Source organism: Diabrotica virgifera, chromosome 8 (genome assembly GCF_917563875.1).
Source record: "Diabrotica virgifera virgifera chromosome 8, PGI_DIABVI_V3a".
Taxonomy (NCBI): domain Eukaryota; kingdom Metazoa; phylum Arthropoda; class Insecta; order Coleoptera; family Chrysomelidae; genus Diabrotica; species Diabrotica virgifera.
The window spans coordinates 104,393,077-104,681,434 of NC_065450.1; the positions used below are offsets into that span (position 1 = coordinate 104,393,077).

The window sequence follows — 288,358 nt, forward strand, 5'->3', positions numbered from 1 at the left end:
TAAAAAAGTTTCTAGCAGCAAAAGTAAGCCAGTAACGCTGAAAATAAAGTTGGTCCTTTTTTTTTTGGTAAAAATATCGTAAAAATCTCCGCTTAATTAGTATCCCAAATGAAATTAATCGTTACAGCTTTACAATTTATTTCACTTATGTATGTATAAGTATTTATATGATCTGGAAGTTTCATCATTTCGAAGTGATTATTTGTGAAAAAAATTGGTTTAAAAAAAATAATAATTTGAAATTTTGAAGGAAATGCCTATTTTCAAAAATTTTCCTAAGAATATATTTTCAGCAAAATACTTACTTTTTGAGTTATTTGCGAAAAACCGTCTGACCACGTGTTTTTTTTAATGAACATATTATTATTCACTCGTAAATAATTCAAAAAGTAGATATTGACTTAAGTAATACAAAAACTTTATAGAACAACTTAACTTTATAGTTACTTACAATTCGTCAGTTTATCCACTTCCGGACTTATTTTGAACGTATATTTTTTCACCCCCGTGAAGGGGTGGTACTCCCCTAGGGCAAAAGCACACGTCGACACAATATTATTTTCTTCTTTGACATGTTAGCTATGTGTATGCCAAATTTCATGTTAATCCAAGCTGTTCTTTAAAATTCAGAGGTTTTGCAATATTTTACCATGAGTGAATGGAGTAATAGTTCAGTTTAATGAGAGAAATAACGGTTTGTACACTTAGGGGATCAAAGTAATAATAACTACCATTTTTATATCTACCTACAATTGGTAAATTTTCAATTTTACAAGATAACAAAATATTACTAATATTTCTGGTAATTTCGGTATTGTCAATTTTTTTTTCGGCACCTCCCGGCGCCTTTTTGGATCGGCGCCCGGGGGCACCGCCCCTCTCCGCCCTTATAACCGGCGCGGCCCTGCTTTTTGTATTAATCAAAGATTTGTTTCGGTCCGATGTTTCACAATATCGAATGTACAATAGCGAATAACTGTATAATCAAATAATGAAAATCCGTTAAAATGGAATCATAAACTGCCTCACAAGAATTTCTTGGAAGCGATACTGAAACAAAATTCACACCAATTGTAAACACGTGCATTTTGTCCTTCTCAGCAGTTTAGCATTTTCGACAGTTTACAGATTTATAACTGAATAACTGTTATAAATTACAACACAAACTAACGAATGTGACACATTCGCCATTTAGCGTTGCACAAATATACCTTTAGTTATATTTATACAAAACAAAAGTATCGAATGGAATATACTATTTTTGTCAGTTTGCAGTCAACCAAATGGAAAAATGTTCATATTCGATAGTTTAAACAGCATATTTCCTGCGCTCCTAATCCAGCTACAATAACGAGAATTTGCCACAAACAAGACGTATCACGTATAATGCGAGGACAAGGTATCGAATCTGAAAAATCCGATTTTTCACATTGGATAGTTGGAAATGGTAGGGACGATATTATCACTCCTACGCTCCTTCATTTTATACTTGTCATACATTGTCGAGTTCCTATATCTCCTGCCAATATCTGTTTAAGTGAACCTCTTATGTTTGGGGCTTTGTGGGGGCCCCCGAAATGTGGGGGCCTCGGGCAGCTGCCCAGCCTGCAACCCCTTAAATCCGGCCCTGATTCCAATAAAGTATAATTATCTCTCTTACATGTTATTATTGAAGTTTATAAAGAATAATTAATGTAAAGTTGCGTTTTTAATCCTAAATTTGTCAAAACCAAGTTAGGTTAGGTAGTAAAAAATATTTTGCAATTTATTTGGTCTGTATGTAAGCAACAGCTCGTAAATATGAATTTTGCAAAAAAAAACAAAATGTAACTTTTATATTGACATGTATTCGCGGTGTGCAAGTACTTGGAAGGGATACGAGAAACGATCGTGCGCGAATAGGGCTTTTCATTCACAGTCATTTGTTTCGAGCTTCTGTCATGTGTCACATAATACATAATATTAATATATCTATGTCATACGTTATTGGTATACAGTGATGAGCGCGCTAATCGGCAAAATAGCTCAAAAGATGGAAACATAATACATTGCGAAACAAAAAGAGATGGAACTAGTGGAGGTGGAAATTATCGTTATAAACGTCTAAAATAACATTACATTACATAGTTTTCCACCTTTAGACGTATCAGAGGAGTATGACTACTGTCACTGTGACAATAGAATTTTATAAAATACTCCTGCCACAGACGTCTAAAGGTGGGAAAATATGTACAGCTGGTTCCAAAAAAAACTTATACGAGTCTTAAAGCCTATTTTGTAAAAAATTGAGCAGTGTACTTTCTTCTTCTTCTTCTTCTTTTTGTTTTTGGTCTCGCTTCAAGGCAATTACCAGCACGATTTATAGGCGATCTTGATGTAGTCTGGCTCTAAGTCATATCAAAATCGCTGACTATGTTCTTGTAAAAAGCTTTTGAGGAGGTGTGATATAATTAATATGAGTTTAATTATATTTAATTTATTATATTTTGAAGGATAAATACTTATTATTTACATACTGTCACTGTCACTGCCAAATCTTAAAATTTGTCAGATAACTTCAACCTCAAAAAATGGCTGTTTGTTTGTTTATTTTATTATTTGTCTGTCATAATAAATATAATATAATGTCAAACCAATCATACACTGCTCAAAGTGATCAAATCTTACTAAGAGTCGTATCAGTTTTTTTAGGAACCAGCTGTACCTACTGTATTGTTAATTAATACGTTTATAACGATAATTTCCACCTCCATTAGTTTCATCTCTTTTTGTTTCGCAATGTATTATGTTTTCCATCTTTTAAGCTATTTTGCCGGTTATTAGCGTGCTTATCACTGTATACCAGTGTGCGTATATACCAAGATACAAACCAAAGACGTATGACGGAGATATATTAATATCATGTGACACATGACAGAATCTCGAAACAAATGACAATCGATGAAAAGCCCTATATAGTGGAGAATTCTTGCAACTTCCTTTAATCATTCATGTTGAATTCATAAACTGGACATTGATGATAATTTTAAATGATTGATAACCAGATATAAAAATATCACTGGGGCACTTTTATTTTGAGCGGCAAATACCAAATTATTAACAATTAAGTTAGTAAGAAAGGGTTTTACCATTTTATGCTCAAGAGCTGCCTTGGAGACAATCAAATTAAACTGGTGTGCATTGTAATATCCTGGTAAACCTGCCAGGGTGTAAAGATGAATAAATAGAATATGGGGGCTATGCTGTATCCTTTACGTAAAGTGATTACGTACATGTGTTAAGTTCAGAATTACGTACATCAGATTACAGTCGTCAAAACATAAGTGTATTATAAAGCGGTATGCTGTATCAAAAAAATTACGTATCATGTTATTTAGGGTTCTGTCATGTCCTGACTGTCATTTAATTCATGTTAACCCAACTTTTTGCTTGTTTTTAAGTTTAATGTTTATATTTTGAAAAGATGAATTTTGTAAATCGGTTATTTATGTACTTAAATGCTGTGGCAGAAAGACATAATTTAAATCTAGAGTGACTTCAGTTACGAGACAACCAGTAATCCGTTTTTATGAGATATTTCAGTGCCAAAAACTATTACTGTGATATAAAATTAAATAAAACATTGTAATTACTACTAGATTAACAATCTTATATTTTTTATGTTTAGTGATAATGTTTAAAATTTAATGGACTAAGCTCATGTTGTAAGTTTTTATGCTTCTTTAATACAATGCTTTTTTGTCTTAATTTCATTGTATTTACTGAGAAAAGAATTATAAATTTATTTTAGACTTGATGAAACAAATAAATTTTGCGAAAGCTTGATATTAATACATTCACTGACACAACTACATATGCAGTCACTCCTTAAGAAGATGTGACTACATGTGAAGTGTGTCCGTTAATGTGTCTACAGAGTTTTTTTTTATTCTGCCCCTTAACTTAATGACTGCAACCTCAAAATACAGATAACAGACACTAAGAATTCAGCTTTTTCACCCATTTAGTGAAGATGTTTTGTTTACAAATCAACATTATCAGTTTATCTACATTTCTGTATGCTATACCGCTATACCTACTAGAGGTGTATGCTAGCTTGGGAAAAGATCACTACAGGAGCAATGCAACCAATTTGTGACAATAATGTTAGAAGATCCTAACGATTCCAGAGCAACAACTAACACATCCAAGGAGGAAGCTACAGCTACCTGAGGAAAGGAATGCGGAATGTTTCAAACAATCAATGTTTAGAGTTTTTCAAACAAGGAAAGGTTAACGCAGACCTATTCTAATTTGGCTATACTGTACTGATGATAGCTAATGAGTCAGAGACATGTGTCTGTCTTCACATAGTATATCTTAAACATACTGTATTTTTTCCATCCTTGTTGCGAGACATGCTGATATATACTTCCTACTTGATTTTACTGTCAACTCGCACTGACCATGAGGAAGTGGTTCAAGCACTTCAAAAAATAAAGGAATCGGGATATTCCTGGGGAAATGTGGAAGCCATTAGAAGAGGCAGGAATAAGTTGGCTAATACGTTTATTTAATAGAATTATGGAAGTTGGACAAATGCTAAACGAATGAAGAAGCAGTATATTTGTACCCGTTTATAAAACCAAAAAAAAAAATACAATAATGAACAAACTACAGTCATAAAACTACTTAGACACTTCATGAAAATATGGGAGAGGCACAGTAAGTACTCAGTTCTTATTTATACTCATTAGTTTTGGATCAGTAAACAAGGGAACTGCATAGACCTGGATAATGCGTACCAAAAAAAAGTTGATTAATAGCTAGCTGAAAATTATTTGTTAATAGATTAACAGTGTCTAGTCAGACAAACTTTGATGTATGGGAACAGGGGAAGTATTAATTGTGGAATAAGTTAAAAATTTGGAACATCAGACTTTGAAAACGTTTTATGTATTTTGTCGGACAGAACTTCCAATTGATTTGTTTCCATTTCATTACTCTCATGCAAAAATCAGACTGGTGTTTATCACCAACTGGGCATTTTAATGAGTGGAACAAGAAGAACATGTCAAATGACAGGAATCATGGTGGTTAGTAATATCAGTCTGATTTTTGCATGAGAGTTTAATGAAAGGGTAACAAATTAATTGGATGTTCTGTCTGACAAAATACAAGGGAGTTTTAGTAATCAACGTTCCAAATTTTTAAACTGTTCCACAATTAAAACTTCCAGTGTTTGCGTACATCAAAGTTTGTCTGACTAGACACCATTAAGCTATAGGGCTTTTCATTCACAGTCATTTGTTTTGAGCTTCTGTCATATGCCGTATAATCCGTGTATAGGGCTTTTCATCGATTGTCATTTGTTTTGAGCTGCTGTCATGTGTCATATTATATTAATATATCTACGTCATATGTCTTTGGTTTGTATCATTGGTATATGCCAATAACGTATGATGTAGATATATTATGAGACACAGGACAGAAGCTCGAAACAAATGACTGTGAATGAAAAGCCCTATATTAATATTATATATAACATATGACAGGAACTCGAAACAAATGACAATTGATGAAAAGCCCTATTAGCAAATTTTCAGCTTGCTGTTAATCAGCTTTTTTTGATACGTGGGATCCAGGCCTAGCAGGGTAAGGGTGCACTCACTAAGGAGACCAAAGGATGGTATCCTCGCCTAGAACAGAGTATCCTACTACTCTTCATTTTCGTGAACGATCTCATCGCATTTAACATAATGCATCGGGCGATCCATGATATGGTACGAGGGATACCAGGGAGTGAGGGTTGGCGCTTCGTTGTGAGTACAACTTTACATTCCCTGGTACTTACTGTATCCTGATGATGTAGTGTTAGTAATTAGTAGGAAATAGTGAAAGCTATTTAGAACAAAACCAAAAATTCATTTTATGATATATTATATTGAAGTACTAAACAACTAAAAAATCACTTAAAAATTAAACACTAAACCAATTAAACTAAAAATCAAATACAAGTCTATCACACAAACAACTTGGTTTCACAAATAAAAATAACAATATTTATTAATATAACATAAACATTTTCACATAACCAAACTAAACGGCAAGTAATTTTTGTTTAGAAAAGTTTAAAATTACGTTTACGCGTGCGTTTACCTAAAAGAAATTACATACGAAGGTAGGCAACCCCTTGGATATCATTGATACAGCATACCGATTTTACACACAAGATTACAGCCTGTAATTCGAGTTTACCGTACGTAATCGGTTTACGTAAATGATACAGCATAGCCCCCTATGTTTGATTCAAGACCTTTTATTGTTATACTTTTCATGACACATCTACATGTTGTCTGACGCCTATCATGATAGGTTATGTCATCACAGCCTCATGTCATGTTGGTTGCCTAACAGTGGCACCATATGTATTACATCCTCCCTCTTATTCGCGATTGAAACGGACTATAGAGGGCAGGTCGAATGCAAGAAAATGGCCGATATAAATGGTATAAACAAACATTCAATTGAGGAATAAAACGATACCGATTTGATTTAAAATATTTTAATGTAGTCATAATGCTCAAATATACTAAAAGTTTCTTAATAGTGACCAAATTCCATTCAAATCAACAATTTTCTGGTTTGTTTATACCACTTATAGTAGTTTAAATTTATTCCACCAGAGGTCAGCTACTTTGTTTTTCATCGCGAATAGATCTAAGCGTTCAGGGGGTTTTACGGAGCGACCCGACCTAGTAGTTTTAAGCGATGGTTCATAGACTGGCTCCACAAGAGGCAATCCATGAACACTATCTCTTTGGTTTCTACGAGACTCTCTTTGTTCAGTGGGCAAGATATTCAATTCACACTGGGACGGGTCACTTGAATCAGGATAGAACAGACTACATTGTTTAGTATCATGTTCAGAAGCTGTTTTTTACACATTTAGTGATTTTCTTAAATCTACTCTGTTGCGTCTGACTGTGTCTCCATTTTCATTTAAAACCATATAGGACCTTGGTGTCCAATGTTGGCTAACCATTTGACCTGGTTCCCACTTCTTCTGAACATGATTGTATATTGTAACATCAGTATTATTTGTTAACGGTGGTAAATCTTTGGCACTTTTATTATAATACTTATTATATGTATTGCGCCTATGTTGCAGCTTCTCAAGCACATTTTCACATAACTTAGGTTGCAATAACTCTGAACTGATAGGTACTTTTTTAGTTTTACAAATCCTGCTCAGTAACAATTGAGACGGGGAGTAACCAATGTGCTTGAGAGGTGTGTTACGGTATTGAAGTAATGAGATTTCAATATCACCTTCTTTTACTGATTTTTTAATTATACTTTTTGCTATTCATACTCCTTTCTCAGCGAGACCATTGGAGCGTGGATAATTCGGGCTTCTAGTGATGATTTTGAAATTCCATTCTCTGGCAAAATTTTTACAATACAAACTATCAAATGGTATATTATCACATGTTATACAATCTGGTGAACCAAACACAGAGAAAACTCTTCCCAATACCCCAATAACAGCCTTGGAAGATTTATTTTTTATCAAATGCAGATCTAACCAATTTGAAAATGAATCACATATAACTAGGTAGCTATTTCCAGCATATGTAAAAATATCTAAGCCTAGGCATTGCCAAGGGCGCTCAGCAATTGGGTACAGTTGCAGAGTTTCTTTCTGTTGCTTGTGTGCATTCGACTCACATGTTCTGCATCATCATCCAGCCTCAAAAGTCCACTGCTGAACATAGGCCTCCTCCCCTCGTTTCCAACCCCATCTATCCTGCGCCGCCCTCATCCAGTTTTTATTTACCTTTCTTAAGTCGTCAGTCCATCTTGTAGGCGGTCGACCGACGCTTCTCTTGTCTTCTCTTGGCCTCCATTCCAATAACCTCTTCGTCCATCGCCCATCTGTCATTCTGGCTACGTGTCCTGCCCATCTCTACTTCAACCTGGCTATCCTCTCGATGACGTCAGTCACCTTTGTTCTTCTCCTGATTTCTTCGTTTCTGATTTTGTCTCGCAGAGTTATTCCTAACATTGACCGCTCCATTCTTCTCTGCGTGACTCTTAGTTTGGTAGCCGAGGCTTTAGTTAAGGTAAGTGTTTCTGATCCGTACGTCAAGACTGGGAGGACGCACTGATCGAATACCTTTCTCTTTAGACATGTGGGTAACTCACTTTTAAAAGTTTCTCTCAGTTTTCCAAATGCTGCCCACCCAAGACCGATTCTGTTCTGCATGCATTGATGTGATGTTCAATGCCAGAATTAATACCTGACCAATATAATATCTGTCTCGCACGAGCTTTGCTTTTTTCAATGCCAATGTGACCCTCATGCAGCAATTTCAACATTTCTAATTCTAAACGCAGTGACTGGGGCACTACGACTTTATCAGACATCAATAATAGTCCATCTATGGAAATAAGGCTCTCTTTCACTTTGAAATAATGTAGAGACTCTGGTACTTCCCATTTACTCTCTGACCATCCATTATTGCAGAACTAAATTACTGCTTTTAGATGTTCATCTTTATGCGTCTCATTTGCAAACTGTACTTTCATTTCTTCAGACATGGGGATATTTTTTACTATTGCATGCACCGCATATTCAAATTCATTGTCACTTTTAAATCCTTTTTCTGAGAGGAATGCACGAGAAAGTGTGTCCGCAATATACAAATATTTTCCAGGTCTGTATGAGACCATTAAGCCATAGTCAAGTAGTCTTAAACGCATTCTTTGTAATCTTGGAGATATCCGTGCTAAATCCTTTTTAAATATGGCTTCTAGTAGTTTGTGATCAGAGTGAACTCTGACCTTCAGTCCGTATACAAAATAATGAAATTTTTGAATGGCAAAGACAATCGCTAGCATTTATTTTTCAATTTGAGCATATTTTTGCTCTGTTTTAGATAAACTTCTAGATGCAAATGCCACTGGATGCCCATCTTGCAACAAGCATGCACCCAGTCCATCCTTTGACGCATCAGTTTCAATTTCAATTTCTTTTTTAGAGTTAAAATATCTCAGTACTGGTGATGTTGTCAATAAGTGTTTAAGCTGGAACAGAGACTGTTCATGGGTGTTATCCCATTCCCATGTAACATCAAGCCTTGTGAGATCACGTAATGGGGCTGTTACCTTTGACATGTTGGGCACAAACTTACTCAAGTACTTCGCCATGCCTAAAATTCTCAATAAGCCTTTTTTATCACTAGGCCTAGGCAAGGCGATTCTGAAATTACTCTAACATAGTTTTTGTTGGATTCAACTCCATTTTTTGAATAAATTTGTCCCAAAATTTTTACTGATTTTAGTTAAACTGAACTTTAGAGCTATTAAATTTAATATTGTATTTTAGTGCTCGTTCTAGGACCAATTTTAGGTTCTGATCATGCTCTTGTTCATTTGAGCCTGTCACAGTAAGATCATCAAACTAAAGTCCCACTCCATCTAAATCTCCAAATATTTCAAAGTTTTTTCTCTGAAAAACTTCTGGTGCTGAGCAAATTCCAAACGGTAACCTAACAAATCGGTACCGCCCAAATGGGGTTCCAAATGCGGTGTATCAGCACTTTAATCATCTATCCTGACTTGAAAATAGCCATCTTTCATATCTAGGACAGAGAAGTATTCTTTGTCACACAACTTGACTGCAATTTCTTCAGCTGTAGGTATTAAAAAGTGTTCTCGTTGTATAGCATTATTTAAACGTTGAGGATCCAGACACAACCTTAAATCGCCATTTTTCTTTTCAACTATTACTAATGGGTTCAGCCACTCAGTTGGTTTTTCTATTTTTTCAATGACACCTTGATCTCCAAGTTGTTTTAATTTATGTCTGAGTCTATCATGAAGTGATATAGGTACCCTCCTGGGGGCTGAACATACGGTTTAGCATTGCTTTTTAAGGTTATGTGGTACTCAGTAGGAAATTCTCCTAAACCATCAAAAACTGAACACCCTTGTAGTCCTAATAGGGTACTTGGTTATCTAAATCAACAACAATAAATTTAATAATACTTTCACACTTATTAGCTTTGCATAATAACTTAATCTCTCTACAAGGTTTAATTTTGAAATCTGGACTACCATAAGATAACAGGGTTACGGATGTTCTCTTTAGTTTATTATCTAATTTCAGGTTTTTAAAACGTAATATGGCAAAACACTTACTTCAGCACCCGTGTCTAGTTTAAATTCTACATGACTGTGTCCTATGTTTATCTTTTGCTTCCAAACACTTTCACTTTTTCTACGTGTTGAATCTACTGAATCTATTAGGTACATTTATTGAACTTAGGAACTGTACAGTTGAGTCCGGGAATCTTTACCCGTGCGTCATCATTTAAAGCATACGAAATAAGTCAATGATAAGTCGGAAATTGAAATTTACTAAACGCAACAGCAAGTCACTTACTGTCACTTGTTGTTGCGTTTAGTAAATTTAAATTTCCGACTTATCATCGACTTATTTCGTATGCTTTAAATGATGATGCACGGGTAAAGATTCGCGGACACAACTGTATATCACATACACTATCACTGTGACTACTGTTGTCTTCTTTCTCTACCAAGTGCACATTTTTTTGTTTCCAGCTTCTATTCTTTTCTTTCTTCTTTTCATCATGTTTACATACTGCAGCAAAGTGATTTCGCTTTTGGCACTTGGCAAAACTTTTACCAATCGCTGGACAGTTTGCATTTTTCTTGTGTTTGTATCCACATCTATGGCAACTGCTCTGGTTCAAAGTAGGTGTTGACGATGATGATGGCTCACTTCTCAATGCATTAACCCCTAGTTCACTTTAAAGAGCTTTGGATTGTGATTTACTGACCTCAACTGCCCTACAGAATTCAATAGCCTTTGTTAATGTTAGCTTTGGTTCTCTAAGTAGTTTTTCTTGGGTATTCTTGTCCCATATACTCATTACTATTCTATCTCTTACCATTTCATCTTGGTCTTGGTAACTAGTAGTGTTTTGGCCTCATTAAATTTATTTTATTCTAAGTACCTGGCCTATTTACTTGCCCAGATATTGTACTAAATTTTTGTTTTCTCGTTAATTACCTTTCGTTAATAGTAACTAGTAGTAGACTCAGTAAGTAAGAACAAATTCAATTGTTAAGTCGTTTCGCATAGTTATCAAGTGTCGCCAAAAAACGCCGGTTTCAGTTATAGTAAAAAATAAATTAACCCTTTCTCCCTCCTTCCTTCACCTTACTAAGAACTGAAGACTTCTCGACCTACTAGTTAAAATAAGGTAAGAATTTTTTGTTAATATTTCCCTACAGTCCGCTTTAAATTTGTTTGCGTAATAAACCAGCATTCGCCACCCCATAAGTTTTGGCCTACTAGCCGCGATCGTCTTGAATCAATTTCGTTATTATTTTGCCGGTTCAAGATCTATCGTATTTTTCGCGTTGGATTGGTTTATTTAAAATTATAATTGCAATCGGTATAGTATATTTTGTTGTGTTAAAATCCAATTAAATCGTCGTGTAGGTATCCTTTTTTGTCGTGTATAGAAAACCTTGTTCTTCGGTCGACTATAGCTAGAACATTGAATTCGTGTTTTTGCTTCTGAACCCATCGCTTAGTGAAATCGATTTTGTTTAATTAAATAGGTATATTTGATTTGGATATTTTGCAAACCTAAAAATTTTAGTAATTGTTGAAAAAATATATACACCTAACTACTATTCTTGACATATTTTGGTTTTTGTTCCATTTTATTTCTTCATCATTGATAATTTTTGAAAGAATTTCAATATTTATTATTAAACATGCCTAAAAGTCAAAACGAACTAAAATTGGAGCGATTATGCTCTAAACGTGAAACTATCTTTCGTAGGGCTCAATTATGTTACGATGCCGGGTCGGCCTTAGAAAAAGATCCAGAAAATGCCTCAAAAATGCGTAACTTTGCAGTTAGATATAGTACTTTCGAAAAAACTCTATCAGAATATGAGGAAATTGTTCAAGATATCGTTACATTAAAACAAGAGATGGAGCCAGATGCTGGCGTTGTTTACCATACGCATTTAGATGCATTTTATGATCTCTACTCCAATATTGAATATTTAGCTTCATTATTAATAAATAAACCTGTTGTTTTGAGTAATAATCCCAATATTACTAATAATTCTAATATTAAAATGCCTAATTTGAATTAGTTAAGTTTGATGGTGAAGATATATCTCTGTGGCCTGTTTTCTATGAAAATTTCAAACAATTTGTTCATAACAAAATAGAATATCCCAAGTCCGATAAGCTGCAGTATTTGTTGAGTTGTATTTCCGGGAAAGCCTTGAAAAGCTGTAGCTCAATAGAACCCATTCCTAATAACTATGATATTATTTGGAATATTCTTGTTGAAAGATATAATGATAAAAAAATATTTGTTTAATCTTTATATGGATCGAATTGTTAATTTTCGCGGTTTGCAATCTAATAATCCATCCTATTTGGAAATATTTTTGGAAAAGTTTGATACTAATGTTTCTGCACTAAAACGATTAAATCTCGATAATTTAGATGATCATATTTTAACTTATTTAGCTATGTTAAAATTACCACAAGATACCATAGATTCATTTGATTTAATAAGAAATAATAATGATTTACCCGCTTATGATGAGTTATTGAAATTTTTACGCCAACGTAGTAAAGCTCTTATTAAAAATGATAGATCAAGGAATCCCAAAAATAATTTTTCGTTTCAAAAACCGAACAAATCGTTTTATTTGCAAGAACAGAATAAATATTCCTCTATAGATTGTGTTGTTTGTAAAAAAGGCCCACATTTAATTAAAGACTGTAAGCACTTTTTACGGCTACCATTTGAGTCCAGATTTAAATTAGTGAAGAAAAATAATTTATGTTTAAATTGTTTTTCTTCAAAGCATCGAGTATCCAATTGTCCGTCAAAATTTTCTTGTGTTACGTGCAAAGCTCGGCACCATTCATTTTTGCATAAGCCAATTACTACTCGGCCTAATGAAAATGTTCCATTTCCCTCCACTAGTACCGAGCCTACCTCTGGTCCTTCTGATAATCCTTCTAGTTTACATGTCCGCCATTCTAAAAATATCCCAAATGAATCAGAATCGTGTTCTGTTAGTCTCTTTGGGACAATAATGGTTAAAGTTATTGATAAATGGGGTAGTGCTCACAAGGTTAGATTTTTGTTAGATAGTGGTTCTTCTGCTAATTTTCTTACTTTTGATTGTTCCCGAAAATTAGGCCTAAGTTATTCGAAATTAAATTTGACAGTCTCTGGTATAGGAGGCTCAACCACCCCGATAGTAGGTAAAACCAACATTGTTATCTTTTCCCATTTTGATAAAAAAATACAATATCCTATAGAAGTGTTGCTTATAGACACAATCTGTAATAAGTTGCCAGATCAACCAGTTGATAAAGACTGTATTAACAGTATAGAACACTTGAATTTAGCTGACCCGAATTTCTTTTTTCCTGGCAAGATAGATGGTATTTTAGGCTTATCTGTCTTCTCAAATATTATTGGTTGTAATAAAGTGTCGTGCGAAGATTCTCTATCAGCTATTGAAACTAGTTTAGGTTATGTAGTCATGGGCTCAGCTGCACCAAATTTTGAAAAAATCCACACATATTTGTCTTTCGTCTGTAACCCTTTGTTGAATTTAGATTCCTTGGTCGAAAGAGTGTATGAATTAGAGGATTTGCCCACTGTTACTAGTAGTTCATCAGAAGATGAAATTTGTGAAAATTTATTTTTAGAAAATGTATCTAGAGATGCAGATGGTAGATACACAGTTTCGTTGCCGTTCCAAAATAATCCTCATGTACTTGGTGATTCTTTTGTTCTTGCTAAAAATAGATTGTTGTCCTTAGAAAATCGCCTCGCACCAAACCCAGAACTTAGAAAACTTTACTGTGATATCTTTCAAGACTATTTGGACCAAAAGCACATGAGTTTAGTTCCCATTGAAACCATTGATTCGTTGTCGTATTATATTCCCCATCATTGTGTTTTTAAACCAGATAGCCCTTCCACTCCTTGTAGAATAGTCTTTGATGCCTCTATGAAAACTAGTAAAGGACCGTCATTAAATGAAATTCTTTATAAAGGTCCAAAATTACAAAATAATCCTACCACAATATTGTTGAATTTTCGTCTTTTTCCAATCGCAATTGTCGCTGATTTGAAACAAATGTATAGGCAGGTTAAAGTGGTTGAATCTCATTGTTCGTTTCAAAGAGTTTTGTGGAGATTTGATACCAATGATCCTATTTCTATTTTTCAATTAAATACTTTAAGTTTTGGAGTAAAATCCTCACCACATCTTAGTCTCAGGGTAATAAAATAATTATGTAATGACGAATCTAAAAATTTTCCTGATGCTATCATCCCAATTTTAAGAGATATGTATGTAGACGATTTTATTAGCAGTTTTCCAAATGTTTCTGAAGCTACAGTTACACACACTCAGTGAATTTGTTTCAAAAAGGTGGTTTTAAATTAACCAAATGGATGTCGAACTCGAACGATCTACTATCGACAATTCCCGAACCCCACCAATTGGTCAAAACGAAACAATTTGATAAGTCAGTCTCCAAAGTGTTAGGATTGCAATGGGAAGAAAAATGTGACAATTTTAGTTTTGGGTTAGAAGTCCCTCATCGACCCATTGTACAAAAAGAAACATGCTCTCACTTGTTGCTCGTATGTTTGATCCCTTGGGATTCCTATCTCCTATAACCCTCTTGCTTAAAATTTGGATAAAAAAACTTTGGACTCTAAAGGTAGATTGGGATAATACTGTACCAAAAGAAATTGAAATAACATGGGAAAAGTTTCGAAATGAATTTCATGTCCTATACAAAATACAAATTCCACGCCATATAGCAGTTACACCTAATTCGTCGTTGTCTTTTTGTCGATTTTCGGACGCAAGTGCTGCTGGATATGCAGCCATTGTTTATTCCAGGGTTGTTAATTGTACCGGTCAAGTTAAAGTTACTTTACTGTACTCTCAATCTAAAGTATCTCCAATGTCTAAAATAACTCTTCCTCGATTAGAGCTTTGTGGAGCGCTTCTTCTCTCAAAGCTTCTTTCACATGCTATTGAAACTTATTCTCCTAGACATAATATTGATAAAATTTTTGCCTTAAGTGATTCCATGATTGTCTTAAATTGGATAAACTCCTCAGAGAAAAATCTCGAATTATTTGTTCAAAATAGAGTTGTTACAATTCATAAGATGGTTCCGTCACAGTATTGGTTTTTTGTTCCTGGAAAGGAAAATGTTGTTGATTGTGCCTCTCGAGGTTTGTTTCCTTCTTCGTTAGTCAACCATCCCACATGGTTTACTGGTCCAAATTGGTTACTGTTGGAGCCAGAATATTGGCCTATTCAGTCTGTCAACGGACAGGAAATTATGATTTGTGATTTTGAATATAGATCACAAACCTTCTTTGATAATGTCACTCGTGTAATTTCTCCGCTGTATACTCTTATTGAATATTTTTCCAGTTGGTCGAAACTTTTAAATTCCACAGTATACGTATTGAGATTTATTAGAAAATTGCCTTTAAATAAACGGATATCTCTATTTGATTTAAAAATTGCAGAAATTGAATTAATTCGAGCTGTCCAGCAAAAACATTTTTCTGAAGAATATAAAGCCCTTTCTCAAAATCTCGTTGTAAAATCTTCCATACGTCGTTTGAATCCATTTATTGAAAATGGAATAATTAGAGTAGGTGGACGTTTGTCCAACTCCCAATGTAGTTTTGAACAAAAACATCCCATTTTGTTGCCCAAAGCCGATCCTTTAACCATTTTGTTAATAGATTATTTCCATAAATTGCATTTACATGCTGGAGCGTATTTGTTGCAAAATCTTCTGAGAACAAATTATTGGATACTATCTAGTCGTCAGGCCATCAGAAATAGAATTTCGAGATGTAATCGTTGTTTTCGTCTTAATCCTAAACCTACCTATCCTCTGATGGCTGACTTACCCGCCGTAAGAGTCAATCAGGCAAAAGCCTTTTTACACACTGGTGTAGATTATACTGGTGCGTTTTCCATTACTATAGGAAAATATCGTGGCGTAAAAACTCAAAAGGCTTACGTATGTTTGTTTGTTTGTCTAAGTACGAAAGCCATACATCTTGAATTAGCCTCCTCGCTCTCTACAGATTGTTTCTTAGCCGCTTTCAAAAGATTTTTATCTCGCCGTGGAAATTGTAAGGTTTTATATTCAGATAATGGCACAAATTTTGTGGGTGCCAAAAGAGTCCTCGATGAAATATATCAATTAACTACTTTAAATACTTATAAAGATGCATTCCAACAGGAACTTAATAATACCAAAATTTCTTGGAAAATGAACGTACCTTATGGCAGTCACTTCGGTGGTATTTGGGAAAGCAATATAAAAAGTGTAAAACTTCATTTAAGTAGAGTTGTGGGGAATCAGATCCTTACTTACGAAGAATTTTTAACTGTTCTGACACAAATCGAGTGTCTTTTGAATTCGCGTCCTCTTTGTGTTCAAAGTAACGACCCTGAAAATCCAGTCGCGCTGAGCCCATCGCATTTTTTATGTACAGAACCTTTAGTGTCATTACCCTCGATGGATATTGATCTTGATAAAAATATGAGTACTTTGAAAAGATATAAATTACTAGATTGCATTGTTCAACATTATTGGAAAAGATGGCATTCAGAATATTTGTCTTCTATGCAGTCTCGTTTAAAATGGAACACTAACTCGAATCCTCCAGAAGAGGGAATGGTAGTTATAATAAAAAATGAAACTATCCCACCTTTACAGTGGCCTCTGGCAGACATAGAGACTTTGTATCCTGGAAAAGATGGGATTGTTCGAATCGTAAAAGTGCGAACCAAGCACGGTAGTTACATGCGCCCAGTCGTTAAACTGTGTCCTCTACCCAGTCAATAAACTGGAGAGGATTTTTATTTTATTTTATTTGATAGTTAAAATGTTAGTTTAGGGTGATGGGTTCATGTGCAGACTTAGCATATTAAAATTAAATTAGTTTTCGTTAATTTTTCGTTTATTTTAAAAATAAACTCGGGGGCAGGATGTTTTGGCCTCATTAAATTTATTTTATTCTAAGTACCTGGCCTATTTACTTGCCCAGATATTGTACTAAATTTTTGTTTTCTCTTTAATTACCTTTCGTTAATAGTAACTAGTAGTAGACTCAGTAAGTAAGAACAAATTCAATTGTTAAGTCGTTTCGCATAGTTATCAAGTGTCGCCAAAAAACGCCGGTTTCAGTTATAGTAAAAAAAATTAACCCTTTCTCCCTCCTTCCTTCACCTTACTAATAACTGAAGACTTCTCGACCTACCAGTTAAAATAAGGTAAGAATTTTTTGTTAATATTTCCCTACAGTCCGCTTTAAATTTGTTTGCGTAATAAACCAGCATTCGCCACCCCAAGTAGTTTTTACTGCCTTTCTCAGCTCTGTGAGAAAGTTGTCAAATGTTTGGCCTTCGGCTTGCATTACACCATTGAACTTAAATCGTTCAAATATTAAATTAGCAGTCGGCGAGCAGTAATCTTCGAATTTCTTTATGATTGATTCTAGTTTTTTCTTTTCCTCTTCTGTGTATGTGAAGCTATTGTGAAGGTCCAGTCCTTCATCTCCCACAAGTTTCAAGAACACTGCTATCTTCTGTGCTTCTGGCTTATCCAGCAATCCTGTGGCTGTCAAGAATAACTCAAACTTTTGTGAAAATATCTTCCAGTTTGCCGCTATATTTCCCTCCAGGGTCAACGGTTCAGGAGGTCGGCATACATTCTCCACACCTATTAGTTACAAAATATGATCACAAAATTTATAAAACTAGTAGACTATTTAGCCCGAATAAACACCTGACAGCATATAATATCCTGGTAAACCTGCCAGGGTATAAAGATGAATAAATATAATATGTTTGATTCAAGACCTTTTATTGTTATACTTTTCATGACACATCTACATGTTGACTGACGCCTACCATGACAGGTTATGTCATCACAGCCTCATGTCATGTTGGTTGCCTAACAGTGGCACCACATATATTACAAGCATGACAATGGATAAAATGATTATAAGTACGGAAAAGAATTTGAACTCCATTAATTTTGTCTGACATGACTGCGGCGCCATCATAACTTTGGCCAATTGACTTATTAGGAGTATTGTTCAAGTTTAAATTATTAAGTTGCTCCCAAATATACTTACTAATGCCCTCTGCCTCTGCATTATGAGAATCAGGTAAAAAATATCCCCAAAATCGTTCAAAGATTTGGTTGCCAAGCGTATATCTCAAAATTAAAATAAAATCATTTGATATTAAACGGAAGCGTCAGTAGTCTCATCAGCCTCAATTGCCACATAAGGAGCCATTTCTACCTCTTTGCTTATTAATCCACGAGCTATAAATAACATTTAATCCAGCAGTTCGTTTTAAATAATTTTTGAAGTTTCCAAAAAGGTTGTATTATTTTTGGTTAAATGTTTTTGTAATATAGTGTTAACTTCTCCCATTAAGTTGATAAGTCCTCGAAATACTCCAGGATTCGTAGATGTCAAACTTTCATCGTGACCTCTTAGAGCTAATTCAAACGCTACGCAAAATTTAATGCAGTCGATTATTCTATTTAAAACGTATCTGTTTTTGACCACTATCTCGTGATCTCGTTATGTTCCTTTATTGATGTTCTAAAAGCCGAATCTAACTGTGATTGAATATTAAATATTAAATATAAATAAATTTTATTTACCCTAATAATTGGTATTCAACACAATAGTGGAATATGTTTGGAGCTAACGCTGTTTTTTAATTTTCTCTATATATATATTTTATCATTTACACCCCGGATAGTCCAAGCTTCGTCCACTTGTGGTGAAAACAATAAACAAGAACCGACGCGGACGGCGATTCTTTCTATTGTTGTTCGCATGTACCTACTTAATTTTAGTATTGACGTTGACTGATAAATATACTGGAAGATACGAAACTGAACGAGCGTTTATGTACGACACCAGTGGTTTTAGAAATAGATGGCGTTAGCAGCTGTGTAGGTACGAGATTGAGGGCCGGTACTTTATGCCTCGATTAACAGCCCGTTAGTTAACGGAGGTTTAATCGGGACCTCTTTAGGGTCTCTTGCGTTGTAATAAATGCAATTACAGTATTACAAGTATTATAATAATTAAAATAAGTATAATAATAATTATAATTGCATTTATTACAAGGCAAGAGACCCTAAAGAGGTCCCGATTAAACCTCCGTTAACTAACGGGCTGTTAATCGAGGCATAAAGTACCGGCCCTAAATTTACCTGAGACAACGATGAGATGTATTTGGGGTCGGTCGGGTTGACTGGATTATAATAAAAATTATTTATTTCTTTTGATGCATTTAAATTTGAGTTATCATTCAACGATAACAGTGGCAATCTTTAAAATAATTATTGGAGTGTACCTATGTATTACTTTCTAAACTCTTTTTAAATTAGCAAGAATTGTAGTTGTAATTTGTGTTTTAATTTGAATTTTTGAAACAAATCATTGAATATTCTAAAATTTATTTAATAATTTTATATGTATATAATAATATAATTTATTTAATAAAAAAATTATATAACGAGAAAAATACTCACTGGGTGATTTTAGATATTGTACATTTCTTATTTGCCTCATAATCTCGATAAAAAATTAGGTAGTTATTTTCGTTAATTACAGTCTCTTCTGATGATTGTATATTTTGTTTGGAGATATTGCAACCGTATTTACTTAAATGAAATTGACTAAGTAACCCGCTCGGCCACTTTAAACTTTTCGAGAGAAAAATGGTAAGGACTTAAATTGTTGCAATCGCGATTTCCTACAATTTCTTCCATGTTTTTTCGTGCGGTCGATATTTTCCGAGTTAGGGGGAAAATAGTGACTAAGTATAATTATTGAATTATTTATTATTAACTTTACTCCTTAAAGGTGCCGTGTATTTTTGTGTAGGCGTCCACCGTGCATTGTATTGTCAGGTGAGATATTAGATAGTCAGAATTACATTATTCTATTAAGATAATTTCATTAATATCATTTGGCGAATATTACGCAGCCATGCCATCTTTTCCTAGACCTCTCTTACCCTCTATGTTTCCCTCGAGTACCAGTTGCCGACAAGTATATCGTTCTCATCGCAATATGTCCCTAAGTATGTCCATGATATTTTAAGCATTCGGTGCAGGCACCTCATTTCAAAGACTTCAAGTTTGTTAATGAAGCTGGCCTTTATTATCCATGCTTTCATCCCATACAAGAGAACAAGCCAAACGTAACACTTTAGCGTATTGTATCTCAGGTTGAAACCCAACTTTCGGTGAACAGTCATAAGAGTTTGGAGATCGACATCCCACTGTTTATGAGAGATATTTTTCATTAAGTTGAGGTTGTTTGAGCTGACAGTCTAAGTGAGTGTATATTGTCTTACCAAGTTAGACGACTATCTAGTTTTATTCCCAAGAAGTTAATCAATTCTGAATAATTTATTGTAAATTCTTTAGGAACTACTTATTAACTTTTGCTTTCAGAACGAATTTCGAATAAACAATACGTTCTTCAGACACAAAGATCAACAAAAATATAGGGTGAGGCAGATAACTGGCCTATTAGAAATATTTAGAGAACTAAAGGCAACAGAATCATGAAAATTGGAATGAAGGGGTTTTGAAGGGTGATTTATTTAATGAAAATATTTTCATCAATTTGCCACTTCCGGTTATACCGGAAGTTGCTTAAAACTTCGTTTTTTTAAATGGGACACCCTGTATATTTTTACATTTTTAGATTCTACTCGATGTCTTCTTTCTTAAAATATGCGGTTTTGTAATGTTATACAGGGTAGTTTAAAAGCTAATTACGTTTTTTTATTAATTTCGTAGCAACTTTCACACCCTGTAGAATTGTAGTAGTTGGATATCAAAAACTCTATTTATGTTAAAATGATTTTTAATATAGTCTACTATTATTAAAAATTATTAGTATAGCTAAATGTTAAATTTTAGTATACAGGGTTGATCGAAACTCGGAATGAGGATTTTCTGAATTTTCTTAAATGGAACACCCTGTATTTTAGTATTGCACTGAAAAGACATTTTATGGTACTTTTTTATTTCTTAAGCATTCCCTATACCTAAATGCTTTAATTTGTCCTTAATTGTTAATCGCGCCAAGAATGTTAACTACGTAGGTATTTTGATAGCTCAACCATTATTGGCAATTTTAAAGATCAATCTAGATTAATATGTATTTATTTCCGAAAAATTATTTGTGATTGAATATTTTCACGGCCAACCTAACAAAATTTCACGTATTTTTTGTTGAAATTAATGTTTGGCTTGAATCACCAATAACTCACAAATTAAAGCAGTTAGATATAGGGAATGCTTAAGAAATAAAAAAGTAGCATAAAATATCATTTCATTACAATAATAAAATATAGGGTGTTCCATTTAAGAAAACTCGGAAAATACTCTTTCCGAGTTTCAACCAACCCTGTATAGTACAATTCAACATTTAGCTATACTAACAATTTTTGACAATAGTAGACTATATTAAAAATTATTTGAACATAAATAGAGTTTTTGATGTCAAACTACTACAATTCTACAGAGTGTGAAAGTTGCTATGAAATTAACAAAGAAACGTAATTATCTTTTAAACTACCCTGTATAACATTACAAAACCTCATATTTTAAGAAAGAATACATCCAGGAGAATCCAAAAATGTAAAAATATATAGGATGTTCCATTTAAAAAAACGAAGGTATAAGCCACTTCCGGTATAACCGGAAGTAGCAAATCTATGAAAATATTTTCATTAAAGAGATCACTCTTCAAAACCCCTTCATACCAATTTTCATTATTCTGTTTCCTTTAGTTCTCGAGATATTTCTAATAGGACTTTTATCTGCCTCACCCTGTATACATTCAAAAATAGAGGAGGACACAGATCCGATATTGATTATATTGACAAACAGAAACATCCATCATTCTCAAGTACTAGACATAAGATGTTTAAGTGCAGCTAATATCGGAAGTGATCACAACCTACAGTCCCTGGCCATGTTATTATGACCAGCTACGAATTTTTACAAAAATCAACTATTCCACTAGGTACGTTTTGTTTCTCTCCCCGGGACTGTATTTCTACCTCGACGACGGTGGGAGGGCCGAGTAACCGGTCGTGGTCCCTAAAACTGTGAGGGGAGCACGACCGATGAAACCAAGAACAGTCCCAGCGTACAGCGACTGTGCACCGGGTGAGCGCCGGACACCGCCGCTGGACGCTAAAAGGCGTCGCAACTGAGGCGAGCAGTTGCGACGCCTCCGCCTTCAGCTATTGTATTTCATCCTTCTACTTCCCTACGACTACTCTAATCCCTAAAGTTATTCTCGCCCACTCCAGCATTGTGGCCGGAGGTCGGGGAGGAGGGGAGCCCATGCACCATGCTGGGGGGGCTCTGCGTCGGACTCCGATCACAAATCTTTATTCGAGAACTTTCTCGACATACCCACTGCGAGTAGCCGCCATGTCTTACTCCACCAAAGTACCTTTCCTATCACACATCCATTCCAAATCCCGCGTGACAGGGGAGGCAGCAGTTACGCGGAAATTCCAGGTAGCCTGTGAATACAGACTGCCACTGCGTCCGGAGGCAACCGTGATAAAAAGCCTAGAAGAGTAAACCTCAATAAAATAATCCCCACTATCACGGTCGAAGGAATCGTGCCAAAGATATAAGAGATGCGAGGGTTAGAGCATCGTAAACGATCCCTTCGGGATACCTGGCGACCTCCCGAAGTAATACAGTCTTAGCACGGTAAGGGCGCACTGCCGCGCCGGACATGTAACACGTCCCGACTCGAGGGACTTATATGGACATTACAAAAACAAAAAAAGAAATAGGAAAACATGAAGATGACTACAGGCAAGGGAAAAGGACGATGAATTAACCAAGAAACGTGAGAATAGGGAAGAACGGCCGCAAGACGGCAGATCAGAAGAAGAGGAACAAAGAAGATTCGAAGAAGAAATGTTGGAGTGGCATAATAGGCAGCCAAAGATGAACATGTCGTGTACCCCAAAACACTCGACACTGCTAGGGGATGATATGGTAAAGGAAATAAACAAAGAAGAAGAGAAAGAAGAAGAAGATACAGGGGAGAATGATTCTTCAGTGCAAATAGAAGAAGAGGAAGAAACACAAGCCGAAAGGGAAAAGAAAGGCAAAGGAATGTACAGTGGCAAGACACAGAAGAGAGCGTCTTGTCGGCTCTTCTGTTCGATGAGGCGGATAAAGAAGAAATAAAACAAAATAAAAAAAGGAAAGGGGATAGCCTCGAAATAAATGAAAAGTTCAAGAAAGAGAAGCGAGAAGAAAGCTTAACATATTCCGAGGAAACCGAAAATGAGAGGATCCAAAGAAAGCTAAAGGAGGTACTAGAAATCCTAAATCCTAATGGATCCATAGAAGGAGAAAAAAGGGCGAAAGCGAGAAAGTTAATAGGGGAAATAACAACCATACAAAACAAGACTAGTCAAACTCAAAACCAAACGACACAAAGGGAGGAGGAAGACACGAAATGCGAACAATGTAAAATCAAAATAAAACAGGAAAGACAGAAAAAAGAAACGGAAAAAATATTAAGAGTCCTAAACGAAGGGGGAACATTAATCATTTTAGTCAAATATACAAAAAGAAATGGGAAGAAAAAGTATACGAAAAAACAAAATGGGAACAGGGGGGCCTACAAGACACGATAGAGAAGAAGGAATGTTTGATAGTAACGAATGACGATATAAAAAAGGGAGGGGTAGAAAGCGCCATACGCACAATCAGGGAAGATGTTTATGAAATTATTGAGGGTTGTAAAGAGGGAAGCATTGAATATATAGAAAATATGAAGAAAAGTTCCATGGCCCCCGGAAAAAGGCTGTGGTACACGCACGTAGCAAAAACTAGGAAGCAAGGTATGTATGAAATGGCCGAGAGGGTCATGAAGAAAATCAAAGAGAGGGAAGAACCGCCGGAAACAATTTGTGTAATCAAAAATAATGAAATAAATAAAGAAAACGTGCGGAAAGACTTAGAATTCGTGGGTCGGGGAGAAAATATAACGTGGGAAATCGTGATTAGAGGGAAAGAAATGGATAAAGGGGCTAGACAAGAACATGAAGAAGTCCTTCTAATCAAAACTGGAGGGAAGAAATATACTGACGTCTTGAAGGAAATGAACCAAAAAATCGATAGAGGAAAAATAGGAATTAAAGTAGACAGGATGAAGAAGACAGACGGGGAGATATCCTCGTAAAATTAAAGGGGAAGGGAGCTGCTGAAAAGCTAAGAAAGGAAATGGATACTAGGATGTCCGGCATGAATATGGCAATTAGCAGAAATGAGCTTAATTTCACGATTACTAAACTGCACCTAGGGGTCACAGAAGAAATATTGCATGATGACATTAAGGTCTATACGGGAATACCCAAAGAAGAGGTAAGTATAAAAATGCTAAGAACAAATGGACAAAGAGAGCAGGTTGCCACCATAGCCGTGCGCCCTACAAAAGCGGAGGAACTACGCAAATATAATGCGATAGTGATAGGCTGGGTGTCATGCCCTATAATGGAAAGATACACCCCCACAAGGTGTTACAAGTATCTTCATTATGGACACAACACCTACGAATGTAAGGGGGAGAGCAGGGTAGCGTGCTGCTACAACTGCTTTAAAACGGGACATACTGCGGTACAGTGTAGCAGTGCGGCATACTGTCTAACCTGTAAAGAAGAGGGACACAGGATGGACCGTATGCAATGCCCAGCCTATAGGGCGTGGGTGTACGTCAGGTGAAGAAATGGGGAATTCCAGAAGGGTGCGTAATAAAAATAAAAATAGAAAGAACAGTAAAAAGGTGAGAGGTTGCTTTCTGGAGAACGGGAGTAGGCCTCTATACAGTCCACCAGTGAAACAGGAAGCCACCTCTCACAGAGTTTCGCGAAGAATAGACTGTATTGAAAATCAAACACCCCATTATTTTATCTATACAAATTTTGTATAGAAACTTATTTATTTTATTTATATATATTTATTTATTTATTTTAGTTTGTAGGAATTTTAATTCAGTAGAAAGACGCGAATCCGTTGTAGATACGACCTCAGGGAACTGAACCAAAGTGGACTTCAAGGATCAACCTGGTATAAAGATTTTGCAGGTAAACGTGGGCAGGGCGCGTCGAGCGCACGACCTTGTCCTCGCAAAAGCCTGCAAGCTAGACATAGACCTGCTCATCGTCCCCGAACCAAACATAAAGATTACGTCGGGCGCTGGTTGGGTTTAAGATAATGGAAAGAACGTGGCGGTGTTCATTAGAAATAGGGATGTGGGAGTACAGAGCATTGTCAGGGGGGAATCATATCCTCATCAGGTTGAAGGGTTTCAGCCTCCTGGCATGTTACAGAGCTCCGAACATCCCTATGATGAGATACGAAGCCATCGTTGATGAAATAATGAGCACCGCCATAAGCGAAAAAGAAATATTGATCGCCGGGGACATTAATGCGAAGTCCAGATTATGGGGTTCCCCCATAAACGACAAAAGGGGGAACTATGATAGCCCAGGCTGGCCTCCAAGTATTAAACAACGACAAACCTACATTCGTAAGGGGGGCCAGCTAATAATATATTGACGTCACGTTCGCAAGCGAAGGGCTATCTAGAAAGGTGCACGGATGGGACGTCCTCGACGATCAATTGTTTACCTACCACCGTTACCTACAATATGAGATAAAGGTTAAAGGGGGATTAAAACGGACGATAGGTCACACAGAATCATACTTCAATAAAAGCAAGTACCTATCGGAGGTCAGAAAAATAAACGAAGAAGAGATTTCTGACCTTGACCAACTGAGAAGAGCTTTACAAAATGTAGCAAAGTTGGCCACCGTTAAGAAGAAAAATGATAAAAACTCACCCTACTGGTGGACGGATGAGATAGAAGGTTTACGGGAGAGATGCCTCAGAGCTCGAAGGAATTACACGAGAAGCCAGGGCAACCTCGAGCTCAAAGAAATATATAAAGGCAAAGAAAACATACTTACTACTTACTTACTTTACTTAAGCCGTCCTCTTGTACCTTACGGCGTCGTGGTAAGTGTAGAAATCGGATGTCTCACCTTTCTGCTTCTCTCCACCCAATATTCCTTTTTTACGCAAGCCTTTCCAATATCTGCGTTTCACGTTCTTGCTGACCTGCCTCTTCTTCGTTTGTTGTCGGATGCCGCTTTCCATACCCTCTTTACAGTTCTACCTTCACCCATTCTCGCCATATGTCCGAACCACGCTAACTGTTTCGTTTCAAGTATGTCTAAGGTCCTTCCAATACCGCACCTTTCACGTATGTCTTCATTTCTTATACGATCACGTCTGGTCACACCGGATACCGCACGTAAATATCGCATTTCGCATGCTTCAATTTTACTACGGATGTTGTCATTCATTGTCCACGTTTCACTACCGTAGAGTAGCACCGGCTCGTATACAGTTTGAAACACTTTCATTTTTGTTTTCAGGCTTACTTCTTTCTTCCTAATAAATCTTTTATTTAGCGCATTGTATAGTTTTGTTACACTCATTACCCTGCTGTTTATTTCTGGTTCTATATTTCCTTGTCCATTCATTGTTGATCCTAAATACTTGAAGTCCTCTACTTGTGTAATGGTCTCATTATTCAGCTTTACATTTATATTTTCTTGAGTTTTCGATATTACTAAAGCTTCTGTTTTTTCAATATTTATTTTTATCCCAAATTTCTTAAAGGCTTCATTCCAAACATGTACATTCACTTGCAAGTCTTTTTCTGATTTTGCCACAATTACCAGGTCATCGGCATATATCAACTTTGACACGTGAACTTGTTGAAGTTTATACACCCCTACCCTAGTTCTTTTTACCTTACCCCTGCATTCTTTTGCAATTCCGTCCATTAGAGTGATGAATAACAAAGGACTCAGAACACCACCTTGTCTTACACCTGTCCTTGTGTAGAATTCTAGAGATGAGTGATTTTTCGTTCTTATAATTACGTGTACATTTATATATACTCTTTATTGCTTGGATTAACTTCGGTTTCACATTTCTACGGTTTAATATTTCCCAGATCTTGTTACGTGGCGCCCGATCAAATGCTTTTTCCAAGTCCACAAAACATAGAAACAACTTACTGTTATGTTGTAGGGTTTTTTCTGATAACTGTCTCACCGTGAATATGAGATCGGTTGTTCCTCGCCCTGGCCTAAAGCCGCATTGGCTGTCATCCAGTGTGGCCTCTATATTTTCTCGCAGATTTTTCTCTAGTATTATTTCGTAGATTTTACTAGCAACTACCAACAATGATATTCCCCTGTAGTTAGAACACTTATGTTTATTACCTTTTTTGTGTAATGGTAGAATAGTGGCAAGAGTCCAGTCTCTAGGTATGCATCCGGTATGCCAACAGCTACTTATGATTCTTCCATAGTAACTGTAATCCTTCTCCTTCCATATATTTAATTAGCTCAGCCTTAATATTATCGTGTCCTGCAGCCTTGCCATTTTTTAATTTTAAAATTGCTTCCCTATATTCTTCGTATGTTATGTCATCATTATCTTCTTGTTCATTTAAATTGTACTCCTCCCTGTCATTCCCTATTTCGTTGTTGTCTCCCATTAATAATTCCATAAAATGTTCTCGCCATCTTTCGGTAATCTCTTCATTTTTTAATAATATGTTACCATCTTTGTCCTCTAAACCTGTTACTCCGTTTGATTTCTTTTGTCTTAGGTTTTTTAGGGTCCTATAGAGCAACTTCGCGTTACCCTTACTATCACTTTCCATTTTATTTCCAAATTCTTCCCATTGACGATTCTTAGCTTCTTTAATTTTATTTTTAACCATTATTCTCTGTTCCTTATATTCTTGATAACTACCTTCACTTTTATTACTTATGTACTTTTTCCACAATTTTTTCTTCTTCGAAACTTCCAATTTTATGTCATTATTCCACCAAGCTCTACCTTTCAGATATCTTCCTTTCGTTACACCACATACTTTACTCCCAGTTGCATACACCAGCTCCTTAAAAATATTTCATAATATTTCTATATCCTCCTCATTTTTCAAATTTGTTTTTCGTATTTCTTCATTTAATTTACGACAGTATTCTTTTCTAATATTTTCAGACTGAAGTTTGTATACTTTAATACTTGGTTGTTCATAACGATTTTCTTTATTTTTATTAATATTAAATGTCTGTTCTCTCCTTGTCTTTATTTTAGCTTCAACGAGAAAATGATCTGAACTGATCTCATAACCTCTTTTAACACGAACGTCCGCTATTTCATTTTTATATCTGTTCTGTACTAATACTAGGTCAATAACGGATTTTTCGTGTGCATTTATGAATCTCCTTGTGTTGAAAAAATGTGTTACTAACTTGCATATCATTCATGATGCAAAACTCGATGACTCTTTGTCCATTATTATTCCTGACTATTTCTCCATATGGTCCTACAGGGTAGTCATATTCATTGCTTGACCCTACTCGCCCATTAAAATCGCCTACTATTATGACCTTATGACTTATTTGGTCCATTTCGTCCTGCAATTGTTCCCAGAAGCTATCTTTGAGTTCCTTGGCTTCATTTTCCGACGGTCCATACCCTACAATAATTGTTGTCTTTTCGTTTTTACTGATATCTATTCTAAGGAGTCGTTCTGAAATATTTTTCCATCTGGTGATATTTTTATGCTCATTTCTGTGAACCATTAGGGCCACTCCTGCCCTCGCACGTTCTGACTCATTAACACCTTCAAAAATCATGTAGTGCTAATTTCTCATTTTAATACATCCACTTCCTTTTCTCTCTGTTTCAGTTAATGCTAAAAAATCCATTTTTGTGTTTTCAAACTCATCAATAAGTTCCTCTTCTTTACCATTTAGACTTTGTATATTCCACAATCCAATTTTCCAATACTTATTTTGTTTTTCATTTTTTGCATTCATAGTTCTTTCATTGTTTGTATCTTTACGGTTTAGTTTTTGTATATTTTTGTCAAGACTCGTATCGATTTTGCTATATTCTCTCATGTCCATAACCTGTACCACGTTCGTATCCATATCCATCCTCGAATTTGCATTAACTAGTAGATTTTTGAACAAGTTGCTGCTACATTATCTCTGACTATTTCCATATTATTCGTATTATGGTTCCATCTCCATTTGGTGTCTTCAATAACGATAAAACCATAACCCATTTTTATTCTTTTGCCATTTGCCTTTTCTTTTGCTGCTATATGTCTAAGGTTTTTCTGCATATCAAATACTTTTTGCTTTTAGTACTCATAGTTTGTCTTCAAACTTATTAAACTCAATTATGCACATATTGTCGTTACTCTTTTGTACCTTATTTAACTCTGCCATAATTCGTAGCTCTTTATTCAAACAGTTTCTTATTTCATTCTTAAGCTGTTCCGTATCAGACGTACTTATTGGCAAACCCTTCAATATTAAATTATTTTTCTTTCTTTCTTTCTGACAGATTTCTAAAGTTAGCTCTAATTTGTCCATTTTTTGTTTCATACTCATCATTTCCTTTTTTAAATTTTCATTTTCTTGAATTATTTGTTTAAGCTTTTCTTTGTACTCGCTATTCTCTTTTCAGAGTTCCTTCATTTCTCCTACCAACTCACCAACCATGTTTTTTATATCCTCTAGTTCCCTATCTTTCTTTTTATTATCAGTTATTAACGTTTTCATTTCCGTAATTTCATTCCCTCTATCTCCAGCATTCTTTTTATCGGGAGATCGATACACTTTTCTGCTCTTACTAAAGATATTATCAAATTCATTACATGGGGGAACATTAATCATTTTAGACAAATATACAAAATGAAATGGGAAGAAAAAGTATACGAAAAAACAAAATGGGAACAGGGGGGCCTACAAGACACGATAGAGAAGAAGGAATGTTTGATAGTAACGAATAACGATATAAAAAAGGGAGGGGTAGAAAGCGCCATACGCACAATCAGGGAAGATGTTTATGAAATTATTGAGGGTTGTAAAGTGGGAAGCATTGAATATACAGTGAGCACGTAAAGGTTGGAATAAATTCATTTTCTCGAGAATGGACAATTTTGGAAAAAAATCCCGAAACAGGTCAATTTTTATTTTTAAATTACGACTTTTTGGCATGCATATCATACTAGTGACGTGATCCATCTGGGCCTGATGACGTCATCGATGATTTTTTTAAATGGGAATAGGGGTCGTGTGATAGCTCATTTAAAAGGTAATTTAATTCTCTATTCACTAATATAAACATTTACATAATTTTTCCAAGAAAAAATTTTTTTAATTTAATTTATTGACATAAAAAGAAGAATGCATGTAATTTATTTAATCCAAAATACATTTTACTGCTCTCAGAAAACAGAAAAAAAATGTTTATTTGAAAAATATTCATTGCTTTTCGCTTAAACTAAATGTTCAAACTGTCCAGAGGAAGGTGGGTGGCGGCTTTGACATTGAATTTTAGCAAAGACAATATTTATTTATCAAATAAACATTATATCCTGTTTTCTGATAGCAGTAAAATGTATTGTGAGTTAAATAAATTACACACATTCTTTTTTTTGTGTCAATAAATTTAATAAAAAAAAATTTTTTGTGGACACTCTGTATAAATAAATATGTTAATGTTTATGTTACTGAATAGAGAATTAAATTTCCTTTCAAATGAGCTATCACACCACCTCTATTCTCATTTAAAAATTTTTAAGATTTAAAAATAAAATTGGACCTATTTTGGTATTTTTTCCAAAATCGTCCATTCTTGAGAAAATGAATTTATTCCAACCTTTACGTGCTCACTGTATAGAAAATATGAAGAAAAGTTCCATGGCCCCCGGAAAAAGGCTATGGTACACGCACGTAGCAAAAACTAGGAAGCAAGGTATGTATGAAATGGCCGAGGGAGCCATGAAGAAAATCAAAGAGAAAATAAATAAAGAAAACGTGCGGAAAGACTTAGCATTCGTGGGTCGGGGAGAAAATATACCGTGGGAAATCGTGATTAGAGGGAAAGAAATGGATAAAGGGGCTAGACAAGAACATGAAGAAGCCCTTCTAATCAAAACTGGAGGGAAGAAATATACCGAAATCTTGAAGGAAATGAACCAAAAAATCGATAGAGGAAAAATAGGAATGAAAGTAGACAGGATGAAGAAGACAGACGGGGGGATATCCTCTTAAAATTAAAGGGGAAGGGAGCTGCTGAAAAGCTAAGAAAGGAAATGGATACTAGGATGTCCGGCATGAATATGGCAATTAGGAGAAATGAGCATAATTTCACGATTACTAAACTGCACCTAGGGGTCACAGAAGAAATATTGCACGATGACATTAAGGTCTATACGGGAATACCCAAAGAAGAGGTAAGTATAAAAATGCTAAGAACAAATGTACAAGGGGAGCAGGTTGCCACCATAGCCGTGCGCCCTACAAAAGCGGAGGAACTACGCAAATATAATGCGATAGTGATCGGCTGGGTGTCATGCCCTATAATGGAAAGATACACCCCCACAAGGTGTTACAAGTATCTTCACTATGGACACAACACCTACGAATGTAAGGGGGAGAGCAGGGTAGCGTGCTGCTACAACTGCTTTAAAACGGGACATACTGCGGTACAGTGTAGCAGTGCGGCATACTGTCTAACCTATAAAGAAGAGGGACACAGTATGGACCGTATGCAATGCCCGGCCTATATGGCGTGGGTGTACGGCAGGGGAAGAAATGGGGAATTCCAGAAGGGTGCGTAATAAAAAGAAAAATAGAAAGAACAGTGAAAAGGTGAGAGGTTGCTTTCTGGAGAACGGGAGTGGGCCCCTATACAGTCCACCAGTGAAACAAGAAGCCACCTCTCACAGAGTTTCGCGAAGAATAGACTGTATTGAAAATCAAACACCCCATTATTTTATCTATACAAATTTTGTTTATATATTTCATTTATTTATTTTATTTATTTCATTTTATTTATTCAATTTACCTATTTATATAATTTATGTATTGAATAATTTTATTTATACAAATTTTAACTATTTTACCAACTTATTTATTTTATTTATATATATTTATTTATTTATTTTAAAAATGGTTCAAGGCAGGTTTTGTTTATTTGTGTTATTATTTATTTTAGTTTGTAGGAATCCGTATTCAGTAGAAAGACGCGAATCCGTTGTAGATACGACCTCAGGGAACTGAACCAAAGTGGACTTCAAGGATCAACCTGGTATACGGATTTTGCAGGTAAACGTGGGCAGGGCGCGTCGAGCGCACGACCTTGTCCGCGCAAAAGCCTGCAAGCTAGACATAGACCTGCTCATCGTCCCCGAACCAAACATACTGATTACGTCGGGCGGTGGTTGGGTTCAAGATAATGGAAAGAACGTGGCGGTGTTCATTAGAAATAGGGATGTGGGAGTACAGAGCATTGTCAGGGGGAATCATATCCTCATCAGGTTGAAGGGTTTCAGCCTCCTGGCATGCTACATAGCTCCGAACATCTCTATGATGAGATACGAAGCCATCGTTGATGAAATAATGAGCACCGCCATAAGCGAAAAAGAAATATTGATCGCCGGGGACATTAATGCGAAGTCCAGATTATGGGGTTCCCCATAAACGACAAAAAGGGGGAACTATAGAATGAATGGATAGCCCAGGCTGGCCTCCAAGTATTAAACAACGACAAACCTACATTCGTAAGTGGGGCCAGCTAATAATATATTGACGTCACGTTCGCAATCAAAGGGCTATCTAGAAAGGTGCACGGATGGGACGTCCTCGACGATCAATTATTTACCACCGTTACCTACAATATGAGATAAAGGTTAAAGGGGGATTAAAACGGACGATAGGTCACACAGAATCATACTTCAATAAAAGCAAGTACCTATCGGAGGTCAGAAAAATAAACGAAGAAGAGATTTCTGACCTTGACCAACTGAGAAGAGGTTTACAAAATGCAGCAAAGTTGGCCACCGTTAAGAAGAAAAATGATAAAAACTCCCCCTACTGGTGGACGGATGCGATAGAAGGTTTACGGGAGAGATGCCTCAGAGCTCGAAGGAATTACACGAGAAGCCAGGGCAACCTCGAGCTCAAAGAAATATATAAAGACAAAGAAAACATTAAATAATAAAATAAAACGAGAGAAAAAGGAAAAGTGGCAGACCCTGATAAAAGCACTGGACGAGGATATATGGGGCGACGCATACAGGATTACAATGAAAACCTTGAAGATAATGGCCCCATATAGACTCGACGAAGACCAGCGGATGAAATCAGCTGAGCTCCTCTTCCCCACTAAAGAGCCACATAATTTTATTAAGGTATTTCCTACCATGGTCGAGGAGTTCACGGAAGAGGAAATAAAAACCGCTGGTCAGGAAATGAAGACAGGGAAAGCTGCCGGCCCTGACGGGCTGCCACCAGAGGCAATAAAGATTATAGCAACGGAGAAACTAGGTTTGATCAGAAGAATATGTAATGAGCTACTACAGAAACAAGAGTTTCCCAGGGACTTAAAGGAAGTGAACTTGGTTCTATTCCTAAAGCCTGGGAAACCCCCTGATTCACCAACTTCTTATCGGCCAATATGCCTCCTGGACTGCCTTGGTAAATTCTATGAAGGACTTATCAAGAGGAAGCTGGAAGGCATGTTGGAAGATGAGAGAGTTTTATCTAGTCAACAATATGGGTTTGGAAAAGGTAGATTGACTGTTGATGCCGCTACCTGGATAAGGGATGCGGCTAAGACAAGCAAGAAAAGATGGGTGGTCCTTGTTCTGTTGGACATAAAAAAACGCTTTTAATTTAGCAAACTGGGGCCTCATAGTGAACCGAATAGGCGAATGTGGGGCTCCGGAATATTTGTCCAACATAATTAAGGACTATCTATCTGAGAGATCCGTATGCATATCGAAGAAGAAAAAGAAACGAATGACCGCGGGAGTACCCCAGGGGTCAGTCCTGGGACCCTTACTTTATAATATATTATACAGGGTGTCCCGAAAACATTGGTCATAAATTATACCACACATTCTGGGGTCAAAAATAGTTCGATTGAACCTAACTTTAGTACAAATGTGCTCATAAAAAAAGTTACAGCCCTTTGGAAGTTACAAAATGAAAATCGATTTTTTTCAATATATCGAAAACCATTAGAGATTTTTTATTGAAAATGGACATGTATCATTCTTATGGCAGGAACATCTTAAAACAAAATTATAGTGAAATTTGTCCACCCCATAAAAAATTTATGGGGATTTTGTTCCCTTAAACCCCCCAAACTTTTGTGTACGTTCTAATTAATTCATTATTGTGGTACCATTAGTTAAACACAACGTTTTTAAAACTTCTTTGACTCTTAGTATTTTTTCGATAAGCCAGTTTTTATCGAGATGCGGCTTCTTTTTCAATATATTTACGTAAAAATTTTATGAGGGTTTTGTTCCTTTAAACCCCCCAAATGTTTGTGTACGTTCCAATTAAACTATTATTGTGGTACCATTAGTTAAAGAAAGTGTTTTTAAGACTTTTGCCTCTTAGTCTTTTTTTATAAGTCACCTTTTATCGAGATGTAGCTTCTTTTTCAAAATATACCTAATAATGTAAATTATGAATAAATTTTCAGATTATTAACAGGTCTCTATAACCGTACTTAACCATATACAAATATGTGGTGGATTCGACAAATATTCAAAATATCTCAATAAACACTGACTTATCGAAAAAGTACTAAGCGGCAAAACAGTTTTAGAAACATTGTGTTTAACTAATGGTGCCACAATAATAATTCAATTGGAACGTACACAAAAGTTTGGGGGGGGGGGGGGGGTTTAAGGGAAGAAAAACCCCATAAAATTTTTATAGGGTGCCCAAATTTCACTTTAATTTTTTTTAAGATGTTGCTGTCATAGAAATGGCACATGCCCATTTTCAATAAAAAATCTCTGAGAGTTTTCGATATATGAAAAAAAAATCGATTTTCATTTTGTAACTTCAAAGGGCTGTAACTTTTTTTGTGTGCACTATTGTATATAGGTAAGTGAGGTTTAATTAATTTATTTTTGACCCCAGAATCTGTGGTATAATTTATGACCAATCTTTTCGGGACACCCTGTATAAAGGGGTACTAGAAATTCACAAGAGAACAGGAGTTTCATTGACATGAAATTTGGCATGCGTATAGTTTACATGTCAAAGAAAAAAAGTGATATTGTGCCGATGTGTGCTTTTGCCCTGGGGCTGACTTTCACCCCCTCTTGGGGGTGAAAAATATATGTCAAAAATAATTTCGGAAATGGGCAAACTAACTAATTTTAAGTAACTTTTGTTCTATAGAGCTTTTTCGCCAAGTCAACATTTTTCGAGTTATTTGCGAGTGAATATGTTCATTTTTCAACAAAATAACCACATTTTTAGACGGTTTTTCGCAAATAACTCAAAAAGTAAGTATTTTGTCAAAAAAAGTTCTTATCAAAAATATAGCCTATAAAAAAGTAAAAAAAATGGTGTACGCGTTAGGTCTCTGGATCTCGTAGAACTGGAGTTATAGCCAATGAAAAATAGATTCATATTCACCAAATTTCAAATAGAATATTTCGACGTGAAATATCGAAAAAATTAAGTACTTTTTGGGGAAAACCCATTATAACTTTTTTAAAGTGTTTAAAAAAAGCTTTATTTCTGTTTTTACAAAAAGTTTCTAGCATTAAATTTAAGCAAGTTACGCTCAAAATAAAGTTGGTCCCTTTTGTTTTTGCAAAAAAAATCGGGAAGACCAACCCCTAATTAGCAACTTAAATGAAATTAATCGTCACCGCTCCACAAATTATTTTACTTATGTTGTGTTTATATGATCTGTAAGTTTCATCGATTCAAAGTGCTTATTTTTGAAAACATTTGGTTTCAAAGTAAAATTTTTAAAAATTTAAATTTTGAAAAATATGCTTTTTTTCAAAATAACTTATAAATTGTGAGAGATACCAAAAATCTCGAAAAACAAAAAAAGTCAGATTTGCTTTTCTGAATATCATGTATTTTTTTGTTTTTCTGTTAGACAAAAATTCATTAAGATTTGGTGTTTCTAAATTTGCATACATTCGTGATCAGTGACTCGTTCAACCCCTTTTAACTACAGCCCTTTCAATAGTAAGGACTTTGAACCGATGAAACTTACAGATCATATAAACAATATATACACGAGTCAAGAAACTTGTGAAGTCGTAACGATTAAGTTCATTTAATATACTAATTAGGGGGTGAATTCTCGTGTCCTGGAATAAGAGAGATAAAGATTTTCATAAATATTACAATAGGTAGAAAATATCCAATATCGAACTGGGACAAGATTGTGTAATATCGACTAACATTTACCTTGATTGTTTATTTAAATATTTAGTGTACGAATCTTTGAGCCACGGGTGCTGAATAAGCAACCCGTGTATTTGTAAAAATAACATAGTTCGATTGTCAAATAATACAATGCAAAGATCAGAATAAACTGGGTGTTCGTCGAGGTAAGATGTTTCATTCTCCCTTAACTACTTAACATTGAAAAGAACCTGAAGATTAGAACCACTTTAGTTACCAGAAGTTCCGCGTATATTACATGGCGATCCTGCCAGGATCCGCGTATATTACACTCGATTTTTTTACCAAAACCAAAAGGGGCTAACTTTATTTTGAGCGTAACTTGTTTAATTTTGATGCTAGAAATTTTTTTTATAAAACAAAAATGAAGCTTTTTTTAAACACTTTAAATAAGCTGTAATGAGTTTTCCCCGAAATGTGCTTCATTGGTCCAACCGCTTTTCCTTTCTTTATTTTCTGAAGCGCTTGAGCCACTTCTTCGTTTGTTATTCTGGTAACCATTGCTGTTACTGTCTCCGTTAACTCCACAGGTTGTCTGTCAAATTCTTCATTTAATAAACTGTCAAAATACTTTCTCCATCTCTTTTTGACATCCTTTCCGTGAATTAGTATTTTATTATTTTCATCTCGAATACATCTAATCTGATTAAAATCTCTTGCTTTCTTTGCTCTCTGTTTGGCTATTTTATATATCTTTGCTTCGCCTTCCCTGGTATCAAGTTGATCGTATAGGTTTGAATACGCTTCTGCTTTAGCTTTTGCTACTGCTACTTTCGCTTCCTTTTTGGCGACCATATAGTTTTGAAGATCTATGTTCGATCTGGTTTCTTGCCACTTTTTATATAATTTTCCCTTCTCTTTTATTTTTCCTTGTACTTCATTTGACCACCACCAAGTCTCTTTATCCTCAAACTTCTTTCCTGACGTTTTCCCAAGTATTTCAATAGCCGTCTCTCTAATAATATTGGCCATTTTTCTCCAAATTGTGTTAGGGCTTCCTTTCATGTTCCAACATATTTTTTCTACGATTCTTTCGCTGAATATACCTTCTTTCTCATCTTTTAGTATCCACCACTTGATTTTTTGTGGTCCTCTCCGATATTTTTGTTTAGTTTCGCTTTTTACTTCGATGTAAAGAACAAGCAGCTTACATATGTTGTTGGCTTACTGTCTCACTAACTATTACCTTGCAGTTTTTGCATTCACGTATGTCTTCTTTCCTTATCATGAAGTAGTCTATTTGGGATTGATGTTGTCCACTTTTGTAGGTAATAAGTTGAGTTACTCTCTTTTTAAAGATTTAAAGATCTCTCTTTTTAAAGAATAATTAACTTACGTATAAATAGTTATTTATGAAACAATTCGTGAAGTATGCTTTTCGCGAACGCACGCGATGTTTAGAGCACGAACGACAGTGGAGCGAGTGGTATACATCGCCTAAGTTCGCAAAAAGTACTTCACGTACAGTTTCATACAATATTTTATCTACGATAAACAAATAAAAAAACTGTAACTCTTCGTCACTGGAATTCATTTCTATTCTACAATTTTTAGAACTTTGACATTTAAAATGTTTTCTTTCAAACCACAAAACTGTCAAAACTTTTTATTGCTCACATGTCATCACCATGACAACGCGAAAATTAAGGATATTTGATTATATGAAAGTGTGTCAAAAAACAGTGCGAAAAAGTAAATCCCATTTAAAATACATTGTTACTTCACGCACACTTTAAATCCTTCACGCACTGCTATCTATACTGACAGTTTTCACAAACTAAAAACTTATACATAATATGAGATAGAGTAGATAAAATTATTTTTGTATACAAACAGTATTTTGTTCATGATTGTCATGTCAACTAAATATTTATTTTACAGTCACTCACTGCGCACGCTAAATAATGACGTCGCTGGCTATAATAAGTTTAACTCGCGTGTACCAACTTTTTTATTTGCCTACAAGCGTGTAACTAGCAGTGGCGTACTGAGCATGGTTCCGCGGGTTCCGCGAAAATGAAACACAAAATGAGGCACAACACAAAAAGATGAAATGAGGTTAGAAATCTTAGAGAGAAAGATAATTCGACGAATAATAGGACCGGTGAGGATAAGTGTAGGCGAATTTAGAAGATTAACCAATGAAGAAATTAAAGAAGTCATCCAGGGTGAAGACATAATCAAGTTCGTGAAGGCGCAAAGGTTCAGGTGGCTGGGACACACAGAAAGAGCTAACCCAGACTCTACGCTAAAGCGAGTAACTGGCTGGAGACCAACAACAAAGAGACCAAAGGGAAGACCCAAAACAAGATGGAGAGATCAAGTCTTAGGAGACAAAGAAGCTTGAGAATCTACAATTGGAAGGAGCGCTGTAAGGACCGGAAAGAATGGAGGAAAATTGTAGACAGGGCCAAGTCACACACGCTGCTATAATAATAAAAAACAACAGCGGACTGATTCTCCGCAATAAATGAATCAGAGAGCCCAAAAGGGCGACAAACACTCCGCCAGGAGTGAATAAGCCATGATGATGATGATGATATGTTTAAAAATAATAAACTTTTATTCTCTAAGTTAAAATATATGAACAAAGAAAAAAACGCAAAAATGGCTAAAAAAGTGTTATTTCAAAAGACAGAGTATGTGTTTTTATTTTGCAATAAACAAATTTATTTATTTATATCGAAATATACTAAAAATTAAAATGTATCAATAATTATCAAAGGTCATTGGAATGCCCAATCAGAGCAAACTATACGCTGTCCTGCGCGTAGCATCAAAAATTATTGTTTATTTAAAAAAATTCCTGACGCCGTGGTAGTTACCCGATTTTAATTTTGCAAATTGCAGATGAAAGGTAAAGTATTGTTCTATAAGCAGTAAAAAATTCAACTTGCTGTTTGCTTTGTTTTCGGTCTTGTAACATTTTGAAAAAATAATTTTTTTTTGCTGAAGCTGGATTGCAAAATTTATTTTGCAAAATCTATTGACCCAATCTTACTAAAATTCACAGTGTTATTTTATTATATCATAAAGTTTTTTAGGTAAAATATGAACGTCCTAAGTGTAGCATAATATGGTTGAAAAACGTGAAATGCAAATACTTGCTTTTTATGGTTTTTTCGCTATTATTGCTATTTTGCAACAAGGGTGACAATTTTTAAAATTTTTAGCCAATCCTTTATTGTAGGAAATTTAATTACGCGACTTTTAGGTCAGTATAAATTTTCTCGGAAATGAATACCTATGTTTAAAGTTATAATCAAAAAATGAAGAAAAAATCGAATTTTTCCTTCATTTTTTGACATTTTGATTATTTAAACAATGTTCCGGACCTGTTTGAGAGGGAGGATAACTCAAATATTATTATTTGAGCTACTTTCAAGCAATTTCAAAAAAAAATTTGAGTCACCTCTCAACATCCAAATGTACTAATATTTTTACAGATGCGCCCTGGTCTAAAACAAAAGTAAGGACAACTGAACTAACAGGTACGTATCAGAATTTCCGTTGGTATGAAAAACGATAGGATTAATCATAATTTAATGTTTTAAATTAGCTGAGTTTTTATAAAAAATATATGATGATTTATATTTAATGTTTAATAAAACCTTTTAATATACAATGTGTGTTTTTATTGGGCGGAGGGCCCGCATAATTGAAGGGGAGGGGGCGCATTATTGGGCGGAGGCCCGCGTCAGAACTGGAACCAGGGCCCGCGGATCTATCAGTACGCTACTGGTAACTGGACACAGCGTTTAATAAAAGCGTATGTAAATAAAATTAACGATAGTAAAAAGGAAAGATTATGTAAATTAAAAAGTAACAATATTAAATTATTAAAGAAAATAGCTCACATCTAAATTTGTATTTTAATTTAATCGTATAAAAATACCTTTCTTTTAAATGCGTAGTTTGTGGTTATCAACTCACAGCGCTACTTTGTTTGCTGCCACAAAATTAATGGGAAATGTCAAGAGTTGTACGTATTATAGTCTATAGTATTTGATATTAATATACGACATTATAACAGAAGCTTGAAACAAATGAGAAGCATTGAAAAGTCCTATTAGGTTTAACTCTTTGTGGCTGTGACTGTGTGACAAGCATATATATAATAACAAGTAGATTAGGCCAGGTTTGAAAAATAGCGTAACGCGGAGCAGTTCGGGTCGGTGGTCTATCTATCTCTCTCTACCGGCGTTAAGCTTTATCTCTCTAGCATATGATGGCCGCCGCCTCTGTGCCTGTGTCGTTCCATTACTCCCACCTCTTGGTAGATACGCTCACACTCGTACGCCAGACAAAGATAGCTAGACCACCGTACTTGATATTGGCGTTACACCCCGATGCCAGGTTAGATCAATAGCCTGGTCTATTGTTAACATGTCTCTGGTGACAAGTGATTGATTCAAAATTCTGAAAATTTTTAAAATTGACATTGCCAATATTGTAGTAAGTATAAAAGTGATTATGATTTTTTTATTTAAGTTTTCAATCTAATAGCACATAAAACAACATCCAAAAATGTTATTCCACATCCTACCAGACTGAAAACAATGGGAACCTTCTCTGGTAACACCTCCGAGGCTTCTACAATTTGCAAGCCATAACGGATGCTGAGACTAAGGAAGATGAGGGAATTTTACAATTTATAATTCACGTCCCATCTGCTCAGCGCGGTAAAGTTCCAACGAGAATTGTTCCCTTCGTACTCCAATCAGAGTAAACATGTATATCAAAAATGAATACGCATTTTCAATTTCGTTGCAACACGAAACTACAGCCGCATCATCATTCAAGTTCAATCAGAGAGTGCAGCAAGCACCTCCACCGGTTTCGAAACTTACTAGTATCTCATCAGGAGGCACATATGCTGCTCTCTCTGACCCAACTAGGACAAACCCCGGCGTGCAGTCACGGATTACAACGAACGAAATGGCAGGGATGCCCTAGCGGCAACTGCTAGCAAAAAACTAAGTTTTCAATCTAATAGCACATAAAACAATATCCAAAAATGTTATTCCACATCCTACCAGACTGAAAACAATGGGAACCTTCTCTGGTAACACCTCCGAGGCTTCTACAATTTACAAGCCATAACGGATGCTGAGACTAAGGAAGATAAGGGAATTTTACAATTGATAATTCACGTCCCATCTGGTCAGCGCGGTAAAGTTCCAACGAGAATGGTTCCTTTCGTACTCCAATCAAAGTAAACATGTATATCAAAAATGAATAACCATATTCAATTTCGTTGCAACACGAAACTACAGCCGCATCATCATTCCAGTTCACGTGAATTATAAATTGTAAAATTCCCTCATCTTCCTTAGTCTCAGCATCCGTTATGGTTTGCAAATTGTAGAAGCCTCGGAGGTTTACCAGAGAAGGTTCCCATTGTTTTCAGTCTGGTAGGATGTGAAATAACATTTTTGGATGTTGTTTTATGTGCTATTAGATTGAAAACTTAGTTTTTTGCTAGCAGTTGCCGCTAGGGCATCCCTGCCATTTCGTTCGTTGCAATCCGTGACTGCACTCCGGGGTTTGTCCTAGTTGGGTCAGAAAGAGTAGCATAAGTGCCTCCTGATGAGAGACTAATAAGTTTCGAAACCGGTGGAGGTGCTTGCTGCACTCTCTGATTGAACTGGAATGATGATGCGGCTGTAGTTTCGTGTTGCAACGAAATTGAAAATGATTATTCATTTTTGATATTTTATTTAAGTATTTAATTGACATTGCCAAATGGCATATATAATATGTAATGCCAAATAGTAGGGGAAGGTGGGCAACAATGAAACACAAAAGTTGGTTTTACCCATAGCATCCCACCTGAGAATTTTTTTCAACTTCTTATTTTTTTCTGGTACGTAAGGATCCAATCTATGTAAGAAATTCATTAATCAACCATTAGTTACTTTTCATTTAGCGTGCGATGAGCATTATTTTTTTCATCATATGTAATCGTAAGCGACCATTTTCCAAAAAAATGCATTTTGTTTCATTGTGTTCCATGCCTGGGGTACAATGAAACAGAGCAAGGGGCACCTATCTTGAAACGACTGGAAAAAAACACCATAATTAAAGAAAAACAATTATTTCTTCGATTAATTAATTTTAATTCGAAGAAAAGGCATCTGGAGTACAAAAAAGTTTAACTGACCCTTTATTACAGCACAAATACGAAAAAATTTTACAATTAGCCAGTGTTCAAATTGCCGAAATCGACTGCAAATGAAATTACACCTATTTGTCTTGTAGTACCCTGCACTACAGAATTATTTTCCAACCGCATTTTTAATCGTGTGCCATTACATTACAATAACCGACGCCGCAATATCATCTACAGGAAGCTCCGGGAAGGTGTTGAATTTTCGGTATCGTAGGGATTTGACCTCGTAGTCTCCTTTATGATCTTTCACCTTGATTCGACCAACGCAGAATTTGGATCGGATTGAATTCAACTAAGACATAATCATCTAAAACGGGAAGACGTCACAATTCTGCAAAATGATAAAGCTCAACAGCAAACAAATCCTCATCCATATCCATATAGTCATTTTCATCGTCATCCTCTGATGAGTAAACGTCCTTTGTTTGTGCAGATTTTTGTTCTTTGGTCCAAACAACCTCCCTTTGGCTGCCCACTTCATAAAAAGTGGAACCGGCTTTCTATTTTGTGTAATGGCTCTAACCCCCCTGGTTACGCCTCTGTTTGTGGGAGGGAATTATTGGGTGAGTCACTTGGTACAATGTAACCATGTGTCTTGGGTGGTTGATCATCCACAGTGTCAGCAGGCGGTAGATCAGTCACATAATTGCACAAGAAGGTAAAAATATGTAGATCAAATGGATATATCCCAGTTTTTTGAAACCTCCCAATATATTGGAAGGCGTCACGCTTTTCTCATGAGCTGTGTTCACAAAGGATGCTGTATTATAAATTGAAGCTGTTTTATCTGGGTTTTGCATCATCCACGAGTCAAGAGTTGCATTATAATAAGTCTTAAAAGGTCCAAAAATCGCAATATCCAGTCATTGCACTTTATTGAATGAATGGGGAGGTAAAGTCAAAACAGAAACGCCATTTTTCTTGCATAGCATGAGGGCTTCCAGGAACAAATGACTTTCTACGTTAATGTTGTCATACATTAATAGAGTAGGGTTCTCTCCAGAACTGCATTTGAATCGACTAGAATGTTTAATAACTTCGACAAATATTTCTGATGTCAACTGTAACAAAAAGAAGTGCTTCTGTTGGAGTGAAAGCAAAGAGAGTGATAAACTCCAACAGAAGTAAGGAAAAAGAAAATAAACTAAATATAGAAGTAATGGAACAAATATGAAAAGAGCAGGAAATAGCTTCTCATTGGAGAAGCCGAAGTAGGTAAAATACTACTTTGCAGTAGTACTGAAGAAAGGGGGATTAAAAGGGATAGAAGTAGAAGTATGAATAGACAGATGCAAACTAATTGGAGTTGGCTAGCAAGAGATGCAAGAGAACAACTTGACACTCAAGGATGGATACGGCTCGTTTGCATGCCTGTCGAAGAACAGTAGCTCTAAGTAGATAGTAATGATGACTAAAAGGTGAAATAATAAAATAAGAATAATGTACTGAAAATGAATGAAGATGAATAATTGCTAAAGACGAACAAAATAAATAAAACTAACAAATTATGGGCGCCAAGAAAATGATCTTCGATCACTCTCCCAGGTATCTTACACTGCTGTCAAATATTAAATATAATAAATATATAAGTAAATGTAAATATAAGGAATAATAAGAAATGATGTACAAAATAAATAAACATTTATTAAAATTAACTACCAGATTTTTAACAATCTCTGAGTTAGACAACGCATATACTGTGAATCTAACGTGACAAAAGTTATACAAAAGTTATATCTAAGATAACAACAATAATGTTACCTGTTACAAAATTATATAAGTACCTTTTATTTACATATAGGGTACAACTCACATGAGATTTCCACCAAATGGTTATAGTACGCTTGCTACGTACAACTAAATTAAAACCCGAAAAATATTAAAAATATATAAATAAATAGGCACAAGCCTCACTAAGAGAAAATACAATAATGAATAAGCAAAGTTAAATATACAAATGAATAAAAGTTATAGTAATGAAGTTAAGATAAATACCGAAACGATTACCTAAATTAACCGAGCAAATGCAATGAAATAAAGTAACGACGAATTAACCGAACAAATGAAATAAAGCGAATAAATAATAACATATTTGGGAAGCAAGCAAATAATACAACCTAATTTACATAATGACATGAAATCGACTAAATTACCAATAAAATATAAAAAAACCTACTTTTCTAGGCTTATTATCTTGTGCACACAAGTAACTTACCATTGATCGTAAATAAGTTTGGGAACCTAATACAATACAAATATGTCATAATATGTGTACAAATATATCATAAAAAAACCAGAGGTAAACTAAATCTGGAAAAAAAATTAATTAACATAGTGCATTAAACCGAGAGTCTAAAATATAAAACACTAAGTGCGAAAAGTTGCACTAAGTTAAACTGTGTCTTAAAACAAACAGGAGGTACTGAGGTAATACAGTGATATTCGAAGATAACCCAAGAATTTGCGAGAAAACGAGAGTAGAGTTATTCGAATATTATGTACGTGTAAACACGGTTTACACCTTCATGTCCACAATAGACGTCCCAAACTATCTGAATTGAAGCAGTTACTTGAACTGGTACTTCGAAGATCAGAAATAAGGATGCAGCCGTAAAGAAGGCAAGCTGAAATATTGATATGTGTTTTTACATCGAAAATGTGAAAGAAGAAGAGAAAATGAGCACAGAGCGTTGGTCAGTTTGGACCGTATGCGCCTGACGATATCCCCCCTGGTTTGAAAGGATCTTTGTCCAACTTTTCACCAAAATCTGTGAAAATTCGGCAAAATTCTTAAGTTTTACGTGAAAAATCGGTCAGAACCGAGTCATAACCCAAAGCTATATTTTCCCTTATATATTATGTGAGATACATTTTACGAAAAATCCAAAATCTGTCCAAGCCTGGCCGGACTTAGAACAGATGCAATTTACCAAGACGAGTACCTCAACCAAGAGTCGAAAATATGTAACAGAGGGCAAACGAAAGGGCCTAAACGTGAAAGAAAACGAAAACTCAACAGACGATAGACAAAATTTGTACAAAATTGTACAAAAGTTACGATATATATAGAAATGTAAATTATTTGGTGCATATATAGAAGTTCGTTCGAAGATATAAATGCATAAAAAAGTATTAAAAGTTTTATAGTATGTTACAGTTCAAGTTGATTATCCAGTTGGAGTTGACTCCAACTAGTTGGAGTCAACTCTAACGGCTGGTTTCAGTAAAAGTTGATTATAAATATAAAATGAAGATTTATATTCAACATTTACTAGTAAAAGTAGACTCCAACTAGGAAAAGTATACTCTTCCCAATGCCATTTAGTAAAAGTTGATTCTGATTCACACAAACAGCCGATTCTAGAAATTAAATGTTACTGAATATGCTCAAATTAGTCTAGGCTCTATCGTCGCCCCTGTTAGGTAAATAATTACTCCGATTCGAATTTTTTGCACAAACTTACTCAAAACTTACCTTATAACAAATCTACTGGGTGCCGGGCAGTACCTTGATCGATAAATTGTTTAAACAATTTTTTTTTAGACAAATTCACAAAAATAATTTTTTCACTTCGAACAATTTTTTTTTAGATCATTTGGGTTATTCTGAGCAAAAAAAGGTATTTTGTGATTTTTCTCTAAAATTGATTGTTGTCGAGTTATACACGATTTAAAATTTGAAAAATGCGAAAATAGCCATTTTCAAGGCTTAATAACTCTGTTAAAATCCATTATTATGAAAGTCAGAAAGTGACCAAATCAAAGTTTATAGCCCCCTCTACAAGATCCGGCAGAAATTTTTGTCACTATTTTATTACTAAGCTTTATCTTTAATTATTAACAATGAGCGCTAAGTGCATATTAGGCGGCCGTCAATGGTGAGTGCTAAAGAGATTCACCATTCCGGCCGTCCAATTCGCTTAGCGCTCATTGTTGATAATTAAAAATAATATCTTATTAATGAAATAATGACAAAAATTTCTTCAGGATCTTATAGAGGTAGCTTTAATCTTTGATTTTTTTTAGTTTCTGACTTTGATAATATATAATATCGTATGGCATTTTTGCCTTTCGGACAGTTCCGGCGCCAATTACATCTTTAACCCTGTTTCAAGTAACTAGTGTCGATGTGCACTAGCCCAGGGGGACCGACGGCTTAACGTGCTCTCCAAGGCACGGCGAGACGGCTCGTGTCATTATTGGAAATGAAAATGGTTTGTCTTTGGCAGGGCTAGAACCCACGTGCACTGGCGTATGAGGCCAGCGATTATAGCGTTACTCCACGGCCGCTCGCTCGACTTTCACAATAATTATCTTTAACCGAGTTATTAAACCTTAAAAATAGTTATTTTGGCGTTTTTCAAAATTTAAGTCGCTAATAACTCGACAACAGTCAATTTTAGAGAAAAAAGGCCCAAAGGATCTAAAAAAAAATTGTACGAAGTGAAAAAATTATTTTTGCGAATTTGATTAAAATCATTGTTTATCGGCAAACGTCACTAAAATCATCCATTATTGTACTCATTTGCCCTCATTTTCGGCAGTAAAGTAACACTTTGTTGTATTGAAAGAAGAATGTTACTTTACCTGCCGCGATTATTAATCAAATTAACCGAGATTGAATGTAAGTGGTCAATGGCAGCAATCGATTATTTATTTGAGTGAAATTAAAATTTATTTACTTTAATTATTAAAAATATTGTATAAAATTTATCTTATTATTAATAAAATTTATGTCAAAATGTAAAATTCTGTAGTGTTTCGCAATTATATTCATACAAAATAAATCAAAACTTTACAGATTTAGTAATTAGGTAGGTATACAATATGCAAAAGTCATCTGTCATTATTGTCATTACTGTCATACGAATTTTAACGACCCCCCTAGAAGATACTGAAGAAATTTTTGTTATTATTTTATTACTAAGCGGTTATTTTTAATTATTAACAATGAGCGCTAGGAGCGTATTGACGCAGCTATCAATATGAGTGCGAGTGAGATGCACCATTGCACCATTTTGACATTTAAAAATTCAAACTTCTGTCAAACCACAAAACTGTCAAAACTTTTTTTGTAATTTATTGCTCACATGTCGTCACCATGACAAGGCGAAAGTTCTTCTTCTTGTGGTGCTTTCTACTTTAGTGGAGATTAGCGACTACACTGACAAATCTGTTTCTGTCCAATGCGGCTCTAAACAAAGATGTTGAATCAAGGCCGGTCCAGTCTCTGATATTTCTAAGCCATGAAATCTAGCGCCTACCGGGACCCCGTTTTTCTTCAATCTTACCCTGGATGATCAGTTGCGTGAGGCGGTACTTTTTTTCTCATTATGTGTCCCAGGTAGCTAACTTTTCTGACTTTAATGATTTTTAGCAGTTCCCTATCTGTACCTATTCTCCTCAGAACATATTCGTTGGTGGTGTGGGTTGTCCAAGGTATTTTCAAGTCTCTTCTATAAAGCCAGAGTTCAAAGGCGTCCAACTTGTTCATCAGTGTTGTGTTGTGTCCAGGCCTCCGTTCCATACAAAAGTATTGACCACACACAGCAATGCAGAAAACGACATCTAAGGCTGATATTAATGCTGCTGTTACAAAATAAGCTTTTCATTTTGATAAAACCCTGTCGGGCTACCTCTATTCTCGCTCTTGACTTCTTGTTTATAATCAAGTTGATTGTTGAACCAGCAACCAAGATATTTGTACTGGCTTACGTATTCAAGCTGTTGGTGCTTCACATATTTATTGGAAGAGGTAAATTTTTGTTCCTTGATATTCTTATAACTTTGGTTTTCGCAGTATTGATCTTCATCCCCATTTTTTCACAACTCTCAGTAACCCTATCCAACAGTATCTGCAGACTATGGTCCGAATCAGTCATTAATACTGTGTCATCTGCATACCGGATGTTATTTACTCTCTGCCCGTTTATCCTGATTCCTTCTGAAGAGTGCGATAAAGAGTTCGCAAATATTACCTCAGAGTAGACGTTAAAAGTATGGGTGATAGCACACAACCCTGTCTAACACCTCGTTGTATTTCAATTGGTCTTGACGTATTACCATTGGTCTTTATGATTGCTGTCTGATTCCAATAAATAGCCTCTATAATTTTAGAATCTCTTTTGTCGACTCCGATGTCGTTCAATCTTTCTATCAAGTTCTTGTGCTTCACCCTATCGAACGCTTTCTCAAAATCTATGAAACAGATAAAAAGGTCTGCTTGCTGATCTTTGTATCTTTGTGCCAGAGTTTGAAGACAGAATATTGCTTCTCGTGTCCCCATACCTTTCCTGAAGCCAAATTCTTCTTGACCGGTGACCTCATCACATTTTTTATAATATATTCTGTTCTGTATGATACGCAAGAAAAGCTTCAGAATGTTACTTAATCGACTTATAAGGCGGAAGTCCTGGCATAATTTGGCGTTCTTCTTTTTAGGCAGTGGTATGAAGACTGATTCAAGCCATATTTTAGGGATAGTCCCTGTATTGTAAACATTATTAAATAGTCCAAGGAGAAGGTCTAAGTTTTCCTCGTTGATTAACTTCAATAGCTCAGCTGGTATTTCATCTTTTCCTTCAGATTTGTTGTTTTTTAGTTGACGTCCATTAAATCCAGTATTTCCTCTGTCATCCATCTTTGCTTCCGTGGTCGCTGTTTTGTGAGAATTTCAGTTGCCGTTGCAAGGGCGTGTCTGATTTCTTCCCGAAGGCGAAAGTTAAGGATGTTTAATTATATGAAAGTGTGCTAAAAAACAGTGCGAAAAAGTAAAACCGATTTAAAATACATTGTTACTTCAGACACACTTTAAACCCTTCATGTACTGCTATCTATATTTACAATTTTCATACAATAAAACCTTTACAACTTTACATAATATGAGATAGAGTAGATAAAAATTATTTTTGTGAATTTGGTTAAGAGGAAACAGTAGCGATCAACAGGTAGCGAAAACACGTTCCAAGATTGCGGCTGTAATTTTGAATATTTATTCGAGATATTTGGCACACGTATTCGTAATATAATAAAGAATGGCGGTACAGAGCCCAGTTTGAAAAATATATTGTTATGTGGAAATTACTCTGTAATTAAATACAATATTAAAAAAACTAGCCTGTACCGCCATTAAGAAGAACAAAAAAATACACTTTCTTCAAATAAACTTTTTTATCCGATGCCTAGATTTTGTGTCATTTTGGAACTACTAAAATTTTTTATTTCATTAGTAGTTCCAAAATGACACAAAATCTAGGCATCGGATAAAAAATTTATTTGAAGAAAGTGTATTTTTTGTTCTTCTTAATGGCGGTACAGGCTCGTTTTTTTAATATTGTATTTAATTACAGAGTAATTTCCAGATATTAATATATTTTTCAAATTGGGCTCTGTACCGCCATTCTTTATTATATTACTAATACGTGTGCCAAATATCTCGAAAAAAAAAAATATTCAAAATTACAGCCGCAATCTTGGAACGCGTTTTGGCTACCTGTTGATCGCTACTGTATCACCTTAACAAAGATTGGTTAAACAATTTTTCGACCGCGGTACCGCGTGACACCCTGTGTGTTTGTTATAAGAATTGTTATACGGATATATTTCTTTGAGTAAGTTTGTGCAAAAAATCGAATCAGAATAATTTACCTAACGGGGGCGACGTTACAGACTATACTAATAAGTAGTTGAAACGGCCAAAACAAAGAAACGCACACTCATCAAAAATGCACTTGAGATTCTCGTATAATCAACATTTACTGAATCGATCCAGGAAGAGTCAACTCCAACTAGTAAAAGTTGATTTAAATTTTTAAATCAACTTTTACTGCTCGTTTCAGTTGGAGTTGAACTCTAACTGAGAATCAACTTGAACTGTAACATATATAAAATGAAATTAGGTACTTATAAAAATATGTGAAAAATACGTAAAGTGTATATGACATTCAAAATATGATAAAAGTACGTTAAATTCTATATCAAAAGTTACTAGATTTATTAAAATATATCAAAAGAATGTAATTAAAGCACAATAAGGTGGCAAAATGCGATTTTGCCGGTAAGGGGCAAATTTACGTGTATAGAACGAAAAGTTGCAAAAATGCATGTAAGATGCAGAATACATGAACAAAAAGGTAAAGAACATGTATTCTAAAGTAATACAGGTCAAAACATGTGAAAAATGTTAATATGAAATAATGTATTAAAAATAATATGAACTTGTAAAATATTTCAAATATTATCAGTACCTCAAAATAAAGCAAAAATGTAAGAAAATCACTCTCAATATTTATAACTAAAACACGTGTGAATGTTATTACTATAGTTAAATAGTGCATTTAAAAGGTTATTAACCATAAAATAGTAAAAGTGTTAAAGTTTTACGTTAAAAATGTTTCAAACTGTTTGAAAGTGAATAAAAATAGTTAAAAAAAAAGGTTATCAAAAGTTGCAAAAATAAGAGTATAAAGTACCTAGGACACAAATTACTGAAAAAAGTTGTTTAAAAACGCACGTTTTGTACCAAAGTGCTGCAGGAGGTGCACAAACCATCGACGGTTTACCATAAGTACATCAGGTCCCATTAACCATCCATAAGTGCAAGGCGAGCGTGCCTGTGGGAAGCCGGGGCCAGGCCAGGCACATTCCATGCTCAGCAGTTGCTACGTGGATTTCCATGGTCTCAAGGAGGCCGGTGGCTTCGGTTTCACGCCGTGTGTAGAACCATACCATACAGGAAACAGCTAGTCAGGATCTCAGGAACGTGGTTGTTGTTCGAAATTACGTTGGGCGCCATATCATGTACCGGGAAAATTAGATCTGGAAAAAAACATTAGACCATCCTCCGTGTAGAAGCTCAAATAACTATCAGCGATATGGTTGTGTCTTTCGGCTAAGTCGTTTATGACATCTTTATTTCCATAGTTAAAGTTGAGTAGAACTTGCCATTTCATGGCGTATCTCTGATTTTGAGAATTCATCTCTTATTTCTTACATTTAGATAGGAAATAAAGTAGAGAATACACAGTTTTAAAGTTGTAGACAAAGAACTGCAGCACAGATTCTAAGTAAAGGGACAAAGTGTGTCGTAAAAAGGCCACGTGGCCGTAACGGCGTAGGCTAAAGCCCACTAGAGGCATGTCAGGTGCTCGTCAAGATTGAAGACTGAGAGAGCGTCGGTAGCGATTCGTCACCTTTTATAGCTTTGAATCGCTACCGAACTATGAAATTTTGTGGGCGGAGCCTAAGCCGTTTACAAACGCGTGCCATTGGTGACAAGAGGTTATTTGGATGGTCTCTCTTGGATGGTTTTGCATATAATTCTTCATGTCTGCTCCCTTGTCTTTTAGTTTGGTTGTAGGTCTCTGTTTGTTCCGTAATTGTTAAAGAGCTATAGCAGTGGTGCAAGCTCTATAACTATCTGGGTGGGAACCCCACAGTGTACACATTTAGGTTCTTTATTTTGTGGCTTTTCACAATATTTTGTTTTCGGATGCATTTTACGCATCTCGGTTCTCTTCTGCAATGATTTTGTGTATGTCCGTACTCTTGACACTGCTTACATTGTGGGATCAAATTCGGTTTTCTGAAAACTTCTATGGTCACTTTCATGTGTAAAATTTCGATAATTTCATACACTTTTTTTTTGTATTTTCCTTTGTACTAAAAGTAATTGCAAAAAGTGGCAGTGGTGATTTGTCCTTTCCTCTTATTAATTGGGTTAGGTTTTCTATTTTATATCCCTTATTTTTTAGGTCCTTCCTTATGTCCTTAACTTGGCAAATTTGATGCAGTTTTCTTGAAACCACTTGTTTAGATTTGTATTTGTTTATCTTCAAACAACTACCATTTGAGATCTGCGCCATTTAGCGCCTTTGTTAGATTTTTGTAGCAATTTTCGTCTTTTACATTACCTTTTATATTTCCACCTGCAAGCATGCTAGTTTGATCAGATATTTGCTTACCTGATAAGTGGCTCACTAGGGTGACGTATTTTTCCAATTTGTTTAAAATGACTGGTGGTGGTTTACGTGCCGTTTGAGTCTATTCTGGTTTACTTATCTGTTGGTGGGGATCGGGCTGTACTTTCTTTGGGGAGTTGCTGACCTTCCTTTTTTTGCCTAAATAATAATATTTGAGTTATCCTCCCTCTCAAAAGGTCCGGAACATTGTTTAAATAATCAAAATGTCAAAAAATGAAGGAAAAATTCGATATTTTTCTTGGTTTTTTTTATTATAACGTTAAAAGTATTCATTTCCGAGAAAAGTTGTACTGACATAAAAGTTGCGTAATTAAATTTCCTACAATATAAAATTGGTTAATAATTTAGGAGTGATTTGTTAATAATTTGGAGTCACCCTTGTTGCAAAATAGCAATAATTGCGAAAAAACCATACAAAAACAAGTATTCGCATTTTACGTTTTTCAACCATTTATGCTACACTTAGGACCTTCATAGTTCACCCAGAAAAACTTTATGATACCGTAAAACAATACTGTAAATTTCATTAAGATCGGTTCAATAAATTTTGCAAAATAAATTTTGCAATCCAGCTTTCGCAAAAAAAATTCATTTTTTCAAAATGTTACAGGATTGAAAATAAAGCAAATAGCAAGTTGAATTTTTTTGTGTATAGAAGTGTACCGTACCTTTCACCTGCAATTTGCAAAATTAAAATCGATTAACTACCACGGCGTCAGGAAGTTTTTTAAATAAACAATAATTATTGGTGCTACGCGCAGGACAGCGGATAGTTTGCTCTGATTGGGCATTCCAATGACCTTTGATAATGATTGATACATTTTAATTTTTATTACATTTCGATATAAATAAATAAATTTGTTTATTGCAAAATAAAAACACATACTCTATCCTTTGAAATAACATTTTTTTTTGGCAGAAACTTTCTTTGTTTATATATTTTAACTTAGAGAATAAAAGTTTAAAGTAATAAAATTTTTAAACATATGCAATTATTTAAACAATATTTCACAAACAATACTAAAATTACTTTGATTTTTGTGGAATTAAATTATTAAAATACAACAAAATATAGAGTAAGAAAATAATATATTAGATAAAGATTGGAAGAAATTTTGGTGGAAATCAACATGTGTGAATCGAACACCGCTGTCCTGCGCGTAGCACCAAAAATTATTGTTTAATTAAAAAATTTCCTGACGCCGTGGTAATTAATCGATTTTAATTTTGCAAATTGCAAATGAAAGGTACAGTACACTTCTATAAGCAGAAAAAAATTCAACTTGCTTTATTTTCAGTCCTGCAACATTAAAAAAAATGAATTTTTTTTGCGAAAGCTGGATTGCAAAAATTTATTTTGCAAAATTTATTAAACCGATTTTAATGAAATTTACAGTGTTGTTTTACTATATCATAAAGTTTTTTTGGGTAAAATATGAAGCTCCTAAGTATAGCATAAATGGTTAAAAAAAGTAAAATGTGAATACTTGTTCTTGTATGTTTTTTTTCGCAATTATTGCTATCTTGCAACAAGGGTGACTATTTTTTAAATGTTTTACCAATTCTATATTGTAGGAAATTTAATAACGCAACTTTCATGTCAGTACCACTTTTCTCAGAAATGAATAGTTTTAAAGTTATAATCAAAAAACCAATAAAAAAACCAAATTTTTCCTTCATATTTTGACATTTTGATTATTTAAACAATGTTCCGGACCATTTTGAGTGGGAGGATAACTCAAATATTATTAATTGAGTTATTTTTTAGCAATTTCTGCAAAAAAAATTAGTCACCTCTCAACGTCCATCTCAAAACAGATGCGCCCTGGACTATATCCATTTATGTCTTTTACATTGCATGATCTTCTTATGTTTTCGCTTCTCTCCCTATCCAGCAGATTTTTCCCTGATATTCGTCGAAGTATTTTCATCTCTGTTGTTTCTAGTAGTCGTCTCGTTTTAGATGTGTCAGGTCTTGTCTCCGCCGTTTATGTCAATATAGGTCTAATTGCTGCTTTATAGATTTATTCCGGTAGGTGTGTTGCTGGAATTTAATTGAAATGAATGTAATAAAAAGAACGATAAATATTTTATTTATTGTTGCAACAAAAATGTGTTTCGCTTAAGACACTCGGAAGGAAGGGTCGATGTTAGCGACGGCCAAAGGGGTGTGACCCGATACGTATGCCTGTCGAGCTGTGACTGAAGAAAAAACCACAAACGATAATATGTTTGTGTTCCTTTTACTTTGACCAGCTGTCAATAAATCACTAGGTCCGGCGTACACTTTTGCAGTTTTAAGAAAACAATTTCGATGCATTAAGTGAGTTGTTGACATAATGGCCTGATATGGTAACTAATTTATGTGGGCGAGAAAACAGATGGTGACAGAGTAAAGCCATGTCACTCTTAACATTTTTGTATTTAATTTAATGTGAATTTCGAATGACTAAGTTGTTTCGCTTTTGAGAAAAAATATTAAAATTAAAATTAGCGAAAATAGTAATTAAAGCGTATCGCTATACACCCCCCCCCCCCCCTCCGAGAGGCTAAGACGATAGATAATACATAATATACAGCGTGTCTATTTAAGTTGGAAACATATGGGAAACTTTTTTATTATTAATTTTACGAAAAAAAGTTATTCTTTATAAAAAGTTCTGCATGCCCCAAAACCTAATATTCAATCATCAGATATCAAATTTTCTCAATATACGAGGTATGTCAAAAAATATGAATTTCGGTCAAGGATAAAGTACCTTTATTTCTCTCAATATCGAAAATTCTTATGATAAAAAGTTGTTTGGAATTAAAAACTAAGATCAAATATGCAATTACATGCTTCTAATTGGAAAAAAAAATTTCTCAAAGTTATGGATACCCAACATCGTTTTTAATTATTACAAATATGATAACTCGTTTATTATTCATTTTATGATAAAAAGTTATTCTTCATAAAAAGCTTTGCATGGTCCAAAATCTAAGACACAACCATGATATATCAACTTTTATTAATTTTATACGAGGTGTGTCAAAAAATATCAAATTCGCTCAAGATTATAGTACCTTTATATTTCACAATATTTCAATTAGAAGGATGTTATTGCATATCGAAACATAGTTTTTAATTCTAAACAACTTTTTTAATAGCCGTTTTCAATATTGTGAAAAATAAAGGTACTTTACTCTTGAATGAAATTCATATTTTTTGACATACCTCGTATAAAATTAATAAAATGTGATATCTGATAGTTGCATCTTCGGCCTTAGGACATACAGAGATTTTTATAAAGAATACCTTTTTTTCGTAAAAGTAATAATAAAAGAGTTATCGTATGTGTAATAAATAAAAACGAAGTTAGTATCAATAAATTTGAGAAAAATTTGGAAAATATTTTTTTTTCAATTAGAATCATGTAATTGCATATTTGATCTTAGTTTATATTTCCAAACAACTTTTCGTAATAAGAATTTTCGATATTGAGAGAAATAAAGGTACTTTACTCTTGAACGAAGTTCATATTTTTTGACATACCTCGTATAATATTGAGAAAATTTGATATCTGATGATTGAATCTTAGGTTTTAGAGCATGCAAAACTTTTTATAAAGAATAACTTTTTTTCGTAAAATGCATAACAAAAAAGTTTCCCATATGTTTCCAACTTAAGTAGACACGCTGTATACAAATTATAATGAAAATTGAAAATAGAAAAAAAATGCAAAGTTTATACGAGGAGAACGAAAAATCACTTAATACAGTGTAAACTGACACTCTCTTGGTAGATTCCGGTAAATCTTGCTCTTCTCCTCGGTCTGTTGTCTATTTTGCTGGATACTGTCATTTCTTTTGTTTCGTGATGGGTAGAGTCGTGAAGCTCGTACGCTGGTTTCAATCTGTCTGGAAATTGTTGATTATTTTCCATTTACCCGGACGACAAAAGTCTTGTCACCTCGCTTAACAACTGGAAAAGGCTCGTGATATGGGTTTTCTAAGCTGCTTTTGATTGTATCACGGCGGATAAAAACGTGAGAGGTGGTTTCCATGTCTTTAAAAATGAAGGTACTTTTGGATCGATGATGCGACGCGACGGTTGCGTAGGACGGAGGTTTTCGAAATGGTTTCGAAGCGTTGTTAAATAAATGTGAGCATTGTCGTCGGTGTTTCTTTGTGACGAAAACAATAGTTCACCTGGCAAACACAATGGTTCTCCGTACACGAGTTCGGCGGCTGAAGTACATAAATCTTCTTTCCACGCTGCTCGTATGCCCAGTAACACTGAAGGTAGGCTTTCGGTCCATCGGATGTTTTCATGACATCGAATTGCTGCTTTTAACTGTCGATGAAACCTTTCTACCATACCATTTGCTTGCGGATGATAGGCGGTTGTCCTTAAATGGGTAGTTCCAGTTAATTTGCATATTGACTTGAAGAGATGCGATTTGAATTGTCGGCCTTGATCTGTTATGATGCGCTTGGGAGTGCCGAAACGAGCTATCCAACCAGAAAAAAATGTTCTGGCTACTGTGTCTGCTTCTTGATTAGGCATCGGGAAAGCTTCTGGCCAACGTGTGAAACGATCGACGCATGTTAAACAGTATCTGTTTCCTTCTGAAACCGGCATCACTATAATGTCTATGTGGACATGTTCGAATCGGCTGGAAGGGGGTAGAAAACTTCCAGTAGGTGAAACAATGTGGCGTGATATTTTCGATGTTTGGCACTGTAGACACGCTCGAGTCCATTTCCTCACATCTGATTTAATGGATGGACATATCGCTGTGTGATCATCTTCACAGAACTGTTAATTCCGGGATGTGCTAGGTTATGCATGGTGCAAAAAATTGCCATTCGAAGTGGTTTCGGTATAAATGGTCTGGCTGTAGATGTTGATATGTCACAGTACAAACTCACGTTTTGTTCGGAAAAGCGTATTTTCTTCATTTGTAGTGATGTTTTCTCACTTAAAAAAGTTTGCAGTTCTGGATCAGTTTCTTGTGCGAGAGCTAAGTCAGTGATGTCGATATTTTTCTTGATGCTATCGACTCGAGATAGTGCGTCTGCCACAATATTTGTTAAACCAGAAATGTGCTGAATGTTAGTGCAAAACTGTCCTATATAGTCTAAATATCTAAACTGTCTAGGACTACATTTATCTAGCTTCTGAGTAAAGGCGAAGGTGATTGGTTTCTGGTCTGTGTATATCGTTATGTCCTTGCCTTCGATCATATGTCTGAAGTGTTTTATGACCAGATATATAGCTAATAGTTCTCTGTCGTATGCACTATATTTCTTTTCGCTAGGTGAGAATTTCTTAGAAAAGAAAGTTAAAGGTTTCATACCTGTATCCGTTTTTTGTTGTAGTACAGCTCCCACACAAAAATCAGAAGCGTCACAAGTGATGGAGATATCAACATCGTTTACAGGGTGGCTCAGTAAAGCAGCGTTAGCTAAACTGTTTTTGCAGTCGTCAAAGGCTTGGATTCGCTGTAGTGTCCATTCGATTGGTGCTTTTCCTTTGACATTACCTTTTAGGGCATCATGTAGTGGTGCTTGTAGCTCAGCTACATTGGGTATGAACCTTCGGTAGAAGTTTAACATAACTAGAAATCTGGGTAGGTCTTTCACTGTTTTTGGCTGAGTGAAATTTTGTACAGCTGCTACTTTTTCTTGTGGAGGTGTGAGTCCTCCGTCTGATGCTGTGTATTCCAAAAAGGTAATCTCGTTGGAATTGACACTTCGCTGGATTTATCACAACGCCAAACTGCTTGAGCCTTTTGAAAATCTCTTCCAAATGCGACATATGCTGCTCTTCGGATTCTGATGCAACGAGAATGTCAACTATGTAGGCGTAGGCGAAGTCTAGACCACGTAAAATCTCGTCTATGAAACGCTGGAATGTCTGTCCTGCGTTTCGTAAACCAAAAGGCATATATATATAAGTATTCGTACAGCCCAAATGGTGTGGTAACGGCGGTTTTTGGTATGTCTTCGGTGGCCACTGGTATCTGCTTGTATGCTCTCACTAAATCTATTGTAGACAAAATTGTCTTACCAGCTAGCGCCTGACCGAAATCTTCGATGTGCGGAATTGGATCTCGATCTGGAACTGTTTTTTGGTTGAGACGTCGATAATCTCCGCAGGGTCTCCATTCCTCACCTTTCTTCGGGACCATGTGCAGTGGAGTAGACCAGTTGCTTTTCGATGGTCTTATGATGCCTAGTCGTAGAAGATTTTCGAACTCTTTTTTAGACCATTGCAGTTTGTCAGGTGCTAATCGTCGAGGCTTCGAAAAAATGGGTGGACCTAGTGTTGTATCGATGTGGAGCTTGGTTTGATGTTGAATGTCTTTCACGATACCGGCGGGTCGCGTGATTTCCGGAAATCGTAGCAGCAGTTCATGGTAACGCGACGCTTCCGCGATAGTCTTTACGCTGCCGTCGAAACACTCTTTAACGAGTCCCTTTGTTCGAAGGGTTGTCGTACTGTACTAAGAGTACTAAGCACTGGTTAGCAATGTCCACTAGGAGCGCGAAATGGGAAAGAAAATCAGCTCCGATAATGGGCTTTGAAATGTCCGCCACTACGAATCGCCACGTAAAATCACGCCGTAGTCCGATGTTTAATGTCAAGTTCACATAGCCGTATGTCACGAATTTTAGTGTCATTGGCCGCGTATAGTTCGTATGAAGTCTTTTCGCGTGCACCCCGTACATATTTCCGCGGGAAAACGCACAGATCGGCACCGGTGTCGATTAAAAACTGTTTTTTTTGTATCATAGTCTGTTATGTAAAGGCGGCGCGACTTTGGGCTTAGATCGGATGCCGCGCTCACCGACTGCCCGCGACTTTTCCCTGCTGCTTGCACGGAGGAGAGCACTTTTGAGCTTGGTCACCAAAACGGTAGTGGTACCAACAAATGTCACTATTACGTTCCCTGCTGTAGCTCCTGTCTCTAGGATAAGGTCTGCCTCTTGAGTTGCTGCGGTTTCGACGGTATGTGTTAGCTTGTGCTTGAGCATTTGACAAACTGGATAGCTGAATTTTCATTTCACAGCTAATTCGGCTGTCAATTTCTCTATGGTAGTTTCAAGAGCGTTAGAAGCTTCTGAAATTTGGGCCCTAGGAGCTATCGCTTCAGATATTGTGTCAGCTAGCTCGGCAACTGCGTCCAAACTAGCTTTAGCTTGAGTAGCTAGAATAGCCTGTGTAGACGCTGGCAGTCTACCTAACCACAGAGACCTTACAATATTGTCCGGTATCGTTGTGCCTGCTAAAGACTGTAAATGTCGTAAGAACTGCGAAGGTCTTCGATCGCCCAGTTCTTCATGCTCGAGTAGTCTTTTAATCTTTTGTTGCTGTGATGCACTAAGTCTCTTAATTAATTCTGATTTTAATTTTGCATACTTCTCTGTGGCTGGTGGTGAAACAATGATGTCCCTAACTTCTAATATGTAGGCTGTGTCTAAATTGGCAACTATATAGTTGAATTTGGTTGCGTCACTTGTTATATTTGCCAGTGTAAATTGGTTTTCTACTTGCAGGAACCATATTTCAGGATCGTTGGGCCAGAAAGGTGTGATTTTAACTGAAATCCGATCGACTGAAGCACTGGTGTTGGCACTGGTATTACCGTCCGTCATTTTCGATGTTCACTGTACATTATTAACCGACAAAAATATATTATTAACACTAACTTTTTTTTTTAATTTTCGCGGCGTTTTAAATACTCGCGGGGTCACCAATATTCCGGTAGGTGTATTGCTAGAATTTAATTGAAATGAATATAATAAAAAGAACGATAAATATTTTATTTATTGTTGTAACAAAAATGTGTTTCGCTTAAGACACTCGGAAGGAAGGGTCGATGTTAGCGACGGCCAAAGGGGTGTGACCCGATACGTATGCCTGTCGAGCTGTGACTGAAGAAAAAACCACAAACGATAATATGTTTGTGTTCCTTTTACTTTGATCAGCTGTCAATAGATCACTAGGTCTGGCGTACACTTTTGCAGTTTTAAGAAAACAATTTCGATGCATTAAGTGAGTTGTTGACATAATGGTCTGATATGGTAACTAATTTATGTGGGTGAGAAAACAGATGGTGACAGAGTAAAGCCATGTCACTCTTAACATTTTTGAATTTAATTTAATGTGAATTTCGAATGACTAAGTTGTTTCGCTTTTGAGAAAAAATATTAAAATTAAAATTAGCGAAAATAGTAATTAAAGCGTATCGCTAGAGATTCTTGCTTTTGTGTCTTGTCTTAGGTGTTTGTTCTTCCAGATTGTGTCATTAAGAGATCCCCCGCTTTACTTGCTTTTAAGATTTGTTGTCGTACTTCCTCTTCAACATCTCCGTAACTGGTTATATCTATTCCCAGATATCTAAACCTTGCTTCCTGCTTTATTCTTTTCCCATCAATTTCGATTTTACATCGTAGTGGGCATTTAGATGTCATAGATTTGGGTTTTTCTGCTGATATTATCATATTGAATTTCTTAGCTATTGTATTGAGTGTGTGTTAATCTTTGGAGATCGTCTTCTGTCTCGGCGATTAATGCGGCGTCGTCTGCATAACATAATATTTGGATTTCTTTGTTCCCCATTCTGTAACCATGACCTTTACTGCTTCTATTATTTCGCCCATTATTATATTAAAGAGAAGTGGGCTTAACGAGTCACCTTGTCTGACTCCGCTTTGTACTGGTATAAACTGCGTTAGTTTTCCAATAATTATCTTTGCCTGTATTCGATTATGGAAGTAGATGTTTTCGATGGTGTGTATAATATTGATTGGTATGTTTCTTCTATACAGTAAGTGTAAGACTTTGTCAGGTCTATAAAACATATATATGCTGGTTTATTGTACTGAATGGCCTTTTCTGTGTTTTGTCTCAGGATCTTCCGGATCTGAATCCTTGCTGTTCATCTGATAAAGTTGTTAGTTTATTGATTTTGTTGGTTAGGATTTTTGTGGTTAGCTTAATTGCGGTATTCAGTAGATTTATACCTCTATAATTGTTGGGGTCTTCTTTGTCCCCTTTCTTGAACATTGGCATCATTCTGCTGTTTCTTGATGCGTCTGGTATCTTTCAGTGCAATATTAAGTTGTGTCATCTCTAGGGTTATACTTTTTCCTCCGTATTTTATCCTCGTGGTCCTCGATTTTTGAGTGAATTTATGGCTATCTCTACTTCCTGAAAACTGATTTCTATTTCATGTCTTAATTCAGGTACTTTATTGTGTTGATTATTATTTCCCTTTCCCTTAAACAGTTCCGTCAAGTATTTTTCCCATTCGTTTGCTGGTATGTTATTGTATTCCTTCAATTCTGCCATTTATTTCCGTTGGTTTCTTATGAATCTCCATATTTGTTCTTGTGTACCGCAGAAGTCGCTTTCCATCTTTTTTGTAAACCGTTCCCAGTGTTCATTTTTTTTCTCCTTACTGTTCATGTAGGCCTTTCGTTTCACTTTACATTTCTGTTTTATTTCTTTTCTGAACCATGGTGTATTGTTGTTGTTTCTTTTGTTCAGTATGATTTTGCGTTTTCCTAAAGCTTCTGTTGCTGCCTCTTCAATGTTGTTTTTAATTTTCTGCCAGCTCGCGTTTATATCTTCGATGTCGTCTATTTGTTTCAGCTGTATCTTCTGTGCTAGCCTCCTTTGGTACATTTCTCTTGTAGAGTCGTTTCACAGTGATTATAAATTTAATTTTTCCTCGATGATTTCCTGTAGAAAATGTTTTGGCGTTATTTTTATTCTTATTTTTGCTAGGACTAGTTTGTGTTCACTCCCTGCGTCTGCTGAGTTTAAAGTTCGAATATCTATAATCTGATTTGGGTGGATTTTTCTATTAGTGACTATAAAATCAATCATAGATTTGTGCCCCCTGGAGTTTTCAAACGTATGTTTATACTGAAGCTTATGGTCGAAAAATGTATTATTGAGTTCGTTAAAAGCACAAAGATTAGCCATGAGTTCTCCATTTTCGTTGACATGGTTTTTATTGAATCTTTTTTTTTTACTCCTGGAACTATTTCATTTCCGATTCGTGCATTAAAGTCACCCATTAGAATTAAGGGTTTTTCATGAGATATTTCATCCATGATGGTTTGCAACTGTTCGTAGAATGCTTCTCGTTCCTCATTAGGTTTGCAGTCCTTGGGGCTATAGATAGATATGACATTTAATTTTGTCCATTGTGATGTTCATATGTATTATTCTTTCAAAGATATAACGGCAGTTAGTTATGTTGTCTTTAAATTTTTTGTGGGCGAGTATACCAAGTATACAAAATCAGTCGATAACCATTACTCCGGGGGTATGCGAGTCGCTGAGCACGAACTTCATGACGGCGATGGTCTCCGAGGTACCTGGTGCCCAGAGTGGAACTCGTTATCTGGAGTTTTATGTTATAATCATTCAAAATCCGTCAATATCAGTCAATAAATATTACTCAGGTGTTTTGGTGGTCGCTGAGTACGAATTTCATATCGGCGATGATCTCGGAGGTATCTGGTGCCTATGGTGGAACTGTAGTCCATGTAGTTTTATGTTATAATCAAAATCAGCCAATAACCATCACTCGGGGGTTTGGTGGTCGCTGAGCACGAATTTCATGACGGCGATGGTCTCCGTGGTACCTGGTGCCCATGGTGGAACTCGTTGCGTGGAGTTTTATGTTATGTATAATAATTCAAAATCAGTAAATAACCTTTACTCGGTGGTTTGGGGATCGCTGAGCACGAATTTCATGACGGCGATGGTATCCGTGGTACCTGATGCCCAGGGTGGGACTAGTCGTCTGGAGTTTTATGTTATAATCATACAAAATCAGTCAATATCCATTAGTCGAAGTGTTTTGGGGGTCGCTGAGCATGACATTAATATCGGCGATGGTCTTCAAGTTACCTGGTGCCCAGGGTGGAACTCGTCGCCTGGAGTTTTAAGTTATAATTGTTCAAAATCAGTCAATAACCATTACTCGTGGGTTTGGGGGTCGCTGAGCATGAATTTCATGTCGGAGGTGGTCTTCAAGTTACCTGGTGCCCAGGGTGGAACTCGTTGACTATAGTTTTATGTTATAATCTGTTAATCGGAAAAGAATATTTTTGCAAGTACAGAATTGGTCGTATGGATGAGTTTTGAACCCTGTTGATTGGGAACTGAAAGAAAATTATTATGTTTTAGTGAAGATGACACAGATTCCTGGTCCTCCGAACGTCATGAAGTTGATTTTTTGCAGTTGAAAAAAGATTGCAGTACGTCGTGGGGACGCAGAAAGCATGGCTTGGTTTGCAACTTGGCATGCAAATATTGTGCTGGATGTAATTGCACAAATGTTGAAAATTATGCGCAACAACAACAATCATCTGAATACGCAGAGGAAGATATAGAAGAAGACAATTCTAATGATAAAATAAAAAAATATTTTTCGTTTTCGTTTTCAATTATAACAAAAAACTTCAGGCGACAAGTTCCACCCTGAGCACCAGAACCCCGATTTTTGACCTTTCTTACGTTATCGATCACTCGCTATCTGTATCTGTAGAGTATACAGATAGCAAATGATCGATAACAAAATCGGGGTCCAGGTACCTTAGAGACCATCGCCAACATGAAATTCATGCTCAGCGATCACCAAAACTCCCCGAGCAATGGTTATTGACTGATTTTGAATGATTCTAACACAAAACTCCACACTGTGATGAGTTCCACACTGTGCACCAGCTGCCTCGGAGACTCGCCGATATGAAATTCGTGCTCAGCGACCGCCAAAACCTCTGAGTAATAGTTAGTGAATAATTTTGAATAATTATAACACAAAACTCCAGGCGACGAGTTCCCCCCTGGGCACCAGGTACCTTGGAGACTTAACTTGACTGATTTTGAATGATTCTAATACAAAACTCCACACTACGACGAGATTGTGCACCAGGTGCCTCGGAAACCATCGCCGATATGAAATTCGTGCCCAGAGACCACCAAAACCCCTCGAGTAATCTTTATTGACTGATTTTGAATGATTATGACATAAAACACCAGATGACGTGTCCCACCATAGGCACCAGGTACCTCGTAGACCATCGCCATCATTAAATTCGTGCTCAGCGAACACCAAAACCTCCCGAGCAATGGTTATTGACTGATTTTGAATGATTCTAACACAAAACTCCACACTGTGACGAGTTTCACACTGTGCACCAGGTGCCTCCGAGACCATCGCCGACATGAAATTTGTGCTCAGCTACCCCCAAAACCCTGAGTAATAGTTATTGACTAATTTTGAATGATTGTAACACAAAACACCAGGCGACGAGTTCCACCCTGGGCACCAGGTACCTTGGAGACTTGACTTGACTGAATTTGAACGATTCTAACATAAACTTCACACTCCGACGAGTTCCACATTGTGCACCAGTTGCCTCGGAGACCATCGTCGACATGAAATTCGTGCTCAGCGATCCCCAAAATCCCTGAGTAATAGTTATTAACTGATTTTGAATGATTATAACATAAAACTCCAGGCGACGAGTTCCACCCTGGGTACCAGGTACCTCGGAGGCCATCGCCGTCATGAAGTTCGTGCTCAGCGATCCCCAAAACCCCCCGTGTAATGATTATCGTCTGATTTTGGATGATTATCGTCTGATTTTGGATGATTATAACATAAAACTCCAGGCGACGAGTTCCACCCTGGGCACCAGGTACTGTGGAGACCATCGCAGAGATAAAATTCGTGTTCAAAGACCTCCAAAATCCCCGAGTATAAAAATTTAACTCATTTTTGTCAGCATTTCCCAAGTACTAAATTTTTCTTTTTCCATCTCTTCGAGATGCAATTTAAATGCATTTTTCTTATGAAAATTTTCATCTACCGGAGATCACTTTAGTTCACAAAATTTCCTGACACTCTCCAGAATCGAATGCAAAAAGTTGCATGACGATTCATCTTACTGCACAAAATTCCTAGGTGTAATGCTTCGTTTTCTCGCTTAAGTAAAAACTTTCAAACTTTAATAATAAATCGGTTTTTAATTACTATCATTTTAATTACTCTAATAATTATTATGTATGACCTAATTGTTTACGGGCGTTTCGCCCCCGCCGTTTTGCTCCCGCCGTTTAGTCCCCAGCCGTTTCGCCCCCGAACCGTTTCGCCCCCGGGATTTTACCTAACATTTTTAACTAGTTTCATTGAGTTATAAATACAATGTTAGTAATACATTTACCTATTGCCCATTTTTTTGTTTGTTTTTCTTAGAAGTGCTTTGTTAAACATATTTATAGTAGATAGACAGGATTAATATATAATTGTTCTCAGAAATAATTTTACATATTTTCTTACACAAAGGATTTTGTTCTCAGAAAACTAATTTTGCCTTACTTACAATTTACGGACCTAACCTAACCTTACCTAAGCTAAGAACAAAAAATGATCAATAGGTAAATGTATTACTAACATTGTATTTATAACTCAATGCAACTAATTAAAAATGTTAGGTAAAATCCCGGGGGCGAAACGGTTCGGGGGCGAAACGGTTTGGGGGCGAAACAGCTGGGGACGAAACGGCGGGGGCGAAACGGTCGGGGGCGAAACGGCGGGGGCGAAACGTCCGTATCCCGGCTTAATTCATGTGCTATCGATACAGTGTGATGTTTACTTGTCGAAAGCCAAATGAATACTGATCCATAAGTAACAATACTTTCTGTGTTAAATATTTTTAATGTGCTTTAACTTGAGGCACAAACTGTTCGTGAAACTAATCACAAAATTAGTTCGAACCTTCTTCTTCTTCAGATGCAAATCCACTAATGGATGTTAACGATCACATTTTCCACTAACTCTCTGTTTGTTGCAATATGTATGAGAGATTGCATGCCGTTATCCCTGTTCATTGCCTTATAGACCAGGGCATTTAGCACAAAATAAATCGATTTTTAAATACAGCACCTAGAAACTTACCTTTTGCTTTGTGTTTAGGATGATGCCAGGAAAAAGTCTACTATAGAAAAATGGGTGGAAACACATAGTTGCATTTTAAAGTGCATAAAATGCATCCAAAAGTGCATAGACATATCAAATTAAGTGTATTAACGAATACACCAAAAGAACAGACCACCGGAGCACCTGGCGCCCATGTTCACTGCTAAGGCACGTCATCTGAAGTTTCGAGAGTTTTCGGCATTAAATTGATACAAACAGATTACTCGGGGGTTTTTGGGGTCGCTAAACAAGGTGAAACTGGTTCCTAAAACCCTCCAAACTCCAGAAGATAACAACTTTTCTTGATGACTTCGAAAAGTTGGCGTTCTTGGTTGATTCTTTTAATGACATCTACATTTGTGACTTTCGCCGTCCATGGGATCTTTAGGATACGGCGATAAAGCCACAGTTCGAAAGCTTCTAATCTATTTATATCCCTCGTTTTGAGTATCCACCCCTGTACACTATATAGCAGCACCGACCATACGTAACACTTAGTAATCCTTAGTCTCTGTTGGAGATCGAACTCTGAACAGGTCAGTATCTTCCTGAATTTTACGAAAGCTTATCGAGTTTGCTTAATGCGATATTTTACTTCCCTGTCCGATACCCAGTCTTCAAAAAGCCACGTTACCATGTATTTAAATTTGCCCACTTTTCAACTGACTTGGTATTCAGTGTTATGGTGGAGTTTTCAAGTGCATCCAATTTTTTGGAGATGACCATGAATTTGGTCTTTTTGGTATAAATCTCTAAACCCATTCGCTTACTCTATTCTCCTATTATACTGATGAATTTTTGAAGATCGACTATGTTTTCTCAAATTAAGACACCATCATCAGTATATCGTATGTTGTTGATCAAAACTCCACTTTGATTAGCATCTCTGCATCTTCCAAGGACTCTTGAAATATGGCTTCCAAATAAATGGTAAATAAAAGAGGGGAAAGCACACATCCTTGTCGAACACCATTTCTTGTATGTATGGGTTTGGATATAGAATTGTCTATTTTTAATTTTGTCGTTTGATGACAGTACAAGTTTTCAATGCCTCTTATGTCTTTTTGGCCTATATCAAGTTAATTGAGGATCTGCATTAACTTGTGGTGTGAGACACGATCAAACGCTTTTTTGTAATCTAAAAAGCATAGGAACACGTCCTTCCTCTGATCATAACAATTTTGGACCAGCACTTGTGTTGCTACTATTGCTTATCTTGTTCCTAAACCTTGTCTGTACCCAAACTGAGAATCACTGATGTCCCATTCTCATTTTTGACATAATCTTAGATGAAATATTTAACGAATTTCTTTAAAGTGTGACTCATCAGGCTAATGAGTCTGTGATCCTCACATATTTTTGCATTGACTTTCTTGAGCAAGGGAATAAAGATAGAGCATAACCACTGTTGAGGATAGCAACCAGTTTCATAAATAAAATTAAATATTTTATATAATTCTGAAAGTCCCCTTTCATCCTTATTTCTGCTCGTATCATTGGGTCTTTCAGTTTATCCAATGCTATCTGTTGTTGAGTTTCAGGCTTGTTATTGCATGAAAGAGCGATCTAAATGACGGCCACTAATAGTACGTGGTCAGACGGCACATCTGCTCCAGGATATCTGCAAGCTCTTTTGACAGTTGTGCTGAATCTACAGTTGATGAGAATGAAGTCTATCTGATTTCTTATTATGTTCTGAGCTCTATCGGCTGGAGATTTCCAAGTATAAAGGCGACGGAGGTAGGGTTGGAACCATGTGTTGCCAAATCTCATGATTTCTTACTGACAAAATTGTATAAGTCGGTCATCCTTTCCTTTCCTTGTTTCAAGACCATCAGGTCCAACTAGGTCTTCAAACTTGCACTTTCCTCTTTTGGAAATAAAATCTCCCATAATTATGTTGACCATCATATTTCTTTGTCAATTAAAACAATTCTTTGCAATTGCAATCGCATTGCAATTGCATTAAAGCAATCTTTGATTTCACTATAGAAGTTTTCCACCTGTTTATCTGCAGCTGGCACATAAACCTGTATGGTGTTGAGATTATTTGGCTTCGCTTCAAGTTTTACTAAGGCTATGCGATTGGAATATGGTACAAACTCTGTGACAGCTCTCTTTCTGTAGAGCGTTTACCGGATCCAGGCCACCGGGTTTCTGAGATCACCAGGATATCTAGATCGATTCTGCTCATTACTTGAGTTAAGTTAGCCAGCTTTGCGGCTTCAAATAAGCTGCGTGTATTCCATGTGCCTATCTTAAATGTATTTGTTAAGTTTGCTCGTACGTTTGAAATATTCGAGACCGCTCCCCCCGGAGATCCGATGGGGGAACTATTTATACCTCCCGATAATTTTGAGTTGAATATAGATATTCCTGTGATTGTCTTGGGAAAAAATAATGAAGATGGTATCCCGTTGCCTTCCTTCATGCCATTTCCGGGCTTAGTTTTCAGCCGCCCACTATGGAACAGACGCAGTTTGCAACCGCCCATTTTGGGTACATACGTTGCTATTTTCACCATGTCTGGCTACCCTTACTTAGTTTAGCCTGCAGACCAATGCAGTTGCCCAGGGTGTGGCACGTGGAGCCATAAGTGAGAGTTGGGTGTCTTATGAGGACCACATATCAAAAACTATCTCCCTATTTATGACACTCGATATCGTCGATGTGGTTATTCCTCTATAACACAACAATACATCCCTTCGAACCATTCTATTGAATATATTTGGCTAGTAGAGTATTGCTATTCAAATTATTAAATAAATTTTCTTATGATTTTCCAATCAATAGAAGGTGTACTTTCTAGTTGCCAAATTATCACCATATATCATATTTCTTATCAGACTGTTCAGTGAACTGATCACTTTTATCAAATAGTTCAGTGAACAAATGAACCGTAGCGTAGGTAACAATACTTTATGTGGTAAATATTTTAATGTGCTTTAATTTGATTCACAAACTGTCCGTGAAACTAATCACAAAAAATATTTAGTTTCAACCGTTCTCTTGAACATATTTAACGAGTGGAGCATTGATATTCAAATTTTTGAATAAACTAGATTCTTATGATTTTCAAATCACTATAAATCTGTCCATGTTAATTTTACCAACAAAAAAATACAATATATACCAATTATAATCAACAATATCCAAGTACCATATGCAGATACTGCTAAGTATTTGGGTATAACATTAGATGCAAAACTACGCTGGAAGGCTCACGGTAAGAAAAAAAGGGAAGAACTAAATAAAAGGTATAAAAAATGTATTTGCTAGTTGGAAATTTAGGTTAAATTAAAATTGCTTATTGCTCAAAAAAAGCTTTATGTGCATAAGTTACATCAAATAAAGAAAAACGGCGCAAGAAGCCTGCGAGATGTTTTGATGGTTTGCCTGGGCCTAATAGTGATGCGACTGATAATATGAGCCCCATGCAATATTTCGCAGTGAAATATTTAATATTGTCATATATTGTATAATAAGCAATTTAACCAGAAGATTTAAAGCGACAAATAAAATTCAGTCGCTATTTAACATTTTATGGACATTCCGAGATTAAAATGACGATAATAAGAAAAAAAAAATTATAGATTGCGTGAGTTTTATAAAGCGAAGACATTAGTGAAGAACTGACAGATGAAATTTTTCATTTGAGAACGATATACAAGGATAATATTCGTGAATCTCAACTTTCTCCAATAGATTTTCTTAATAAAATTAAACATCTCACATTGGAATCATTATTATTGCTTAACGTCGTTAATGTGAAGAATATTTTGCACATTAACGGTGACAGTCGCAGAAGCGGAAAGATCCTTTAGTTGTCTTTCTCGCATAAAAAATGCTATGAGATCTACAATGAAACAGAATCGGTTAAATGGCCTAACAACTTTGTGCATTGAGAATGATTTAGTAAAATCATGCGATTTTTCGAAAATTATAGACATCTTTACCAATCAGAAAACTCAAAAAGCACCTGTATATTTTTACTATTATAATCAAAATTTAATAAAAGTTACATTTGAAATGTTTCTTATTATTTATTATTGATAATTTTGTTTCTATAAAAATTAAAAAAAATTTTTCGCTCTTCACTTTTTGCTGGGGGCCCGCTCTTCACTTCTTACCGGGACCCGCTCATTCCTCTCGGCGGCCCTGTCTCTAATCAACAGTGATGTGTGATGTATATAATGAGTATGTCATTACAATAGTAAAACATATGAAAAAGAAATGGTACATTGAGCATTTTTTTATTAAAACAAAACAAATATTGCACATAATTTGAAATCTAGCAGTATTTTATACACAGTATTTTATGTTTATATACATAATTAAATCGTTATTTTTCTCAGGTTAGCGTCTCTATTCATTGATTGTTTTCCGAAGTAAGTGCTAGAGACGTCAAAGCACTTCGTCTTCCAGGCGTGACTCCCAAATTTTCCCAATTAATCCAAGACAAACGGGCAGTTAAATCTAAAAAAAAAACGTTATAAATTTGTAAATAAAAACGGTCAAACATCAGTTTCCTGCATTTTCATAAAATATATTTACCAGTTTTGATTAAATGTTATTTACTTATTATTTAATAAATTTAAATTAAAGAATTCTTTATAAATAACACTTAAATTCTCTATGAAAAAATATTTTTTTAAAACGAATAGCAATTAATCAAAGAGCGTTTACATCATATTCAATTTAATCTACCACAATGTGTAAACACCCTATATATTCTTATGTTTTAGAAGCTGTTTAACAAGCCCATCTATTCTTTTTCTTTAAGTGTCATCTCCCAATCGGAGGTTGAATATTATCATCACTATCTTTACTCTATCTACCGCTGCTCTGAAGAGTTCTATAGAACTCATGTGTAGACACGTGTTTCTAGGTTTACCCGTTATCAAAGAGGATTTCCAAAAAGACTGGTTGAACCAAAACGAACCGACTGGTCGGTAAATGTATTTAAATATTATACCGGTGTATGGTTAGAACGACCTATAACGGGGAAAGATGAAATGAGTGTCGATAACGATTCAAGTAAACTGTTTACCCAGGTGTAAAAGTACCATCGGGCGAAGCTTAGGAAAATATTCCACCAACGCATCTCAGTTTACCCGTCTGAACCGCCATCATTGTGTACCCTAATACCGAGTATAGTGTAAAACAAAATAAAAATAGACGTTTTCATTTTGATTCAATTTGAGTCTCTTGCCATCCCCTGACACGTGATTCTAGGTTTACCCGTTATCAAAGAGGCTTTACAAGAAGACTGTACACAATCATAGCGATTCCGACGGGTAAACTGAGATGCGTTGGTGGAATATTTTTGTAAGCATCGAACGGTGGTATTTTTATACCTGGGTAAACAGTTTACTTGAACCGTTATCGACACTCATTTCATCTTTCCCCGTTAGATGTCGTTCTAACCATACTCCGGTATAATATTTAAATATATTTACCGACCAGTTGGTTCGTTTTGGTTCAACTTAGTCTTCTTGCAAAGCTCCTTTGATAACGGGCAAACCTAGAAACACGTGTCAGGGGATGGCAAGATACTCTAATTAAATCAAAACGAAACCGTCTTTTTTTATTTTGTTATACACTACACTCGGTATTAGAGTAGGTACACAATAATAGCGGTTCTGACGGGTAAACTGAGATGCCTTGGTGGAATATTGTCCTATGCATTGCCCGATGATATTTCTATACCTGGGTCAACAGTTTTATCAACACTCATTTAATGGACTATGTGCCTTAAATGTAATAGTAAATATTTGTAGTGACGGTTACCGATAATTTTTTTCTGGATCAAAGATACGTTTCAATTGAACAAGCCTAGTGCATTAAACAGTAATGGACACATAATACATCCCTGCCTAACTCCTCTCCTAATTTCAATTTCTCGTTACTTAGTTACGAACCACATAATGGTATAATTTATGCCCGCGCGGGCATAAAGTATATGTCTCCAAAGCATGCCAGTAGTACGGTCTCATTTACGCATTCAGTATTATTTTCCGCCATCCATTGTTGAAATTTAGCCTATTCCTTGTCGTACGTTTCTTTGGATGTTTTCGGTAACAGATTCTCAGTCGCTTTTTTAGGTTTTTTTAACTATTTCTTCAAAAATATCGAATTTATTTTGCCTTCTGACTTTTTTGACAATGTCACATAGAAAAACTTTGTTTACGTTAATAACAAATTGCTAACCAACATCACTCTCCTAGCAACGGTACTAAACACCTGCTGCGATACAATATTACTTCTAATTAATATAAAACTTTAATTGATGCAATGAACTGGTATGATATAAAGTTTTATATGCACCACGTATATTATTAGATGTCGCCCTCGGGCGACATATAAACTCTCAGGCCAGAGGCCCTCGAGTTTATAAGCTTGTCGCCCTTAGGATATAAACATATATTTAATGCCCTTGATACACAAATAACTATTTTGTATTGCAAACTATATCTAAATCAATTTTTCAGTCATCTGATATCATGTTTCCTAGTTGTTACTTTTTCAGTTGTCTGTACATACATAATTTTTAATTGGATTATCATCATAAGTATCCGTCCCTTTTTGTTTTATCATTTCTCTACTTTTCTTGGTATGTATTAATTTTAATTTATAGTCATATCTCATTCATCTTTACTTTTGAATCTGCTTCAACTTCATGCGTTGATGGAATAATTTAAATATTCAATTTCGATATTCAATCAACGTTTCATGTCATATACAGGGTGATTCATTAAGGATGTCCAATCTCTGAGTTGTAGATTCTAGACCTCAAAATATTAAGATTTAACCCAAATCACTTATATAAAATGTGCCTCGTTACTGAGTTACAGGGTGTTCTATTTAAAAATTTAATAACCATTTTTACCCAGTACTTTAAAACTATTTGACATATCCTTGTCATACTTTGCAGAAAGTGTAGTTGCCGTACACCCTACTAAATTATGATAAATAAACGTTTCTGGCTACTACCAGAGGCGTAAGACAGGGGACAGTGCATGGTTTACCCTTCCCAAATTCTACGCCACTGGCGAAATTGCTATTTTAGCACAATATTTCGATTTTCCAATACTTTCTATGTAAATAATTATACTCTTCATTTGTAACGTTAAGGTCATTAGTTTTCGAGATATTTGAAGTTGAAAATGAAACTTTACAGTTATTTTGATTTATGTATTGTGCCCCTTCATTTTTAACTTCAAATATCTCGAAAACTAATGATTTTATGGATACGAATGAATGAGTATTATTTACATAGAAAGTATAGGAGAATCTAAAAATTATGCTGAAATGGCAATTCCATCAGTGGCGTAGAATTTAGGAAGGTTCAACCATTCATTTTCCCCTGTACGCCTCTGGTAATAGCCAGAAACGTTTATTTAACATAAATTAGTAAGGTGTGCAGTACCTTCACTTTTTGGCAAGTATGATACGGCAATTTCAAATACTTTTAAAGTACTGGGTACAAATCATTTTTAAATTTTTAAATCAAACATCCCTATTACATAAATATTAAATATTTGTATTCAGTATTTTAAAAGTATTTGACATATCCTTATCATACTTAGCAGACAGTGTAGATACTGTACAACCTACTAAAATATGTTAAATAAAACTTTCTGGCTAGTACCAGAGTCGTACAACAGGGGAAAGTGAATGGTTGACCCTTCCCACATTCTACGCCACTAGCGGAATTACCATTTTATTGAAATTTTTCGATTCTCCAATAATTTCCGTACCGATAAAATAATTAGTTTTCGAGATATTTAAAGTTAAAAATGAAGGAGCACAATACATTAATCAAAATAGCTATGCCGTTTCATTTTCAACTTCAAATATCTCGAAAACGAATGACTTTAACGTTACGAATGAAGAGTATACTACTTACCTAGAAAGTATTGGAAAATCGAAATATTGTGCTAAAATAGCAATTTCGCCAGTGGCGTAGAATTTGGGAAGGGTAAACCATGCACTGTCCCCTGTCGTACGCCTCTGGTAGTAGCCAGAAAAATTTATTTATCATAATTTAGTAGGATGTACAGTGCCTATATTTTCTGCCAAGCATGACAAGGATATGTCAAATAGTTTTAAAGCCCTGGGTAAAAATAGTTATTAAATTTTTAAATAAAACACCCTGTAACTCAGTAACGAGCCATATTTTATTTAAATGATTTAGGTTAAATCTTAATATTTTGAGGTCTAGAATCTACATCTCAAAGACTGGACATTCTTAATGAATCACCCTGTATAGTGCAGTCACTGAAGGTGGATAATGAGCTATTACCTCCAGTTTCGTTGAACCTCCATCGATTTTCATGAAAATTGGTGAGTAGTTAGAGGATATCTCAAGGAACAACATGTTGCCAACTTGTGCTTTTACTCTGGGGGTGGATGCGACCCCTTCTTGGGGTAAAAATTATTTTATTAAAAATAACCCCATAAGTTAATGAAAAAAATCAGTACTTTTTTAATTAATAAAGATCAAAGATATAAATTTTTCGTGAATAGAGCATGTTTTAAAGCGGTTTTTTCTAAATACCTCAAAAACTGTAAGTTTTTATGAAAAAGTTATTATTACCAAAATTGAAGATAATAAAAAATCGAATAAATTTCTTGCTTAACAAAGCTTCTTAATATTAATTCCAAGTGAGGTATACGTAATTGAATGTATATTTCTGTCGGCAAGTACTCAAATCTATGTATTCAAGCTTTAATAACGGGAAAACAATGCATTTTATAGCATATACTTATCAAACACTTCTTAAAGTACTCAAAAATATCTATCAAAGGAGCTCCTGACGAAGATGATAGAATTAAAATGTATGCTCTAAAAATTTTTCAAAATTTATGCTCCAAAAAAAATTTAAAGCACTCATGGGAGTGCCGAAACAAGTGGAAACTTCTTATAGTATATAAATTACAAGCTCAATGCTTTTCCACATCCAAAAAGAAGTGCTATACCTATGTATATTAAATAAGCGTTGCGTACGTTCTATGCTATTTATACATACACATAATACACAGGGTGTAACAAAAATACAGGTCATAAATTTAATCACACATTGTGGGACCAAAAATAGTTCGATTAAACCTAACTTACCTTAGTTCAAATGTGCACATAAAAAAAGTTACAGCCCTTTGAAGTTACAAAATAAAAATCAATTTTTTTCAATATATCGAAATCTGTTAGAGATATTTTATTGAAAATGGACATGCAGCATTCTTATGGAAGTAGTATCTGAAAAAAAAATTATAGTGAAATTTAGACACCCCATAAAAATTTTATGGGGTTTTGCTCCCTTGAGCCCCCCAAACTTTTGTGTACGTTCCAATTTAATTATTATTGTAGTACCATTAGTTAAACACAACGTTTTAAAAACTTTTTTGCCTCTTACTGCTTTTTCGAAAAGTCGAGATTTAACAGAGATATTTTGAATATTTGTTAAATCCACCACATATTTGTATATGGTTAAGTATTGTCCTTTTCATGATCATTTTTCAGTGCGTAACAAATGATAGGAAAAAGGGTAAGTCCGTGATAATACACATTTATGACATTTATTCTAACATGACATTTTTGTTAAATCTGACAGTTGTCACATTTTATTTTCAATTTGGAATAAAAACCAATCAAATGTGTTTCTTGCATTTATAAAATGGTATTTTCTTTGATTTGTATAGTCTTGTAAATTATACAGATTATATTTGTAATATTATTATCTAATTAAAAAAATTATTTTTTTATTATGGCGCCATCTATCGACAACTTAAATAACTAGAATAAATGTTATAAAAATGTCACCGACGAAATGTAATCACCGACGTGTCTTTTTTTCTGTCACATACAATTTAATGCGTTAGAAAGAAATCGAAAAAGTGTGACGCACTGAAAGATGATCATGAAAAATACGTACGATTATGGAGACTTGGTAATAATATGAAAATTTATTTATGATTTACATTTTTAGGTATATTTTGAACCATATTAAAAAAGAAGCCATATCTCGATAAAAGGTGCCTTATCAAAAAAATACAAAGACGCAAAAAAGTTTTAAAAACACTGTGTTTAACTAATGGTATCGCAGTAATAGTTTAATTAGAACGTACAAAAACATTTGGGGGGTTTAAAGGAACAAAACCCCCATAAAATTTTTATGTAAACATATTAAAAAAGAAGCCGCAACTCGATAAAAACTGCCTTATAGAAAAAATGCTAAGAGCCAAAAAAGTTTTAAAAACATTTAATTCAACCAATGGTACCACAATAATATTTTAATTGGAACGTATACAAAAGTTTGGGGGGTTTAAGGGAACAAAACCCCCATAAAATTTTTATGGGGTGAACAAATTTCACTATAATTTTTTTGTAAGATGTTCCTGCCATAAGAATGCCACATCTCCATTTTAAATAAAAAATCTCTAATAGTTTTCGATATATTGAAAAAAAATCGATTTTCATTTCGTAATTTCAAAGGGCTGTAACTTTTTTTATGTGCATATTTGAACTAAGGTAAGTTAGGTTCATTCGAACTATTTTGGTCCCAGAATATGTGATTTAATTTATGACCTGTATTTTTGTTACACCCTGTATATTATGTACGTACGAAATTTATTTCGCCAAAGTGATGACGGTCGCAAACTCAATAATTTTTTCCTATCTAAAAAGTGCAAAATGTCCCTACAGAAGTTTTTACTTTAAAAATATATTTCGCCAACCAATGACGGTCGCTAATTTAATACTTTTTCCCCATCTAAAAAGTGTACAACGTCCCTAAGAAGTTTTCATTTGAAAAATATATTTCGGCGAAGCGATGACGGTCGCTAATACAACACTTATTCCTCATCTAAAAAGCGTATAACGTCCCTAAAAAAGTTTTCGCTTCAAAAATTTATTTCGTCGAAGCAATGACGGTCGATAATTCAATAATTTTTCTCCATCTAAAAAGGGCACAACGTACCTAAAGAAGTTTTCACTTCAAAAATTTATTTCGTCGAAGCAATAACGGTCGCTAATTCAATACCTCTTTTCCATCCAAAAAGTGCACAACGTCCCTAAGGAAGTTTTCATTTGAAAAATTTATTTCGCCGAAGCGATGACGGTCGCTAATTCAACACTTTTTCTACATCTAAAAAGTGTATATCGTCCCTAAAAAAGGTTTAGCTTCAAAAATTTATTTCGTCGAAGCAATGACGGTCGCGATGACGGTCGATAATTCAATATTTTTCTGCATCTAAAAAGGGCACAACGTCCATAAAGAAGATTTCACTTCAAAAATTTATTTCGTCGAAACAATGCGGTCGCTAATTTAATACTTTTTTCCCATCGAAAAAGTGCAAAACCTCCCTAAAGAAGTTTTCACTTCAAAAATTTATTTCGCCGAAGCGATGACGTTCGCTAATTCAACACTTTTTCCCCATCTTAAAAGTGCACAACGTCCCTAAAAAAGTTTTCACTTCAAAAATTTATTTCGTCGAACAAATACCGGTCGCTAATTTAATACTTTTTCCCCATCTAAAAACTGCACAACGTCCCTAAAAAACTTTTCACTTCAAAAATTTATTTCGCTAAAGTGATGACGGTCGCTAGTTCAATACTTTTTCCCCATCTAAAAAGTGCACAACGTCATTAAAGGAGTGTTCACTTCAAAAATGTATTTCGTAGAAGCAATAACGGTTGCGATGAAGGTCGCTAATTTAATACTTTTTCCCCATTTAAAAAGACCAAAACGTCCCTAAAGAAGTTTTCACTTCACAAAATTATTTCGTCGAAGCAATGACGGTCGCGATGACGGTCGCTCAAAAATTTATTTCGCAGAAGCAATGGCGGTTGCTAATTCAACACTTTTTCCCCATCTAAAAAGTGCACAACGTCCCTAAAAAAGTTTTCACTTCAAAAATTTATTTCGTCGAACAAATACCGGTCGCTAATTTATTACTTTTTCCCCATCTAAAAACTGCACAACGTCCCTAAAGAACTTTTCACTTCAAAAATTTATTTCGCTGAAGTGATGAAGTCAAACAGCGACAACTTGCATAAATGGAAAATCAACAGAAATATGCAAAATACAAAGAGGCGTCAGACAGGGTTGTATACTGTCCCCACTGTTGTTCAATTTGTATTCAGATAGAATATTTAAGGAAGCGCTGCATAATTTGGAATGGGGTGTGAAGGTTAATGGAATTCTGATAAATACAATCAGATATGCAGACGATACAGTTATTTTAAGTGATGATATGAATGGATTACAACACCTTTTAAATGCCATTGACAGAGTGGGAAGAGAGTTTGGCCTAAATATAAACTGTTCAAAAACAAAGTACATGGTATTTAGCCGTTTGGCCCATCAAGATTCACGGTTATATGTTGATGGTCATATGATTCAAAGAGTACCCAGTTTTAAATATCTTGGTTGCCATATTACTGAACAACTAGATCCAGATAAAGAGATAAAATGTAGAATCGAGATAGCCCGCACGACATTTTTAAAAATGAGGTCATTCTTCTGTAATGATACCTTGCAACTTCAACTTCGAAAGCGCATGATTAAATGCTACATTTGGTCAGTCCTCTTGTATGGTGTCGAAGCATGGACATTAAAAATATCCACCATTAACCGTTTGGAGGCCTTTGAAATGTGGCTGCACAGACGTATTCTAAAAATACCATGGACGGCTATGCTGACAAATGTGGCAGTCCTTAAGAGAGCAAATGCTACCCGTGAGCTGCTTGATAACATCAAATATAGAAAGATGGCCTATTTTGGACACGTAGTAAGGGGAGACCGGTATAATATTCTTCAACTTATTATGATGGGTAAAATCGAAGGACGCAGAGGAATTGGTAGAAAGCAGGCCTCTTGGTTGAAGAATATCCGGGAGTGGACAGGAATAAAGAAAGCAGAACACCTATTTAGAATAGCTCGAGACAGAGACAGTTTCGCCATGTTAATCGCCAACGTCAAGGGGACTTGATAGGGCACGTTAAGAAGAAGAAGAAGATGACGGTCGCTAATTCAATACTTTTTCCCCATCTAAAAAGTGCACCACGTCGTTAAAGAAGTGTTCACTTCAAAAATGTATTTCGTCGAAGCAATGACGGTTGCGATGACGGTCGCTAATTCAATACTTTTTCCCCATCTAAAAAGACCAAAACGTCCCTATAGAAGTTTTCACTTCAATAATATTAGTATTAATATACGTACATTATAATAATACACGTACAAAATTTATTTCGTCGAAGCGATGACGGTCGCGATGACGGTCGTGAAATCAATCTTTTTTCCGCATCCCAAAATAGATTTTACATTTATTTTAAATTTAAATCTTCTTCTTCATGTGCCATCTCCGCGACGGAGGTTGGCAATAATCATGGCTATTCTGATCTTAGATGCTGCTGCTCTAAATAGTTCGGTTGATGTGCATCCGTACCATTCTCTCAAGTTACGCAACCACGAGATTCGTCTCCTTCCTACACTTCTCTTGCCCTGGATTTTCCTCTGTATAATCAACTGAAGTATGTTGTATCTCTCATTACGCATAACATGCTCCAGGTACTGCAGCTTTCGTGTCTTGATGGTTTCCAATATTTCCAGTCTTTTGTTGACTCTTCTCATGACTTCGTTGTTTGTTATATGCTCGGTCCATGATATCTTCAGGATTCTTCTATACACCCACAGTTCAAATGCTTCCAACTTTTTAGTAGTCGATGCGTTAAGTGTCCATGCTTCTATCCCGTAAAGCAGAGTCGAGAAAATATAACACCTTGCCAGCCGAACTCTCAAGTCTAATTTCAGTTCTCTTGCACAAAGTACCTTTCTCATTTTATTGAAGTTTGTTCTTGCTTTCTCTATTCGAACTTTGATTTCTTTGAAGTAATCATTTGTGTTATTAATTATTGTGCCAAGATAGTTGTAGTTTTCTACTTGTTCTAAAGTTTTACCTTTAATTGTCAGGCTTTCATCATTATTTTGGGTTTTTGATATCCTCATAAATTTAGTTTTCTTGATGTTTATTGATAATCCATATTCTTCTCCATACTCAACTATCTTGTTCATTAGCTGTTAAAGGTCTTTAAGGTTGTCCGCTATTATGATAGTATCGTCCGCATATCTAATGTTGTTAATTGGCGTTCCATTTACCTTTATTCCTGCAGTTTCTCCCTCAAGAGCGCTTTTCTTCAGAGTATGCATTGAATAGTAGTGGTGATAATACACACCCCTGTCGCACTCCTCTTTAATTTCGAACTCTTCTGATGTGTGTTCGTTAATGCGTATGTGTGCTTGCTGTTTATAATATAGATTTGTTATAATTCGAAGGTCATTGTATTGTAATTGTTTTGCTTTGAGGACGTCCATTAGCTGTTTGTGGCGGACTTTATCGAAAGCCTTGTTGTAATCTATGAAACAGACGTACATATCCTGGTTCACGTCCAAGCATCTCTGGATTAGTACGTTGAATGTAAAGAGAGCTTCACGGGTACCTACGCCTCTACGGAATCCAAATTGGGTTTCTTCAATATCCATATCAAGTGTTTGGTAAATGCGTTTATGAATGATCTTTAAAAACATTTTAAGTGTGTGAGACATCAGGCTTATGGTGCGGTGGTCGGTGCATTCTCTAGCATTTTTCTTTTTTGGGAGACAAATAAATGTTGAGGTCAACCATTCGTTGGGTATGTCACCCGACTGATAAATTTTATTAAAGAGCTTTAAGAGGACATCTATGTACTTATTTTCTATTATTTTAAGGATATCGATAGGCAGTTGATCTGGCCCCGGGCTTTTTCCGTTACTGGTGTTTTTTAGTGCATACAATATTTCTTCCTTTGTAATTTCTACACTTGTTTCTCTGTTTTCGAAAGATATGTCTTGTAGGTTTCCTCTTTCGTCGTCGAAAAGCTCTTCCATATATTCTTTCCATCGTTTTAGCTTTTCGTCAGTCGCTATAGTAGTGTTTCCATTTTTGTCTAAAAGAGTTGTGTTGTGGTTTCTTTTTTGCAGCCCGGCCATTTCTTTAACCTTTTATGCAGGTTGAATAGATCGTATTTGTTCTGAAGATCTTCTATCTCTTTACATTTTTCCTCATAGTAAGTTTGTTTGTCTCTCTTATCTTTTTTCTGATTTCATTGTTAATTATTTTGTAATTGTGATTGTCTTTGTTCTTGGCTTGTCTTCGTTGGTCCATCATGCCGAGTATCTCGTCGGTCATTCAGTTGTCTCTCTTTCTTATCGGTTCTTTTAATATCTCTTCGCATGGAACAAGTAGGCAATTTTTTAGTGTTTCCCATTGATGGTTTATCTCGTAGGTGTTAGTATCTAATTTATCAAGGTTTTCGTATATTTTCTGTTGAAGTTTGTTTTTTATATCAACTTCTTTCAAATGATGAAAGGGTTGCCAATGCGAGTCCATTATACAATTGGATATGGTAATTGAGTCAATACTCGCAATCTTTAGTTTGTATTTTTATTAGTTGTTACATAATCGTGGGGCAACCGGTTTCGAGTCTTACAATATATGACTCATCATCAGGCCCAGTACAAAAAAGTCTTCTCAATACAAACTACAAGCTAAAAAACACAAAACGAGAGACATGTACACATATATATACAAAACATAAAAACAACTTTGTCTTGGTTTTAATCACACACCATGAAGCCAAGCAACTGTGTAGTATTGAACTCAACCTTCCATAGTATGTAAAGATGAGACTTATTGTCATTGGGAGCGACCAATCTGATGAAAATTGCTTGGTATATAATTTTAATATATATACTACCATCATTCCTCAACTAGTTAAGGGATGATGGAGTTCTGACAAGATAGTATGCGATCAAAAGACATAATATAAAGTTATTAGTAATTAGTATGTACTTACATAACAGCCATTGAAACTGTTCCACAGCTAAAGATGTACATGCAGTCACCAGCTCCCATAAGGATAGTTGATCGATCAAACAACCTTTAGTCTCTTATATTGTAAGTTGTGTTCAATGTGGAACTTGGAAAAGCAAAATTCTTATGTTCCCAAAGATGTGTGTTTTATATCCTTCACAGTTGTTTTTTGTCAAGCTTAGGCGTTGTTTTTATATGTTTTATGTTTAGTAAATTTAAAAAATATTATATTTTAAAATATATAATTATATTTTAAAAATTACCATATCCAATTGTACAACTTCTTTCAGTTTTCTAACATCTATATTTGGAGTTCTTTGGGGTTTTCTAATACGTTTAAGCTTAAGCGTAACATTAGCGATTAGTGGGTTATGGTCTGATGTGACATCTGCTCATAGATATGTTTTAACGGATTTGATGGTGTTACGATATCTCTCTTTAATCAGTATATAATCGATTTGGTTTCTTACCACTTTTTCCGGTTTATCTGCTGGTGAGCGCCATGTATATAACCATCTCAAAGGTAATTTAAAAAACGTGTTTGTGATTATTAGATTTTGTTCTTGGCAGAATTGTATTAGACGATCACCTCTATCGTTACGTTCCCCTAGTCCTTGATCTCCCATTATTGTTCCAGCACTTCCCTTGCCGACTTTTGCATTAAAATCGCCCATAACTACCGTGATTTCCCTGCTCTTTGTCATTTTCAGTGCATCTTCAATTTGTTGGTAGAATGTTTCTACTTCATCTTCTGTTGCATCCGTCGTTGGTGCATATACTTGGATCAAATTTAGTTTCGTGTGTGATGTCCTTATTTGTAGTAGCATCACTCTTTCTGAGATTGGGACAAAACCCTCTATTGACTTGTTGACCTCTGTATCGACAATAATTGCTACTCCACGTCTATGTTGGTTGTCAGTGTTTCCCGAGTAATATAATGTACCGGATTTGGTCGAAAGGCATCCTGATTTAGGCCACCATGTTTCGCTTACTCCTAGTATACTTATATTTAGTCTTCTCATTTCTTGAAGGATGTTATGCATTTTACCCGGCTGATACATGCTTTTGACATTCCACGTACCTATCTTTGCTTTCGTTAATTTTAATTTGTCTTGTTTCGGTGTTTGACAAGGGTTTCGCCGGTTAACGACCTGGGAGTCCTTGTCTGTTCCTCCCCTGCCGGATCTTGGGCTCCGATTCCCATGATCAGTTTCTTTTTTTCTTTTAGTACTCATTGCCATGATAATTGTACTAGAGATATCCAATTGGATCTTTAATACAGTGGTTTCTCCTTGCCTTCTGTATACTTATGCCGTTGATCATTTACTTGATTCATTCGCCTTCGGTGCCAATTTCTTAGCACCAGGACAAAAGAGTGCCCTTCCACTTACCAACTCATCCGCCGAAGCCGTTGGTCAGTAAGTGTGGGATTGCTTATACCAAGTCAAGTCAAGTCAAGTCAAATTTATTCATCACATGCGACATTGTACAAAGTACATGTATGAGACAAGTCAAAGTTACAGACATACAAAAGTATATAAATTAATAAATATGACAAAACATACTTAAAAGTTATTTTTATAATATGGCTCTAGCTCACAAATATATTGATGTACACACCTCCGAAAGTTTGGCTGATGTAAATTCATTCGTATATCTATTGGCAATTTGTTAAAGAAACTTATGGCTGCATAATGTGTGCTACCTTCCAACAAAACAGAACGATGTTGTGGAAGCATAAAGTGATTGTCTCTGAATCTTGTTAAATAAACATGGTTAAATTGAAATTTATTGAATTCATAAATTTTGCAATGTAAATACATTATACACGAAAATATATACAGACCAGGAATAGTAAGAATATTGTTTTATCTAAAGATGCCTCTACAAGAATCTCTAAATTTCATTTTATAAATTATCCTAATAGCTCTTTTCTGAAGTACGAATATCTGCTCTAATTCAGAGGTACAACCCCAGACTTCAATGCCATATTTGGCTATTGAGTAAAACTGGGCAAAGTATACTGTTTTTAATATTGATATATTAAAGAGACGTGAAAGAATTCTCAATGCATAACATGCGCTACTTAATCTGGATTTCAAATTAGAAATGTGGTTTGACCATTTAAAATTACTGTCTAACAGGACCCCCAGCAACTTCGTGCAGTCTGTTTTATCTATTGCTGCTTGTATAGTGGCTTGATGGTTTAAATTAAATACCGGCAATCGCTCGGTGGAGTTTTCGCCATATCTGGCTACCCTCACTTAGTTTAGCCTGCAGACCAATGCAGTTGCCCGGGGTGTGGCACGTGGAGCCATAAGTGAGAGTTAGTTGTCTTATGAGGACCAGTTATCAAGAACCATCTCCCGTCTATGACGCTCGATGTGGTCGTTCCATTGGCGGCTCGTGATTTTTACAATAAGGGAGGCTATACCTAACTGTAAAATATCTAGACAAATTTGCACTAGCAAAAAAATGCGCCAAAAAATGTAATTTAAGGCCCCATCTTTTGACCATTTTTTATTTACATTTCATAATATCATCCTAATTCATAATTTCATGATATCATTTTAAAAATAGTTAGTCTAATAGTAAAAGTTTAATACCAAAGTTTGTGTCGTTTATTTGTTAACAATTCCATCTATTTGTAAATAGATACCTATGCATATCAAAATAAATACAGATTTGAAGTTTTGCAGTCCATACATAATGAAACTTCAAATTTTGTAAGATACCTACTCAACTGAATTTTTTTAATTCTAAACGCGGCCTACTGCGAATTCAAAAACACGATAAATTACCGATATTTTGCTTAGAGTTAGAGATATCGGAAAAAATTATTTGAGCAAGTTGTTCCAAATATTATTATAACCCCAAATACCAAATTTCATAACAAAATTCGCACTTTTAGATTTTTTATTATTTTTAGCCAGGACCCTAAAATTCGTTGTCCCGAGACGCACCCAACCACCCAACGGAGCTGAGAATCTACTCTGCCTCCCTTGGTATATCTCCGGGCAGCGTGTGATGGCGCCGTAGATGCCACTGTTAGGAGACCGGGCCTCCTTACACGCCTGCTGCGCTGCACGGAGCATTAGCAAGGGAGAATGCTGGGCTTCTCGGCTCCGTTCGTGCATCTCGGGATAACCCAGGGTCCTGCCTACAATAATAATGTAATAAAACTGAGACGCGATCATGCGTTCTAATGCTAATGCGTAATGCTCCGTACGTATGGATAAATTAGTGATAATATGGAATTTACACGTTGTATAATAGTGAGAGTAATTGTTGTTTTCGCGATTCATGATAAACAAAACATTATAGAGTGTGTAAAAAATTTATGGGGAGGCTGAGCCTCCCTTGCCTCCTCTGACGAGCCGCCACTGGGTCGTTCCGATAAAAGGTGCTACCTGTATAACACAACTTTGCACCCCTAAATTTAAATACTTTTATACAATTTATGTATACATACTCATAATATAGATACGTACAAAATTTATTTCGCCGAAGAGATGACGGTCGCGAAATAAATCATTTTTCCCCATCCTAAAATAGGTTTTACATTTATTTTAAATTTAAATACTTCTATACAATTTATATATACATATATACATATATATATATATATATATATATATATATATATATATATATATATATATATATATATATATATATATATATATATATATATATATATATATAAAATAAAAATTTTTTTTTTTTTTTTTTTTAAATAAAAATTTTTTTTAAAATTTTTTTTTTTTTTTTTTTTTTAAAATTTTTTTAAAATATATATTTATATATATATATATATATATATATGTATGTATACATATATACATATATATACATATATATACATATATGTATATATATACATATATACATATATATATATATATATATATATATATATATATATATATATATATATATATATATATATATATATATATATATATATATATATATATATATATATATATATATATATATATATATATATATATATATATATATGCAAAAAGAATAAAGCTTCTAGCAAAGCTTGCTATTGCTTTTATGAATTAAAACGCCATAATACATGGCATTGGAGCACAAATTCGTCAAAACTTCCGTGATTTAACTGGTACCAATAGACTGATATATCGATATTTCAAGGTCTCCCTCTCATGACGAATTTGTGCTCCAATGCCATGTATTATGGCGTTTTAATTCATAAAAGCAATAGCAAGCTTTGCTAGAAGCTTTATTCTTTTTGCACATTCCGATAGCTCAGAGGATAGGAGACGGTATTATTAAATCGTCTTCGTTCCCTGCCATCAAAAGAGATGGCGCCTCTGTAAGCTGCCACTAGAGTGGCGAAATTTTTGGAGACGTTCAGAGAAACTTCCGTGATTTAATTTGTAGTACCAGCTCGACTGACTGATGAGAGGGAGACCTTGAAATATCGATATATCAGTCTATTGGTACCAGTTAAATCACGGAAGTTTTGACGAATTTGTGCTCCAATGCCATGTATTATGGCGTTTTAATTCATATATATATATATATATATATATATATATATATATATATATATATATATACATACATACACATATTATACCCATATATGAACAAAGTTTATTTCGCCGACGCGATGACGGTCGCTATGATGGTCGCGAAATCAATCCTTTTTCCCCATCCTAAAATAGGTTTTACATTTATTTTAAATTTAAATGCCTCTACACAATTTATATATACATACACATAATATATAGCATAATCGATGACGGTCGCAATGACGGTCGCGATGACGGTCGCGATGACGATCGCAATGACGGTCGCCAATTCAATGCTTTTTTCCCTATCCAAAAATCGCATAACGTCCCTAAAGATGAAGGTCGCGAATTCAATGCTTTTTCCCCTATCCAAAAATCGCATAACGTCCCTAAAGAAGTTTTCACTTCAAAAATGATTTTAGAATAACTCCTTAAATTTTTATAATATCATATTCGTCTAAAAATCATTTGAAAGGTAATTTCTAGCCTTATAAAATCTTTTAAATTTAATTTTTATTATTTCCTTAATTTTTTTAAATATAAAATGTAATAGGGCTGTTACATGGTTCACCCAGTAAAATTTAGGCTTAAAACGTTTCTATCTCGGTTATTATTTATCCTACAAGAATAATAGAAAAAGTAAAATATTTGCTAAAGAAAAAACTTAAATTTAGTACCGTATCGTTTTTTACACTAATCGAGTATTTTTGGAGTTTTTATCAAAAGAAAATGAAATTTACGAAAATTTGAAAAATCTGATTTAAACCGGTCAACATTTTTGAGATTATTACTTATGCTAAAATAAAGAAAGCCTTTACGGATCACTATACATTTTCATTTTTTTTTTTTGATATGGCGTACCTATGTTTTATTTTTCACATTTTACTAAAAAATTTGAATAGTTTCTCATATTTTCATCATAACTGGCTTAATTTTGATGCTATCATCTTCGTCTGAAGCTCATTTGATATGTACTCCTAAGTAGTTTGACAGTGACGCACAATACCCCTACATGCGACACTATACATATATAGGTACACGAAATTTTCGATTTTCTAAATCTGACTTAACTGAAAATTGGGCCAAATCCCATCTTAAAATTTAGAAAAAGACTCGTCCATCCATATGTCGCCTCTCCATTTTGGTCCAAGGGTGTGGATTTTACGGCCTTCCCATTTAGGGCCTGTTTTTCGTTCTCGTCCCCAAAACTCCCAAAAATTTAAGTCCGACCTTTGCGGCTTCTGATAGAACTGATCATTACCTTTCCTACGCATGTTTAATTTTGAAAATCGGTTATACCATTCAAAAGTTACCGATCTCAGAAATATGACTCAATTTTTATCTAAAAAGGGGAAATGTTTGTGGATATGTATTTATGTATATGTATGTATGTATGTGGAAAAGTTACACCGATCTGAATTTTTTTCTGTTTCAAGAGGGTGTCAGGGCCGATTCAGAACCGGTGTAATTTTTGACTTCTGACTACTTATAAGCCAGCTGTAGGGCTAGGTAGATACAAAATGGCATATTTTTGGGCGTATATATATCTTATGTTCTAGGAGAGACAGGAAAACCGCAAATACACCAAATCAATAGGGTTGAGTTAAGCTTTCAAATGGTGCCCAAGCGATCTAGCTCAAACACAGACACGGCTCAGTATAGCCGAAAAACTGAAAAATTAAACTTTGAAAATTTTGGTTTTTCGAAAATTAGAAGAGTATAAAGAAGTTTTCTGGAAAATTTTAGATCAAAATGTTTTATAGAAAAAAAAAAATAGTGCAACTTTTATTATCGACATGAGAAATCCACAATATAACGGTTATTTTTCGAGATACTGATTATGGGTGGTGAATGGCTAATTTTGGTCTTAGATTATGTTTTTGACAGTGCTGAAAATGAAAATGAAATTTATTTTAAATTTTAGGTGGGGGAATATTGTCAAAATCGCAATTTTACCATAAAAATAAAATAAGTGAAATCACGTTTTTTTGCGTTTAGCTGGCCACAACTCTGGTCCATTTTAACATTTTTTTCTAAGGTTTGTACACTGTATGTTGCTCACATTTTTGAAGACAACGGTATCTGTTTTAAGATTTTAGTCTTATTATAGTAAAAGTTATGAATTTTTTAAAGTACAAGGTGCAGCTTCGTGAATTGCAAAGTTTAATTGCAAAAGTTGAGTGGCAAAATTTAAAATTTATCTTATTAATTACGTTTATGTTAAAACATAGAGTACAAAGAAGTTTTCTGGAAAGTTTTAGTTACAAATGTTTAACAGAAAAAAAATGGCGCAACTTTTAATATAGACGTTATACATCCCCAAAATAACCCCGATTTTTCGAGATAATGACCATGGGCGGTGAATGCTAATTTTGATATTATTTTATGTTTTTGATGGTGCTGACAATGAAAAAGAGGTTTATTTTGAATTTTATGTGAGGCAACGTTGTCAAAATCGCAAATTTAACCTAAAAACGAAAAAAAAGTGAAGTCACGAATTTTTACGTTTAACTCGCTACAACTCTGTTCCATTTTAATATTTTTTTTCTAAAAGTTCTACAGCGTATATTTCTCATCTTTTTGCAGACTATGAAATCAACTGTAGTCTTTCAGTCTTTTCTTCATAAAAGATATGAATTTTTAAAAATCAATGGTGAAGATTCGTGAATTGCAAACTTAAATGCAAAAATTAAGTGACAAAATTTATCTAGTTGATTCCGTTTATGTTAAACCATAGAGTTCAAAGAAGTTTTATGGGGAGTTTTAGGTCTAAATGTGCTATAAAAATAATATGGTGCAACTTTTAATTTTAAGAAAAACGTGGTGTAATTTTTTTTTATTTTTAGGGTAAAATTGCGGTTTTGACAATGTTCTCCCACCTAAAATTCAAAATAAACTTAATTTTCTTTTTCAGCAACATCAAAAACATAAAGTTAGACCAAAATTAGCCATTCACCATCAATGATCAGTGTCTCGAAAAATTAGCGTTATATTGGGGATTTATAACGTAGATGTTAAAAGTTACACCATTTGTTTTGTATAAAACATTTTGATCCAGAACTTTCCGGAAAACTTCTTTGTACTCATGTTTTATTTCTGAATTTGATATAAAATCTATATTTCACATTTTGTCAGTCAAATTTTGCGATTAAACTTTGCTATTCACGAATCTGCACCTTGTACTTTAAAAGATTCATAACTTTTACTAGAATAAGAGTAAAAGCTTAAAGCAGAAACCATTGTCTTCAAAAAAGTGAGCGATATAGGTATAGTGTACAAACTTTAGAAAAAAATATTAAAACGGACCAGAGTTGTAGCGAGCTAAACGCAAGATTTCATTTTTTTTATTTTTAGGGTACAATTGCAATTTTGATAATATTTCCCCACCTAAAATTTAAAATAAATTTCATTTTCGTTTTCATCACGGTCAAAAACATAATCTAAGACCAAAATTATCCATTTACTACCCATGGTCGGTATCTCGAAAAATAAGCGTTATATTGAGGATTTCTAATGTCGACATTAAAAGTTGCACTATTTTTTTCCCTAAAGCATTTTGATCTAGAACTTGCCAGAAAACTTCTTTGTACTCTCTATTTTAACATACACGTGATTAAGAAGCTAAATTTTAAACTTCGTCACACAACTTTTGCGATTAAACTTTCTAATGCACAAATACGCACCTTTCCTTTGAAAAATTCATAACATTTCTCAGGATAAGAATAAAAGCTTGAAGCAGGTACCGTTATCTTCAAAAATGTTGGAGCTATATACTGTAAAAATTTCAGAAAAATATTAAAATGGAGCAGAGTTGTAGCGAGGTAAACGCAAAAAAACATTATTTTTTTTTATTTTTGGGGGAAAATGGCGATTTTGACAATGTTCCCCCATATTAAATTCAAAATAAACGTCATTTTCGTTTTCAGTTCCATCAAAAACATACTGGCCTAAAATTGGTCATTCACCTCTCCGTGGTCAGTATCTAGAGAAATAAGCGTTTTTTTTTGGGGTGTTCCGCTTGTTTGCTCTGGACCCTTTTTCTTCGTTGAAGGACTGTAAAAAGCCAACGAGGGTTTTCAGCACTTTTCGTGATGTCCTATCTTTTTTGCAAAATAGTTTCTGCTGTAGGAAATTCACAATAACGAAAGATGGTTTGATAGTTGCTTTATTTCAGCGCATTCCACAGCACTAAGCGAACAAAGATTCCACAAAAAATATATTTTTTCTGGTTGAAATTATTTGATTGATATGATGTTTAATTTTCTGACTGTTGTTATGGGTTACCGATTCCAAAAACTACTCGTCCCCCGTGAAATAATAGGTGCGTTCGCGGGAGCCTGTCGAGGACTAGTCGGAGACAAATTAGCAGCAAAACGCATGCGCACTTTAAAATGATATAATTAATATCGTTAATAGATAAATATACAAGGTATATTTTAATATTACAATTTAATAATTAGTTATTAATATTGATTAAAAGTAAATATACCTTGTTTATGTATCTATTAACGATATTATTTATATTGAATGAGGTTAACTGTACCCGCGAACGCACCTATTATACATCCTTGTTTTATTTAAATTTATATTGACAATTTAAAATGTTTTATACAAATTAGGATTGAACATACCGCCGCCCCTGAAGTTATCTAGGGACACACTTCAATAAAGACAGGTAGAGACTAATTACTTAAAAACCGGCTCGCCGGTGACTTCTGCTGTGACTTGCAGAATTACAATGACTTATTATACAATACTTATACATACCTAAATACTACATACACGAAAGAAAATTTAAAATTAGTTGTTTCGGTTACAAAAAAAAATAGAAAACGACTGTTTATTGTTCATCAGGTAACGGGCACAGTTTAGTAATGCTACGTTTGATAGTTCCATTTGGGGTAGAGACGCTCACGACGCGCACAAGTCCTTCTTTGCCTGGATGGAGAGCACTTATACGTCCACGGGACCATTGATACGGAGGAAGACCATCATCTTTCAGGAGCACCATCTGTCCTTGTAGGTTGGTAGTCTCTTTGCTCTATCTCCACTTCTCTCGTTGCTGCAGAGTATGCAAGTATTCATTTTTTCACCTCGACCAAAAGTGCTGCATCATGCGCTGCAAGAGCTCAAATCGGGTGAGCAGGTTGATCGGAAAATCTTCATAATCTGTAGCAGGAACCATGTTAAGCGGATAACCAATGAGAAAATTTCCCGGAGTCAGCACTTCCATATCATTGGGATCGTTCCTCATAGGAAGCAGGTGTCTAAAATTTAATACACCTTCAATCTGTACTAAAAGAGTATACAATTCCTCATAGGATAAAGGATTGGCATTGTTCTTAATACGGTACAAGTGAGTTTTTATTGATTTTATGGTACTCTCCCATAGCCCCCCAAAAGTGTGGAGATCTGGCAGGAATGAAATGCCATGTTATTTTATTTTCTTGAGAAAAATCTCGGATGGCATTTGTTTTTAAAACATTATATACCTTGCAGCTCATTGTTAGCTCCAGTGAAATTTGTACCATTATCTGAATACAAATCGGTGCATAGACCTCGTCTCGCAACAAAACGTCTTAAGATGCTCAAGAAGCATTCCGAAGTTAATTCACTAGCTAATTCAATGTGAATCGCTTTAGTAGTTAAGCAAACGAATACGCAAATATATGCCTTAGTAAATCGACGATTTCGAAATTTCGATTCCTTAAGTTTGAATGGTCCAGCGTAGTCGACGCCAGAGCGCGCAAAGGGATGAGAGATATTGACTCGAGAGGCAGGTAAATCCCCCATTAAATTGTCCATGTGTTGATGATTGCTTCTAAAACATGGAATACATTTACAAAGAACATTTATGACCACATTTCTACCGTTTAATGGCCAAAAGGATTGTCTGACGAAGGATAGCGTCGCCTGGGCTCCAGGATGAAAGTTTCTCTTATGCTCATAAAATATAATTAATTCTGTCAGAGGATGCTTATGTGGAAGTAAAACCGGATGTTTTACTGAGAATTGGATAGAAGCGGGTCTTAAGCGACCTCCCACCCTGATTATGTTTAGGTCGTCAAGGAATACGTTCAGAGAGCTTAATTTTCTGGAAGGTTTGACTTTACCATGAGACTTTAATTGGTGAATATCCCCAGAAAAGCTTTCTCTCTGAACGTGTCTAACAAGATGATGTGTGCTTTGGACCATCTCCGTTAAGGTGAGATCTCCAATTATCCGGAATTCCCTTGAAGTCTTGGCGTTTTGGATAAATCGAAAACAATAGGCCAGAACGTTCCGAAGTTTAGTATAACTAGAATATCTATTAACTAGTGAGGATATTAAGATTGAAGGAGATACTTGAGATGATAAAACAATAGATTTTGGATTAAGTTCCATTAAATCTGGATCAGGAGTATGAGTTGTAGAGTTCAATATGTGATTGTTTGAGGGCCAGGTATCCTGAGATTGCAACAAAAATGAAGGTCCATGTCACCATAAATTAAATTCATGCAATTCGGACGGACTAGCTCCTCTAGGAATTATGTCGGCAGGATTTAAATTGGAGGGTATATGATGCCACTCATCTATTTTTGTCAATTGCTGGATTTCGGATACACGATTGCATACGAATGTTTTCAAAGTGCGAGGTTCAAGACCCAACCAGCATAGAACAATTGTGGAGTCGTTATAAAAAACATTTTTAAGAAAGTAAGTTCTAAAGATTCGATTACGTTTTTAGTTAGGCGAGCAAGAGTAAGTGCTCCACACAATTCCAGTCTAGGTAGTGAAATAGCCTTTAACGGAGCAACACGGTATTTAGCGCATAGTAAATTGCTGAGTATACGACCGTGTATATCAATAGATCGTACATATATGCAAGCTCCATATGCATTTATTGAACTATCAGAAAAGCCATGTAGCTCAATGTAAATGGGATTTTTCGTGGTGACTTGACGGGATATATTAAAAGAATTAACGAGAGTGAAGTTGTCTATAAACGATTTCCAGATCTTATAGAGTTCGACAGGAATAGGATCATCCCAGTTAAGTCGCTGAATCCATAATTTTTGCATTAGAACCTTTGTTTGAACGATCATGGGCCCAAGGCAACCTAGAAGATCAAAAAGAGAAGCTATGGTTGATAGGATTGTCTTTTTTGTAATAATGGATGGATTTACTGTTATCCTATTCTTCTTTGTGATCGTCTACATTTATATCTGATAGCAGGGCCGTACTGTTTGATGAAAATTGTCTTAGATTGAAGCCATAGGAACTTAATATTGAAGTTAAATTTCGGCGAAGAGCAATCAAGCCTTGTTCAGTTGAAGCACCTGTGACCACATCATCGACATACCTATCTAGGTTGAGCTTACGACTTTCTTCAGGAAATGTAGCCGAAGAATGTATAGAAATTTCCTTTAAGCATCTAGTAGCTAAATATGATGAGCTTGCCAAGCCGTATGTCACGGTGTTTAACTGATAGATGGTAATTTCCTGGGAAGGATCATTTCGCCATATCACGCGTTGAAGGTTACGCTGTGCTAGTTCGACCAATACTTGTCGATACATTTTGGCAATGTCACCGGTAAATACGAAGTTGTGCTGTCTGAATCGTAGCAATATAGAAAAAAAGATCGCTTTGAACAAGAGGGCCCACCTTGAGTGTATGATTTAGTGATATGTCGGTAGAAGTGGGACACGAGGCATCAAAAACGATACGAGTTTTAGTGGTAAGACTATCATTCTTTTCGACAGCATGATGAGGCAAATAATGCGAAGGAGAAGAATCAGGTTCGACATCCGAAATTTTAGACATGTGTCCAAGCTCAATGTACTGTGACAAATTCGCAATACGCTTGTTTTAGAATGGGATTTTTCTGAAGCTTTCTTTAGATTGATAGAAATCGTTTAAAAGCTATGTCATAGTCATAAGATTTGCCTAGTTGTGCAATTTGAGGTTTAAGAGGAAGACTCACTTGAAAACGTCCAGTGTCGTCGCGAATTGTGGTAGATTGAAAATGGACTTCACATTCTTCTTCTTCCTTAGTTTATTTAGAAGGAATCGTAATATAATTCTCTTCAATTTTCCAGAATTTTTTTATACTGGCCTGAAGAGGATTGGCCGATAAAAGAAAGCAAGAGCTGGGACCAGAATGGTAGCAATAAGCCTGTGAAGGAATTGGGCCACTAACTACCCACCCCAATTTCGTTTGGTGTAAAATTGGTTGACCTTTATTACCCTTTATTTGTCCAGAACCCATGAGATTAAAAAATAAACCTGCACCAATGAGTAGGTGTACTTCAGAAGGATCATAGAACTGAGGATCAGCTAATGTGATATTATTGGATATATTAATATAAGAAGGGTTGATTGAATGCTGTGGTGTAAGATCGGTTATTTGATTAATTGCGAGAGCAGGCATTTTGAAAGTGAAATCTCCGTTTAAAGATTTTACATCTAATTATACACGTTTGGTAATTGAAGTTGTAACATGATTTATACCTGTTATAGGTAGGTTAACATGTTCATATGGAAGATTTAGTTTCTCAAATAGTTCTTGAGTAATAAAATTGGATTGGCTTCCACTATCTAAGATAGCTCTGGCCAGTGTAGGTTGCCGATTTTTGTCAAATGTTTTTACTACAGCAGTAGCTAACAGTATGAATGAATTGGGATTTTGATTAAATGAATATAAGTTACAGGATGTCTCTGGTTGTTTAGAAGTGCTAGGATTGTTTTGATGAGATTAGGGAGGATTAAATGTGGTAGATATATGGTTATTATTATGATTTTGCGACTCGGATTGAGTTCTATGTAAAAGGTTATGGTGTTTGTTTTGAGAAGTCTTACAACAGTAGCTAGATTTACATTCCAAAGTTTTATGTCCGGATCTTAAGCAATTGGTGCACAGATGAAGCTCCTTTGCTTTTACAAATCGGTCCGGTATCGGCATGGCATGAAACTTAGAACAAGAGTAGATAAAATGGTTATCTGAGCATAAACTGCACCTTGATGGCACTTGAGCTAAGGCGGTAAGGGTTGAAGATTTGTCAGATGACTTGACATTATGCCCATCTCTTTTATGAGATATCTTTTGATCGCATTTTTGTTCAACAGATTCTAAAATTTTACACCTTTCCGACAAAAATTTTAGGAAGTGTTTCACATCGGGAGATTGCTTTCCGGCTGATACTCTTTCCCATTCCTTTCGAGAATTGATGTCAATTTTGGATGTTAAAAGATATATTAGAATGATACTTCACTCGAAAACGCGTTCACCTAAGTTTTTCATGGATTTGAAATGGTTGACGAAAGTGTCTAAAAGTTTTCTCAAGGAACGAGACGACTTATCTTTAGTAGGACTTAGCTCGAAGATGGATTTGACGTGAGTATGAATAAATGCTCTTTTGTTTTCATAATGGGGCACATTAGATGCCAAGCCATTTCATAATTTGCTTCGGTTGCGGAGAGTGCTCCAATAATTTGAGCGGCTTCTCCCTTTAGACTGGATTTGAGATAATAAATTTTTTTGATTTTATGAATAGTAGGGTTGTTCTCAATAAGTGACTCAAAGGTTTCTTTGAAATTTGTCCAAGTTTCGTATGTGCCAGAATATATGGGCAATGGAATTGGTGATAGGTATGAATTAAGACGATGAGAGTTGAGCATTGGCGAAGATGACATGGATGAAGATGACCCATGAATGGGTGGTTGCTCCGTTGATGCGGGATTAAGAAGTAATGTTGTTTTAGCTACTAAGGCATAATATTTTCTTTCGAACTCTCCTCGTTCATCATCTTGATTGCCGAGGTTAGAGGTTGTATCAAATAAACAAATACGTTCAATGTCACACTGTACCATTTCAAACTCAACAACTGACTCCTTTAAAGCATCCAGACGCTCTTGTAATTCAAGACGGATTGTGTCAGATAAAGGAGTTACACATTTTTCAAGGAAAGTGTTAAAACGAGTAACTGTGGGTTTAACAGTGCCACGACGAGCTACAAAATGTTTAAGGTCTTCAGCATTAGCCAATTTTATCAATTAATTTAGGCTAATACGTTTGAGAGAAGGTTATAAATTTACTATGTTTTGTGGAATATACTAATTAATTAGAATATTGCTAGCTTAGTTGCAGTACCAAGTTAAAATAAGTGGATAAGCTAAGTAAGCAATAAAAATAAAAGGTTGAAGGTGTGGATTAGGTATAAGGATTGTGATACGGCTATGTTGGGCCAAATATTAATAATGCTTAGGATGTCTTTATTATAAGTAAATTGATTTAAAATGCGTTAATTATATTATAAATAAACGATATTCCCTTCGATGGGTGCTGCTATGGTAGGCTGGTTGTTGTATATTATGTATTATTTAATATGATTAATATTGTAGATTATTATACAAATAATAACTGATGACGTATATTTCAATATTTAGATATGTTAGTTAGCTTAAAGAAGTAAGTTTTTTTTTTAATATATAAATCTAAAAAATATAATTTGCTTTTAAAGAAATGTGCTAAATATTTAATATTTGTTTGATAAAGTAGATAGAATATGAACTAAAACAAAACCATAAGCCAATAAATTATATACTCTCAAAGCAAGATTAAAATATGTGAATAAAATACTCTAACCTTACTTCTCGATGCTGCAAGCTGTAGGTACCAAATTCAGACGAAGGGATTGATGTTTTCTTCGGGTGTCAAAAAATCCGGACAAAGTAGACCAATGTTTGCTCTGGACCCTTTTTCTTCGTTGGAGGACTGTAAAAAGCCAACGAGGGTTCTTAGCACTTTTCGTGATGTCCTATCTTTTTTGCAAAATAGTTTCTGCTGTAGGAAATTCACAATAACGAAAGATGGTTTGATAGTTGCTTTATTTCAGCGCATTCCACAGCACTAAGCGAACGTAGATTCCACAAAAACTATATTTTTTTCTGGTTGAAATTATTTGATTGATCAATATCATCAGTAGCTCGACAACCCTTTTTGGGTCCTGGCTTGTTCTAGGATTTTCCGCCATTCTGTTCTGTTCCTTGCTTTGTTTTTCCAGTGGGTAATCTCAAGTGTATTCAGATCTTGTTCCACTTGTTCCATGTATCTAAGTTTGGGTCTTCCCTTTGACCTTCTCCCTACTGGTGTTTGCTTCATTATGTGTTTTTGTGTTTCGGTCTCCAACATTCGTTCAACATGGCCCATCCAGCGCAGACGTCCAATCTTTATGGATGTTATGACGTCGGGTTCGTTGTATGCTGCGTATAGTTCAAAATTATATCTTCTGCGCCGTACGTCATTTTCTTTCACCCCCTTATATATGTGTCTAAGGATTTTTCGTTCAAACGTACCTAATAAGTTCTCATCGCTTTTCGTCAGTGTCCATGTCTCTGATCCATATAAAAGGACCGGTTTTATCAGGGTTTTGTATATTTTGCATTTGGTTTTTCTCGTGATGTTGTTAGATCTTAGATGTTTAATGAGTCCATTATATGTTTTATTAGCAATATGTATTCTTCTCTTAACTTCTTCGCTGACATTTTAATCTACGGTAACTAGTGAACCTAGATATGTAAAATTTTTTACGCTTTCGATGTTATAGTCTCCTATTGTCAGATTCTGTAGGTTTCTTTGGCCTGTCGATTTGCCGGCCTTCGTGTATTTGGTTTTTATTTCATTAATATTTAGGCCACTGTTTTGTGCCGCTCTTTCTATAGCATTAGATGCTTCTATCATTTCTCTTTTACTTCTAGCTATGATATCAACATCATCTGCAAATGTCAATATTTGTACACTTTTTGTTATTATTGTTCCTCTGGTGTTGACTTTTGACTCTCTAATTATTTTCTCTAATGTGATGTTGAATAGAATACAGGATAGGGCGTCTCCCTGTCGTAGACCCGTTCTAACATGGATTGTATCTGTTAGTGCGTTTTGAATTCGAATCCTGCTTTGTACTTTAAGTGTTTCTTTTACTATTTCAATGAGATGAGTTGGAATATTAAACTCTTTCAGGGCGTTGATCAGAAATCCTCGATGGATACTATCATAGGCACTCTCAAAGTCAATGAAGAGATGATGTGTTTCTATATTAAATTCACTAGTCTTTTCCAAGATTTGTCTCAAAACGAAGATCTTATCTATTGTGGACTTCTGCCTGCAGAAACCATATTGATATCCCCCAACTATTTGTTCCGCATATGGTCTCAATCGCTCAGACACAATATTTGACAGTATTTTATATGCCACAGTCAGTAGAGTTATTGCCCAATAGTTGTTACATTAAAGCTGATCTCCCTTTTTATGTAGTGGAATGATTACTCCGGTATTCCAGTTTTGTGGCAGTTGTTTATTATTCCATATGTTCACTATAAGTTCGTGTATCGCATTCAATAGGGAGTCTCCGCCTTCTTTTATTAATTCTGCGCTAATGTTGTCCAATCCAGGTGACTTGTTGTTTTTCAGTCTGGTAACTGCTTCTTGCATTTCAGCTTCTGAAGGGGGGATTGTTTCTCTGGTATCCGTTTGATCCAGTATAATTTCATCGTATAGTGGATCTCCGTTTTGTTCAAACTTCTCTTTGAATATTTCAGTCCATCTTTGCAGTATTTCACTCTGTTGAGTTACTATATCTCCTTCTTTGTCTCTGCACATCATGGTTCTTGGTTTAAATTCTTTTCTGCTTTTGTTAAGTTTTTGGTAGAATTTTCTGGTTTCTGTTGGTTTATTTAATTCTTCAATTTCTTGGAGTTCTTTTTCTATATGTTCTCTTTTCTTTCTGCGGTGTATTTTCTTCTCTTTCCTCCTTAGCATTCTATATTCCTCCTCTGCCTGTCTTGTTCTATGTCGTTGTTGTAGTCGTTGATATGCATTATTTTTTTTTCTGTTATGTTACAATACTCTTCATCGAACCACTTCCCTTCAGTTGGCTTGACCTTTTTTTGTAGACCCATGGTCTCTTTGGCAGCGTCTTGTATGATGTTTTTATACGCTTCCCATTCTCTGTTTATATCCTCGTGCTTTTGCCTATTTTCTAGCCTTCCTTTTATATATTCTTTGTATTTGGTCCTTTTGCTGTTGTCTGCTAAGTTTTTTATTTCATATTTTTCAATTTTGGATCCATTTTCTTTTTTAATATTTGAGATTCTGGCTCTTATTCTACTTTCCACTAGGTAGTGATCTGAGTCTGCATTTGCCCCTCGTCTGCTGCATACGTTTATTACGTCTGAGTGATGTCTAGAGTCAATAATAACATGATCGATCATGTTTACTTTAACCCCATCTGGAGATCTCCACGTTCCCTTATGAATATTTTTTCGCTGGAAGCATGTGCTGGCAATGACCATGTTAAGGGAAGTTGCTAGATTTATTAATCTGATGCCATTGTCATTGGATATTTCAGGGGAGGCTGTGCTTACCTATCGTTGGTAGGTATTGCGGCTCTTTTCCTATTTTTCCGTTGAGATAACCATAAATAATTTTGATGTCATTCTTTGGGCATGAATGGTATGCACGAACAGCGAACGTAGATTTCACAAAAACTATATTTTTTCTGGTTGAAATTATTTGATTGATATAATGTTTAATTTTCTGACTGTTGTTATGGGTTACCGATTCCAAAAACTACTCGTCCCCCGTGAAATATTATACATACTTGTTTTATTTTAATTTATATTGACAATTTAAAATGTTTTATACAAATTAGGATTGAACACTGCTCGTCTATACCTCTTAGAAGTTTGAACATTTAATTTAAGCGAAAAGCAATGTTTATTTATGAAATAAACATTTTTTTCTCATTTTTGACAGAAGTAAAATGTATCTTGAATTAAATAAATTACATTATATTCTTCTTTTTTGTCAATTAATTTAATTCAAGAAAATTTTTTTGGCCACCCTGTATAAATAATTATATTAATGTTTATATTACTGAATAGAGAATTAAATAACCTTTCAAATAAGCTAGCACACGACCCCTATTCTCAATTAAAAAAATCATCGATTACATCATCACGCCCAGATGGATGATGTCACTAGTGTGATATATGCCAAAAAATCACAATTTAAAAATAAAAATCGACCTGTTTCGGGATTTTTCCTTAAATTCTCCAGCTTACGGAATAAAGAATTTTTTCCTTTCATTTTCACCATGCTGTATATTAGCTCTTCTTCGTCAATTGCTAAATATTATAGTTTCAAAGTCAAAAGACGGAAAAACTATGCATTTTTCGAGGATAAATTATAGAAACTAATTTTAAGTATTTAAAAAGATTTATCTTCAAAAATAAAAGAGAAAGTCTGTAGCTCAAAAATTAAGTGACTTATAACGAAAATAATGCCAGTTTCTAATTTTTCAGTCAAAAAGTGATCGGAAACAACTCCCTAATTACCACACTAATTAAAATTAGTCATTGACCTTACTCCGTCTTCTTTATTTATGTATTAATTCTTAATAGACTCTAGAAGTTTGACCGGCGTAAAACAATTAGTTTTTAAAAAACTGGACTTAAAACGAATAACAAATTTTTGCAGTTTGGTAAAATATGCCCTTTTCTTCAGAATAGAAAGATTAGCATCAGAGATACGAAAAAATGTTTAGGTATGAAAATGTAGCTTGTTTAATTCTCAATAACCTGGTTAACGAAATTTTTTTCTACGACAAAACTTGTGAGCTACTAGTGAGCTACTGACAATTAGAACTTGTAATAACATGCAAAAACCACTTTTACCAACCCTTTCAAAGTCACCTCTTTTTGCGACTAAAGATTTTAAAAGGATTTAATATTAATAGCCTTATAGATCTTATAAAAACCTACAAAAAACTTTTTTAACAAACTTTAAAAAATAAAAAGTTACGGTTTAAAAACCAATAATTTTTTTTGACAAAAAAATTTAAAGCACTCATGGGAGTGCCGACAGAAGTGAAAACTTCTTATAGTATATAAATTACAAGCTCAATGCTTTTCCAAATCCAAAAAGAAGTGCTATACCTATATTATATAAGCGTTGCGTACGTTCTATGATATTTATGTATATGTTACAGTTCAAGTTGATTATCCAGTTGGAGTTGACTCCAACTAGTTGGAGTCAACTCTAACGGCTGGTTTCAGTAAAAGTTGATTATAAATATAAAATGAAGATTTATATTCAACATTTACTAGTAAAAGTAGACTCCAACTAGGAAAAGTATACTCTTCCCAATGCCATTTAGTAAAAGTTGATTCTGATTCACACAAACAGCCGATTCTAGAAATTAAATGTTACTGAATATGTTCAAATTAGTCTAGGCTGTATCGTCGCCCCCGTTAGGTAAATTACTCCGATTCGAATTTGTTGCACAAACTTACTAAAAGAGAGGTCCTTATAACAAATCTACTGGGTGCCAGGCAGTACCTTGATCGATAAATTGTTTAAACATTTTTTTAGACAAATTCACAAAAATAATTTTTTCACTTCGAGTAATTTTTTTTAGACCATTTGGGTTATTCTGAACAAAAAAAGGTATTTTGTGATTTTTCTCTAAAATTGATTCTTGTCGAGTTATACGCGATTTAAAATTTGAAAAATGCGAAAATGGCCATTTTCAACGCTTAATAACTCAGTTAAAATCCATTATTGTGAAAGTCAGAAAGTGACCAAATCAAAGTTTATAGCCCCTCTACAAGATCCAGCAGAAATTTTTTGTCACTATTTTATTACCAAGCTTTATCTATAATTATTAACAATGAGCGCTAAGTGCGTATTAGGCGGCCGTCGATGGTGAGTGCTAAAGAGATGCACCATTCCGTCCGTCCAATGGTGAATCTCACTCGCACTCACATTGACGGCCGCCTCAATACACGCTTAGCGCTCATTGTTGATAATTAAAAATAATAATGTTGATAATTAATGAAATAATGACAAAAATTTCTTCAGGATCTTATAGAGGTAGCTTTAATCTTTGATTTTTTTTAGTTTCTGACTTTACTAAAATCATTCATTATTGTACTCATTTGCCCTCATTTTCGGCAGTAAAGTAACACTTTGTTGTATTGAAAGAAGAATGTTACTTTAACTGCCGCGATTATTAATCAAATTAACCGATATTGAATGTAAGTGGTCAATGGCAGCAATAGATTATTTATTTGAGTGAAATTAAAATTTATTTACTTTAATTATTAAAAATATTAAACAAAATTTATATTATTATTAATAAAATTTATGTCAAAAAGTAAAATTCTGTTTCTGTAGTGTTTCGCAATTATATTCATACAAAATAGAATGTTACTTCAGACACACTTTAAACCCTTCATGTACTGCTATCTATATTTACAATTTTCACACAATAAAACCTTTACTACATAATATGAGATAGAGTAGATAAAAATTATTTTTGTGAATTTGGTTAACAAAAATTGGTTAAACAATTTTTCGACCGCGGTACCGCGTGACACCCTGTGTATTTGTTATAAGGATTGTTAAACGGATGTATTTCTTTGAGTAAGTTTGTGCAAAAAATCGAATCAGAATAATTTACCTAACGGGGGCGACGTTACAGACTATACTAATAAGTAGTTGAAACGGTCAAAACAAAGAAACGCACACTCATCAAAAATGCACTTGAGATTCTCGTATAATCAACATTTACTGAACCGATCCAGGAAGAGTCAACTCCAACTAGTAAAAGTTGATTTAAATTTTTAAAATCAACTTTTACTGCTCGTTTCAGTTGGAGTTGACTCCAACTAGTTGGAGTCAACTCTAACTGAGAATCAACTTGAACTGTAACATATACATACACATAATATATGTATATTATGTACGTACGAAATTTATTTCGGCAAAGTGATGACTGTCGCAAACTCAATAATTTGTTCCTATCTAAAAAGTGCACAACGTCCCTACAGAAGTTTTTACTTTAAAAATTTATTTCGTCCAACAATGACGGTCGCTAATTTAATACTTTTTCCCCATTTAAAAAGTGCACAACGTCCCTAAAAAGTTTTCATTCGAAAAATTTATTTCGCCGAAGCGATGATGGTCGCTAATAACAAAACTTATTCCCCATCTAAAAAGTGTACAACGTCCCTAAAAAAGGTTTCGCTTCAAAAATTTATTTTGTCAAAGCAATGACGGTCGCGATGACGGTCGATAATTCAATATTTTTCTCCATCTAAAAAGGGCACAACCTACCTAAAGAAGTTTTCATTTCAAAAATTTATTTCGTCGAGGCAATATCGGTCGCTAATTCAATACCTCTTTCTCATCCAAAAAGTGCACAACGTCCCTAAGGAAGTTTTCATTTGAAAAATTTATTTCGCCGAAGCGATGACGGTCGCTAGTTCAACAATTTTTCTCCATCTAAAAAGTGTATATCGTCCCTAAAAAAGGTTTAGCTTCAAAAATTTATTTCATCGAAGCAATGACGGTCGCGATAGCGGTCGATAATTCAATATTTTTCTCCATCTAAAAAGGGCACAACGTAAATAAAGAAGATTTCACTTCAAAAATTTATTTCGTCGAAGCAATGCGGTCGCTAATTTAATACTTTTTTCCCATCGAAAAAGTGCAAAACGTCCCTAAAGAAGTTTCCACTTCAAAAATTTATTTCGTCGAACAAATACCGGTCGCTAATTTAATACTTTTTCCCCATCTAAAAACTGCACAACGTCTCTAAAGAACTTTTCACTTCAAAAATTTATTTCGCTGAAGTGATGACGGTCGCTAATTCAATACTTTTCCCCCATCTAAAAAGTGCACAACGTCGTTAAAGAAGTGTTCACTTCAAAAATGAATTTCGTCGAAGCAATGACGGTTGCAATGACGGTCGCTAATTCAATACTTTTTCCCCATCTAAAAAGACCAAAACGTACCTAAAGAAGTTTTCACTTCACAACATTATTTGGTCGAAGCAATGACAGTCGCGATGACGGTCGCTAATTGAATATTCTTGCCTATCTAAAAAGTGCACAACGTCGCTAAAGAAGTTTTCACTTCAAAAATTTATTTCGCCAAGGCGATGACGGTCGCTAATTACATACTTTTTCCCCATCTAAATAGTGCACGACGTCCCCAAAGAAGTTTTTACTTCAATAATACAGTCGAACCCGCTTAATAGAATACCTGTTATGGGAATATCCCTCTTTAAGGAATAGAAATTTGAGGTCCCGAAACGTTTCTACTAGCCATTAATGATCGGTTATTAGAATATCCCGGTTATAAGGATACTTTTGCTTGGCACGAAGACTATTCCAATAAGCGGGTTCAACTGTATTAGTATTAATATACGTACATTATAATAATACACGTAAAAAATTTATTTCGTCGAAGCGATGACGGTCGCGATGACGGTCGTGAAATCAATCTTTTTTCCACATCCCAAAATAGATTTTACATTTATTTTAAATTTAAATACTTTTATACAATTTATGTATACTTACTCATAATATAGATACAGTAAAACCTCGTTAATCCGGACCTCGTTCATCCGGATGTCTGGATTATCCGGATCAATCCAAAATGAAAAAATTAAAAAAATAATTTTGATAAAATTGTATGTATGTATGTAATGCGCATAGGGCTTTTCATTCACAGTCATTTGTTTCGAGCTTCTGTCGTGTGTCACATAATATTAATATATCTACGTCATACGTTATTGGTATATACCTTGACACAAACCAAATGATGTAGATATATTAATGTATGATGTAGATATATTAATATTATGTGACACATGACAGAAGCTCGAAACAAGTGACAATCGATGAAAAGCCCTATTGAAACGTCACACAAAATTAAAACAAAGGAAGATCAATGACTTTTTTGTAAATAAAAACTAATGCTCGCGTAAATCATATAGGGTGTAAATATAGTAAGGTATCATTTCACATGTAGTTTTATTAATCTTATTATATTTCCGGATTATCCGGATTTTCGATTTACCGGATCGCCTCCGGTCCCAGTTAGTCCGGTTAAACGAGGTTGTACTGTACGTACAAATTTATTTCGCTGAAGAGGTGACGGTCGCGATGACGGTCGCGAAATAAATAATTTTTTCCCATCCTAAAATAGGTTTTACATTTATTGAAGTGAAAACTTCTTTAGTGACGTTGTGCGATTTTTGGATAGGGGAAAAAGCATTGAATTCGCGACCGTCATCGCGACCGTCTTCGCGACCGTCATTGCGACCGTCTTCGCGACCGTCATTGCGACCGTCATCGCTTATGCTATATATTATGTGTATGTAAGTTAAGAAACCAGAACTGCTAAATCACCAATAATAAAACGACAGCGTAAGCAAGCTTCACCTCGACCACACCTCGGCGTCACCGAGCTTATAAATAAACTTTTTGCATTGTATAGCGTCACTCTTATTTTGCATTTAACTGTAGTAAGTAGTCCCTTGTCAATAAATTTCTTTTTAAAAACGTTGTTCTTGACTTAGAAACTTCACTGGCGCAGTCAGTAGGATTTTTCGGGAATTACGTCGCAAAATTACGTTACAAAAATCGAACGATTTCGCGAGTAGTTTTTCGTTTTAACGATTTACCGGAAAACCGAACTTTTTGTGAAAGTGTCCAAGATCAGCTTTAGACAAGGTATCACCAAGACCTGAGGAGAGAACAAGAATCGTCGAACCCTAGAGGCAGCAGATTTTAAGCAGTAGTTCAACGAGACCTGGGAGAAGAACCAAATCGTCGAATCCTATAGGCAGAAATGTTGAAATTCTGCATTTTAATGTAAGTGTTTCCTATTTTTTTCCATTTTATTATTCCATTTTATATTTTCCTATGCATATTTGAGAATACTTATAGTCAGAGAGCTAACGACAGTAAATGATTTTTTTTAAGATTTTATGGTTTTACAAAGATTTTTATTTTAAATAAGAAAAATATTATTATTACTATATTATATTATTATATTTTTGAAAATATTTGATTATATTGAAGTTGAAACATATTTAATATTTTATTATAACCTGATATATTATTTGAAAAAAAATATTTAATGAGTGAAACTGATAGTAAATTAGATTTAAGTAGCCTTGTAGCAGAATTAAATTCAATTTTAGAACCAAATAGTAATAAAGATAACGAAATGGCTCAAACAAACTACCAATTGTTAAAACTTTACTTAGATTCTATCCCAGCATATGATGGTAATCCACATACTTTAACCATATTTATAGAAAATTGTGAAAATTTAATAACTAATTTTGCTAGCCAAACAGATGGCACTTTGAATACATTTTTACTTCGAGCTATATTAGATAAATTAAATGGAAGAGCTCAAATGTTAATAGGCTCTAGGACAGAATTAAATACATGGCAACTTGTAAAGGATGCCCTTAATCTTAGTTTTGGAGATCAGAGAGATCTCGATTGCCTTATCCAAGACCTGATAACGTTGAGGCCTTTCAAAAATGAAACCCCTTATAATTTCGGCATGCGTTGCCAAGAAACACGTAGTTTAGTAGCACAAAAATTAAATACCCTTAATATTAAAGCACCAGAAAAATTAATTAGAATACAAAGTTACGATGACTTATGTTTAAAAACTTACATTAGAGGCTTACCCTTATCGTTACAAACAAATATTAGATTGAGAAACCCAGACAGTTTAGAGAAAGCTATGTGCTTCGTTATCGAAGAAGAGAATTTTCTATATTCGTTACAACGCGGAAATAATTTAAACTCACAAAATTCTTTTAGACCTTCATCGAGACATACTCCTACGAGAAACAATAATACTAATCAAACTTTTATTCCTAGAAATAATTTTCAACAAAATCGCCCTAATATGAGATTTCCACCTTACCAATATCAAAATATCAGACCGCAATACCAGAATAATAATTTTAATCCTAACAATACTTTTCAACCACACCAAAATCATTTCCGAAATTTCAATAATTATAATTCTAACTTCAATCCAAGAAATTTCGATAATAATAATTCTAATTTTCGACCAAGATACTTCCATAATAATAATCCTAATTTTCAACAAAGAAATGTTAATAATCAACCTCAAAATCAAAATCAATACCAGCCAGAACCGATGGATACAAATTCACGAAATACTTCTTTAAGATCTAGACCACATTTTACCTCCACGCAATTATTTAATCAACAAATTAATAACGATAAAATTCAATTCGAAAATCCCTTTGAAAATAATAATATTCCCACTGATTATGAATACCCGACTCAAAGTTCATTACCCTCTTCATTACCGCCTTACGAGAACAATTATGAAACTCAATCCAGTCCTTATCAAACTCAAGACAACACAAATGAAAGATCATATCACACTCCAACTCAAAATGTTGAAAACGTAAATTTTTGCATGACCCAAGAAAATTACAATCCGACATAATATACTTAAATACAACGATAGCAGATTTACCACATATTATTATAACAGAACTCAATGCCAGATTTTTATTAGATACAGGGTCTTCCAAAAGTTTAATCTCTCCACAGTTAGCGCATAAATATTATAAAACTTTTATTTCTTATGAACATTTTAATATACAGACAGCTCACGGAATTTCCATGCACAATGAAATAATTAATATTCCAGCTTTTAACATTTTTAAAGTAAACCAATATAATAAGTTTTATGTTTTTAAATTTAGCGAAAATTTTGATGGATTAATTGGTATAGATTTATTACAAAAATTAAAAGCTTCAATTAATGTCAACACGAGACAAATGAAAACGCCTTATGTAACTATACCCATAATTTTTGAACCCAGTAAAAAGAATATATTATATCCCAAAGCAACTTTCAATCATACAATAATTATTCCCCCTAGAACTAAGCAAATAGTCAAAATACCGGTAAAATTAAATGAAGGATTAGGTATACTAGAATATAAAAATTTCGGTAAAGTAATCGAAATGCCTAAAGCAGTAGTTAACGTAAAAAATAATTTTGCTATAACCACTATTACGAATATGAGCGAATATAAGACAACGTTGTAATATTGAACCCTTAGATATAGAACCATTAGATATAGTAAATACTAATTTTATAAGAAAGATGGAAACTGACGAAGAAACGTCTATTAATGATGATAATATGTTAAAAAGGAATTTAAAAAATATAAGGATAAATCATTGCAAAAAAGAAGAAAAAGAATTACTAAAAAAGCTTTGTTTCCAATACAGAGATATATTTTATTGTGAAGGCATACCCTTAAGTTTTACTAATAGTATTAAACATAAAATTAAAGTTACTGATGATTCTGCAATATATACAAAATCATATCGTTTCCCGGAAGTTCACCGAGAAGAAGTTAAATCCCAAATAAATAAGATGTTAGCAGAAGGTATAATAGAAGATAGCAATTCAGCGTTTTCGAGTCCCATTTGGGTGGTCCCGAAAAAACAAGATGCTACAGGAAAAAGAAAATGGCGTCTAGTAATAGATTACAGAAAGTTAAACGAGAGAACCGTAGATGATAAATACCCATTACCAAACATAACAGAAATTTTAGATAAATTAGGAAGAGCAAATTATTTTTCGACACTAGATCTTGCAAGTGGCTTCCACCAAATAGAAGTAGACCCACAAGATGTTGAAAAAACAGCCTTTAGTACCCCACAAGGTCACTTTCAATTTAAAAGAATGCCTTTTGGTTTGAAAAATGCACCCTCAACTTTTCAGAGAGTAATAGACAATGTTTTAAGAGGACTAACAGACGAAACATGTATAGTATATTTAGACGATATTTTAATTTATAGCACATCTTTACAAGAGCACCTTGAAAAATTAAAAATAGTTTTCGAAAGACTTAGAAAAAGTAATTTAAAGGTACAATTAGACAAGTCAGAATTTTTACAAAAAACAGTTATGTATTTAGGACATGTAATTACCCCTCAAGGCGTAAAACCAAACCCTGATAAAATCGCCGCCATAAAAAGATTTCCCATTCCAAAAACCCAAACTGAAATAAAAAGCTTTTTAGGATTACTAGGTTACTATAGACGATTTATAAAAGATTTTGCAAAAATTACTAAACCAATGACCAAATGTTTGAAAAAAGGTTCTAAAGTAAACCACGATAAAGATTTTATTGACTGTTTCGAAACTTGTAAACAAATCTTAACAAATGACCCTATTTTACAATACCCAAATTTTAGCGAACCATTTATATTAACGACAGATGCTAGCAATTATGCAATTGGAGCCGTATTATCACAAGGAAATGTACCAAATGATCGACCCATCGCATACGCCTCAAGAACACTAAATAAATCAGAGACAAATTATTCAACTATAGAAAAGGAGCTATTAGCAATTGTATGGGCCTGTAAACATTTTAGACCATACCTTTACGGAAGAAAATTTTTCATATACACGGATCACAAACCATTATCTTGGCTTTTTAGTCTAAAGGAGCCAAACTCAAAATTAATACGTTGGCGTCTAAAACTAGAAGAATACGATTATAAAATTATTTATAAAAAAGGAAAACATAATACAAACGCAGACTGTTTATCTCGAATTACAATTAACGCATTAGAAGATGAATCAATAGTAAATAATCCTGGAGACGTAGACGAAGATATTTTAAAGTACCTCCAAAATTTTGCAGAGAATCCATTAGACCAACAACCTTCAACAAGTAACAATAACGACTCAAGAAAAATTAACATTATTTCTGATATAAGAATACCTCCAGACAAAATAAATACACAAGACGAAAGCTCAGACGAATCTACACAACATACAACCGCAAACGAAACAACGAATCAAGGAATACCCATTTTAGACGAAATAATAAATAACAAAGTTCACCAAATCTTAGTATACCCTAACGTTTACCCAAAAACCGATATAACTCATGAAACTTATCAAAACCATAAAATAATTAAAGTAAAAATCCCTGAAACTGATAATGAAAAAGATATTTTTGAATTTCTTATGGCATACACAGACCTTAACACTACATTTTATTTGTACTTCAGTAAAGACAACCTGTATAATGATTTTAATAAATATTACCTAAAACATTTTTCTGAAAATGGTCCGAAACTAATTAAATGCACTAGATTAATTAATACAGTAGCAAACGAAGAGGAACAAATAATTTTATTAAAAAACTACCACGAAGGAAAAACTAACCATAGAGGAATTAACGAAACATTTGAAAAATTACGTCAAAATTATTACTGGAAAAATATGAAGACAACTATTACTAATTACATTAACGAATGTTCTATTTGCCAAAAAAATAAATATGGTAGACACACCCCTTATGTCCCACTAATGCTTACGGAAACCGCCAGCAAACCTTTTCAAATTATTCATATAGATATTTTTACATATGACGGTAACAAATATTTGACCCTCACAGACGCATTTACTAAATTTGCTCAAGCTTATTCTATTCCAGGTAAAAACTTCACTTCTTTCGGCATTCCCCAATTAATAGTAGCAGACAAAGGTAGAGAATTTAATAATGAAGTAATAAAAGATTTATTAGCAATTCACAAAATCAAAGTTTATTTTACTACTCCTGGCCACCATGAATCAAATTCAATAGCTGAACGAATACACTCTACACTAATCGAACATTTAAGACTTCTAAAACAAACGTATCCTAACGAAGATGACCTAATGGACTATGCTCTTATAGCTTACAATAATTCTATTCATAGTTCCACAAAATTTATCCCATTTGAACTAACTTTCGGACATACAGATTCTAGAAACCCCAACGAACTATTTCTGTCCCAAAATTTCTATTCAGAATATATAAATAATCACAAAGATAAATTAAAACACGTTTACCAAAATGTACATGAAAATCTAACACAAAATAAAACTAAAATAATTGATAAACGAAACGATCAAGGAGAAATAAATTCAGAATTTAAAATTGGACAAGTAGTTTATAAAGTTAATACCCAAAAACGTAACAAAAAACATCAACCATACTTAGGTCCCTACAAAATAACCAAAATTCTTGACAGAAACCGAGTAGAACTTGTACGACAAAGACTTAAATATAAAAAAGACATTAACCAGATAGAAATTATACATATTAAAGAACTAAAGAAACCTCCCGTTGCAGGTTCACCCTCTGGACAACAAACGTCGACGCAAGACGAGACACATCCAAATTCCATAACTTAAACGACAATCCCGGACTTTTACCCCTTCATTTAGGCACAGCCCGAATTCAGACAGATGTTTGGACTTTTATACATATCTATGACATTACAAACATTACTACAAATTTCCTTACTCTACAAAATCAATATGATTCCATGATAAATACCCTTTCAAATACTTCCCAAATTCTAAGCTTTAATAAAGAATTTCAAGACTCCTATCATTTAATCCAAATTTTAGAAAACAAAATTTATCTCGAATTAAGACAATTAAATCCCTTTTGGAATACCAGATCTAAAAGATCTCTATTTGATGGTGTAGGTTCCGCAATAAAATTTATAACCGGAAACCTAGACCAAAACGATGCAAAACGCTACGACGACGCTATATCAACTTTAACAAATAATCAAAATAATATTAAAACTATAGTTAAAAATCAAATCACCTTATTAAGATCTTCAATAAAGAATTTTGAAAATAATACAAAAATCTTAGCCCATAACCAGTTAATTTTAAGTTCACGCATAACAGAAGTTCAAAACTTAATTAAAGATATAAAAATAGAAAAAGTTGAGACATTTCATTATTTTGCACTAGAAAGACTTGTGTCACAATTTTACACTAGTTTCCAAATTATTTATGATCTACTAGAAAAAATCGAAGTTGCTATCAGCTTTTCGAAACTAAATACATTTCATAATTCGATAGCCGACCCAGATGAACTATTTCTCGAAATATTAAACGTTAGTAAGTTCCTTAAAAATAACAAATTCCCTTTTGAATTATCTTTGCAAAATATTTTGTTGTTCGAAAAAATAATAAAAATAAAAAGTTATAGTAAAGCAAATAAAATAATTTTTGTACTTGAATTACCCATTGTTGAGATCAATGACTATGATTATTATCATCTTTATTCCTTTCCGACCCGATACCAAACTCATTTTAGAACAATTATTCCAAAATCCAAGTTCCTACTTTCCAATCGATACCAATATGCACTTGCCAACGTTCAATGTCAAAAATTGTTAGAAGAAGAATATTTATGCCACGATGTCCAGTCCATTGAAGTAACACCAACAGCCCCTTGCGAAGATCAACTAATACAGTACTCAAAATTTGTAAATCAATGTCAATCAGTGCCGACAGAAATTAATAATATAAAAATTCAAAAACTTGAAAACAATAAGTGGATCGTAATAACTCTAAACAAAGTGATCAGTATTCAAAAATGCGACAAAAATTCGGACAATATTCCATTAAACGGTAGTTACTTAATCGAACTCAATAGTGCGTGCGAAATATTTATAGACAATTACGTTTTAAAAACATTTGAACTAAAAACTCGAAATTTTGTTAAAATGGAACTGCCAAATTTAGAAGTGTTACTAAAAACCCCGGTCAGTGATCTAAACTTTAAAACAATAAAAATAGACTCGATAAAATTAGACGAATTAAATAATGTTCAAAGTGCTTTAGCAGATCAAGAAAACAAAATAGACAATCTAGACACAGTTCCCATTCATTTTCAACATGTCAGTTTTTATACCATAATTTTATATGTCATAGTGTCTACTTGTCTACACCATTTGGCAAATATACAGGAAAAATACGAATCCAGAATCACCAAAAGAATCCACAGAACAAGAAAAGAAGGTACCAGAAAATTTTCCATTTCTTCGAACTATGCCACCCCATAGTTCTCATCTAGCCCCGGAGGAGTTAAGAAACCAGAACTGCTAAATCACCAATAATAAAACGACAGCGTAAGCAAGCTTCACCTCGACCACACCTCGGCGTCACCGAGCTTATAAATAAACTTTTTGCATTGTATAGCGTCACTCTTATTTTGCATTTAACTGTAGTAAGTAGTCCCTTGTCCATAAAGTTCTTTTTAAAAACGTTGTTCTTGGACTTAGAAACTTCACTTGTATATACAAATTGTGTAGAGGTAATTAAATTTAAAATAAATGTAAAACCTATTTCAGGATGGGGAAAAGGATTTATTTCGCGATCGTCATCGCGACCGTCATCTCTTCGGCGAAATAAATTTTGTACGTATCTATATTATATGTATGTACTCGTATACATAAATTGTATAGAAGTATTTAAATTTAAAATAAATGTAAAATCTATTTTTGGATGGGGAAAAGGATTTATTTCGCGACCGTCACCTCTTCGGCGAAATAAATGTTGTACGTATATTATTATAATGTACGTATAATAATAGTAATATTATTGAAGTGAAAACTTCTTTAGGGACGTTGTGCACTTTTTAGATGAGGAAAAAGTATTGAAGTAGCGACCGTCATCGCAACCGTCATTGCTTCGGCGAAATAAATTTTTGAAGTGAACACTTTTTTAAGGACGTTGTGCACTTTTTAGATGGGGAAAAATATTAAATTAGCGACCGTCATTACTTCGACAAAATAAATATCTGTAGTTAAAACTTCTTTAGGGACGTTGTGCACTTTTTAGATGGTGAAAAATTGTTGAATTAGCGACTGTCATCGCTTCGGCGAAATAAATTTTTGAATTGGAAACTTCTGTAGAAACATTGTGCCCTTTTTAGATGGGGAAAAAGTATTGAATTATCGTCCGTCATCCGGACGGTCATTGCATCGACGAAATAAATTTTTGAAGTGAAAACTTCTTTATGGACGTTGTGCACTTTTTAGATGGAAAAAAGTATTAATTAACGACCGTCATCGCGACCGTCATTGCTTCGACGAAAAGAAATTTTTGAAGTGAAAACTTCTTTACGGATGTTGTGCCCTTTTTAGATGGGGAAAAAGTATTGAATTAGCGACCGTCATCGCGACTGTCATTGCTTCGACGAAATAATTTTTGAAGTGAAAACTTATTTAGGGACGTTGTGCCCTTTTTAGATGGGGAAAAAGTATTAAATTAGCGACCGTCAATGCTTCGACGAAATAAATAATAAATTGTTGAAGTGAAAACTTCTTTAAGGACGTTGTGCCCTTTATAGATGCGGAAAAAGTATTGAATTAGCCACCGTCATCGCTTCGGCAAAATAAATTTTTGAAGTGATAACTTCCTTAGGGACGTTTTGCACTTTTTCGATGGGAAAAAAATATTAAATTAGCGACCGTCACTCCTTCAACGAAATAAATTTTTGAAGTGAAAACTTCTTTAGGGACGTTGTGCCCTTTTTAGATGGAGAAAAATGATTTAATTAGCGACCGTCATTGCTTCGACGAAACAAAATTTTTGAAGCGAAAACTTCTTTAGGGACGTTATACACTTTTTAGATGAGGAAAAAGTGTTGAATTAGCGACCGTCATCGCTTCGGCGAAATTAATTTTTGAAATGAAAATTTCTTTAGGGACGTTGTGCACTTTTTGGATAGGGAAAAAGTATTGAATTAGCCACCGTCATCGCGACCGTCATTGCTTCGATGAAATAAATTTTTGAAGTGAAAACTTCTTTAGGGACGTTGTGCCCTTTTTAGATGGAGAAAAATTATTGAATTAGCGACCGTCATTGCTTCGACGAAATAAATTTTTGAGGCGAAAACTTTTTTAGGGACGTTATACACTTTTTAGGTGGGGAAAAAGTATTGAATTAGTGATCGTCATCCCGTATATACTATAAGAAGTTTTCACTTCTGTTATCACTCCCATGAGTGCTTTAATTTTTTTTTAATTTAAATACTTCTATACAATTTATATATATATATATATATATATATATATATATATATATATATATATATATATATATATATATATATATCAAGCAGTGATTCTTGAGGATGCAGTCTATTTTGGCCCACAAAACTGCATCCTCAAGAATCACTGCTTGATATTTGAATATACAGTCAAGAATACCATAATCTTATATATATATATATATATATATATATATATATATATATATATATATATATATATATATCGATAAAAGGTACGTTGTCGCCTCGCGGTGAAAACTATGACGACCTCGCCTCACCCTTGTGTAGTTCTTTTTTTCAAAAAATATATGCATATATACAATGAGGAGAACTTTCTAATTAAGAATCTCTAAAGAGGGGAAACGATTTTAAATGTTTTTTTTTATATATAAATTTACGATTAAATCTAATGCGCTGTCGCCTCACAACTATATATGACTAAGAATGAAAGCCGGTACGTTGTTGCCTCAGACGGCGTTGCCAAATATTCGAAAATGAATAAAGGATTGAATGGGTCGAACTTTGTTGCACAGCGAGAAGTAGTGTAGGTATTTGTTACGGATATAGGTAAAGAAATAGTGGAATTTGTTCCATTGTTGTTTACATTAAAAATAAAGGATGGTTATTTTTGATATTTTAACCTTCGGATGACCAAGCGGGGAAATTGTGACCCCAGCGTATGTTTTTCTTTAATAAATTCAAAAGTATTTTCAATTTTTAACTCATTATTTTTTTATTTGACTTTAATATCATTCTAGATATCCTCATATTTTGAAATAAAAAAATCCCTATATTTTACGAATAAAAAATATATTCTAAAGTTGATGTTTAGTAAAATGGCGTCTATTATGTGTAATTACAAGTAGTTTTACGCTAATGACGTCGACTTTGCAAAGTAACAAGACACTTACTCAACATACACACTACACATGACACTAATACTTATGTCGTGACTGGCTGAATGACATAAAGTCCATGCCAAAAAAACTCAAGAAAAAAAACTTTATTTTTTTGTTAATTGTCATTTGTGACATTTTTGACCTGGGGTCATTTCCCCCCTCCCCCCTTGGTATTCTATGTAACAGAAAAAGGTTGGTCATCGGAAGGTTAAATAAGCTTAAGATATGAACATGGTTTGTTTGAATTATATGTTTAAAATTTTTTTATTAGCAGATATTCCAAAGCTAGTATTTTGCAATAAATTAAGCTAAGCCAAATTATTTTGTGTGAATTATTGCTCTTATACAGTAAAATTATAAAAGCTCTTAACGATATAATTTATTATTTGCAGTAAACATATTATTACCTATCTCACAGAAAAAAGTGTCAACGGTTTATTCAAAAATTTTAATTAAAAACCAGTGAACCAGTATACATAGCTATAAAAATGTTCCAACAAACCTATTCTTACAGCAAAGTGTACGAAAATAATCTATAAGGTGGTGAAGGTGGGGTGGTTTTAAGGGCGAAAATGGTTTTCTGAAATTTCTGGCTAAACATTGCATCGTTTAAAAAATTCAACGCAAAAGCTGTGGGCGATAAAAAAATCTACAATTTGTGTAGTGGTCTTTTTATCCTAATCTCAAAAAATTTTGAGAAAAACTCAAAGGTAGGTTTTAGGTACCTATTTAATTTTTTTCTTCTACAAAAATGATTTCATTATGTTTTGTTTAAATGTCAAACTCATTAATTGAGGCGTTGGTTAGATGTTTATTATATCTAAGAATAAAAAAAAATTATAAAAATAGCAACAAAAAGTAAAATAAAAGATTTCTATATTTTCACTTATAGTCTAAGAGCTGGGAGCGGATTTTGTGCGTGATAAGTAATATGGAAAAACTATACGGGGATATGTTGAATTAGTTGTGTACATGACTTTCACCAACGGCCGGAAACCAGAGTTGGGGCCGAGGGTAGTTATAAGGGGTCAAAGTCGCGGATTTTATTATGTTTTTATGACGCTCATGATCGAGATAGTGCACCAGAATTTGGGAATAAGTAGGTCATGATGTACCTAAGTAAAATCTCTAGGGGCTCAACGCTGCGTGGCCGACAAAGGGGCGGGAGTAGGGGTGAATATAAAAAATACAAGGGGTTTTTGCGACGTTCGTGATTGAGTTAGTGCACCAAAATTTGGGTATAAGTAGACCATGACATAGATAATTAAAATCCCCAGAGCCGGAAACCAGAGTCGGGAATGAAGGTAGTTATAAGGGGTCAAAGTTCCGTTCTTCATTATTTTTTTTGTGACGCTCATGATCGAGATAGCGCGCCAAAATTTGGGAATAAGTAGGTCATGACGTAACTAAGTAAAATCTCCAGGAGTGGAACGCTGCATGGCCGACAAAGGGGTGGGGCAGGGGTGAATATAAAAAAATGTAAGGGGTTTTTTGCGACGTTCGTGATTGAGATAGTGCACCAAAATTTAGGAATTAGTAGACCATGACATAACTAAGTAATATCCCCAGAGGTGGAAACCAGAGTGGCGGACGAGGGTAGTTATAAGGGGTAAAAGTAGCGGTTTTTATTATTTTTTTTGTGGCGCTCATGATGGTGCTAGTGCACCAAAATTTGGGAGTAAGTAGGTTATGACGTAACTAAGTAAAATCTTCAGGGGCGGAACGTTGCTTGGGGTACAAAGGGGTGGTAGGCAGGGGTGAGTATAAAAATATATGGGGTTTTTTTTGCCGTTCGTGATCGAGATAGTGCACCAAAATTTGGGAATAAGTAGATCATGACATTACTAAGTAAAATCTCCAGGGGCGGAACACTGCGTGGGGGACAAATATTGTGCCGGATCACAAAAAATTAATACACACTGCGACTTTGACCCCTTAAAACTACCCTCATCCCCAACTCTGGTTTCCGGCTCTGGGGCTTTTACTTAGCTATGTCATGGTCTACTTATTCCCAAATTTTGGTGCACTATCTCAATCTAGCACGTCGCAAAAACCCCTTATATTTTTTATATTCACACCTACCCCACCCCTTTATCGGCCACGCAGCGTTCCACCCCTAGAAATTGTACTTAGTTACCTCATGACCTACTTATTCCCAAATTTTGGTGCACTATCTCGATCATGAGCGTCACAAAAAAAATAATAAAAACGGCGATTTTGACCCCTTATAACTACCCTCATGCCCAACTCTGGTTTCTGGCTCTGAGCATTTTACTTAGTTATGTCATGTTCTACTTATTCCGAAATTTTGGTGTACTCCCTCAATCACGAACGTCGCAAAAAAACTCCTTATATTTTTTCTATTCACCCCTGCCCCACTCCTTGGTCGGTCACGCAGCGTGCCACCCCTGGAGATTTTACTTAGTTACGTCATGCCCTACTTATTCCCAAATTTTGGTGCACTCTCTCGATCATGAGCGTCACAAAAAAAAAATAATAAAAACGGCAACTTTGACCCCTTATAACTACCCTCATCCCCAACTCTGGTTTCCGGCTATGGGGATTTTACGTAGTAATGTCATGATCTGCTTATTTCCAAATTTTGGTCCACTATCTCAATCACGAACGTCGCAAAAAACCCTTTATATTTTTTATATTCACCCCTACGCCCACCCCTTTGTCGGCCACGCAGCGTTCTGCTCCGAGAGGTTTTACTTAGTTACGTCATGACCTACTTATTCCCAAATTTTGGTGCACTATCTCAATCATGAGCGTCATAAAAACATAATAAAATCCGCGACTTTGACCCCTTATAACTACCCTCGGCCCCAACTCTGGTTTCCGGCCGTTGGTGAAAGTCATGTACACAACTAATTCAACATATCCCCGTATCGTTTTTCCATATTACTTATCACGCACAAAATCTGCTTCTATCTCTCCGACTATTAAGCATCATATAAAAAACTTACATATGCCATAAATATTTTATTTTTATAAGATGTTGAATTTTTGATTTTATAATATTGGAATTCACCTTTTTATCTAGATGGATATACGCCATATTGAATATAATTTGAAAAGTGTTGGCACACATGAATAAGGCACATATTATGAATCTCATATGAATCTCCTTCGGAATCTCCTTGCTTGGTTTTTTGATGCTTTGAGTAGTTTTTTATTTGCATAGTACTTTTCGTCACTGTCCGTTTTAAATTATTTACTTGTTTGAGCCAGAACGTTATCTTTTGCAACCAACGCTTTACTTTTTTTAACTTCTTGCATACCTGCAATATTTGGAAAATTAATATTCGTATTTTGAAGATTACTTTTTTTTATTTTCTTCCGCATTTCTAAATCGTGGTGAAAATCTAGTTCTTCAGGCGATTTTCCTTTATATTCTAAATGAAGAGAATCCCTTTCCATTACTATTAAAAATTTTGACAATTTTACGGTTTGATAAATGTCAGCATGTAATTCATATCATTCATCATGCATTTTTTCGTCATGCCCCATAAACTTTACAAATTCTTTAGTTTAATTTTTAGACATACTTAAAATGTGTGCTACTGTTGCAATATTTTTGCGTAATTTGTTGCTTGATATAGCTTCAGGGTTTGTTAAATTCATTTTGCTTGTCAATTTACGGATCGAAACATCCCCTTTGTCCCATTTTAGCTTACTGCCTGGAACTGCAAACATATAGTTATTAACGTCGGACGACGTCAGTCATGTATTTATGTCTATGTTTTATTAAAGTTTCTATGAAACCTTGCAACATTTTTGGAAGTAAAATAACAACAGCTCAAGAACCTTTACCAAAACACACTGGAATTTTTTCTCCTCTCGTAAGTGCCTTTTCTTCTTCTGTTTATCTTTCGTTACTAGTGCTGAATTTTTAAATACTGAACATTACCTATTCGTCTTCTGTTAAAAATAATGGCTAATGCTAGAGCATAGTTAACTAAATTTTTATGTTTCAAAATTATCAATATTACTCTCAAACATCTTCTGACACTTCACACCAATTTTAATACTTTCTTCTCAGAATATTTTAATATCACTTACAAGTGGTACTAGCTTTGGCAATTTTTGTTCTTGAATATCTTTGTTAGCGAGAGAAGCAATTTCCAAACTCCAACGATTTGTCAGCAACGTTTTCAAATTATGTATTTATAGCCCTTGGCCAATTCCTGTATTTGTCTTTCTGTTGAACACGCAAAATCAGCTGATTCTTTTAGTATTAAATGAAGGTGTTCATAGCAACATAGTTTTAGATACGTACCCAAGTGCAACGCGATAATACGAGTAGGAGAACTGAAGGTCTTTTTAAAACTATTATATACATATAAAACTAAATAGGTCTGGATCCCGCGTATGAAAAAAAAGTTGATTAATAGCAAGCTGAAAATTTGTTAATAGCTTAAGGGTGTCTAGTCGGATAAACTTTGATATATGGGAACACTGGAACAGGGGCAGTTTTAATTGTGGAACAGGTTAAAAATTTGGAACGGTCAGAACACAAAAACGGCACATTTATTTTGTCCGACAGAATAGACTTAAACTCTCCGAACAGAGATTAAACTCTCATGCAAATATCAGACTGCTATTTATCACATGTCATAATTCCTGTCATTTGACATATTCTACATGTTCCACTCATTAAAACGCCCATTTGGTGATAAGTAGCAGTCTGATTTTTAGATGAGAGTTTAATCTCTGTTCGGAGAGTTTAAGTCTGGTCTGTCGGCCAAAATACATGTGCCGTTTTCGTGGTCTGACCGTTCCAAATTTTTAACCTGTTCCACAATTAAAACTTCTCCTGTTCCAGTATTCCCGTATATCAAAGTTTGTCCGACTAGACACCCTTAAGCTATTAACAAATTTTCAGCTTGCTATTAATCAACTTTTTTTTCATACGCGGGATCCAGACCTAAAAGACTAAGTAGTTTCGTGTTGCAACGAAATTGAAAATGGTTATTCATTTTTGATTTACATGTTTACTCTGATTGGAGTACGAAGGAAACCATTCTCGTTGGAACTTTACCGCGCTGGGCAGATGAGACTGAATTATAAATTGTAAAATTCCCTCATCTTCCTTAGTCTCAGCATCCGTTATGGCTTGGAAATTTTAGAAGCCTCAAAGGTGTAACCAGAGAAGGTTCCCATTGTTTTCAATCTGGTAGGATGTGGAGCAACATTTTTGGTATTGTTTTATGTGCTATTAGGTTGAAAATTTAGTCTTTTGCTAGCAGTTGCCGCTAGGGCATCCCTGCCATTTCGTTCGTTGCAATTCGTGACTGCACGCCGGGGTTTGTCCTAGTTGGGTCAGAGAGAGCAGCATATGCGCCTCCTGATGAGAGACTAATAAGTTTCGAAACCTGTAGAGGCGCTTGCAGCGCTCTCTGATTGGACTAGAATATGATGCGCCTGTAGTTTCGCGTTGCAAGGAAATTGAAAATGGTTATTCATTTTTGACATATAAAACTCTGGGAACACTTGAGATCGTCAAAATTTTTGGGTCTTAAAATATGCTTTAATGCAATCGTATTATTATTTACCATCGTTCTATACTTTTTTTTTTGAAAAATGGCTGGCAGAGCCAATTAGCCAGACTTGTTTGTGATTGATTGCAGATTCGTAGTCATAAATTTCTTATAAACATAAGTACATTCTACAATATTATTTTTATAGATACTTTGGTACATTTTGTAGCTTTTTTTTTATTTTGTTTTATACTTTTATTTCTATACTTAATAAGAAATATAGAGAGGGTTCGCATTCTTCCACTACATGCATAGTTTATGCCCTTCCCTCTCTCTTATGTTTTTTTAAGTAAGAATTACCAAAATTAACGTAAATGTAAATGCTATACATCTTTCGTTTTGTCGAAGATTCTTGTTCCTTAACATTTAATTTGGGGACAACGTTTTTTGGATGTCTTGTCAATTTATTTTTGTTAGTTTCTCATTTTATCGTCCTATATTTTTTTTGCTTGAAATATTACTGTTGTCATTTCTATTCAAACATTTTATTGTCAGAATACGGGTTTTTCTTTCAGAGCAGAAGTAGTAAACTTCTGATGTTGGATAGTGTTTTGTTGCTTCATTTTTAAGATTTTTGAAACTGTTGCTATACTGTTCAATGATAAATTCCTATACGAAATTTACTTAGATTGACTCCCGTTTGCATGTCACTCACATAAAGATATTTATTTTGGTTTTAGTTTTTTTTATTTGAGTTAAGCCATTCAGGTTCATTTTTGTGTTTTTCAACTTTCTGTAATTTCGATAGTATATCAGTGTTTATCCTCTGTCATAACTGTTATTTTTCTTCCTACTGCGGTTACAGAAACAATAATTTATGTTCTAACTTTTGTAAAAAAGTCACATAATATAATGATTTTTTTATTTTTAGGATTAAATTAATGACTGGTTAGAATTTACCTATCTTTTCGTCTTCATGATCCTTTGGGGCATAGACTTGTTCAGTTCCATATTATAATAACTACTTAAGTATTACATACGCTCCATGATTACTAATATTCTGTTTGTATTTTTTATTAATTCCTATGCGACCAGCTAACATATTTTTATTCCGGCATGCTCTCTCTCTTATAGAATTTGTTTATACAGGGTGTCCAGAAACTCTATCTACAAACGAAGACAGGCGATTTCTCAGATATTTTCCTAAGACAATTTAACCCAATTCACCTAGTCCGAAAATGCTTCCTAAGGGAGCTAGAGCTCTTGGAAGATGGCATTTAGTAATTAGTTTTTCTTAAATACCTCCAGAACGCTTCTATTTAGAAAAACGAAATTTGGTATGCCTATTCATCTTCCAGGGATAAATCGATTCCATCCATTGTGAATTTTAAGTACCGGTCATAGGCGTCCATTTTGGGTAGGGCAACGGTTATTTTATAGCATAACATTTGTGTCTTTAGCGTTTAAGTATTTTTGACTCTGGATTTTTAAATTGTGAGGTATTCTAGAATTAAAAGGTACTCTTGCTTTAAGTCGGTACTACCTACACATCGATTTCTAGAAAAATTTATTTGAAAACTTTTCGTTTTTTGAATTTGAAAAGAATTTAAAAAAACGGTGTATTTTACCAACTTGAAGCAAGAGTAACTTTTAGTACCAGAATACCTCATAATTTAATAATCTAGTGTCAAAATGCTTAAAAATTAAAGACAAAAAGTTATGCGATAAAATAACCGTTGACCTACCCAAAACGGACGCATATGACCGGTACTAAAAATTTGCAATTAATGAAACCGATTCATCTCTGGAATATAAACAAACGTACCAGTTTTTGTTTTCTAAATAGTTTTTTTTAATTTTTTTTTAATTCAAGAAACGAATAATTTTCAAATCGATTTTTCTAGAAAATGGTATATTTTATGCACTTAAAGCAAGAGTACCTTTTAGTACTAGAGTAATTCACAATTTAATAATCCATAGTCAAAAATGCTTAAAAAGTAAATACAAAAAAGGTATGGGATAAAATAACCGTTGCCGTACCCAAAACGGGCGGCTATGACCGGTACTGGGAATTCACAATGAATGGAATCGATTTATATCTGGATGATAAATATGCGTAATAATTTTCGTTTTTCTAAATATAAGCGTTCTGGCGGTATTTAAGAAAAACTAATTACAAGACACCATCTTCAAAGAGCTCTAGCTCCCTTAGGAAGCATTTTCGGACTATGTGAATTGGGTTAAATTATCTTAAAATTATCTGAGGAATCTCCTTTTTTCGTTTGTCGGTAGAGTTTCTGGACACCCTGTATAAGGCAACAATTTTAAATCGTAAGCTGCAACTTATATCATAAACTTTTTAGCTGCCTTGTTACGGTACCGACGGCGCATTTTTTATATTTCACGACCTAATACCCAATGCAAACTGAAAGCGACGTTGCCAAAATCTGAGGCGACAAGGTACCGGTTGTTAACCAAAAAGTAGAATTTATATGCTGAGGCGATAACATACAGCCAGTCACTGCTGCAATGCCGATACTAGCGCCAGTGATATACTGCCGAACTAACGAACCAAAAAATAGTCAAAAGGGGTACGTTGTCACCTCAAAACTATTTTTTGCACATCGACTCATAAGGTGGTTGGAAAGCTGTCCTGAAATTTTCAGCCCAAAACGTTGGGCTGTCGCCTCACCAAAGTGAGGCGACAGCGTCATATGTAAGGCGACAACGTCTACCGATTCACCGTTTCTGAGGCGACAAGGTACCCCTTATCAATATATATATATATATATATATATATATATATATATATATATATATATATATATATATATATGTAAATAATATACGAAATTAATATTCACACCTCCGTCTCTCCTACCATTCGTAGACCGGTTTCTGCATTATTGCGTCATCAGTACGACTTTATAGGAAAGACGAAGATGAGAACATTCCTTTCGTATATCTGAGGCCGCGATGCAGCCAAAAAGTCATTCAAAGACTGGTGCAATCTAAATTATTTGCAAACAATCTACCTACTTGTTTTGGTAATGAAACCTGTATGGCCTTCCACTTTGAAGGCACTAGATGGCGCCCGGTATTTAAAATAAAATACCTAGAACGCCGAAAACAAGAGGCAATAATTGCTGCTTTCTACTTTAACAAAAGTATGAAAATAATGTGTAAATAATATACGAAATTAATATTCACACCTCCGTCTCTCCTACCATTCGTAGACCGGTTTCTGCATTATTGCGTCATCAGTACGACTTTATAGGAAAGACGAAGATGAGAACATTCCTTTCGTATATCTGAGGCCGCGATGCAGCCAAAAAGTCATTCAAAGACTGGTGCAATCTAAATTATTTGCAAACAATCTACCTACTTGTTTTGGTAATGAAACCTGTATGGCCTTCCACTTTGAAGGCACTAGATGGCGCCCGGTATTTAAAATAAAATACCTAGAACGCCGAAAACAAGAGGCAATAATTGCTGCTTTCTACTTTAACAAAAGTATGAAAATAATGTGTAAATAATATACGAAATTAATATTCACACCTCCGTCTCTCCTACCATTCGTAGACCGGTTTCTGCATTATTGCGTCATCAGTACGACTTTATAGGAAAGACGAAGATGAGAACATTCCTTTCGTATATCTGAGGCCGCGATGCAGCCAAAAAGTCATTCAAAGACTGGTGCAATCTAAATTATTTGCAAACAATCTACCTACTTGTTTTGGTAATGAAACCTGTATGGCCTTCCACTTTGAAGGCACTAGATGGCGCCCGGTATTTAAAATAAAATACCTAGAACGCCGAAAACAAGAGGCAATAATTGCTGCTTTCTACTTTAACAAAAGTATGAAAATAATGTGTAAATAATATACGAAATTAATATTCACACCTCCGTCTCTCCTACCATTCGTAGACCGGTTTCTGCATTATTGCGTCATCAGTACGACTTTATAGGAAAGACGAAGATGAGAACATTCCTTTCGTATATCTGAGGCCGCGATGCAGCCAAAAAGTCATTCAAAGACTGGTGCAATCTAAATTATTTGCAAACAATCTACCTACTTGTTTTGGTAATGAAACCTGTATGGCCTTCCACTTTGAAGGCACTAGATGGCGCCCGGTATTTAAAATAAAATACCTAGAACGCCGAAAACAAGAGGCAATAATTGCTGCTTTCTACTTTAACAAAAGTATGAAAATAATGTGTAAATAATATACGAAATTAATATTCACACCTCCGTCTCTCCTACCATTCGTAGACCGGTTTCTGCATTATTGCGTCATCAGTACGACTTTATAGGAAAGACTTTTCGGCGTTCTAGGTATTTTATTTTAAATACCGGGCGCCATCTAGTGCCTTCAAAGTGGAAGGCCATACAGGTTTCATTACCAAAACAAGTAGGTAGATTGTTTGCAAATAATTTAGATTGCACCAGTCTTTGAATGACTTTTTGGCTGCATCGCGGCCTCAGATATACGAAAGGAATGTTCTCATCTTCGTCTTTCCTATAAAGTCGTACTGATGACGCAATAATGCAGAAACCGGTCTACGAATGGTAGGAGAGACGGAGGTGTGAATATTAATTTCGTATATTATTTACACATTATTTTCATACTTTTGTTAAAGTAGAAAGCAGCAATTATTGCCTCTTGTTTTCGGCGTTCTAGGTATTTTATTTTAAATACCGGGCGCCATCTAGTGCCTTCAAAGTGGAAGGCCATACAGGTTTCATTACCAAAACAAGTAGGTAGATTGTTTGCAAATAATTTAGATTGCACCAGTCTTTGAATGACTTTTTGGCTGCATCGCGGCCTCAGATATACGAAAGGAATGTTCTCATCTTCGTCTTTCCTATAAAGTCGTACTGATGACGCAATAATGCAGAAACCGGTCTACGAATGGTAGGAGAGACGGAGGTGTGAATATTAATTTCGTATATTATTTACACATTATTTTCATACTTTTGTTAAAGTAGAAAGCAGCAATTATTGCCTCTTGTTTTCGGCGTTCTAGGTATTTTATTTTAAATACCGGGCGCCATCTAGTGCCTTCAAAGTGGAAGGCCATACAGGTTTCATTACCAAAACAAGTAGGTAGATTGTTTGCAAATAATTTAGATTGCACCAGTCTTTGAATGACTTTTTGGCTGCATCGCGGCCTCAGATATACGAAAGGAATGTTCTCATCTTCGTCTTTCCTATAAAGTCGTACTGATGACGCAATAATGCAGAAACCGGTCTACGAATGGTAGGAGAGACGGAGGTGTGAATATTAATTTCGTATATTATTTACACATTATTTTCATACTTTTGTTAAAGTAGAAAGCAGCAATTATTGCCTCTTGTTTTCGGCGTTCTAGGTATTTTATTTTAAATACCGGGCGCCATCTAGTGCCTTCAAAGTGGAAGGCCATACAGGTTTCATTACCAAAACAAGTAGGTAGATTGTTTGCAAATAATTTAGATTGCACCAGTCTTTGAATGACTTTTTGGCTGCATCGCGGCCTCAGATATACGAAAGGAATGTTCTCATCTTCGTCTTTCCTATAAAGTCGTACTGATGACGCAATAATGCAGAAACCGGTCTACGAATGGTAGGAGAGACGGAGGTGTGAATATTAATTTCGTATATTATTTACACATTATTTTCATACTTTTGTTAAAGTAGAAAGCAGCAATTATTGCCTCTTGTTTTCGGCGTTCTAGGTATTTTATTTTAAATACCGGGCGCCATCTAGTGCCTTCAAAGTGGAAGGCCATACAGGTTTCATTACCAAAACAAGTAGGTAGATTGTTTGCAAATAATTTAGATTGCACCAGTCTTTGAATGACTTTTTGGCTGCATCGCGGCCTCAGATATACGAAAGGAATGTTCTCATCTTCGTCTTTCCTATAAAGTCGTACTGATGACGCAATAATGCAGAAACCGGTCTACGAATGGTAGGAGAGACGGAGGTGTGAATATTAATTTCGTATATTATTTACACATTATTTTCATACTTTTGTTAAAGTAGAAAGCAGCAATTATTGCCTCTTGTTTTCGGCGTTCTAGGTATTTTATTTTAAATACCGGGCGCCATCTAGTGCCTTCAAAGTGGAAGGCCATACAGGTTTCATTACCAAAACAAGTAGGTAGATTGTTTGCAAATAATTTAGATATATATATATATATATATGTACACATAATATACCTATATATGAACAAAATTTATTTCGCCGACGCGATGATGGTCGCGAAATCAATCCTTTTTCCCCATCCTAAAATAGGTTTTACATTTATTTTAAATTTAAATGCATCTACACAATTTATATATACATACACATAATATATAGCATAAGCGATGACGGTCGCAATGACGGTCGCGATGACGGTCGCGATGACGGTCGCAATGACAGTTGCCAATTCAATGCTTTTTCCCCTATCCAAAAATCGCACAACGTCCCTAAAGACGGTGCCGCCCAAAATCCCGACAGCCAAAATCCCGACAGCCAAAATTCCGACGGCCAAAACACCGACACACCAGAATCCCGACAAGCCAGAATCCCGACAGGCCAAAATCCCGACATGCAACAATCCTCACATAAGTAAAAATACCGACTTTTGTTTAATACGTTTAATACAAATACTTTTGTTTAGTAACAAAAAATAAAAAACAGATGGCCATAAACAAAAAACAAGAAATAAATGTAATTATATGTTAAAAAGAAACTTATCAAACCTGTCGGGATTCTGGCCTGTCGGGATTTTGGCCTGTCGGGATTCTGGCCTGTCGAGATTTTGGCCGTCGGGATTGTGGCTGTCGGGATTTTGGCTGTCGGGATTTTGGGATAGACCCCTCTAAAGATGAAGGTCGCGATGACGATTTTTTCAATGGCAATGCTTTTTCCCCTATCCAAAACTCGCACAACGTCCCTAAAGAAGTTTTCAATTCAAAAATGGAGAAATCCAATTACAAGCATAATTATGTAAGTTAGCGGTGCTTTAAGTCAGTGGGCTTATTCAGTCTTCTGTATTTATGTATTATTAATATATTAATATAGTAATATATTAATATATTAATATATTAATATATTAATATATTAATATATTAATATATTAATATATTAATATAATAATATATTAATATATTAATATATTAATATATTAATATATTATTATATTAATATATTATATTTATGTATTATAATATTATGTATATTGTAGAAGTTTAACTGGCTCAGAACAATTAGCTTTTAAAAAACTGGAGTTAAAAGCGAATAACGAATTTGTGCAGTTTGCTGAAAAATGCCCTTTTCTTTAGAATAGAAAGATTAGCATCAGAGATTCGAAAAAATGTTTAGATTATGAAATTGTAGGTTAGTTACTTCCCAAGAACTTGGTTTGAAAAAAAAAATTTAAGGCACTCGTGGGAGCGCCGACAGAAGTGAAAACTTAAACAAACTGGAACATGAAGTAAAAACCACTTCTATGTAAAAGGTATATTTACTAAAAATTTTTTAGAATCCCAATGGATTCAATAAAATGAGTTCATCAGAACGTTTTCAAACCTATCGGTCCATCATCAGTGATCTAAAATCAAATAAGTAATCCCACTATTAAAATTGAAAAGATGGTTGAAATTGTGAAAGTTAAAAAATGTGGTTATGATTACTTACTTGAATACTTGCAAAATAGCCCCAGAACCAAACAATGGTTGTGATTATAAATAAATCTACATCCCTTAACCGCAATTTTGTCCCCATTCACCGTCAATTATTTTCATAATTCCTATTACTTTGTTATACCTTCCCTTTTCCTATCCTATCTGCTATCTTCTTCATCCTATTTACCCACTGTCAACTATCTTCTTCGTTCCCTTACTGGCTCCAAACTCCTTTACACATACTAATCATTACTAACCACATGAACTCCTCTTAATCAAAACCTAATTAATTTACCATACCCCCTTTTCACACTTCTTTCATTTCTTTTCTTCATTCAGTTCAACCCTCATACCCAACTTCTCCAATCTTTCTCTTTCACTCATTTCACCTATGCTTTGACCCTACATCACACTCCTTTGCTTTTTGTCTTTGACCTTTTCCAAATATATTTTTTATCTCCACATCTAACATTTCATCACTTTATTTCATTTATCACAGTTAAACTCAGTCATTCTTTAATCAAATTCATTCTCTTAATATTCTCTAAATAAATTCTCTAATATTCTCTAAATATTCATTCTCTTAATTTTGTTTTATTAATTCTATTTTATTCATTACACCTATTGTTTTCTATACTAATTAAATTTTAGTTTGTATCAACTGGGCAACCTGTTATCCTACAATTATTTATTATCAATTTTACATATTCACCAGTTTGTCACAAGAATTTTCTCAATTTCATAAAAATTGTTCCATAATAATTGCATTCCTGAATCACATTTTCTACTATCAGATTGACTTTATCTTAACTCCAATCTATACGCTGTGAGCTCGTACGTAGAGGGGATATTTACAAATTCGCGAACGCCAGTAGTGACAAGTTTGTAAACGTTACTGGAAATTTGACATAAATGTCAAAGTGATTAATTTAAAATTAAAATTAAAAACATTAATTATAAACAATATTAGTTGGTCAAAGCTGTGGTATATATTTTTACCTTAAATATACTTACGTTTTAAATACTGAATTTAAGTTTTTTTAATGTTCCGTAATATCTAATTATAAATAATCTATTATAATCTTAGCGCCATCTACACGATTATTGTCAAAGTATCCGAAGTAAGAAATTGATATTTTATCAATAGAACGTCAAAATGATTAGAAAAATCTTAAAAAAATCGATTACAATTTAATTACTTTTTTGCGTTGTAAATATTAAGCGATAACAATTAAATAATAAATTTAAAAATTACCGGTAAAAGTTGAATTAGTAACCGCTAGGAGCGACACCAGCGAAGCTCAGAGCGTATATAAATTTTTTAGTTTTCACCTACATCCAAACAATAATTTCCCTTCTACCTATACAACCATCAATACACATACTGTGGACATATAAATTTCTTGATATAATAATATCCCTTTTCAAAATTTAAAACTTCTTCTATAACACCACTTATTTAATTTTATTTCTGTTATTACTACTAATCAGCTCACTTTATCATATTGTAATTTTTTGATCAGGTTAATTTTATTTGATACGGTCAATTTTTAGTTACCTACAGTTAAAATAATTTTATTTTGTAAAACACATTATCTTTTAATTTTAAAAAACAATAGATTTAATTAACAGACAATTTCAGATATTAAAAGCTTTACCATATCTTCATCTTGGATCATGACTTTGTTTTTAAATTTCCTAGAAAATCGACTACCTTCTTCCTTAACTGTCAATGTCACATCAAGCATTTTCTTACATAGCTTTGACACTTAGTAGTCATCGTTGACCGAAGATGGTTGATTGGGTCCTCGGGTAGAGTTTCACCATGTTCCCAGAGGTTTAATCCTTGAACATCGGCGTTTAGCCATTTTAAATTTATTTCAACATAATGTAGATTTATTTATAATCACAACCATTATTTGGTTCTGGGGCTATTTTGCAAGTATTCAAGTAAGTAATCATAACCACATTTTTTAACTTTCACAATTTCAACCATCTTTTCAATTTTAATAGTGGGATTACTTATTTGATTTTAGATCACTGATGATGGACCGATAGGTTTGAAAACGTTCTGATGAACTCATTTTATTGAATCCATTGGGATTCTAAAAAATTCTTAGTAAATATACCTTTTACATAGAAGTGGTTTTTACTTCATGTTCCAGTTTGTTTAACTATAAGGTATACAGCCAATCCAGGGAACTACCCCTTTTTAGTTTAAGTGAAAACTTATTATAGTAAATAAATTACGAGCTCAACGTTTTTTCCCCATCCAAAAAGAAGTGCTAAACCTATATCATATGCGCGATGCCTATACCCTATGCTATTTAGTTATACATACACATAATTTATATACGTACAAAATTTATTTCAGTGACGTGATGACGGTCGCAAATTCAATACTTTTTCCCCATCCGAGAAATGCACAATGTCCCTAAAGAAATTTTCAATTCAAAAATTTATTTCGTCGAAGCGATGATGGTCCCGATGACGGTCGCCAATTTGATACTTTTTCCCATCCAATAAGTGCACAATGTCCCTAAAGAAATTTTCAATTCAAAAATTTATTTCGTCGAAGCGATGACGGTCACTAATTTAATACTTCTTCCCCATCCAAAAAGTGCACAACGCCCCTCAAGAAGTTTTCACTTCAAATATTTATTTCGTCGAAGCGATGATGGTCGCGATGACGGTCGCTAATTGTATACTTTTTCCCATCCAAAAAGTGCACAATGTCCCTAAAGAAATTTTCAATTCAAAAATGTATTTCGTCGAAGCGATGACGGTCGCTAATTTAATACTTTTTCCCCATTTAAAAAGTGCACAACGTCCCTCAAGAAGTTTTCACTTCAAATATTTATTTCGTCGAAGCGATGATGGTCGCGATTACGGTCGCTAATTTAATACTTTTTCTATCCAAAAGTTGCACAACGTCCCTAATGAAATTTTCACTTCAAAAATTTATTTAGTCGAAGCGATGACGGTCGCTAATTTAATACTTTTCCCCATTTAAAAAGTGAACAACGTCCCTCAAGAAGTTTTCACTTCAAATATTTTTTCGTCGAAGCGATGACGGTCGCGATTACGGTCGCTAATTTAATACTTTTCCCATCCAAAAATTGCACAACGTCCCTAATGAAATTTTCAATTCAAAAATTTATTTAGTCGAAGCGATGATGGCCGCTAATTTAATATTTTTTCCCATCCGAAAAGTGCACAACGTCCCTAAAGAAATTTTCACTTCAAAAATTTATTTCGTCGAAGTGACGACGGTCGCTAATTTAATCATATTTCCCCATCCAAAAAGTGCACACCGTCCATCAAGAAGTTTTCATTTCAAAAATGTATTTTATCTAAGAAATGACGGTCGCTAATTTAATACTTTTTTCCGTCCAAAATTGCAAAACGTCCCTAAAGAACTTTTCACTTGAAAAATTTATTTCGTCGAAGCGATGACGGTCGCTAATTTAATCATTTTTCCTCATCCAAAAAGTGCACAACGTCCCTCAAGAAGTTTTCATTTCAAAAATCAATTTCATCGAAACGATAACGGACGCGTTGACGGTCGCTAATTCAATCCTTTTTTCCCATCTAAAAAGTGCACAACGTCCCTAAAGAAGTTTTCACTTCGATAAATATACGCACAAAATTTATTTCCTTGAAAAGATTACGGTCGCGAAATAAATCCTTTTCCCCATCCAAAAATAGGTTTTACATTTATTTTAAATTTAAATAGATCTATACAATTTATGTATACATACACATAATATAGATAGGTACAAAGTTTATTTCGCCGAAGAGATGACGGTCGCGATGACGGTCGCGAAATAAATCTTTTTTCCCCATCCTAAAATAGGTTTTATATTTATTTTAGATACTTCTATACAATCTATGTGTACATACACATAATATAGATACGTACAAAATTTATTTTGCCGAAGAGATGACGGTCGCCAAATAAATATTTTTTCCCCATCCTAAAATAGGTTTTACATTTATTTTAAATTTAAATACTTCTATACAGTTTATATATACATACAAATAATATATAGTATAAGCGATGACGGTCGCAATGACGGTCGCGATGACGGTCGCGAATTCAATGCTTTTTCCTCTATCCAAAAATCGCACAACGTCCCTAAAGAAGTTTTCACTTCAAAAATTAAAGGCACTCGTGGGAGTGCCGACAGAAGTGAAAACTTCTTATAGTATATAAATTACGAGCTCAATGCTTTTACCCCATCCTAAAAGAAGTGCTATACCTATATCATATACGATATACGCGATGCGTATGCCCAATGCTATTTATGTACCTATACATACACATAATTTATATATGTACAAAATTTATTTCAGAAAAGTGATGACGGTCGCGGATTCAATACTTTTCCCCATCCAAGAAGTGCACAACGTCCCTAAAGAAATTTTCAATTCAAAAATTCATTTCGTCGAAGCGATAATGGTCGCTAATTTACTACTTTTTCCCCATCCAAAAAGTGCACAACGTCCCTCAAGAAGTTTTCACTTCAAATATTTATTTCGTCGAAGCGATGGTGGTCGCTAATTTAATACTTTTTTACATCGACAAAGTGCACAACGTCCCTAAATAAGTTTCACTTAAAATATTTATTTCGTCGAAGCGATTACGGCCCTAATTCAATACTTTTTCTCCATACAAAAAGTGCACAACGTCCCTATAAAAGTTTTTACTTAAAAAATTTAATACTTTTTCGGTAATTTAATACTTTTTTCCCATCCAAAAAGTGCACAACGACCCTCAAGAAGTTTTCACTTCAAAAACTTATTTCTTTGACGGTCGCAATGACGGTCGCCAATTTAATATTTTTCCCATCCAAAAAGTGCACAACGTCCCTAAAGAAGTTTTCACTTCAAAACATATACGTACAAAATTTATTTCGCCGAAGAGATGACGGTCGCGATGACGGTCGCGAAATAAAACCTTTTTCCCTATCGAAAAATAGGTTTTACATTTATTTTAAATTTAAATACTTCTATACAATTTATGTATAGATAGGTACACATAATATAGATACGTACAAAATTTATTTCGTCGAAGAGATTGCGGTCGCTATGACGGCCGCGAAATATATCTTTTTTCCCCATCCTAAAATAGGTTTTACATTTATTTTAAATTTAAATACTTCTATACATTTTATATATACATACAAATAATATATAGCATAAGCGATGACGGTCGCAATGACGGTCGCGCATTCAATGCTTTTCCCCTATCCAAAAATCGCACAACGTCCCTAAAGAAGTTTGCACTTCAAAAATTTTCTTCGGCAAAAATTGAGTAAACTATTAACAATTAAACCTTGTACTAACATGCAAAAACCACCTTTACCAACCCTTTCAAAGTCGCCTCTTTACTTTTGCGACTGATGGTTTTAAAAGGGTTTAATATTAATAGCCTTATAGATCTTCTAAAAACCTCATACGAATACGTATATACAATATTTTTTGTGTATGCGTTTATCCGTAAATTTTAGGCGGAACGAATATAAATGAATATATTACATAAATCATCCGAATCAAATTTTATTTTCCTTAAGCATTTTTTGTGTAATCCTGAGCAAATTTGAGCAATTAGAGGTACCCTTAAAAATGAACTTTTAACCCTTAATATCCTGAATTTTAATTTATTTGCAAAATTTTATTTTGTTTATTTCGCTGTATACGGGAGTAGGTTTTAAAAGAAAATACATACACTTTTTTTCTTAATTATTTTGGATTTCCTAGAAAATTGCCATGACATAATATATGTAACGCTAGGAAGATATGGGAGCAAAAATATTTGAAATATTCCCTGTTATAAATATAAGAATAACAAGCAAATACAAAACTAGATAAATGAAAAAAAAATTAAAGCACTCATGGGAGTGCCAACAGAAGTGAAAACTTCTTATAGTATATACGGGATGACGATCGCTAATTCAATACTTTTTCCCCACCTAAAAAGTGTATAACGTCCCTAAAAAAGTTTTCGCCTCAAAAATTTATTTCGTCGAAGCAATGACGGTCGCTAATTCAATAATTTTTCTCCATCTAAAAAGGGCACAACGTCCCTAAAGAAGTTTTCACTTCAAAAATTTATTTCATCGAAGCAATGACGGTCGCGATGACGGTGGCTAATTCAATACTTTTTTCCCATCCAAAAAGTGCACAACGTCCCTAAAGAAGTTTTCATTTCAAAAATTAATTTCGCCGAAGCGATGACGGTCGCTAATTCAACACTTTTTCCTCATCTAAAAAGTGTATAACGTCCCTAAAGAAGTTTTCGCTTCAAAAATTTTGTTTCGTCGAAGCAATGACGGTCCCTAATTAAATCATTTTTCTCCATCTAAAAAGGGCACAACGTCCCTAAAGAAGTTTTCACTTCAAAAATTTATTTCGTTGAAGGAATGACGGTCGCTAATTTAATACTTTTTTCCCATCGAAAAAGTGCAAAACGTCCCTAAGGAAGTTTTCACTTCAAAAATTTATTTTGCCGAAGCGATGACGGTGGTTAATTCAATACTTTTTCCGCATCTATAAAGCGCACAACGTCCCTAAAGAAGTTTTCACTTCAAAAATTATTTCGTCAAAGCAATGACAGTCGCGATGACGGTCGCTAATTCAATACTTTTTCCCCATCTAAAAAGGGCACAACATCCGTAAAGAAGTTTTCACTTCAAAAATTTATTTTCGTCGAAGCAATGACGGTCGCGATGACGGTCGTTAATTCAATACTTTTTCCCATCTAAAAAGTGCACAACGTCCATAAAGAAGTTTTCACTTCAAAAATTTATTTCGTCGATGCAATGACCGTCCGGATGAGGGACGATAATTCAATACTTTTTCCCCATCTAAAAAGGGCACAATGTTTCTACAGAAGTTTTCAATTCAAAAATTTATTTCGCCGAAGCGATGACAGTCGCTAATTCAACAATTTTTCACCATCTAAAAAGTGCACAACGTCCCTAAAGAAGTTTTAACTACAAATATTTATTTTGTCGAAGCAATGACGGTCGCTAATTTAATATTTTTCCCCATCTAAAAGTGCACAACGTCCTTAAAAAAGTGTTCACTTCAAAAATTTATTTCGTCGAAGCAATGACGGTTGCGATGACGGTCGCTACTTCAATACTTTTTCCTCATCTAAAAAGTGCACAACGTCCCTAAAGAAGTTTTCACTTCAATAATATTACTATTATTATACGTACATCATAATAATATACGTACAACATTTATTTCGCCGAAGAGGTGACGGTCGCGAAATAAATCCTTTTCCCCCATCCAAAAATAGATTTTACATTTATTTTAAATTTAAATACTTCTATACAATTTATGTATACGAGTACATACACATAATATAGATACGTACAAAATTTATTTCGCCGAAGAGATGACGGTCGCGATGACGGTCGCGAAATAAATCCTTTTTCCCCATTCTGAAATAGGTTTTACATTTATTTTAAATTTAATTACCTCTACACAATTTGTATATACATACACATAATATATAGCATAAGCGATGACGGTCGCAATGACGGTCGCGAAGACGGTCGCGATGACGGTCGCGAATTCAATGCTTTTTCCCCTATCCAAAAATCGCACAACGTCACTAAAGAAATTTTCACTTCAAAAATATAATCAAATTATTGTAGATGAAAATCTATGTTGCACTCGATGCATACTTCCACATTGAACTTGCAACACATGGTACGTACATGCCAACTGCTGCCCTCACGTGCACAACGTCTCCTTTTTATCAGGAATATGACATGCGAACTGCAGCCCTCACGTGCACAACGTCTCCTTTTTATCAGGAATATAGGTCAGAAGCTGGTCAATCTTATCATGTCTTATATCTCTAACTACTTTGGACGAAGATCGCCTGTCTGCACCTTTTGGTTTGGTATCATATTTCGTAATATACAATATTACTAGATACCATCGAAATTCTAGTTGTGGGATAGGATCATGGGTTCTGTTACAAAGGTACCAAGCATTTTGAATAGTTATGCCCAGCATCCATGTAAATAGACACCACCACCATTTTTAGAGCGAATTCCTACTCGGTATCTAGCTACATTCTGATCCATAAGATCAACTTCAACTGTTCTTTCACTTGCTAATTAGCCTTTGCTGATGGTCTGGAAGGCCCAGCCTCGTCTATATTATTATATATTTCGGAATCTTTTTCACTATTTCGTAAAGCAAGTTTAACAGGTGCCGTAAGAATTCTCCCGGACAACCTGTTCATATCATTATCTTCCCCATCACCAGACACCTCGTCTGTACGCACATTAATATATATACATATATATATATATAAAGTAGTAACTCTTGAGGATGCAGTCAGTCTATTTATTGGCCCACAAGACAAAGAAAACTCTTTGACTTACTTAGTAAGTCAAAGAGTTTTCTTTGTCTTGTGGGCCAATAAATAGACTGACTGCATCCTCAAGAGTTACTACTTTATATTTATATATACAGTCAAGAATACCACCATCTTATATATATATATATATATATATATATATATATATATATATATAAAGATCTACATCTCATGTTTTTAAACATAGATTTTACTTACTTTAAGTAATTAGGGAATTAAAACTTGAGACTGTCATTGTCGGACTTGCCGTAGATTTACGCACCTTCTATGTCTAGGTCTCGAATGTTGTTTTTTGATTGGAATGTATCTAAAGATATTCAACCTCTCATCTTTATTGATAAGCCCAGAGAGGTTGAAGAGGGCGAAACACATTTCTAAGAACTGGTGTTTGGATCTTTGATTCTATTCGAAAAATTTTTCCCAACCCGAAATGGTGGATGTGTGAATTGTTCGTAAGGGGATTTTTCCACATTCTCTATTTCATCTGTTTTATATATATATATATATATATATATATATATATATATATATATATATATATATATATATATATATATATATATATATATATATATATATATATATACAGGGTGTCCCGAAAAGAATGGTCATAAATCATACCACACATTCTGGGGTCAAAAATAGTTCGGTTGAACTTAACTTACCTTAGTACAAATGTGCTCATAAAAAAAGTTACAGCCCTTTGAAGTTACAAAATGAAAATCGATTTCTTTCAATATGTCGAAAACTCTCAAAGATTTTTTATTGAAAACGGGCATGTATCATTCTTATGACAGGACCACCTTAAAACCAAATTATAGTGAAATTTTTCCACCCCATAAAAAATTTATGGGGATTTTGTTCCCTTGAACCCCCCCAAACTTTTGTGTACGTTCCAATTAATTCATTATTGTGGTACAATTAGTTGAACACAACGTTTTTAAAACTTTTTTGCCTCTTAGTATTTTTTCGATAAGCCAGTTTTTATCGAGATGCGGCTACTTTTTTACTATATTTACATAAAAAATTTATGGGGGTTTTGTTCCTTTAAACCCCCCAAATGTTTGTGTACGTTCCAATTAAACTATTATTGTGGTACCATTAGTTAAACACAGTGTTTTCAAAACTTTTTTGTCTCTTAGTCTTTTTCTGATAAGTCAACTTTTATCGAGATGTGGCTTCTTTTTCAAAATATACCAAAAAATTTAAGTTATAAATAAATTTTCAGATTATTAACAAGTGTCTATAATCATACTTAACCATATACAAATAGGTGGTGGATTCGAAAAATATTCAAAATATCTCGATAAACACTGCCTTATGAAAAAAGTACTAAGAGGCAGAAAAGTTTTAGAAATATTGTGTTTAACTAATGGTGCCACAATAATAATTTAAATGGAACGTACATAAAAGTTTGGGGGGGTTTAAGGGAACAAAACCCCCATAAAATTTTTATGGGGTACACAAATTTCACTATAATTTTTTTTTAAGATGCTGCTACCATAAAGATTCCTCATGTCCATTTTCAATAAAAAACCTCTAGAAGTTTTCGATATATTAAAAAAAATCGATTTTTATTTTGTAACTTTAAAGGGCTGTAACTTTTTTTGTGTGCACTATTGTATATAGGTAAGTGAGGTTTAATCAACCTATTTTTGACCCCAGAATCTGTGGTATAATTTATGACCAATCTTTTCGGGACACCCTGTATATATAGATGCACGTTAAGTTGTGACTTCCGGTATACAGAAGAGACTGTCCGACCTCCACCTTTTCTACTAGGAATTATTTTTTAAGAATTGTGTATTTGGTAAAAGGGGGGCTTATAAAATGGGTCTACCTATTGAGGGGAAAGGATTTACCACAATAAATTTTGTATATATATACGTATATACCGAAGCGTACAGCATACGTTATGGCTTCCATATATAGGGTAGTTCAAGGTGCGTTGTCACTTCCAGCGGTGTTGTCATATTTTGGAAGTCACAACGACTCGTCTGCTGATTTACCTCTTACTTTAAGCGTAATGTGTGATCTTTTGAAACTTTTACTGTGAATACAGTTGTGAATGCAGTTCTATGTTTTACAGTTGTCTATTTAAATTAAAAGATTGATATTCTTTTGATTACACAGGTTTACAAAAAAAAAATACATTTCGGAATATTTGACGAAACCATATGATTAGGGGGTTTTTGGGGTCGCTGGTCACGAATCCGGGGTCAGCTGACCTCTATCACGTCAGGTAATGGTCATCTCAAGGTCAAATCAAGATAAACCGACAGTCGCTCTGAAAAAGTATATTAAGGGGTTTTTGTGGTCGCTGATGACGAATTTGTGTCCGCTGACCTCTATCCCGTCTAGCTCAAGGTCATTTCGAGGTCAAATCAAGATAAATCGACACAATCGCTCTGAAAAAGTATATTAGGGGGTTTTTGGGGTCGCTGATCACAAAACTGGGGTCCGTTGAGCTCAACCGCGACAGGTAAAGGTCATTTCAAGGTCAAATCAGTTTTGTGGACTTGTCCTGATTTGGCCTTGAAATGACCTTTACCTTACGTGGTAGAGCTCAACGGACCGCAGTTTTCATGATCAGTGACTCCAAAACCCCTCTATTTTCAGAGCGATTGTGTCGATTTATGTTGATTTGACCTTGAACTAGACGTGATAGAGGTCAGCGGACTCCTGATTCGTCATCAGCGACACCAAAAACGCTCTAATATACTTTCTCAGAGCGACTGTCGATTTATCTTGATTTGACCTTGAAATGACCTTTACCTGGCGTGAAAGAGGTGAGCGGACCCCGGATTCGTGATCAGCCACCCCAAAAACCCCCTTGTCATATGGTTTCGTCAAATAGTCCGAAATTTAGTTTTTTTTTGTAAACCTGTGTTATTTATGATATGATTGATATTTATTTTACAAATACTAATATTTTATTATTGCTGCAAAATGGATTTTTTGGAATTAATTAAAAAAGTGTTATTAGTAAGTAATTTATTTATGAAAATTATATCAAAAATTTTAATAAATAAATTTTAACTTACAGGAAATTTTAATATTTATAATTTTTCTTGATTAAATTTTGAATTTTAGATTTTATTACAGGCACCGTCCTTTTAATTTTTGATGTACCAATAATAATGCATAATAATAGATCCATCTTTTTAGAGCAGATTAGTCCCAGTCTGCTACTCGATACTATTGACTGTGCTTCTCCATTTCTTTCTATCCTCTGTCTTTTTCTGCTAGTCTCTAATTCCTGCCCTATATAAATTTTCCTTTACTTCCTGTAACCATTTATTCTAGTTCCTCCGCGTCTCCTTCTAACTCCGGGTTTCCATTGTAAAATTGAGTTTATAGTTGTTACGCTACCTGCTCTCCATATATGCCCCAACCATCTAACACTGTGCTGAAATCTGAAAATCTGGAATAATATCTACCCGAGTCGAAACATTTTTTTAATATATGAAAATAGTTATTTATGAAACAGTTCGTGAAGTATGCTTTTTACGAATGCACGTGATGTTTAGAGCACGAGCGACAACGGAGCGAGTGCTATACATCGCGTAAGTTCGCAAAAAGTACTTCACGCACAGTTTCATACAATATTTTATCTACGATAAACAAATAAAAAAACTGTAACTCTTTATCACTGGAATTCATTCCTATTCTACAATTTTTAGAACTTTGACATTTAAACATTCTAATTTCTTTCAAACCACAAAACTGTCAATTTTTTTTGTAATTTATTGCTCATTATGTCATCACCATGACAACGCGAAAGTTAAGGATATTTGATTATATGAAAGTGTGTCAAAAACAGTGCGAAAAAGTAAATCCCGTTTAAAATACATTGTTCCTTCACGCACACGTTATCCATTAAATAGATCGATGCAGATCGGCCTTATATCGGATCCTCTACTATTAGTCCGTTCGCTGACGGTAAAATATTGCAAAACCCATAAATTTTAAAAAACCGCTTAGATTGACATGCAATTTGGCATACACATAGGTAACATGTCAAAGAAGCACATTGATATTGTGCCGATGTGTGCTTTTGCCATGGGGGTGACTTTTACCTCGTCTCGGGATGAAAAAATATACGTTCAAAATAAGTCCGGAAATGGATTAACTGACTAATTCTAGGCAACTTTTGTTCTATAGCATTTTTTCACTTAGTTACTTTTCGAGTTATTTGCGAGTAAATATTTTCATTTTTCAACAAAAAAAAAACATTTTTTAACGGTTTTTTGGCAATTAACTCAAAAAGTAAGTATTTTATCGAAAAAACCATTTTTAGGAAAAATATAGCCCATAAAAAAGTAAAAAAATGGTGTGCTTATGAATGAGATCTCTAGACCCAGTAAAAGAAGAGTTGTAGCTAATGAAAAATAGGTTCATACACGCCAAATTCCAAATTGAATATTTCAACGTGAACTGTCAAAAACTAAAGCACTTTTTGGGGAACACTCATTACAACTTTTTTGTAGTGTTTAAAAAAAGGTTAAAACAGTTTTAGCATTAAATTAAGGAAGTTACGCTCAAAATGAAGATCCTTTTTTTGTAAAAAATTATAAAATTCACCCCCTAATTAGCATCCGAAAGGAAATTAATAGTCACCACTTCAGAAGTTGATTTACTCGTGTATGTATTGTTTATAAATATGATTTGTAAGCTTCATCGGTTCAAAATGCTTATTTTAAGGGGATGTAATTGAAAGGGATTGAACTAGGCACTAACCAACTGTGTAAGCCAATATTGAACAGCCATATCTTAACCAATATTTGTCTCAAAGAAAAACACATAATCCTAAATATTCAGAAAAGCAAAACCTACATTTTTTACTATTCGTAATTTTTAGTATCACTAATACACTTTATGTCATTTTGAAACAGCATTTTTTTCTGCAAAAAATTTTACTTTAAAACCAATTTTTTTCAAAAATTAGCCCTTTGAGCCGATCATATAAGATATACAGATCATATAAATATTACATAAGTTAAGTAACTTGTGAAGCGGTAAGTATTAATTTCATATGAGATTCCAATTAGGGGGTGCTTTTTCGAATTTTTTTAACAAAAATAGGACCTACTTTATTTTGAGCGTATCTTGCTTAATTTTGATGCTAGAAACTTTTTTAGAAAACATAAAAAATATTTTTTTAAAACTTTAAAAAAGTTGTAATAAGTTGTCTCAGAACAGTGCATCATTTTTTGGTTGCTATCATTTTTTGGTTATTTCACGTGAAATTATTCGTTTTTAAATTTGACGAATATGAACCTGTTTCCTGTTTTACATTAGCTACAACTTTGCTTCTACTGATTCTAAAAAGTTCATACGTACATCAATTTTGTTACTTTATAAGCTATATTTTTAATGTTTTTCCCGATAACATACTTACTTTTTGAGTTATTGGCAAAAAAACCGTATAAAAGTGTTTTTTTGATGATAAATTGACATATTGACTCGCAAATAACTCAAAAAGTATTAACTTAGTGAAAAAATTCTATATAACAAAAGTTGCTTAGAATTAGTCAGTTTATCCATTTCCGAACTTATTTTGAACGTATATTTTTCACCTCCGAGAAGAGGAGAAACTCGCCCCCAGGGCAAAGTTTTCTTTTCACTTTTTTCTTTGACATGTTACCTATGTGTATGCTAAATTTCACGTCAATCCGTTCTTTAAAATTTGGAGCAAAAACCGTTAATGAACTATACTGCAGTCAAACCCGCTTATTAGAATACCTCTTAAAGGAATATCCCGGTTTAAGGAATATAAATTTGCGGTCCGGAAACGTTTCTACTAGCGACCAATGATCGGTTATTAGAATATCCAGGTTATAGGAATACTTTTGATTGGCACGAAGGTTATTCCAATAAGCGGGTTCGAATGTATTTCGGTAAGATCGTAAAAAACGAATCAGAATATTTTTCCTATCGACTAAGATACAACCTGGACTAGATAAAATAAAATACTTACTTTCAATACACCAATAATCATTGCGTTTTTTATAAATGTATAAAAGCATAATATTTTAGTGCATATTTCAATTATTCAACTGTTTTTTGCATAATTTAAGGTTTTTTAAAGTGCATATTTCCCGAGCTCTTTTAATTTGATGTATTTCTCCACGAGTTTACAGCAAAAATCTTGATAATTACAAGTTTTGTTTGTATAATTATTGTTTTATCATACAGTCAAGTCGCCCTTGAATCCCAAACATTTTTAAAAGAAAATAAAATTTTTATTGGATATGTTCAAGCAGACATTTCCGTTCAAGCAGAATTTTTAGTCACAACATATCAATGTTAAATATTATTAGAACAACGTTAACGTTTCTTTTAATGACCGACACACATATTATATTTTAATTACGGATCCCACATTTTGCTAAACAGTTGAGAATGTAGTAGAAACATCAAACTTAAGAAACATATTTTTTATTACCTACTGCTGATAAATTAAACAGTATCAAATATCACTCGTTGACATCTCTGTATTAATTTTAAATAATAAAATATATTATGTAGTTTTGTATTCTAAAATATTTGGAAAAAATACCTGTATGTAAATGAAATGAAATGAAATGTATTTTTTTTTTCATTTACACATCATTTTAAGGGAGTGTCCGTTGAAGAGTACAGGTTCAATATTATCGGCAAATGAGTTTTGTCTTAAATACCGTCCGTATAGAGGAGGTGTCCGTTAAGGATAAGGCGGAAAATCTTGGTAAAATGCTAATTAAATGCACTAATTTTTTTCGAATTCTGAGAAAACTAATAAGTATTTTTGAAAAATTTAAACGCAGAATGGAATATTACATTATTACCGAGGGCCGAAAGTCCCTGAAAACTTATATAATGTTTATTTTAATAAGATAACGGGATAAAAAAACAAGAGAAAAGTTAGTGTGATTTTTAATTTCGAATATTTCATTACCAAGAAACTTTTTGTTTCTTCTAAGGGACTTTCGGTCCTCCGCAATAATAATCTTTCATTCTGGGTGTAAGTTTTAAAAAGTATTTATTAATTTTCTCAGAATTCGTAAAAAATGAATGCATGTAAATAGCATTGGACCGAGATTTTGCGCCTACCCCCTTAAGAGAGAATTTACTGTATTTCATATTATTACTAGAATTTATTACTTTAAACTTTTTATCGCTCTTTTTTCGTGTATTTAATTCCATTCAATTGTAATTGTACATTCAATTTTTTTGTATATTTTTACACGTTTTATTACTTTCGAAATAACAATAACTATAAAATCGATTTTTCAGCCTACTTGGGTCAAAAAAATACGCAATTTTCGGAAATTTCGTTAAATGAGAACATTTACCTACATTTCTTGTATTTAAGCTTTTAATAAGATTTTTTAAAATAATTTAGATTATTTAATAGATACATTCACCGGCACGAAAAACGGGCACCCCAAAAAATGGGTCATTTTTGATGGCTCGTATCTCCTAAACCTATTCTCCGATTTAAGTATTTCTTTAATATGTTATAGCCTTATTCTTTAACTATATCGCTGTAATAATATTGTTTCTAGATAGGTAAATTATCATTGTATACTGGGCGTACCATTCAAACTGTTTTTTTTTCAATTTTCACAACACCCTGTGGAATATTCTAGCCTTTATACAATATTGAAATTAAAACCCAACTATAGCCCCAGGTTTTCTTAACGTTCTGTTTGTTATTAATTCGCTTATGTTGGATAATAAAAAAGTTAGGGACTTTAACAACTAAACATGTTCTTTATCAATACATGGTGTTTCTAAATAAGTGCGACAAACTTTAAGGGGTAATTCTGCATGAAAAAATAATGATCGTTTACTTGATAAAGCTATGTCCGCAAATGCTTGCAAATATAAAATTCTTTTGTCAAACGATCATTATTTTTTCATGCAGAAATTACCCCTTAAAGTTTGTCGCACTTATATTTAGAAACACCTGTATCGATAAAGAACATGGCTAGTTGTTAAAGTTCTTAACTTTTTTATTATCCAACGTAAGCGAATGAATAAAAAACAGAATGTTAATAAAACCTGGAGCTATAGTTAGGCTTTAATTTAAATATTTTATAAAGGCTAGAATATTCCACAGGGTGTTGTGAAAATTGAGAAAAAAACCCAGTTTGATTGGTACACTCGGTATACAATGAAAATTTACCTGTCTATCAACAATATTATCATAGCTATATTGTTAAAGAATAAGGCTATAACATATTAAAAAAATTACTTAAATCGGACAACAGGTTTGGGAGATACGAGACATCAAAAATTACCCATTTTTTTGGGGTGCCCGTTTTTCGTGCCGGTGAGTGTAGATTAAATTAGAAGTTCATTGTAAAAAAGGAAGTAAACAAAAACACGAGAAAAATGAATTTATATAAGTAAATAGGTAAGTAAATATTATAGATTAAAATAAGTACAGAAAACATATAATTATAGAGATATATAATCACTTATTTTACCTTCATTTAAGGCTAACTTTAAAAGTAAAGCAGATCTGCTATTATTCATGTTTAAAAACAAAAGGCACACAAAACACTAAGTACGATTAGAACCGCGAATCTACAACAGATAAATGTCTGGAAACCGTTACACAGGGTTGCCAAAAAACGGAAGTCACACCGAGCGGTGTGGTATACGGAAGACGCTACGCGTTGTGTACATAACCTGTATAGTAGCTCGGGAGCGACACTAGCGCTGGTGATATACCGTCGAACTAAAATCTGATCTTATGAGTATGTTAGATACGATATGACTTCCAGCGAAATTTTTAATATAAGCCTTCTGATACCATCTAGTAGCCAAATTCGTAAAAATATAGGCAAAACGTTGTGACTTCCGAAATCGGAAGTCATAACGGTATATATGAAGTAACAACGTATTACGAGAATCTACTTTGGAAGTCACATGGATACATGTATCAATATATAAATATATATATATATATATATATATATATATATATATATATAGATACATGTATCAATATATATATATATATATATATATATATATATATATATATATATATATATATATATAGTCCACCGAAATGGTGGATGTGTGAATTGTTCGTAAGGGGATTTTTCCACATTCTCTATTTCATCTATTTGATTTCGTACGAGTGGTCGTTAAACCAATAACCTTGGATCTTTGGTTCACTGAGTGTGTTTCAAAGATCTACATCTTATATATATATATATATATATATATATATATATATATATATATATATATATATATATATATATATATGTATATATATACTGAACCCCCAGAATTTAATGTACGTACAGACGAGGTGTCTGGTGATGGGGAAGATAATGATATGAACAGGTTGTCCGGGAGAATTCTTACGCTATATGCTATATATATATATATATATATATATATATATATATATATATAGACTGTCATTGTCGGATTTGCCGTAGATTTACGCACCTTCTATGTCTAGGTTTCGAATGTTGTTTTTTGATTGGAATATGTCTAAAGATATTCAACCTCCCATCTTTACCGATGAGCCCAGAGAGGTTGAAGAGGGCGAAACACATTTCGAAGAACTGGTGTTTGGATCTTTGATTCTATTCGAAAAATTTTTCCCAGTCCGAAATGGTGGATGTGTGAATTGTTCGTAAGGGTATTTTCCACATTCTCTGTTTCATCTGTTTGATTTCGTACGAGTGGTCGTTAAACCATTAGCCTTGGATCTTTTGATCACTGAGTGTGTTTCAAAGATCTACATCTTATTTTTTTAAACATATATTTTACTTACTTTAAGTAATTAGGGAATTAAAACTTGAGACTGTCATTGTCGGATTTGCCGTAGATTTACGCACCTCCTATGTCTAGGTTTCGAATGTTGTTTTTTGACTGGAATGTGTCTAAAGATATTCAACCTCCCATCTTTACCGATGAGCCCAGAGAGGTTGAAGAGGGCGAAACACATTTCGAAGAACTGGTGTTTAGATCTTTGATTCTATTCGAAAAATTTTTCCCAGCCCGAAATGGTGGATGTGTGAATTGTTCGTAAGGGTATTTTCCACATTCTCTGTTTCATCTGTTTGATTTCGTACGAGTGGTCGTTAAACCATTAGCCTTGGATCTTTTGATCACTGAGTGTGTTTCAAAGATCTACATCTTATTTTTTAAACATATATTTTACTTACTTTAAGTAATTAGGGAATTAAAACTTGAGACTGTCATTGTCGGATTTGCCGTAGATTTACGCACCTTCTATGTCTAGGTTTCGAATGTTGTTTTTTGATTGGAATGTGTCTAAAGATATTCAACCTCCCATCTTTACCGATGAGCCCAGAGAGGTTGAAGAGGGCGAAACACATTTCGAAGAACTGGTGTTTGGATCTTTGATTCTATTCGAAAAATTTTTCCCAGCCCGAAACGGTGGATGTGTGAATTGTTCGTAAGGGGATTTTTACACATTCTCTGTTTCATCTGTTTGATTTCGTACGAGTGGTCGTTAAACCATTAGCCTTGGATCTTTTGATCACTGAGTGTGTTTCAAAGATCTACATCTTATGTTTATATATATATATATATATATATATATATATATATATATATATATATATATATATATATATATATATATATATATATATATATATATATATATATATATATACTTACTTAAGCCGTCCTCTTGTACCTTACGGTGTCGAGGTATATATATATATATATATATATATATATATATATATATATATATAGCATCAACGTCTAAAGTTTCAGCAGCATCAATCATCTAAAGCGCTTCTTGAAGAGATAACCCTTTTATGGAACAAAAAATACATTACAATTCTAAAAGTTCCGATTTTTGCTCCCATATGTTCCTAGCGTTACATATATGTAACACCAAAAATAAAAGGCATAATTTACAAAACCATGATAAAATTTGGAAAAATTTATATTATCAATAAGAAAAGACATTAATTTAGGCTCAATTAAAAACACTTTAAACCAAATATAATAACAAAAGAATAGTAAAAATATATTTACTCAAACTCGAGATCCATTTTTACCATAAATAAGAAACACCGTCACATCCAACACTCAACTAAATAAACAGGTTAGATTAGATCAAATCCTTGAACTAAACGCTAAAAACTAGCAAAAAGTGTCCCTCGAAAGTCTTGCATCGTCATCTAGTTAAAATTAGAATCACTTCCCGAATTTCATGCTTAAGATTTTAGCGGTTTTTGCGTTACATATATGTAACGCTGGGAGCTTAAGGGATTTAATATTAATAGCTAAAAGGATTTAATATTAATAGCCTTATAGATCTTCTAAAAACCTCATACGAATACGTATATACATATTTTTTGTGTTCATTTATTCGTGTATTGTGTTCGTGTACTCGTTTATCCGTAAATTTTAGGCGGAACGAATATAAATGAATATATTACATCAATCATCCGAATCAAATTTTATTTTCCTTAAGCATTTTTTGTGCAATCCTGAGCAAATTTGAGCAATTAGAGTTACCCTTAAAAATGAACTTTTAAAGTGTCGAAATAGTCAATAAATATAGTTAGAGTAATAGACAATCATTATGTAATGCATCTGAACAAATTTCACCCTTTTTAACCTTTTTATAGGTTTTAGCAATAAGGGGTAGTTTTCACCCTTCAAAAATAAATTTCTAAGGGTTGAAATACTCAGAAATTATATTAAGAATATCAAACCATTATTACATAAATCATCCGAATCAAATGTTATGCTCCCTGAGCATTTTTGAGCAAGTTTGATCGGGCAGTCCGAATTCATTTTCCGGACATATTAATTATTAGGATGGCTGGGATATGAACTCGGATTGTCTTATCACAAGTCTGGTGTTATAACTCCTAGATAATTTGGGAGAGAATGCAACAAAGGCGACCATTTAATACACTAACGTGTAATAAAGAAACATTGCATTCAACGTCATACATTACATTTATAAAAAGCTTTGAAAACTCCTGATACAAGAATAAAAAACCGCTAAACGCCGTAAAAATGAGTGGCGCATACAATATTCCAGCTACAAAAGAGCTGATATGAATATTACGTGGCGCGAAAATGTAATTTCATTTTGATGGAAAATAAAATTATAGTTTTATTTTGAAAGATTTTTTCCATAATATTTGCTAAATTTGAAGTAAAACGCGCCACAAAAGAGCCTCAAAATGTAAACTGCATCAAAGTTACTCTTTTGTGGCGAGTTTTACTTCAAATTTAGCAAATATTATGAAAAAAATCTTTCAAAATAAAACTACAATTTTATTTTCCATCAAAACGAAAATACATTTTCGCGCCACGTAATATTCATATCAGCTCTTTTGTAGCTGGAGTATTGTATGCGCCACTCATTTTTACGGCGTTTAGCAGTCTTTTATTCTTGTATTTTGTAAAATGCATCATTTTCCTGCTATCTAGCTTGAATCCTTAGATTTGAGTACTCGCCGAAAAAAATATACTTACAATAATTACCTATAACTCACTTTGAATTGATATTAAAAGATTTTAATATCAAAAGAGGTAAGAAATTTATTCGATTTTTTATTATCTTCAATTTTGGTAATTATAACTTTTTTGTAAAAACTCATACCTCATTTTTAATACCCCAGTAAATGACCGTTTTGGTGTGTAATTTTCAGGGGCAACTCCGAATTGCATGAAAATTTGGATTTAGGTTCTACTTACCCTCCACTTCAAAGTTGAATTTTTGCCGTTGGTTGCTTTTACTTGGGGGGTGCCAGTCACCCCTTCTCGGGGGTGAAAAAACGCGTGTTTAAAATAAGCCTGGAAATGGATAAATTGACTGATTATAAGAAACTTTCGACCTATAGAGTTTTTCATGTAAGTCATGTTGAGATATTTGCGATTGAAAATGTTTACTTTTCGACAAAAAAAAACTAAGTTTTCAGACGGTTTTTCGCAAATAACTCAAAAAGTAAATATTTTATCGAAAAAAATATTCTTAGCAAAAGTGTAGCTTATCAAAAAACGAAAAAAGGAGTGTATCAGCAAAGTATATAAACCGAGTAAAAGCAAAGTTGTAGCTCATAAAAAATACGTTCTTATTCGTTTAATTCAAAATCGAATATTTTAAACTGAAGTCACCAAAAAATTAAGCAATTTTCAGGAAAAAGTTATTAACATTTTTTAAAACGTTTAAAAAAAAGCTTCATTTTATTATTTACAGAAGTTTTTAGCATCAAAACTACGTGAGTTAAGCTTAAAATAAAGTTGGCTACTTTTTTGGTAAGAAAAATCGTGAATATCTCCGTCTATTGAGCAACCTAAATAAAATTAATCGTTACCGCTTTGCCATTTACTTTAAATGTATGTACATACAGTGCGTCCATAAAGTAACGCATAAATTCATTATTTCGTAAACCGGCGACTTTAAAGAAAAATCCCGAAACAGGTCGATTTTTATTTTTAATTTCCGATTTTTTGGAATATATATCATACTAGTGACGTCATCCATCTGAGCGTGATGACGTAATCGATGATTTTTTTAAATGAGAATATGGGTCATGTGATAGCTCATTTGAAAGGATATTCAATTCTCTATTCACTAATGTAAACATTAACATAATTATTTATACAAGGTGTTCAAAAAAACATTTTTTAAATTAAAATAATTGAGACAAAAAGAAGAATGTATGTAATTTATCTAATTCAAAATACGTTTTATTGTTGTCAGAAAACAGGCAAATATGTTTTTTTGACAAATAAATATTGTTTTTCGCTTAAATTCAATGTTAAAGCTGCCACCCACCTGCCTCTTGCCAGTTTGAACATTTCGTTTAAGCGAAAATCAATGTTTATTCGTCAAATTTTTTTCTGTTTTCTGACAGTAGTAAAACGCATTTTGAATTAAATAAATTACATACATTCTTCTTTCTGTCTCAATTATTTTAATTAAAAAATGTTTTTTGCACACCCTGTATAAATAATTATGTTAATGTTTACATTAGTGAATATAGAATTGAATACCCTTTCAAATGAGCTATCACATGACCCATATTCTCATTTAAAAAAAATCATCGATTACGTCATCACGCCCAGATGGATGACGTCACTAGTATGATATATATGCCAAAAAATCGGAAATTAAAAATAAAAATCGACCTGTTTCGGGATTTTTCTTTAAAGTCGCCGGTTTACGAAATAATGAATTTATGCGTTACTTTATGGACGCACTGTATATTCTTTATATGATCTGTAAGTTTGACCGATTTGAAGTGCTTATTTAAAAAAAACTGGTTTTATAGTAAAAAAATGTTTTCTAAGAATTTTGGAAAAATTTTCTTTTTTCAAAATAATTTAAAAAGTATTAGTGATAACGAAAAATCTCAAAGAATAAAAAAATGTAGATTTTGCTGTTATAAATATTCCAGATTCATTTTTTTTTCTGTAAGAAAAAAATTGGCTAAGATATGTCTGTTTAAAGTTTGCATACACTCGTGATTATTGACTCGTTCAAGCCCTTTTAACTATAACCCTTTCAAAAATCAGCACTTTAAACCGGTGAAACCGACAGATCATATAAAAAATAGATAAGTAAAGCAAATTGTTTGTAAAGCGATAACGATTAATTTCATTTGGGGAGCTAATCACGGGGGGATTTTCATGATTTTTTAACAAAAAAAAAGGAGGCCAACTTTATTTTGACAGTAACTCGCTTATTTTTAATCCTAGAAACTTTTGTAAACAATTCGAGTAAAGCTTTTTTTAAACTCTTTAAAAAAGTTTAAACCGGATTTTTCCCGAAAAGTGCTTCATTTTTTGGACATTTCTCGATGAAATATTCGATTTGGAATTGGACGAATAAAAACGTATTTTTCATGAGCTACAAATTTGCTTTTACTGGATCTATAGACTTCACGAACACACAACTCTTTTCGTTTTTTTTTATAAGCTACTTTTTGCAAAAAATATTTTTTTCGGTAAAATATTTACTTTTTGAATTATTTGCGAAAAACCGACTGAAAACGTAGTTTTTTTTGTCGAAAAATAAACATTTTCAATCGCAAATAACTCAAAAATGATTCACTTACGTAAAAACTTTATAGAACGAAAGTTGCTTATAATTAGTCAATTTATCCATTTACGGGCTTATCTTGAACGTATGTTTTTCACCCCCCGAGAAAGGGTGATTGTCACCCCCCAAGTAAAAACAACCAACGGCACATTTTCAACTTTGAAGTGGAGGGTAAGTAGAACCTAAATCCAGATTTTCACGCAATTCGGAGTTGCCCCTGAAAATTACACGGTATCGCCGTATTTCCCGTTCATTTACTGGGCTATAAGTGCTTTATGAAAAACCGCTTTAAAACATGCATTTTTTCAAGACAAATTAAAATCTTTGATTTTTAATAATTCAAACAGTATTAATTTGTTTTAATAACTTCATATGACAAATGTCGCTTAGAACCTCTATCTATTTTGTGGTTATTCTTAATAAAATCATTTTCACCACCGGGAAGGGGTGGCATCCACCCCCAGGGTAAAAGCGCAAGTTGCCACCATGGAACTTTTGTTTCTTGAGGTATCCTCTAATTACTCACCAATTTTCATGAAAATCGATGGAGGTTCAACGAAATCGGAAGTGGAAACCTTCAGTGGCAGCACGCACACAGTCTATTGCTTATTTTGAATAGGGTTATTCTTTTGTACTTTAATATTCTGAACTGTATTTGACATTGGCAGAAAACAATCAGAGAACAAAAAAAATTATGAGGGGAAATCTAAGGAATTAAATTAAAAATTGAATACGCGCAAAAAGGACCATTCATATATTAAGGGAATATATCAAAATAAAGAAGAAATGAAGCAAGGAGTTAGCGTAAGTTCAAGATTATTCATATGGTATTATGAAAAAAGGTATCTTACCACTAGTGTTCCAGTTAGCCCTGTCTGCTTTGATTTCACCCCTTAGACACCTTTCCACATAAGTTAGAGGATCACAGTCTGCCGTTAGAACTTCCCGCAATAAAGCGATGTAGGCAATTGCTAGTCGAAGGGTGTCGATTTTGCTCAGTCGTTTCTCATAAGGAAATGTTGGTACATGCATACGCAGCTCGTCGAACGCAGAGTTTATACTGCTGCAAACGAAATTTAAATAAAAACATCTCTCTAACAGTAATAAATAATCTATATCTTTATTGCATCAATTTTCAAATTTGGTACTTGAACTAGTAATTGGATCTAATAAAAAATTTGATTATTTCTTTCCAATTAAAAAATCTAAGTGCCAACAAGTTGTTAAGAGGTTCTTATATTTCTTGTACATCCAAATTCGCACTGTTTTCCCAAATATTACATTCGGTAGTAAATAATACATTTCCGCTTTGCTTGTACATAATATATGCTTGTACATTCCTTATTTAGGTATTTATTCTGGCAATACGGTAGCATTGGGTTCCACATAATTCTTTTCAGATGTTTAGACTACGTAGTATTATTTCTGTTACTCCAGTGAATAAGTGGTGAATCAATTTTGAATAGTTTTCAGGAGACGACTTACAAGTTTTGACAACATGTCACAAATCGATTTTATATGGTGGAATGCTAAAACTTTACATAAAATTAAGATATAATACAAACATATTATTGGTCTCATTTTGTAACTGCTAAGTGATTAGGTTAATGAGATATGAGAAGATATGAGACTTAACCATTTATTCACCGTCGACTTACCCAGTTATTCACCCAATATGTTAATGAAAATAAGTCACTCTATGTATTTTATTTTTCGGTTTAATGACTTCAAAAAGTCATTTAATGACTTCAAAAATTTAACAAAAACAATTTTTGTAGTTTAAAAAACATTTATACTGAATTAGGTTGTATATCTTGGTCAGGATCCAATTCCTCCAGTTCAGGATCATTGGCGACATCCTTTTTCGTTTTCAGATAAAATGTATGGAATGAAGGATCTATTAAAGGCAATAAAGACAATAAGTCTTTTTTCTTGTCTGTAGCTATCGACACTCATTCCTTGTTAATGTTAGGTAAACAAAACAATATAGTTGGACGTCTACTATGAGCAAAATTTATTGTTTTAAAAAGATGTTCTTGTTTTAATGAGCATCTAAATGAAATTTCGGCGCCGTTTTTAACATATTGAAGCCATTGGACTGGTTTCCATAGAAACATCTCGCCATCATTATCAAGTTTTTTAATAATCTTGATAATCTAAGGGTCATGTTTCGTCACAAGTGAATTGAAATCGAAGAAATTATCTTTCAACATCATTACAATTTCAAAGTGATTCTTCTGTTTAGCAATTCTGATTACCTGTACCCAGTCGTTAGGATGATTTATTTAAATTGTTTTTTTTTTCTGGCTCTTTCAATAACGGAGTGGTCAGTATCACACTCCTTATGCGTATGACAACTAACCAAAATTTTGTGGTTGATCTTCAGGTTTGCTTTTGATTAACAAAATTAAGAAAGATTAATGCAACGACATTATTTTTAATCTGACCACTACACGTATCTGAATAAAATTTTACTTCGGTTTTTCCATAAAGCAAGTGTGTTAAAAAATGATTAAGGCAAATAGCAAGTTGTTTTGGCTGATTCTCTGTTACCATGTCATGCACCGGGAGGTTAAAGCTCAACAGCTGCCTCTTGTGGAAAGAAACTAAGGTTGTAAGGTAAGGGGTAGGCAGGCACTGTTTCAAGCCAAATGCATAAACTCCATTCGATTGATTTTCTTTAACAATTGCTTTGTCTTGAATTTTCTGCTCATAAGCAAATTGGGCCATGCTATGATGTTCGTCTCTTTCGGCTATTAATTGGATTTTAGTTTCTCCTTCTGAGGACAATTTAATTTGTATATTAACATTGTCACGTTTGTGACGTGTGCTGCTTTGGTTTTTTAAAAGCTAAACCTAAATCACGAAAGATTTTAGTGTAAATAGGTAGGCAAGCAGAAGATGCTCGTCCTTCCTTATACAAATCAAACATTTTTAAAATAGTCAAATTCGACGGTAATTTTTTTTATTAGTTCGATTTCGACAATAGTGGCTCTCGTAAGTGGGAAATGACAAAATATATCTGCTTTAGATTGTAAATTAGTCATAAAATGTCGTGATGTAATAACTATAAATATTATAGTTATAATATAAATATAATATAAATATAGTTATTATATAAATCATAACCAGTTATGCACAGTGGCCAGAGTGGACCAAAAGACGTCAACTCGAGTTAACCTGTTTAGCACAGTAAACGATTATTGGTCATAACTGGGCAGGTCACTTTAACCGTTTATTTCCTAAGATATTATTTTATTAAGTTTTTAGGTAAGTCGACTTAATCTAAATAGTACATCAATTTCAAAGATGGACAAAGATACACATACGTATAACTTTGGCTAGAGTCCGCTCACAGCTTAACAACTTATTTACAACATCTGAGAAGTCATTCTGCACCCATTGGTGCACTTAACCCATTTTGGCAAAAAATCGACTTAACCACTTATTCACTGGAGTAACAAATTTATTTTTGCTACATATCCGATCCATCACCATTTGATTTGTACTAATAGAATGCACTAATGTCTTGTATTTTGTTTATTCTTTTGCTTCATCCGATGGATTTTTTATCTTGTAGTCTCACATTTAAAATAACCGTATCCATATTTCGTTGCGTAATCTTGCGTCTGTGGATTGTTTTTACTGTAAAGGTCAAGGTTTTGATGCGCATGAATTTTGCGTAAGTATATTAATACTGACCGTATGCATTATAATTCTTTTGTTTCTAATCTTTTTTATAAAGTTTAGTCTTTATAACAAAGACTGCATTCTAAGTACTTTTGATTCCTGTAATATTTAATTCCGCAGTCTGCGTGTCTGAAATTATATTTGGTACCACCTCTTTGTCTGTATCTTCGAGATTAATGGTATAACGCTGGTATGGGCCTCTGGTATTAGGAGAATTTAATAAGTATCATGTTTTCATTCCGGTTCTGACATTTAGTCAACAATGTACAAAGATAGGTCTTACTATAATGAAAATTTTAACGATAGGTATACTCAAATGTTAAATACTAAAAAACAGACTACTATAATAATAAAATAGAAATTCAGTGTAACACTAGTGCTTTTATTGTCAAAAATTGTAAGGTACTGCATGCATTTTATAAATTACAATTTATACTGTCAAATAAGTAAACCATTTAATTCGTTAATATCAATTTAATCAAAAATAGCCAAGAACTCTTTAGGAAAAATGATAACAACATATAGCGAACATTCGGATATAAAGCCAGGTATCCATTTATGTTCACGAACTTCTCGCCTGCCCGCTCCTGCAACTGCTCCAACGGATACGGCAAACGGCATGAGCTACTCTACATATAAACCGCCACCGATTAGAGCGCTGGGAGGGAGCGCGCACCGTTGCACGCTCCGGAAGCTCGAACCTATCCACTATGTGGAGCAGTTGCAGGAGCACATAGCGCAAGAGGAGTGCGAACATAGTGAATACATGCCTTTAAAGCATGTAGCTTTCGGTAGAACAGCTAGAGGAACGTGATTAAGATGCCAGCGAGCCCAAGAAAATCCTGCAAGCAGGGCTCGGAGATGTTCTCAAGAAGAATGGAGATGACCCTGAGACATTCCATTTTCAATCAGCAGAAAAAAAAAGTATTAAAGATGATTGAAGAAACTTCTAAGAAAATCGATGAAATTTCTACAAAAAATAATGAGAAATTTAAAACAGTTTCTACAAAGATCGAAGAAACTTAAAAAAAAATGACGAAAAATTCAAAATTGTTGCTTAAAGATTCGACAAAGTTTGTCGACAGAACAACGAGAAATTTGAAGAAGTTTCTAGAACATTCGATAAGAGACAGAAAAATATAGACGATGTAGAAGAGAAGATCAATCAATTAGAGAACATAATAACCAATACGAAAGTTCTACCACCAGTTAATGCATTAGTTTTAGACGTAGAAGAGCAGATCAAAGAATTAGAGAGCATGATAACCAATATGAAAGTGCTACCACAAGTTAATGTAGTAGTTTTAGATCCTGTAGTAAAAGAAGAATCACCGAGAGGCGAAACGTCGCATCATATATGAGATTCAAATTCCACCATTTGATGGGAAGTCTTCTTGGTCCATATACCTTAAGCAATTTGAAGCTATTGCGACCGCAAATCATTGGACCGAACAAGAAAAGGCTATTTCCATGACTGCTGTTCTACGCAGTGATGTTGCAGATAAATTAAGGTCACATCTTAAGGGTCAACAAAAATGTTACCAGATCTTGTTCAATAATCTGCAAAGACACTATGAAGATCCCCTCTACACTTGTATACTCTTGCAAATATACAAAGATCTTGTATACAACAAGTATACAAAGCACAACTGAGAAGTAGATTTCAATGAGCAAGTGAGAATCTAAAATACTTTGAAGCAGATGTTGCGTGTGTGGTGATGTTGGCTTATCAAGAGGCACCAGACATAATTTTGGAAGAATTTGCTGTGGATACCTTTTACCAGATACCAGAGAAGCTTTACGACTAGCAAGAGCGAAATTTTTAGAAGAAGCGCTCGTTATTACCTTAAAGCACGAAGCGACTAGTCAAGCTTCACAAAATACTCGAGTACTAACCGCGAAAAAAGTCGAGAAACAAAATGATGAACGTTTGGAGAAAATGGTACGGAAAGCGGTTCGTAACACGATACCGAAGAGACGAGCGAAAAGAGCTGGTAGAGTTTATTCCAATAAAATTGTCAATATGATTTCCAACATCCGAAACGGATAAGGAACCAGAAGAAGAAGAAGAATAAAAGTTCGTTCAAATACAGATGCTCCCATAAGACGTTCATGCGGTGAGAGTTGTAATCACCGGCTTAAAGTAGAGGAACGACTTTGCCCTGTGAGAAGAACCACCGTCATCAATGATCAATGGCAGTCTCAACAGTTACAAGACACACAAGCAGATGATTCATGTATAAAAAGAGTATTAGATTGGATGCGTCGAGGTGAGAAAGCTACTTGGCAGGACATCAGTGCATGTAGTCTAAAAGTCAAGGCATACTGGAGCCAATGGAATTGCCTGGTACTAAAAGGTGATCTTCTGTAGAGAACCTTTGAGAACGGGTATGGTATAAAATCTAAGCTTCAGTTGGTTGTATTTAAAAGTAAAGTGTCAGATGTATTGTGTCAGTTGTATGACGGCGCATCAGGTGGACACTTTGGTATTACGAAAAATTTGCAAATGATTCAAGAACGGTCATATTGGGGAAACTGTAAAGATGATGAACCGAGATGGTGCCTGAAATGTACAAGAAGTGATGGTCCACTTGGTAAAAAGAGAGCCACATGAAACAGTACAATGTTGGTGGTCCTATGTAAAGAGTAGCAACCGACATTGCAGGTCCATTTCCAGAAACATATGCTGGAAATAAATATATCCTAGTAGCTATGGATTATTTTACGAAATGGACCGAGGTATATGCGTTACCAAATCATGAAGCTGCTACCGTTGCGGAGGTACTTGTTAAGGAATTTTTCAGCCGATTTGGTGTTCCTTGGAGATCCACTCCGACCGAGGGCGAAACTTTGAGCCAACTCTTTTCCAAAACGTTTGAAATTGCTTGGTGTCAATAAGACCAGAACGACAACCCTGCATCCTCAATCAGATGGTATGGTCGAGAGGATGAACCGAAATCTAAGAGTAAACACTTATCCAAAGTTTTACCTGAACATCAGAGAGATTGGGAACAGCACATTCATTTATTCCTAATGGCCTACCGCTCGGCTGTTGGGGTCTACGTCTACAGGTCAGACCCCAACCTACCTGATGGGTCGTGAAGTTCGTTTGCCCTGCGATTTAGAGCTTGGCTGCAGACCTTCCGAAGAACATGTTGCAGTCGAAGAATTTGTCGACCGCCTGAAGTTACGAATGAACTACATTCATGAACTTGCCGGATAATACATCCAGATAGCAAGTGACAGAATGAAAGATCAATATGATTTTCGATGAAACTACAAAAAAAATGGGAAGGTCCGTATGAAGTAAGAAGAAAATAAATATGATATACCGAATTAAGAAGTTGCCAAACGGTAAACCAAAAGTTGTTCACATAAATCGTCTTGCACCATATGCTGGCTCAAATGAAACGGAAGAAGCACGAGCCCTCCAACATGAAATAAAAGATGCCGGATATATAAGTTTAAGAAATTTACGTCAAATTACTCAGAAAGAAAGAGTACTAAATTCGGCGTGACCAGGAAGTTTAGCAAGATGTGTTTAGAATTCCAGAAAACGTCTCTCTAGCCCACTGTGTTGCTCAAGACCTCGAGATGACTAAAGGAATCTCGTCTCGAAACCTCGGATTTTTGTGCAGTAAGATGAATCATTATGCAACTTTTTGCATTCGATTCGAGAGAGTGTCACTTTGAAAATGCATTTTCAAAGTGCATCTCGAAGAGATGGGAAATGAAAAATTTAGAACTCAGGAAATTTTGTCGGAGATGAGTTCAATTTTTATACTTGAAGGTTTTGGAGGTCACTGAATACAAATTTCATGACGGCGATGATCTCTGAGGTACATGGTACCCAGGGTAGAACTCGTCGCCTGGGACGATCGAATAATTAGCGAAATGAAGATTTAATTGAAAAACTGAAAAATATATGTTCAATATTTTTTAAAAATCTATCGAATGACACTAAACACGACCCCACCACTCCACCCCCTGGAGGTGGTGTAGGGGTAACTTTAAAACCGTAAATAGAAACCCCATTTTTATTGCAGATTTGGATTGCTTACGTAGAAATAAGCAACTTTTATTACAAGGAAAAATCCATTTATCTTGATACCATGATATAGTATCTAGTACAGAGTACCAAAAACCAAAAAATACGTATTTAATATTTTTAAGAACCTATTGAACAACATCGAACACGACCCTCCACTCTACACCCTGGAGGTGGGGTGTTTTTATCGCAGAGTTGGATTCCTTACGTTAAAATAAGTAACTTTTATTAGAGACATTTTTTCGAATTATGGATGGATGGCGCTCTAATCGGAAAAAAATCTATTTATTAGTGCCATCTATCAACAATTCTAAAAAATGTTTCAGATAAATGTTACTTATCTTTTCACGAGGAATCCAAATCTGCAATAAACATGGGGATTCCTATTTGATTTTAAAGATACCCCCATCCCACCTCCAGGGGATAGAGTGGAGGGTCGTGTTTGATGTTATTCGATAGGTTCTTGAAAAATATTAAACACATATTTTTTGGTTTTGTGTGTTGGAAGTGTATTTCTCGAGATATTAGACCATTTCTATAATTTACCTATGATATCACGATAAATCATTTTTTCCGATTATAGCGTCATCTATCCACAATTCGAAAAAATGTCTCGAATAAAAGTTGCTTATTTTTACGTAAGCAATCCAAATCTGCAATACTAAATGGGGGTTTCCATTTAATATTTTAAGGTTAGGTACCCCTACCCCACCACCAGGGTGTAAAGTGGGGGGAGGGTGGTCGTGTTTAGTGTCATTTCGATAGATTTTTGAAAAATATTGAACACGTATTTTTCAGTTTTTCGATCCAATCTTTATTTAGCGAATTATTTGATCGTCCCGCGAATTATTCGATCGTCCCAGGCTACGAGTTCAACCCTGGGCACCAGGTACCTCGGAGACTATCGCCGTCATAAAATTCGTATTCAGTTACCTCCACCCCTATTTATAAAAATTGAACTCATTTGCTTGAATATTTCCTGACTTCTAAATTTTTCATGTTCATCACTTCGAGATGCACTTTGAAAATTCATTTTTTCATGAACAAAAATTTTTGCTGGACATCAATTTAGTTCACAAAATTGTCTGACACTCTCTCGAATCGAATGCAAAAAGTTGCATGACGATTGATCTTACTGCACAAAATTCGTAGGTTTAATGCTTCGTTGCCTCGCCTACGTATTCAATAGAAAGTTCGGTCGCTTGGACCGAAAGTTAAGAAATCAGCAGCCTAAAGTTGGAAGAGTACTGCGATTAGCGATTAGAAGATAGGCTTCGATATTTGCTGTACATAATATATGGTGACCAGGAAGTTTTATACAGATACGCCAAGTTGAGAGAAAATATGGCGTGCTATAACTAATTTGAAGAAAATCGTGTGTAATTATTAGAGACTGGAAAATATGCACTAAAAAATGTCTAAAATATGCATGCAATATGCATTTTAAAACAAGCTGAATATGCACAATTAACATGCAAATATGCATTTATATATGCACTTATTTTTATATGAATAATTTTATGGTTTACGTTAAATACATAAATAAATAAAAAATAATAAAAATAAATAAATAGGTTTGAATTTAAACCAAATTGTATTATTATTTCTTAATATATTTTTTTAACTTCAGGTTTTGTGACAAATAAAACGGCAAAATATTTTATTTTGACCACAAGATAAATAAGAGTACAATAAAATAAATGTACATATTTTTATTGTTACAATATTGATTCATATTTTCTAAACTAATATTATAAAAAGAGTACAATAAAACAAATTTACATATTTTTATTGTTACAATAAATAATCATATATTGATTCATATTTTCTAAACTAATATTATGTCTTCTATCTGTTAATATTTGTTTATAGGCAGAAAAAGATCTCTCAACGTCACAAGATGTAATTGGGGCATATTTAAACTTTGCTATTAGAGACGGATCCATATTAATATTTTCATCGAAGTTTCCAAAATTGATTATATTATTTATTGAACGCAATAAAGTGAAACCCTCATTTTTGTTTAAAACGTCATCAAGTTTATCTTTAATTTTTACTCCAATTTCCCCATTCAGATTTGTTATTTTCTGTTTAACCGAATCAACAATAGACATACTATTGTGAAGACATAAATTTTGAGCCTCTAATTTTGTAATTGAACTTTCAATGATATCGAAATTCGATTTTATATACAACAATTGATTTTTAATAGACTTTTCTTTAAAAATATTTTGACAGTTATCAATAGCGGTACAAGTCGGATCAAAACTTGAAATAACGCTTTTGATGTCGTCGTAGTGTTCAGATAAAAATATAGCACTTTTAAGCCAAGTTCCCCATCTGGTTAATACTGGTTCTGGTGGTAAAGGAATATCGGGAAGCATCTCCCTATATACCTGTACACGTAGTGGTGCTTTCAGAAATACTTTTTTTACATTATTTATTAAGGTGTTTACATTGGGAAATTCAATTCTAACTTTCTCTGCAACTCTGTTTAGGCCGTGCGCCAAACATGTACAGTGAATTAAATTAGGGAAAAAGATTTTAAGATTGGATGCAGCTTTCATCATATATGAGGCGGCATCACTAAGCATTAATAATATTTTTTCAAATGGTACTTGATCAGGTAAAAAAAAATTTGTTAGGGATTCGTTAACAAATCTAGCTATTGTAGCATAGTTTGTTTTTTCCAAACATTTTACACTAATTAAGTATGAGTTTTTAAAATCGCCAGAGTCGTTAAGAACTCCAACAATTAGATTCGCAATTTGTCGACCCTTTGTATCCGTTGTTTCGTCGACGGAAATCCAAAGATATTCGGCTTTTAACTGATTTTTAATACTCGTCATCACATCTTTGTAACATGCACTGACATATTTTTTCCGAAGAGTTGAAGAACTTGGTATTTGAGCTGGTTTATCTTTAATCTTGCAATAAGTTTTTAAAAAGTTTTGACACGATTTATGTTCTAACTTGTGCAGAGGGATATTGCAGTTCAAAAAAAAATGGCATAAATCCTTTGCAAAGGTTTCTTGCCCAACTGACGTATTCTGAATCTGCAAACTGTTCTGTAGAATCTGCTGGCGAGGTTTATTATCATTTTTTGATAGCTTAGTTTGGTGAAGTGAAGTTTTTATGTGTTGAACTACTTGGAATTTCTTTTGACATGGAATCTGGAATATAATGATAATGATGTTTTAGATGTTTTCGTAAATAGATACCTACATTAAAATGATCAAACTTTTTAAACCTCCCCCAATTTTTTTTTATTTCTCAAAGTGAAATTGAAATCGTCAAACAATAAAGTACAGTCAGTGTACCGTAGTATACAGGGTGGGCCACTCTCAACACCTCGCTCTGTATAAGCCAAACCGTTGCGAACTTTAAAAAACAGTTTTTGAAGAAATGGGACGGTTTGTCATTTTAGAATAGACAGACACATAGATGTGCAAAGAAGTTTGATAAGTTTAAAAATCTATTGAAGTGGAGAACTTACCTTTTTATCACAAATGGTGCAAAACATACTTTCACTGTCGATAACTTTTAGATGATTGTTACTTCCAATCCAACTTCTGAGAAGACTTGATTTTTCCCTTGCTACTTTAGGCATTTTCACAATAATAATAAAATGATTTTTTTACACAGTATAGTCAATAACTTGCAATCACAAAAGTTGAATAATCGGCGATTGATTTAAGACTAACCATTCATAAAATAAAATAATCTATCCTACCCTTAAAATGCTTAAAATTTCGTTTTGGTTGGTTTTCCCAGAATAATTCATAGTTGGCCGACACCAGCAGAAAGTACAGGTAATATTTGTAATGTTATTCAAAATATAATCGGTATTTACTTAGGTAATTTGTAAATTCTGAGAAGTCTATAAATCTTAAATATCCGGATAATGATACCTGCAGCTATAAATAACGCCCATTATGTTTATGGGTACAACAACAAAGGAGCTTAACAGCAAAATATTTACTTTCACATTTTATTTTAATGGATGTTGATGTTACTAATATATACCTTATTTTTAAATGGGGTAGAGTAAATTCCCATCAAAATATGCATTTATATGCTCTTAAATCTCCAAATATGCAAGGCATATGCATTTATGAAAAACATGAGAAATATGCAGCATATATATGCATATGCATTTTGCATATAATCCAGTCTTTAGTAATTATGATACCAGAAATCTGGCTTTAACAAAAATAGGCCATACACTAAAAAAACTGGATTGGAAGATTGGAAGAGAAGTTGCTTGAATAGATCTTCAGAGAAACCGGTATACGAATTACTGTGTGGTGCATTAACCCGAGGATGTCGTACCCTTCAAAGACAGTAGCCTGTTATTTCTTCTTGAAAGGTGTATGCAGAGCTGGAAATTCCTGTAGATTCCGCCATCCTGAGCCTTCATCTAGAGTTGATGATCGGGACGCTGAGATTTTAAGGTGAGCAATGTGACGAAAGAGTTGATTTCGACCGACCTCGGTAACAGTTGCAACTCTACCATGATTCACTTAAGTATAGATCTTTCTCGGCGTGGCTGAAGGCGAGATCATGCGGGACTAGAGACAAGCGGAACCTTCTGGAAAATAACCTATTAACTTAAAATAGCGCGTCCTTATTAGAATTAGTTAGTTTAGTGTGAATTTTTATAGTTTTTATTATATTTATTTATTTAGATGTTACAGTAGTCCGAAATTAGTGAATCTTTGTGTTGACTTGTTTTATTAATTTCGGTGTAATTAAATGACTTCCTCTTTCTTTTTTTACTAAGTTTACTTTTACTTTCCATAAGTCGTTTTTATTTACTGATATACACATTTCTGTTCTTGTATTTAGTGCCTCCTGTAAAGGTCGCTAAGTTGGCTAACAGGTTTATTCAATAGAATTATGGAAGTTGGACAAATACCAGATGAATGAAGAACCAGTATATTAGTACCTGTTTGCAAAAACAAAGGAGATATACAACAATGCACAAACTACAGGGACATAAAACTACTTAGTCACACCGTGAAAATATGGGAAAAAGTAATTGATAGACATGAAGAAACCGAAATATCCAATAATCAATTTGGATTTATGCAGGGCAGACCAACCACAGTGAGTTGATGGAAAAATACAGGAATAAAGAAACAAACGCTATATTGTATTCATTGATCTTGAGAAAGCATATGATAGAGCTTCTCGAGGAAGTCTGTGGTGGATACTGAATAAGAAAGGAGTCCCCAGTGAAAATGTAAAGATTATAAGAGATATGTGTGAGGAAGTAACAACTAGTGTTAGGACAGGTGTGGGAGAGACTGATAAATTTCATTTGAAAGTAGAATTGCACCAAGGCTCGGTGCTTAGTCCTTATTTATTCTCATTAGTTTTAGATCAGATTACAGCGACAAGATAACATTCCCTGGTGCTTAATGTATGCTGATGATGTGGTGTTGGTGGGAAATAGTGAAAGCGACTTCGAACAAAAACTGTAACAGTGGAGACAAGCTCTTGAGAAAAAGGTTTAAAACTTAGTAGGACAAAGACAGAGTATTTGGAATGTTCGTTTAAAGATCGAGTTACTATATCTTTGGATGGTGAAATGATTGTAAAAATTGAGATTTTTAAATATCTAGGATCAGTATTACAGAGTAATGGAGAAATACATGGAGATGCATGTAACAGAAATATGAGTGGATGGATGATGTGGAAGGAAGCGAGTGGTGTGTTCTGTGACAGAAAAATTCCAATGAAGCTGAAGGGAAAATTCTACAAAACAGCCATATGACCCAATATAAAAACTTATGGAGAAATACAATTAGGGGAGCCGACCCCGTATAGCGTTAATGGCAAAGAGAATGATGATGGTGTTGCTTGAATTATGTATTTATTTTCTGTTTGTAAATACTTTTTTTTTATTTTTTTATCAAGTTTTGCATCATCCTTTTTATTTCAAGTGTGCTTGATATAATGATAAACATTATTAAACTTATAATAAAATATGCAAATGTTATACACAATGGAATAGCCGAAAACTATCTAATACAGTTACTATAAATAATACCTACAACATTCAGAAGAAAATAAAAATGTGCAACACAACTAGCAATGAATCACATATCAAGACAGGTGTACCCGGTGGGTCCAATAGCAGACCTCAGCATCCTTTTTCGCTCCCTGATGTTGGCGGCGTGTCTCTGGACCCTGTAAGGGGAAGATCCGTAGTAGTCACCTGAACTGGAAAGAGTACCTGCGCATTGACCATCTGAAAACAATAAAAAATATATTTCAAAAATATTTAAGCATGTTTAAAATGTGAATATTTGATCAAATTAATATACACTAACCGGCAGAGAAAACGGGCACCCCAAAAAATGGGTCATTTTAATGTCTTGTATTTCCTAAACCTGATGTCCGATTTAAGTAATTTTTTTAATATGTTATAGCCTTATTCTTTATCAATATCGCTGTAACAATATTGTTGCTAGACAGGTACATTGTCATTGTATACAGAATACAGGGTGTACGAATCAAACTGTGTTTTTTTCTCAAACTTTGGAACACCCTGTGGAATGTTCTAGCTTTTATAAAATACTAAAATTAAAACCCAACTATAGCCACAGATTTTCCTAACATTCTGTTTTTTTATTCATTCGCTTATGTTGGATAATAAAAAAGTTAGGCACTTTAACAACTACCCCTGTTTTTCGTCAATACAGGGTGTTTTTCAATAAGTACGGCAAGCTTTAAGGGGTAATTCTGCATGATAAAATAATGACAGTTTACTTTATAAACTTATGCCCGCAAATACTTCGTTTCTGAGATAGGGGGTGTTGAAATTGTTCTTACAAACTGACGATTTATTTATTGCTCTAAAACGGTTTGTGATATGCAAATGAAATTTGGTAGATTTTAAGAGCTAGTTATTGCGCATTTTTTGGCATACACTTGAGAATTTTATATTCACCATTGGCGTGCATACGGGATATATCTAAAATATGTATACCCGTATGCACGCCAATGGTGAATATAAAATTCTTAATTGTATGCCAGAAAATGCGCAATAACTACCTCTTAAAATCTACCAAATTTCATTTGCATATCACAAACCGTTTTAGAGAAATAAATAAATCGTCAGTTTGTAAGAACAATTTCAACACCCCCTATCTCGGAAACGAAGCATTTGCGGGCATACGTTTATAAAGCAAACTGTCATTTTTTATCATGCAGAATTACCCCTTAAAGTTTGCCGTACTTATTTAAAAACACCCTGTATTAACGAAAAACAGTGGTAGTTGTTAAAGTGCTTAACTTTTTTATTATCCAACATAAGCGAATGAATCAAAAAACAGAATGTTAAGAAAACCTGAGGCTATAGTTTGGTTATAATTTCAGTATTTTATAAAAGCTACAACATTTCACAGGGTGTTCCAAAGTTTGAGAAAAAGACACAGTTTGATTCGTACACCCTGTATACAATGACAATGTACCTGTCTAGCAACAATATTATTACAGCGATATTGACAAAGAATAAGGCTATAACATATTAAAAAAATTACTTAAATCGGACATCAGGTTTAGGAAATACAAGACATTAAAAATGACCCATTTTTGGGGTGCCCTTTTTCTCTGCCGGTGAGTGTATTTGATCAAATATCTTGTTACGAGAACACCATAATTAACTCTGTATTTGGCGTTTCTGCTTTCAGAACACAAGTTGTTTTTATAGTAAGTAAAGTGGAAAGGATTTAAATATTTGTGGTTAACAAAACCTCCGGCAAGGACACTTCTAGCTCTATCCCATAGTGTCTTACCATCGATTTCTCGAAGTGTTTTCATCTCTGCGGTTTCTAGCATTCTTTTTGTCCTTTTTGTATCAGGTCGTGTTTCTGCCGCGTATGTCATATTTTCATATGTCTGATAATTGTTTTGTAAATTCTGCCTTTCACTTCTTTCCCGATATTTTTATTTCTCCATATTCTTTCATTCAGAGAGCCTGCGGTTCTGTTTGCTTTATTCACCTGATCTTTCACTTCTGTTTCGAGCTTTCCGTAGCTAAATAGTGTGATGCCCAGATATCCAAACTCCATGACTTGTTCTATTATCTGACCCTCCAGCTCTAATTTACACCTTTTATCTAGTGTTAGAAGTAATAATTAAAAAAAGAGAAAAAAAAACATCAGTGTTTTGTGATATCAGTTAAGGAAACAGTGTTACAGAGTTACAGTTAAGAAAACAGAAAAATATCGTCTAATAACAAGACAAGAGAAGAAAACAATATTAGGTAATGGCAAACATGCAACAAGCAGTGGAAGTGCAAATGGACAAAGGAATCAGACGTTTGAGTTGGATTAAATCCATTTTCTCGAAAATGGGACACTCTGGAGATAAATATCGAAACAGGTCGACTTTTATTTAAATTATAATATATTGGCATATACATCATACTAGTGACATCATCCAACTGGGCGTGATGACGAAATCGATGATTTTTTTTAAATAAAAATCGGGGTCGTGTGATAGCTCATTCGAAAGGTTATTCAATGCTCTACTCACTAATAGATATAAACATTAACATAATTATTTATACAGGGTGCCCAAAATTTTTTTTAATTAAATTAATTGAGACAAAAATAAGAATTTTTTTTTATTATAACACCTGTACGATGTATGCATACTGCTATCTAGTCACAAATGACCAATTATCAGTTATTCTCTGACCTAACTTAATAACAAATACTTAAATCTAAGGGCATACCCTATGGCTTACTCTTATTATATCTATCAACTAATGCACTACAATTAACATGCAATAACATCACAGCACTATGCTCTGCTTTTTACACTAAACTGTTACACATTTACACTAACTCAAATGGTTTTGTCCTCATGAGTCTTCTCTTTAGTTCAGTGTTGTCAAGAAGCTGGATTGCCTCGACATTCACATGACTATGCAGCCTCTGCTCGTGACTTGCTGCTGTTCTCTTGATTACTTCGGTCACAGTTTCCATACCCAGGTCCTGGTGGAGGTTGCTGTTACGGATATACCAAGGAGCATCAACAATGTTCCTCAGTACTTTGTTTTAAAATCTCTGGATAATATGTAGGTTACTAGCTTTGGTACAGCCCCAGAGTTGGCACCCATATACCTATACTGGCCTCAGTACTTGTTTATAAATGGATAATTTACTATGAATGGATAATGTTGAATTTTTTCCAATCATCCAATACAATTTCTTATACCTCATATCTAGCTCCCCTCTTTTCTTTTTGACATGGACTTTCCAGCGCAGTCTCGCGTCTAGGGTGATGCCCAAGTATTTTGCTGATGTTGCATAAGGAACTTGGGTATCATTTATTCTAACTGGGAAATTTTCTATTTTTTTATTTGTGAAGTTAATGTGTGCCGATTTAGACTCATTTAATTTTATTCGCCATTTTCTGGTCCAGGTATGTATTGTATTTACTGAGAGTTGCAACTTATCAGTCGCTTCTTCACTAGTGTCTGCTATCGCTAGTATAGCTGTATCATCAGCGAAGGTGGCAATAGTGTTCTGTTCTAGTTCTGGAATGTCACACGTATACAATAGGTACAGGATCGGACCTAATACGCTCCCTTGTGGCACGCCAGCTTTGATCTCCCTTAAATCGGTGTACACTTCTTCTTGTTTAACTCTGAAATATCTATTCGCAATGTATGATTCTAGATTTCCGAATACTGTTTAGGCATGAACGTTCTTAGTTTATAGTTTAAACCCTCATGCCAGACTTTATCACATGCCTGTGCTACGTCCAAGAAGATTGTAGAGCAGACTTTCTTTTCTTCTAATGTTTTTTCTATTATATTCGTTATTCGGTGAACTTGATCTATAGTGGAATGTTTATTTCTGAAACCAAATTGATGATTTGGTATAAGTTTTTTTCTTTCTATTATTGGTTTTAATCTTTTCAATAGGAGTTTTTCAAATAATTTTGACACCGCCAGAAGGAGTGATATTGGTCGATACGATGTCACTTCATTAGGAGGTTTACCTGGTTTAGCGATCATAATGACTTCGGCTACTTTCCAGAGTCTCGGAACATATCTCAATCTAAAAGCAGCATTTATTAGGTTTGTCAGCTTAACTATGGCTTTTATTGGGAGATTTTTTAATAGTTCTCCTGTTATGAGATCATATCCTGGAGCTTTCTTAGGATTTATATTCTCTCTTATCTCTGTTGATACTTCTCTAACTGATGTCACCGTTATTCTTTCTTCCGTTTGGAACGGTTCTTCCCATCTCAGTTATTCACCATCATTGTCGTTGGATTTGAACGTGCTTTCTAAATGATCTGCAAATCTTTCTGCTTTCTGTTCGTTACTTGTAGCCCAGTTTCCGTTTTCCAACTTGATAGGGGGATAATGAATAATTGGTCTCTTCATTCTTTTAGTTGCCTTCCATAACGAATATTCTGTGTTCTAGTCAGCTGTTAAATTAGTTAAGAAAGAATCAATTGTTGAATTTTTTATATTCTGTATCTCCCTTTTTAGTTTTTGTGTAGCATTATTTAGACTAGTTTTGTCTCGTGGAGCTCTGTATTGCTGCCATTTTTTTCTTAACTTTCTTTTTTCTAATATCAGTTCTCTGATTTCTTTTGGATAATTGTTCCCTTTTGTTCAGGGAGTTACTGTGGGAGTATTTTCCCAAGCTACCTGTTGGATAGTTCTTATAAAATATTCTAATTCGTCATCAAGTTGCCTGGTGTTTCTCAATGGCACAGCAAGATTAATTTTGTGTTCAATGTTTATTTTGAAGCTCTCCCAGTCAGTTTTTTTATTAGTCAATATTGGATTGAACTCTTTTTTGATTACTGTATCACTCATAGTTAAAATTATCGGTGAGTGATCAGAGTTCATGTCGCAGCCATCATTGATATCCAGATAGTTAGCTGAGATATTTTTGTAAATAAAGAAATCTATCAGGTCTGAAATTTTGTTCCTATCGGTAGGCCAGTATGTTGGTCTACCAGTAGATATTACTTCACCCTTTTGTTCTTTAACAGCTGACAATAGTTCTTTTCTAAGCAGATAAGTCTCATTGTATACCGGGTGTAACTATGATAGTGTGTTTTTTCCTCAAAGTTTGGAACACCCTGTGGAATATTCTAGAGTATACAAAATATTGAAATTAAAACACAACTGTAGCTTTAGACTTTCTTCGTATTCTGCTTTTTGATTCATTTGCTTATGTTGGATAATAAAACAGTTAGGTACTTTAACAACTAGTAACGTTCTTCATCAATACACGGTGTTTCTAAATAAGTGCGACCAACTTTAAGGGCAATTCTGCATAGAAAATAATGACGTTTGCTTTATAAACATATGCCCGCAAATGCTTCGTTTCCAAAATACGGGATGTTGAATTTTTTCTTACAAACTGACGATTTATATATTGCTCTAAAACCGGTTGAGATATGCAAATGAAATTTAGTAGGTTTTAAGTTATTGCGCATTTTATTGCGCATTTATGCGCAATAAAAAGTTATTGCGCATTTTATGCCATACAATTAAGAATTTTATATTCACTATTGGCGTACATACTGGTTATATGACCGGGTAATATGACAAGTATGCACGCCAATGGTGAATATAAAAATCTTATTTGTATGTCAGAAAATGCCCAATAACTACCCCTTAAAACCTACCAAATTTCATTTGCATATCTCAACCGGTTTTAGAGCAATAAATAAATCGACAGTTTGTAAGAAAAAATTCAACATCCCCTATCTCGGAAAACGGTCAACGATCATTAGTTTTTCATGCAGAATTATCCCTTAAAGTTTGTCGCACTTATTTAGAAACACCCTGTATTGACGAAGAACGTTGCTAGTTGTTAAAGTACCTAACTTTTTTATTATCCAACATAAGAGAATGAATCAAAAAGCAAAATGTTAGGTAAGCCTAAGGCTACAGTTGAGTTTTAATTTTAATATTTTATATAATATGCTAGAATCTTACACAGGGTGGAAGATTCCAAACTATGAGAAAAAAACACACTATAATTGTTACACCCGGTATACAATGACACTTACATAATTAGGAACAATATTATTACATCGATATATATATATATATATATATATATATATATATATATATATATATATATATATATATATATATCGATTCTTGAAGAATAAAGCTATAACATATTAAAAAAAGCACTAAAATCGGATAACAGGTTTAGGAAATACGAGACATCAAAAATGTCCCATTTTTAAGATGGGGCGTTAATTTTGATGCTTAGTGTATTAAGCTGGAATAGCCACCTGTTTCTCTGAAGGGGATGAAGCAATAAATTTTTAAAAATGTATAAACATTCTCAATTTCTTTGCAACACGAAAACGCAGCAGCTGCATAATACTATGGTCAAATCTGAGAGTGGAGGAAGAGTTTATACCGGTTTCGGGGTTGTTTCCCCCTCATCAGTAGTCCCATATCCTCTTTCCTCAGATTCTTCCACGTACCACATTTTGGGCCTTTCCGAATTGCAAAGAAAGAAATGTCACGGATGAACTAGGCCATCTACCGAAAAACAAAGTAAGTTATCAATCGAAGTGACACAGAAAACGACAATAAATATCGTTTCCATACCACCAGATTGACAACAGGTGGAATACTTTCTTTGGTTAAATAAATAATAAATTTTTAATTTGCGTAATAAATTAGCAATAAAATAGCAAAAAAATATGGGGTAAGTCTCATAGCTCCCTTATGAAATGGCTATTCTAGCTTTATAGACATACCTGATGTCCCATTTAACGAAAATGTTAACATTATGTCACATAGCTCTGTAACCAAAGCACTTAGACCTAATTTTTTTTAATGTTGTTCTATTTCCTTGTGGCATTTTTATAATTACGTATTTTTTATGGGAAATAAGCCACAATTTTACTAAAAAATGAATTTATTAACGTTTCGAAGCCCAAATCGGGTTTCGTTGTCAAAATACAAAATACTATTAAAATAAAACAAACATGTTGTTGCTAAGTAAAAAAATTCTTCTAATAATTTATTTAATCTGACTCATTTATATTGGCAATTCAGACGTATATTATACATTTTAAAGTAGAAGACTTTAAAATGATATCGCCAATATTTATGAGTTGCGTTCCTGGGACGACTTTACTAAAAGATAGTTCATTCGATTACATGAAATCAATCCCAACTCAAGAATAACCGTCGCAAAAAAAATCATAGCATGTGATCTGTCTTTAAAAAGACAACCAAATGCAACGATGACAGTAAAATTCTCGCGTTAGAGATTCCATAGTAAATCACGAGGGAAAACCAGGAAAAAACCTCGTGATACTATCCCGACATCGTGAGTATTTGGTCTTACATTTAATCTACCTTCAAAAAACTAATACCAAATTCTGACTTTAATATGTTTAAATTATAAATAATATTAATATTACATAGATATATAATAAGTAATACTAAAATATAAAATTTGTACTAACTCGATATGTTATTGACTTACTAATCGTGGTATTTTCTTTCTATTGACTTCCTCTTTCAGTATGGGTAACCACATCCTACTGCATTCTACCGAGGAATTTGCGACACAATTGGTTTCATTTAGCATAATTAGAGCCGCTTCTTTGATTTTTCTCTTTTTACTATCTGATTCTTTCAGGACTATACTTGAATCTCTCCACTGAACTCTATGTTCATTATCCCATGCGTGTTGACATATCTGAGATCTATCAAATTCTCTGTTTTTAATATAAGACTGATGTTCACTTATTCTAACGTTTAATGGTCTTGATGTTTCACCTAAATAAAATTGTTCGCATTCACAAGGTATTCTATAAATGCAATTCTTTGTTCTTTCTTGTTCATTGTTAGGTTTAGTTTTAAACAGAATAGATCTCAATGTGTTTGTTGTTTTGAATGTTGTTGAAATGTTGAATTTATTTCCTATCGTTTTACGTTTCTCGGATAGTCCTTTTATATATGGTATTGTTATTTTCCTCGTATTATTTCTTGTGAATGTTGTAGGATCCCGTTCTAAGTTGTTCTGTTCCATTCGATCTAATCTTGTCAATTCCTTATTTATAAACGATAAAGGATAATCATTTTTTAATAAAACAGATGTTAACAATTGTTTTTCTTCTAAAAATGAATTTTCGTTAGAACAAGTAATTTTGGCTCTATCATATAAGGATTTAATGATTCCCTTTTTAACGTTGCTGTTGTGATTTGATTTGTAATTGAGATATCTGTTGGTGTGTGTCGGTTTTCTATACACTTGAGTCTCATATCCAGTATCCTTCTTTGAGACTAAAACATCGAGGAAAGGCAAAGTGTTATTGTATTCCTTTTCCTTTGTAAATTTTATTGTCTCTTCTTGATCGTTTATAATATTCAGGAATGTATCCAACAATTCTGATCTATGAGGCCATATTGAAAACACATCATCTACATATCTCCACCATACTGTGGGTTTTAAATTTTGTTTAGAAATGATATTAGTTTCGAAATCCTCCATAAATATATTAGCCAATAATGGAGATAAAGGAGAGCCCATTGCTAGACCAAAATTTTGTTTATAGAATTCATTATTTAGTTGAAAATAGGTACAGTCGGAAAAATGAAAGAATACCCATGAACGAACATATAAAACACGCTGTATTTTCCTGTCACCGTGCCACAAATAAAATTGCGCAGCGCAAGTACAAGTAATAATAATTATTACATGTACTTGCGTTGGCCAATTTTTTGTATGACACGGTGACAGAAAAATGCAGCGTGTTTTATATGTTCGTTCATGGGTACTCTTTCATTTTTCCTACTGTATTATTAGTACATAATGTCAATAACTCCATTATAGCTGATACATTTAGTTTTGTCCTAGTTGTCAATGTATTATCATTTTCTAACTTCGTTTTAATTATGTTTAAAGTTTTATCTAATGGCACATTTGTAAATAAACTGTTTATGTCAAAACTTACTAAAATATTATTTGGATTAAATTCAATATTTGTTAATTTGTTTAAAAAATGTTGTGTATTTTTTATAAATGTGTCATTATTATTTGCAAATTTTTTTTTGCGACGGATATTCTTGAGTTGGAATTGATTTCATGTAATCGAATGAACTATCTTTTAGTAAAGTCGTCCCAGGAACGCAACTCATAAATATTGGCGATATCATTTTAAAGTCTTCTACTTTAAAATGTATAATATACGTCTGAATTGCCAATATAAATGAGTCAGATTAAATAAATTATTAGAAGAATTTTTTTACTTAGCAACAACATGTTTGTTTTATTTTAATAGTATTTTGTATTTTGACAACGAAACCCGATTTGGGCTTCGAAACGTTAATAAATTCATTTTTTAGTAAAATTGTGGCTTATTTCCCATAAAAAATACGTAACTAATTTTTTTTATTTTGAAACTAGATGTATTGTTTAGTCCCGCGTAGATTAAGTTTAGATTCTATTTTTTTTTTACTTGTTTTTGCCCATTTTCAATAAAAATTTATCTGAGACTTAATTATATGATCTATCTACAACTACTCTAAAAATTTGGACCTTCTATCTTCTAAGGATCCGGAGATATTTGACATCAAAAGTTAAAAAACCTAGTATTTGGGAAATCATACAAACATAAAACACTCTAATAGGCTACGAAGAAAGCTACTGGTACCAGTAACGTAACCAGGGAGGTTTTGGGGGTTATTACCCCCCATAGGGAAGTTTTTTTAAGCGCTTAAATTGGCGATATTCCATACCCCCTCCAATAGTTGTAGTCCCCCCTCACCCTCTCCTTATGAACTTGCTGGTTATGCCGTTGGCCGGTACACGGTAAGTTGAGTGCAGACGTTCGAAAAATAAATAATTTTGTAACCATGAATATTTTCTACTATAATGTGTTATATATCGTTGGAAAGAGAAGATTTTAAAGAATACTTTTCAATCATAACCCCTAAAAAAATTCAATTTTCGGACTTTGACTGCCCTTAAATAAATTACATACATTCTTCTTTTTGTCTCAATTAATTTTTGATTATGTCTGTATAAATAATTATGTCAATGTGTGTAATTAGTCAATAGATAATTGAATAACCTTTCGGATGAGCTTTCACACAGCCCCTATTATCATTTAAAAAATCATAGATTACGTCATCACGCCCAGATGAATTACGTTACTAGTATGATATAAGTACATGCCAAAAAATTATAATTTAAAAATAAAAATCGACCTGTTTTGGGATTTATCTCCATAGTCGCCCATTCTCGAGAAAATGAATTTATTCCAACTCAAACGTCCTCACTGTATATGTAGGTCTAAGTCCGTAGAAAAGTAAACAAGAAGAGACAAAAAAGAGATACAAGCCATGTATCTCTCTCCTGTCGTTTCCCCATTACTGAGGATCGTGATTTCTTCCAATATTCCTAACAATGTTTCTCCATTGGTCTCTATCTTCAGCTGCTCTTAGAGCTTCGCAGAATGAGTTTCCAGCTGAATGCTTTATTTGGTCAGACCATCTAGTTGGTGATCGTCCTCTTGATCTTCTCCCCGGAACGTTTCCAGAAACAATTAATCTCTCCAAACTGTCGTCACCTCTGCAAACTACGTGACCAAAGAATTGCAGAATTCGTTGCAGACATATTGTGAACAGCCTTTTTTAATATTGAGTTGGTTTAGAATGGAAACGTTTGTCCTATGAGCTGTCCAAGGTATGCGCAGCATTCTTATCCAGCACCACATCTCAAAGGCATCAATTTTTTGGCGCTCGCATGCGCGAAGGGTCCAAGTCTCTGCTCCGTATAGAAATATTGAGAATACAAGGGTATTCACCAGTCTCATCTTGATATTTTGAGAGATAGATCTGTCTTTTCAAACTTTAGTTAGGCGACTCATCGCATTTTTTTTTCATACCAATACGTCTCCGAACTTCTGCTTCACAGTTACCATCGTTAGTTATACTAGACCCGAGATAGACAAAGGTGTTTACTATCTGGTATTCCTGTAACATGTTAGTCAGTTGAATAGTGTCAAATCTGTCGACCACCATTATTTTTGTCTTACATTTATTGATTTTCAGACCAACTTTATTGCTTTCGTACTCAACTCTTCGCAGAAGATCAAACATTTCTTGCTCATTTGCTGCTATAAGTGTAGTGTCATCAGCAAATCTTAAATTGGAGATTTTCCTACCAGCTACTGTTACTCCACCGGCTCATCCTTCTAAAACCATCCTCATGACATGTTCACCATGTATAATTAATGTAAAATGGTAACATAAATAGAAGTGCAAATAATAAGAAGGTTTTTGGTATAAACTGAAGGGAGAACACGCTATAAATAGATACAATAGAGATACATAGGTATAATATAATAGAGGGGCGAAAGAAGAAGAAAAATAATCAAAGTGAAAACAAACAAACAGAGAACCTGATGAAAGTAATAAAGGAACTAATAGAACACTTAAAACAGTATGATGTGTTAATCAATTTGAAAACTAAACTGTAATTAGTTAAAATATTTGTAACATCACCCTAGCCTTAAGCCTATGAGATACATTAATAAATCAAATAAAATAGAATTTATCATGATGAAAAACATTTTTTTTTTAAATGTTAATGCCAAATTTAAAATTATTATTTTGAAAATATTAATTTAAAATTATTATATTATCAACAAATAAGAGAAAATTTTACCTCCTCCATGATGTAAACTGCTCAAATAATGATGTTGAAGACTCGAATTGGAAGATGGTCTAGACGCGAAGGCACAGCTGGGCAGATCGGAAACTTCATCCTCAGACATGTCTCCTGCACTATATCCAAATTGTAAGCTTAAATAGAAAGGAAGGAAAGTGCATTACACATAGGGAAACATCCATAGGTGGTGCGATTATTACGGAATCGTACATATACAGTGTAAGAAGGTTGTGCTAATGTGCGCAAAAGGTTCGTGCTGATACATGCCTTTTCATGAAACAAAATTAAACGGAAAGCTAAAATTATTAGAAATGAAAAACGGAAACAATTAGTGATGATTGCCTTTGAAAAAATTAAATTTTTCTAATAGTAAAAAAAATTCATCATCATCATCATCATCATCATCATCAACCCGTGCGCGTCCACTGCTAGACATAGGTCTCCCTCAGCTCTTTCCATTTATCTCTATTTTGTGCGGCTTGCATCCAGTTACCGATAACATGCTTCAAATCATCGGCCCATCTGGTTAGTGGGCGTTCTCTGCTCCGTAGTGCTTCTTCTCGCGGCCTATACTCGACAATACGTATTGTCCATCGGGTGTCTGGCAATCTGGCGACGTGTCCTGCCCAATTCCACTTAAGCGACGCGATTTTTTCGTCAGCGTCTGTTGTTTTTGTTCTACAGCGTATTTCTTCATTTGGGATTCGGTCTCTCAGGGAGACACCCAACATCTGGCGCTCCATAGCCCTATGAATTACGCGAATCTTGTTCATTACCTTTTTTGTTAGTGTAGTGCCTGGTTGCACCAACAGATCTTAAGCTCCAGCTTAGCTAAGCTCTACATATAGATAGGGCTTCCTTAAGTATCACTTACGTTGCACCATAATTTTCGATTCTTACCTTATTATCAATTATATCTATTACTATATTATGATATTTTTATTATAATATATTATAATTATATTATTTTAATTCTTATGTTATTCTCGTCTTAAGCTTAAGATATGTTGGTGCAACCGGGCATTAATGTTTCGGCTCCATAAGTGAGTACAGGCAACACACACTGGTCAAAGATTTTCCTTTTGAGGCATATGGGCAAGTCCGATTTAAATACATAGTTCAGTTTACCAAACGCTGCCCAGGCTAATCTTATGCGACGTGGGAGTTCGCACGTCTGGTTATCTCGTCCCAACCGAATTTTATGTCCCAAGTACTTATAAGATGCAGTCTGCTTAATATCCATTCCATCAACAACAATATTACGATTTAGCACCAGATTAGTCATTATTTGCGTCTTGTTGATGTTAATCTTTAGTCCGACCTCTAAGGAAGCGTAATATATTTTGTTCAACATTATTATTGCACCATCCATACGATGGGCTATAAGGACGATGTCATCTGCGAATCTCAAATGACTGAGCTTCTCTCCATTTATATTGATACCATATTCGTTTAGATCTGCCTTCTTAAATGTGTGTTCTAAAAGGGTTGTGAATAGCTTTGGTGAGATGGTGTCTTCCTGCCGTACTCCTCGCTGTATACAGAATGTATTTGTTTGTTGTTCAGACAATCTTACGCTAGCCCTTGCCTTTTGGTAGATATACAGTCGGAAAAATGAAAGAATACCCATGAACGAACATATAAAACACGCTGTATTTTCCTGTCACCGTGTCACACAAAAAATTGGCCAGCGAAAGTACATGTAATAATTATTGTTACATGTACTTGCACTGGACAATTTTCTGTGTGACACGGTGACAGGAAAATACAGCGTGTTTTATATGTTCGTTCATGGGTATTCTTTCATTTTTCCTACTGTATCTGATCATGTTAATGTAGCGATGGTCTATTCGGCATTCTGTCAATGCTTTTAACATTTTCTGCTGGCTTATGGTATCGAATGCTTTCTCGTAATCCACGAATATCAGTGCCAATGGTTTGTTGGATTCCGCAGACTTCTATATTAGGTTTTTTATTACCAGTAAGTGGTCGTTAGTGCTATATCAAGATCTAAATCCAGCTTGTTCTCTAGGCTGATAGAAGTCTAACTTAGCCTCCAGTCTTTTTTTGATAATTTTTGTGAAAAGTTTATACAAGGTGTCCCAAAAGTAGTGGAACGGTCGAATATTTCGCGAACTAAAGATCGGATCAAAAAACTGAAAAATAAGTGTTCAATCATTTTCAAAAATCTATCCAATGAGACTAAACACCAACCCCCACTACATCCCCTGGAGATGGGGTGGGGGTAACTTTAAAATCTTAAATGGAACCCCTAGTTTTTCTTGCATATTTGGATTCGTTACGTAAAAGTAAGCAACTTTTATTCAAGACATTTTTTTGAACTGTCGATAGATGGCGCTATAATTGGGAAAAACGATTTATCCTGATACCATAGGTAAATTATAGAAACGGTCTAATATCTCGAGAAATACACTTCCAAATGAGAAACCAAAAAACAGGTTTTTAATATTTTTCGAAATCTCATCGATAAACACCAAACATGACCCTCCAACCCACCCCCTGGAGGTGGGGTGGGGGTAACTTTAAAATATTAAATAGCAACCCCCACTTTTTATTACAGATTCGTATTCGTCATGAAAAACTAAGCAACATTTATTCGAAACATTTTTTAGAATTGTTGATAGATGGCGCTTTAATTGGAAAAATACGATTTATTAGCGCCATCTATCAGCATTTTTAAAAAATGTTTTTAATAAATGTTGCTTAGTTTTTCATGACGAATTCGAATCTGCAATAAAAAGTGAGGGATGCTATTTAAGATTTTAAAGTTACCCCCCACCCCACCTCCAGGGGGTTGGTTGGAGGGTCATGTTTGGTGTTTATCGATAGGTTTTCGAAAAATATTAAAAACCTGCTTTTTGGTTTCTCATTTGGAAGTGTATTTCTCGAGATATTAGACCGTTTCTATAATTTACCTATGGTATCAGGATAAATGGCTTTTCCCAATTATAGCGCCATCTATCAACAGTTCCAAAAAATGTCTTGAATAAAAGTTGCTTACTTTTACGTAACAAATCCAAATCTGCAAGAAAAACTAGGGGTTTCCATTTAAGATTTTAAAGTTACACCCCCCCCCCATCTCCAGGGGGTGTAGTGGGGGTTGGTGTTTAGTGTCATTGGATAGATTTTTGAAAATAATTGAACACGTATTTTTCAGTTTTTCGATCTGATGTTTAGTTCGCGAAATATTTGACCGTTCCACTACTTTTGGGACACCCTATATATGCGTGAGAGCAAACTGATAGGACGGTAGTTTTTTAGATCTGGTATGTCACCCTTCTTGTGTAATAAAACAATGACTGCATTGTTCCATTGAGAAGGAGTTTTTCCTTGGTAAATGCATTCGGTGAAAAGTTTGGCCAACGCCTGGATAATTTTATTTCCACCTTGTTTGACTGCCTCGATTACTATTCCGTCATAGCCAGGGGATTTATTATTTTTCATTTCTGAAAGTGCCTTTTTAACTTTATGTGGTGTTACTTCTGGCATTAATTCTGATCCCTGGTTTGTGATTTTTGGGCAGGGGCTGATCTTGCCTTTCGTTGGTGCTCTCATACATTTCGCGATACAACGATTCGACAACCTTGAGGATTTCGGCTTTATCCGTGGCAATGTTGCCATCTTTGTTTCTGATTTTGTACATAGTTCTGTTGCTGATGTTATTCGTATTTCGCCTCAAAACTATTAAACCTTTGTTTTCTTGAATTATGTGAGTTATTTCTCTTGTGTTGTTTTCTCTTATGTCTTTTCAGATTGATCGGTGGATATCTTTATTTAATTTCTTCAGTGTTGTGTAGTTGGAGTCGTATTTTTCCGTCAAGTGTCTTCTTTTACTTATTAAATCTTTGGTATTTTGGCTTAATTTTTTTTATGGGTCACGACAGTCGGGCAGCACTCCCTTTTTGTTTCTTTGTGTGCTTTCGTTATGACATTATTTGCTTGTTCAATGTCTTCTATGTCGTTTTCAAAGTCTTGTATACGTCTGGTTAATACATCTGCATAGAGGTTTTGAAGATCATCTTGGTTCTATCGAAATTGACATTCAATCGTATATTTGCTCGGATTAATCTGTGGTCGCTTTCTACCGAAAATTTGTTAAGTATTTTAGTGTCTTTAATTATTTCTTTTCTCTTTGTTATGATAAAATCTATCTCATTCTTGACACTGCCATCTGGGCTTATCCATGTCCATTTACGCTGAGGCTTTTTATCGAAAAAAGAGTTCATCATGGATAAATTTTCCTGGTGTAAGAAATTAAGCAGTCTTTGTCCTCATTCATTTCTGTCGCATACCCATACTTGCCCATTGCTACTTCTGCATCAACTTGTTTAAAGCCAATTTTCGCATTAAAGTCGCCCATAATTATTGTGTGAAATTTATCAGCTGCTCTAAGAGCTTCGCAGAATGAGTTTCCAGCTGAATGCTTTATTTGGTCAGACCATCTAGTTGGTGATCGTCCTCTTGATCTTCTCCCCGGAACGTTTCCAGGAACAATTAATCTCTCGGTCATATAATGAGAGGATCTAAATATCGCTTACTCCGGTTGACCATTCAGTTCAAAATCGAAGGAAAACGCTGGGTTGGAAGAAAACAACTGTCCTAGCTGCGTAACATTAGGAAATGGACAGGTGGAACGATCGAGGAATTGTTTCATATAGCTGTTGACCGAGAAACATTTCATCAGATGGCGGTCCGAAGATGGCAGCATTGCCAAAACGGCATTACAGCATATCTTCGTTGCTATTGGTCAGATTTTGACGTATGTGGTGACACAGAAGCCAACTGTCAATTCTTCTTCTGTCAACGTTTAATATTAACTGTCAATTCTTCTTCTTTTCCGTATAGTGCCTAACAGAACGTGACATTTACCGTATGACGTGACATTTTTGTGGCACAGGAAGTGGCAAAGCACTGACATTCGACGCATAACGTGACATTTAACGTAGATATGTGACATTGTTAAGTTTTCCGTCCGACATTTGACGCGGAACGTGGCATTTATGAGACATTTGACGTAGGACGTGACATTCGACGTAGAACGTGACATTTGACGTATGGCGTAGGACGTGACATTCGACGTAGGACGTGACATTTACGTGACATTCGACGCAGAACGTGATATTTAACGTAGATATGTGACATTGTTCAGTTTTCCGGTCTACATTTGACGCGGAACGTGGCATTTATGAGACATTTGACGTAGAACGTGACATTCGACGCAGAACGTGACATTTATGTGATATTCGACGTAGGACGTGACATTCGACTTGCTATCCTCTGCTGCGCTCTGCTACCCTTTGCTAATCTCTATTAACTTCTGCTCCTCTCTGCTACGCTCTGATGACCTCTGATACCGCTCTGTGGTCGTCTGTGCCTTCTGTTAGAGTGTCTCTGATGACGTCTGTACCCCTCTGTGTTCGCCTATGCCTTTTTCTAGCGTGTCTCTGATGACGTCTGATACCGCTCTGTAGTCGCCTGTGCCTTCTGCTTGCGTGTCTCTGATGACGTCTGTATGTCTCTGTGGTCGTCTGTTCCTTCTATTAGCGTGTCTCTGATGACGTCTGTACCCCTCTATGGTCACCTGTGCCTTTTGCTAGGGTGTCTCTGATGACGGCTGTATGTCTCTGGTACCCCTCTGGGATCATTAGGGTAATTCCAACCTGTCATAACCATATAATGGGAATCTTATTGATTGTAACACGTCATGGCACGTACAGCACGTTTTACGAAGAAGAATTGACAGTTAATATTGAACGTTGACAGAAGAAGAATTAACTGTTGGCTTCTGTGTTGCCACCGCTTTCATTTGACACCACATACGTCAAAATCGGACCAATAGCAACGAAGATATGCTGTAATGCCGTTTTGGAAATGCCGCCATCTTTGGACCGCCATCTGATGAAATTTTTCTCGGTCAACAGCTATATGAAACAATTCCTCGATCGTTCCACCTGTCCATTTTCTAATGTTACGCAGCTAGGACAGTTGTTTTCTTTCATCCCAGCGTTTTCCTTCGATTTTGCCCTGAATGGTCAACCGGAGTAAGCAATATTTAGATCCTCTCATTATATGACTGAGAGATTAATTGTTCCTGGAAACGTTCCGGGGAGAAGATCAAGATGACGATCACCAACTAGATGGTCTGATCAAATAAAGCATTCAGCTGGAAACTCATTCTGCGAAGCTCTTAGAGCAGCTGAAGATAGAGACCAATGGAGAAACATTGTTAGGAATATTGGAAGAAATCACGATCCTCAGTAATGGGGAAACGACAGGAGAGAGAGAGAGAGATTATATGACCGAAGCATTGAACCTTTCTCATTTTTATAGTCTCCAGCACACGTTCGTTGGATATGTGTGCTGTCCACGGGATTCTGAGCATGCGACGGTAACAGCACAACTCGAACGTTTCTGATTTGTTCAGATTCTTCACTTTTATTGTCCAAGTTTTACATACATAGAACAAAACGGACCATACGTAGCACTTCAATACTCTTAGACGTGTGATCAATGACACAGTTCTACTGCACAATACAGAACGCCGCCAATACAGAAAGCTTTTTCGTGCAAGTTCTATTCTGGTCGAAATTTCCTCATTACTTTTCACCCTGCAGTCAATCGAGCTATCCAGATATCTAAAGTGTTCTACCCTTCCCAGGATTTTGTTATCTAATTTTTAGTACTGAATCTTCGATATTAATTTTTCCGACCATCATTTATTTTGTTTTTTTTTGCGTTGATTGTTAAGCCCTTTGCAATATATTTGTTGTTTACAGCGTTCAACAGGATTTAAAGGTCTTTCAGACTCTCTGCCATTATGGCGGTGTCATCTGTGTATCTGATGTTATTAATGATTTCACCACCTTCGCGACAATTATTTAGCGATTCCTCAAAAATTGGTTCGGTGTAGGCATTGAACAATGTCGGTGACATAGCATATCCCTGTCTGACACTACGCTTAATAGAAGCTTTAGCTGAAACTTCTTGGTCCAACTTAATGCAAGCGGTCTGATTATAGTAAAGATTTTTGAGCAATCTAATGTTGTACATATCCAGAACAATTAAGTCCAAGCATTGAAATACTAATGTATGTGGTACTCTATCAAAGGCTTTTTAGAAATCTATAAAGCATACGTAAATGTTTTTCCTAAACTCAATGCTCTTTTGTAAGAGTATTCGCATGCAAAAAAGAGTATGCAAACAAATCAAACCGTTCACCACCAGTTATCCCCTCACAAAGATTGTATATGCGAGAATGCAATATTTTCATAATCAAAAGTCAACACCAGAGGAACAATAATAACAAAAAGTGTACAAATATTGGTATTGCATTTGCAGATGATGTTGATGTCATAGCTAGAAGCGAAAGAGAAATGATAGAAGCATTTAATGCCATAGAAAGAGCGGCACAAAACAGTGGCCTAAATATTAATGAAATAAAAACCAAATACATGAAGGCCAGCAATTCGACAGGCCAAAGAAACCTACAGAATCTGACAATAGGAGACTATAACATCGAAAGCGTGAAATTTTTTACATATCTAGGTTCACTAGTTACCACAGATAACAATGTTAGCGAAGAAGTTAAGAGAAGAATATATATTGCTAATAAAACGTATAATGGACTAATTAAACATCTAAGATCTAACAACATCACGAGAAAAACTAAATGCAAAATATACAAAAGCGATGTCGAAAAGTGATGAGAACTTATTAGGTACGTTTGAACGAAAAATCCTTGACACATATTAAGGGGGTGAAAGAAAATGACGTATGGCGCAGAAGATATAATTTTGAACTATACTCAGTATACAACGAACCTGATCTCATAACATCCATAGAGATCGGACGTCTACGCTGGATGGGCCATGTTGAACGGATATTGGAGACTGAAACACCAAAACATATGATGAGGCAGACACCAGTAGGGAGAAGGTCCAAAGGGAAGACCCAAACTTAGATACATGGAACAAGTGGAACAAGATCTGAAAACACTTGAGATTACCAACTGGAAGAACAAAGCAAGGAACATAACAGAATGGCGGAAAATCCTAGAACAGGCCAGGACCCAAAAAGGGTTGTCGAGCTACTGATGATGATGAATGTTTTCATAAAAATTTTGAGCGTGTAATTCATTAAACTGGTAAGTCGATAGTCGCTACACTGTCTGGCATTCCTTTTCTTGGGAATAGTTACCAGTATTGATTCTAACCAGTTGTCTGGTAATTTGCCGCTGCTGTATATATTATTAAAGAAGGAGGTGATAATGGCAACACTCTCATTATCTAATAGTTGTAACAATTCTGTGTGTATTTCGTCAGGACCAGAAGTCTTCCTTCGTTTTGCTTGGTCGATGGCCTTCTGAACTTCTGAGATTAAGACCGGTGGACCTGGATCTCTGCTAGATGATATTTCTTCGTAGATTCTTTGATCATCTTTAAATAATTCTGTTATGTAATTTTCCCATTCGGTAAAGCGCTCTTTAATATTACATATAATTCTACCACCAGAGTCTTACAATATACTTTGCCTGTAAATTCTGCTTTTGCCTAATAATTCTTTTAGTGTTTTGTGCAAGTGGAAGCTGTCGTGTTGTTGCTCCAGTTTCTCAATTTCTAAACAGGATTCTTGTAACCATCGGTCTTTTGCAGCGTTAATTCTTTTTCGGATTTGTTTATGTGTTTCATTGTATTTTCTCTGCTTATGGATTTGTACTGCCTCCGATCGTCAATTAGATCTAAGATATCCTGTGTCATCCAGTCATTTTTAACTGTTCGTTGTTTTAGAAGATTTTATCGAGCGGCGGTGATTATTGTCGTTTTCATATTTGTTCCCAGCAATCATTTATGTTGTAGGTATCTTCTGATCTAATTTCGTGGAACTTGTTGTTAATTTCTTGAGAAACTTTATTTAGAGTGCATGGGTTTTGGAGTGTATCTAGTGATATTTTGCAGGTTTTTTTTATTTTCACAGACTCTCTTTAGCCTAACCGTGATTGTAGAGCACAGTAGAATATGGCCTGATCTACTTAATGTAGATCTACATAATGTAGAAGGCTGAGGCTGAATTTACTTAATAGATACTTTATTGACGAACCTACCAAAAAACAACTAACGAAATTTAATAGCAACGCCCCAAAATTCTATGCATTACCAAAAATACACAAACCGAAATTATCACTAAGACCTATTGTTTTATCAATTAATTCTCCAACCGAAAATATTGCCAATTTTATATGCTATCGCATATAAAGGATTGAGGTTTGAGGTTTAGTGAATAGCTAAGCGCGGAACAAGCGTAAGTGTTTAGTGCCTTAAACAAATTTTTACTGTTAAGCTCTGAACGAAGCAGCTGTTTTACCCTGCGTATAAACTCAGTAGTTGTCTCAGTTTTTATTTGCTTATGGTCAATTTTCCGCGCCTGCTTTACTCCAAGATATTTGTACATATCGTTGTCGCCCATGGCCTCGATGATCTGGCCATTTTGCATATCGAATCCACCGGGCTGTACCTTTCCTCTTACTATATTCAAAACACGGCACTTGTCTAGACCGAATTGCATACTAATATCATTAGAGAATGTTTCTACAGTTTTTAGCATCTGTTCTAGGTGTTCTCGAGTGGAAGCAATTAATTTGGATCATCCATATACAACAGATGATTGAGCTTCGGTACCACAGTATTATTGTTTTTAATGCAAAAACCTGAGTCCGTGGAGTTTAATAGCTAGGAAAAGGGGTTGAAAGCTAAACAGAACCACAATGGACTCAAGAAGTCTCCTTTAAACTGGCCCCGGTTGATTGCGATATTTTCGGTTTCGATATTGTTTTCACCAGGTATTTGGAGGTGAATTTTAGTCTTCCAATCTCCCATTATATGCCTTAAAAAGGTCACTATGTTATCATCGACTTTGTATATTTTCAATATATTTATAAGCCATTCATGCGGTACTGAATCAAAGGCCTTTTTAAAGTCAATAAAAGCAGTAAAGAGGTTCCTTTTTTGGTGAATGCCTGGTTAGAAATAACTGAGTCGATGATAACTTGTTCTTTGCAACCCATGGAACCTTTAGCGCATCCTTTCTGTTGAGGCTCTATGATATTATTTAGAGCGCAGTGTTGGTAGATACGCCGGGCTACACAGGATGTGACCAATTTATACAAAGTTGGAAGACAAGTAATTGGGCGGTACTTGGATGGATCTTGGGTGTTACTTTGATCCTTTGGTATTAAATAAGTAGTTCCCTGAGTTAGAAATGATGGTTTTCCTGCGGATTAGAAATAACATGATGATTAATTAATGTTGATAAGCACTCATGAAGCCCTTTGATGACATTTGAGACCTCTTCAGTCGTGAATGGTTCGTAGTTAGCAGTGACGTAGTGGTGCCAGTTGTGCGTCGTATCTTCTATCCAGTCAGCATTGTTGTTAAAAGCAGCTGGTGTGGAAAGTCGATTTCCGCAAATCTCATGAATTTTTTCTTGGCTTGGGTAAGACTTGTCGACACTTTCTACGGTGGAATTGAGTTTTCGGTAGAACGCCTTCTCGGAATTCTCAAAAGGTGTTTTGTCACATTTTCGGTTATTACTAAGTTTTTGCTTCCTTAGTCGCCCTGAATAGATGGCGAGTTTTTGTTTTAATGTATCCAGACACTGTTGGGCTGTATTATTTTCTGGATCGTATCTCGAGTGTCTTGCAGTGCTCCGCATTATTTCTTCAGCTCTTGTAGTGAGTTTCCTACTTGGTACTCCTCGTAAATATTCTGTGACTTGACCAATATCCCTCCGCAGTAATTCAATCTTCCTAGCAGTCTTTTTTCCCAGGGTGCAATTCTGTTACCAGTTCTTCGGTTATTAGTACCCCGTCGTGTTCTGATCCTAATGCCCATTACATTAGCAATTGCTGTTGCTGCACAGTAGATGAGCATATGCAAATATTCTAATGTGTGAGCTTCTACAACCTAATTGGTTAGGACTTCAGTGTTCACAATTTGGAACAGCGCACCTAGTTTCTTACAAGAGTTTATTCTTGGTAGCGGTGGTCTGCTGCGTGGGTTTGTTCCATTAAACTCTTGTACGACGCGAGCTGTTTCGTTTACTAGGCTATCACGTAACTCGTTATTTTCCTACGGTGTATTATCAGGTTGAGTTACTGGTATGGGAAGCTGAGGGTTCTGCTCATCAGGGATTTCATTAAGGACTTGATCTAAAACTAGCCCTTGGTTGTTAATCTCCCGTTCGACTTCTATTTTGATGGTATTGCGTCTAGTCTCTGAAATAAGATTATTTCTTATGATTACCCGGTATTGCTCTGATACTCGTTGCTCCGATACATGAATATCTGGGTACCTACTCTCTGCAAAATTTGGCATACAGCTGTTGTCGGTAGCCGATCGTTTATTGACCGAGGTTTGTCACCGTGTAGTAGAAGCGCAAAATGTTTTCATTAATGGACACAGTTCTTTTCATGCGCTGCCTCGTCGTCCCGCTTGAGTGAACGCCGGCTGATGTTCCAACGCAGCACCTTCAGCGGGTGGAGCTCTAGCTCTTGTTTGGCTCGCTTGTGGTTGTTGTTTTGGGCTGTAGCTGATTGTATGACAGGGGCCCGCCTCCTCAACACCCTGCCACCGACGTCCAGCGCCGGCTCCAGACGTGCCCTGGCGATCCCTAGGGAGCGGCCCTAAACATAAATTATGATTATCTACCATTTTCATGGGTATGCATTTTATACCTACTACCAGGTGTCAGTTTTTGTTCCACGGCAAGTGGAATTATTATTATTATCCAGATTTAACCATACGGCTCACACTCCCGCTAAGGGGAAAATTGACTCATCCCAGATACCTACGGTATCAAAAGGATTGAGCTCCGGTGGGACTCTTTCCGTGTTATCGAGCCCTAAGTGACTTGGTATGCAGGTGTATCTTCCAAAAATTTTCGTACACATCTGGCCGTTGCGAGTAGTACAGCTTTCTGCACGGCCTTGTAAAGATGTTCATTTAGACACAGCCTTTTTATGCTTTTGAGGAGGTTTTTGGGAATGACTCCAGTAGTAGACATAATAATAGGCATCCTCTGGGTACTTTGCATTCTCCATTGTCTTCGTATTTGAATTTCCAGATCTCTGTACTTGGCGATCTTTTCAGTAAATTTACTACGCAGATTATTGTTGTTAAGTATCGCCACATCAATTAGTGTTGTTTGTCTTGTTAATTTATTAACTAGTACGAGATCTGGTCTATTATGTGCCACTGTTTGGTCTGTGAGCACAGTGCGGTTCCAGTATAGCTTGTAGTTGCCATCCTCAAGCATACTCTCAGGGACGTATTGATAATATGGGAGATGGTCCGTTTGGAGAAGTTCCAGCTTGATAGCCATCCCTTGATGAAGGATTTTTTCCACTGCGCCATGCCGTTCCTTGTATTCAGTTGCAGCAAATGCCTGACAGCCCCCTGTAAGATGCTGGATGGTTTCTTGGGCTTAACATCCATATCATCCATATAGCGCAATGTACATCTGAAAGTAAGTTCTTAAATTAGCAATTTGTTTATCTAATTGCTCACCTATACTCATAAGTCCTCTTCCTCCTAGATTCCGTGGTAATGTCGTTCTTTCTACTGCACTTTTAGGATGGTGTTTTTGTACCTTTATGAGGTGTGTTCGTACTTTTCGCTGAAGATTTTCCATATCTGTTTTTGTCCACTTAACAGTACCAAATGAATAGCTAAGCGCAGAACAAGCGTTGGTGTTAAGTTCCTTAAACAAATTTTTCCTGTTAAGCTGTCAACGAAGCAGCTGTTATATCCTTCGTATAAACTCAGTAGTTATCTCAGTTTTCATTTGCTTATGGTTAATTTTCCGCGCCTGTTTTACTCCAAGATATTTGTATATATCTTATTCACCCATGGGCTCGATGTTCTGGCCATTTTGTATATCGAATCCACCGGGCTGTATCTTTCCTTTGGCTATATTTAAAACACGGCACTTGTCTAGTACAAAGGGCATATTTATATCATTAGAGAATGTTTCTACTGTTTTCAGCATCTAGATGAGAAACTATTAGTCTCCATTCTCATAGGTGTGCATTTTATACCTACTGCCAGGTGTCAGTTTTTGTTCCACGGCAAGTATCCCTGCTACCCTCTGGGTATTGGCGCCACGAATACCCAGAAAGCATTCCCCATTCGCATTATTATTATCCAAGATTTAGCCATACCGCTCACACTCCCTCTAAGGGGAAAATTGACTCATCCCAGATACCTACGGTATCAAAAGGATTGAGCTCTGGTGGGACTCTTTCCGTGTTATCGAGCCCTAGGTGACTTGGAATGCAGGTGTATCTCCCAAAAATTTTCGTAGACTTCTGGCCGTCGCAAGTAGTACAGCTTTCTGCATGGTCTTATAAAGATGTTCATTTAGACCCACCTTTTTTATGCTTTCGAGGAGGGTCTTCGGAATGACTCCAGTAGTAGACATAACAATAAGTATCGTCTGGGTACTTTGCATTCTCCATTGTCTCCGTATTTGAATTTCCAGATCTCTATACTTGGCGATCTTTTCAGTAAATGTATATATATAATGTTCTTGAACTCCTAAGTGGAGCATAGAGCTTCAGTGAAAACGCGCCATCGGGTTCTATTTTGCGCTAGGGCCTTCACCTCATTCCAAGACTTTCCTTGACTTCTTATCTCGTCCATGATGGATCTTCTCCAAGTTTGTGCTGGGCGACCTCTTTTTCTCTTTCCTTGGGGATTCCACTCTAGGGCATTTTTTGCAGTACTGGAACTATCTTTTCGGAGTGTGTGACCTATCCACCCCCACTTTCTGTATTTTATTTCGGTAAATCGATCTTTTCAGTAAACTTACTACGTAGATTATTGTTGTTAGGTATCGCCACATCAATTAGTGTTGTTTGTCTTGTTATTTTATTAACTAGTACGAGATCTGGTCTATTATGTGCCACTGTTTGGTCTGTGAGCACAGTGCGGTCCCAATATAGCTTGTAGTTGCCATCCTCAAGCACACTCTCAGGAACGTATTGATAATATGGGAGATGGTCCGTTTGGAGAAGTCCCAGCTTGTTAGCTATCTCTTGATGAAGGATTTTTCCCACTGCGTCATGCCGTTCCTTATATTCAGTTGCAGCAAATGCCTGGCAGCCCCCTGTAATATGTTGGACGGTTTCTTGGGCTTGACATCCATACCGGAATCTGTCGTTTTGAACCTGAGGGTCTTTGACGATATATTTCAGGTAATTTCTGGTTGGTATAACCTGATCCTGAATGGCCAGTAATGAACCCTCCGTTTCAGGGAACATCTTTCCTGATGTCAACCAATAGTTCGACGCTGTATTGTCGACATAGTCTTGGCTGACCTCATTGGGATGTCGCCCGTGCAGAGGCTTACCCATCCAGGTGCGCAGTTTTTCGTCCTTAGTAAGGTGGTTTATGCGCATTTCTGGTTCCCTCAGTTTGATCGGTGTTGTGTCATCTACTGCGCAAATTGCGCGGTGTAGAGTAGATGTCTCAGCCTGCATCTGAAAATAAGTTCTTAAATTAGAAATTTGTTTATCTAATTGCTCACCTATATCCATAAGTCCTCTTCCTCCTAAATACCGGGGTAATGTTGTTCGTTCTACTGCACTTTTAGGGTGGTGTTTTTGTGCCTTTGTGAGGTGTGTTCGTACTTTTCGCTGAAGATTTTCTATATCCGTTTTTGTCCACTTAACCATACCAAATGAATAGCTAAGCGCGGAACAAGCGTAGGTGTTTAGTGCCTTAAACAAATTTTTACTGTTAAGCTGTGAACGAAGCAGCTGTTTTACCCTTCTTATAAACTCAGTAGTTATCTCAGTTTTCATTTGCTTATGGTCAATTTTCCGCGCCTGCTTTACTCCAAGATATTTGTACATATCGTTGTCGCCCATGGCCTCGATGTTCTGGCCATTTTGCATATCGAATCCACCGGGCTGTACCTTTCCTCTGACTATATTCAAAACACGGCACTTGTCTAGATCGAACTGCATACTAATATCATTAGAGAATGTTTCTACAGTTTTTAGCATCTCTTCTAGGTGTTCTGGAGTGGAAGCCATTAACTTAAAATCATCCATATACAACAGATGATTGAGCTTCGCTACCACAGTAATATTGCTTTTAATGCTAAAACCTGAGTCAGTGGAGTTTAATAGCTGGGAAAGGGGGTTCAAAGCTAAACAGAACCACAATGGACTCAACTAGTCTCCTTGAAATAGGCCCCGGTTGATTGCGATATTTTCGGTTTCGATATTGTTTTCACCAGGTATTTGGAAGTGAATTTTAGTCTTCCAATCTCTCATTATATGCCTTAAAAAGGTCACTATGTTATCATCGACTTTGTATATTTTCAATATATCTATTAGCCATTCATGCGGTACTGAATCAAAGGCCTTTTTGTAGTCAATAAAAGCAGTAAAAGGGTTCCTTATTTAGTGAATGCCTGGTTAGAAATGACTGAGTCGATGATAAGCTGTTCTTTGCAACCCATGAAACCCTTAGCGCCTCCTTTCTGTTGAGGCTCTATGATATTGTTTAGAGCACAGTGTTGGTAGATACGCCGGGTTACACAGGATGTGACCAATTTAAACAAAGTTGGAAGACAAGTAATTGGGCGGTACTTGGATGGATCTTGGGTGTTATTTTGATCCTTGGGTATTAAATAAGTAGTTCCCTGAGTTAGAAATGATGGTAATTCCTGCGGATTAGAAATAACATGATTAATTAATGTTGATAAGCACTCATGAATACTCCAAAACTTTTTAAGCCAGAAGTTCTGAACTCCGTCTGGTCCAGGAGATTTCCAGTTATGAAGCTCTTTGATGACATTTGAGTCTTCTTCAGTCGTGAATGGTTCGTAGTTAGCAGTGACGTAGTGGTGACAGTTGTGCGTCGTATCTTCTATCCAGCCAGCATTGTTGTTAAAAGCAGCTGGTGTGGAAAGTTGATTTCCCCAAATCTCATGAATTTCTTCTTGGCTTGGGTAAGACTTGTCGACACTTTCTACGGTGGAATTGAGTTTTCGGTAGAACGCCTTCTCAGAGTTCTCAAAAAGTGCATTGTCACATTTTCGGTTGTTACTAACTTTATACCTTCTTAGTCGTCCTGAATAAACGGAGAGTTTTTGTTTTAATGTATCCAGACACTGTTGGGCTGTGTTATTTTCTGGATCGTATCTCGAGTGTCTTGCAGTGCTCCGCATTATTTCTTCAGCTCTCTTAATGGCTTTTCTACTTGTTACACCTCTTATATATTCTGTGACTTGACCAATATCCCTACGCAGTAATTCAATTTTTTCGAGAAGTCTTGTTTCCCAGGGTGCAATTCTGTTACCAGTCCTTCCGTTATTAGTACCCCGTCGTGTTCTGATCTTAACGCCCATTACATTGGCAATTGCTGTTGCTGCACAGTAGATTAGCATATGCAGATATTCCAATGTGTGGGCTTCTACGACATAATTGGTAGGACTTCAGTGTTCACAATTTCTAACAGGGCACCTAGTTTCTTACAAGAGTTTATTCATGGTAGCGGTGGTCTGCTAAGTGGATTTGTTCCATTAAACTCTTGTACGGCACGAGCCATTTCGTTTTCTAGACTATCGCGCAACTCGTTGTTTTCCTGCTGTGTATTGTCAAGTTGAGTTTCTGGTATGGGAATCTCAGGAATCTGCTCATCAAGGATTTCATTAGGGACTGGATCTAAAACTAGATCTTGGTTATTAACCTCCCGTTTGACTTCGCTTTTGATCCTATTGCGTCTAGTCTCTGGGATAAGGTTGTTTCTTATGATTACCCGGTATTGATCTGATACTCTTTGCTCCGATACTTGAATATCTGGGTACTTCCTGCAAAATTCGGCATACAGCTGTTGTCTGTAGCCGATCGTTTCTTGACCGAGGTTTGTCACCTTATAATAGAAGCGCAAAATGCTTTCGTTAATGGACACAGTCCATTTCATGCGCTGCCTCGGTCGTCCCGCTTGAGTGAGCGCCGGCTGATGTTCCGGCGCAGCACCTTCAGCGAGTGGAGCTCTTGCTGTTGTCTGGCTCGCTTGTGGTTGTTGTTCTTGTTGTTTAGCTGTAGCTGTTTGTGTATCAGGGGCCCGCCTCCTCAACACCCTGCCACCGACGTCCCGCATGCTGTCACGTCCAGCGTCGGCTCCAGACGTGCCCTGGCGATCCCCAGGCAGCGGCCCTAAACATAAACTATTAGTCTCCGTTCTCATGGGTGTGCATTTTATACCTACTGCCAGGTGTCAGTTTTTGTTCCACGGCAAGTATTCCTGCTACTCTCTGGGTACTGGCGCTACGAATACCCAAAAAGCATCCCCCTTCGCAGGGGGCCGCGCCTGATAGAAGAACTGACATAAAACTCCCACAGGAAATTATTATAAAACTCCCACTTATTATGCAACCACTTATTATTATTATCCAGATTTAGCCATACGGCTCATACTCCCTCTTAGGGGAAAATTGACTCATCCCAGATACCTACGGTATCAAAAGGATTGAGCTCTGGTGGGACTCTTTCCGTGTTATCGAGCCCTAGGTGACTTGGAATGCAGGTGTATCTCCCAAAAATTTTCGTACGCATCTGGCCGTCGCGAGTAGTACAGCTTTCTGCATGGTCTTATAAAGATGTTCATTCAGACCCAGCTTTTTTATGCTTTCGAGGAGGGCCTTCGGAATGACTCCAGTAGTAGACATAATAATCGGTATCGTCTGTGTACTTTGCATTCTCCATTGCCTTCGTATTTGAATTTCTAGATCTCTGTACTTGTCGATCTTTTCAGTAAATTTACTACGTAGATTATTGTTGTTAGGTATCGCCACATCAATTAGTGTTGTTTGTCTTGTTAATTTATTAACTAGTACGAGATCTGGTCTATGATGTGCCACTGTTTGGTCTGTGAGCACAGTGCGGTCCCAGTATAGCTTGTAGTTGCCATCCTCAAGCATACTCTCAGGGACGTATTGATAATACGGGAGATGGTCTGTTTGGAGAAGTCCCAGCTTAATAGCTATCTCTTGATGAAGGGTTTTTCCCACTGCGTCATGCCGTTCCTTGTATTCAGTTGCAGCAAATGCCTGACAGCCCCCTGTAAGATGCTGGATGGTTTCTTGGGCTTGACATCCATATCGGCATCTGTCGTTTTGAACCTGAGGGTCTTTGATGATATATTTCAGGTAATTTCTGGTTGGTATAACCTGATCCTGAATGGCCAGTAATGAACCCTCCGTCTCAGGGAACATCTTTCCTGATGACAACCAGTAGTTCGACGCTATATTGTCGACATAATCTTGGCTGACCTCATTGGGATGTCGCCCGTGCAGAGGTTTACCCATCCAGGCGCGCACTTTTTCGTCCTTAGTAAGGTGGTTTATGCGCATTTCTGGTTCCCTCAGTTTGATCGGTGTTGTGTCATCTACTGCGCAGATAGCGCGATGTAGAGTAGATGTCTCAGCTTGCATCTGAAAATAAGTTCTTAAATTAGCAATTTGTTTATCTAATTGCTCATCTATATCCATAAGTCCTCTTCCTCCTAGATTTCGTGGTAATGTTGTTCTTTCTACTGCACTTTTAGGATGGTGTTTTTGTGCCTTTGTGAGGTGTGTTCATACTCTTCGCTGAAGAGCTTCTATATCTGTTTTTGTCCACTTAACAATACCAAATGAGTAGCTAAGCGCGGAACATGCGTAGGTGTTTAGTGCCTTAAACAAATTTCTACTGTTAAGGTGTGAGCGAAGCAGCTGATTTACCCTTCGTATAAACTCAGTAGTGATCTCTGTTTTCATCTGTTTATGGTCAATTTTCCGCGCTTGATTTACTCCAAGATATTTATACATATCGTTTTCACCCATGGCCTCGATGTTCTGGCCATTTTGCATATCGAATCCTCCGGGCTGTACTTTTTCTCTGACTATATTTAAAATACGGCACTTATCTAGTCCGAAGTGCATACTAATATCATTAGAAAAAGTTTCTACAGTTTTTAGCATCTCGTCGAGTTGGTTTCGAGTGGAAGCCATTAATTTCAAATCATCCATGTACAATACATGATTAAGCTTCGCCACCACATTGTTGTTATTTTTGATGCTAAAACCTGCATCTGTGGAGTTCAATAGCTGAGATAGTGGGTTCATAGCTAGGCAGAACCACAGAGGACTCAACGAATCTCCTTGAAACAGGCCCCGGCTGATTACGATATTTTCAGTTTCGATGTTACTTTCACCAGGTATTTGAAGGTGAATTCTAGTTTTCCACTCTGTCATTATATGTTGTAAAAAGGTCACTATATTATCATCGACTTTATATATTCTCAATATATCTATAAGCCATTCATGCGGCACTGAATCAAAGGCCTTCTTGAAATCAATAAAAGCAGTAAATAGATTCCTCTTTTTGGAATATGCTTGATTAGAAATGACTGAGTCGATGATAAGTTGTTCTTTGCAACCCATGGAACCCTTAGCGCATCCTTTCTGTTGAGGCTCTATGATATTGTTCAGAGCACAGTGTTGGTATATACGCCGGGCTACACAGGATGTGACCAATTTATACAAAGTTGGAAGGCAAGTAATTGGGCGGTATTTTGCTGGATCTTGGGTGTTATTTTGATCCTTCGGTATTAAATAAGTGGTTCCCTGAGTTAGGAATGATGGTATATCCTGCGGATTAGAAATAACATGAATAATTAGTGTTGAGAAGCGTTCATGAGCACTCCAAAACTTCTTGAGACAAAAGTTTTGAACTCCGTCTGGTCCAGGAGATTTCCAGTTATGAAGCTCTTTGATGATATTTGAGACTTCTTCAGTGGTGAAGGGTTTGTAGAGAGTAGTAGTGTAGTGTTGGCAGTTCTGTGCCGTATCTTCTATCCATCCAGCATTGTTGTTAAGAGCAGCTGGTGTGGAAAGTTGATTTCCCCAAAACTCATGAATTTCTTCTTGGCTTGCGTAAGACTTATCGAGATTTTCTACGGTGGAATTGAGTTTTCGATAGAACGCCTTCTCAGCATTTTCAAAAAGGGCATTGTCGGATTTTCGATTGTTACTCACTTTGTACCTTCTTAGTCGTCCTGAATAAACTGAGAGTCTTTGTTTTAATGTGTCCAGGCACTGTTGGGCTGTGTTGTTTTCTGGATCGTATCTTGAGTGTCTTGCAGTATTCCGTATTATTTCTTCAGCTCTCCTGATGACTCTTGTACTTCTTACACCTCGTATATATTCTGTGACTTGACCAATCTCCTTACGCAGCAATTCAATCTTTCCGATCAGTCTTTTTTCCCAGGGTGCAGTTCTGCTACCAGTCCTTCCATTATTAGTACCCCGTCGTGTTCTGATCTTAATGCCCATTACATTAGCAATTGCTGTTGCTGCACAGTAGATTAGCATGTGCAGATACTCTAATGTGTGGGCTTCTACGACATAATTGGGTAGGACTTCAGTGTTCACAATTTGTAACAGCACACCTAGTCTCTTACAAGAGTTTATTCGTGGTAGCGGTGGTCTGCTAAGTGGGTTTGTTCCATTAAACTCTTGTACAGCACGTGCCATTTCGCTTACTAGGTTATCATGTAGCTCGTTGTTTTCCTGCTCTGTATTGTCAGGTTGAGTTTCTTGTATGGCAAGCTCAGGAATCTGCTCATGAACTTCATTGGGGACTTGATCTTCAATTACAACATCGTTATGAATCTCCCGTTCGACTTCGCTTCTGATGATATTGCGTCTAGTCTCTGGGATAAGGTTGTTTCTTATAATTACCCGGTATTGGTCTGATACTCGTTGCTCCGATACTTGAATATCTGGGTACGTCCTGCAAAATTCGGCATACAGCTGTTGTCGGTAGCCGATTGTTTCTTGACCGAGGTTTGTCACCTTGTAGTAGAAGCGCAAAATGTTTTCATTAATGGACACAGTCCATTTCATGCGCTGCCTCGGTCGTCCCGCTTGAGTGAGCGCCGGCTGATGATCCAGCGCAGCACCTTCGGCGGGTGGAGCTCTTGTTGTTGTTTGGCTCGCTTGTGGTTGTGGTTGTGGTTGGGCTGTAGCTGATTGTATGACAGGGGCCCGCCTCCTCAACACCCTGCCACCGACGTCCCGCATGCTGTCACGTCCAGCGCCGGCTCCAGACGTGCCCTGTCGATCCCCAGGTAGCGATCCTAAACATAAATTATTATTCTCCATTCTCATGGGTATGCATTTTATACCTACTGCCAGGTGTCAGTTTTTGTTCCACGGCAAGTATCCCTGCTACTCTCTGGGTACTGGCGCTACGAATACCCAGAAAGCATCCCCCATTCGCAGGGGGCCGCGCCTGATAGAAGAACTGACAAAAAACTCCCACAGGCGTGGGAGTGGGGTTATTATTATTATTATTATTATTAAACCTAGTTATTTGCTTCATATTTTATGCAAAAGCTTTTGCATAAACTTTTGCATAAACTTTTGCATACCCTTTTGCATAAATATTGTTTTGAAACTTTTAATTTTTCCGTCTATTTGTTCAATTTGATCTCGTCATTTTCTAATTATCCTTTTTCTGTTTTTTCAGCTTTCATATTTGTATTTTTTGTTTTCTTTTCAGATTTATTTGTTTTTTTTTTGTTTTACTATGAATTGTCTTCTATACTATATTTTTTATACTCATAGCTTCACTTATATTATTATATCCTTATTTGGTCGTCCGTTTGTCCTTTTTCTCTTGAGGATCTATTTTTAAGTTTTTATTAAGAGAAATACTAAGAGAAAACAATAAAAACTTATTAAAATATATGCACACAGAACTAACAGCAATGAGTAAATAGCATAGAGAATAGAAAGCAGAAATTGCCGAATTAAAAATAATGTCAAAGCTGAAAATAAAGGAGAAAGAAAACAAACAATTTCTAAATGTTCCTTCTAAAAGATATAGGTGTAAGTATTTCAGTTAAAACGATAAGAAGGAGAGCTCGTGTACTCAGGACTATAAGCAGGAGAAAGTTACGGGATCCCGAGTTATCCAGCCAGCACAAGATTGATCACGTAAATTGGTGTCTTCAACACCTAAACTGGAACATTGGAAATTGGAAAAGTGTGTTATTTTCAAACGAAAATAGGATATGTAAACTCAGATAATTAACGAATTCGAATACTTAGAGGGCGAGGGAGACAAGCAAAAACGGAAACTGACAGATTTGTTCACAAATATAAAAGAGGAAGGGTCATGTCTGGGGATGAATTATGATCGGTAAAAAAATCCTTTAATTTTCATCCAACCAACTTTATTAGCTCGCAGGTATGTTAATTTGGTTCTGTAACCTGTAGTTAGGCTCCGGAGAAGTGCAATGGAAAAAAATTGAATTTAGCCTTAATTAGATTAAAATAATAAAAAGTATCATGATCAAGATGGTTCATATAAGTTTGGTTGTGTGTACTTCTGGAATGCATGGTCAAAGATAATATTACTAATAGTGTAGCCGTAATAAAAATATTATAGTAGTATATAGACTCAACGAAGATGATAATGGACAAAGCAAAGATGCATTTTGGGGAGATTTAACGTTTGCAACAGATGCCGCAAGAGGAGAAATAATTGTAGGGGATCTCGACAGTAGGGTTATAATAAAAGACGAAGGATCTACTAGATATATAGGATAATTTAAAGAAATGACTAGAAATAACAATGGAAGGAGATTGCTAGAATTAATGTGCACAATAAATAATATGACAATTAATATATTTGTAAAACACAAAGAAATCATCGTGTAGATATGCTAGTGAAGTCAAAAGTCGAAATGAGAAATCCGTAATTGACTACATAGGTAGTATCTTGCTCTATCAGCTTGACCTTTTGCCTTTCTAATTCAAAGAGAAGCTATTTGTTAGAATATATTTAGAAATATATTAAACTAACCTCTTATCAACTTACCCGTTATATTCATAGAAAAGCCAACATGTACAACATGCAGATATAATATATACATCGGCAAATTTAAAGAAACTGAGTTAATCACATATTTTAAATAATGTTTTTTTCCTATAACAAATTTGAACGAATTGGCTTAAAAATATATGTGTGATATTTTATTAATATGGTTTTGAATAAATTTCAATATAACAGTTCTGGTATCGATCAGAATTTTACACTCACTTTCATTCCTCAACTTCTTTCACTTCATTTTTGTTTGAAATGTCTGTCAACAGCATATTCAGATTATTTGTAATATTATAAAGTGATCATTGATCATTCATAGGTATAATAATTATTGATCTTCTAAGTTAAACTTATATTTTCATATAGGTACGTAATATTATTTCACCTACCAGGGATAGAAACCAGAACTAGGACATCCAGCAAATGATGCGCGAGATCATGCTTAAGAATGATGATATTATGATGAAAGAAATAAAAAATCTACGCTAAGAACAAAGAGAAACCTTGGAATGTGTGAAGGAAGTGAAGAAGAAGAATATGGAACTAGAGAAAGAACTAAAGGAAACAAATGCAAGGATAGAGAAACTTGAGAGAACTGCGAGGAAAAACAGTATCGTAATTAAAGGCCTAACAACAGAAACCAGAACAAACTAGAACAATTATTTGAAAGAAAAATCGAAGTACGCACAAAACTTAGAGGAGCAGTAAAAATAGGGAATACGACATTCACAGCGGAACTGGAAAATATGACTGATAAGATACAAATACTAAAGAATAAAAGTAAACTTAAAGCTACTACAGATCCTACAATATATAGAGAAGCGAACATGATCAGAAAGGAAAGGGAAATTCAGGCAAAAGTAAGAAAATATGCCAAGGAAGAGAGAGAAAAAGGAAACACAGTAAAAATAGGATATATGAAACGGAGAGTAAATGAAATGGAATGGAAATGGGACAATGATAAAAAAGAAATGGTACAGGGAGGGCAAATGACCAGAAGAATGCAAGCAAAAAACTAATAAATAAAAATGTAATACCAGATAAGAATAGTTTTAAGAGCCATACTAGCACCACAGTCACAGCTAACTTTAAAAATAGAATAAACATAGAAATTCAAAAGAAGTTGACTGTGGTGAAAGCATAAGTTCATCATCCAGCCTCAAAAGTCCACTGCTGAACATAAGCCTCCTCCGCTCGTTTCCAACCCCATCTATCCTGCGCCGCTCTCATCCAGTTTTTATTTACCTTTCTTAAGTCGTCAGTCCATCTTGTAGGCGGTCGACCGACGCTTATCTTGTCTTCTCTTGGCCTCCATTCCAATAACCTCTTCGTCCATCGCCCATCTGTCATTCTGGCTATGTATTCTGCCCATCTTCACTTCAACCTGGCTATCCTCTCGATGACGTCAGTCACCTTTGTTCTTCTCCTGATTTCTTCGTTTCTGATTTTGTCTCGCAGAGTTATTCCTAACATTGATTGCTCCATTCTTCTCTGCGCCACTCTTAGTTTGATAGCAGAGGCTTTAATTAAGGTAAGTGTTTCTGATCCGTACGTCAAGACTGGAAGGACGCACTGATCAAATACCTTTCTCTTTAGGCATGTCGGTAACTCACTTTTAAAAGTTTCTCTCAGTTTTCCAAATGCTGCCCACCCTAGACCGACTCTTCTCTTTAGTTCATGAGTCTGGTTATCCCTGCCAATCGTAATTTCATGTCCCAGGTATTTATATCTATCTACGAGTTCTATTTCTTCCCACCAATACTGATGTTCTGGTTGGGTACCAAATTTGTCATTATTTTTGTTTTCGAGATGTTTATATTTAAACCTACATTTTTTGTAGCGGGTCAATCCATGCCAAGTGGTCTCATATAACTTGGTTGGTTGCTTGACTATTTTTAATATCTTTTTATCTTTCTACCCTTTAAACTTCAGTCTATAGAGACTACAGAATTCCATTTATTTTATTTTTAAAAAATTTAGTTTGCCCATGAAGGCTATTTTTGTTAAAGCATATCGATCATTTTCACGGAAAACATGGCTTCGCTCTTTAGGCAATATTTTCACTGATGTTTGTCCTAGAACAATAAATCAAAAACCAAACTTTTTAGAAACGTATGCTCTAAAAAAACGGCCTATAGCATTATTTAATTTCAAACTACCCTTAAGGCTTTAAAAAAAACCTAAAAATTTGAAAAGGTAAACTGATCAAATTCCATTTCAGCATTTTTTTAACAGCATAAGGCAAGCCGATAATGGTTTGTAATCTGCAAAAGACATACGTACATACTTTAAATAAAAAAAGTTTGAGCTTTGAGACGTGAGTAAATTTTTTCAAAAAAAAATCTCAAAGATGTAATTTTTTGAAAAATCTCAAAGTTTGACCCCTTAAATCTCCGATGGGCACGGATGAAAAAAATTGAAATTTGGCTGAATGTTAGGCCCTGGCAAGTAGAATAAGGTGTAAAAATTTGCATTTGCAGACTTACGTCATATAGGAGTAACAGGCCTGAAAAAATTGTCGAAAATCAAAATTGTCAAAATTTGAGCGTTTGCGGGCAGGGTAATTAAAATTCAAATAAACTGTGTAATGAAATAAAAATTAATCTATTTTCACCAGATTTCACAATGAATACAAATTTATACAGGGTGGGCCAAAGAAAAGAGTTCAGCTTAATATTTGGCAGTTATTAGATTTTAAGGGAATGCCAAAACAGGTCGATTTTTAGTTTTAAATTACAATTTTTTATATATATTTCATATGTCTCCATGACGGGTCATCGTCAGTGACGTCATCCATCTGGGCGTGATGACATAATCTATGATTTTTTTTAATGGCAATAGGGGTCGTGTGTTATCTCATTTAAAAGAGTGTTCAATTATCTGTTCAGTAGCATAAACAATAATATAATTATTTATACAGGGTAGCCAAAAAATAATTTTTGAATTAAATTAATTGACACAAAAAGAAGAATGTATGTATGTAATTTATTTAACTCAAAATACATTTTATTACTGTCATAAAATAGAAAAAACAAATATTATTTGGCAAGTAAATGTTGCTTTTCGCTTAAATTAAATGTTCAAACTGTCAAAGGTAGGTGGGAGGCTGTTAGTGATTTAATTTAAGCGAAAAGAAATGTTTATTTTTGAAATAAACATTTTTTATATTTTCTGACAGCAGTACAATGTATTTTTAGTTGTCACAAGACCCCTATTCCCATTTAAAAAAATCATCGATTACGTCATCACGCTCTGATGGATGACGTCACGTAGTATGAAACGTATCCCAAAAAATTGCAATATAATAAAAATAAAAATGGACCTATTTCGGCATGTATATATTTGTATTCATTGTGCAATCTGGTGAAAATACATTAATTTTTATTTCATTACATTAGACAGTTTATTTTAATTTTAATTACCCTGCCCGCAAACGCTCAAATTTTGACCATTTTGATGTTTGACCATTTTTTTCAGACCTGTTACTGCTATATTATGACTGTAACTCCAAATTTTTACTTCTTATTCTACTTACTTGGGGGTAACATTCAACCAAATTTCAATTTTTTTCATCCGTTCCCATCAGGGATATAAGGGGTCAAACTTTGAGATTTTTCAAAAAATTATATTTTTGAGATATTTTTTTAAATTTACTCAAGTCTCAAAGCTCAAACTTTTTTTATATAAAGTATGTACGTATGTCTTTTTTAGAAAAAAATTAACAAACCATTATCTTCTTGCCTTATGCTGTTAAAAAAATGCTGAAAATAGAATTTTATCAGTTTACCATTTCCAATTTTTAGGTTCATTTAAGGTAAAATCAATGGGAAAATCCCAATAGTTGGCTGTATACCATAGTTTAAAAAACCTATACAGAAGTAAAAACTTCAAATCGAAGAATCGAAACTATGGTAGGAATCGGATAAAGTAGGAGAAAAGAGTGAAGGTAAAGAGAAGGTGCAAGTCTAGATGTGTGTTAATGGGTGATTAGTAAGGAAATAGAAGAATGTTAGAAAATAGTGGGGTGTTGGGAAAGAGGGAACAAGGTAATGAATAGAAATAACGGAAAATGAATATGGGAGAGTATAAGAAGGATTAAAGTTGGGTTAGGGGAATAATTGTCGATGGATAGGAGTAAAAGGACGATTAAGAGTGGTTTGACGATTAACACAATTAGGGCTAGTCCTCATGTCTCTAGAAATCTCAAGGTCCTCATACAGATCCAACCGTAGAGTGTTCCTGTCTTGGATGTTGTGGATTAATTTAACACCATCAGGGATGCTGAGATTGTGATTGTTAACTTTTAGGTGATGAGAAAAAGCTGAAGTAGTATCTCTCTTAGAATGTTCAGCAGATCTGGTTGATAGTGATCTGCAAGTCCTGCCGATGTAAGAGGCATCACAATCAGAACAAGTCAATCTGTAGACTCCACTACGGTTCATATAGTGTATTGTATCTTTTTTTATTTGTCAAAAAGTGGCCAAGGGTGTTACCAACTTTGAAAGAAATATGTATGTTTTCAGAAGAATTAGATACAATACGTTTAATCTTTTCAGATAGAGTGGGGTTGTGATATGGTAATGACCTGTAAATGGGTGAGGAGGAAGAGAACTGACGGAAAGCCGAATTTTGTAACATTCTAGATTCTCTTTTACGGATGAGTTTGACTATTATAGAGGGATCGTAACCATAGTTGACAGCTATTTGTTTTATGATGTTGAGTTCATTATTGAATGAGTTTGTTGGCATAGGTATAGAAAAAAGTCTGTGTATGAAACTTCTAAAAGCTGCTAATTTGTGTGATAGAGGATGATTAGAAGAGAAATGAATAACGTGGTCTGTTTGGGTGGGTTTACGAAAGATACCAAAGTTGAATTGGTCGTTAAGTCTGGAAATAGATAAATCAAGAAAGTCAATGGACTGAGAAGATTCTAGTTCCATGGTAAATTTGATATTAGGGTTTATTTGGTTAATTTTGAGAAGAAGTTGTTGAGCTGAGTCAGGGTTACCAGCAATGAAGACCAAACAATCGTCTACATAACGAAATCAATGTAAAATTTCTGGATTTTTCATGATGTGATTGGACTCTAAATGACCCATAAAGACATCAGCTAGGAATGAGGACAAGCAACTGCCCATTGCTAAACCATCGAGTTGTTTGTAGAATTTGTTATTAAATTGGAAGAAATCTTGAGATAGACATAATTCAAGGATATCTAGTATCGGTGAAATGACATTGTGATGAATAGATTTGTTGACTAAGAGTGATTTTACCAGACTTAAAGTTTCAAGTTTGGGTACTGAAGTGAATAAGTTGCTAACATCAAAAGATAGCATAGTTATGTCAGGAGTAAGGTTAATGAGTTGAAGTTTGTCAACTAATTGATATGAATTTAATACAGTAAAATGTGGGGTGAAGTTAAGTAAAGGTTTTAAGGTATTAAGTATGAATTTAGATAAAATAGACACTGGAGTATTGATGAAACTGACGACTGGACGTATAGGAATTCCAACTTTATGTATCTTAGGCAAACCGTATAGCCTTGGAATGAGAATATTACCAGGGAGTTTATGGTAAGGAGCCCCATGATCAGATAAAAATTCAGAGTATTTTTTGATGTTATCTTTCAATTTACCTATGAATCTCTTAGAGGGATCAGTTGGTATAAGAGTGAAGTGATTTTCCTCTAGAAAAGATGAAACTTTATTGTTGTAAGTTTGGAAATTTTAAGTTTAATTGATTTAAGAGTTTTAAGATGTGATTGTGCTTGTTTGAATGAAAGATTGTCGGGGAAGAGAGAATTGTTAGAAGCTGAAGAATTTGACGGTGAAGAAATCTTATTTTTATATTTATTAATGTAACGGTAACAGGAATTTCTAGTTGACGTTCTTTGTGAAAGGGATAATGAAAGAATTTGGATTTTGGATTAAAAATCTTTCATTATCCCTTTCACAAAGAACGTCAACTAGAAATTCCTGTTACCGTTACATTAATAAATATAAAAATAAATAAGATTTCTTCACCGTCAAATTCTTCAGCTTCTAACAATTCTCTCTTCCCCGACAATCTTTCATTCAAACAAGCACAATCACATCTTAAAACTCTTAAATCAATTAAACTTAAAATTTCCAGTCACAATCTAATTTTTTCTAAGGCTGATAAAGGTAACTGTTTGGTCATTCTGGACCAAGATTCTTACAACAATAAAGTCTCATCTTTTCTAGAGGAAAATCACTTCACTCTTATACCAACTGATACCTCTAAGAGATTCATAGGTAAATTGAAAGATAACATCAAAAAATACTCTGAATTTTTATCTGATCATGGGGCTCCTTACCATAAACTCCCTGGTAATATTCTCATTCCAAGGCTATACGGTTTGCCTAAGATACATAAAGTTGGAATTCCTATACGTCCAGTCGTCAGTTTCATCAATACTCCAGTGTCTATTTTATCTAAATTCATACTTAATACCTTAAAACATTTACTTAACTTCACCCCACATTTTACTGTATGAAATTCATATCAATTAGTGGACAAACTTCAACTCATTAACCTTACTCCTGACATAACTATGCTATCTTTTGATGTTAGCAACTTATTCACTTCAGTACCCAAACTTGAAACTTTAAGTCTGGTAAAATCACTCTTAGTCAACAAATCTATTCATCCCAATGTCATTTCACCGATACTAGATATCCTTGAATTATGTCTATCTCAAGATTTCTTCCAATTTAATAATAAATTCTACAAACAACCCGATGGTTTAGCAATGGGCAGTTGCTTGTCCCCATTCCTAGCTGATGTCTTTATGGATCATTTAGAGTCCAATCACATCATGAAAAATCCAGAAATTCTACATTGGTTTCGTTATGTAGACGATTGTTTGGTCTTCATTGCTGGTAACCCTGACTCAGCTCAACAACTTCTTCTCAAAATTAACCAAATCCACCCTAATATCAAATTTACCATGGAACTAGAATCTTCTCAGTCCATTAACTTTCTTGATTTATCTATTTCCAGACTTAACGACCAATTCAACTTTGGTATCTTTCGTAAACCCACCCAAACAGACCACGTTATTCATTTCTCTTCTAATCATCCTCTATCACACAAATTAGCAGCTTTTAGAAGTTTCATACACAGACTTTTTTCTATACCTATGCCAACAGACTCATTCAATAATGAACTCAACATCATAAAACAAATAGCTGTCAACAATGGTTACGATCCCTCTATAATAGTCAAACTCATCCGTAAAAGAGAATCTAGAATGTTACAAAATTCGGCTTTCCGTCAGTCCTCTTCCTCCTCACCCATTTACAGGTCATTACCATATCACAACCCCATTCTATCTGAAAAGATTAAACGTATTGTATCTAATTCTTCTGAAAACATACATATTTCTTTCAAAGTTGGTAACACCCTTGGCCACTTTTTGACAAATACAAAAGATACAATACACTATATGAACCGTAGTGGAGTCTACAGATTGACTTGTTCTGATTATGATGCCTCTTACATCGGCAGGACTTGCAGATCACTATCAACCAGATCTGCTGAACATTCTAAGAGAGATACTACTTCAGCTTTTTCTCATCACCTAAAAGTTAACAATCACAATCTCAGCATCCCTGATGGTGTTAAATTAATCCACAACATCCAAGACAGGAACACTCTACGGTTGGATCTGTATGAGGACCTTGAGATTTCTAGAGACATGAGGACTAGCCCTAATTGTATTAATCGTCAAACCACTCTTAATCGTCCTTTTACTCCTATCCATCGACAATTATTCCCCTAACCCAACTTTAATCCTTCTTATACTCTCCCATATTCATTTTCCGTTATTTCTATTCATTACCTTGTTCCCTCTTTCCCAACACCCCACTAGTTTCTAACATTCTTCTATTTCCTTACTAATCACCCACCCTAATAGCACACGACGTCCTCTGGACGTCCAAAATAGGTCCATTTTTGGTCCTAACGTCCATGGACTAAAAACTGACGTCCTTTGGACGTCCGACGTGGGACGTCCTTCGGTGGACTAAATATGTACGTCCTTCAGACGTCATACATTGGACGTCCTTCGGTGGACTAAATATGTCCGTCCTTCGGACGTCCGATGTTGAACGTCCTTCGGTGAAATAAATATGAACGTCCGTACTGGACGAAATACGGACTTTTTGTGATCGTCCATATTGGACGCAAATTATACGAATTACGGGATCAAATAGCAAAATAATTCAATAAAATATTAACTTAATTATGTTAATAAAATAGTTTAAATCGAAAAGATAATCATATTTAATTCAAAATTGTACAGTTTAATATCCAAAACATGTTTTTGTTTTTTTGTGAAGTGTGAAAATCTTATTTGTAAATTATTTGTTACAATGTTTTATTATTCTAGTTACCAAGATAACATAAGTTTGCTAATTTTGTAGTTCTAATAAGCAAAAATATTATTTTTTATCAATGTATTCGTACTACAGATGAATCTTGAGAGCATCTTTTTGAAGTTGAAGATACGTGCCCAAAATAGGTCCAGTTTTAGTCCTAATGTCTATGGACTATAAATGGATGTCCTTCGGACGTCCGACGTTGGACGTCCTTCGGTGGACTAAATATGTACGTCCTTTGAACGTCCGTACTGGACGAAATACGGACGTTTTCTGGACGTCTGAAAATCGCCCCCACTACCTGGTTTCTCTGTTCAAAAACTAAAACGATAGGCGATAGATATTTCGATTTACCGACATCAGTTCGAAGTTCGAGAGCTGATCTCTCAGTCGTTATCGTCGTTAGGGCTCCCGCCTAGTGTTTTATTCATCAAATTATATTATATTTATACGAATTGTATATTATAAATATACTTCATATATTATTATGTAAAGAAAGGAAGACGCTGTTTCACAGCATAACACAGCGTCCGGCCGCCTCATCGGGCCATTTAGAGCATCAATGCATAGGTCCATCCAATGGATTATAATGTGACATAGGCGCCCAACATTTTCATCAACTACGCTGAGGATTCCTGTTCCTGGAGTTTTTCTGAAGTGCCGAAGCAGTCCATGTTCCTGATTCCTCGACCGGATGAGGAGTTTTGGAAGTCATCAACCCCATACAGCTCATGGAGTTTCCCGGGGTAGCCAGTCACTTTCTGGTAACTGAACGCCGAAGAAGAAGCATTCGTACTCTGCTACCACCGTCTGAACATGGCCTATGGATTCTCGATGGCCAAGAGGAGGACAAACGCCGAGGAGGATGACATCCAAACATTTTAAACAGTGAGATTTTTAATTATTGTGTTGTGTTGTCGAAACCTTTTTTCAATATATTTTTTCAATAAACAAAAAATTCTTTACAATTTTACCATATAGGTACATATTTAGCACATTTTTCGATTATTGGATACTTTTTTATACCTCATTTATATTTTCTATCCAATTTTATATATTTTTTGGATAATTTAGGATCTTCTACGCTTTTCGTTGAATTTTTAATTTAGTTCGATATTATTATACATCTCACAATATGTTTTTCCTATTTTCTGACTATTTGTCACTAATCTTTTTACCTGAAAGTGAAAGCGTCGTTATTGTCTTCAAATGCAAACATTTCTCGGTATTTCTGTTAGTCAATCCACCCATCGTTCATACAATACAATACTTACCCAAAGTATTAACTGTTATTTATGTAGGCTTAGGGCTTAGAGTATGGAAAATTCACCTTTATTTTTATTTATAATTTTATATAGATAGTAATAGGTAATAATTTTATATTATGTATTTCTTTAATGCTGCATTCATGTACATATAATTTTGAAAGTTTGTTTGTCCCGTTTGTTATTAATAAATAAATATCAATAAATTAATATATTATAATGTAATTTAATGTAATTTTTAATAAAAGTTCCTTTAAAATTTTTATTTTTTATTTCCCAAAATTCAAAATACATTCTTCATAGAAGTCCACCGAAGGTATTTTTTGGACGTCCGATGAACGTCCAAATAACGTCCTCAGGACGTTAGATGCACGTTCGGCAGCACGGCATTGGACCAAACTGGGACGTCCTATGAAGGTCCAATTGACGTCCAACGAATGTCCCCTCGGACGTTAGGTGGACGTCCATTGGACGTTTGGCAACGTGACATTTGGACTAAACTAGGACGTCCTATCAAGGTCCAATTTACGTCCCCTAGGACGTCCGATTAAGGTCCAATTTACGTCCCCTCGGACCTTAGATGGACGTTCGGTAGCGCGACATTTGGACCAAAATAGGACGTATACAGGACGTTCCTCGGACGAAAACGGATGTCCAAGGGACGTCCTTAAAGTCCGTGAAGGACGTCCTATGGACGTCCTTGTGCTATTAGGGCATTAACACACATCTAGATTTGCACCTTCTCTTTACCTTCACTCTTTTCTCCTACTTTATCCGATTCCTACCATAGTTTCGATTCTTCTTTTCTGTTTTTCTTTTCCTCTTTCTTCTCTTCTTTTCCTTCTTTTCTTTTTTCTTTTCCTCTTTTTCATTTCTTCTTCTTTACATTTTCTTACTTTCCTTTTTCTTTTATTTCCCATCTTCTTTCACATTTATTTTCTATTCCTTTAGTTGTGTGTTTTTTCTTGTCTTACCTCATGTTTCTGTCATTTCAGGTCCTACAGCTCTTATATCACAAATTTTTATCTTAATTTATTTAGACTCTCATTTTCTTACTGATCTTCTTCTTCAGGTGCCATCTCCGCTACGGAGGTTGGCAATCATCATAGCTATTTTAATTTTTGAGGCAGTAGCTCTAAATAGTTGTTTCGAGCTGCATCCAAACCACTCTCTCAGGTTCTTCAACCTTCTTACTGATAATAGACCTTAAATCTTGATCTGGTTTACTTGTCTCTCTTTGGAATGTTCTCTCTCTTACCACATAATCACTTTGTTTTGTTGCCTGTTATGTCACCTTCGCTTTATTCACCTCATTCAATAACTACCACAGTCAATTCCTTTGGTCTGCTACACATTTTACTATCTTTTTTATTTTCATGTTACCTTTTTCTCTTTCAAAATAATTTTATTAGACTATACTAAACAATAGGGTACTGCAAACCAGTGGCGGCTTTTCTTTATGTGCTGCTGAGCTGCAGAACTACCAAACAACCATAGCAAATCTTAATTATTAAAGAATAATTAATATAGTTTTATTTCAAATCTGCCATATTATCATATTAAACATCAACTGTTAATAATAATTCACCAACAACGATGATTAATATTATTTTTTTTACGTATTTACTCCTCTAGTGAAACCGTATAATTTTTTTACGTATTTGGTGCTCCAGTGAAGCAATCTTTTTACGTATTTGCTGCTCCAGTGAAGCCGCGTCGATAACAACCGAAACACTGGCAGCGGTAAAATGCATTTATTAGGCAAACGGCGATCTTAGCCGATGTGCTTCGGCAATCGGCTGATTAACGGCCTCGGAAATGTGTTTGCGAGCTGCAATTCACGACAGTTATTCGTGACCGTTGCATCTGTGCCGTGTTTAGAAATTCTTAGGTTACAATTTTGTTTAATTTGTTTTGTTCGAGCGTGTTTAAAACAATGGAGTTTCAATTTAAATTAGGTGTAAATAAATTTCAAAAACTTCACTATCAACAACAGTTGATTATAAAAGAACGTGGCCGTCCTATGCCTGATCTTAATATTGAAGTGTCCGGTAAAAGCCGTGGAAAAACATATACGCGTAAATTTAATAAAGACATGTATCTACGAAATCAGTGGATTTGTGGATGTTCCGAAAAAAATGCTTTTTTCTGTTTTCCGTGTGCATTATTCGGCGCAGATAAAGAGGAAAAATTGTGGCGCGAGACAGGAGTGCGGGATCTAGTGCATTTAAGTGAAAAAATAAAGAAGCATGAAAACACGCAAACTCATATGAACAATGAAATGCGATTTGCATTATTTGGGAAACTTAATATACAGGCCCAACTTGACTCTGCTTATTGGATAAATATACAAAAACACAATGAAGAGGTGACGAAAAACAGGTATGTTTTGTCAAAAATAATTGACTGTATAAAATTCTGTGGGGCTTTTGAGCTCGCCTTACGAGGACACGATGAATCTGAAACATCAGATAACCCTGGAATTTTTCGTGGTTTAGTGAATTTTTCTGCTGAACTTGATAAAACACTTAGTGAACACCTTACAAATGCGACAATTTTCAAAGGTACCTCAAAAACAATACAAAATGATATTTTGGATTGCATGCTAGAAGTATACGCTGAGGAGATTTTAAACGAAATCAATGAAGCCCCATTTTTAGCAGTGATAGCTGATGAGACAACGGATGTTTCTATGAAATTTCAAATGGTCATTGTTTTTCGTTATGTAAAAAACGGTGCTCCAGTTGAAAGGTTTTGGACTTTTTTGCTTCCAGAAAAACATGATGCTGAAACCTTAGCTAACACAATTTTGAATGTTTTAGACCCAATATTAAAGAATAACAAAAATAAGCTCATTGCACAAAGTTATGACGGAGCAGCTGTTATGAGTGGGATACATGGCGGAGTGCAAACAATAATTAAGAGAAAATATGAAACTGCTCATTTTGTGCACTGTTACGCCCATCAATTGAATCTAATAATGTCAAGAGCATGTTCTATTAATTCCCAAGTACGCGTATTTTTTGGAGATTTACATGATATACCTGTATTTTTTAGTCATTCACCTCAAAGAATAGCTGTCTTAAATCAAATAGTTGGAAAAAATATTCCTCGTTCAATCCCTACACGCTGGAATTTCAATATTCGTACAGTAAATGTCGTTTACGAATATAGAGACTTTATTATTGAGTGTATGGAGCAACTAGAAGAAGAGTCAAATGCTATTACTTCCAAGGAAGCAAGAGGACTTAGACGTATTCTGGAAGATCAAAATTTTACTTTCTGGCTGACTGTTTTTCATTATATTATGCCACATGTTGACGTTTTGTACAATAATCTTCAAAAAAAGAACATGGACCCAACCGAAGCACAGAAAGCTATACATGTTTTTGAGCAAAGTATTAACAATGTCCGAAATAAAATAGACCCTATCATACATCAAGCTTCAAATTTAAATGCGGCGCCTAGTGTCCAAAAAAGGAAACGCCCAAATAACAGCCAACAGGATCACCGTATTGCCTGTCTAGAAGTTTGTGATGTTATTATAAACAATGCAAAAGAACGGTTTGCATATACAAATCATCTAGTTGCCGCAACACTTTTATCTTCAGAACATTTCGAAAAATATAATAATAAGTTTCCTGAAAATGAATTGGATTTAACTTGTACAGCTTATAACTTCTTTGATAAAAACCGTTTGCGAACAGAACTGTCAGTTTTGTATTCCAATATCGAGTGTAGAACATTAAAAGGTGCAGTGCCTTTACTAAAATTTATAATTTCTAATAATTTAGAGGACACATTAACAGAAACCAAAAAGTTGATACAAATTCTGGTGACTACGCCAATGACCACAGCAGAAGCTGAACGTAGTTTTTCAACTTTAAAACGGATCAAAACATTTTTAAGAAATTCAATGCGCGAAGACAGATTAACAGCCCTTTCCACACTCTCGATAGAAAAAAAGTTCATCGCTTCAATACCGAACTTTAACGATAAAGTAATCGAAAAGTTTGCGACAAAAAAGGACCGGCGTATTAATTTCCAATTTAGAAAAATGCAATAAATGTAAGTTAATCAGATTTTTATAGCATGTCGTTATTAGTTACTATTAATTAGTATTAAAGCTAATTTTATTGTTTTTGTTTTCGTATGTTATTCTATTTCTATTATTTTATATTGGCCGTGGTTCATGCAGCACACCCTATAGCAGATGTCACGAGCCGCCACTGCTGCAAACATAAACCCATTAGCTTAAATTCAGTCTGTTAACTTTTTCATTTTTCCATCTACATATCAGGCAACCCACAATACTCAGCTATTTTAATTTAATTTCATATTAGTTCTTTTACATCATTCTTAATTCTGGTTAACATCTCTGTCATTTAAGATTATAAACTTGCACTAAGATTACATCAAACTTGGTTCAGTTTGTTCACTCCCCTACCATATACCACATCAAACTCATAGTTCGTTATCTCAGATACTCAGTCATTCTAGATTCTCCATTACATATTGAACCTAACACATAATTTATCCTATATTATTAGATATCATTCCATTATTCACCCACACATTAACCACTGCTGCTGGAAGCCTTCATGGTATTTTTCCTTGAATGATTTTATTCCATCCTAAACAACATAAAGTGTAATTCGATTTTGCTGTCACATATTTATTTTCCTTTTCGTTACTGATTCATTACTATTTTATTAATTCCATTGTTTAAAATTATTTCTTTAATATTGTAATCTACTCTTGATCTGTATTCTTTTAGTTATTTTAACTTTAATTTTTCCACAATTTCCTTTACAATTTTAACAGACAGAATCATCATTACAACAGTATACAGCCAAATTTAAACATTCCTCACCATGTTAGGCAACCAACAGTACATATATCTATAACATTTACATTAAAATCCGCTTTATTTACCATCCAATCTCTCCACTTCAGGTCATTTATTGTTTACATATAGTATAAATCTCATTCTATTATACCAAATTAAACTTTCACCTTTAAATTTTACAATCGGTGACGTCACGCTTCTAACCGTGAAATATACCAATCTTATTTCCAACAAACCTAAAGTTTTTTCTGGATTAGAGAGTTGCTATTTAGACTTTACAATAGATTCTCAACATATTTTTTAAACAGTTTTAATTATATTTTCAATCAGCTATTACCTACCTTTACATTTTAATTAAAATCCAAAAAATTAAAACTACACTTTTTGAAGTTCGTAACCAAAAATTGACTTTACCTTGTCTTGTCATGTCACTCTTTGTCATTCCTTTTCATTTTACATCAGTTGGTCTGTGCTAATTCAAATGGCAAGTACCTAGTTTTTTCGAGCAGGGAAGCATGTTGCTCTTTAGGCACATACATATTTTAATCTTGTAACATCGACTTGTAGTCACAATATTTTATCAAAAGGTATAATGTAAGCCATATATTATGAAGTTACCACCTTCATTGGTGTGCTAGTTACAACTACTTTGCGGAATGTAAGTATTCTCCACATATTTTTCTCATTAACAGTCACAATTTTAACCTTTTTGCCTTAATCTAACGTGGAAATACTTCATTCCAGGCACTGAAGATGTTCTGTTCAGAACGAAAACGTTTTGCAATCCATGTGGATGACTTTTAGAAGTTTTAAATAAACTATTTTATACCAAAATACAATTTGAAGTTTTTACTTCTGTATAGGTTTTTTTTTGGTCATTTAAGGCTTTACGGGTAGTTTAAAATTAAATAATGCTACAGGAAATTTTTTTAGAGCATACTTTTCTAAAAAGTTTTGTTTTTGTTTTATTGTTCTAGGACAAACCTCAGTAAAAATATTGGCTAAAGGGCGAAGCAATGCTTTCCGTGAAAATGATCGACACGCTTTAACAAAAATGGCTGTCATCGGCAAACTAAATTTTTGAAAAATAAAATGAATGCAATCTTGTACTCTCTATAGACTGAAGTTTAAAAAGTAGAAAAATAAAAAATATTGAAAATACCTTTGGACCACTTGGCTTGGATTGACCCTAGCCACAACGAGTTCTTGTTTCATCTCTCTTGCCATACCTAGATCCTCAGCTACTATGACTATATCATCGGCGAAACGTAAGTTGTTTAGATATTCTTTATCTATTTTTATTCATTTTGTCATCCAATCCAAACTCTTGAAAGCATGTTCTAAGACCGTATTAAAAAGTTTAGGTGACATTGGGTCTCCTTGTCTAACCCCTGTTCTATTTTTATGCAATTACTGTTAGTATGTAATTTGACAGTGGTTGTTGCCTGTAAGTATATTTTGTGTAATAATTTTGTATATCTATAATCTAGCCTGCATTCTTTAAGCGCCTTTAATATCTTGCTAAGCTCAACTGTGTCAAAAGCTTTATGAAAATCGATAAAAACTAGAACTAGAGGTTTATTGTATTCCACTACTTTCTCTATTAGGGTTTTTATACTTTGTAGATGATCATTTGTTCCGTAATTTTTTCGGAATCCTGCCTGTTCTCTTGGTTGATAAGTCTCTAACTTTCTTTCCCTCCTCTTAACTATTATTCGCGTAAATAACTTATATAAATGGCTGAGGAGGCTAGAAAATATAAGTAGTAATAAGGTAGTTATGAATATAGGCAGGATAGGTAATATTAGAGGAACCTATAATAAAGAGAGATGTAACGATGGTGGCAGTGATACTATAACGGAAAGTGATAGCACAAAGTATAATGGGAAATATAAAAACAAAGTTAGTATCACTGGCATCACCAAACATTTAGATAGTAGGGATGGTAGTAGTAGAAATAGCAATAAGAACAAATTTTTAGATCATCACGTAATAAATAAAAATGTAAGTAAGGGAGGGAATAAGGTAACTAGCAATGTTTGTAAAGAAAAAGATGGTAGATACTCTTCTTATTTCTCGATACTCCTTGGTCATAACGGAGAAGAAGATACGGAAATAGAAGTAGAAAACGAAAATAAGAAGGAACAAGGCAAAGAAAATGTAAAGAAGGAAGAAAGGGTAGAAGAAAAGAGAGATGAAAATAAATATCAAACGAGAATAAGTATATGGAATATACCCTCGATAAGAGGAAAATAACGTGAATTAACAGAGGAAATGGAAAAATTTGAGCTGCAGTTGATAGGAATGAGCGAGAGGAAAAAAGTAAAGAAATGGAATTGTCGATATTGGAGGGCATCACGTACTATACTACTCCGGAGATCAGATAGAACAAAGGACAAAATAAGGCGTGGGAATAGTTGTAACGAAAGAAATGAATAAAAGAATAACCAAATTCAAACCAGTATCATCAAGAACCATATACATAAACATAGAATTAGAAGGAGAAGAATGTCATATAATACAGGTATATGCACTGGTGGAAGAAACAGAGCATGAAAAAACAGAACTATTCTATGACGAGATACAAGAGGAAAGCAAAAACATCATTTTACTAGGAAACTGGAATACAAGAATAGGAAATCATGAAAATATGGCATTAAGCTGCTTGGGAAAATATGGAGAAGAGACGATAAAAAAGAATGGTAGAAGAACGATAAGTTTCTGCCAAATAAATGACCTGTTAATAGGTAATTCTTTCTGGTATCAACCAGGATACAAACTACTACTACAGCGAAGTACCTTTAAACAATATTATACAGAATAGTATATAGTACATAAAAGAGTATAATATCCACTTACGGTGTAACCATAAGTGGTAGGAGGCTAAATATTTTGGGCATATTCAGAAAAGCCCATATCCTAAATGTTCATATATTAATTAATTAACGTATGTCCTAATGGTAGGGGAGCCCAAGCGGGGATTTTTGCAGTTACTCGAGCGCGTCAGATTATTACATGGAGAGAAACCTTGTACCCTGAAAATGTAGATACCTCTACCATCTCTCCCTGGGGCTGTAATTATACCTCGACGACGGTGGGAGGGCCGAGTATACGGTCGTGGCCCCTAAAATTGTGAGGGGAGTACGACCGATGAAACCAAGAACAGTCCCAGCGTCCAGCGACTGTGCATCGGGTGGGCGCCAGACACCGCCGCTGGACGCTAAAATGCGTCGCAGCCGAGGCGAGTAGTTGCGACGCCTTCGCCTTCAGCAGTTATATTTCACCCTCCAACTTCCCTACAACTACTCAAATACCTAAAGATAATCTCGCCCACTCCAGCATTGTGGCCGGAGGTCGATGAGTGAGCCCCATGCACCATGCGGAGGCTCTGCCATCGGACTCTGATCACAAATCTCTATTTCGAAAACTTTCTCGACATACCCACTGCAAGTAGCTGCCATGTCTTACCCCACCAAAGTACCTTTCCCACCACACATTCATCCCAAATCCCGCGTAACAGGGGAGGCAGCAGTTACGCGGAAATTCCAGGTAGCCTGCAAATACAGACTGCCACTGCGTCCGGAGGCAACCGTGATAAAAAGCCTAGAGGAGTAAACCTCAATAAAATAATCCCCACTATCACGGTGGAAGGTATCGTGATAAAGGTATGAAAGATGCGACGATTAGAGCATCACAAGCGATCCCTTTGGGATACCTGGCGACCTCCCGAAGTAACCTAGCCCTAGCGCGCGGTAAGGACGCACTGCCGGGCCGGACATGTAGTACGTCTCTACTCGTGGGAATCAGATGGATCAAACAAATACAAACAAAGGTACAGGGAATAACGACGACGACTATAAGCAAAAGAATAAGGAAGACGGGAAAACTAATGAGAATGGGGAAGATCGGCAGCAAGACGGCAGATCAAAAGAGGAAGAACAACCAAAGTTCGAAAAGGAAATGTTAGAATGGCACAAAAGGTAGCCAAAGATGAATACGTCGGGCCCGTCAAAGCACTCGACTTTAGTAGGAGAGGACCTGTTAAAGGAAATTAACGAAGAAGAGGAAAAAGAAGGAGACACGGAAGGAATAAGGAAGTAGAACGGAGAGAAGAAGAGCAAGGTGATTCATACTGGCAAGATGTAGAAGAGAGCGTTCTTACAGCTTTCCTGTTCGACGAAGCGGACATAGAAGAAATACAGCAAAACAAAAAAAGGAAAGGCGATAGCCTAGATATGAACGAAAAATTTAAAAGAGAAAAGAGAGAAGAAAGCAAAAAATACTCAGAGGAGACGGAAAGCGAAAGATTCCACAGAAAATTGAAAGAGGTATTGGAGATCCTTAATGGTAAAGGACCTGTAGAGGGGGAGAATAAGGTTAAAACAAGAAAGTTAATTGGAGAAATGACCTCTATTCAAAATAAAAGGAGTCAGAATCAAAATCAAACGGTGCAAAAGGAGGATCACTTGAAATGCAAGCAGTATAAAATAAAACTGGAACAAGAAAGACAAAAAAAGAAACAGAGAAAATAATAAAGGCGTTAAACAAAGGGGGGACATAAATAATTTTAGCCAGATATACAAAAAGAAATGGGAGGAGAAGGTATTTGAAAAAACGGAATATGAACAGGGGGGTCTACAAGAGGCAATAACCAAAAAATAATGCTTAATTGTAACAAAGAGCGACATTAAAGAAGGGAGGTAGAAAGTGCCATACGTACGATCCGGTAAGACGTATATGAAATCATCGAGGGATGTAAGAAGGGAACGTGGAATACATAGAGAACGTAAAGAAAAGTTCCATGGCAAGCGAAAGGAGGGAATGGTTTACGTACGTTGTAAAAATAAAGAAGTAAGGTATGTACGAAATGGCCGAGAGGGCCATAAAGCAAATTAAGGAAAGGGAAACGCCGCCGGAGACAATACGAGTGATAATAAATAATGATATCAATAAAGAAGAGGTGCGGAAAGCTTTGAAATTCGTGGGTAGGGGGGAAAATATAATATGGGAATTAGTTATTCTAGGAAATGAAATGGACAATGGTGCCAGGCATGAGCAGGAGGAAGCCCTCCTGATTAAAACAGGGGAGAAGAAGTATACCGATTTTCTAAAAGAAATGAGAAAAGATAAACATCGGGAAGATAGGTGTGAAAGTAGATAGATTAAAAAAAACGGAAGGCGGGGCCATTCTCGTGAAATTAAAGGGGAAAGGAGCTGCCGACAAATTAAGGAAAGATATGGACACGAGGATATCCGGCTTAAACATGGCTGTTAGACGGAAAGAAAACTACTTTACCATAACCGGCATGGATCCCGGGGTTATCGAGGATATGTTACAAAACGCTATAAAGGCATACACCAGGATTCCGAAAGATGAAGTGGATATAAAGATTCTCAGAACAAACCGAAACGGGGAGCAGAGCGCGACCATAGCCGTGCACCTCACAAATGCCATAAAATATAATACGATCGTGATAGGCTGGCTGTGGTGCCCCATCTCAGAGAGGTGCAGCCCCACGAGGTGCTATAAGTGCTTACACTACGGACATAGCACCTATGAATGTAAGGGTGAGAGCAGGGTAGCTTGCTGCTATAACTGCTTAAAGACAGGACATACAGCGGTACAGTGTAACAACACTGCGTACTGTCTTACTTGCAAGGAGGAGGGGCACCGGATGGACCGGATGCAATGCCCAGCCTACCGCGCGTGGGTGTACGGCGGGGGAGAGGAAAGGGAACCCCAAATGGGTGTATAAGAAGAAAAATGACAGTGAAATGATGAGAGGTGGTCTCCTAGAGAACGTAAGTGGGCCCTTATACAGCCCACAGCTGAAACAGGGGGCCAGTTCTCAAGGAGTTCCATGGCAAATAAGTTACATCAGAAATCAAGCACCAAAGTATTTTATTTATAAAAATTTTATTTATATATTCTCTTCATTTATTTAATATATATTATTTATTTTGTAACGCTGATGACACGCTAATAGTAACAGATAACCTAGCAAATTTACAGTATTTGATGGAAAACATAAACACTCATACCAATAAGTATGGTCTAAAACTGAACATCAGACTAAATTCATGATTGTTACAAAGAAGCTATACACCAATATAAATTTAACCATAAGTAATCAGCCAGTTGAAAGAGTTACGTCCTACAAATATTTAGGGGTTTGTTTCACTGATACTAATGACCAGACAAGAGAAATCAAGAGGCGAATTGAGATAGCGAGACAATCGTTTCTCAAAATGAAAAAGGTCCTATGCAGCCGGGACATAAATATAAACTTAAGAACGAAAATGTTAAGGTGCTATGTTTTCTCCGTTCTGCTGTACGGCATGGAAGCTTGGACTCTGAAAAAGATAAACATCAAAAACATTGAGGCATTCGAGATGTGGTGTTACAGAAGAATGTGGAAAATACCATGGACAGAAAGAGTAACAAATCAAGATGTTTTGCTGAAGATGGAGAAGGAATGCGAAGTCATAAAAACCATACAAACGAAAAAACTGGAGTATCTAGGCCACATAATGAGATAAGAAAAGTACTCTCTGCTTAGACTCATAATCCAAGGAAAAATCTCGAGAAAGAGAAATGTGGGACGTAGGAGGATTTCCTGGTTGCGAAATTTAAGGGAGTGGTATGGGTGCAGCTCAATACAGTTGTTCAGAGCTGCAGCCAACAAAGTTAAGATTGCTGTGATGGTAGCCAACCTCCGATAGGAGACGGTACTGCAAGAAGATTTATTTTGTTTTATTCACTTTATCTCTCTACTTATATATTTTATTTAATAAAAAATTCTATTTTTATTAATTTTACTTATTTTATATATACTTATTTATTTACTTTTTTATTTATCTTAGTTTGTAGGAACTTTAACATAGCAGAAAGACGCGAATTCGCTGCAGACACGACCTAGGGGAACTGAACCTAAGTGTACCCCAAGGATTAACCTGGTATAAGGATATTGACAGGTGAACGTGGGCAGAGCGCGCCGAGCGCACGATCTTGTCCACGCAAAAGTCTGCAAGCTAGATACGGACCTGCTCATCGTCCCGAACCAAATATTAAGATTACGACAGGCGGTGGATGGGTCCAAGATAATGGAAAGAACGTGACGGTACTCATTAGAAATGGGGATGTGCGAGTGCAGAGCATTGTCAGGGGGGGAATCATATCCTCATTAAGCTGAGTGATTTCAGCGTCCTGGCATGCTATGTATCTCCGAACATCCCTATGATGAGATACGAAGCTATCGTTGACGAAATAATGAGTGCCGCCATAAATAAAAAAGAGGTAGTGATCGCCGGGGACATCAACGCGAAATCAAGATTATGGGGTTCCCCTATAAACGACAAAAATGCAAACTTTGGAACGAATGGATAGCCCAGGCTGGCCTCCAAGTACTAAATAATGATAAACCTACAATTATAATGGGGGTTAGCCAATCACACATCGACGTTACTTTTGCAAGCGAAGGGCTATCCAGGAAAGTACAGGGGTGGGATGTCCTCGACGATCAGTTATTTACCTACCACCGCTATATACAGTATGAAGTAAAAACAAAAGGGGGAACAAAAAGCGGCCGATAGGTCATACAGAATGAAACTTTAATAAAAACAAGTACCTATCGGAGGTCAGGAAAATAAACGAAGAAAATATTCCTGACCTTGGCCAACTAAGAAGAGCTCTCCAAAACGCGGCAAGTTTGGCCACCCTGAAGAAGAAGAATAATAAAAAATCCCCTTACTGGTGGACTAATGAGATAGAAAGTCTCCGAGAGAGATGCCTCAGAGCTCGAAGGAATTACACCAGAAGCCAGGGCTTAACCTAACCTCGAGCTCAAAGAAATATACAAAGATTTGAAGAGAACACTGAATAAGAAAATAAAACAAGAGGAAAAGAAAAGTGTCAGACTCTTATAAAAGCACTAGATGAAGATATATGGGGCGATGCGTATAAGATCACAATGAAGGCGCTAAAGATACTCGCCCCATATAGACTGGATGAAGATCAGCGGATGAAATCAGCTGAACTCCTCTTCCCCACCAAGGAAATTCAAAACTTCACCAAGGTATTTCCAATGATGGTCGAGGAGTTCACAGAAGAAGAAATAAAAACCGCTGGTCAGGAAATGAAGACAGGGAAAGATCCCGGCCCTCACGGGCTGCCACCAGCCACCAGATAAAGATTATAGCGACAGGGAAACGAGGTTTGATCAGAAGAATATGTAATGATCTACTGCACAGGCAAGAGTTTCCCAGGGACTTAAAGGAAGCGAACTTGGTTCTACTCCTAAAGCCTGGGAAACCCCCAGATTCACCAACTTCTTATCGGCCAATATGCCTCCTGGACTGCCTTGGTAAGTTCTATGAAAGACTTATCAAGAAGAGACTGGAAGACATGTTGGAAGAGGAGAGAGTTCTGTCTAATCAACAACACGGGTTTAGAAAAGGTAAATCGACTGTCGATACCGCAACCTGGATAAGGAACGCGGCTAAGGCAAGTAAGGAAATATGGGTGGTCCTTGTTTTGTTGAACATAAAAAATGCTTTCAACTCAGCAAATTGGGGCCTCATAATAGACCGAATCGTTGAATTTGGGGCTTCAGAATACATAGCCAACATATGAAGCACTACTTATCCGAAAGATCCGTATGCATATCGAAGAAGAAAAAGGAAGAAATGACACCGGGAGTACCTCAGGGGTCAGTCCTGGGACCCTTACTTTGGAATATATTATACAACGGGCTACTAGAAATTCACAAGAACAGATGAGTGAGAGCGATTGCATACGCGGCCGATCTAGCCTTACTGGTCGAATATAATATGAACTAGGGTATAAAAGGTAAAGTAAATAGAGCAATCAGGACGACCGCGGCGTGAATTGAGAAAAATTATTTAAAATTAGCAGTAGAGAAGACAGAAATAATTATCTTGAGGGAACCAAGAAAAAGAGAAGACATAGTATTCGAATATCAAGGCTCCGAAATAAGATCCCAAAGGACAGTTCAGGTACCTAGGAATTACCTTTGACAATAGACTTAGCTTCGGGCAACACACACAAGAAGCATGTCGGAAGGCGGAGGGGGACCTCAACACTAAATAAGCTAATGCCAAATATCGGGGGACCCCGATCGCAAAAGAGGGCAGTTATGCTATAATCTACAATATCCATTCTATTATACGGGGCCCCAGTGTGGCATGAGGTCCTCCGGATGAAGAAGTATAAGGACATGCTTCTTAGGGCCCAAAGAAAACCCCTGATCAGGGTGTGCAGTGCCTACAGGACTGTAGAGAAGCTACTAACAGTCATACCAAGCCTGTGCATGAAAAATGAAAACTACATCGCAACTAAAAACATGAAATTACAAACTTTTAAGACTGCTAACAGACTACGACAAGGAGGTGTAATGAGCCCACTACTTTTCATAGTTTTTATGGATGACATCATTAAAATATGCAATGAAAGAACTCACAAACTATATATTGGAGTAAGAAATCTGCAGCATGTAGAAATATCTGAATGCGCCTTTGCCGATGATGTAGTAGTCATGACTGGAAACGAAAAAGACCTACAAAAGAATATTACAATCTGGAATGAAGTACTAAAAGAAAATAATATGAGAATAAATGGGAAGAAAACGAAAGTTATGGCAATAGCAAAAGAAAAGCAAAATTTGAGAATAAAGTTAGAAAACCAAGAAATAGAGCAAGTTAGCCAATTCCAATATTTGGGAGTAATAATAAATGAAAATGGAGGACAAGAAATCGAAGTGAAAGAACAAATAAATAAAGCAACGAAAACCAAAATAAGTGTGTATAAATCAATGTACAGACCAGTACTCACCTATCGATGTGAATCCTGGGTGTTAACAAAAAGAATAAAAAGTCAAATACAAGCTGCAGACATGAAATACTTAAGAAGAGTTAGAGGAGTGACTAAAATGAATAAGATGAGAAATCACCAAATAAGAAATGATTTAAAAGTACAACCAGTTTTAGAATTTATAGAAGAGAGACAGCTTAGTTGGTGGGGGCATCTCCAAAGAATGGACGGCAAGCGACCAACAAGAACAATATGGGAATCAAGAAGCGACTCACGAAGAAGAAGAGGAAGATCAAAAGAAACATGGGATGATGGGATAGCAAAAATATTGAAGAATCGTGATAAGCCCTGGAGAGAAGCCGAGATGTTAGCTAGGAACAAAAAGGAATGGAGCAGATTTGTACATAATAATTAAGAGTAGTTTGTTATCCCTACACCTTACGGTAGAAGGGATTATGATTGAATATCACTCAAGAGTAAAGTAGCTTTATTTTTCACAATACTGAAAATTGTTATTATGAAAAGTTGTTTGGAATTAAAAACTATATTCTAGTATGCAATTACATCCTTCTAATTATTTTTTTTTTTTTAATTATGGATAACTAACATTATTTTCAGTTATTTCAATTCAGATAACTCTTTTATTATTAATTTTACGAAAAAAATTTATTCCTAATAAAAAGTTCTGCATGGTCTAAAGTCTAAAGCCTAAAATAGAACCATCTTATGTCAAATTTTATCAATTTTATACGAGGTATGTCAAAAAATATGAATTTCGCTCAAGAGTAAAATACGTTTATTTTTCACAATATTGAAAATTGTTATTATGAAAAGTTATTTCGAACAGACCACTGTGATCTTGAGGTACCTCGAGTGACCTCTACCATATACTGGCTCTTAATGCAGGTTAAGTGGGGCCGAAAAAAATCTATCCTTAGAAGAAGTTTAGAGCAAGTTAAGTACATGCAAAACAGTGTACAATTCAAAGATCTGACGATTTGAGCTGGGGGGGGGGGTGTAAGGAAATGGGCGAGTCCCAAAGTTTTACAAGGAAGAAGCGAATATTTCGAAAACGATATCGATATCGATATTTCAGATCGAAAAACTAAAAAATACGTTCTCAATATTTTTCAAAAATCTCTCGAATGATAACAGACGCCACTTCCCCGGAGAGGGGTGGGGGGTAAATTTAAAGTTTTAAATACAAATCCCGCGATATTTTGCGAAATGAACATCAGATCGAAAAACTGAAAAATAATCTATCGAATGGAACCAAACACGACCTCCCACGGAGGCGGGGTGGGGAGAATTTAAAATCTTAAATGGAACCCCCATTTTTTATTGCAGATTTGGATTCCTTACGTAAAAATAAGTAACTATTATTCGAGACATTTTTTCGAATTATGGATAGATGGCGCTAGAATCTAAGAAACGATTGTTGGAAATGGAAAATGAAATTAATAATGAAAAGTCGCCACTAAAATGGAAAACTTTACTTAACTTTTTTTGGTTTTAGGATCTACTCTTCCTAACCCAACAGGTCCCCACAACGCTCGAGTGACTGCACATTTAGCATACTTTGCTCCCCTACCAAAAAGTTTTGGCACAAAATTCATTGGTTTTAATTTGAACAAAAACAAAATAATATTAAGTTGCCTTTGGAAATAGGACAGGAGCCGATATAAGGTAGGACTTCAACTAGCTGTTTATCGGATAAAAACATTGGATATGTAATTTAGCATGTTAACAATTACAAAAAAACAAGGGGTGTCAGATCTAATTTTGTTCTAACTGTACCTAATTAATTAATAATTAAAAAATGGCTTTTTTTATAATAAAAAAAAACTACCCGGGCAGATTGTTTCAGGTTGATTGAATCATTCTAAACAAAAAAGTCTTTTGTAATTTTTCTCTAAAGTTGATCGTTTTCCAGTAATAAACAATTTAAAACTGAAAAAACAACGAAAGCTGACGAGTTTCAATAATCAAAAACACAAGTAAAAATAGCATTTTTGAAATCATCAAGTACCTACCAAAATTTAAGTTCAAACCTTCTTCTCAATAACAATCAGGTCCCAATAAGAATTTTCATTAGATTGGGCACCCCTTATTTTATGTAATTGGCAACATGCTAAACTACATATCCAATAATTTTTTGTCCGATAAACAGCTACAGCTAGTAGGGGAGGAAATTATGCTAAATTTGCAGTTACTCGAACGTTATGGGGAACGTTATTGAGTTGTGAAGATTAGGTTCTTCATCCAAAAAAGTTAAGTTAAGTTTTCCATTTTAGTGGGAACTTTCCATTTTTAATTTAATTTTCCATTTCCAATAATTATTTTTTTAGGTTATAGCGCCATCTATCCATAATTCGAAAAAATGTCTCGAATAAAAGTTACTTATTTTTACGTAAGGAATCCAAATCTGCAATAAAAATGGAGGCTCCCAATTAAGATTTTAAATTAACCCCCACCCCACCTCCGTGGGGGGTCGTGTTTGGTGCTATTCGATAGATTTTGCAAAAATATTGAATAAGTCTATTTTTCAGTTTTTCGATCTGATTTTCATTTCGCGAAATATCGCGGGATTCGTATTTAAAATTTAAATTCACCCCCACCCCTCTCGGGGGAAGTGGTATTTGTTATCATTCGATAGATTTTTGAAAAACATTGAAAACGTGTTTTTTAGTTTTTCTATTTGACCTTCATTTCGCGAAATATTCGGTTTTTTTGTGAAATTTTGTGACTCGCGCATTTTCTTACGCCCCGCCCAAATCGTCAGATTTTTGAAATATATACTGTTTTGCATGTAGGTACTTAACTTACCTTATCTTAATCTGACGATTTCGATTTTTTTTTAAGAATAGATTTTTTTGGACCCCCCTTAACGAACTCCTTTGTATTAAGAGCCAATATCTGGTAGAGGTACATTTACAGGGTACAAGGTTTCTCCCCATGTGATAATCTGATGCGCTCGAGTAACTGCTAAAATCCCCGCTTGGGCTCCCCTACCATTCGCATGGCTTACCTATGCAGTAGAACTAGATGTAAACAGTAATTGACAGCGATGTCGTCATCAGCAAAAAAACGAGATGACTATTTGGTTCAGTGTTTGAATATTTTTGGATAACAGTTACTTGTATACCTAATGGCGTAAATTATTCATCCCCAACCCCTTAATTTTAAATAGGAAATATACCATGTGCGGCACATTATTAGAAAGGCATTTAGATGGAGTATTTAGACATAACGACCGTCCAAGATTTTTTTTTCGATATTTGCACCGTCTTTGCAAAAAAACTGTAACACCTCTTAAAAATGAAACGTAACGCCTATGGTTTGCTAATATGTAATTTTTTCCGTCACATCAAAAGTAAATGTGACCTGACAGGAAAAATTACATGTTAACAAACCATAAACGTTACGTTACTTTTTTTTAATAAGTGTTGCACTTCAAATGAGGAGGGTCTATGCAAAACCACACATGTCCACATTACATCTAAAGTGAGTTAGGAGTTGAATCTCAATGAATTTCCTGAACTAAATCCGAATATGGCGTCAGAATTGAGCAAAACTCATTTTGTCGCATACTAAACAGATGGGAATATACGAAAAGTCATCCAAAACAACACTTGTCCAAACGCAAAATTTCATTCAATATTTCGAACAAAACTACTCATGTCCTTGGAAAAACATATCGACTAATTTATTGACTAGATACTACAAAACTGCACTTGTCCACATAATACAGTTTTCTGTATTGCGGATTTGCGAGTTGCTTTATATTTTTATATTCACTAAGAGAGGGTAGTATTAGCCTAATATGACAGTATTAAATCCTGCCTTCCTAAACATCTGATTTCTCCGCGCGGTTTCTGTATTACCTAACCTACAAATTATAAGTAGCAAGCAGTGAGTAGTGTTACTCTAAATTTCTGGGTTGACTGTGAGATATTATTGTTACGTTAAATAATTTAAATCATCGGTTTTATTATTAGAATATGGATGTGTCTGTGGGGTTAATTAACGTTGGTTCTAGAAAACGGCAAAGTAATAGATCAACACGCGACGAAGCCAGGTTTAGAAGGTAGGAATTATTTTTATCATAGCGATAAGCGATTATCAGTGTTTCTTTTTTTTTAAGGTATGCGGATGTAGATCCCCATATGAAAAAATTTAAACGTCCTTGTATGCACAATGCACAACAGCAAAAAGTTAAATTGTTCTTCAGTTTCCTTAAAAGAGATTAAGCTACAGAGAGAAAAATTGTAGGGTTATGTCAGTAAAATAGACCAAGACCAGAAGTTGTGCCATTTTATGTCAGTATGCCCCCTCAAAGGCGACGTGGAAGAGTTAATACCCAAAAAAGCAATGCTAAACCTAAAAGCTTTCATATTTTTTATTACTTCCGTACAAAAAATAAGACTATTCCGGTATGTAAAAAATTTCTTATGGCTGCTTTCAATATTTCTGCTGGTCGAATACGCACAGTTGCAAAATTCCTAGAATCAGGACAAATACCTAAAGAAAAGCGCGGTGGGGATAGAGTATCACGCAAAAGCGCTGAGAAAAGAGACAAAGTTAAAGAATTCATAGCTTCATTACCGGCATACGAAACTCATTATAATCGTAAGAAATCCTCACGAATTTATGTCATGTAACTTAAGTATCAAAAAATTTTTTCAAATGTATAACAATGCGCAAAGCAATGAATACAAAGTAAGTCTTACAATGTTCAAGAATATGTTCTATCGTAACTTTAATATTGGTTTTAAGTCACCAGCATGTGATGTATGTGGTACTTGTCTGAACTTGAAATATGCCATTAGTAAAGAAACAGGGGAGAATAAAACAAAAACAATGACCGACTTAAGAATTCATAAGTTACGCGCAAATGCATTCTACAAATTAGCAAAAGAGTCTCCCCCAAGAAGCATTTCATTCGCTTTCGATTTGCAACAGGTCCATCCGCTTCCGAAAACACCTATCCAAGATGCCTTTTATCTCCGGCAAATAAGCTTTTATGCATTTTGTTGTGTAGATATGGAAAGCAGACATTCTTCATTTTATACATGGGATGAGTCACAAGCAAAACGAGGTTCAACTGAGGTTGGGTCAGCCTTATTATACCATCTGCGCTCTTTGAATCTAGCAGATTGTGAAACCATACGATTATTTTGTGATGGCTGCGCAGGCCAAAACAAAAATTCGTATATAATGCATGTTTTGGCCTGCTGGTTACTAGAATCTCCTGCGTCAATTCAAAATATAATAATACACTTTCCGGTACGAGGGCATAGTTTCCTCCCAGCAGACCGGGCATTTGGCAGAGTAGAGAGGTTTCTAAAACGCAAAAATGTGATCACAAGTGTAGAAGAATACAATGAAGTTTATCGTAATGTTGGAAGAGTTAATGTTTTAGGAAAAGACTGGTTTTTATACAATATAAAAAACAATACGGATGACCTCTACAACAAAATTCCAGGCATAAAAAACTTTAAACGCATAGAACTAAACAAATTTAAGACAAAAAACAACGCTATAACTATCAAGAACAGGGGAACTGAATTTTATAGATACGAAATCGAATTGAATCCATATCTTTCCATGGTTAAAAGAGGCAAAGCTGAAAAAAAATTCAAACTGAAACAGCAACCCCTTGGAAATGAAATTACTAAAGAGAAGAAACAAAACATACAGCAGTTGATGGAAAAACAATTCAATAACGACGAAAAGAAAATTAAATGGGAAGAACTACTGGAGCTTGCATTTTTTAAAAACATTATTTATGGTAATTCTCCCCAAAGAGAAAATGATGAAGAATCAACAAAAATCGACATCGACGAAGAGGAGATATGTGAATGTTTGGAAACTGATTGTGGAAAGTTACATGTGTAAATTATTGCTTTTGTCTTGTTTAGTCTAAGGGACTCTCTGCATAATTATGTTCTTTTGTTATTTAACAGAAATAGTATTTTTGTTAATAAATTTTTGTTCAAAGTATCACTTGTCCATTAGTCGGTCCGGCCAAAACTACACATGTCCATAGAGTTCGAGCAAAATTGAACATGTCCAAAATATATATGGTATTTTTTCACTTATTTTCAAAAAAATTAAATGTTTTAAAATGTTTTATGAATAAATGCCCCTTAAGGTGTTTCTACTGAAACTTTCAGTAAATGAAATATCAATTGCTACTATGTAAACAGTTTTTGTGTAATAACTCAAAACTACTTTTAACGGACACGTGTGGTTTTGCATAGACCCTCCTCAAATATATTGACAGTTTTTTTGCAAAGAGGGTGCAAATGTCGAAAAAAGAAATCGTGAACAATCATTATGTCTCAATGCTTTTCTAATGATGTGCCGCACATGGTATATTCCCTATTTAAAAATAAAGGGTTGGGGAGGTGGAATGGAGGGGGTTGACAAATGACAGATGGATGTATGTATGGTAAAAATGTGTCCCCTTAGAACAAAAATCGACCTGTTTCGTCATTTCCTTAAAATCTAATATCTACTGCCAAATATCGAGGTGGACTGTTTTCTTTGGCCCACCCTATTTAATAGGAACTAATAATCGAGAGAGGAGAAAATATCGGAGTAGAGGTCGTCCGCCAACAAGATGGTCTGATGACATAAAATGTATCGACAAAAATTGGATGCAAACAGCACAAAACAGGAATATATGGAAAATCTGAGGGAGACCTATATCTAGCAGTGCATAGATCCGGGTTGAATGATGATGATGATGAATAATCAAGAAAAGAGAAAAGTGATCAGGTGATTTTAATAATATACTTTTACTATGGAACGAGTAGATACATTTTGAACACATTTAACAAGTAAAATCGTTCTACGCCAAAATCCCGACACGCCAGAATCCCGACACGCCAAAATTTTGGCGCGCCAGAATCCCGACACGGCAAAATCCCGACAAATCAAAAATTCCGCCAGATTTTCAAAAACATTGTATTCTATCTATTTTTGTTACATTACAGTATTATTTCAAACATTAATATTTAACTAATAGGGCTTTTCATTCACAGTCATTTGTTTCGAGCTCCTGTCATGTGTCACATACTATTAATATATCTACGACATACGTTATTGGCATATCCAATAATACAAACCAAAGACGTATGACGTAGATATATTAATATTATGTGAAACATGACAGAAGCTCCAAACAAATGACAATCGATGAAAAGCGCTATATTCATCATCTACTTGGAAATAAATTAAAACTGATTAATTCGCGAAGAATTTTTGCATTAGATATTTTTTTAAAATATTCAAGTTTTAAATGGATAACGTTATCCAGTTTTACTTATTATATTGTAACGTTATTCAGTTTTACTTATTATATTGGGTCATTAACTTTTAAAAATAGTTAATACCTAATTATATATGTTTGACGGGTAGAAATGCCATTATGGATCTTAAAACTGATTAAACTTAAGGCCATTGGTACATAATATAATTCGCAAATATTTTACGGCTATCCATACTTTTTCTGTCTTTACACGGCAATTACGTGTAGTAAAATTCACACTGGTATAGATATGTAAACATTTCTAGAACGTCATTCTACTTGACAATGTCATGATTAATTTTAAAGAGATGGCTTTTGAATGTTCTTGGATAACTGTTATTTGTATAATTGCAAATTATTAATTCAGTTAATAAATATGATAATTTTTTCACTAACTATGTATTCAGTAATTGTAATAATTTATTTGTACCTACAACAAAAACTAATACTCAATCGAGAAAAGAGGAAAAGTGTTAAGTGATTTTTAATAATATTTTTACTATGGAACGCTTACAATTTTGAACATCTTTAACAACACAATACTTGGATCACAGAATATATTATCCTGCTGTATTCTCTGCTTGGATTTTCCGCAAATAATACACAATAAATAACTTTTTATTAAGTTCACATCTTAAGGGACGGTTGTTCGAACGCTAATCAAGAAGTTGATTATAATCAAGTCCCCTTAACAGTTGATCGTAAGCAATTGTGTTAATTATCATTTTGATAATTGACATAATTGATTCATTAATTAATTATTAATTTTTAATTAACATAACAATTATTAACATAATTGATTAACTAATCAATTAATCTCATAATTGTAATCAATTATGTTTTCAGCAACCCAATCAAAGTTGACATTAACAGTTGGTGACAGTAATTAAATATTTCAGAACGACAAGTTGATTCCATTTTTGATTAGCGTTCGAACAACCGGTCCTAAATCAATTATTTATCAAATACACTATATATCAACATTATTTAATCAACAACTCAAAATATTCCCGATGCCATGTCAAATATTTAAAATTGTCACTGATTGTCACTGTCTGACTGACAATATGCTGACAATATTCTATTCGGCTAAGTGCGTTGTAAGACAAAGATAGATTTGGAAAATATTACCATGGACATTGTGTTCATTTTTTTCGAATCCTGAAAAAACCAATAAATATTTTTGAAAAATTTAAACGCAGAATGAAAGACTAAATTATTACCGATTGCCGAAAGTCCCTTAGAATAAATAAAAAGTTTATTTTGAATGAGATATTTGAAATTAAAAATCACACTAAATTTTCTCTTAGTTTTTCACCCCTGTAACTTATTAAAATAAACATTGTAGAAGTTCTCAGGGACTTTCGGCCCTTGCTAATAACGTAATCTTTTATTCTGCGTTTAAATTTTTTGAAAATATTTATTAGTTTTCTCAGGATTCGAAAAAAATGAATCCCCATTTGAATAGCATTGCAGCCGAAAATACATACCCATCCTCTTAAGTATATGCAAAAAAATTCGGCAGGGATATTAATAAACAACCGCTATTAATTGTACAGTTCTTGTCTTAAGACAAGTGAATAGTACTAATATTTTATTACTTATTGTTACTTTCATATGGTGTATTTTAAAATACATAATAATTAGTACCCTTACTTATTAGCAAGTAATTAATTTTTCAATTTCAATGCTCTATACTCTATATACACATTCAAAATGTAGTGGTCGAGATTTTTACTTATGCGAGGATTGTGGCATGTCGGGATTTTGGCATGCCGAGCTTTTTGTATGTAGGGATTTTGGCGTGTCGGGATTCTGGCGTGTCGGGATTCTGGTCGGGATTTTGGCCGTCGAGATTTTGGGTGCCACCTTTGAAATTTAGTGTAGATGAAGTTCGACCTTATATCGTATCTTAGACTAAAACAAGGTTTGTTTACTTTGTCTACGGTCAGTTGAAAGTTATTTATTTTGAAGTTTTCGTTTTAAAATGTCTTATAAATCTGTCGAATAATCTAGCTGTCCAAAGCTGATATCTGTCGAATAATCTAGCTAGAATGAAAACATTTCACGCAGAGCCATTTATAGAGCAATAACGGAGTGCGAGCACCTATTGTGCCATGTCTGAATCTAACAAACAGTAGAAGTCCAAGTGTATTTACTGCACAGAGATCAGAGAGATTGGTGAGAAGCATAAAAACCAGAAGATAGAAGATATAGAAGATAGTGTAGCTTATCAGAATCTCATAACTTCAGAACTGAAAGAAGTAGAACATCTAAATGAAAATGCATTAGATATAGAGGTGAAAAACATGCGAATAAACAGTGCGATTCGAAACGCTCATAGCAAATATAAGGAAAAAAGAAAAAACAAGATAGATAAACTTACTCAAGCTACTAAAGACCTTATAAACAAAAGAAGAGAATTGAAAAACAAATACACAGATAATTTTGCAGCACTTAGACAGTTAAACAAAGATATCACAAAATCCATTCGAAAAGATGTCAGAAATTACAACACTGAACACATAACTCAAGCCATTGATAAAAATAAGAGTTTAAAGGTACTGCGCCGACAAATGACTGAAGGATCGAAAAATATTTGTAAACTTGTAAATAAAAAAGGAGAAATAACAACAAATAAGGAAGATATTTTAAAAATTGCTCAAGATTTTTACTCAGAATTGTATAAGCGAGAAGAACTTCCAGATCCTGATCAAAGTCAAATACCAAAAGTTCAAAATCTAGGCTCAGAAGACATCCCAGATATCACAACAGAGGAAATAAAATCAGCTCTCTCGGAGATGAAAAACAATAAATCACCTGGAGAAGATGGGATAGTCATTGAACACATCAAAGCAGGAGGAGAAACGTTAATAAATGTGTTGAAAAAGGTGTTCAATGTTTGTTTGACAAGAGGCGTAACCCCCTCTCAGTGGCAAAATGCAATAATAACCATAATGCATAAAAAAGGTGACATTTCAGATCTGAAGAACTACAGACCTATTAGTTTGCTCTCCCATACATACAAACTATTCATGAAGATAATAACAAAACGGCTTGTGAACAAACTGGATAGTTACCAGCCTTGTGAATAGGCTGGGTTCCGCTCCAGATACGGAACAAACGATCATCTACAAGTTATAAAAACGCTAATAGAAAAGTGCACAGAGTATAACAAGCCTATCTTTCTTATATTCGTGGATTATGAAAAGGCGTTCGATACTACATATCATCATAAAATGCTTCGAGCATTGGCGGACTGCCGCATTGACTACCGACATATCGCCTTGATTAAAAGTATCTACGAAACTGGTACAGCTTGTGTTCGACTTCATGAAGATACCAAGAAATTTAGAATAGAACGTGGAATTAGACAGGGTGATACTATCTCCCCGAAATTGTTTACAGCTGTTCTTGAATATATGTTCAAGCAAATGGAAGGAGAGGATAATATGGGAATCAATATAAACGGGGAGGATCTGAACCACCTAAGATTTGCCGATGACATCGTTTTAATATCTGATAGAGTTGATAAAGCTACAAAAATGCTGCACACACTCTATAAAGTGTCAAAAACAATTGGTCTTAAAATTAACACCTCAAAGACAAAATTTATGACCAACCTTGTAGTCAGCGATAAAATTCAGATTGAGAGTCATAGCATCGACCAAGTAATAGCTTACAATAGATATTTAATATCTAGGGCATGAGATTCGCTTAGGCCGAGATAACCAGACAACTGAAATACAAAGAAGGATAGGTCTCACATGGGCTGCCTTAGGTAGATTAAATAACATTTTCAAGTCTAATATTCCAGTTTGTTTAAAAAGAAAGGTTTTTGACCAGTGTGTTTTGCCGGTTCTTACATATGGTGCAGAAACACTAACTCTGACAAAAAGAACAATAAATAAAATAAGAGTTACACAACGCGCTATGGAAAGATCAATGTTAGATATTACCATCAGAGATAAAGTACCAAACCTAGAAATAAGAAGAAGAACAGGAGTCACGGAGGCAGTTGAAAGAATAGTCATGGCTAAATGGACTTGGGCAGGACATGTTGCCAGACTGACGGATGACAGATGGACCAAAAAGATTCTGGAATGGCGACCAAGGCATATCGAAGCAGAGGACGACCACCGACTAGATGGACGGATGATATCAAGCGCATCACCACAAATTGGATGCAAGAAGCTCAAGATAGAAATAGGTGGAAATTTTTACGGGAGGCCTACGTTCAGCAGTGGACAATATAGGCTAGTTGATGATGATAAAAACCAGGTTGTAATGTCCACTAGGAGATTGGCTCGTCAATATAGATCTTCCAATATTACAATATCATTGGAATTGAGTAGGAATAGTCTTAACCCTTAACCACTGACATGCTGTATGTTATACCTTGCCTAAAATATATTTTGTTGTAAAACGTGTTTTATTCTACAGCAGTGTGAAGCATTCCGTAGTTGATGTAAAAACAAATACAGTGATATAAGACAAATTCATATTGAAAATATAGGACAATAGGTAACGCTATGACATACCGCATGTCAGAGTCTATGTCCTGAAGCATCCACGTCAGTAGTTAAGTCTTAAATATCGAAAGACACATAAGTGCCCAAATTCCCAAATACTTTCAAACGCAACTCCTTTGTATACCAAGATGCTGCCATTCATGCCATTATTTAAAAGATACCCAAAACTGGTTTCTACAACACCACAAACCCTTTGTTCCCAAAACAATAATACTCCAAACTTGCCGCAGGCTCGCTCAATAGAAAATTTTTGGGCTTTACTGTCTAGAAAAGTTTATCATGGAGGCTGGGAAGCCCGAAATGAAGAACAGTTACGATGGTGAATTTACAAAATACTGAGAGAAATCCATCTGACTACCGTCCAGGACCTTATGAGAGATATTCGAAGACATTTGCGTCTAGTAGAGTAGAATGGGCCACTCCACATAGTTCAATAGTATTGCTTAGTTAAGAATTAAGTTGTAATTTACGATAGGTAACCAGCTTGTGTTTAAATAAATGTTTTGATTAAAAAAATCCGATGAATGTTTTGTGCCACAACTTTTAGGACACACGTTATGTCAAGTTTCTCTAAAACGCCTAATTAGAACTCCCAAAGAATCTCCTTGTCTTGTATACTATCGAAATCTACAACACAAAATATATAGGTATTTACTTAGACATGAAACTCATTACTCTGGGCTAATTAGCAAAATACAAGGAAAAGTTATTTACCAGCAGTTTTATTGTTGGAATCGAATCTTATGATCGTATATATTAATAATATAGGTATGCAAAGTCCGCAGATAGTGTGCTACTTTTTTTATAAACAAAATGCCACCCGAAAATCGTGTTTTTTTTCAATTTTTGCTTTATAACTCCAAAGATTTTAACTTTACACCAAAAACACCCAAATAAAAATTTACCGCAATTAAATTCTGTATAGAGGCGGGTTTTTTTAAGGCGGGACCGTAAATTTTTAATTAACAATTCAATTGTTGCTAAACTGTTCATTCAATTTCCATCGACTTCTGGAATTTTAATCTATATGAAACGAGCTTTTATATTGCCAATTTATTTAATTATTGATAAACAGTTACTTATCTAAAATTGTAGTTGAAAATTAAAGATTTTGTTGGAAAAACCCGCATTTTCCGGGGGAAATTTTTGTCGAAGTAAATCGAGAAAAACACGTCTCTATGCAGAATTTAATTGTGGTAAATTTTTATTTGAGTATTTTTGGTGTAAAGTTAAAATCTTTGGAGTTATAGAGCAAAAATTGAAAAAAAAACAAATAATATACCCATATTATTAATATATACGATCATAAGATTCGATTTCAGCAATAAAATTGCTGGTAAATATCTTTTCCCAAAAATGGTCTATTCGTCGATAATCTGCCCAGACTACATCTGGAAGTAGCACATTGGTGGAAAGTGTACACAAGTCGATTTGAAAATAAATGAATGAACTACATTAAGTAATCGGTACAAATACTGGCTTACGTATATTAAATAAAATTTTAATTTAAAAAACAATAATGAGACAATTAATTTGGATATACCGAGCAGAGGCTTGGTGTATCGTAATCAAAACTAATGTTGCAATAATCTAGAAGAATCAGTCAAAAATAATTCGTATAACTAATGGTACATAACCAATCAAATTTTACAAGAAATTACAATTTACTATTTTTATCGAGGTAAACTTCTTTTAAAGTAATGGCTATTTCCAGTAAAAATTGTAAATTGTTTAAGGCTGCCACACTAAAACAACTTGAGAACAAAATTACACGAAGGCTTGAAAATGTTATATGAAAAATATAACAAAAAGTGTTAAACATGACAGCCTACTCTTCCATTCAAATGCTTACTGCAATCGTCACTAAGTAGATATAACTTTAATAAAACTCCATTCCTTTAAATATGCCGGTGATTTATGTGCAAAACCGTAAACTGTATATACAGAGTTAGGATAAAATATGGAACCGAGCAAATATATTTGAAACGAAAAGAACAATATTTATGAAACTTTGCATGCAAGTACAGTGATGCTGCAAAAGGCATCTGACGCCATATTTTTTTACTACTCCACTTCTGGAAATACCCTTAACGTATTTACTTTGAATGGAACACCCTGTATATTTTTGCAGATTTTAAAAGAACTTGTTATTTTTAATTCATACATACCAAGTTTGGAAGAAAAAACTATTAAAACAAGAAATAAACCTCTTTACAGTTAAAAAATAGGTTAATTTATTTACGTTAGACCAATGATAATAAAAATAAAAAAAATAATGTGTGTATACTTTGTACGCACGTAAGAAGTTATACTTCTATTATATGATTTCAACGAAATAAATATACTTTCAACAGGTTATTTGTATTTAAAGATTAAACTAATTTTTACTTACTATTTTCCAAAAATTTTTACTAAAACAATACTAAAAATAAAAAAAAAAGTTAGATAACACACGGAATTTAACCAGGGACCTCTCGATCTCGGGTCGAACGCGCTACCGCCGAGCCAAACTCCCTTTGCTTTGACAGCTTACAAGATTTCTCATACATACTGACAAATTCAATAGACCAAATGAAAAAATACTTTAAGGCAAGCCGCACACCAAAGAAACATGAAACGAAAAACATGAAACATGACACGTGAAACATGTTTCATGAAAATAAACTACTGCTAAACAAATCTCAAAAATCCGCCTACCAATGAAACGAGTGTGATTCATGCTCATGACACATTTTTATTTTCGGAGAGTTTCATAAATGGCCGGACGTATATTTGTTTAGCAGTGTTTTATTTCCATAAAACGTAATTTACGTTTCATGTTTCTTTGATGTGCGGCCTGCCTAAAATTTAAAGAAAATATACTTAAAAAACTCATACAGAAGTAAAAAACTTCAACTTGTATTCTGGTAGAAAATCGGTTATTAAAAACTATTTAAAAGTCATCCAAATGGATTGCAAAACGTTTTCGTTCTAATTCATCTTCAGTGCATTCTGCTGAATAGTTTGAAACTAGCACACTATGTAAAGTGGTAACACGATAATATATGGTTTAAATATCTTATTTTACTAGAACATGGTGGCTACAAGTCGATGTTGTTAGATATAATAGAACACATGCTCAAAGGGCAACATGGTTCCCTGCTCGAAAATGCTAGGTACTTGTCAGTTCAATGGGCACACCACTGGTATAGATTATAGATGGTACTCGTTTATTTCCTACTAAGTTGTATTAATAGAAAAAATTATCTACAGACACTTTTTAACAAATTTTTTCTTCCAAATTTGGTATGTATGATAAAAATAACAAGTTCTTTTAAAATCTGCAAAAATATACAGGGTGTTCTATTTAAAGTAAATAAGTTAAGGGTATTTCCGGTGAAACCGGAAGTCGAGTAGTAACAAAAAATATGTCATCAGATGCCTTTTGTATAACTGTACTTGCGTGCAAAGTTTCATAAATATTGTTTTTTTCGTTTCAAAGATATTTGCTTAGTTCCATACTTTATCCCAACCCAGTATAACGAAAAATAAAATACTTACGAAGGAGGTGACGACGAAGAATCGGGCAACTGGTGAACGCGATTTGTCATTTTTATTTTTTTGTATCGTTTCTTCAAAACCACTGCCGGAGCAATATTGATAATTTATATTTTGTTCTATATATCACAAAAATGGGCACTAACACAAACAAAATATAAGATAAAACTTGTGCACTACGATCGCTAGATTTCAACTGATAAATAGTCACTGGAGAATTTGTTTATATACTAGGGCAGTAACTCTGTATTTTTTCATTTTACCCTATATCACAATCGAATTGAAAATATTGATTAAGGGAGGGGTTCAATTTTCCATTCACCAATAAGAGCAGACTCTCCGCGTTTTTAAGGGTTACTGTATTCGGGTTGGTTGTAGGAACTCGGAGGGAGTTATTCTGCCCAAAGGACCATTTGTAAATTATATTCCTTTGAAGGGGTTTTGCTAGTGACATGTCTAAAATGAGCCATCAGTTCCAGACGCTTGTGTTTAATGGTTTTTGTAGGGTGTTTGGTGGAAAATTTTAAAACTAAAATGTACTTTTTGTTTAGAAAAATAAGTTTGAGAATTATTATATTCATTTTAGACTGTCCTAAATTCTGCTTCAATACTTTTTTTTATTAATAAACCCTACATTTCCAATTTAACAAACCAACTTTTACTTCCCTATTTAAGCTTTGGATGACCAAAGGGGGTAAATTTTGATCCCAACGTATGTTTTTATTTAATAAATTTAGAAATAATTTTAATTTTAAACTCATTATTTTTTTTATTTGACTTTAATATCATTCTAGATACCCTCATATTTTGCAATAAAAAAATTTCCTATATTTTACAAAAAAATTTTTTTTTCTGAATTTGGGCCAAAGACGAAATCCCTTGGCCTTCCATGTTTCAATTTTATATTAGGTAAATACCGTTTATTATGTGTAATTGTTTGTAAGAAACATTCCAATATTGAAAAAAAAAATGTTTGTTAAACCTGTGGCGGTGTAGTAGGCTATTGATTATGTATTTTAGAAAGGAACTACAACGTTAACGGGGTTTTATTGTTTCATATAGTAAATGGACCTCTAAATATGAAAAAACCGCGGAGTGCTACCATTTAAAGGGGTGCGTTTTTGAGAAAGGGGTGAATTAGTCCCTAGGCACAGGGCGAATTAAGGTGAGTTCTATGCATTTTTGGTGCAACCACGTCTGCAGGTAAATTGTTCCAGGTTAAATTTACTATCGAAATATCACATTTAAAGGTCAAAAATATTTTTTTACAAATATATAATTCAAAAGAAAAGCAAGAAAAAAACACGAAAGATAGCAATTTTGTTTTTTGCCCCATAACTTTATTCCACGGGGATATAGCTATAGGCATTGCTTTACAGAAAAAAAGTTCCATCCTTCCTATTTAAAATGACGTTTCGTAGAAGTACCTATGATTTAGAGTTTCCAAAATATGCTTTTTGAAAGTTCGCCAGTCACAGCGATTTTGGGACATTTTCCTTGTTACTTCGCAAAAATTGTTCTGTAACTTTTTTCTACGTAGCTTTAGGCTTTAGGTATATGCAATGTTACATTTAATAGGAATCAATTACCCTTAAAATGGTCTATTGTAGAAGGTATGACTATTTTTAAGCAAGATATGGTTTTTCAAAATTTTATACTTTTAATGATTTTTGATATATTTTACGATTATTTTTAAATTTCTCATTATAATTTTTTTTATTGTATATTTAGATATATACATTGCTAAATACAAAAGAAAGCTTATTTTATTTATTTTAAAATGGTGTATCGTAAAAAATTCTAGGACTATTTTTAAACGAGATATGCTTTTTCAAAATGTGACATATACACATGCAATAGGTCCCACTAAGTTGGAACCATATGGAAAACTTTTTTATTATTAAGTTTATGAAAAAAAGTTATTCTTTATATAATGCTCTGCATAGTCTAATACTTAAGATTCAATCATCAGGTATAACATTTTATCAATAGTGTATGAGGTACCTATGTTAAAAAATATGAATTTCGCTCAAGAGTAAAGTACCTTTATATTTCACAATATCGAAAAGTGTTATTAAGAAAAGTTATTTGGAATTATGTTACAATATGCATCATACTTTTCTAATTGAAAAAATAAAAATTTTTAAAATTTTTCTCAAATTACGGATACTCTTGGATATTCTTCGGATTATTGTATCAAAATAGTCCTTAATTTTTTTTTGTAATACACCATTTTAAAGTAAAGAAAATATGCTTTCTTTTTTTGTTTCACAATGTGTATACCTAAATGTACAAGGAAAAAAGTCAGAATGAAAAATTTTAAAAATAATCATAAACAATATCAAAAATCATTAAAAGTATAAAACCTTGAAAAACCATAACTTGCTTAAAAATAGCCGTACAACCTTAAACAATAGACCATTTTAAAGTTAATTGACTTCTCTTTCTACTAAACGTACCATTATACCTAGAAATGCGTAGAAACAAGTTACGTAACAATGTTTGCGAAATAATGAGGAAAATGGCCCAAAATGTGAGCGGCGAACTTTGATAAATTATATTTCAGAAACTGAAAATTCTAGAGACTTTTGCTAAAGGTCATTTCAAAGAGAAAGGATGAATGTTATTTTTCGCTGAAGCAATGCCTATACCGATATCCCTGTGGAAAAAAGTTATGGGGCAAAAAACAAAATTGCTTTCTTTCGTGTTTTTTTCTTGCTTTTCTTTTGAGTATATTTTTGTAAAAAAAAATATTTTTGACTTTAAAATGTGATATTTTGATAGTAAATATAACCTGGAACTACTTTCCTGTAGACTTGTTTGTAACAAAAGTGCATAATATAACTCACCCTAATTCACCCTGTGCCTAGGGACTAATTCACCCCTTTCTCAAAAACGCACCCATCTAAATGGTAGCACTCCATGGTTTTTTCAAATTTAGAGGTTCATTGACCATATGAGATAATAAAATCCCGTTAACGTTGTAGTTCCTTTTAGCTCTCTTATTTTGAATATAATCAATAGCCTATAGGTATATTTTAAAATTTCTTTAGTTCTATGTTCAGAATGATGATTCCTGTTTTTGTTCAGTTGTAATTAAAATATGTTTTAATAATGTTTATTTATCATTTATTGAAGGAATATATTGTTTTATTTCTTAAAACAACTTAATTTTTTTGTCAATTGTCATTTTTGACTGGGGGTCATTTTTGACCCCCGTTGGTCATCCGTGTAACAAAAAAAGGTTGGTCATCGGAAGGTTAAGGACTATACAAATATAAAAATTAGCAAAAACAGCGACCTTAAATTCAAAACCATGTTTTCTAAAATTAAAGTTCGACACAAGTGATGTATAATGGTAACGCTATATAATATATCAATTACAATGTTTAGGGTACCAGGGATGTTATATTGGACCAACTCGTCAGTGGTTAAAACAGCGTATCACTCAATACAAAAGTGACTGCAACAGAAGGAATGACACATGCGCTGTTGTCGAACACAACACAAATTTTACAATCGTTAACCAACTACAAAATAGGGTGTTTCTCATGTTTCTCTTGAGATGTGTCAATTAATCGAACTAAGAATGTCATCAACAATAAAACTGACACAATTAATCTTAGTAACATATACTGTAATGTTTTAAACACCTTATGGTAACATCCAAAATATCATCAGGTTACCTCTCTGTAGATACAATTTAAGTTTCTATCTAAGCATAAAAAGTAATGTATTTACAAAAATCGTATGAGTAAGAAACCTGTCTGTCCCTCTACTTTAAGGGCACTAGATGGCGCCTGGTATGTTATACAAAATACCTAGAATGCCATAACATGGGGCAATAATTGCTACTTTCTACTTTAAAAAAGTATGAAAATAATGTGTAAATAATATACGCAAAGTAATATTCACACCTTCGTCTCTTCTACCATTCGTAGACCGGTTTCTGCATTTCTGTGTCATCAGTTCGACTTTATTACCAGAGAACGGTAGTTCTCGCCAGTGGCGCACAATACCCCTACATTCGACACTATATATACACGAAATTTTCGATTTTCTAAATCTGATTGAATTAAAAATTGGGCCAAATCCCATCTTAAAGTTAAGGAAAAGACTCGCCCATCCATATGTCAACTCTCCATTTTGGTCCAAGGGTGTGAATTTTACGGCCCTTCCCATTTAGAGTCGGTTTTTTTGTTCTCCCCAAAACTCCCAAAGTTTAAAAAATTTAAGTCCGACCTTTGCGGCTTCTGATAGCACTAATCATTACCTTTCCAACGCATGTCTAATTTTGAAAATCGGTTTTACCATTCAAAAGTTACCGAGCTTTTATTTAAAAAGGGGAAAATGTTTGTGGATATGTATTGTTACGCTCTGTATTTTCTCTCTGTTATGAGATTGATCAGCATATTCTTATTTTGATTAATTCATTAATTATTTTAATTACTACTTATGGAAAACAAATCCAAAATTAAATAAAACTTTCCAATAAAATTTATTCTCGGGGCTAATTTATTTTAATGTATGTATTACCTTTGGTTTGTGGCTTCTAGTATCTCTAGTTGCTTATGCTTAGTTCATCCAGGACAAAACAGGGAAAATAAATATACTCAGTGTCATATAAATTCTATAAATATTATTTATTTATCCAATATACCATAAATATAAGATTTAAATGTACGCTAAAACTTAATTTTGTTGCAACTATTTCTTATCTAATAAATTAATCTTTAATTCTGCTATCTCCTTTTTTAAAAAAATTTTCGTTTAAATAATTCGTTGGACTGTTTTTACTATTATATATATAAAAAAACAAAATTTACTTTTCATCTTTTGAATAGATTATTACTTATTTCTTCTTTGAATTTATGAATGACTAAATTATGTTATAGAACTGTTCAATAAAAAATAAACAAATATGGTATGTGATATAAAACAACTCTCTCCGTTTCACAAATAATCTGACTAATCTTTTTTTCTCTTCTTTACTTCTTCTCATGGATTGTGTAGTCCTCGATTCCCAAGACGTGCTGCTAGGATGCTGCGAACGATCCTTCATCCTTCTCGTCCAAACTGCTTCACAAACAAACAACAGCACTCGCTCGAAATCTCTCCTCAGTGTTCTCTCTGCTCGACATCTTGTGCAAATTGATACCAACCGGCTACTCGTTCCAAACAGAAACAGGAATCTCTTCGGACACAAGGAGATTTAACTTCTCAACTCGATCAACGATTTCGTTTCAACACGATTCTGCTTACACGGCTGACAACTTCACCACTTTACACCGACTTCTTACTTTTCAAAAAGTGGACTGCTCTCTCCAGATGTTCATTACACAGTGCTACTTTTTTTTCCTTTAAAACTCAGACTCAAACACTCTATTCTCCTTCCAACCGGCTCTCTCGCCAATCACAAACCATCCTCCCTACACATTACATCCGTACTTTCATTTCTTAAGAACAAATTAATTTTGTATACAACTTTTCCATTTTGTCAAATTCCAGGAGATACCAAAATTACTATTGTGTTTCGACATGCTATAAAAAAACTGATATTCTAAAACTCAACAATTATGTTTACCGTCTATCCTTCTAAGAAGCATTTATAAACGTCCTATTGTTCACTTCAAAGCGAATACATGTATTTTCTAATCCGACCGTATTATTTGTATAAGTCCGTTCATATAATCATTAATACTGAACGATTTTCACTTTCAACAAAACACTGATTTTGACTAACTAATACTATTTACAATTTTTGGACCATATACAGGGCAACAGGGCGATGAAAATCTATGATCTCGTGGTCTTTGACATAAATTAATTTTCTAAATTTTTCCCTTAAAATTATATAACAGTATGTAATGTATGTATGTATGTACATGTGTGGAAAAGTTAAACCGATCTGATATTTTTTTCTGTTTTTCAAGAGGGGGTCAGGACCGATTCAGAACCGGTGTAGTTTGTGACTTTTGACTACCCATAAGCCAGCTATAGGGTTAGGCACATACAAAATGGCATATTTTTTGGTCGTATATATCTTAGGATCAAGGAGAGCCAGGTAAACCGTTAATACATCAAATCAATAGCATTGAGTTAAGCTTTCAAATGGTGTCTAAGCGGTCAAGATCATACCTACACACGGCTCAGTATAGCCGAAAAACTGAAAAGTTAAACTTTGAAAATTTTTGTTTTTCGACAATTACTTAAAATTTCAACCTACGAATTGGGCCCATAACTGAGCGTTTGTAGGAGGACTCTAGACGCGTATAACGGTGTATACCACATATATGGGAAAATTCGAATTTTTAAGTTATAGGCTTCATAAGTATGACCAAATCTATTTCTTATGGGAAAAACCGTTTTTCAAGCTCAATAACTCCTGTAATACCTTTAGTTATCATACCTGACCTTGGATACATCAGATACTCTTTGTCAATACGTTTCAAAATCATGTTTAATGTACAAAATCGGTTAAGCTGTTCAGAAGTTATCGAGCTCCAAAAGTATAATCCTTTTAACCATTATCGCCGAAATGGTTTTTGTTGTTGTAGTGGTTACGACGGTAAGTTTGACCGGGCAGTCAGTATTCATTTCCCGGCCATAATTATTAGGATGGCTGGGATATGAACTCGGATTGTCTTATCACAAATCTGGTGTCGTAACTACTAGATCATTTGGGAGAGAATGGGACAAAGTCGACCATTTGAGAAACATTACATTCAACTTAATACATTTAATTTATAAAAAACTTTGAAAAACTCCTGATACGAGAATAAAAATCCGCTAAACGCCGTAAAAATGATTGGCGCATACAATATTCCAGCTACAAAAGAGCGGATATGAATATCACGTGGCGCGAAAATGTATTTTCATTTTGATAAAAAATAAAATTCTGGTTTTATTTTGAAAGATTTTTTCCATAATATTTGCTAAATTTGAAGTAAAACGGGCCACAAAAGAGTAACTTTGATACAGTTTGCATTTTTAGGCTCATTTGTTTTACTTCAAATTTAGCAAATATTATGAAAAGAATCTTTCAAAACAAAACTAGAATTTTATTTTCCATCAAAATGAACATACATTTTCGCTCCACGTAATATTCATATCAGCTCTTTTGTAGCTGGAATATTGTATGCGCCACTAATTTTTACGGTGTTTAGCGGTTTTTTATTCTTGTAGAAAAGACGAAGACTGAGAATATCCCTTTCGTATATCGGAGGCCGATATGCAGCCGGTATGCAGCCAGTAGAAAGTAGCAATTATTGCCTCTTGTTTTGGCGTTCTAGGTTGGTATTTTCTATTAAATATATGCACTCAATAAGAAAGGAGGCGCTGGTAAATATGTAAAGATTGTGAGAGATGTGTATGAGGGAGTAACGACTAGTGTTAAAACAAGAAGTGTGGGAGAGACTGATAAATTTCATGTGAAAGTAGGATTCATGATTCTCATTAGTTTTGGACCAGATAACAGCGAAACTACAAAGTAACATTCCTTGGTGCTTAATGTGTGCTGATGTTCAAGTATTACGTAACGCAGCTTGGGGGAGGGGGGTCTTTTAAAACGTTACGGCGGTATTAAAAATTGTAACATTTATTTATGTAACGTTAAAATTTATGTAACAAAGTTATTTTATCGACTTTTCGGTACTTTTCGCAACATAATTGTTCCATTTACATAGGTTCAAATGGCCACTTGGGTGTTACGTAACGTTTAGCTAGGGGGAAGGGGTACAGAAAAACGTTACGGTGCGTTACATAGAGGAGAGGGGTCAACAATCTTTAAAAATTGCGTTACGTAATACTTGAACGCCCCCTGATGTACAATAGGAAATAGTGAAAGAGACTTAGAACAAAAATGGAACAGTGGAGACAAGCTTTGGAGGAAAAGTAGAACAAAAACAGATTATTTGGAATGTTCGTTTAAAGATGGACTTTCTCCTGCTCCTAAGTGCCTTCTCTATTGAGGTTGGCGATCAATAAGGCAAATTTCTCTCTGTTCTGGGCTTGATGAATTAGGTCATCCCCTGTTGTGTGGGTCCAATCTCTGATTTTTCGGAGCTAGGATTTTTTTATTTCTTCCTATACCCCTTTTACCTTATATTTTTCCTTCTAATATTACCTGGAGCTGCTCAAATTCCCTATGGCGCATTATGTGTCCTATATACACGACGTCCTCACTACATGACGTCTTTCTAATTTTAACAGTATTAACCAGATGAAGACGTGTGTTCATTATTTCCAGTACTTCTTCATTCGTAGTTCTGCTGGTCCAGCATTCTGCGGTACAACCACATTTCGAATGGTCATACTGTTTTAATGTTCAGGTCTCACAGCCGTATAGTAATAGAGACCACACATAACACTTTAGTGTTCTCAATGTGATTGTGACTGATACATTGGGGTCACAGAGCATTTTACGCATGTTCATGAAACCAGACCTTGCTATTTCAATGCGTCTTCTAAGTTCTTCTGAGTGGAGTTACTACAAATAAAATGGTATCTTTGGATGGGGAAAGGATTGTGAAAAGAAATAATTTTAAGTACCTAGGATCGGTATTACAGAGTACTGGAGAAATAGATGGAGATGCATGCAGTATAATTAGGGCTGGATGGATGAAGTGGAAGGAAGCTAGTGGAGTGTTGTGTGACAGAAAAATTCCAATGAAGCTGGAGGAGAAATTCTATAAAACAGCCATAAGACCGGCTATGATGTACGGAACTGAATGTTAAGGAGTGAAAAAGAAAGAGAAACAACGAATGCATGTGGCCGAAATGAGAATGCTTAGATGGATAAGTGGCATGACAGAAAATGATAACATTAGAAGTGAGTATATTAGGGAAAATACAGGTGTGGCACCAATCGATGCCAAAGTGAGAGAGCATAGGTTAAGATGGTTTGGTCATGTTCAACGTCGAGACGCTAATCACCCACTACGAAGAATTGCTGAAGTGCAGATTCCTGGAATGGGTAGGAGAGAAAGACCAAAGAAGACCTGGTTGAAGACGATTAGACAGGACATGTTGGCAAAAGGAATTAATATTGATATGACCCAAGATAGAATTGTGTGGAGAAATGCAATTGGGGAAGCCGACCCTGCATAGGGACAGGGCAAAGAGAATGATGATGTCTGTTGAAAATTTTTAGTGAATAGGTCAAAATAAACCAAAAAAAAGTATTTACGAAATTTTAAGGTGGAAAGGTTTTATTAATAGTAGAAAAATCCGAAAGGGCCTAGAGTATTGATTGTACAATGTGAGTTAGTGTAAGACTGATATTTTTAGAAATTAAATAAAAATTAAGATGTGCTTTAAGTGTTAATATTAGATGACTTTAAACAAATTAAAATAAAATAAACATTACAGTATCCAATTAGAGTTGTTATTATAATAACTAAATAACTAAAATAGTTCTCTAAAATAGACTCTTCTTAGTCTAGGCGCCAGAGGGGCCACAGTGCCCTTTTCAATTCTGATGGACAAACTCAACAATTTATTATGGATTTTTGTCTGCTGCTTACGAATTTCGAGGGTAGAGTTCGATCCGAGTGGTCAAAAGATTGTTATATACAATTATAAACAATTTAATTGTTTATAACGCTCTGGCCCATAAACTAAAAGAGACAAAAAAAATGTTTCAAATAAAATTTGTTCCTTAATAAAAAACAAAGAAAAAAACGTTTACTGAACTTAAATTCAACAATTAGGACTCAAGAGATTGTAAAATTAGTGGCACAATGCAAACTGCAAATTGCAAAATACGTCGAAGTTGTAAAATATTTCGAAGCTTTATCGATCGTAACTCGGCTTCTGCGTACGCAAATGATCCTTAGAAGGTCTCATTTTAAAGGTTAATGAATAGGTTTCCAAAGAAGATTTGTTAAATTACTTTATCTTTATTTGTTTCAACGTTATACCCGTTTGAAGTTATAATTTTCTTAAAAAAATTGTACATTAATTTGTTTATAAGGGTTTCAAGCAAAGTTGAGCTGTAAACGTTTATATTTTAATTAACAACAATGATAGAAGAACTCAAAACGAACAATTTGAGCCTACGGAAATGTTCGTAAGTTTATTTTTAGCCAAGATATCGATATTTTATTGGCGCGCTATAAGGCGCAAGATCGGCTCACAGTCAAGTAAGTATTTTTCGACGCTTTATCGATCGTAACTCGGCTTAATGAAGCAAATGAGCTTTTCAAGGTCTCATTTTAAAGCTTAATTAATAGGGTTCCAAACAAAGTTTGTCAAATTACTGTCAAATTATCTTCATTTTATTTTAAAGTTATACTCGTTTGAAGTTATAATTTTCTTAAAAATTTGTACATTAATTTGTTTATAAGGGTTTTTAATAAATTTGTGCAATAAACATTTATACTTTACTATACTTTTTACTATACTTTTACTAAATTAACATTAATAATATTTTGAGTTTAGAAGAGTGTTCGTAGGCTTTATTTTGTAGGTTTATTTTTGGCAAAGATATCGATATATTAATAGCACAAAATTCATTTATGGATTGCTCGGAGTATCTATTCCGATATAACCTTAAACTAGCGGAAGAATTTTTGGTAAAGGTTCTGAATAACTCGCTTTTACGTTTTTGTTTATAGGACCATGGAGGTGTTTCTCTTGTTGAAGATACGCCACCAACATCGAACTCAATACAATTGCATATAAAACGAGCATTTTATGTGGTGTACACACAATGAACGTGCCTCGAAGATGCTGCAAAAGAAATTGATCCACTTGTATATGGATATCATATAAATAACGAAACTCTGAAGCCCCAAAAAGTTTTAATTTTAATGCCTTTAAGATCAGATTTAGTACCACCATGTATCTGTAAACATTGCTCTAAGAACTTATGCAGATGTAAAAAAGCTGAGATTCCCTGTATATATCGATGCAGATGTATGAAAAAAAATGTTTGTAAAAATAGTATTAATAAATAATAGCAACTTACCTTTTAGATATATTTCTGAAATATTAGCTTTTAATGTTTTTTTTTCTCATTTAGTACAAAAAATAGAAGACAAATTAAACAGAATGAAAGGTGATACGAGGTACAGTATGATGATTTAATTATAAAAATTATATGATAAAATAATGAAGATAACGTATATATATGTACATAGAAATTATAATAATTTGCATCGAGAAGTTAGCGCGTGAACGCTGTGAGCCGATATTGCGCTATCTATTAAAATATCTATATCTTGGCCAAAAATAAACTTACAAACATTTTCGTAAGCTCAACATGTTCCCTTTGAGTTTTTCTATCATTATTGTTAATTAAAGTATAAATGTTTATAGCTCAAATTTGCTTGAAACCCTTATAAACAAATTAATGTAGGTAAAATTTTTTTAAAAAAATTAAAACTTCAAACGAGTATAACTTTAAAACAAATGAAGATAAGGTAATTTGAAACTTTGTTTGGAAGCCTATTAATTAACCTTTAAAATGATATCTTGAAAAGCTCATTTGCATGCGTAGAAGTCGAGTTACGATCGATAAAGCTTTGAAAAATACTTATTTTGCAATTTGCAATTTCCATTGTGCACTAATTTTACAATATCTTGAGTTCTAACTGTTGGATTTAAATATGGTAAACGTTTTTTTCTTCGTTTTTTATTAAGGAACACATTTTACTTGAAATATTTTTTATATCTCTTTTAGTTTATGAGCCAGAGCGTTATAAACAATTAAATTGTTTATAATTGTTTATAGCAATTTTTTTACCACTCGGATCGAAATCCACCCTCGAAATTCGTAATCAGCATCCAAAAATCCATAAGAAACCGTTGAGTTTGTGACAAACTGTTTGTCCATCAGAGAAAATAACACGATGACCTCTATTTGGCGCCTAGACTATCTGCTATGATTACTTGATCGCCTACAATAAAATTACCTTAATCATATGAGAGTGACGTTATATTGTAATCATTTAAATAGTAAATAAACTGTGAGAATTATTGAACCCCTGAGACCCGATAAAATCGTTTGACATAAATAATAAATTAATTGATGTAACCATGACAAACTGCATCGGGAATGCATCATCCACAACACTAACAAATCATCACCAGATATAGAGGAAATTCAAGGAGCCGTGAAATTGGTGGTAAATGCTCTGTTGACGCTGTGTAGCTCTTCCTTAAAATCAATGAGGGTCTCCGCCTACTTCCCGGGCGCAGTTTCCTACACGTGACAGTCCTCTGTGTTATGTATATAGGGGTAGGCGAAATAGTACTCACAGAAATAAAATTGTCGAGAATATCCTTGTTATATTTGTCTTTTAACTAATATGAATAATTGTGACTAATTGTCAGTGGCGGCTCGTCAGAGGAGGCAAGGGAGGCTCAGTCTCCCCATAAATTTTTTACACACTCTATACTGTTTTGTTTATCATGAATCGCGAAAACAACAATTACTCTCACTATTATACAACGTGTAAATTCCATATTATCACTAATTATCCATACGTACGGAGCATTAGCATTAGAACGCATGATCGCGTCTCAGTTTTATTACATATTATTGTAGGCAGGACCCTGGGTTATCCCGAGATGCACGAACGGAGCCGAGAAGCCCAGATTTCTCCCTTGCTAATGCTCCGTGCAGCGCAGCAGGCGTTTAAGGAGACGCGGTCTCCTAACAGTGGCAACTACGGCGCCATCACACGCTGCTCGGAGATATACCAAGGGAGGCAGTGTAGCTTCTCAGCTCCGTTGGGTGGTTGGGTGCGTCTCGGGACAACGAATTTTAGGGCCCTGACTAAAAATAATGAAAAATCTAAAAGTGCGAATTTTGTTATGAAATTTGGTATGTGGGGTTATAATAATATTTGGAACAACTTGCTCAAATAACTTTTTCCGATATCTCTAACTCAAAGCAAAATATCGGTAATTTATCGTGTTTTTGAATTCGCAAGGCCGCGTTTAGAATTAAAAAAATTCAGTTGAGTATCTTAAAAAATTTGAAGCTTCATTATGTATGGACTGCAAAACTTCAAATCTGTATTTATTTTGATATGCATAGGTATCTATTTACAAATAGATGGAATTGTTAAGGCTATGGGTACATAATTCGCAAATATTTTACGTGTATCCCTACTTTTTCTGTCTTTACACGGCAAATTACGTGTAGTAAAATTCACACTGGTATGGATATGTAAACATTACTAGAATGTCATTCTACTTGAAAATGTCATCATTAATTTAAAGAGATGGGTTTTGAATGTTCTTGGATAACTGTTATTTTTATAATTGGAAATTATTAATTCAGTTAATAAATGTGATAATTTTTTCACTAACTATGTATTCAGTGATTGTAATAATTTATTTGTACAACAAAGACTAATACTCAATCGAGAAAAGAGGAAAAGTGTTACAAGTGATTTTTTTAATAATATATTGTTATGGAACGCTTACAATTTTGAACATCTTTAACAACAAAATACTTGGATCACAGAATATATTATCCTGATGTATTCTCTGCTTGGATCTTCCACAAATAACACACAATAAATAACTTTTTTTTAAGTTCACGTTTTAAATCAATTATTTATCAAATACACTATATTTCAATAATATTTAATCAATAACTCAACATTTTCCCGATGCAATGTCAAATATTTAAAATTGTCACTGATTGTCAGTGTCTGACTGACAATATATGCTGACAATATTATATTCGGCTGAGTGCGTTGTAAGACAAAGATAGATTTGGAAAATATCACCACGGCATTGTGTTTATTTTTTTCGAATCCTGAAAAAACCAATAAATATTTTTGAAAAATTTAAACGCAGAATGAAAGACTAAATTATTACCGAGGGCCGAAAGTCCCTTAGAATAAATAAAAAGTTTATTTTGAATGATATATTTGAAATTAAAAATCACACTAAATTTTCTCTTAGTTTTTCACCCCTGTAACTTATTAAAATAAACATTATAGAAGTTCTCAGGGACTTTCGGCCCTCGCTAATAACGTGATCTTTCATTCTGCGTTTAAATTTTTCAAAAATACCTATTAGTTTTCTCAGGATTCGAAAAAAATTAATCCCCATTTGAATAGCATTGCAGCAGAAAATACGTACCGATCCTCTTAACAAATAAACGACACAAACTTTGGTATTAAACTTTTACTATTAGACTAACTATTTTTAAAATGATGATATCATGAAATTATGAATTAGGATGATATTATGAAATGTAAATAAAAAATGGTCAAAAAATGGGGCCTTAAATTACATTTTTTGGCGCATTTTTTTGCTAGTGCAAATTTGTCTAGATATTTTACAGTTAGGTATAGCCTCCCCTATTGTAAAAATCACGAGCCGCCACTGCTAATTGTAACTAAGTGAATAATTCTTCTTTCTGCTATGTTTTTAATTGAACCCTCAGAGCACCAAGCTTTTTTTGCGACGTTGTTAACCAAGCGGGGTCCCTAATTTATTTATGAACTTTTTTTGTTTTTATATTTTTTTTGTTACTTTAGTTCCTAAATAACATATCGTGCAAAATTCAATGTTGAAAGTTTTTATTTTATTAGAAAAAATAGTTTACATGAAAAACTGAATATTTCACTAAAGATAAATGTGTGTCTTAAAGTTTTGTTATTATTTATTTTATTTGTGGATTATATATTTTACAACTATTCTTTTCTCTTTGTGTTGATTACAAACAAATTTTTTGCAATCGTTGCAGCGGGTGTTGACTTTTCTATCGATATTTCTTGGGCAAAGATCTATGTCTTTACGATAATTTACATTGTCTAGATTTTCTGGCAATTCTTGGGTAAAATTGCCTTCTAAATGTCTTTCCAAATGCTTCTATCGCATTTTTGACATATTTGTGAAGCTCATTAGTACTAGATAATCGATTTTGCATATTGGGTTTTGTCAATTTGTCTCCTAGTTGCAAAAGGTAAAGTTTACGTTTGTCGCTACGATTTATGTTCCATTGTTAGTCTTTGTGGTTTAAAATAATTATAAAGAATTCAACGTCTCAACGTCTACTATATAAAAAAAATCGCATTGGCCATCTCAATCGCCAGAGTATTCTCCAATAAGTTTATCTCCATTGTCAACGCCTCCTTTTGCCTTATTGTAATCTTCAGTTCTGTGGCCGTTTGCCAAAAGCTGATATGTCCACTTTTTGTGATTTGGACTTTTTTTATGCCAGTTGATAGTGTGTGATTTATATGATCCATCTGCCCAAAGTAGATATGTCCAGTGTACTATGAAATGTAATTTACCCTCCATGTCTAAATCTGGATATGTCCACATGACCAAATCAACGTTTGCCTAAAGCAGATATGTACCCTTGTCAGTTGTGTCAATGTACCAGTAGCGGCTCGTATCACTTTAAGTAGGTAGTGCCAGAATTCGGGCAGCTGCCTAAATTTTTAGTGACGGATTCACGATATTGTCAAAAAGGGTATAAAATAGAAATTTAAAAAAATAGGTACGGATACTTTTACACTATGTAGGTATATACCATTTCTGGTGTGTCAAGAAATTTAAACATTTAAAATGCATTCAGTGATTGATTTGACATGTCCGTCCAACAAGTAAAATCCAAATTCCCTCAACTTATCGCCCTTTACACAAATATCGGAAAACTATAACCAACTGAAATTCACCTACTCTGGGCTAATTAGCAAAATTCATGGAAAAGTTATTTACCAGCAATTTTATTGCTGGAATCGAATTATAAGATCCTATATATTAATAATATAGGTATGCAAAGTCCGCAGATAGTGTGCTACTTTTTTTTTATAAACAAAATGGCGCCGACAAATCGTATTTTTTTCAATTATTGCTCTATAACTCCGAAGATTTTAACTTTACAACAAAAACACTCAAATAAAAATTCACCGAAATTAAATTTTGCATAGAGATATGCTTCTCCCGATTTGCTCCGACGAAAAGTTTCCTCGGAAAATGCGGGTTTTCCCAACACAATCTCTAATTTTGAAATAAAGTTTTAGGTAAGTAATTATTAATCAATAATTAAATAACTTAGTGACATCAAAGCTTTTATGGTATAGATTGTAATTACAGAAGCCGGTGAAAATTAAACGAATATTTTAGCAACAATTCAATTGTTAATTAAAAATTTACGATCGCAATAATAACCAAAATAATCATGATACATTGATCAAACTTATATAGTCCAGAAAGCCACTGCGCATCCGCTAGGAAAAATATTCTAATTCGGATTTTTTGCACAATCTTACTCAAAAAGGAATCCTTTTAACAAATTTCCATGTTGCCAGGACCAAAAGGTGGTCAAAAATTTTTTAAACGTTTTTTTTTGTTTTTTTCCTAAAAATATTTTTATTGCATGGAAAAAAGTTTTTTTAGGTTTTTTGGATCATTCCAAACAGAAAAGGTCTTTAGTGACTTTTTTCTAAAAATGATAGTTTTTGACATATAAGCGATTAAAAATTGAAAAATTGCGAAATCGGCCATTTTTAACCCTCAAAGACTATGTGAAAAACTGAAAATTTGAATGTTGCCAAGGTAGGTAGATATTCTTTAAACATCGATTGATAAAATCCCGAAGAGTTTTTTGCAATACAAGATTCAAAACTCCTTTGTTTTTTAATTGCGAATCAAGCGTGCGCGACACTATTTTCCACCGACAGTATGGTGCAAATGAAAGGAATAAATTCGTTATTTCGTAAACCGGCGACTTTAAGGAAAAATCCCGAAACAGGTCGATTTTTATTTTTAAGTTATGATATTGTGGCATATATGGTATACTAGTGACGTCATCCGTCTGTGCGTGACGACGTAATCGATGATTTTTTAAAATGAGAATAGGGGTCGTGTGGTAGCTCGTTTGAAAGGTTCTTCAATTCTCTATCAAGTAATGTAAACATTTACATAATTTTTTATACAGGGTGTCCTTCTACTTCTTTTTTTGTCAAATAATTTAATTTAATAAAAATTTTTTGGACACCCTGTATAAATAATTATGTAAATGTTTATATTACTGAATAGAAAATTAAAGAACCTTTCAAATGAGCTTGCACACGACACCTATTCTCATTTAAAAAAATCATCGATTACGTCATCACGTCCAGATGGATGACGTCACTAGTATACCATATATGCCACAATATCATAACTTAAAAATAAAAATCGACTTGTTTCGGGATTTTTCCTTAAAGTCGCCGGATTACGAAATAACGAATTTATTCCTTTCATTTGCACCATACTGTCGGTGGAAAATAGTGTCGTGCATGCTTGATTAGCAATTAAAAAACAAAGGAGTTTTAAATATTGTATTGCAAAAAACTCTTCGGGATTTCATCAATCGATGTTTAAAGAATATCTACCTATCTTGGCAACATTCAAATTTTCAGCTTTTCACATAGTTTTTGAGGGTTAAAAATGGCCGATTTCTCAATTTTTCAATTTTTAATCGCTTATATGTCAAAAACTATCATTTTTAGAGAAAAGTCACTAAAGACCTTTTCTCTTTGGAATGATCCAAAAAACTTAAAAAAACTTTTTTCCGTGCAAAAAAAAAATTTTTAGGAAAAAAACAAAAAAAAAAACGTTTAAAAAATTTTTGACCACTTTTTGGTCCTGGCAACATGCAAATTTGTTAAAAGGAGTTCTTTTGGAGTAAGATTGTGCAAAGAATCCGAATTGGAATATTTTTCCTAGCGAATACGCAGTGGCTTTCTGGACTAATAAAGAATATAAATATGAGATGCTTATTTAATATTTTATCGACAAAATATAAATTTTTCATTTTTTTGCATAATCTTTAAATTTTGAAAAAAAAAATAGTTATAATACGCTGGTCTTATTAGTAAAGTACAAAGAAAGGTTATTTATCAGCAATTTTATTGCTGGAATCGAATATTATTATCCTATATATTATTAATATAGGTACGCAAAGTTCGCAGATACTGTGCTACTTTTTTTATTAACAAAATGGCGCCCCCAAATCGTGTTTTTTTCAATTATTACACCAAACTATTATTTCAACTTTACACCAAAAAGACTTAAATAAAAATTCACCCCAATTTAATTCTACATAGGGGCATGTTTTTCCCGATTTGCTCCGACGAAAATTTTCCTCGAAAAATGTGGGTTTTCCCAACAAAATCTCGAATTTTCAAATAAATTTTTTGGGCAAGTAATTATTTATAAATAATTAAATAACTTAATGAAATAAAAGCTTTCTTGGTATAGATTAAGCTTTCTTGGTATAGATTATAACTGCAGAAGCCGGTGAAAATTAAACGAATATTTTAGCAACAATTCAATTGTTAATTAACAATTTACAGTCGCAATAACAACCAAAATAATCATGAGACATTGATTAAACTTAGAAAGATTATAAAGATGTGATGTCTATTTAATATTTTGTCGACAAAATATAAATTTTTCATTTTTTTGCATAATCTTTAAATGTTTAAAAAAATAGTTATAAACAAATTATAAATCAACTAATAAACACGGAGGCTGGTACAAAAAGAAAAAGAGGACGCCCCCGAAGAAGATGGTTGGAGTCTGCAAAAGAAGATCTGAAGTCGCTGAGGGTACAAGATTGGAAAAACCTAGCACAAGACAGAAAGAAATGGAAGAAAACAATTGAAGCCTTGGGCCCCTAAGGCCTGTTGAGCTGAACTATATATATATATATATATATATATATATATATATGAAACTTAAAGCTAAAATCAATATCAACAAAAGAATTAATATTAAAATTAAACTCACCAGGCTTCCGGGTTGAACCGCGTCGTTGGTTTCTAGGCCGAGCTTTCGACGTCCTCTCTGACGTCATCTTCAGGGCTTCCGGGGTCTCAGTCTCCTGAGGCTCCAGACACTACACTCACTACTCACTACTTCACTACTCACTGCAATACTGTTGTTGCTGACGCTGGGGCGGTCATTTATACCGTGGACTGGTGTGACTGACGTGGCTGTCGATGACGTGGCGGAGTGGGAATTAGCGCGAAGACGATTTGGAGAGGCGCGAAGATTTTTGACGGTGGGAATTGTATTTGTAGTGAGTAGTGAAGTAGTGAGTAGTGAGTGTAGTGTCTGGAGCCTCAGGAGACTGAGACCCCGGAAGCCCTGAAGATGACGTCAGAGAGGACGTCGAAAGCTCGGCCTAGAAACCAACGACGCGGTTCAACCCGGAAGCCTGGTGAGTTTAATTTTAATATTAATTCTTTTGTTGATATTGATTTTAGCTTTAAGTTTCATTGTATTAACCGCGGAAACCTTTCCGAACATATATATATATATATATATATATATATATATATATATATATATATATATATATATATATATAAACAAATTAACATTTCTCAGAAATTGTTTTTATATTATAATTTTAAAAAATACTTAAAATGCGTATTTCAAAGGTCTTGGATCCATCCATTTGCACAAAAATTATGAAACAGAAAATAAACATAGGATTACTCCGTTGTTTACATTTTGTTTTAATTGTTTCAAAGCTTAAAAGTCAGTTTATGATACAAACTAATTACTCTCAAAAAATATCAAACATTAGTTCAATGGTTATATTTTAATCAAAGATTAAAAATGTTTTTTTTATCATTTTTAGCGCGAAAGTAGGCTTGATACAGAGCCGGAGATGTTCACTCGAAGCGACTGACACGCTTTAAACTCGCGCGAGTTGTGTATGTGGAGGGGTATAATACATAATACATAGCTACGGTACTGTATTAGTCTATTTTCGCGCGTGTAAATTACAAAAAAAAATATTTATAATCTTTAATTAAAATATAACCATTAAACTAATAATCGATATATTTTGTAAGTAATTAGCTTGTACTTTATACTCACTTTTACGCTTTGAAAGAATTAAAAAAAATACTTACTTTGCTGTTTCATAACTTTTTTGTAATTGGTTGGAAAAAAGTTTTAAAGATCTTTAAAATACGCATTTTAGTTATTTTTAAAATTAGAATATAATAAAAACTTTCTGAGAAAAGTTAATTTGTTTATAACTATTTTTTTAAACATTTAAAGATTATTCGAAAAAATTAAAAATTTATATTTTGTCCACAAAATATTAAATAGGGATCTCATCTTTATAAGATTTCAAAGTTTGATCAGTGTATCATAATTATTTTGGTTATTATTGCGGCCGTAAATTATTAATTAACAATTGAATTGTTGCTAAAATATTCGTTTAATTTTCACCGGCTTCTGGAACTATAATCTAAACCAAGAAAGCTTTTATGTCACCGAGGTATTTAATTATTGGTAGATAATTACTTATCTAAAACTTTATCTGAAATTTAAAGATTTTGTTGGGAAAACCCGCATTTTCCGAGGAATATATTCATCGGAGCAGATCGGGAAAAACCTGTCTTTATGCAGGATTTAATTTCGGTGAATTTTTATTAGGGTGTTTTTGGTGTAAAGTTAAAATGTTTGGAGTTATGGAGCAAACATTGCAAAAAACACGATTTGGGGGCGCCATTTTGTTAATAAAAAAAGTAGCACACTATCTGCGGACTTTGCATATCTATATTATTAATATATATAATTATAAGCTTCGATTCCAGCAATACAATTGCTGGTAAATAACTTTTCCCAAAAATGGCCTATTCTCCGATAATCAGCCCAGACTAACCAGCGACGCGACGTCTGTCGTTTCATCTACGATGCACTGAAGGAGTTCATTTTGTGCTGTTTTGAGGTATGTGCTTTTAAAGATTTGGAACTTTGAATATGAACCTAACTCGTTGTCTAATTCGGCTAACACTGAACAGTTCCATAAAGATGATTCTATTTTCTGAATTTTCTTTTTCGTCGTGATTTCTCAAAACTAACTCTAAAGCTCCACAAAACCATATAGATATAATTTTTAATTTGATTCAAAACATATCGATTCTTTATCCACTTCTTGTTCATTGTGTTTAATTAGACTATCACGATAAGCTGAATTTAATTCGGGTTTTATTAATAATTAAAAAATTTTAAATTACTTAAAAATATAATATTTTATAATAAAAAGTTTAATCATTAAAAATTTAATAATTATAAATACAAAAACGAGCGAGCAAGCGCGTAAAGAAACTCGAAAATATAATGTACCTACTACCCTGTACGAGAATCTTTTGCATCTAGTTACGATCCACTATTCACTATGATAACGCTATGATCATAGTGAAAAATATTAGATCTTCCTTGTCGAGCCAGGCACGAATAGTCTCATTTATACGTGTATTAAAAGTGCAATATAGCTCTATCTCTGCCACTTACGTAAAATGCCCGTAAAATATTTCTCTTTTCAGCTGAGTCATCTAAGCTTTTGGCACTGGCACGATGCGATCATCGTGGATCATCCCGTCCGCTGTGAGTGGCGAAAGTTGAACTACACTACACAGTTGCCAGATTTTATATAATTTATAAAGAGAAAAGAAATACGCACAAAAAATGAACGGGCATTAAAACGGTTTAAAGATAAAAAAAATATGTTTCTGCATAAAAATAAGGTAGTGCCATGGCTCCGTGGCACTACCTCACCGGCCGCCACTGCAATGTACAATTTTGAAGTGGATTTATCATACTTTGGCAGACATTTTTTTCTATATTTCTTGAATTTATCTTGTTCCTTTGGGAGCAGTATATTTTTATTTTTTATAAAGATTTTGTTTTAAAAATGTTTAACTATATTATGTTGGAAATATTTTTTTTTATTTAGGAAGCTTACATTATAATATACAGGGTGTTTCTAAATACGTATGACAAACTGTACGGGGCAATTCTACATAAAAAACTAAGTACCATTTGCTCGATAAACATATGTCCGCAAATGCTTCGTTTCCGAGATACGGGGTGTTGAAATTTTTTCAAGCTGTCAATTTAATTATTACTCTAACACCGGTTGAGCTATGACAATGAAATTTGGTAAGTTTTAAGCAGTAGTTATTGCGCATTTTTTGACTTACAACTAAAAATATTTTATTTATCATTGGCGCGCATACGGGCAAGGTCCTGAATTTTTTTAAATAAAAAAATTGTACGCCACTGAGATATTCAAAATTAAAAATATTTTTGAATTCCATGGTTAATTTCTGATAAAAAACCTCTCTTGCTTTATTTTCATATGATGCCACTGAGATGTCAAATTAAAAATCCTTTTGAATTGCTCGTATATTTTGTGACAAAAAATATATCTTGCCTTTTGTCATAAGAGACGCCATTTTTATACAAAAAAATAATAGGTACATCTTAACGCTTACAAAGTATTGGAGGTAGTTTCCATATTATGCATAGAAACTTATTTCAAATACTTTGTAAACGTTAAGATGTTCTATTTTTTTGCATAAAAACGGCGCATCATATGAAAAATAGACAAGATAGATTTTTTATCGTAACTTGAACGAGGAATTTAAAAATGGTTTTTAATTTGGAATATATCAGTGGCGTACTATTAGTTTCATTAAAAAAATTCAGACCATTACCTGTACGCGCGCCAATGATGAATATAAAATTCTACTGTTACCTCTAATAGAGGTAATTTTAAACATTTGTTGTAGCTTTGAGCATAGTTTAAATATTATTAGTATTATTTTCTATTATTGTTCTAGTTCGGTATTATTTTATTAGATAGTTCTTGATAATGTATTAAATAAATGAAAAATATGCGTTAAGATATTTATTTTTTTACATAAAAATGGTGCACCATATGAAAATAAGACAAGAAATGCGCAATAACTACCTCTTAAAACCCACCAAATTTTATTGCAATGTTGCCAGTGGTTTATTTAAAAAACGTTTGCCAAAAGCTGATATGTGCACTTAGATCCGTAAATTTTTGCAATTCGCAGAAGTAACAGAAAATGTTTATGAAATTTTTAGCTAGGTTATATGTAAACTCATATGGATAGCTGTAAGAAAATTAAACTCAAAACCAAATACGATATTTCTAAAACTGTGTTTCTCTAAAAGTAAATGAACCAGTTTTACTTTTTGTTGTATATATGTCACCATGGTTACTTTGTCACAGAACACAAATTTGGAAGATAATTCTTCTCTGTTATGCAACGATTTTAAAATATCTGGTGTATCTGGCTAATTTTTGCTAATTGTGCCATTTAAAGTTAGTTCATCTGACAGGGTTTTTCTGCTAAGGGCACAAAAGTAAAGAAATTATCCGTTGCTACACCTCGACTCGATCCGTAAAGTGGTTGGAGACCATGTATTTTACCAAACGATTACCTTGATTTTCTCAGGCTGACTTCCTTGCAATTTGCCGGTGTATACTTGCAAATTATACAGGGTGTAACGAAAATACAGGTCATAAATTTAATCAAATATTCTGGGACCAAAAATAGTTTGATTAAACCTAACTTACCTTAGTACAAATGTGCATATAAAAAAAGTTACAACCCTTTGAAGTTACAAAATGAAAATCGACTTTTTCCAATATATCGAAAACTATTAAAGATTTTTTATTGAAAATGGTCATATGGCATTCTTATGACAGTAGCATCTTAACAAAAAATTATAGTGAAATTTGGACACCCTATAAAAATTTTATGGGGGTTTAGTTCCTTTAAACCCTCCCAAACTTTTGTGTACGTTCCAATTAAATTATTATTGTAGTACCATTACTTAATCACAATATTTTTAAAACTTTTTGGCTCTTAGTACTTTTTCGAAAATTCAGTTTTTATCGAGATATTTTGAATATTTGTCAAATCCACCACATATTTGTATATGTACGATTATGGAGACTTGGTAATAATATGAAAATTTATGTATGATTTACATTTTTAGGTATATTTTGAACCGTATTAAAAAAGAAGCCATATCTCGATAAAAGTTGCCTTCTCGAAAAAATACAAAGAGGCAAAAAAGTATTAAAAACATTTTATTTAACTAATGGTATCCCAGTAATAGTTTAATTGAAGCGTACACAAACATTTGGGGGGTTTAAAGGAACAAAACCACCATAAAATTTTTATGTAAGCATATTAAAAAAGAAGCCACAACTCGATAAAAAATGCCTTATCGAAAACATACTAAGAGCCAAAAAAGTTTTAAAAATATTGAATTTAACTAATGGTACCACAACAATAATTTAATTGGAACGTACAGAAAAGTTTGGGGGGGTTGAAGGGAACAAAACCCCCATAAAATTTTTATGGGAAGCACAAATTTCACTATAATTTTTCTTTAAGATGCTCCTGCCATAAGAATGCCACACATCCATTTTCAATAAAAAATCTCTAATAGTTTTCGATATATTCAAAAAAATCGATTTTCATCTTTTAACTTCAAAGGGCTATAACTTTTTTTATGTGCATATTTGTACTAAGGTAAGTTAGGTTCATTCGAACTATTTTTGGTCCCAGAATATGTGATTTAATTTATGACCTGTATTTTTGTTACACCCTGTATGCATATGAAGTTTGAACATCTGCGCAAGCCCATACTTTTATTTCGTAATTGACGAGTTCGAGTCCTAAACTTCACTATTCCATATGTGTGTTGCCATATCTTCAATTAATTCTTAAAGACAAAATATTTTAAGTCGATAGAATACTGGATACATTTATGTCTAGCTCATTTTTATTAAATTAATTAATATAAAAAAAATATTTGTGAAACGTGTTATATAATTAATATTATTTAAAAAAGTTTAAATGACACATATTAAAATAGACATCCTCAAAAAAATTGTGTAAGAAGCTTTTAAAAAAGCACTTGCTGGGGTCTGTTTGGGGCTCAGCTTGGTGCTCTAAGGGTTAACTTTCTTATTAAGTCTAAATTTTTTATGATCCTCTTTAACTTTAAGAAATTATCTTAGCTCTGATCTTGGTTAAATTCTGCTTCTTAAGGTTGCGGTTAAATTACTTTCTCGCTTTAGTGATTTGTTTCCAATTAGTTTCGTCCGATGTATCGGAGTTCCATTCATTTTTTATAACTTTACTTATCGATCTTCTTCTTTGTGCCTTATAGAAGCCTGAAGAATATAAGCACCAAGTGTATTCTACAGCTCATAGAGATTCTTATTTGTTTGGTGTGCCTAATTATACAAATTGCTTCTCCATTTGTATTTAAATTTGAGATGTTCGGCAACTTTTACATATCTGATATGTCTATGGCATATTTAATTGTAGGTTTTTATCTTCTTTTTCTTTGTCTGTCGTGCTTGGTTTAAAGCGTTGGCTACCATCATATTGTAACGAATGAATGACGAATTGTAACGAATTGTTATGAATTATTGAATTGTAACGAATATTTAACGAATTTGGAAGGAGCTAGATTAGCTGGATATGCAAGACTTTAAAAGTGGGACTCAGGAGAGGATTAGGTGAAGTTGCACGCCCTAAAAGACAGTAACTATCGAAGAACTTGGATATTAAAGAAAATAAGCTAAAATAAGAACGAAGGAAAAGAAATAGAACTACTTACAGGGAAGATATTAAAGAAGAATGGTTTTGGGCGCCAGGGAAATATTGATTAAATACTTCGCCGAGTGACTTATATTGCTGCACCAAATAACAATGTGTATTAAATAAGTGTGTGATGTTATTTATGCCTTCTGGTCCCAATTAATTAAAACTCAGGTTTTCCGATAACATTATATTTAATTCGAAGTCGATGATTCACTACATAAGTTGTTTACAATATTAACTTGACCTATCCTATACGTGAATACCTTCCAACTACATCAATACTTATAATAATCTTTCTCGACCGAGTTAATGTTTATATACACATTTAAATAATAACAAAACATGACAATTCAATGTTACTTGCGGTTATTGAATCCAAGAACAGATACTACATGGATTAATGACTTTGAATGAGTTTTAAACATCTTTTGTACAGGGTGATATTATAATACCATACCTCTCCGTTTTGTTAAAATTACATATTTTTAAAATGTGATGCTCCTCTTTCCCTTTTACAAAAATGTTTATGGTTACCTAATACTATTTTGAAAAATTAAATTTCCTAACTATGCTAACTAACTGTAACATTACATTTCAGATCAATCAATTTTTCCCTAAACTAAACTGGTATTTTATAACCTATCACTAGTTCACGTACTTTCACGTCGTGTCTTTTCGTCCTTTTTCCCGTTCACTAATTCACTTCATCAAAACAGTGTCCACAGTGAATGAAATTGATCCTTACTTTTAAATAGTCTTTTAGTGCCTATAATCCGTAATTAATCTAATTGTAATAAAATCTCGAATTTAATACTTCCTAAGCTAAGCTAAATATTACCTAAACCTCTATTAAATGGTATATAAAAAAAAGAATTTAACGTTACTTTACTATTTCATCTTATTATTTCAGTCTTATTTTGATTTATTTATATACGCCTTACTAACTTTAAAATATTGTACCTATAATAAAAATGTAATCTCTCTAAAAACTTCTAATATGTCTCTAAAAACTTCTAGTAACTCTCTTGTACCTATAATAAATATTTAATCTCTGTTGCTGAATGTCTAAAAATTTCACTTTCTGTGTCCCTTTGCTTACTATCTACTAACACTATTGTAAGATATTGTCTATCCTTAATTCAAACACTTCCATTTTCCGCGAAAATTTAACCTGAATTCATTATCTACATTTAAAAATAAGTTATTTATTATTTACGTTACTTTAGAGAAAAAAAAATTTACAACTTTAATTCTAAGACCTAATTCAATGATTAGCTACTTATTTGATATTATTATCTTCTTAATTTTGCTTCTTTTCTTGCAATTTTTATGTGTCTTCTTTCATTTTTCCCACATATTTTACTAAAAATTCTCTTTTTTTCTATTATTCTTCTTGTCTGGTACTACAACTATATATTTCTTCATTTTTCTCCACATAATAACACTTCTACAGTGTACATAATTCATCTTCATATACATATTTCATATAACAATCATATATCATTTATCTCATATATCATTTCATATAACATCATAATCATCACTTCATATACTAGCTCCGATACCTTCGTTTTACCTTAATAAAAGAGGTTTCACTCGGATGTCTTAGTTCTCCGCCAATATTAACCCGAATTTTCGCCCTGATCTGTACGCACCATTAAGGTGGTATAGTTAACTCAAAACACGAAATAGGTATTTTATGCGGTTCAAATTCCTCTAAAAATATCACAACCTCAATCCCTTGCTTTGAGGCCGTTGTTTATTCACGAACAATCATGAATAAAATAGGTACCCTTCAAAACACAGAGTGGGTCTCTAATAAGCGTTCAAGCTTCTATAAATCACTTAGTACCTTCCTAATTTGACAAGAGCCGTGGGTTTCTTATTGTCTCAAGTTGCCTCATAATATTTAGCTTATAATATTGTTAGTTCTTCTTCTTATCTATATAGTTCTCCAGATACCTTATCTCGACTCTTCAGGTCGGTTCGTTAAAAATATATCTCTTGCTTATAGCAATGTTTGTCTTAAAGCTCTTATATCAACGTATGTCATCACTAATCATTATTCATTAAAAAAATATCATTTATCACTCAAAAAATATTAATTCAGGTTCATATCATACAAAATTTAACACAAAATCGATTAAAATGTATCTATAGAATCAATAAATATCAATAATAAAAACAACTGGCTAATAAAAATTCAATAATAGTATACATATTCGACAAAAATTCAATAAAAAAATAGCATATGCAAAACTTAGATAAAAATATTCAAAATAAGTTTATATCTCAAACTTCGATAGAAATTTTTGGAAAAAATTCGATATTCCATAAAATATTCAAAAATAACCGTACTAAAAATCGAAATCGAATAGATTTTTCAAATAAATTCAATAAAAATTCAAAATTCAAGAATAGCATATATAATAAACTTCGATAAAAATATTCAATTCAACAATCATTTCATGTTTCAAAATTCATAGATATTCTTAAAAAAAAATCGATACTTCATAAATTATTCAAAAATCAGCAAAGATAAATATTCAATGTTCAATAATAATATAAAACGAGGGAAGCATTTTTAATAAAGATAGACATTCTTACTTACATTTTATCACTTTGTCTTTGTTCCCTGGGTTCTCTGCATCTTCGTCCTGGTCCATCTTCGCCGTCTCCGTTTCCACGCTGGCGCCACCATCTCTGCTCCTTTCAGAAGACCTCCTCTAGTCTGCAGGATCAGCCATGTATTAAATAGTGTGATGTTGCTGCCTTCTAGGTCGTAATTAATTAAAACTCTCTTCTTAGTTCAAATACATTATATTATTTACACTCAACTCCATCAATGACTAACCATAACAATCTGTTTACATATATCAGTAGCGACCTACCTTACATTAATTAAATACTGAGTACAATAATCTTTCTCCACCGAGTTAATGTTTATATACACATTTAAATAATAACAAAACATGACAATTCAATGTTACTTGCGGTTATTGAATCCAAGAACAGATACTACATGGATTAATGACTTTGAATGAGTTTTAAACATCTTTTGTACAGGGTGATATTATAATACCATAAATGTTTACAATTATAAAAAAAGGTGGGGCAATAAAATATATGGTTATGTACAACAAGATTTAACTAAATATACCTAGAACCTCTATATAAATACCCCCTATATAAAGAACCCCTATATACAATTTCATACACAATTTAACTAAACAAAACCTGACGTACTATAGAACGGTAATCTCCTGTTGACAATGCGGTTTTACAGTGTTAAAAAATAATTTATTAGAACAAGACAGTTAGCTGGTATCAATAAGTATGTACTTCACTTAGTGCGATAACATCGGTACAAAAGATATACCCAAATCATCCAATTGAAAATATGATCAAGTTGGAGCTTCACTCATCTCAACAAAATGGTAGAATGGTCAATTTCATTTGGATTTCTTCCCACGTGGGCATTAGTGGAAATAAAGATGCAGACTCAAGTGCGCGTAGTGCAGTGACTAGTGCGGATTCAGAAACGATATTAAAATGTGCCCCTAATGACTTGAAAGTGTCGTTAAAACAATATGTGTTAAAAATGACTGGCTCGATGAATGGCAAAATTCAAATTCAAAACTCAGGCAAATTAAAGACAGTAAAAAAAAGTCAAAACAGTTTATAAAAGTTGTTATGAGCAAGCAGTTTTCAACCGCGTACGACTAGGCCATACCAGGCTCACTCACTAATATTTGTTCTCAAGATCCGAACCACCTATTTGTGAATCGTGTAATACACAACTAACTGTCAAACATATTCTCATTGAATGCCAAAAATATACACAAGAACGTATTGATTTTAATATCGTGTCATGTTAAATATGCCAGTTCTGGGTGACAATAATAAAGAACCAAAAAATTAAATTGACTTTTTAAAAACAATTGGTTTATTCAATAAAATCTAACAAGTTTTTGTAGATAATGCATGTAACCTTACCTTTGTACTATACTTACATTGTACCACATTTTTGTTTAACCTATGTATTGTTCCGTCGCTAATACCCATTAGGTGGATGCGACTTTTTCTTAATAAAGAAAAATAAGTATTGTTATGCTCTACTTTATCTCTTTTATTAGATTGATAAGCAAATTCTTAATTTAATTAATCACTCAATTAATTTAATTGCTACCTATCTAAATAAAACCATATTCAAATTAAATTTTCAAATAAAATTTATTCACAGGGCTAATTTTGTATTCGATGCAATACCTTTTAGGTCTGGATCCCGCGTATGAAAAAAAAGTTGATTAATAGCAAGCTGAAAATTTGTTAATAGCTTAAGGATGTCTAGTCGGACAAACTTTGATATATGGGAACACTGGAACAAGGGAAGTTTTAACTGTGGAACAGGTTAAAAATTTGGAACGGTCAGACCACGAAAACGGCACATGTATTTTGTCCGACAGAACAGACTTAAACTCTCTGAACAGAGATTAAACTCTCTTGCAAAAATCAGACTGCTATTTATCACCAAATGGGCGTTTTAATGAGTGGAAAATGTAGAATATGTCAAATGACAGGAATAATGACAGGAATTATGACAGGTGATAAATAGCAGTCTGATTTTTGCATGAGAGTTTAATCTCTGTTCGGAAAGTATAAGTATATTCTGTCGGACAAAATAAATGTGCCGTTTTCGTGGTCTGACCGTTCCAAATTTTTAACCTGTTCCACAATTAAAACTGCCCCTGTTCCAGTGTTCCCATATATCAAAGTTTATCCGACTAGACACTTTTAAGCTATTAACAAATTTTCAGCTTGCTATTAATCAACTTTTTTTTCATACACGGGATCCAGACCTATTTACTTCGTGGCTTCCAGTATCTCTAGTTGCTTACTCCTTCCAGGATAAGACAGGGAAATTAAACACATTCAATATCATATAAATGCAATCTATTATTTATTTATCCAATATGCCGTATAGATAAGATTTAACAAAAATACTAAAATCTAAATTGGTTGCAACAATTTCTTACTTAATAAATCAAGTTTTAACTCTGATGTATATCCGACGCCCTGAAGGGCACTAAGGATTATGAGAAAAAAGAAGAACTCTGATGTCTCCTTGTTTTAACAGAAAAGATTTATTTAAAAAAATTCATTTATTCATACTAAATTTAATAAAATTTACTTTTTTCCTTTGAATTGATTACTTAAAGTTGGAATGACTAACTGAGTTATAGAACTGTTCAATACAAAAAAAAAATTAGCATATATGGTGTGGATAAAAACAAACTCTCTCAGTTTCAACAAATGATTTGACTAACCTTTCTGTTTCTTCACTCCTTCTTCTCCCAGATTGCGTCGTTCTTGATTCTTCCTCACGTACTCTTGGGATGTTGCGACAAAGTCCCTCTCGTCCAAACTGCTTCAAAAACAAACAAACCCAGGACTAGCTCGAATTCTCCTCAGTTTCTCCTTGCTCGATATCTTGTGCAAATAGATACCAATCAGCTACTCGTTCTAGACAGAACAAAGGAATCTTCATCGGACCCAGGAAAATTTTACTTCTCAACCGGTCAACAATTTCGTTTCAACTTGATTCTGCTCGCAAAGGCCGATTTCACCACTTTACACTGACTTCTCACTTTTCAAAAACTGGACTGCCCTCTCCCGATATTAATCACACAGTGACCATCTTTCCTCTCTCAAATTCAGACTCCACCTTCTCATCCCTTCCATCGATCTTTTTCTACCCAAAACATTCATACTTTCCTTTCCTAAGAAACCAACATAATTTGTATCCAACTTTCCATTTTGTTAAAATTTTAAGATACATCAAATTACTATCGTTTTTTCACAGAACTAAACCAAAGGCCTTACATTCTAAACTCAATAAAATCTGTTTACCGTTTAAATCTCCTACGAGTTATTTACAAAAATTTTATTGATGCACTTTGGTAGCGTTCAAGTATTACGTAACGCGATATTTGAAGATTTTTGACCCCCTCCCCCCTACGTAACGCACTCTAATGGGCGTTTAACTATTGCGTAACGCAATTTTTGAATATTTTTGACCCCCCCCGCCAACCTGCGTTACTTAATACTTGGACGGTCCCTTTCCAATATTTTCGACCCATTGTCTGTAAATCCTTTTCAAAAAACCCATTAACGAAAACCACATTAACGATTTCACCTTCCCCGAAAAAGCACTGTTTATTAACTAAATTAGACTCTATACAATTTTTTGTCATATATAGGGTGAAGAAAATCTATGATTTCGTGATCTTTAATATAACTTTATTTTCTGAATTTTTCCAAAAAAACAATTCTACAACAAATCTCTGCCTTTTGAATTTGATAAAATTCTTTGCATCTGCAACCGATTTTCTCAAGGCAATACAATTTTCCAGTATACCTATTTCATTTTCCTAATTTATTTCCTATTTCCTACCTTAAACTATTTACTATGTGTCCATCCTTTAGTTACTCATGTTATTTGTACACATCGTGAAAATTACATATTCTTCTGATCTTTTGATTTTCTTCTTCTATTTCCTTCATTCTCTTTTTCTTCCACACATCATGAGCCTGTTTTTGGGCAACTTTATGCTCTCCATTTCTGAAATTTTCATAGTCTCTTAAGTTCAAATGCATCTCCTTTTCTTTTCTTTCTCTTTCTTTTATTAATCTCATTTTTTCTTCTTCTTCTGGGCTCAATCAACTCTTCTTTTGAGGAATCCCATGTTTCATTTTCTCTTGTTACTCTCAAATTTTCTTCTTCTGGGCTCAACTCTTCTTTTGAGAAATCCCATGTTTCATTTTCTCTTGTTACTCTTAAATTTTCTTCTTCTGGGCTCAACTCTTCTTTTGAGGAGTCCCAGCTTTCATTTTCTTTTATCTTCTTCTGCCATCTTCTTCCCTTTCTTCTTTGTCCTTGTTTCGTCGCCAGATTCATCTCCACTGTTTGTTCTCTTTCTGAGTCGTCCATTTTCCGATTTCCATGTTCCTTGTCCTTTTCCAAATTGTTCGGTTCTTCTTCTTTTTCCTCTGTGAATTTCTTCTGGTTATTTTTGAAATCAATTGCTACGTATTTTTCTGTCAATTCGTCAACTCCGACGACCATGTCATGCGACATATTTGGCATTAGGACACATTGTAGTGCATAAAATCTCTTACCCAATCGTATCCTTATTCGTATTCCTTCATTTATGTCCAATGTCCGTTTATTTGCGCCCACTAAGTTCACCCTGGGTATTTTATAAATTAAATTGGTTAAATTAACTTCTTCTACTAATTTTCTGTTGACTAGTGTTAATTCCGAGCCAGTATCTATCATAATTTTAATTGGTTTCTCGTTGATAAAACCATCCACAAATTTTAAATTTATTCCATTTCTTTTTTCATTGTTTCCTGCCAGTTTTATAAATTCCTTCGGGTGACAAAAAATTCCTGTTTGGTTTTTTTGTTTCTAGCGAGCACCTTCTTGAAAATACGCCGGTTGCTTCTCATTGTTTATATTTTCGTCGTAGTGTCTCTCTTCGTCATATTCTTCTGTCTGGATATTATTTACCTCTCTTCTATTTTCTCTTGGTCTGTCGGATCTGTTTCGGTTTTCTAGATATCCCTGTTCATTTTGCCTACCATTATTTCTGTTTTCTTGATTTGTGCGTGTGGTGTTTCTATTCTGGTTTTCTCGATTTCTGTCCTCATTCCATTGCCTATTTCTTTGTTCATAATTTCCTCTTCCGTTGTCTTTATTTCCGTTTTCCCTCCTGGGATTAAAATCTCCTCTTGTATAGTCCCTCCTATAATTTTGTCTTCTATCTCTGTGATCCTGTATTTCTTGGTGTCTGTAATCTTCTTGTGATCTTCTTGACTTTCTTTCTCTTAGACGCGATTCTCTTATTTGTAGGAATTGGCACAAACTATCTATGTCTTTGTAATTTTGCAACGTGATATGGTCTTCTAGCGTTTCCTCAAAATATCTTGCAATCAGTTCGACTAATTATTCTGACGAATAATTATATTGTAAATGTTTTGCATTATTGTATATTTGTAATGCGTATGTTCTTTCTGAGAGACCCATCCTATCATTGTATTTCCCATTTTGTAATTCTTTGTTGATTTCAAATTGTTGGACTTTTCCCCAGAAATAATTTAAAAAAATTTTGTTCAAACTGTTGCCAACTGTCAAATTCTTTCTCCTTGCTCTCAAACCATAGACCTGCCTCATACTTAAGATGGTTTCTTATTGTTTCTTTAGCTGTTTCAAAATTTCCGATGTGTTGTACTTTCTTTTTCAGGCTATTTATGAAGGGCATTGGGTGTAATCTTTTTACATCCCCGCCAAACCGTAATTTCACGTCATCTGTACTATGGATAAACATTTCTCTTCTCTCTCCGACATTTTGTTGAGTCTTGATTTCCGCAATTTGTCTTTCATTTTGCTTAACTTGTTCTTCTATCTCTCGCTTGTCTTCTTGTAACGAGTTTTCAAATTTGATTTCTAAATTCTCTAGTTCCCTTTTCTGACAATTTGTTAACTCCTTCATTTTATTTTGAATTTTCTTTTCTTGTTCCTTCATTTCGTTCTTCATCATTGTCAAACATCCTTTTATTTCCTCTTTATACTTTTCTATGCGTTCTTCTATTTTCTTGTTGTTCCCTTCTATTGCTTGTTTTGTTTCCTCCTGATTTTCTTGCATTTTTTGCGGTGTTACTTCCATAATTCTTTTTGTTTCACGTTGGTTTTCATCCATTTTATCCATTGTTCTTTTTGTTTTATCCATTTTCTTTGATGTTTCTTTCATATCTTGTTTTGTTTCTTCCTGATTTTTATCTATTGTCCTTTTTGCCTCATCTATTCTTTGTGATTGTATTTGCATTAGTTGTAATATTTTTTCTAATTCTGACAATTCCTTTTTTCTTGTTGCCATGATTGTTGTGTCTAAAATGCCTTCTTGTTCAAAATGTTCTTGATCTGAATGTTCTTCTTTTTCCAAATGATCTCCTTGTTTTTTGTTTTCTTTTCTTTGTTTTCTTGTCCCATACATTTCTTTTCACGAAATACTATCCCCGCCAAACAGGAAACTTTAAAATACCCTATCTGTTGCAGACACGAAAATTCTCTCTTACCCAATGTAATATTTCTCAAATATTTCAAAAATCATCAAATGCAAATATCAAATAAATAAAATAAATTGTTAGAAATTGTACCTAAAGGAAATTTATATGTCGTAATTCAAATATATCACTTTTGACCACTCAATAAATCGATTTTCAATCACCTGCTTTTCCTCTGTCTTCCCTTTCAAAGTTGCAACCAGAAATACTCTCTAATGCACCATCAGTTGGGACGCTATTTTGTTATGCTCTACTTTATCTCTTTTATTAGATTGAATAGCCAATTCTTAATTTAATTAATCACTCAATTAATTTAATTGCTGCCTATGTAAACAAAACCATATTCAAATCAAATTTTCAAGTAAACTTTATTCTCAGGGCTAATTTTGTATTCGATGTAATACCTTTACTTCGTGGCTTCTAGTATCTCTAGTTGCTTATAGGCAGGGCCGCGCCGTCCACGTGTGCAATGTGTGCAGGGCACACAGGCGCCAGCAATTAAAGGGCGCCACTAGAGTTCTTACAAAGTTACTAGAGTTGACTAAAGAAATATATAATTCAGTTTTGAAGCTTTGCAAGCAGAATAAATACTATTCAATCACATTGTATTGCACTCCCGATATTGCACATATAAAGCAAGTAAGTATTAACATTAGATTTGTCCACTTTAACGACTGCTCTAAAAAATTAGAAATATGAGAACATTTTTTAGCTTTTTGTCAAATTTTCGACATAACAGGTAGGTATGGGTTTGAGCGCTTTTATAAAATATTAGAGGAATAACAGAATTTTAATTCAGATATCAATAACTTGAGGGGTTAGGGCTATGATAATTACTCTAATATGCATGGCAAAAATAACGGCTGGCAAAATATTTTTTTAGTTATGAATCCACGAGCCTATTATATGCCATGTGCTACTCACAAGTTGAATTTGGTAGTTGATCATGCTGTGAAGTTCAATCACGAAACAGTCGGTTTTTTTTAGTTTAATCCAATAATTATACAAATATTTTTCAGCTTCTACCAAACGTTGGGATATCATATAACAACACTTCGAAAGTCTGACTTTAAAGCATTTATTATGATACACGCTCGTCCAGCAGAATTGATGGTTTACCATTGTATAAAAATTTGCCAAAAATCTATGAGGCTTTATGTGACATAACACATTCGGATAAATTTGATGTTGATTCAAAATATCAAGCTATATGTTTAGGAGATCAAATATCATCATTTACATTTATATTTATGCTCAGTCCAAATAGGGTCTAAAGTTTTAATGAGCTAAGTTCTGAAGTTAACTTCGTTAGCAAAATTTTATAATAAAAAACAATGAATATTACGCTTGCCTTAAACGCGTTACATACAAGAGTTAAAACAATTATTGCCCGAGTTTCGGACATATAGCAAATTTAGTGATGTTATTACTACAGTAAATGAAACTGCAGAGAAACTGGACGTAGAGCCTAATTTTCAACCACCTACACAGTTACGGCGTCGAAATAAAAACAGACGGCTAGATTACGAACATAAAGACGAACCGATTTTGGATCCTAAAATGTCATATGATGTTAATTTCTTTTATTGTGTTCTCGACAGTACAGTTTTATAAAATAGTTATTTCATATTTACCTATATCTTTAGGTTTTCATGTTGTTACGCCAAAGAATTATTTTTATTTAATTATTTAAATTTACCTTATTTTCCTGTTGCATGTGTAAGAATTTTTAGTTATTTTTGTTTGGTTACAATAAATAACTGTTCATTTTTATTAATATTGTTTTATTTAACGAGACAATTTTTAAAATATTGCGTATTTTTTGGGCGCCAATAAATGTTTTGCACACAGGCGCTACCACGTGCTGGCGCGGCACTGCTTATAGGTCTGGATCCCGCGTATGAAAAAAAAGTTGATTAATAGCAAGCTGAAAATTTGTTAATAGCTTAAGGGTGTCTAGTCGGACAAACTTTGATATATGGGAACACTGGAACAGGGGAAGTTTTAATTGTGGAACAGGTTAAAAATTTGGAACGGTCAGATCACGAAAACGACACATTTATTTTGTCCGACAGAACAGACTTAAACTCTCCGAACAGAGATTAAACTCTCATGCAAAAATCAGACCGCTATTTATCACCAAATGGGCGTTTTAATGAGTGGAACATGTAGAATATGTCAAATGACAGGAATTATGACAGGTGATAAATAGCAGTCTGATTTTTGCATGAGAGTTTAATATCTGTTCGGAGAGTTTAAGTCTGTTCTGTCGGACAAAATAAATGTGCCGTTTTCGTGGTCTGACCGTTCCAAATTTTTAACCTGTTCCACAATTAAAACTGCCCCTGTTCCAGTGTTCCTCAATATCAAAGTTTATCCGACTAGACACCCTTAAGCTATTAACAAATTTTCAGCTTGCTATTAATCAACTTTTTTTTCATACGCGGGATCCAGACCTATTACTCCTTCCAGGGAAATTAAACACATTAAATATCATATAAATGCAATCTATTATTTATTTATCCAATATGCCGTATAGATAAGATTTAACAAAAATACTAAAATCTAAATTTGTTGCAACAATTCTTTACTAATTAAATTAAGTTTTAACTCTGATGTCTCCTTGTTTTAACAGAAAAGAACTATTTAAAAAATTTCATTTATTTATACTAAATTTAAAAATATTTACTTTTTTTTCTTTTGAATTGATTACTTAAAGTTGGAATGACTGACTGAGTTATAGAACTGTTCAATACAAAAATAATTATCATATATGGTGTGGATAAAAACAAACTCTCTCCTTCCTCACGTACTCTTGAGATGTTGCGACAAAGTCCCTCTCGTCCAAACTTCTTCAAAAACAAACAAACCCAGGACTCGCTCGAATTCTCCTCAGTTTTTCCTTGCTCGATATCTTGTGCAAATAGATACCAATCAGTTACTCGTTCTAGACAGAACAAAGGAATCTTCCTTGGACACAGGAAAATTTTACTTCTCAACCGGTCAACAATTTCGTTTCAACTTGATTCTGCTCGCAAAGGCCGATTTCACCACTTTACACTGACTTCTCACTTTTCAAAAACTGGACTGCCCTCTCCCGATATTAATTACACAGTGACTATCTTTTCTCTCTCAAATTCAGACTACACCTTCTCATCCCTTCCATCGATCTTTTTTTACCCAAAACATTCATACTTTCCTTTCCTAAGAAACCAACTTAATTTGTATCCAACTCCATTTTGTTAAAATTTTAAGAGACATCAAATTACTATCGTTTTTTCATAGAACTAAACAAAAGGCCTTACATTCTAAACTCAATAAAATCTGTTTACCGTTTAAATCTTCTACGAATTATTTACAAACCTATTGATGGTCTTTCCAATATTTTCGACCCATTGTCTGTAAATCCTTTTCAAAAAACCCATTAACGAAAACCACATTAACGATTTCACCTTCCCCGAAAAAGCACTGTTTATTAACTAAATTAGACTCTATACAATTTTTTGTCATATATAGGGTGAAGAAAATCTATGATTTCGTGATCTTTAATATAACTTTATTTTCTGAATTTTTCCAAAAAAACAATTCTACAACAAATCTCTGCCTTTTGAATTTGATAAAATTCTTTGCATCTGCAACCGATTTTCTCAAGGCAATACAATTTTCCAGTATACCTATTTCATTTTCCTAATTTATTTCCTATTTCCTACCTTAAACTATTTACTATGTGTCCATCCTTTAGTTACTCATGTTATTTGTACACATCGTGAAAATTACATATTCTTCTGATCTTTTGATTTTCTTCTTCTATTTCCTTCATTCTCTTTTTCTTCCACACATCATGAGCCTGTTTTTGGGCAACTTTATGCTCTCCATTTCTGAAATTTTCATAGTCTCTTAAGTTCAAATGCATCTCCTTTTCTTTTCTTTCTCTTTCTTTTATTAATCTCATTTTTTCTTCTTCTTCTGGGCTCAATCAACTCTTCTTTTGAGGAATCCCATGTTTCATTTTCTCTTGTTACTCTCAAATTTTCTTCTTCTGGGCTCAACTCTTCTTTTGAGAAATCCCATGTTTCATTTTCTCTTGTTACTCTTAAATTTTCTTCTTCTGGGCTCAACTCTTCTTTTGAGGAGTCCCAGCTTTCATTTTCTTTTATCTTCTTCTGCCATCTTCTTCCCTTTCTTCTTTGTCCTTGTTTCGTCGCCAGATTCATCTCCACTGTTTGTTCTCTTTCTGAGTCGTCCATTTTCCGATTTCCATGTTCCTTGTCCTTTTCCAAATTGTTCGGTTCTTCTTCTTTTTCCTCTGTGAATTTCTTCTGGTTATTTTTGAAATCAATTGCTACGTATTTTTCTGTCAATTCGTCAACTCCGACGACCATGTCATGCGACATATTTGGCATTAGGACACATTGTAGTGCATAAAATCTCTTACCCAATCGTATCCTTATTCGTATTCCTTCATTTATGTCCAATGTCCGTTTATTTGCGCCCACTAAGTTCACCCTGGGTATTTTATAAATTAAATTGGTTAAATTAACTTCTTCTACTAATTTTCTGTTGACTAGTGTTAATTCCGAGCCAGTATCTATCATAATTTTAATTGGTTTCTCGTTGATAAAACCATCCACAAATTTTAAATTTATTCCATTTCTTTTTTCATTGTTTCCTGCCAGTTTTATAAATTCCTTCGGGTGACAAAAAATTCCTGTTTGGTTTTTTTGTTTCTAGCGAGCACCTTCTTGAAAATACGCCGGTTGCTTCTCATTGTTTATATTTTCGTCGTAGTGTCTCTCTTCGTCATATTCTTCTGTCTGGATATTATTTACCTCTCTTCTATTTTCTCTTGGTCTGTCGGATCTGTTTCGGTTTTCTAGATATCCCTGTTCATTTTGCCTACCATTATTTCTGTTTTCTTGATTTGTGCGTGTGGTGTTTCTATTCTGGTTTTCTCGATTTCTGTCCTCATTCCATTGCCTATTTCTTTGTTCATAATTTCCTCTTCCGTTGTCTTTATTTCCGTTTTCCCTCCTGGGATTAAAATCTCCTCTTGTATAGTCCCTCCTATAATTTTGTCTTCTATCTCTGTGATCCTGTATTTCTTGGTGTCTGTAATCTTCTTGTGATCTTCTTGACTTTCTTTCTCTTAGACGCGATTCTCTTATTTGTAGGAATTGGCACAAACTATCTATGTCTTTGTAATTTTGCAACGTGATATGGTCTTCTAGCGTTTCCTCAAAATATCTTGCAATCAGTTCGACTAATTATTCTGACGAATAATTATATTGTAAATGTTTTGCATTATTGTATATTTGTAATGCGTATGTTCTTTCTGAGAGACCCATCCTATCATTGTATTTCCCATTTTGTAATTCTTTGTTGATTTCAAATTGTTGGACTTTTCCCCAGAAATAATTTAAAAAAATTTTGTTCAAACTGTTGCCAACTGTCAAATTCTTTCTCCTTGCTCTCAAACCATAGACCTGCCTCATACTTAAGATGGTTTCTTATTGTTTCTTTAGCTGTTTCAAAATTTCCGATGTGTTGTACTTTCTTTTTCAGGCTATTTATGAAGGGCATTGGGTGTAATCTTTTTACATCCCCGCCAAACCGTAATTTCACGTCATCTGTACTATGGATAAACATTTCTCTTCTCTCTCCGACATTTTGTTGAGTCTTGATTTCCGCAATTTGTCTTTCATTTTGCTTAACTTGTTCTTCTATCTCTCGCTTGTCTTCTTGTAACGAGTTTTCAAATTTGATTTCTAAATTCTCTAGTTCCCTTTTCTGACAATTTGTTAACTCCTTCATTTTATTTTGAATTTTCTTTTCTTGTTCCTTCATTTCGTTCTTCATCATTGTCAAACATCCTTTTATTTCCTCTTTATACTTTTCTATGCGTTCTTCTATTTTCTTGTTGTTCCCTTCTATTGCTTGTTTTGTTTCCTCCTGATTTTCTTGCATTTTTTGCGGTGTTACTTCCATAATTCTTTTTGTTTCACGTTGGTTTTCATCCATTTTATCCATTGTTCTTTTTGTTTTATCCATTTTCTTTGATGTTTCTTTCATATCTTGTTTTGTTTCTTCCTGATTTTTATCTATTGTCCTTTTTGCCTCATCTATTCTTTGTGATTGTATTTGCATTAGTTGTAATATTTTTTCTAATTCTGACAATTCCTTTTTTCTTGTTGCCATGATTGTTGTGTCTAAAATGCCTTCTTGTTCAAAATGTTCTTGATCTGAATGTTCTTCTTTTTCCAAATGATCTCCTTGTTTTTTGTTTTCTTTTCTTTGTTTTCTTGTCCCATACATTTCTTTTCACGAAATACTATCCCCGCCAAACAGGAAACTTTAAAATACCCTATCTGTTGCAGACACGAAAATTCTCTCTTACCCAATGTAATATTTCTCAAATATTTCAAAAATCATCAAATGCAAATATCAAATAAATAAAATAAATTGTTAGAAATTGTACCTAAAGGAAATTTATATGTCGTAATTCAAATATATCACTTTTGACCACTCAATAAATCGATTTTCAATCACCTGCTTTTCCTCTGTCTTCCCTTTCAAAGTTGCAACCAGAAATACTCTCTAATGCACCATCAGTTGGGACGCTATTTTGTTATGCTCTACTTTATCTCTTTTATTAGATTGAATAGCCAATTCTTAATTTAATTAATCACTCAATTAATTTAATTGCTGCCTATGTAAACAAAACCATATTCAAATCAAATTTTCAAGTAAACTTTATTCTCAGGGCTAATTTTGTATTCGATGTAATACCTTTACTTCGTGGCTTCTAGTATCTCTAGTTGCTTATAGGCAGGGCCGCGCCGTCCACGTGTGCAATGTGTGCAGGGCACACAGGCGCCAGCAATTAAAGGGCGCCACTAGAGTTCTTACAAAGTTACTAGAGTTGACTAAAGAAATATATAATTCAGTTTTGAAGCTTTGCAAGCAGAATAAATACTATTCAATCACATTGTATTGCACTCCCGATATTGCACATATAAAGCAAGTAAGTATTAACATTAGATTTGTCCACTTTAACGACTGCTCTAAAAAATTAGAAATATGAGAACATTTTTTAGCTTTTTGTCAAATTTTCGACATAACAGGTAGGTATGGGTTTGAGCGCTTTTATAAAATATTAGAGGAATAACAGAATTTTAATTCAGATATCAATAACTTGAGGGGTTAGGGCTATGATAATTACTCTAATATGCATGGCAAAAATAACGGCTGGCAAAATATTTTTTTAGTTATGAATCCACGAGCCTATTATATGCCATGTGCTACTCACAAGTTGAATTTGGTAGTTGATCATGCTGTGAAGTTCAATCACGAAACAGTCGGTTTTTTTTAGTTTAATCCAATAATTATACAAATATTTTTCAGCTTCTACCAAACGTTGGGATATCATATAACAACACTTCGAAAGTCTGACTTTAAAGCATTTATTATGATACACGCTCGTCCAGCAGAATTGATGGTTTACCATTGTATAAAAATTTGCCAAAAATCTATGAGGCTTTATGTGACATAACACATTCGGATAAATTTGATGTTGATTCAAAATATCAAGCTATATGTTTAGGAGATCAAATATCATCATTTACATTTATATTTATGCTCAGTCCAAATAGGGTCTAAAGTTTTAATGAGCTAAGTTCTGAAGTTAACTTCGTTAGCAAAATTTTATAATAAAAAACAATGAATATTACGCTTGCCTTAAACGCGTTACATACAAGAGTTAAAACAATTATTGCCCGAGTTTCGGACATATAGCAAATTTAGTGATGTTATTACTACAGTAAATGAAACTGCAGAGAAACTGGACGTAGAGCCTAATTTTCAACCACCTACACAGTTACGGCGTCGAAATAAAAACAGACGGCTAGATTACGAACATAAAGACGAACCGATTTTGGATCCTAAAATGTCATATGATGTTAATTTCTTTTATTGTGTTCTCGACAGTACAGTTTTATAAAATAGTTATTTCATATTTACCTATATCTTTAGGTTTTCATGTTGTTACGCCAAAGAATTATTTTTATTTAATTATTTAAATTTACCTTATTTTCCTGTTGCATGTGTAAGAATTTTTAGTTATTTTTGTTTGGTTACAATAAATAACTGTTCATTTTTATTAATATTGTTTTATTTAACGAGACAATTTTTAAAATATTGCGTATTTTTTGGGCGCCAATAAATGTTTTGCACACAGGCGCTACCACGTGCTGGCGCGGCACTGCTTATAGGTCTGGATCCCGCGTATGAAAAAAAAGTTGATTAATAGCAAGCTGAAAATTTGTTAATAGCTTAAGGGTGTCTAGTCGGACAAACTTTGATATATGGGAACACTGGAACAGGGGAAGTTTTAATTGTGGAACAGGTTAAAAATTTGGAACGGTCAGATCACGAAAACGACACATTTATTTTGTCCGACAGAACAGACTTAAACTCTCCGAACAGAGATTAAACTCTCATGCAAAAATCAGACCGCTATTTATCACCAAATGGGCGTTTTAATGAGTGGAACATGTAGAATATGTCAAATGACAGGAATTATGACAGGTGATAAATAGCAGTCTGATTTTTGCATGAGAGTTTAATATCTGTTCGGAGAGTTTAAGTCTGTTCTGTCGGACAAAATAAATGTGCCGTTTTCGTGGTCTGACCGTTCCAAATTTTTAACCTGTTCCACAATTAAAACTGCCCCTGTTCCAGTGTTCCTCAATATCAAAGTTTATCCGACTAGACACCCTTAAGCTATTAACAAATTTTCAGCTTGCTATTAATCAACTTTTTTTTCATACGCGGGATCCAGACCTATTACTCCTTCCAGGGAAATTAAACACATTAAATATCATATAAATGCAATCTATTATTTATTTATCCAATATGCCGTATAGATAAGATTTAACAAAAATACTAAAATCTAAATTTGTTGCAACAATTCTTTACTAATTAAATTAAGTTTTAACTCTGATGTCTCCTTGTTTTAACAGAAAAGAACTATTTAAAAAATTTCATTTATTTATACTAAATTTAAAAATATTTACTTTTTTTTCTTTTGAATTGATTACTTAAAGTTGGAATGACTGACTGAGTTATAGAACTGTTCAATACAAAAATAATTATCATATATGGTGTGGATAAAAACAAACTCTCTCCTTCCTCACGTACTCTTGAGATGTTGCGACAAAGTCCCTCTCGTCCAAACTTCTTCAAAAACAAACAAACCCAGGACTCGCTCGAATTCTCCTCAGTTTTTCCTTGCTCGATATCTTGTGCAAATAGATACCAATCAGTTACTCGTTCTAGACAGAACAAAGGAATCTTCCTTGGACACAGGAAAATTTTACTTCTCAACCGGTCAACAATTTCGTTTCAACTTGATTCTGCTCGCAAAGGCCGATTTCACCACTTTACACTGACTTCTCACTTTTCAAAAACTGGACTGCCCTCTCCCGATATTAATTACACAGTGACTATCTTTTCTCTCTCAAATTCAGACTACACCTTCTCATCCCTTCCATCGATCTTTTTTTACCCAAAACATTCATACTTTCCTTTCCTAAGAAACCAACTTAATTTGTATCCAACTCCATTTTGTTAAAATTTTAAGAGACATCAAATTACTATCGTTTTTTCATAGAACTAAACAAAAGGCCTTACATTCTAAACTCAATAAAATCTGTTTACCGTTTAAATCTTCTACGAATTATTTACAAACCTATTGATGGTCTTTCCAATATTTTCGACCCATTGTCTGTAAATCCTTTTCAAAAAAACCCATTAACAAAAACCACATTAACGATTTCACCTCCCCCAAAAAGCACTGTTTATTAACTAAATTAAACTCTATACAATTTTTTGTCATACACAGGGTGAAGAAAATCTATGATCTCGTGATCTTTGATATAACTTTTTTTTTTGAATTTTTCCAAAAAAAAACAATTCTACAACAGTAGAACAGTGTACCTAAACAAAATTATAATATTAATATTGGTTTAAAGTGTCAGTTGACAATTTCGTATTTGATCTAAATTGGTGAACCTGAATGTCTTGCCATATTAATCTGTTCAGAAGGAACAGACCCAAATGAAACAAATGTAATACCAGTAGCGAAGTAAAAACCCAAATAATCCCTTGTGCATAGTGTTGCCCAAATGCAAGACCAAGACGAGACTTAGACAGTCTTGGTCTTGGTCTTGCGCCAGTACACCTGGTCTTGGTCTTGGTCTTGGTATTGCGCTCCCGGTCTTGGTCTTGGTCTTGGCCTTGCAGCAAGAGTCTTGCAAGTCTCGCAGTTGCCCATTAGCCTATTGCATATCTTAGAACAACGTAACAGAGAGGTACATTTTAAGCTTGAATATCATAGCCATAGTAAAGACTAGCCAAAATATCATAGCCATAGTAAAGACTAGCCAAATTAATAAATATCTAAACAACTGACACCGGGTGGGGTTTGAACCCACGATCGCTGTCTATGTTCTAACTAACTAAAATTAAAACTACCTCTTAAAACCCACAAAATTTCATTTGCATATCTCAACCGATTTTAGATCAATAAATAAATCGTCAGTTTGTAAGAAAAATTTCAACCCCTCCCTATTTGGTAAACAAAGCATTTATAAAGTAAGAAAAACACAGTTTGATTGGTACACCCGGTATACACTGACAATAATTGACCTGTCTACCAACAATATATATTATTACTACGATATTTATAAAGAATAGAATAAGACCAAATATTAAAAAAAATCACTTAAATTTAAATAACAACAGGTTTAGGAAATTTGAGACATTAAAAATGCCCCGTTTTTAAGGTGGTATGGTGCCACGGACGTATAAATAAAGATGGGTGGTGCGTTAATTTCTTGGAGAAATATAAGTGCTAAGGTATTTTTAAAAAGTTTGGATACGATATTCGATATTACTGTAGGCGTCGCAACGCAGGAATGTTGTGTTATATGAATATGATTAGAAGACGACTATTCTCAAAACCAGGGCAATTAATAATTTCAGAGCAAAGAAGTCGGCTGCTGAGCAAAGGCGTAGCTACCGCCGCGCCGTATCAATTATACCCCCGGCGCTGCATGTCGAAACAAAACTTCCATTTAAAAAATTGAACAAAATATTCTACAATTTCCCTAATAAAATGCTTTGAAACAGTGTATTGTTTGGATGTCGACCTTTTCGTGTAATGGATTCTTTATCTGTAATATTTGCCGCCGTATTCCATAACAACAAAGTAGCTTTGTTTTTGGTTTCAAGCTTCGATGTAGTCTCACTTTTCACGAATGTTCCTATAGATGAATCACTGGACATCATAAGCAAAAAGTATCCAATATCACCGGATACACTAAACCTAACCAAACACTGTTTAAATAACACTTATTTCATCTATAAGGAACAAAGATATAAACAAGTTGAGGGAGCACCGATGGGTTCCCCACTGTCACCTGTAATAGCGAACTTGTTTATGAAGGAAATAGAACAGCGGGCAATAGAAACAGCTGAATACAAACCCAAACTGTGGCTTAGATACGTGGATGACACTTTTATCATCTGGACCCACGGAGAAGAAAAACTAAAGGCTTTTTTAGAACACATCAACAATATCCACCATAAAATGCAGTTTACCATGAAACTAGAAGAAAACGATCAAATTCCATTCTTAGATGTGTTAATAATAAAGAAACAAGACGGACACATAGGCCATACAGTGTATCGGAAACACCAGAAAATGCTGCTTCACACCACCATCCTGCACAATTGCATTCAGTCATCAAAACCTTGATTACAAGATCCGAAAGACTGACAGACCAAGAACATCAAAATGAAGAAATGCATAACGTGAAAACAGCGTTAAGAAAAAACGGCTTCTTAACATACAACATCGAAAAAGCTCAAAATGCTCGAAGAATAGATAAGGACCCTACAGAAGACAATAAACCGATCGGCAAAACCATTCTGCCATATGTAAAGGGTACGACAGAGAAAATAGGGAGAGTGCTGAGAAAACACAACATAGAAACGATATTTAATACGGACAGAAAGATCTCAACTATTTTACCAACACCAAAAACCAAAATATAGTTAGAAAGTCAAGGTGTATACGAGATTCCGTGTGGGGATTGTGGAAAGTCGTACATTGGACAGACTAACCGAAGAATCCAGGT

General features: G+C 34.4%; 2 protein-coding genes across 6 annotated transcripts; both read right to left on the reverse strand.

Moving 5' to 3' along the window:
- Window positions 1-59,767: 59,767 nt before the first annotated feature.
- LOC126890226 (uncharacterized) lies at window positions 59,768-60,364 on the reverse strand. The gene has a single exon (XM_050659080.1). The coding sequence runs from the start codon at window positions 60,362-60,364 to the stop codon at window positions 59,768-59,770; it is 597 nt and encodes a 198-aa protein (XP_050515037.1).
- Window positions 60,365-70,951: 10,587 nt separating this feature from the next.
- Window positions 70,952-241,811, reverse strand: LOC114341469 (helix-loop-helix protein 13). Of its 5 annotated transcripts, none has more exons than XM_050658183.1 (5): window positions 241,609-241,811; window positions 178,910-179,028; window positions 167,331-167,460; window positions 154,318-154,529; window positions 70,952-71,190 (listed from the first exon to the last, which is right to left on the reverse strand). In XM_050658183.1, exons 1-5 carry the CDS (start codon window positions 241,656-241,658, stop codon window positions 71,084-71,086), a joined length of 618 nt encoding a protein of 205 aa, XP_050514140.1. In that variant the 5' UTR covers window positions 241,659-241,811; the 3' UTR covers window positions 70,952-71,083. The 5 variants fall into 5 exon arrangements, with proteins under 5 accessions (XP_050514140.1, XP_050514142.1, XP_050514141.1 ...); XM_050658185.1 differs by having other exon boundaries at window positions 154,318-154,526; window positions 167,352-167,460; window positions 178,910-179,046; XM_050658184.1 differs by having other exon boundaries at window positions 167,352-167,460; window positions 178,910-179,046.
- Window positions 241,812-288,358: the final 46,547 nt, after the last annotated feature.

Bases quoted from the DNA above. Each gene is read 5' to 3' on its own strand.
- LOC126890226 (XM_050659080.1), bottom strand. From the start codon at position 60,364: ATGACGGACGGTAATACCAGTGCCAACACCAGTGCTTCAGTCGATCGG.
- LOC114341469 (XM_050658181.1), bottom strand. From the start codon at position 241,658: ATGACAAATCGCGTTCACCAGTTGCCCGATTCTTCGTCGTCACCTCCT. The intron at 179,047-241,608 runs GTAAGTATTTTA...TTTCTATTTAAG, and splicing joins TCTTCGTCGTCACCTCCTTC to CTTACAATTTGGATATAGTG. The intron at 167,461-178,909 runs GTAAAATTTTCT...TATTGTTTTCAG, and splicing joins CAGTTTACATCATGGAGGAG to ATGGTCAATGCGCAGGTACT.